The sequence below is a fragment of the Haliotis rufescens genome, unplaced genomic scaffold, assembly GCF_023055435.1.
Source record: "Haliotis rufescens isolate VD_foot unplaced genomic scaffold, xgHalRufe1.0.p SCAF_5, whole genome shotgun sequence".
Taxonomy (NCBI): Eukaryota; Metazoa; Mollusca; class Gastropoda; order Lepetellida; family Haliotidae; genus Haliotis; species Haliotis rufescens.
The window spans coordinates 28886989-29175346 of NW_025964223.1; the positions used below are offsets into that span (position 1 = coordinate 28886989).

At 41.9% G+C, this 288358-nt stretch overlaps 8 protein-coding genes across 20 annotated transcripts; 4 read left to right on the forward strand and 4 right to left on the reverse strand.

Moving 5' to 3' along the window:
• The first annotated feature begins 232 nt into the window (after window positions 1-232).
• On the forward strand, window positions 233-22151 carry LOC124126772 (toll-like receptor 4). Of its 2 annotated transcripts, none has more exons than XM_046490289.2 (2): window positions 233-329; window positions 19352-22151. In XM_046490289.2, exon 2 carries the CDS (start codon window positions 19440-19442, stop codon window positions 20658-20660), a length of 1221 nt encoding a protein of 406 aa, XP_046346245.2. In that variant the 5' UTR covers window positions 233-329; window positions 19352-19439; the 3' UTR covers window positions 20661-22151. Both variants share the same exon structure in this region, with proteins under 2 accessions (XP_046346245.2, XP_046346246.1).
• Window positions 22152-42183: 20032 nt separating this feature from the next.
• On the forward strand, window positions 42184-44461 carry LOC124126774. The gene is made up of 2 exons (XM_046490295.2): window positions 42184-42289; window positions 43601-44461. Exon 2 carries the CDS (start codon window positions 43622-43624, stop codon window positions 44138-44140), a length of 519 nt encoding a protein of 172 aa, XP_046346251.1. The 5' UTR covers window positions 42184-42289; window positions 43601-43621; the 3' UTR covers window positions 44141-44461.
• A 15980-nt stretch (window positions 44462-60441) lies between these two features.
• On the reverse strand, window positions 60442-61736 carry LOC124126769 (circumsporozoite protein-like). The gene is made up of 3 exons (XM_048384257.1): window positions 61260-61736; window positions 60839-61198; window positions 60442-60777 (listed from the first exon to the last, which is right to left on the reverse strand). The coding sequence occupies exons 1-3, from the start codon at window positions 61734-61736 to the stop codon at window positions 60442-60444; spliced, it is 1173 nt and encodes a 390-aa protein (XP_048240214.1).
• Window positions 61737-75107: 13371 nt separating this feature from the next.
• On the reverse strand, window positions 75108-165316 carry LOC124116892 (probable ATP-dependent RNA helicase DDX10). 2 transcript variants are annotated; one of them, XM_048383814.1, is made up of 19 exons: window positions 165043-165316; window positions 162502-162562; window positions 161143-161273; window positions 157812-157970; window positions 152827-152947; window positions 147687-147801; window positions 139652-139748; window positions 127796-127900; window positions 126261-126423; window positions 125524-125608; window positions 117197-117298; window positions 109002-109089; window positions 106209-106297; window positions 98265-98850; window positions 95189-95314; window positions 91210-91368; window positions 89238-89300; window positions 87074-87217; window positions 75108-75395 (listed from the first exon to the last, which is right to left on the reverse strand). In XM_048383814.1, exons 1-19 carry the CDS (start codon window positions 165202-165204, stop codon window positions 75213-75215), a joined length of 2739 nt encoding a protein of 912 aa, XP_048239771.1. In that variant the 5' UTR covers window positions 165205-165316; the 3' UTR covers window positions 75108-75212. The 2 variants fall into 2 exon arrangements, with proteins under 2 accessions (XP_048239771.1, XP_048239770.1); XM_048383813.1 differs by having other exon boundaries at window positions 75108-75393; window positions 87069-87217; window positions 165043-165315.
• Window positions 165317-182674: 17358 nt separating this feature from the next.
• Window positions 182675-218441, reverse strand: LOC124116891 (5-methylcytosine rRNA methyltransferase NSUN4-like). Of its 7 annotated transcripts, XM_048383988.1 has the most exons (7): window positions 213262-213321; window positions 207205-208357; window positions 204407-205076; window positions 201165-201296; window positions 191191-191330; window positions 184369-184493; window positions 182675-182986 (listed from the first exon to the last, which is right to left on the reverse strand). In XM_048383988.1, exons 2-7 carry the CDS (start codon window positions 207208-207210, stop codon window positions 182710-182712), a joined length of 1350 nt encoding a protein of 449 aa, XP_048239945.1. In that variant the 5' UTR covers window positions 207211-208357; window positions 213262-213321; the 3' UTR covers window positions 182675-182709. The 7 variants fall into 7 exon arrangements, with proteins under 7 accessions (XP_048239945.1, XP_046334444.1, XP_046334446.1 ...); XM_046478488.2 differs by lacking the exons at window positions 207205-208357; window positions 213262-213321 and adding an exon at window positions 218255-218441; XM_046478490.2 differs by lacking the exon at window positions 213262-213321 and having other exon boundaries at window positions 207205-208660.
• Window positions 218442-218522: 81 nt separating this feature from the next.
• Window positions 218523-237192, forward strand: LOC124116890 (ubiquitin-conjugating enzyme E2 J1-like). Its single transcript, XM_046478487.2, has 7 exons — window positions 218523-218686; window positions 221869-221942; window positions 222531-222662; window positions 225801-225885; window positions 228812-228917; window positions 229474-229594; window positions 233745-237192. Exons 1-7 carry the CDS (start codon window positions 218656-218658, stop codon window positions 234597-234599), a joined length of 1404 nt encoding a protein of 467 aa, XP_046334443.1. The 5' UTR covers window positions 218523-218655; the 3' UTR covers window positions 234600-237192.
• A 5565-nt stretch (window positions 237193-242757) lies between these two features.
• On the forward strand, window positions 242758-251939 carry LOC124116888 (beta-1,3-galactosyl-O-glycosyl-glycoprotein beta-1,6-N-acetylglucosaminyltransferase 3-like). 3 transcript variants are annotated; one of them, XM_046478485.2, is made up of 5 exons: window positions 242758-242971; window positions 244444-244620; window positions 247711-248427; window positions 248593-248825; window positions 251246-251939. In XM_046478485.2, the coding sequence occupies exons 3-5, from the start codon at window positions 247748-247750 to the stop codon at window positions 251548-251550; spliced, it is 1218 nt and encodes a 405-aa protein (XP_046334441.1). In that variant the 5' UTR covers window positions 242758-242971; window positions 244444-244620; window positions 247711-247747; the 3' UTR covers window positions 251551-251939. The 3 variants fall into 3 exon arrangements, with proteins under 3 accessions (XP_046334441.1, XP_046334440.1, XP_048240172.1); XM_046478484.2 differs by lacking the exon at window positions 244444-244620; XM_048384215.1 differs by lacking the exon at window positions 242758-242971 and having other exon boundaries at window positions 244605-244737.
• A 16609-nt stretch (window positions 251940-268548) lies between these two features.
• On the reverse strand, window positions 268549-277531 carry LOC124116887. 3 transcript variants are annotated; one of them, XM_048383768.1, is made up of 4 exons: window positions 277410-277519; window positions 272839-272977; window positions 270278-270564; window positions 268549-269436 (listed from the first exon to the last, which is right to left on the reverse strand). In XM_048383768.1, the coding sequence occupies exons 1-4, from the start codon at window positions 277497-277499 to the stop codon at window positions 269164-269166; spliced, it is 789 nt and encodes a 262-aa protein (XP_048239725.1). In that variant the 5' UTR covers window positions 277500-277519; the 3' UTR covers window positions 268549-269163. The 3 variants fall into 3 exon arrangements, with proteins under 3 accessions (XP_048239725.1, XP_046334436.2, XP_046334437.1); XM_046478480.2 differs by lacking the exon at window positions 277410-277519 and adding an exon at window positions 274911-275114; XM_046478481.2 differs by lacking the exon at window positions 272839-272977 and having other exon boundaries at window positions 277410-277531.
• Between the last annotated feature and the right edge of the window lie 10827 nt (window positions 277532-288358).

Below are 288358 nucleotides of genomic sequence, written 5' to 3' on the forward strand. Positions count from 1 at the left end.
TGTATCCCCGCTTTATCTAGAGCTGGCTTCGCCAGTGTGTCTGCTTTTTTCATTTCCATGAATATCTATGCGAGACGTGATCCAACAGAGCTCCACCTGTTGACCTTGGTCCGATAGTTTTGTATATTCGTATAGAATATCATTGACTGTGTTTGGCCTGGACTGTATGTAGCTTGAAGTGCACTTAGCGAGTCTGATAGGACGACTGTCTTTGCTTCCGGTAGTTCCGGTAGGAGTTTGAGTGCATGATGACCGAATGTGCATGGGGTTTGAAGCTATGGATACGGACCCCTTACCCAGCAGTGTATATATGGGCCCAGCTGTCCCAGGTAGTTTGAATCTTATTGATAGCTACTGACCCCACATGAGCCGGCAAACCGTCTGTAAAAAGTTGTTACTGACCTAATATGAGACCGTATACCGCCAGTAACAGCCATCTTGAATTTTCCAACACCCACTTCACATATTTCACATGAAAATTCAGGTACAGAAATTCGTTATTCTACACTGTTTTGTGTTTTTGGGTTTCATAACATAAATTGTGATGTGCAAGGACGTTAATCTTTTTTAAATCACGTTCGTGACTTTATTTATAAGATTATAATTAAAATTGTCAACAAGGTTTGGCCTCTAAGGTTTGAAGAGTTAGTTCCCTTTGACCCTTAACATCAGCGCACTAAGCTTAGCAGACTAATGCGATATGGCTAGCACATAGTGTAAATATTTCGGCATAATACATTCATTATTGTGTCTTTAGTGGTTGTAAACGGTGTCATACTAGGTTAGCAGAAACACATTGTACATATGTTCATGTACTTCGTCTAACGATAACGATAATAATGAACACAGGATGATAATGATAATCACATCTGTCATCACATTGGTGCCCTATCAATTCATCAATCTGGACTTGCAAATTTACTATTAGTGTAACTTGAGAAGATGGGAAGCAGCACTGGCATAGAGGATCACGTCCATCTCTCCTCTCTCCAGTTTCTTTCCCGGTACTTGTAGTTCTTGAAGGTGGGTGGTTCTCTGCTGTCCACTCTCCTTCACGGAGAGAGTTGACAATAATAATATAGTGAAACATACAATTTAAAGGTATTTATTTAATTACGAAATGCAGCTTCTTAAATAATATGTTATAATGTATTTATGTATTAAACATTTTTTTCCATTTCAAAACACTTTTTTATATATGAAAGATACTTTTATGTGAACTTGTCTCCGGTTCTTGACACAAGGTCGTTTACAGTTGTGGCCGTGGCTCTACAGTCTTTGTTGGTTATTTAGCCTATACGTACAAGACTAGATAATAAATAATAATGCTGTTACGAATGGATTCATTACACAGTCTCCATCTGTAACAAAAAGAGATCACACAATTTGAGAAAAGTTTCTGGCAGTGAATAAAATTAAATGTCTTACTTGTGACTAAAATATTGCCCCATATTCCAACAAGATCCAACGAATTTCATATCGCAAATAAATAAATCCATAAAAAACAGTTGCTACATTCACCAGTACAACCTGGGTTTACACTTTGACTATTTTCCTCTGATGTTAACTCGAATTACAGAACGTCTTTAATCCTTCTGAGTAAAATAATTAATCTGTTTCTTGCTTTTGGTAATCCTCGTGATCGGTATAATCAGTGGTCTTGTATTGCTAAACAACTATGGGAGTATACTCAGGAGATGAAGTATTTTCTTTTATAAATCTCTTACGACTATTTTTGTTTTAGATCAGTTACCTTCATAAATATGTGACTATGTAGGCGAACTGCACTGTAGGCGAAAGTAGACCTAACCATACAGAGCTGCGAAGACCTTCTGGAATAAATCGGAACATTACTTCCAAATACACTGCAGATATGATGGAAATTTAACATCGAAAATAAATTTACTTTTGACACAAGAACCATAAATGTTTGAATACAATAAAATTTGAGAAAATTAAGCTTAAATGCAATTTCAATTGATGTTAGCTTTTAAACTCTTATAATTAAAAGATAAGTATATTTATTTGTGTTAATGTTATCCAGTTAAGTTGATTAAAATATAACTGAATATGTTCTCTTGTACATTTTACATTACATCACTGCACATATTAACAGTTGCAGTAGCTTGTCTTGTCTGTCTGTTCAGGATTAACAATGATGATCACACAGCCCCGCGCTCAAATTCACTTGGCCATGACGAGGCCATTACCGCCATGTAATTACATTTAGTGCAGTCCATTCCGACACTGGGAAGCCAGCTTGGCGCGTCTACTTCCGCCTACAGTGTTACCAAAACCACTTTATGTACCATGTGTCCATGGATCAGCAGCCTCCACGTGCACACGGCGTCCCAGAAGTGCACTGCAGGTACATGCAATCCTTGCCGAAGTTCACATTGGAGTCATTGTTGTCCCCTGGTCACACACTGTGTGCAACCATGTTCGCATAATGCAGTGCCGCGGCAGATGTGGGTCACGTCGTGTCTGTTGACGAGAGTATGTCATGTGGCCCAGTAAATACACATGCAATATGTCACTGTTCCGCGCCCTGGGGAAGTGAACTGAGCAATACCCCCAGATTTACTGTGCGATATGACCACCTGTCCTGGTGTCTCCCAGCTCCCAGTGCAGTTTGCTATGTAATCGACATGTATAATAGAAGATGAGGATATTTTCAAGTGAAAATTATACTACGTATTTCGGGTGGATACATTCAGTGACCAACTAGACCTACGAAGAAGCATAAACATGTAATGATTAAAGGAAACACTTTAATAAAAAAACACAAAAACATCAATACAAGCACACCCACTCACACAACCCCGACTCCGCATGTCCTTGAATGTATCCGTACTCATAGGCATGCATACATACATACACAGCCCTCGCATCGTTCCCACCCATAACCCTACAACCACCTCACTATATCTACAACCACCTTACTATATATACAACCACCTCACTATATCTACAACCACCTTACTATATCTACAACCACCTCACTATATCTACAACCACCTCACTATAATTACAACCACCTCACTTATATCTACAACCACCTCACTTATATCTACAACCACCTCACTATATCTACAACCACCTTACTATATCTACAACCACCTCACTTATATCTACAACCACCTCTCTATATCTACAACCCCCTTACTATATCTACAACCACCTCACTTATATCTACAACCACCTCACTATATCTACAACCACCTCACTATAATTACAACCACCTCACTTATATCTACAACCACCTCACTTATATCTACAACCACCTCACTATATCTACAACCACCTTACTATATCTACAACCACCTCACTTATATCTACAACCACCTCTCTATATCTACAACCCCCTTACTATATCTACAACCACCTCACTTATATCTACAACCACCTCACTATATCTACAACCACCTTACTATATCTACAACCACCTCACTATATATACAACCACCTCACTATATCTACAACCACCTCACTATATCTACAACCACCTCACTATTATTACAACCACCTCACTTATATCTACAACCACCTCACTTATATCTACAACCACCTCACTATATCTACAACCACCTCACTATAATTACAACCACCTCACTTATACCTACAACCACCTCACTTATATCTACAACCACCTCACTTATACCTACAACCACCTCACTGATATCTACAACCACCTCACTTATATCTACAACCACCTCACTATATCTACAACCACCTCACTATAAATACAACCACCTCACTTATATCTACAACCACCTCACTATATCTACAACCACCTCACTATATCTACAACCACCTCACTTATATCTACAACCACCTCACTATATCTACAACCACCTCACTTATATCTACAACCACCTCACTATATCTACAACCACCTCACTATATCTACCACCACCTCACTATATCTACCACCACCTCACTATATCTAGTCAACCCTCGTGTATCCGAACTCATACTCCAAGTTTGTGTCCAAGGTCCAAGAGCGTAAGTTGTGCCCTCGGATGGTTCAGGGTGGACGCCGGAAGACAACACTCAGGTGTGAGGTTTAAGACGACAGCTGCCATGTGTATTGTTAATGGGCTGAAAGGCGGGGTTCGTAGCCTGGAGTCCACTCAATGACTAGGATTAGGGTTTTTTGGTGTGTTTTTTTATTTGGGCGCTGTGCAGGGCTGATACTATAACCTTTTGGAATTTGGTGTTGTGTTTAGTTTTAAATCATTAAGGTTGTGTGTGTTTACGTAGTTTAGTATGCGTTGGGAAATGAAGGTTTTTGCGAAGCAGCGTTTGCAGTGATGTGCGCGGTATGCCTTTTTGTGTGCATGTGATTATTATCTTTAGTGCTTGATATTAGATTGAGATTAGTTTATCGCTTAATGATGAGTTTAGGGTGTTGTATAATGATAGTAGGGTCTCCTTGGAGGCCCCCCAGTTGAAACCTTGTCAGGCAGCGTGGTTTGTTTAGGTCTTTACTGCATCTATTTTTTAGATATTTAATGTGAGCACCACAGGTTAGATTTTCATCAAAGATTAGTCCAGATATTTGGTCTGTTTGGGGAATTGTATGGGATTATTGTTAAGTTGTAGTTTGGGAGTGTTTGCACGCATATTTTTGTGTTTGAATACTGTCCCTGTAGTTTTTTCGGTATTCAGTGAGAAGCCCATTTATTTGCCCATATTTGAAGTTTGTTTAATTGTTTAATGCCTTCTGCAATAATTTTTAGCCATATTTATGCTTCTGGTGCGGATCCAGAGGGCTCCGTCATCCGCGTATTTAGAAGTTATTTGATATTCCCTCAAATAGGTCATTAATCATACGGGGGCACGGGTGGCCCAGTCGTCTAAGGCGCCGCGATTCGCTGTGCAGAGTTGCGTCCCTTGGGCACGCCAGAAACCTATGATTGTGGGTTCGAGTCCCGGTTCGCCCCGATTATGTTTCTAGGTTTGTCAGCACCACACCCGTGCCCGTGGGTTTCACCGAAGTGGTAAACGTCTGAGACCTGCATCACTTCGAGCTTTCCTCCCACATTAAGCTGACACGCCGCGATATAACTGGAATAATGTTAAACCAAACTCACTCACTCACTCATTAATCATACTGTTGAAAAGTGTTGGGCTTAGAATGCTGCCTTGGGGTGTGCCATTCTCTAGGGGACACTGAACCGATAACGTTTGCTCGATTCCCACGGTTATTTTACGATTTGTTAGGAAGTCTTGTATATAGTTTATTATGTGGCCTTGACTTTTTGAGTTTTTGTATTAGCCCGTTATGCCATACCATATCCAAAGCTTTAGAGAAATCTAGGAATATGCCTACTGTCGGTCCAACTGCCCTGTGTTAATGTCTGGCTCTAAGCTGGCGATGTTGTCTAAAGTTGAGCGGCCTGGGACGAATCAGCTATTGTCCTGTTTTATTATAATGTTTTGGTCTAGGTAGTGTTGGAGCCTATTTTTGACAACTTATCCATTATGTTACATAACTTTGAGATTAGGGAGATTGGTCTGTATGAATTTGCCTCGTCTGCCGGTTTGTTCGGCTTTGGTATTTGGATGACCAATGCCTCTTTCCTTGAAGTAGGAACCTGACTGTCTTGGTAGATGAGATTGTATAGTCTTAGAAGTGATTCCCGTAGAATTTTGGGTAGCTGTTTAACTATTCGGTATGAGGTTACGTCTAGTCTGGGGCTGTTCTTTTTTCCGATTGTTTAATACATGGAGTTGTTCCTCTATTGCATATGGCTGGTTTATTTCTAGGTTATCGTCTTTGGGTAATTTGGAGAATTTATTTTCATTTATTAATTGTTTTTGGAATTTCTCAGTGAAGTTACTATTGCTACTAATGGCTGAGAAATTGTTTGCTAGGTTAGTTGCTTTTTGTTTAGGGTTTGTTGAGTTATTTATTTTTGGTGTTTTTTTGGTTCTTTTAATGCCTCGTATTACGTGTATTTTGCGTCATTCTGTTCTTCCGTGTGTTTCATAGTTTATTTCTTCGCAGAATTTTTCCTCCAGTTTTTGGCTTTTGCTGTTTTCACGAGATTTTGTACTTGGTGATTTTGTTGATGTGCTATCTTTAGATATGCGTGGTCTCGTTTAGCTTTGTTAAATGCGCTTTTGCGTTTTTTCTAGTCTTTTTTATTTCCTCGGTCCACCAAGGTACCCGGATTTTGCCTATTTTTTTGTGTTCTGAAGGGGATAGTCTTTTTTCTATGCATTCTGTTTTGGCAGTATTTGTCGGGGTCTTTATTTTCGAGGTCCGTTTGGTAAACCTGTTTACATAATGCTTTCTATTTGTCCCAGTTTTCCTTGTTGTTAGGAAGTTTGGTTCTTGGTGTTCCTTTTAGATTTGGATATTTATGTTTCCTATCGTTATGTGTATTGGAAAGTGGTCGCTGTCAAGCGACTACTCACGCACTTCCCACAAAGTGCTTTTGGCGAGATCAGGGGTACAGATTGTCAGGTCTATAGCCAACATATTTTGATCATATCTAGTTGGTTGGTTGTTATTTAGTAGTATTAGTTTTTTTTTGTTCGATCCAGTTGGCCATGAGTTTCCCGATTTGGTCTGTTTTATCTTTAACACCCCGCGAGGGGTGGTGGGCGTTGAAGTCCCCAAATAAGATGGTGGATTTTTGGCCTATTTGATTCAGGACTTTTATGTCTTTGGGTTTAATTTGTTTCAATATCCAGTGGTATATGTTTACAACGTTTTTGTTTTTTATTGTGATTAGTTATTTGTATACCATTAGCTTCTAGATTTGGTGTTCTTATTAGTATTTCCTTATAGTTTATGTCCTCTCTGACATATATGACAGGCCACCGCCTGCTCTACCTGGGTGAGATTTGACTCTGTCGAGTCTTACCGAGTTATAATTAGGAAGGGTTCATTTGTATTTTAGGGGTCTCCTGAACGCATCTGACATGAGGACCTGGTTTTTTCCTAAATTTGGAGTTTAGTTCGTGGACGTGGGGGGCCAGTCCGTTGGCATTCCACTGTAATGTGTCTCGTCCTTCCAGTATTTAGAGGGCCCAATGGTTGGGGATTAGGCTTTATTTAGGTTTAGGTTGTTGTGGTTTTATTTTGAGATTTTCTTTAAGTTTCTATTGAACATTTCGAAAGAGAGTAGTGAGATTGAGTTTGGAAGCCACCGATTGAAAGGATGTAATGCTGGCGGTGGGAGTGTTTCGATAAAGCACGTATGCATTAACATTGTAAGATTATTTAAGGATTTGGATCGTGTCAGGTTTGGTGTTTTACTTTTATGAACTTTTTTGTTTTTTTAATGATACGCTCGATTTGTCTAAAATGTCATGTTCTTTTGTGTATGATTCCTCTCTGCTTATGTCTTGGGTTGAGGTGTCCATGATGATTGTTTGTGTGTTGTGGGCTGCTGTTGTGTTTGTTTGTTGGTGGTAGAGGTGGGCTTGGCGGCTGCGATTGTTGGTTGTTGTGTTTGTTTGTGTCTGGTAGTTGTTGCCCTAGGGACTGTGGTGCCCTACGGTTTGTTTTGCCTGCGGGTTTTGATGATGTTGTATTTTGTTGAGATCTCCTGGATGTTGGTGGGCTGGGTGCTGTGGGGACGGGTGCATTTTCGGTAGGTGGGTCCCAAACAGAGTTTGTGTTTTTCAGAAGTTGTTGGTGTTGTGGTGTAGGTTTTGGTATGGTGTTTGTCTGTGGTGTGGGGAGTAGTGGTTTGGCTACGGATGGTGCAGGTTTTCTTGTTTGTAGTTTTGCTGTGTCAATGTTTGTGTTTGTTGGCCTGCTGTGTGAGGGTGTGTCTGTGGGGGCAGTGATTTGATAGTGATTTGTTGGTTAAGGTTTTACAGTGTATGCACCACCGGGTGCATGGGCCTGAATAATTTGGTTGCGCCCATTTTGTTTCATTTAGTTATTTTAGGGTTGCATTGGAATGTTGTGTGGTGGTACTTAAAGGCATATAGTACATTGTTTAACTGGTTTGATATATGGTTTGACCTCTACTTTATTTTGGGCGCCGAGAGATGGTTTTGGAGGCGTTTGCGGCACCGAATTGTTGATTAATGTGCAGTCGGGATTCATGCCAGGTGACTCCACATCATATCAACTCACTTACCTGTATATTTTATTTTTATGGCATTAGACAACACTCAGTCGCAAAGTCGATTCTGGTATTAGACCAAAATTATACATGGAGGGTACTCTTATTAAGGAAGTACAAAGTCATAAACATTTAGAAATAACACTAATCTGATTGTTCAAGTAAAATACATATCAACGAAATCATTAGAAACGTTAGTCCAATGATCAACTGACTAACAAGAAATACGCTTGAAATTATGTACACATCTGTTATATATATCCTACCTCACTTCGACTACTGTTGTTATATTTGGGACAATTGTACAAACGAACAATCATTGTTACTCGAGAATTTAAATTTGGACGCATTGAGAACTATTTGTGGGGCGGTTCGTAGAACCAGTCATGTTAAAATTTATGACGAAACCAATTTTCAATCGTTTAAAGAACTAAGACATCGCTTAAAATTGATTACATTTTACAAAATGAAAAACGACCTGCATGTCTCGACGATCTCACTCCAAGTCAAGTCTCTGACAATAGCAATGTGCATTTCAATTTGCACGGAACTCACGTGCATCGGGTTACCATGGCCGTTGCCGTGATGCGTTTGGGCGATCGGTTTTGTTGTCACCTGCTTTGCTTCTTTATCACTAACTTTCATTTTTCCGGACAAGCTAATGTTAAATTTTCGAAACTTTGACAAAAATTACCTAGATATTTAAATGACAACTTTTCATGCAATGTTACTTGGGGTGACGTTTCTTTTGCGGTTCAGTATATTTCTGCACACATCGGTATGATTTGAAAACAATATTACATGGCAATAGTTCAGTCAGCAGTTCTACAAACAAGGCTATTCTTGGTTTCGTTGCACGGCAGTTATCAATGCACATGGCGGACACACGAGATGCTGATTTGTGATGCCATTTTCTCAGGGACTAGTGTTGTGTTTCACTTTGGGAACATTTGACACTTTATTTTTTAACCTTGATGATCAGTTTTGCCAAGTTTCATCTTTTCAATATGTCTCAAAGTATGTTTACAGTGTTTGAACAAAGAAGGTTTCTCATATATCTATCCATGGTGACGTTTCATTTGCGGTTCATTATATATATATGTCGTAATTCTTTTTAACTTGAAGTAAAGATTCTGTACATCTTAATGTGTCATCCAACAAATTCCAATCATGTACTGATGATGGCGAAAAAGATTTTCTGTTTGTGTCCGTGCGATTGGATGATCTTAAAACATTCGTGGAAGAGGCAGAAATGTTGAAAGGAATTAAACTTGATAAGTATTCGGGCGTTTTATTATCGAACATGTTGTTAAATACGCCCATTTTGTGGTTTTACCGGTGATCACTTAAAGAGTTATAACCCGTGTCATTATATATTTTACTATGACTCACTCCTCTAACAGATCCACATATGGTTCTTAGGGCATCTAATTGTAGTTTTTGTAAGAGCAGTTTTTGGCCCTTAGTACAATTGTTCCAGATGTAATCACAGTAATGGAATATTGGCAATGTAAAAGAGTTATACAAAGTCTGTAAGCTGTTTATATTCAAACGATATTTGAAGCTTCTTAAGCAATGAACCATTGGGCTTACTTCGATTATAATTTCATTAACATACAGTTGCCACTGACCATCACTTTGCAAAGTAAGTCCAAGGTGTTTATGAGAATCGACAGATTGAATCTTGTTCATAGTAAATAAGATGGATTCTGTTATGTTAGGATTAAACTTTACTTTCCAAACTTTAGCCCATTGTATTGTGATATCATTTCTATATCCCTATCTAAACATACACTTGATGACACTGGGTCATCAATAACAACGTATAAAGAAGTATCATCAGCAAAATAACAGTGTAGGTCTTCAACGGTATCATTAATAAAAATTAAGAACAAAAGTGGCCCCATCACTGAACCTTGAGGAACGCTTGCATCAAGATTTAGAATTGAATTTATATCCGTTAACTACAGTGTATGTTTCTGTTGATTGGATAACTTTCAAACCAATCTAAAAGTGGTCCTCGTATTCCATTTAAATATAACTAATGTAAGATACCTTTATGTCAGACTCTATCAAAGGCTTTGCTAATATCGCAAAATACTGCTCTAATCTCCTGACCATTATCCAATGTTTTTGCAATAAACTCATATAAGTGAGTTAACTGGTACACGGTAGAATCCCTTCCTTAAATCCTGATGGAAATGATGATATTAAGCCATTGTCAAGAAAGAAATTGGAAACATGTTTGTAAACACATTTTTCCTTATACCTTGGATAAACAACTCGTAAGAGCAACTGGTCTATAATCTGAGCAGTCATGAACCTCGCTTTTCTTATGTAATGGAACGATAGAAGATCATTTCCATATACCATGCAATTTCGAATGCAGAAGTGAAACGTTAAATGGTTTACATAATGGTTTGGATAATTGCGTAGCTAAGAACTTTGAAATCCGATTACTTATATCATCAGGTCCAGTTACTTTCGAAATTTCCAGGGAAAACAATATATCTCGTACTTCGGATTCTTCTGGTCGAATAGTTTGGAGACAATGGTCAACCTTAATTAAGTCGTCGTTAACCACTATTTCATCATCAGGATTATCATCAGTTGCCATGACAAAAAAATAGTTATTTATTATATTAGCTTCATCAACATCATCTTCCTACACACTATCATTCTGCTCTAGTTGTGGGAAGCATGACCCTGTCCTATTAATTTGTTTCATGTAAGTCATTACTAAGCGCCACCATGTTTTACTACCACATGATGTGTTATCCAGATGTTCTGTATGTGTCAATTTACACTTCCTTATTTCAGTTATAACGAGATTTCTGCATTTCTGTGAATCCTTTTACTTTTAAGTTTTCTAATGTGTCCGTTCATCCATGGAGCATCATTTGGTCGTATCAATACTGTCTTATTTGGAATGTTAACCTTACATAGCTTTGTTATGGTTTCTACTATATCTGTAGCAGATATATCTGTATCGACATTATCATTATTTAAAATACCATCCCAATTTAAATTACCGGCGTTGTATGGGAATAAATAAATATCTATTTTATCATAATTAAACACAGTCCGTGAGAAGGCCTTCTTAAATTGATTTGTAGATTTCAGAATAATATTACAGAGCAGTGGTCACTACAGAAAGGGGGAGATACGCCATACGAGCATACCAGGTCCTGACATGAAACAAATACAAGATCTATGAGTGTTGATGAAGTAGACGTAACACAGATTGTTCGTTACTTACCTGTTCTAGACAATAAACTGACTAATTGTTTAATATTAGGATCAACGTCTCTTGATAGATTCACATTAAAATCACCAAGCGCAATCATGTTGATATTAGTATCCGAAGCCAGTGCGAATGATTGGTCAATTAAATCCAATTAGTAGGCAGTGGTGTCTACTCTATAGAATGTGCCAACAAGATATGTCTTATTATGGGTGGATTTGTGCCCAAACTGCTTCTAGGCCCGGTAATTCTAAATCAGCCCTGTGTTTCTAACATAATGTGTCTTTAACATATAATATGACCCCGCTACCCTTAGTGTGTCTATCCTGGCGCAATGGTGGGTCACAGTCAGGCATAAGAATCACGTTGACAAAAATTCCATAATGTAGTCATGTTTCAGAAATACATATGATATCGTATTCGTAAAGTTCTGCATAAACTAAATCAATTTTCTCTCGAGGACAAGGATGCGGATATATATCAACACAGCAAAACAAGCATATTAGTGATATCTGTATACCTCTTACTCCAAACATGTAGAATAATATCGAGAGATAATAAACCTTGACATCAATTTTACTGCTTAGGTCATGACATAATTTACAATGAAATAACACAATTGTCCTACAAAATGGACTAATATCAATTCCCATCGAACACGCAATGTTTGACACAAGAGGTGCAGAATTGGGTATGCGTTGTTAAATATAACATCATGTACAAAGTAGTGAATGAAGTGTAAATAATATGGTTATTTGTTGTAGTAAGGTTTTGTCATACCACAGTGTGTTGAGATTTAACAAGAACAAACAAGAAGAATAAAAATAATGAGCTTATGAAGCATAAGAAGGACGAGAGTATGATGGGGACCAATGGTGTAGAATAGTGAAAAAGAAACTATGACACTGGATAGTATGCAGAAGTTGTCCAAATGTGTAAGCAATGTGTGCTGTGTGTCCTGTCAATAATAATACAATCTTCTCATCAATTACTTGTCATGACTGCACTCCATAACTGTCTGATCAAAGATAATTTCCCAAAGTAGAAAAAATAAAAATAAAATAAAAATGAATGAAACGAAAAATAACAACACCAAACACCTGGGATAAGCTCACACAAAAACAAACTCAAATTAAGTTAAGTTCACGGTATAAATTGTCACATTCAGCAACACTCAATCATATATAAATTGATCTATAAATGACGACGTGTTTGAAGGGATTTGGAAGAATGCACACAACAGTCGTGTTTATCACGTGATATACCACAATTTCATCAATGATACAATAAAAGACAATTTTATAAAAAGGTCAGTGGCAACAAATAGAAAAGAAAAAAGAAAACAAGTTCAAGCAAGTTGACAAAAATACACAGATTTCACTGTGTGTCTTTATTGAGCTGTGGAAAGTTTACCGGTGGTCGAATGTGCCTGCTGCACACGAACTGTCACCAGACATCGATCGAGTCAAGCTTCTCTGATCTCATTGGATAATGAGTATGCAAATAGAAAATGTCGGCCTATCAACATATGGTACCTGCTAGGTCAGTATTTGTAAACAGAGGCACATGGTAGTGATTGTAAAATACAGACGATATCGGTGAAACCAAACGCGTTCTCATAGCGCTTTATTAATCATCATCATTGATGAATTCAGCAGTTTGGCGCTGCTGCTGAGACAATCGGAACTTCATCTTCAGTTTTAGAGAGTTTATTATTCGATCAAACTGAGAGCCTTTGTGATGAGTGAAACGGTGTCATCCAGCTTCGTGACAAATATAACACAGTTTCTTACCCATGTTCCAGCAAGACTTGGAATGTACAAGATTCTGAACCTCAGCAGCGATTTTGGGTCGTTCTTTGGTAAGATCATCGTGAACGTAAATTCATTTTTGACACATTATTTCACGTTTCTGCCGGTAGGATAGGAACTTGATAAGAATAGGATGTAGTTTCTCCTTCGAGTACTCGGCCGGATCCCTGTTCTGTGACTTCGATCTATGTCACCATGCAAGCCAGTATCAACTCCGATATCAGTGGCTAATATCATGAAACATTCGTCGGTGTTCTCGCCTGTGGTTTCAGCGATTCCAAAGACCCGTACATTGTCCCCCCCCCACCGATTGGTAGATGTCATCGAGTTGAACATCTTGAGATCTTACTTTCTCATTGACTTTCTTCGACTATTTTTGCGGATGGGGAGATTAGGGTGTTGTTTGAAGTGTGGGTTTGGATGAGAAGGATGAAAGGTGAGCGTGGTCTTGACATTCCAGTAACAAGTGATTAATGGATTCAGGTTGATTGCATGATGGACAAATTTTGTCATAGTGCTTTTTGTGACCGAGTCTGAGGTGTGAGATGGCAATTTCACCTTTCCTTTCATTTGAGTATGAGTTTGGCTTTTGGAGGATCTTGGGTTGAATTTTGTATAGCCATCTGCTGATCTAACTTGCGTCCCACAGGGCTTTCCATCTTTGGGCTATGATTTTGCCTTTATCTCTAGTTTACTAAAGGGAACAGGCTGTATCTCCGCTTTGTCTAGAGCTAGCTTCATTTCCATGAATATCTATGCGAGAGGTGATCCAACACAGCTCCACCTGTTGCCCTTGCCCTTCTGTTGCTGCACCTGTGACCAGCATTAGGGTTTTGTATCGGATCCTGTCGAGGCGGCTCATGACAGTATTTGATGCTGAGTGAAAGGCCTCACAACCATAGTCTATTTTTGATCTGATAAGTGATTTGTAGAGGTCTAGCTGAGTGTCCCTCGAGGTTCCCCAAGATGTGCTTGGAATTGCCCGTAATACGCTCAGGGTTTTTTTTATATCTGTTTTCCACATATTCTACAGGTTTGCTCCAAGTGACGTGTTGTTCTCGGATCATAGCTAGAAATGTTGCGGATTTTTCGAATTTTGATTAGTTTGCCTTTTATGGAGAGATGTGGTATCATAGCATCTTTGCCCCTGCGTTTGAATAGAACTCCCACAGTTTTTTCACTTGAAAAGGTGGACCCCCATTTATTGCACCATTGATTTGCTCTATCCAGGGCTGATTGGAGGTATTTTCGGATTTGTGAAATAACTCTGTACTTTACCCATACTGCTCCGTCATCAGCGAATTTAGACGTTTGGGTAGGAGAGTTGGTATGATAAAATAGATCATCGATGATGATGTTAAACAGGGTTGGGCTTATAATGCTGCCTTGTGGCGCGCCGTTGTCCAGTGACATGGGATCAGATTGATTGTTCCCTATTTTAACTGATAGCGACCTGTCTTGCAGGAAGCTGTCTATGAAGTTTGCCCTGTTCCCTCCCCCGAGGAGTCCGTCATGCCATACCACGTCGAAGGCTTTGCTGTAGCCCAGAAATACTGTGGCTAGGTATTGTCTGTTTAACTAAGCTTTTTTCCCAGTCTTAGTATATGATCTAGACATGAGTGTCTCTTCCTGAAGCCACTTTGATCGGGTTTGATGTGGTTGTCAGTTTCAAGGTGATGCATGAGCCTTTTTGTAACCATGGCTTCCATAACTTTGCACATGTTTGATGTGAGTGAGATCGGTCGATAAGAGTTTGGTAAGGCTTCGCCTTTCCCTTGCTTTAGAAGCGGGATAACTGCGGCATGTTTTCATGTGTTTTTGAACTTCTCCTTAGCACCATATCGTGTTGTACAACTCAGTGCATAAGCTCTTTGCTTGATCAGGTAAGGTCTTTCGTAACTGGTTGTGTCAAGACCAGGTGCAGTGCATTTTCTATGTTGTATTGCATCATCATACTCAGTCACAGTAAATAGTATATTGTATACCAGATGCTTGCACACATAAGCATTTTTTCCTGTTTGAATTCTTTGCTGCAATTTTTGTCACGTACAGCAAGTCAGGAAGTCGGACGGCGAGGCGGTGGCGTTGGCCGTCGCCACGACTAGTCGTTTTTCGCGCACGGGCCCACCAGGCCATTTATTGATGTAGTCGGGAAGGGTATGTCCAAAAGGTAAGGCAACCTGGAGGGGCTTTGTGGTCGCTTAATTAATTTTGGCGGAACTTTTGAATTTTGATATATGCCAATAACGTGGGGGAACTAAAGGAGTTTGTGAGGTTGTGTGTTTTTATAGATTTATTATTCATGTTTTATTGGTAGCTTGTTTGTTGTGGTATTTTGGTCTCTAAGGCTATGAGTATCAGTTTAAATACTAATTCCTAGATTATAGAAATAATACGCAGACGTTGTCCCTGTAATAGTACCGGCGTACTGTCAGCTTATCTAGACTTGTCTGTTATAAGGATAAATTGAATATACATCCATGTATGTATCATTCAGTGCAGACTTCGAGCAAGGCTAATGAGCACCATGAAGTGTTCAGCTGTTTGTGTATGGTAAGACTTGAGTTGGGGAGTGGACATTGGCATGTCTGCTGACCATGGGATAGTGACTGCTGATGAGCTGTTCTCAGTTTTATTACTATAAACAAGGTTCTTTTTGATTGCAAGATTCCTTGCGAAATGCAAAGGAGAATGTTATAAGCATGTGTATATGAATCACTACCAAATGGGTTTCATCAGACCGAATTGAGATATTTCTAATGTAAAACTATTCGTTCTTTCGTAAGTTGCTAAAGAGTGTACACATACATTTGTACTGGTAATCAAGGATAAATTGGACTCACGAAACCTGTTTGTGATAGGTGGGCGATGCACAGAAGTTGGGCAAACATATTTGGTTTGTTACAGGTAGAGAGGGTGTACGCATGTAGTGCACGTGTAGGTCATGACGAGGCGACTGTGCTTGTCGTAAGAGGCGACTAACAGGATCGGGTGTTCAGGCTCGATGACTTGGTTGATGCATGTCATCGTATCCCAATTGTTCATGATGTCACTGGGTTGTCTTGTCCAGACTCGATTATTTATAGAACGCCATCATATAGCTGCAATATTGCTGAGTGCGGCGTTAAACAACAAACAAAACAAAACTTGTCGCGAACCACCCGCTACCCCTTTCTTCCCAAATATACGCACCGTGTCACTCGTCATGTTGAAATATTTTTTGTTTTTTTATATATATAAATGGTCAGCTTCCTAGTATGTTTTCACAATATGACTGAGAAACCGTAAATTGCATCAATGTGGAACCGGAATGGAAATGGAATATCCAACATTATAGTACACGATAAACATGTTACATTAATACACATCATTCAGTAAACTGTATCAGTATGTTTTATTGCATTGTATATTCATTATAACATAAATGTATGTTAAAAATAAAGTATCAGGGTCACCAAATCAGCAACTTCATCACCATACTGTTCAGGAGAATAAGTGTTAATGAGGAGGGTGGCTTTATACACAGCTAGGTGATTATCAAGGGCTCTGTACTCCCTCTTTCTGTGTCGCTTGACACAACCTGCCTGGAGTTGGAAAATGGTTATTTCTGTGGTTGATTGTTCTTTCTTCATAATGTCTATAAAGGTAAAAGTGTTCGCATGGCTTGCTCAATAAGTGGCTAACTTTGAGTGCAACCCTTCGAGTGGTTCTTGGACCCTCTGTAGTCATGCCAGTCATGTAGTCTGCTAGACGTTTAACACAGGGGATCTCTAGATCTACCTGCTCCAAGGAATACAACCATACGTTCCTGCAACCTTTCATCTGGCACTCGAAAACGGCACGGGCTGCATTCTGGGCTGCTGTCTCAAAATCTGTGAAGATGGTAGTTGGCTGTAGATTGATGTTGTTTGCAGCGACACTCTGCTGAACCGTATGTCAAACTTGGATGGATGATACTGTCATGCGAAATATTACATACCACATAAGGCATGCTGGGCCGAGACGCGTAGTGTCGAGCCATATAGGCTTGTGAGACAAAAACATTTTTCATTCATATCAAATATGATAAAAATAACTCAGAACATCCGTAACAATTATGGTTTGAAGCACTCATAAAATGCTCGGCCTTACAGTGAGCAATGTAAGGTTTAGGTGCAAAGAACACATAATAATTACAATGTGGGACAGAGCTTCAGAGGTAATACATAATCAAAGAAACTATAATTTACAGATTAAAATACAAAATGCAGCAAAGAGGGTTTGGGTGATCCTTGCACAGCCAGACTCATTATCAGCTCAGGGCCCTTGCCCCCTCTACACGCAGCCCAGACAGCGAATTGGACTCCCAGTGAAACTCATCGAGAACTTTTCGGAAAATGTGAAGACTCCCCAGCACTCCACCATTCTGCATTGTCAGAAGGGATGTATTCGTGGCAGCAAACCCGGGGACTCTCCCAGTGTCGCTCAACAGATTGGGAGGTACCAAACCTAAGGCACCGAGAACAATGTGGAGTCGGACAACTTGGTACTTGGGATGCAAGCGTGACATTTCGAAAGCGAGGTCCGCATGTTTGCCACATTTTCCCTGAATCTTGTCAATCACTTTAGTGTCGAAAGGGACAGAATATGGTATAAATGAATTCATTGGATTTATCAAAATGGAAAAGATCAGGTTTGTTGGGTTGGATAGGTCTGAGGCTGTATGAGGGCCTATTCCAAAGAATTTTGTATTTTTCATTTTCCATGACGCCCTTATTATTATTATTAAGTTAAGTCACATTATCAGCAAAGGCACTGATCTTTGGATTGTCTGTATTTCAAAAAGAATAAAACAATGTAAAAGTATTCTTTGAGTTCTGACTAAGCGCCATTGCAGTTTATTTGTTTTGGATACAATATGGCTAAGTTAAGATATTTTCAATTAAAAATCAAATACGTGATAAAATCAACTGAGAGATTTTGTTTCGTATGCTCCTCTTGTAGATGATTATTTCCAAACAATATGATCTTGATATTAAAACCCTTGACACTAATACGATTTGATCTAATATCACAAAAATTCAAACATTTGAATTTTAATATTGATTATCCAACCTATTCCAGTCCAAAGGCAAAAAATGATTATTTTTATAATCCAGTGCGGCAAAGAGGATCCTGGGATATGTTGGATGTGGAAGGGGCAGATATTCCCGCATTTCAGTTTCCACAACGGTCGTAAAACTTGACAAAACATTTCAAAACATACCACCTGCAGCATCAATAGAGAGGATGAATAGAAAACCCTACAGGCCACGTGTAATTATGTATTATCTGCCTCGAATGAATATACTTCTGTTACCTCACAAGGGACATATTCTTAGTCGTGTTGAATTGTGACTAGATTATTCTATATCTTACCATTAGATTCATTGAACCACAGACCGGATACCTGTCTTAACATCTTCTTACATACGATGCCTATAATTAAACCTATAAAAATATCGTGAATGTACACAATTGTTTTCACGTTGGTTCATTGTCAGCTTCCATTGTTTACACCATCCTTTTTAAACTATTAGATTTGATTTTAGCTGCCCTTCAGGTGCAATAATGCACTGTTGTCCACATACAGACGTCAGGTGATTTAACGTCACTTTCAAGATAATATTGCACTAATGCAAAAAGGTGGTCTGATCAGTCTCTCTGGAACGGAAAATATTTTGTTCATCAGTTGAAATGTTCTGTTGATAAGCAATTCTGGAAGGCACATATTGACATATATTTTACAGTGAACGGAAACAAGAATATAATACTAAAGTGAGGAATGAGGGCGAAACTCCCTTTAAACCATGTAGATGTAACGTTAGCATAACAAACGATATCTTATGACCCTAAACAGCAGATCCACACACGTTGCATTTCCCAGTACATCTGCTGGCATCTAGTCCGATCTTCTTGTGGTCGATGTATTAAGAATAGATGCATCAAATAAGAATAAAATAAGTGATGAGTTGTAGCATTATTAATTAATATATTATCACTTATGTTCGGCCACACAGTAAGAGAACAATTCGTGTTGTTTCATTATTGTGCGCGAATTTCTTTTTATAAGTGCTACTGTACAACTAGTGAATCGCTTTATATATATCAATCATCACTTTACTGCCACGGAAAAAAACATTCATGAAATACTGAGGCAAATGATGATGTTTCCTGTTTTGCAGATACAGATATTAACTTCTGCGGTCCAATGTGCCACCTACACTAATTGTAATAGTTCCACAACCACTTTGACCCAACTGGCTGACTGTAATGAAGACCTTTATTGGATTTCTCATCACACTGACTGTGGCCTACTCCACAAGCAGGAACACATGTGAAATATACCCTGACCCTGAATTAGGTGGTAGCCGTGTTGACTGCCGCAGTCTCAACTTGCCCAAGGTTCCTGGTGATCTGCCCTCCAACACCGTCAGCCTGGACCTCAGTGACAACCATATACCAGTTCTGAGGAGCCAGGCATTTATTCACATCCCACAGTTGTTGAATTTGAAAATTGTGGGTAGTCGAGTTTCACGGTTGGAACCACACGCATTTGAAACTTTGATAAACCTTCGTCGTTTAAACCTAAATTACAACCACCTCCAACTGGACAATGGGACCTATCCCCAAGACATATTCCGTCCTCTGGAACGTCTTACAGGTTTGAGTATCGGCTACAACAACTGTCAGTTGAAAGGTAATACACCTCATTGGATATTTAAGTGGCTGATAAATTTAGAAACACTAACAATTGACACATTTGAAGATGACATATTTGGAAGTGGATTTGGGTATTTAAAAATATTGACAACATTGAATATTGGCACTGGAGATAACGATGAATGTAGGTATTGTGCCATAGATGCTATACATAACCACACCTTTTCAGCTTTTGAAAATTCAACTCTCCAAGTCTTGATTGCATCAGATTGTCATATTCATCATGTGGAGGCGGGAGCTTTCATTCCTTTGAAATCTATTTCTAAGCTAGTTTTTGAAAGCGTGAAGTATCTACCATCTTGTAAAGCACTACGTGCATTCTATGGTCTTAATGGTAAACATGTATGTCACGTTTTACTGTCGTCATCATACAGCTCTGTAACATCACTATCAGACCTAAAAGGTCAACTTATCTCTAACGGAATTCTCAATAAACTAACGGATATTTGTATCGAGCATATCGATCTCAGCTCAAACACGATTATATACATAGATAATAGTTTCCTGAAAGTATTTTCAAAATGTTTGAAGTATCTAGACATTTCTAAATACAGTCTGCTTGGAAATCAATTGATATTCTTTGAAATGAAAATGTGTAAACAATTACAATACATCGATGTATCACAGCAGCAGAAATACAACAAACATGATACAGAGACATTGGAGAACTTATTGCTCATCGCAAACACCCATTCTGAAAAATACCATAGAAAAGATGTTTCGAACTTAAGTTGGAATCAAATGGTTCCTTCAAACGATTACACCTTTTAGAGATAGTAGGAAATCACATGCAGTGGATGGACATGCAATATCTACGGACATTGAAATTTCTGATTATCTCAAGAAACAGTCTGGTGTCTTTACCGTTTACGCATAATGACATGCCTGACCTTAGGGTTCTGGACCTATCTCTAAACGCTATAACCTATTTTGACGATGATACGATGGAGCTGTTGGAGACTCTAGGAGAGAGGAACAAGCTGATACTGAAGCTGGATGGTAACCCTATCTCCTGCTCCTGTCAGTCACTCATGTTTATTCAGTGGATCTTTACATCATCAGTTACTTTCGACAGGAACGGGAGCTACTCATGTGTGACTGAGTACGGTGTCCTTGCAACAACCGACACAGTTTACCAAAAGTTTAACTATCACTGGACGTCGTGTCAAGGTTGGTTCTGGCTGCCAGTGTCCATCATTCTGATGTGTTTTACAGCTCTTCTTCTTGTGTCTGCAATACTGGTTTCATGGAACGGGACAAAGATCGGAAATCGTATTCTGGTCCTCATGGGTAAAGGGGTCCAGAGAGTGTTGAGGCAGGACTTTAGCAAGGATGCTTATATAGCTCATTTAGAGCAGGACATTGAGTTTGTTATGCAAGAACTACGCACCGTACTGGAGGAGAGACATGAACTGAGACTAATCCTCCCAGACAGAGACTTCCTTCCAGGTTCCTTCGTGGCTGACAATGTTGTAGAAAGCATTAACAAAAGCTGGAAGACAGTATTGGTTGTGTCAGATGATTTTCTAGGTGATCCCTGGTCCTACTTTATCATGAAGTCAACAACGTACTACATCTCTAATATGAACCCTAACAGAGTGATCCTACTGCTGGTGGGTGACGTGAACCACGGCCGACTGCCAGAGCTGCTCCTGAACGTGACAGCGGAGGAGGACATCATTGAGATGGAAGAACTCCCTGACCCCAACAGTGCCGTGTGGCTACGTATCAGGGACAGGATCCTTGCGAAAGCATTCTGACATACAAGAGTATAACGCCTTGTGTGTGAATTTGGCTTCAATCTCAAGATACCTTTGAGTAAATGATGTTTCAACCGTGTCCAAACCCTTCTGCCTTCTGCGTTGAATGAAGGAAACAAATTCAGTGTCAATCCTGTCTTCATTGACATCATAGTTTCTAATAGACACTTAAAGGTAAATGTGAGATTTACCGGTTGTGAGAATGTTCGGTGTTTATGTTCCTAAAAGGAATGTAACTGCTCAAGTCAGTATTCATCTATACGTGTAGTAAAGTTCTTGATCGTATTAGAATATATGTCCATATCAGTATATATGTCCATATCAGTATGTATCTATACCTATAATATTCGCGTCACACAGATATAAAGAGGTTATACTTTTTCCTATATTATCAGATATTACTGTCAAAATTACACAATTTGAAATTCAAGAGCATTGTTAAACATTAAACTACCAAGTAAGAAAGCGTGCGTTGTCTTACAGTGTCTTAAGGGTGGGTTTTGCCAAGTGCTCTGAATGTCAAAGTGAAGGTCAAGCGTGGGAAAACGGCATAAGTAATTCTGGCCAGTTGGGGTGGGGAAGGTTACACTATGACTTGCTCGAGGCACGTTTGTACGCAGGATGAGCAGAGTCCCTGAGTATGTTTGTAAGGAAGCCCTTGGACCAAGCCATACTAACAGGGTTACTGTCACTGCTTCATTTTGGCGAAACCTGACCAGGATCATGCTGATCCTTCTAGGTAAAGGCCAATATCGCATACTAGTTGTGTTTGCAAGACCATTGAAAGAATGGACAATAATCATTTAATATGGTTACTTAGAACGAATAATAATGTTATCACAAAAACCCAATGTGGTTTCAGAAACAAATAGAAGTACTACTATTGTTCATTTCGGTAGATTGGATACGCTAGTTCCAAAATGCTATCATCAATAACAACACAGCGCATAAGTATATTTTTCGAACTAGAAAAAGCCATTGATGCGACCTGGAAACATGGAATTTTAAAAGCTCTTTATGAGATGGCATTGATAGAACGTTTGCCCGCTTGTATCTCATGTTTGGTACAGTGTCTGAAACACAGCAGAGTAGACTGAGTAAGGGCCAGCACATTTAATAAACTGTAGGCCCTGTGGAAAAACTGTAGGCGCAAACTTTTTACTTGAAGCAGGGAGACGTACTCTTGCAATATAAATTACAAAACACAACCAGTCAACCAGAAGCTTTACTGCTATCGCACCGAGATCCCAGTTCCCATCTATGGAGATAGATGAAGCCTACATTTATGAAGGAAATCATCAGCTTGTAATACATCTTTGCTACTACGTGTCATACACCATCTGAAAGGTCTAATGCTAATGTTTATAAATATGAAAGTTATGGTTGTACTAAAATAATGCTTAATGAATAATTACTTAAATAAACTGCAGGTCGTAATTTTTAAAAGTATGTTCCAATGAGTAAAATCCAGCATACAACGGCGTTTTTAAACCTCTTTATTGCGGACCTTCAGGTTAAAAAGTCATTTCTTCCAAATGTAAGAATAAGAATGAAACAATTCCTTTCTGCTGCCAATATTGAACTTGAACATATATCTCTTCCTCGTCTTATTTCTTCTCCTCCGTGGCAACTGATAAAGCCATATATGGATTTTACCTTATCGAACTGAAGACAAATGAAATAAATCAACTATAATATCAACAAGAATATAATCAGCTAAGAAACGGATATGTTGCATATAAATCTATATTTACAAATGGATACAAGGGTTGTGACACAGTTGCTAGTGCCACTGTTGTTCATCCCGTTTACCAGATAACAATTCCCTTCTCATAGCAGAATCAATTGCCATTTTTGGAGCTCTCAATGTATCACTAAACAGACTAATATAATCAGTTTGTAATATTTTCATATTCTCTCTCGTGTCTTATGGCTTTCAAAAATAATACGAGCAAACATCCAGTTTTACTTGGCATCATAGAATTATTGTGATACTTGGTACTGGCCAATGAGACACTTTCTTTTGATGGTTACCCAGGCATGTTGGAATCGTTGGTAACACCATGGCTGATGCTGCAGCAAAACAGCCCTTAAGAAATCTGTGACACCACTCTGATCTCATACAGCAATTACAAACCTGTAATTAGTACATCAGAGGTCTAATGTAAAAGAAGTATGACACTCAAGTAAAAAATGACTAGTAGTAGTACAAATAAACTTCATGACATTAAACTTTACTATGGGTTATTATGGGTCAGTCCCGATTTGAAGAGGTCATACGATGATGTCGGACTTACGATACTAGATATACACATGAATATTTATTGAAGGGTGAAGTTCCCCCGTTCTGTATCTTTTGTGATGAGAGGATCACAGTCAAGTATATTTGTTTGATTATTTGGAATTTTCCATCATAAAGCATAAATACTGTAAATGATCTTTAAGGGATCTTTTAAAATGTTAGCATTCATTTAATCATTTCTTTCGAGAGGAAATAAATGTGATTGATTTGCCTGATAAAATTGCCGTCAATATCCAGCAGCTGAAGGGATGGTGTAAATCCTGCTGGAAAACCGTGCAGGTAGCTGAGGTACCGTTAGTTCCGACGTCCCCAACTTTTGTTGCTGGTGATCCGTAGGTGATTTTGGTCGGATGCATTTTGATATTATTAGCTATCAACCATCCTATCAAATCTAGTGTTCAATATATATGTATGTATTATAGTATATTTCCCGGTGTATATATATGCTGCATGCATTGGCTATCAAACATCCTACAAAATCTGCTGTTCAATATGTATGTATTATAATACATGTTCCCGGTGTATATAAATGATGCATGCATTGGCTATCAAACATCATACAAAATCTGGTGTTCAGTATTTACACAACAATTATAGTACATGTTCCCGGTGTATATAAATGCTGCATGCATTGGCTATCAAACATCCTACAAAATCTGCTGTTCAATATGTATGTATAATAGTACATGTTCCCGGTGTATATAAATGATGCATGCATTGGCTATCAAACATCCTACAAAATCTGGTGTTCAATATGTATGTATAATAGTACATGTTCCCGGTGTATATAAATGATGCATGCATTGGCTATCAAACATCATACAAAATCTGGTGTTCAATATGTATGTATTATAATACATGTTTCCGGTGTATATAAATGCTGCATGCATTGGCTATCAAACATCATACAAAATCTGTTGTTCAATATTTATGTATTATAGTACATGTTCCCGGTGTATATAAATGCTGCATGCATTGGCTATCAAACATCCTACAAAATCTGGTGTTCACTATTTATGTATTATAATACATGTTCCCGGTGTATATAAATGCTGCATGCATTGGCTATCAAACATCCTACAAAATCTGCTGTTCAATATGTATGTATTATAATACATGTTCCCGGTGTATATAAATGCTGCATGCATTGGCTACCAAACATCCTACAAAATCTGCTGTTTAGTATTTACATAACATTTATAGTACATGTTCCTGGTATTTGTAAATGTTGCATGCATTGGACATCAACCATCCTATCAAATCTGACGTTCCATATGTATGTATACTCAACAACAAAAGTTCCTGTGACACCAATATTTTAGTGTATTTTTCAAAGAAGTAAAGTTTGGTTTTCTATATTGTAGTACATGTATGGAATCAAGTCACAAAAACGCGACTGCTTAAGAAAAGCATGCATTCCATGCAAAAGTTGACTTTTAAGCTCCATGCATTTCACTACCCAAGAATGGGTATAAAAACATGTGCGTTAACGGGATTCCATATGCATTGTTCAGCATCGTGCTGACATCAACCACTCAGAAAAACAACAAAATTACGCAATTATTCAACATTACGAAATGCCACGCCTGTCCGAAAATGAGCGTCTGCGAGCCATTGGTATGCTTGAAGCAGGATCGATTCAACGTGATGTTGCAGGACAATTTAACGTCCACAGAAACACCATTTGGTGTTTAATGCAACGTTGGCATCAGACGAATGCAGTCAGAGACCATCCTCGGAGTGGCAGGCCATGCGTAACCAATAATCGACAAGACAACTGGATTCGAACAACGAACCTACGAAATCGATTGCAGCCAACAACAGTCGCCAGAAGACCCGCCAGACGTCCCATTTTGACAGGGAACCACGGTCAAGCACGTCTACAGTGGTGCAGACAGCGTTGACGGCCATGCAGTTCTATTCACTGACGAGTCTCGTTTTCACCTCAGCCACAGCGATGGACGGATTCGTGTGTACCGACGTCGAGGTGAACGTTACGTCAATCTTTGTGTCTCATGGAAGAAGATCGGTTCGGGGGCGGCAGCGTTATGGTATGGGGTGGGATTACAGCAAGACAGAGGACCCGTTTGATAGTGGTAGAGGTAAAAAATCATTGGACAGCGCTACCGTGACGAGATCATCGGCCCTGTTGTTCTACCGTTTTTGCGTCGTCATGGCCCAGGTATTACCTTTCAACATGACAACGCCCGGCCTCATATTGCTCGATTTGTTCAGGATTCTCTTCAACAAAACAACGTGAATTTCATCCTCTGGCTGGCTCGCTCCCCTGATCTCTCACCAATCGAGTACATGTGGGATGAGATGGATCGGCGCCTTCGACGTCAACCATGATGAGTTTTTTCAAATGGATAGGCAACAGGTGCAGCTGAAATTGTGTTCAAACCAGACCTAAACAAGTATTTTTTCTTCGTGTTTCTATACCTGAGTTTTGTAGAAAAGAATGCTGTATTTCCATAACTCACACACCAATGAGATTAAGTTGAATGTAATGTGTAGAGTTGTCAAAGAAACAATAAATGTTCCAAACTGAAGATCGGTGGGAAACTTCCCCAGTGTGTATTTATCCATATTACATCTGTTAAATGTGTTATCTTGGACAGTATCTTTGTCTTTGTTCGTTACATTGCTCGAATCTGGTTTCATGTCTACATTGTTAATATATACGTATCCGTTAGACTGAAATCACCAACGGTCTTATTTTCTTCAAACTCATGTAGCGAAATCCCGAATGCGTGATTCATCGTTGAATAAATATCGAGTCATCGAGATAAACGACCATGAAAGGTTAACAATATGTTATGGCGTTTTTATTGAACCAATACCATCATAACCGGATGATTTCAGTTGGATATAGTTTTAAAAAGTTTCATACATAACTTTGTAAACTAATAACAGACGCTGGTATAAATCTGTAGGTATATACAAAAGGCACACGCCGGTTTGTTTTTAATAGCGACGTTTTAATTTATAAACTGTTTCTTTGTCTTCTTTATTTTAACTAGCAAACAGTGTTCCTTAACATGTTGATAAGGTCTTCAGTTGCGGCCACACTGAGGCACTGTTAAGGCATCGCCGCAAGGGAAACACGACTTAAATATCCATTCTTTGTTATATAAAGTCCCTCTACTTCCCCTGTATACAATGCAAGCCGTGGTGTTTTGAGAGGCTGGCTGTGACTTTCTCCGACTCTCGATGATTCTTCATATTTCATTTTTTTCACTGTCAACAATGCATTTCTGGTACAATTGTACTTTTGTAATATGACATGAGACTCCACCAAACTGCACACTTTGCTAAACAATCACGCCGGGGCCGATGGAGCCTGACTTGATGCCAGTTGTCAGCCAGTGGTATCATATTTAGTTCACCTGACCCATCTGGAAACAACGATATCTGGTTTTCCGTGGTGTGTATTTGCACACCAACCGCCACTGGGTCTCGGTATTTACTTAGCGACCGTTTCACGCCTCTCTAATGGCTGTTGTTGTGCTACTTGAAGAGCCTGTCAGAACACTGTCAAACTATTTACGCAACAAGCGTCTGCGCAAAATCTGAAATAATATTATCTTGATTGGGATTAAATTTTTTTTTAATAATATGCAATATAGTTGATTGTTTTGTTTTGTTCAACCATAAACATCTTCGTAAGAATCTCATGTGTCTTTAATTGTTAAAAAAATTGTCTATATCTGTGGGCTGACTTTTAGAAAGTTGTCGGGTGTTATGTAAGGAAGACATCTGATTGGAACAGCCACTGTATAAAAGGTTGACAAGCATATATACAGGTAGGAGGCAACGTTTATATAAAAGACTTCTCCAGTCCAGTATAACTACATCTGAAACATTTCAACCCTTTTGGAGGATCGGACTATGCAGTATTAGAAATCCATATACCAGTATCATTCTTGCTTTCACCACCACCTGATGGAGGACATCATTTTCAACACATTATATTCATCAAGTTAGAGTTGCTGGCTATATAGTATTACATACGTGTTCGGCATGCTTAGTTATTTAAACCACTGGGTGGCCGATTAAACAAACGGTTAAACATACCTCCGCCATTATTGCCACCACTGACACCCATGAATGTGTCGCCATGTTCTACACGTCAATGTAAGCTGGGTTTTGCTGTCTATTGATACATGTCTACGTCTGATTCATACTTCTTATTAAAAATATGTTTAAATGAACTGGAAAGGGGTTTCGTCGCTTTTCTTTATATGCGTGTTTATAAACTTCTTCCGCAAAAAATGTAATTCCTCACAAATATGACAGCACTATTCTAACGAAAGACGTGAAATAATGAGCCTTCAAAAACGAAATAAATCACATTTTGGTCGCTCTGAAGAGGATTTCTTCACCGTAGTCCTTTTCTCTGGCATTGTTCCAGAACCAGGGTGAACTTCATTGAGCAGAAAACATCACATTGGAGATTAAACACTTTCCTTGAGATCAAAAAGACATAGAAGACCAGTTGGATTTTGATACTTCCTTTATGTCACTTGAACCTGTTTTGTCACCACCCACAAGCTTAACCTTGCCTTGTACTTATAGATGCCGTACATAATCTGTAGCCGCTGCAGGTGCAATGATGTATTTAATGTTATAGGAATTAAATGCCCTGGTTTTATTTGTAATATGTATATCACATATGTATTTTTTAAATATAATATATATAGAGGTTATCACGCGAGTGTGTTTGGGGATGGTAAATATCCTGCATTAGGAATAAACATTGTATTTAGCGAGCCTTGGCGAGCTAAATACATAGTGCTTATTCCTAATGCAGGATATTTACCATCCCCAAACACACAAGCGTGATAACCCCTTTATCATATAATGTCATTCTTTAATTCTGTGCTTCAAAATCGCTTTCCCTCTCTCACAAACATTACCGAAACATTGCAAGTTTTCCAGGAATGCGCGCATTAATATTTATTACGTCACAGGGAAGTGATGTGTCGTCAGTAGGACAGTGACAGCCGTCAATATAGTTCCAACTGAAATCTGTTTCTTATACAGTGGTGAAGCAATATATACGCAAAACAACAATTGTTTTTAATTGCCTTTCGCGGCAATCCATCGGTCTGTCCGCTAGTGTAACTGCCCTTTATCAAAGGGAAGCTACTCTAACCCTAGTCTATGAGACGTCACGGACACGTTCAGACGTTGTTGACAGTCGGTCTGTCCTGTCATAACGTTAAGAAGTGTAGTCAGATGTACACACAGCGACAAAACGTAACAAGGTAACAATTCAAACATATTTCGGCCAAATCAAACTATTTTAATTTGTGGAGAAGGTTTCAAGCCGCAGAGGTCTACAAGCACAGATATCGCTACTGATCCCGCTTGGCAAGGCCTAGTGCCCTCGCTAAAAATTGTTTCGAAATTTATATCTCCAAAGTTGCCCAAACTTATAAAATGCCTTAGCTTAAAAATGAAATTATTTTGACTTTTTCATACTAAAGGACAATAGTAACTAAAAGTAACTGTGATCATTGGTTAATTATCTTTAATCTACATTGGACTGTTCTACCATAAGAAAAGGTAAATTCCCTTTGTTGTTTTAATAAAGTGTGGGAGTATATTTGGGTGTAAGGGATTGGGGAGTAAATGAATTTTGATGTTGATCCATGGCTCTGTACACAGCAGACCAGGGTAGCTTGGAGTCATTTAAATGCATATTATTGGTTTTAAAAAGAAACTCCAACGAAAATGGAAGGACCAAGACTTTACGCCAAAACCTGTGTGACGAACACAAATAGAAGCGTGTCCCCCGCCGTGATATTGCTGGAATATTGCTAAAAGCGGCGTAAAAACATACTCACTCACTCTGAAATGAACATATTTTACAGAAAAAAACATTTGTTAAAATATAATTATGAAATATAATAAACATGAACCCAGAGACTTTCTTCATTTTTAGAAACTTGCCAAACATTATAGACTTGCATGGGATGTATTGGATATATTTGTTTCAGGGTCTGTATGACAGACTACCCTGTACACACACCTCGGCCACTGACATTCCGGTTAACCCTAATGAGGTCCTTTCGGCATACAGTCTAAATGTGCATCCATCCAATACCGAATGTTGTTGCGTTTCAAAATGAATAAGACATTCAAAAAAGAACTAGAATGGATGTCTTACTCGACCCAAGAGAAACGTGAACTATGTGTTACATTGCCTTAACACTGTCTGGACTGTGGAGCTTGCCCCACGCACGAACCCATATTGTTAAACAATTACTGAAACAAATTCTTATTTCTACCAATAACCTAAAACGTTCAAATACTAAAGACTAAATAAATGAATGAACAACATAAAACACGAAACACATGAAGAAATTATTGTTGCATTACTGAGCCTCGCCGTTGACGGGGATCGCCATTGAGCTGGACTTTAACTCCATGACCGGCGATCCTTGACGAGTGTTGTTACAAGGATACAATAATTATTGTCGGTTCGTTTGAAAATATAATTGTATTTCGTCTTTTTTATCGGACATACTTTTAGCATAATTATGTGACACTTGGCTGAATGTTGACTAATGACCGTTGGAGCAACTCCGTGACAGTTGGCGGACTCTGCGTCCAGACAGGAGATTACACCAGTCGGCGGGTCTGTCATCTGGGCATAAATCGTCTGTCCACAACATAATGTATCGCTTCTTGTTTGCGAACTGTAATAGGGTTAGATTAATCTTATTAAGTTTTACTTAAACATTTTTAGGGATTTATGTGGGCGTTCACCTCAAACTGCGTCTTTCCTGCAAACCCATGCATGATAACTTGTATATTTTCAATTTCGAAATCTCGATTAGGTGAAATGTGCACATTGATCCACGAAATCCTTTCTGGGAGTGTTCGTATGTTATATTGTGAGGCGTCTCAGTCGCGTGGAATATTAATAAGGTATATTGTGAGGCGTCTCAGTCGCGTGGAATATTAATAAGGTATATTGTGAGGCTTCTCAGCATCATACCATAGTCCCTTGTTATATTGTGAGGCATCTCAGCATCATGCTATATTTACATGTTATATTGTGAGGCTTCTCAGCATCATGCTATATTTACATGTTATATTGTGAGGCATCTCAGCATCATGCTATATTTACATGTTATATTGTGAGGCATCTCAGCATCATGCTATATTCACATGTTATATTGTGAGGCATCTCAGCATCATGCTATATTTACATGTTATATTGTGAGGCTTATCAGCATCATGCTATATTCACATGTTATATTGTCAGGCTTATCAGCATCATGCTATATTTACATGTTATATTGTGAGGCTTCTCAGCATCATGCTATATTCATATGTTATATTGTGAGGCTTCTCAGCATCATGCTATATTTACATGTTATATTGTCAGGCTTATCAGCATTATGCTATATTCACATGTTATATTGTGAGGCTTATCAGCATCATGCTATATTCACATGTTATATTGTGAGGCTTATCAGCATCATGCTATATTCACATGTTATATTGTCAGGCTTATCAGCATTATGCTATATTCACATGTTATATTGTGAGGCTTCTCAGCATCATGCTATATTCATATGTTATATTGTGAGGCGTCTCAGTCGCGTGGTGTATTTATATGGTATATTGTGTGGCGTCTCAGTCTCGTGGTATATTAATATGGTATATTGTGAGGCGTCTCAGTCTCGTGGTATATTAATATGATATATTGTGAGGCGTCTCAGTCGCGTGGTATATTAATATGGAATATTGTGAGGCTTCTTAGTCTCGTGGTATATTAATATGGTATATTGTGAGGCTTCTCAGTCTCGTATATTAATATGGTATATTGTGAGGCTTCTCAGCATCATGCTATATTTACATGTTATATTGTGAGGCTTCTCAGCATCATGCTATATTTACATGTTATATTGTGAGGCTTATCAGCATCATGCTATATTTACATGTTATATTGTGAGGCTTCTCGGCATCATGCTATATTCACATGTTATATTGTGAGGCTTCTCAGCATCATGCTATATTCACATGTTATATTGTGAGGCTTCTCAGTATTATGCTATATTCACATGTTATATTGTGAGGCTTCTCAGCATCATGCTATATTCATATGTTATATTGTGAGGCGTCTCAGTCGCGTGGTATATTTATATGGTATATTGTGAGGCGTCTCAGTCGCGTGGTATATTAATATGGTATATTGTGAGGCGTCCTAGTCTCGTGGTATATTAATATGGTATATTGTGAGGCTTCTTAGTCTCGTGGTATATTAATATGGTATATTGTGAGGCTTCCCAGTCTCGTATATTAATATGGTATATTGTGAGGCTTCTCAGCATCATGGTATAGTCACATGTTATATTGTAAGGCTTCTTAGCATCATGCTATATTCACATGTTATATTGTGAGGCTTCTCAGCATTATGCTATATTCACATGTTATATTGTGAGGCTTCTCAGCATTATGCTATATTCACATGTTATATTGTGAGGCTTCTCAGTATTATGCTATATTCACATGTTATATTGTGAGGCTTCTCAGCATTGTGCTATATTCACATGTTATATTGTGAGGCTTCTCAGCATTATGCTATATTCACATGTTATATTGTGAGGCTTCTCAGCATTGTGCTATATTCACATGTTATATTGTGAGGCTTCTCAGCATTATGCTATATACACATGTTATATTGTGAGGCTTCTCAGCATCATGCTATATTCACATGTTATATTGTGAGGCTTCTCAGCATCATGCTATATTCACGTGTTATATTGTGAGGCTTCTCAGTATTATGCTATATTCACATGTTATATTGTGAGGCTTCTCAGCATTATGCTATATTCACATGTTATATTGTGAGGCTTCTCAGTATTATGCTATATTCACATGTTATATTGTGAGGCTTCTCAGTATTATGCTATATTCACATGTTATATTGTGAGGCTTCTCAGCATTGTGCTATATTCACATGTTATATTGTGAGGCTTCTCAGCATTATGCTATATTCACATGTTATATTGTGAGGCTTCTCAGCATTGTGCTATATTCACATGTTATATTGTGAGGCTTCTCAGCATTATGCTATATACACATGTTATATTGTGAGGCTTATCAGCATCATGCTATATTCACATGTTATATTGTGAGGCTTCTCAGCATCATGCTATATTCACATGTTATATTGTGAGGCTTCTCAGTATTATGCTATATTCACATGTTATATTGTGAGGCTTCTCAGCATTATGCTATATTCACATGTTATATTGTGAGGCTTCTCAGCATCATGCTATATTCACATGTTATATTGTGAGGCTTCTCAGTATCATGTTATATACACATGTTATATTGTGAGGCTTCTCAGCATCATGCTATATTCACATGTTATATTGTGAGGCTTCTCAGTATCATGCTATATACACATGTTATATTGTGATGCTTCTCAGTATCATGCTATATACACATGTTATATTGTAAGGCTTCTCAGTATCATGTTATAGTCATTTGTTATATTGTAAGGCTTCTCAGCATCATGCTATATACACATGTTATACTGTGAGGTTTTCAGCATCATGCTATATTCACATGTTATATTGTGAGGCTTCTCAGCATCATGCTATAGTCACTTGTTATATTGTAAGGCTTCTCAGCGTCATGCTATATTCACATGTTATATTGTGAGTCTTATCAGCATTATGCTATATTCACATGTTATATTGTGAGGCTTCTCGGCATCATGCTATATTCACATGTTATATTGTGAGGCTTCTCAGCATTATGCTATATTCACATGTTATATTGTGAGGCTTCTCAGCATCATGCTATATTCACATGTTATATTGTGAGGCTTATCAGCATCATGCTATATTCACATGTTATATTGTGAGGCTTCTCAGCATCATGCTATATTCACATGATATATTGTGAGGCGTCTCAGTCGCGTGGTATATTTATATGGTATTTTGTAAGGCTTCTCAGTATCATGCTATATTCACATGTTATATTGTAAGGCTTCTCAGTCTCGTATATTAATATGTTATATTGTGAGGCTTCTAAGTATCATGCTATATACACATGTTATATTGTGAATCTTCTCAGCATCATGCTATATTCACATGTTATATTGTGAGGCTTCTCCGTCTCGTATATTAACATGTTATATTGTGAGGCTTCTCAGCATCATGGCATAGTCACATGTTATATTGTAAGGCTTCTTAGCATCATGCTATATTCACATGATATATTGTGAGGCTTCTCCGTCTCGTATAGTAATATGTTACATTGTGAGGCTTCTCAGCATCATGGTATAGTCACATGTTATATTGTAAGGCTTCTCAGTATCATGCTATAGTCACTTGTTATATTGTGAGGCTTCTCAGTCTCGTTGTATATTAATATGTTGTACTGCGAGGTTTGTCATGTGCACTGTATATTGACACAAAAAGGCATTATTCAATAGAAAAATTATGCCTCTAAGCTCATGTTACATCACGTTCCCGTCATTTGTTTTTGAATTCCGCAATAAACATCGTCATTGACAAATGAATTATGTGTGTATGTTATTTATTATTGCTATGAGAATCGGAACTGAAATGGCATTTGTTAAACATACCAGGAAGTATAAAACGTGTATCTAGTCAGAGTACGTAAAAGTGACTATGGATACTTTTTATATTTTAATCCAGATATGGATAAGCCTGAAAAATACCAACATGTGTGTATGTACATATTTTTATAAACAAGTCCATAGCGAGGCTGAATCAGCTGTGTGTGACGTGGTTCGGCCGGAACACCTGAGACGGCTTTACACCTGTGCGAAAAGACTGACAGATAGGAGCATTGTGCACAGGCAGCCACTCCAAGATCACTTTCCCAAGGACATGCCGTCAACAATAGCGGAATGTCCCCACCAAGCAGTATGCCAGTAGAGCACGCTGAAATACAATCTCCCCCCTGCCTGTGATGAAACGCAACAGAAAGTCCCTCGCGCCTGGTCGCGTGGCGGACACGCCCCAGTGGGGGACAAGGCGGGTCGGTGAAGCCTCCGCCATGATGAAGGAGTGGGAGGCACGGACCACCGTCAGATAATACCCAACAGTCACCCAAAAAACTATAATCTAGAAATTGATATCACGTGAACGAATTTGATATTGGATGTCGATTAAGGGTATTTAGAGAACCAGTTGGTGATTTTAGTGAATACAGACTTGTCTGAACCATTTCATGCAGTTATCATGTTACTGCCGACATCACATGGTCAGCAATTACGAGTAAACTCAACAAGCTGGACAATGTATGATTTTGCCTTGTGTACATTTACTGTCTCTGTCGTTCTTGATTCGCAGTGCTGTGGAACTGTTTTTTATTGAATTGTGAGTACCACAGCCGTCATAATTTGGAAACGTCTCCCAGAGAGACACAGCTAATTTGTGTACGGCCTACCAGTACCTCATTTCCATACCTCTCCACCACTGTGCACCCACCTCTATACATATACACCACCACTGTACATATACACCACCTCTGTACACCCACCTCTGTACATATACACCACCACTGTACATATACACCACCACTGTACATATACACCACCACTGTACATATACACCACCACTGTACATATACACCACCGCTGTACACCCACCTCTATACATATACACCAAACTGTACATATACACCACCACTGTACATATACACCACCACTGTACATATACACCACCACTGTACATATACACCACCACTGTACATATACACCACCACTGTACATATACACCACCACTGTACATATACACCACCTCTGTACATATACACAACCGCTGTACACCCACCTCTATACATATACACCACCACTGTACACCCACCTCTATACATATACACCACCACTGTACATATACACCACCGCTGTACACCCACCTCTATACATATACACCACCACTGTACACCCACCTCTATACATATACACCACCACTGTACATATACACCACCGCTGTACACCCACCTCTATACATATACACCACCACTGTACACCCACCTCTATACATATACACCACCTCTGTACATCCACCTCTGTAGATATACACCACCACCGTACATCCACCTCTGTAGATATACCCCACCACTGTACATATACACCACCACTGTACATATACACCACCACTGTACATATACACCACCGCTGTACACCCACCTCTGTAGATATACCCCACCACCGTACATCCACCTCTGAACATATACACAACCTCTTTACTTATACACAACCACTGTACACCCACCTCTGTACATATACACCACCACCATACATCCACCTCTGTACATATACAAAACCTCTGTACATATACACAACCACTGTACACCAACCTCTGTACATATACACCACCACCGTACATCCACCTCTGTACATATACACCACCTCTGTACATATACACCACCTCTGTACATATACACCAACTCTGTACATATACACCACCTCTGTACACCTACCTCTGTACATATACACCACCTCTGTACATATACACCAACTCTGTACATATACACCACCTCAGTGCATATACACCACCTATGTACATATACACCACCTCAGTGCATATACACCACCTCCGTACACCCACCTCAGTACATATACACCATCACTGTACACCCACCCCTGTACATATACACCACCTCTGTACATATACACCACCTCTGTATATATACACCACCTCAGTACATATACACCACCTCTTTACATATACACCACCGCTGTACATATACACCACCTCTGTACATATACACCACCTCTTTACATATACACCATCTCTGTACATATACACCACCTCTGTACATATACACCACCTCTTCACATATACACCATCGCTGTACATATACACCACCTCTGTACAATTACACCACCTCTGTACACCCACCTCTGTACATATACACCACCTCTTTACATATACACCACCGCTGTTCATATACACCACCTCTGTACATATACACCACCTCTTTACATATACACCACCTCTTTACATATACACTACCGCTGTACATATACACCACCTCTGTACACCCACCTCTGTACATAGACACCAACTCTGTACATATACACCACATCTGTACATATACACCAACTCTGTACATATACACCACCTCTGTACACATACACTACCTCAGTGCATATACACCACCGCTGTACATATACACCACCTCTGTACACCCACCTTTGTACATATACACCACCTCTGTATGTATGTATGTATGTATGTATGTATGTATGTATGTATGTATGTATGTTTGTGTGTGTGTGTTTGTATGTATGTATGTATGTATGTATGTATGTATGTATGTATGTATGTATGTGTGTGTGTATGTATGTTTGTGTGTGTGTGTGTATGTATGTATGTATGTATGTATGTATGTATGTATGTATGTATGTATGTATGTTTGTATGTATGTATGTATGTATGTATGTATGTATGTGTGTATGTGTGTATGTATGTATGTGTGTGTTTGTATGTTTGTATGTGTGTGTGTGTATGTATGTATGTATGTATGTATGTATGTATGTATGTATGTATGTGTGTGTGTGTGTGTATGTCTGGATGTGTATGAGTGAGTGAGTGTGTGAGTGAGTATGGTTTTACGCCGCTTTTAGCGATATTCCAGCAATATCACGGCGGGGGACACCAGAAATGGGCTTCACACATTGTACCCATGTCGGGAATCTAACCCGGGTCTTCGGCGTGACGATCGAACGCTTTAACCACAAGGCTACCCGACCGCCCCGGATGTGTATGTGTGTACATGTATATGTGTATATCATATGTGTGTGTATGTGTGTACATGTATAGGTGAATATATTTGAGTATGTGTATGTCTGGATGTGTGTGTGTGTGTGTGTGTGTACATGTATAGGTGTATATATATGTGTGTGTGTATGTGTGTACATGTATAGGTGCATATATTTGAGTATGTGTATGTCTTGATGTGTGTGTGTGTACATGTATAGGTGTATATATATGTGTGTGTGTATGTGTGTACATGTATAGGTGCATATATTTGAGTATGTGTATGTCTCGATCTGGATATGTATGTGTGTACATGTAAAGGTGTATAGAACAAAAATCAATATATAGAGCAAAGGTCGGTTGGTTGGTTGGTTTGTTTGTTGTTTAACGCCGCACTTAGCAATATTCCAGCTATATGACGGCGGTCTGTAAATAATCGAGTCTGGACCAGACAATCCAGTGATTAATATCATGAGCATCGATCCACGCAATTGGGATCGATGACATGCATCAACCAAGTCAGCGAGCCTGACCACCCGATCCCGTTTGTCGCATTTCACGACAAGCATAGTCACCTTTTACGGCAAGCATGGGTTGCTGAAGACCTATTCTACCCCGGAATCTTCACGTGTCATATAGAGCAAAGGAGGCATCATTGAATGTCACATCAGTTTGACCAGACATAATAACATATGTGAATGCAGATGACAGGCTATTCTCTTTCAGTAACGTTTGCTGATTACCGATCCATACCTTACTCCCCACACTGGTCGGCTCAGAATGGACACACTGACGTCACAGGGGGAACAAACACTTCCTTGAATTACAAGAGTAAAGTAAGCAAAGCCTAATATATAAACAGGATCACAGACGTAACAGACAATCTTCTAAAAAGAAAATTATGCATACAAATAAAAACAAAATTGCAGAATAGGAATGTGTTGTGTGAGGATGAGTGGAGTTTACGTAGGGGAGCGTATAGTAGCGACAAGTTATGTGTTGTACGAGGATGAGTAGCACGTTATGTGTTATGTGAGGATGAGTGGCAAGTTATGTGTTATGTGAGGATGAGTGGCAATTTATGTGTTGTGTGAGAAGAGTGGCAACGTAAGTGTTATGTGAGGATGAGTGGCAAGTTATGTGTTATGTGAGGATGAATGGCAAGTTATGTGTTATGTGAGGATGAATGGCAAGTTATGTGTTATGTGAGGATGGGTGGCACGTTATGTGTTATGTGAGGATGAATGGCAACGTATGTGTTATGTGAGGATGAATGGCAAGTTATGTGTTACGTGAGGATGAATGGCAAGTTATGTGTTATGTGAGGATGGGTGGCACGTTATGTGTTATGTGAGGATGAATGGCAACGTATGTGTTATGTGAGCATGAATGGCAAGTTATGTGTTACGTGAGGATGAATGGCAAGTTATGTGTTATGTGAGGATGGGTGGCACGTTATGTGTTATGTGAGGATGAATGGCAACGTATGTGTTATGTGAGCATGAATGGCAAGTTATGTGTTACGTGAGGATGAGTGGCAAGTTATGTGTTATGTGAGGATGAGTGGCAATTTATGTGTTGTGTGAGAAGAGTGGCAACGTAAGTGTTATGTGAGCATGAATGGCAAGTTATGTGTTACGTGAGGATGAGTGGCAAGTTATGTGTTATGTGAGGATGGGTGGCACGTTATGTGTTATGTGAGGATGAATGGCAACGTATGTGTTATGTGAGGATGAATGGCAAGTTATGTGTTACGTGAGGATGAGTGGCAAGGTACATGTATGTGAGTATGAGTGGCACGTTATGTGTTATGTGAGGACGAGTGGCAAGTTATGTGTAATGTGAGTATGAGTTGCAAGTTATGTGTTATGTGAGCATGAATCGCAAGGTGTGTGTTATGTGAGGATGAGTGGCAAGGTAGATGTATGTGTTATGTGAGGATGAGTGTTACGATATATGTTATGTGAGGACGGGTGGCAACGTGTGTGTAATGTGAGGATGAGTTGCAAGTTATGTGTTATGTGAGCATGAATGGCAAGCTGTGTGTTATTTGAGGATGCGTGGCAATGTGTGTGTTATGTGAGGATGAGTGGCAACGTATGTATTATGTGAGGACGGGTGGCAACGTGTGTGCAATGCTAGGATGAGTTGCAAGTTATGTGTTATGTGAGCATGAATGGCAAGGTGTGTGTTATGTGAGGATGAGTGGCACGTTATGTGTTATGTGAGCATGAATGGCAAGGTGTGTGTTATGTGAGGATGAGTGGCACGTTATGTGTCATGTGAAATGGGGTTTAACGTCGCGTTCAGGATTGTTGCACTATGTAGCGACGTGCATGCACGTGTGTGTGTGGCTGCTTGTACTAGTCCGGACTGATGCCGATTTTATAGTGCTAACCCACTGAGATACCATGCCGCAGTTTTACATGAATACCCCACTCAGACACAGTATACTGACTCCGAGCCGACCAGTCCTTGTTTTAGCCCCTTAATGCCTAGCGGCTGGCAGGGGTGCGATAAGTACCATCTTTTAACTTGTTTTGGTATGACGCGGCCGGGGATCGAACCCCCGACCTTCCTCTATCCGAATGGACGCTCTACCATTCGACTACGGATGATGTCCAAAAAGAAGAGAGTTTCTTGATGTCGACTTCTTTATGAGAAACGTTATGTTCCTCATAATAAAGAAATTGACATCCATAAACTCTCTTCCTTACGACACTCGTGTAGCTAACCTAATTGTTTTTATATAAGGACATGAAAGAAACTGTCACCCAGCTAGAACTGGGTTTTTTATTCACTCATGTGTCACATTTCCAGAACAGTGCTCACAACCCACAATCAGGTGTGACGCAGTGCGAATCGTCCTCATTTAAATAATGAACGCGCGTCTCTGTCTATAAAAACACATCAGTGAAAGGCAACGATTTGTTTAACTGAAAAGATCAGACTTTTTCTATCGTGATCTATCGTCAGTCTCCTGTCCATTCTCTCTTGTGATATATGCTGTTGTAAATGAATGAATGTAAATATGTTTAGGCGCAGGCAATGACTTGTACACAATTCTTTTCACTTTATGTGAATAAAATACATTTACATTAAAATCAGAAATGGTCAGTATTTCTAAGAAATTTTCCAATTTAAATTGAACTAAATGGACACAGCCTTTGAAGAAAGTGACCGGCTTTAAATACTGGAATTAGGAGAGTGAAATCTTTCCCGCCACGGGTCGGTCTCCCCGTCTGCCACGGTGGAGCGTGTCGTCGGAATGAGCGCATATGCACGTGCCAGAGATGCAGACGACACGGGATTAACTGCTCGGCACAAGTAGAAAATGGATATTTCTACATCTGTTATTGTATTTTAACTGCCCTCAGAATCAATATATCAGTCTCACAAACTCGCTTTGAGTCTTGTATTGTTTCAGATGAGCATAAGCAGTGAGGCGTCCAGTTCCCTATGTAGGTTATAACTATGACTGCAGTGTTTCATTATAACAACCGCGGCATGGTTCATACCATTAATTGCATGTGATAGATTTGAACAAATATTCTTGCTAAATTTGTATAAAGATATCAACTGAATATCATGACTTGACACTTATAGCTATTGTGACTGTACGTATGTCTTTTAATATTTATCGGTGCTAACACGACGACGTTACATCTACAAATTATGAACGCACAATGCCATTTAGAAAGTGATCAAATGTAACATATGTTATATTTGGGATAACACAAATAAGTAGAATTTTGATACAACGAGAAATGTCAAATAATGTTATCATATGTGTATGTCCCTGTCTTAGACCGGGGATTCTATATATGAGACAAAAGAACAACCAAAATGATAGATATGGGGTGCACATGTATCTAATTTTAACGATCCAGTAATGTTCTCATGGAAATCTTAAGCTTGTGTACAGTGTTTCCGTGTGTGTCCGCGACGCGCTACACTGGTGTACAGTGCTAAACTAGATAGTACCATTAGGCTAGAGCTGTTTTTTTTTTTTATCTAAATGTACTGTATTTATTTAATTACTGATAATCGTTGAAAGCTTTTTAAATATTTTCTTTTAAATACAAACTGTGCCTGCCAGTACGAGCTAGAATATGCGAGCTGACACGGGGCTGTCGCACCTGACGATACAATGAACTATCTCCAATGGCAGTTAGAAACAAAAGCTTGATTGGTAAGTGTGCCATTTGCTTTCCGTTTTAAACATGGGTCTTAAAAATTAATCTTTAATCCCAGGCGTCTTTCATTTAACACTCATTGACACTAAAAGTACTAATCTCTCTAATAATCCCCTTTCCCGTAGGCGAGTGCCGAGGCTTACCGATCGCTGCTACGAAACCAGTAGATCGGAACAGTGGGCTGACCAATCAGAGGCCTCGAGCCCGGCGTATCAGGTACGACAATTAGGGAGGGCGGAGCTGTGGATTTCACGTCGGGGCATATAAATTGATGGTTAACCTTGAAAGAAATTAGCACCAACATAACAAATAATCGGGGAGCGGTTTGAGCGTGATACCTGGAAGGAACGTGTTAACACAATTAACAAAGGTAAGTCTACGTTTCATCGTTTTATATGTTTGTACTTCCTAACAGTCGAATTAAGCATTAGGCAAATTTATTAGAATCCAATTATGTAATTGTATTTTGTAGATAAGCACGGGCTGTTTCGTGTGTTTGTTCGATTTTTTCGTTTTCACGAACTAATTGTAGGCTCTAATTTTGTTCGGAAGGATTTATGAAGATTTGATTAATTCCAGCCAATAGAATAATGGAAAATATGGTTGTGTTAAATCAACTGTAATTATGTGTTTTACACGGAAGCAAACTGGGCAATACTATACAGTCATGAGAGAATTTATTGATCCTAAATATTCGGCTGTCAGGGCATACTATTCCATAAATACTAATTCTCTAAATAATGCAGTTATTAGCTTATACATTTGCCTAAAGATCTTGAATGCATTTACAGTCATTTGAAGAAAATTAGTTAAAACTTCGAGGCATGTCAACATGTACATGAAACAAACTGCAATATATATGTGTCCTTTAATACGCAGGAAAACATATTTTGTGGACCATAGCCGATCCTTTTGAAATATATAACAGTGATAAGAATATATGATGAGGTAGTCCTATGTATGTAGTGTAAGCGCGATGTCCGCACCGATATTCCTATTAGAATACACCCATAGCACCATATGTGTGGCACAGGGAAACCAAATATATACATAACTTCTTCAAGTGGCACCATTTTTTCAGTTCATTGATAACGTTGTTAGTATCTACACCGAAAGGTCGCATTCATTGTAATAAAGAAGTTGTGTATCCATAGAACAATCTCCCTTGTTCTATATATAAATATACATAAAGCAACAATTCATTTCATTATATCCCTGAGAGGGTACAGTCCCGTTTCATTCTCAGTCTTTTTTTATTTTCCTTGATTTTAATCGTAATATACTTGTTTGTTTTATATGTTTTTGCTTAAACTTAGTAAAAATCATCAGTAGCCAGAGGGATGGTGTAAATGCTGCTAGGGTACCATGCAGGGAGCAGATGTACTGCAAGCTCCCATGGTCCCTAGTATGGTGGCCTACCTTTGGTTGCTTATAGCCCATCTTTACGATGTATCGTTATGAATAGTCACATTTTTATGGTTACATGGTTTTAATCTATACCTGTGATAATTTTGTGCTTTTACTGTCCTTTGTCCATAGATTTTATAGTCTATATTTATGTATTATTACTGTACAACTTGATTTAGTCACGATATGGCTGAAATATTGCCCATGTAACTATTAATCTTAACTCACTCATTCACTCACTTCATTTTATAAAATGAAAATGTTTATATTTCAGACATTTCCCAGAAGAAAAATAATGCAGAGATACACGTTGAACAACTACATTGACCTGAACCCTATCAAGATGACCTCTCCGACCTGCGAGGACTTGGGCATACCTACAGAAGCTGAGGACATAGCCTACTCATTCTGTCGTCGTGGTCTGATACGCAACAGCGGACTTCATATCGATGGTATTAGATACGATGCCATTAAAAGCAACCCATTTTCCCCAGTGTGTATGATCCCAGTCCCGACACAGTTTACACTGGACTCCGGGCTCGAACCTTCATTTATCCGGAAACGGAACGAGCGGGAGAGGGAGAGAGTGCGGTGTGTGAACGACGGGTACGAGCGGCTGAAGGAGCACCTGCCTCTAGACAACAAGGAGCGGAGGATAAGCAAGGTGGAGACTCTGCGGGCCGCCATACAGTACATCAAACACCTACAGACGATGCTTGACGACCAAGGGGAAATGGGCACCAAGAGGAAAGCTCCAGAAGCTGACGACAAACCTATCTCGAAAAAACGGATGAAGAAGGAGAGACAAAATTGACTGGACTAATGTGATATTGAAGGTTGAAACAGGGTAACGCGTGTCCTTATATGGGCTGCATCCAGAAGTGCTAGTTGAGAAACGTTACACAGGTGTGGTGTAATGAACCATGTGATGAACGTGTAGGTGGCGGTGTCCACCATCAGTGGCAGGCAACCCGTGCAACTATGTGAGGCTGTCAACATGTACGCCATCAAAGTAAATCTGCATATCAACTCTTGTGTATAACAAGGTATGACTTTCTTTACTGTATTGTTGTGATTTGTTGTTTGTGCAATACATTGTTCTACAAAAATAAAACTGCTTTATTTGAAACACCAAGAAGGATTATGTTTTCCTTAAATCCAAATGAACTTTTCAATAGTATATTCTGACTTCGCAGTCCTGACAACTTACATTTGGCTTTAAATCCACCGGCTGTAGTTGGCGGGGTAACTAGTCCCGACTCTACGCCAGCTCACGAACACCATTCTACCAGTACAAGTTCACAAGACATGCGCCATGTCATTCAGAAGAAGTGTGTAAGCAAATTGTTTCAACGAACAGGGTAAATATGCAATCAGAAATTTGACAACGTTTACTAGTTGATTTAATAAGGCACTTTTGGGGTTGGAAATGCCAGGCAATTACATATAATAATTGGAGACCATCGCAGGTCTTCTCCGGGAGAAACCCAGAGGAACATCGTACCGTCTCCTGGATACAAAGGTGTATGGTACTTCTATTTCAAAACAACACACGGAAATATATGTTCGCTTGCCTTTCTTAAACATATTCGAATGATTTGAAATGTGAAACGGCGTGAGTAGTTCTGGCTTGTAATGTGCTACTAAGTCCAGATACGCATCCAGTGAGTCAGTGGTTTGGGTATGTGAGCGTTTCGTGAGCACATCGTTCTCTATCTCAATGCATTGGCTACACCTGTACGTTTTGTGCAGAGTTTTTTTGTAAAAGAAAACAGCAGGCTCTACCTGTGTAAGAAATCATTAATGTCTGGTGTGGACAATGCGACGCACCGTTGTGTGGGCACTGTGAAGTATTTCAAAGCATTCCGAAACATTTTAATGATTACTTGATTGGGTATAAATTTCGAAACAGTCGCGGCGAGTACTGTACTCCACAGATAAGTGTAACGCGTGTGACCCGGTGCACATCAACCATCTCAACACGCAGAAAAGGTTACCGGATCTGACCAGATCAACGCCAGGAATAATGCTGAAACAATCCTTCGTTTTTTCGATGTACTTACAGAGTAATATGCAAACATGACGCGTGACAGGAATTCAAACAAAATAAACCCCACAAGTCACGGCAGTTTAAGCGGGGACACTTCAACAAGAACGTGTTTAGAAAGTTAGAATTGATCACACAAGGGCAGATACGCTATGTGGGTAGGTCAGTGGTTCGTGTTATGCATGGTTTGACGTGTGATTTATGTTTACAGCAATAGATAGTATCAGTTATTACACGCTATCTTATATTACGGGACAACGCAAATACATAGGCTGATAGATGTACACTGATGTGTTTGGGATTAGGTTATGGTCTCTGGTCGACATGAGGTTAGACATTAAGTAGGATTTACATACTATTTTATATTTTACATAACTACTCGTCTTCCATGTGAACCAATATTACGGGTCTTACATAATCCTTGGCTTCTGATGTTGTAGGTCAGTATTTCTGGTTATGCGGCCCATAATACAATTACATTTCATCAATATATTTGTCACGTGATTTTGCCGTAAAGAACACTGACATTTGTAGAATTTAACAAGCGTACTAAAGTATACTTGTTGCAATGTACATTTGATAACAAGGGGATTTACGCCTAGCTTAAGTTAGCATATTTGTTGCATTTAAAGGATACATGATATCATCGCAAAAAGAACATACATACATTTATTTTTCTTGCGCACTATAGCTAGTGTTTTCGAGAAAGGTTAACCTTGAAATCTTGAAGTGATATTCCAAATTTACAACAACATCTTATTAAAAATTTGTCAAAGATATTTGTTATATAGAATTCTGGCTGCAGTGAAGACTTAATACCGAGTGATGCGTCACGTATTTTGAAGACGAAATAGATTCGTGCCGTTCATGATAAACAAAATGTCCTTCAAACGTTGATTTATTTTATTTACAAACATACGTTCATCTCCAATCTGTTGTTAACCATGCACAAGAATATCTAGAACTAAATAACAAATACCTTAACTTGGATACCCAATTGGCTTCACCATCTTCATCCATTGTTTTAGTAACATAAAACACTGGGGTGGATAGCAGTTACAATCCATCCTCAGTAAGGTTTTCAAGTAATTCAGAACTCTAATTTTACTATATACAAACTTATCGCAACGGCAACTTCTGAAAGTACTGCTTTGAAGCAAATTTTCCATCTGAAAAGAGTTTTTAAAATATGTAGTTTGTACTTTTTTTAAATAGATTAAAAATATCTGGTACCCAAATCTCTGCACCATATTATGGATTGGTGAAATTGTACAATCAATAACGGTGCACGCTGTAGATAATGTGATATTCATATGTCTTTGGAACAAATAATATATTGAATTAATAATATTTGGCTTCGCTTTATGTGGAGATGTCTTCCTGAGAGAAAGGAACAATAAATTGGACGAGAGTCACGCAGAATTTCGTAATTGCCAAACCACTAACATATTCTGGTTCATGGTTTAATACACAGAAAACTCTAACACTCCAGGTCAATAAAGTTTTGCAGTCACTAAAAACAAATATAAATGACTTTCACAAGTTACCTTTACATGTTTTGACTCATCTGTTTGATTCAAGCTTCTACCAATCTTGTTGTATGGCAGTAAAGTCTGGGGGTTTCATCCTTCACCAGATATTAATACATTCCATGATAATTTACATTTAAGACGGAGTACACCTGATATTGTTGCAAGGGGGGAGATAGGTCGTTATTCACTTAAAGTAAACCAATATATGAAAACTTTTAATTATTGGACTAGATTGATATTTCAAACTGATAATCAACATCATGAAACATGTCTATGATTATCAAGTGTCCTTGGTTGATAAAGGTATTGAATGTTGGGCTTTTCATGTAAAACAATTATTATCATCATATGGTTTTGGTTCTGTCTGGTGTAATCAAGATGTTCCAAATGTAAATAAGTTTATTGTTTGTTTTAAGCAAAGATGTATAGATATAGATCAGCAAACTTGGTTAAGTAGATTAAAAACATTTTCCAAACTTACAATGTATTCACAAATTAAACCATGCATTGTATTAGAAAGATATTTAACATCAATACCTGTTAGAGTATATCAATTTGCTCTTAGTTCTTTCCGTTGTTCTAGCCATAACCTAATGCTTGAAGAAGGTAGAAAAAATGGTCTTTCTAGAGATGAACGCTTATGTCCATTTTGTGTAGTCCGTGTAATTGAAACTGAGTATCATTTTTGCATTGAATGTCAATTTTACTCAGATCTAAGAAATAGTCTTATACCTAAGTATTACCATTCACAACCTTCATTTGATAGTTTTGCACTCTTATGTCTTGCCAAAATGAAGATGTTATTAATAAATTAGCTAAATATATTTTTCTTGCTTTTAAGAAACAACAGTTTTTCAAATGTATGCAATAACTCAATTGTTTCACTATGTATATCACTTATATTATCTGGCGCCTGCTATTGTTGTAAACCATATTGTATAATGGGCCGATGGCCTCTTTACTGAAATAAACTCACTCACTCACTGACATATTCCTCACTACCACAAGTGGACTTGAACATTGAATAAGAAGGTGTTTTTGTGCCATTTTAAGGTTGATATTGCCAAATCTGTTCATAAGAATATTTAAGACGTGTCACATTCTACTGAAGGTGCGTGTAGACTACCAGGATACTGTTCTTCCCATACGTAGCCATTGCCAACTCCAAATAACAACAACAAAATGTGATGTGACACCAGGCATGAGACAGACATGTGCTAGGTCTAAGGTTAGCAGCAACACACTCATACATTTAATTAATGTGTTTAAGGATTTCTTTTGCAAATTGTGCCACTTTTCTCTGTTGTAATAAGCTTTCAGTCATTAATAAAATATCGAGTATTATAAGACAAGGTCTTGTAAAATACTTCTTGTGAATGCATAAGTTCTGAACAAAGGACATGTTAATCGTGGTCTTCGCCAGCTAGGTTATGTTTATTACAGTGACAATTTCTGCCTTCCCCTGGTACATTGTCAACAAGAGTTTTACTTTAGACGTCCAACTTACCTTCCTATTATCTGCTGCCTGTAATAAGTGTTATGAATCGGGCATATATAACTTTATCCAAACCATTGTTTGCTTTTGTGGGCATATATGGGTAAAGGTTATCTACCCCATCACAGGGTAAATGTGATTTGGGATGGAGATCTTACCTTCCGTGTTATTACATCCGTGACCTTTCAATACCCGCCCCATCCAAACCCTTCCCCGGGATAGTACATTGTCGATCTCTTACAATTTCCAAAATGTTAATTCTGCTAGTATTTGGAAATTAAACCTTCTATCCACACTGTTTCACATTAAATCAATATTCTCCACACGATTTTAGGGGCTTTATGAAAATAAGTGGTAAGTAGATTACCTGTTCTTGTGTTTCTTAATTCACTTTGAAAATAGCATTACTTACAACGACAGACATTTGAATTTGAAGTTTGTACTAACGGAACATGTACATAGCAATAGTTAAAAAAACATCCAAAGAAGAGTAGAACTCTAATATTGAAATGTGTTTATCTATGAGATAGAAGATTGATAAATTCACCCGATGACACTTAAGATAAGGAGCCTGAACATATTATGAATTCTGAATCCGGCATTAGATTTCAGCTCTAGTGGACACTCAAATGCCGGAATTATTGAAAAACCTTTTCGAATCTTGTGTCCGAGATATCAACTTCTATCCTCAGCGCGTGAATAGGGATTACAAAAACAGAGGGAAATGACACAAATTAGCGTTCTAACGTCTTCTTTTCACCATCTTATTCTCAACGAGGTTAAACAGGGTCCACATTTTATCAGCGACCACTTAAGACGGACACAGCATATTGACCAATGAATTTCAGTCGGACAGCGCGCGTGTAATGCACGTGCGTGAATGGCGCAAGTGAACTCATGGGTCACGGTTCGATTCAAAATGGCGGACTTTGTGAAATTCAAACCACCTGCCTTCTTAGCGGCGAGTGTCGGTATCGCATTTCTACCTTAAATTGATTTTGAGAGCCTGTGTCAATACTATTAGTGATAAACAGGCCGATTGGCTCATCAGAGCATTGATCAAGGCCTGGTCGTGGTTAATGCTGTACAAACGACAATCTTCACTGTGTCATTTGAAGAGACAGGCGTGTTTGGAATGTACAGCCATTCAATGCATCCGCTTATAGTGAGATCCGACTTGGTAATGTAGGGCAATCTCACACATGACCTTTTATTTCTGGTTATAAGCTTAACTGGGCTTAAATTCACGTGACATGATTTCATCATGAAAGTTCCATTTTCTTAATACACCGATGATCGTATTTCTTCAGCTCCAAACCAATTCGAGGGTATTATCTGTAGACCATTTCAGCTTCAAGGAACTATTCACTTTGAAAGTTGAATTGTTCAAAACGAAATACTGGGTTGGGGTGGGTGGGGTGAGGAGAGTTGGGTAACACTTTGATAAATAGTTTATATGTTAGACCTGCCTATTTTTACATGGCATGAAGCGATTATTGTGTGTGTCGTCAGATGGTATGCCAGTACACGTCAGAGATGGTATGCCAGTACACGTCAGAGATGGTACGCCAGTACACGTCAGAGATGGTACGCCAGTACACCTCAGAGATGGTACGCCAGTACACGTCAGAGATGGTACGCCAGTACACGTCAGAGATGGTACGCCAGTACACCTCAGAGATGGTACGCCAGTACACGTCAGAGATGGTACGCCAGTACACGTCAGAGATGGTACGCCAGTACACCTCAGAGATGGTACGCCAGTACACGTCAGAGATGGTACGCCAGTACACGTCAGAGATGGTACGCCAGTACACGTCAGAGATGGTACGCCAGTACACCTCAGAGATGGTACGCCAGTACACGTCAGAGATGGTACGCCAGTACACGTCAGAGATGGTACGCCAGTACACCTCAGAGATGGTACGCCAGTAAACGTCAGAGATGGTACGCCAGTACACGTCAGAGATGGTATGGCAGTACACGTCAGAGATGGTATGCCAGTACACGTCAGAGATGGTACGCCAATACACGTCAGTGTTTATTCGTCTATGTATGTAATGCCTACACAGAAAACGACTACCACTACAATATCGTTACGTGAAATATAAGTTAAAGTTTGGGCATATTTCATATCCTTCGATAACAGGTATAGCTTTAAAAGTTTTTTTATATTTCTTTCTTAAACATATCAGTGCGTACAAATATATTCCCACCGACAGAGAAGCAAGGAACTAATTAAAAGCGAGTCATTAGACCACACACAATAATAATCGTTTGTACTTCGGAATCCCGTCCTGCTCGTTCTCATCCTTTATGATAGTAATTTTCGAAGTTTTAATGAATGGAAATGAAAAAAAAAGAATTTGACCTCCGGTCGTACAAATATACAAATGGTGGGTCCCCGAGACTATTAATCTCTTTATTCATGTACATTTGAATGAAAAGACGTGCCCGTGGCAATGGAAGAACAAAACAATGAAAGTGCTGGAAGAAATAATATCGTTGTTGAAGGAAAGACGTTTAAGAGTGGACGAAATACAAATAATAACGGCATAACACTAACAGAGCGTCAGTTGTAAGTCGTCGTACATATGACCAAACATTGGACTTGGAATTTATCGGACCACATGTCTCAATATTCGAAACCAAGGAGACCACATGTATACATTTTTATATAATCTCTCTGTTGTAGCATAGTCAATGTGGAGACTATGTGTTTACATGTGAAGGGTCCTTCCCTTTACTGGTTATTACAAGCTTTAACACCCATACATTCTTGGCGATGAGCAACAGTGAACTGCCGCCATGTTTGGTTAGTTGGAAATAATGCTTATTCCTAATACCTATGAGAATGTACAGGGCATGCTCCGCCTTGCTGGTGTGTAGCTTGTGGGCAGTCTTAGACACCAACATCCCAGTGAGTTAAGCATCAATTGTGTGAGAAGTATTGTAGTGTGATTATAGATTACCCAGACTATGTATTAGGCAATTCATTGACAGGCGTGTATGGTTAACCTGTCCAAATATTAACAAATAGGCACGCGTGTTTACAGTTCAGCATTTGCTACCATTATTCTGCTGTTATATTCAGACATATGACGCTTCTGCTCCTCACTCGCCGGACAAATAACACAAGGGCTGACGGATCTTGTAAACAAATATATTATTTTTGTAAAATGCGATGATGGTTATTATTAGGCAACCCATAACCAGCTATCCTTCTTTGAAATAGCCGCGATACGTCACAGAAAGATGATTAAACCCCGGACATGATGTGCAGAGTGGTGATGTAATGACCCACGCTGGACACTGATGTTGCACGACTGTCTCATTGCTATCATCAGCAGGCGCGCCTCAGCACAAGTATATTCAGAAATATTCACAGAGCAAAACGAAGCAAGGCAAAGAAGTTAAACCACGATAAACTGAAACCCTACCGTCCATTGTCAAATACCATGTTTAAACATTAGATAATGATTGGGACCAGTGCTGTGTTATAGCTCTATGCTAACAAGTGGGTCATCACTGCTGGCAGTGCAAAACAGGCCGCATCACAACCTTTCCCTGAAATAAACCTGACCCACATTGGTTTAATGTCCTGTACACACAGCCATCGTTGTGGATAAAATTCATACTGTAATATCCAGAACATTAACTTTCATCTGGGACCAAGCTGTTACTGAAAGCAGTTGTTCTAATTCCTGCTTTTATTCATATACACTGCAAAGAAAAAACTGATTTGCTTTTAACGAACGAATACCCCAAGTACTCCTTTAAGCGAATATGTTCTTTTGTCAGCTTACAATTCGTTCTTAATCTTATATTATATGATTTATTTATCAGGCAATGTATTGTATATACGTTTGGTCCTCATTAGATCGAGCCCTGTTGATCAGGACACATCACTTTCCTGGCGACTAATGTAAGACACATGTATAAGTACAAATGACGTCACTTAGTTCACATCGAATCGTTATCTCCGGACAGTTTGGGATCCGGGTGATTTCGTCTGAAAACAGTTCTGTCCGGACCAGCACGGTGAAAACGACATCCACCTTTGTGCATACACCGATAGCGTGTACTCTAGCTGTTGACATACGTTGGCGTTGCGCGACCGAAATAATGCACAAATACTTTTAATTGAATATTACTTTGTTTTGGCAACTTTTTTTCAGTGTCATCAGTGTGAGGTTGAGGCAGGTGTCCCCTACAGGGCCAGGCCAAAGGGGGTCTTCAAGTCAGCATAGGATGTTTAGTACACTGTTAGATTTTTGTAGAGAAAATGCGAAAATACAATGAATAAATACCGCTTATATTATATTGTCAATTAAAATTAAAATGTATTAATATAATAATTGTGTAAATAGACTAGTTCTAGGAAGATACTACTATATTGACATTGTAAAGCCAAGTTGTGTGAGCCGCCACTAAGGGAGTCGAAGACATCGTGTGTAGGGGAGGAGAACATGTGCTGTTCCAAAGCCTTATAAGAGCAGCCGCTGTATTGACTTTTGGAAAAACGGAGAAATGTTGAATTTTAACAGATGAATATTTAAAACATGGAGATATTGGCAACATATGTGTTTATATTTTGAATATAACTGCCGGTTGTGGCAGTTTGCACGAGTATATGGAAACATTTCCAGAATTGGCACAATTTGGTGCTCCGTCTGGTTGTGTAACACTCCCTGTTTGGCCCACGGGATATGTAGAATAAAAGAAATGAGGAAAAATTCAAAATTCGTAATGAAAGTTATCAGATGTGTCTATGAATATTATATTTCAACCTTTGCATGACTTATAACAAAGTGACCACGACATGAAGAAGAGAAGATGATACGTATTATAAACTCATTTTAGAGGATTTAAGTTCTAACATTTGAAAATTGATTTTCTAAGAAGTTTAGATAAAAACAGAACAAACATACATGCGCATAGTTAGATTTTCTGTTATTTTTTTTATTAAATCCGTCTTTTTCACTCATTTTAGCTACTTTGTATTTGATCATACCAGCAGTCCAAAACTTGCAATTGGCAGCATTCTTTTTTCTAAAAAGGCTACTTGTCAGCTGTATAAACACATGGTCATCTGATAACTTGCATGCCAGTATTTCATTTTCAAGTTTTCCACCAATTATTATTCTGACATTTCCAGTGGACTAAAAGGCCCTTACCATACCTCGTACACAAGGAGTGGCGAAATGTAATGCCGTTAGTTTGGGGCGTCAAGTGAATATTTTACAATTAAATTAAACCGTAGAACCTTTTCACATGCCTATCATATGCCATTAATAATTGACTTATGAAGTACAAAAGAGTCCTTTTCTTTTTTTTGTATAGCATTTCGTACATGGTAGTATTTATGTTGACGGTATTGTGTGGTGATGGTTTCTTAAGGATACCCCATATATAAACATAAAAGGGAATTTCACGTGGGTTAGTCGGCATTATAAATATGTTGATGACCTAGATTGGCTAGCTGGCTGGCCAGTGTGTCGAGCTATGTATGCTCGGAGTATTCTAGCGTTTTGATAGTTCGTTAACCTCAACCACTAGTCTTTGCTGACTAAGAAAATTCTTATGAAACTTAAATAGATTATTGTGTACACAAATGAAAGAAAATAGTTCTAATCATTGACAATACTGCATCAATAGGTTAAAGTTTCGGCCCCTTTTAATTTGGTTGTTAAAGTAAACTTATTAATAATGGTTTACATTTAATGTTTGTGATTTTTTGTGTAGGCTTTAGTGTGGAACCTCCCAACACCGCCCCCCTTTACACACACACCGTTCACACATTGACGTTACAAATGGCTGATGGAGTCTCCCACGCCCCCATCCCCGTCTATTTTATTTAAATCCTGGAACCGCCCCTGTATAAATGTTCCTTTTGCCAGAATTACGTTTCAAAGTGAGTTATTTTCACATCCATTGACATAATCGAATTCATAAAGTGAAGGTGTTGAAAATATTACATTTGGCTCTCAACGTGCAGTTACTGTCTCATAAGACTTAGCCATTGAGGTGGTAATCGGAATGATGATTGGTTAAGGGTTGTCTCATGTCTTGCTCTTGCGGTTCACCATGTGAACATTCTTTTCACTATTTCCTTGAAGGTAAGAATTATACTCTATTTAGACTACCATTGGTTATTATTAATATAGGGGCGGTCGGGTAGCCTAGTGGTTAAAGCGTTCGCTCGTCACGCCGAAGACCCGGGTTCGATTCCCGACATGGGTACAATGTGTGAAGCCCATTTCTGGTGTCCCCCGCCGTGATATTGCTGGAATATTGCTATTTTAAAAGCGGCGTAAAACCATACTCACTCTATCACTCACTATTTTTAATATAGGCTCAGCCCAGTTAGGCAACAATAAGCGGTGTCCAAAATCTGTCTAAAGAACAAAACCATTCAATATTTAAATCAGGTCATCATTTTGAAGCGAAAATATATAATAATAATAAGAAGAAGAAGAAGAAGAAGAAGAAGAATTTCTTATCACTACTTCTATATGTTATCTTGTCTTACCCATTTACCTATTGCTTGTAAACAACAGTAATACAAACAGTGCCAAAAGCCTTAGTTATATTTATTCTGTATTAATGTTGGGGTAAAACTGATTACGCAAATCAATAATATTTTACCGTTTATACCACAGTTTACTTATTCTCAAGCTCCTGCACATTACTGGAAATAAACAGGTCCATTATTTGTTATCACTGCATCAACTGTTGACATAACAACGCTTCATAAAATACTTCTATAAATGTCCTAGCTTCAATACATCATGTGTCTATAGTCTGCATATATATTATGTACCATAATGCAATGAAAAGTATACATCAGAAGGCCCCGAAAGTGTGACACCTGTGCCAAATCCATTTTATGCTTGTAATAACATGTTTAAAATCTACTGTGAGACTTGACAAACCCAAACAACCAACCATTGATTTTAAAATAAAATAACTCATACCGAAATTTGAAATGAGTAATCTATATTTGTTTTATGGATCAGAGCACATTGATATGCGCTAGCCAGTTGCATGCCGCATGTACACACTGGCCACAAAACGCTAGTCTCCATACAAAATTCTAGCATGGGACTGGTGTTATGTCAAGGTCATTCTGAAGAACCCAATCCCCGCCACCCGATAGAATTTCGTTTTGAATAAATAGACAATTAAAAAAGTCACCTTACTCCCGTGTTTCAGATCCATGTTTCATTCAGTTTAGTATCCACACAACACAACGAAATGCTAGTGTGTATTTATTTGGAATTTTACAACTTTATATACCAGCCCGAGTTCAGCTGTACACACAGATAGTAGTAAACATGAGTAATGTGGAAAGACAATATAGGTACAGGTGTTACTGTTGCCGGGGTGTCCAGCAGCGTTGTTAGAGAAGCGGTCAGCCATAGCCAGACGTGCTGCCCCACCACACAATGTACCACTTACCTAACGCATTACAGCCATAGCCAGACGTGCTGCCCCACCACACAATGTACCACTTACTTAACGCATTACAGCCATGGCCAGACGTGCTGCCCCACCACACAATGTACCACTTACCTAACGCATTACAGCCAAAGCCTGACGTGCTGCCCCACCACACAATGTACCACTTACTTAACGCATTACAGCCATAGCCAGACGTGCTGCATCACCACACAATGTACCACTTACTTAACGCATTACAGCCATAGCCAGACGTGCTGCCCCACCACACAATGTACCACTTACCTAACGCATTACAGCCAAAGCCTGACGTGCTGCCCCACCACACAATGTACCACTTACCTAACGCATTACAGCCATAGCCAGACATGCTGCATCACCACACAATGTACCACTTACCTAACGCATTACAGCCATAGCCAGACATGCTGCCCCACCACACAATGTACCACTTACCTAACGCATTACAGCCATAGCCAGACGTGCTGCCCCACCACACAATGTACCACTTACCTAACGCATTACAGCCATAGCCAGACGTGCTGCCCCACCACACAATGTACCACTTACCTAACGCATTACAGCCATAGCCAGACATGCTGCATCACCACACAATGTACCACTTACCTAACGCATTACAGCCATAGCCAGACATGCTGCCCCACCACACAATGTACCACTTACCTAACGCATTACAGCCATAGCCAGACGTGCTGCCCCACCACACAATGTACCACTTACCTAACGCATTACAGCCAAAGCCAGACGTGCTGCCCCACCACACAATGTACCACTTACCTAACGCATTACAGCCATAGCCAGACATGCTGCATCACCACACAATGTACCACTTACCTAACGCATTACAGCCATAGCCAGACATGCTGCCCCACCACACAATGTACCACTTACCTAACGCATTACAGCCATAGCCAGACGTGCTGCCCCACCACACAATGTACCACTTACCTAACGCATTACAGCCATAGCCAGACGTGCTGCCCCACCACACAATGTACCACTTACTTAACGCATTACAGCCATAGCCAGACGTGCTGCCCCACCACACAATGTACCACTTACCTAACGCATTACAGCCATAGCCAGACGTGCTGCCCCACCACACAATGTACCACTTACCTAACGCATTACAGCCAAAGCCTGACGTGCTGCCCCACCACACAATGTACCACTTACCTAACGCATTACAGCCATAGCCAGACGTGCTGCATCACCACACAATGTACCACTTACTTAACGCATTACAGCCATAGCCTGACGTGCTGCCCAAACCACACAATGTACCACTTACCTAACGCATTACAGCCATAGCCAGACGTGCTGCCCCACCACACAATGTACCACTTACCTAACGCATTACAGCCATAGCCAGACGTGCTGCCCCACCACACAATGTACCACTTACTTAACGCATTACAGCCATAGCCAGACGTGCTGCCCAAACCACACAATGTACCACTTACTTAACGCATTACAGCCAAAGCCTGACGTGCTGCCCCACCACACAATGTACCACTTACTTAACGCATTACAGCCATAGCCAGACGTGCTGCCCCACCACACAATGTACCACTTACTTAACGCATTACAGCCATAGCCAGACGTGCTGCTCAAACCACACAATGTACCACTTACCTAACGCATTACAGCCAAAGCCTGACGTGCTGCATCACCACACAATGTACCACTTACTTAACGCATTACAGCCATAGCCAGACATGCTGCCCCACCACACAATGTACCACTTACTTAACGCATTACAGCCATAGCCAGACGTGCTGCTCAAACCACACAATGTACCACTTACCTAACGCATTACAGCCAAAGCCTGACGTGCTGCATCACCACACAATGTACCACTTACTTAACGCATTACAGCCATAGCCAGACGTGCTGCCCCACCACACAATGTACCACTTACTTAACGCATTACAGCCATAGCCTGACGTGCTGCCCCACCACACAATGTACCACTTACCTAACGCATTACAGCCATAGCCAGACGTGCTGCATCACCACACAATGTACCACTTACCTAACGCATTACAGCCAAAGCCTGACGTGCTGCCCCACCACACAATGTACCACTTACATAACGCATTACAGCCAAAGCCTGACGTGCTGCCCCACCACACAATGTACCACTTACCTAACGCATTACAGCCATAGCCAGACGTGCTGCCCCACCACACAATGTACCACTTACTTAACGCATTACAGCCATAGCCAGACGTGCTGCCCCACCACACAATGTACCACTTACTTAACGCATTACAGCCATAGCCAGACGTGCTGCCCCACCACACAATGTACCACTTACCTAACGCATTACAGCCATAGCCAGACGTGCTGCATCACCACACAATGTACCACTTACTTAACGCATTACAGCCATAGCCAGACGTGCTGCCCCACCACACAATGTACCACTTACCTAACGCATTACAGCCATAGCCAGACGTGCTGCATCACCACACAATGTACCACTTACTTAACGCATTACAGCCATAGCCAGACGTGCTGCCCCACCACACAATGTACCACTTACTTAACGCATTACAGCCATAGCCAGACGTGCTGCCCCACCACACAATGTACCACTTACCTAACGCATTACAGCCATAGCCAGACGTGCTGCATCACCACACAATGTACCACTTACCTAACGCATTACAGCCATAGCCAGACGTGCTGCCCCACCACACAATGTACCACTTACCTAACGCATTACAGCCATAGCCAGACGTGCTGCCCCACCACACAATGTACCACTTACCTAACGCATTACAGCCATAGCCAGACGTGCTGCATCACCACACAATGTACCACTTACCTAACGCATTACAGCCATAGCCAGACGTGCTGCCCCACCACACAATGTACCACTTACCTAACGCTTTACAGCCATAGCCAGACGTGCTGCATCACCACACAATGTACCACTTACCTAACGCTTTACAGCCATAGCCAGACGTGCTGCCCCACCACACAATGTACCACTTACTTAACGCATTACAGCCATAGCCAGACGTGCTGCCCCACCACACAATGTACCACTTACCTAACGCATTACAGCCAAAGCCAGACGTGCTGCATCACCACACAATGTACCACTTACCTAACGCATTACAGCCATAGCCAGACGTGCTGCCCCACCACACACTGTACCACTTACTTAACGCATTACAGCCATAGCCAGACGTGCTGCCCCACCACACAATGTACCACTTACCTAACGCATTACAGCCATAGCCAGACGTGCTGCCCCACCACACAATGTACCACTTACTTAACGCATTACAGCCATATATGACATAAGTTTACAACAGAACAGTTTTCAAAGCATTGTAATTTCAGTTTTGGAAACATTTTCTTTACTTTCTTAATGAAAATCCCCATAGACCGGACTCAAACACATCTGATTTCCCCAGTTTGGCCATGTGGTGCGAGTTCTTGTGGGCATTAATGTAGATATGTCCAAACTACGGTAATTGAGAAGGATGCCGGATTACGAAAATGCGCCTACGTGAAAGGTAATGCTACCATTACACCAAAGTAGTTCTATCCCGTTCTACCCCGTTCTATACAAAATACTAGAACGGGCTGTGATCACGGTAGAACGCGTAGTTTGGCGTAAAATACGATGCTAGTTCGTTCATAAGCAGTCCTCAATACGTCTATCTCGTTCTTATCTCGTTCTTAGCCAGTCTGCAGTCCGTTTGTATCCAGTTCAGATCGTGTAAAAGTGCCCGTTCACCTCACCCCGACAACGTTTCGAAGCAGTTCGAGCATGTCCGCAGCCATTCTGAACCCGTTCTTAACCAGTTCAACCTCTTTCTACCTCGTTCACAATACGTCCAAGCCAGTTCTAACTGATTCTTTACCCGACCAACTCGATGGCAGTACGTCCTCATCTCTTCCCAAGTGCGAGTGTATTCGCGTCCTGGCCCGTTTTGGCCCGACTCCTATGGATACCGAGCGCGTTGTAGCCAGTCTTTTTTCAAGTTCAGGGCTCCGTACACATCATGCCTCCAAAAAAAGTCGACCCGGTCGGTGTGCGCACGTACTGCAATTTATGTCGGACTGCACCACGTCGTAACACGTCCCTAGTAGGTTCGAAGTACGGCAATTCCGTTCGTAATGCGTCTTTCTCCTGTTAAGTACGTTGTCAATCCGACCAATTGCAGAACGGGATGGACGTGAAAACAATTTGAGCAGACTCAAAGTTCTAGAGCACCCTCCCCGTCCGAGCCCGTCCATGAAGTTCGTAAAAAGACTGTCAATACGTCGACTTCGTTCATACATAGTTGGAGCCCGTTCGACAACATTTTCACGAACGTATTGAGAACTAGTTTGGTGTGATTGGGGTATGAGTGCGGAGTTAGTTCAGTAACTGAGCTTATCATCCACCTTCCTGCCCTTCAAATGCGTCCTCCGGTCTGTGCCTTGCCCCAAATGCGTCCTGCGGTATGTGCCTTGCCCCCAATGCGTCCTCCAGTCTGTGCTTCGCCCTCAGTGCGTCTTTCGGTCTGTGCCTTGCCCCCAATGCGTCCTCCAGTCTATGCCTTGCCCCCAGTGCGTCCTGCGGTCTGTCCCTTGCCCCCAATGCGTCCTCTTATCTGTCCCTTGCCCCCAGTTCGTCCTCCGGCCTGTGCCTTGCCCCAAGTGCGTGTTCCGGCCTGTGCCTTGCCCCAAGTGCGTGTTCCGGCCTGTGCCTTGCCCCCAATGCGTCCTCTTATCTGTGCCTTGCCCCCAGTTCGTCCTCCGGCCTGTGTCTTGCCCCCAATGCGTCCTCCGGTCTGTGCCTTGCCCCCAATGCGTCCTCCAGTCTGTGCCTTGCCCCCAGTTCGTCCTCCGGCCTGTGTCTTGCCCCCAATGCGTCCCCCGGTCTGTGCCTTGCCCAAAAGTGCGTCCTGCTGTCTGTGCCTTGCCCCCAGTGCGCCCTCCGGTCTGTACTTTGCCCCCAGTGCGTCCTGCTGTCTCTGCCTTGCCCCCAATGCGTCCTCTTATCTGTGCCTTGCCCCCAGTTCGTCCTCCGGCCTGTGCCTTGCCCCCAATGCGTCCTCCAGTCTGTGCCTTGCCCCCAATGCGTCCTCCGGTCTGTGCCTTGCCCCAAGTGCGTGTTCCGGCCTGTGCCTTGCCCCCAATGCGTCCTCTTATCTGTGCCTTGCCCCCAGTTCGTCCTCCGGCCTGTGTCTTGCCCCCAATGCGTCCTCCGGTCTGTGCCTTGCCCCCAATGCGTCCTCCAGTCTGTGCCTTGCCCCCAGTTCGTCCTCCGGCCTGTGTCTTGCCCCCAATGCGTCCCCCGGTCTGTGCCTTGCCCAAAAGTGCGTCCTGCTGTCTGTGCCTTGCCCCCAGTGCGCCCTCCGGTCTGTACTTTGCCCCCAGTGCGTCCTGCTGTCTCTGCCTTGCCCCCAATGCGTCCTCCGGCCTGTGCCTTGCCCCAAGTGTGTGTTCCGGCCTGTGCCTTGCCCCCAATGCGTCCTCTTATCTGTGCCTTGCCCCCAGTTCGTCCTCCGGCCTGTGCCTTGCCCCCAGTGCGTCCTCTTATCTGTGCCTTGCCCCCAGTGCGTGTTCCGGTCTGTGCCTTGCCCCCAGTGCGTCCTGCTGTCTGTGCCTTGCTCCCAATGCGTCCTCCAGTCTGTGGTCTAACCTCCAGTGCATCCTCTGATCTGTAGGGCGTCATCCGATCTGCGCCTTGCCCCAAGTGCGTCTTTCGGTCTGTGCCTTGCCCCAAGTGCTTCTTTCGGTCTGTGCCTTGCCCCCAGTGCGTCTTTCGGTCTGTGCCTTGCCCCCAGTGCGTCTTTCGGTCTGTGCGCCTAACCTCCAATGTTTCCTCCGATCTGTCCCACATGTAGGGCGTCCTACGGTCTGTCTCGCCTGTAAAGCGTCCTCTGGTCTGTGCCTAACCTCCACTGCGTCTTCCGGTCTGCGCCTAACCTCCAGTGCGTCTTCCGGTCTGTGCCTAACCACCAGTGCGTCCTCCTGTCTGTCTCACCTGTAGGGCGTCCTCCGGTCTGTGCCTCACTTCCAGTGCGTCCTCCGTTCTGTGTCTAACCGCCAGTGCGTCCTGCGGTCTGTGCCTATCCTCCAGTGCGTCTTCCGCTTCTAAACTCCTATGTGTCCTCCGATCTGTGTCTCGCCTGTAAGGCGTCCTCTGGTCTGTGCCTTAGCTCCACTGCGTCTTCCGGTCTGCGCCTAACCTCCAGTGCGTCTTCCGGTCTGCGCCTAACCTCCAATGTTTCCTCCGATCTGTCCCACATGTAGGGCGTCCTACGGTCTATCTCGCCTGTAAAGCGTCCTCTGGTCTATGCCTAACCTCCACTGCGTCTTCCGGTCTGCGCCTAACCTCCAGTGCGTCTTCCGGTCTGTGCCTAACCACCAGTGCGTCCTCCTGTCTGTCTCACCTGTAGGGCGTCCTCCGGTCTGTGCCTCACTTCCAGTGCGTCCTCCGTTCTGTGTCTAACCGCCAGTGCGTCCTGCGGTCTGTGCCTATCCTCCAGTGCGTCTTCCGCTTCTAAACTCCTATGTGTCCTCCGATCTGTGTCTCGCCTGTAAGGCGTCCTCTGGTCTGTGCCTTAGCTCCACTGCGTCTTCCGGTCTGCGCCTAACCTCCAGTGCGTCTTCCGGTCTGCGCCTAACCTCCAATGTGTCCTCCGGTCTGTACCACATTTAGGGCGTCCTCCGGTCTGTGCCAAACCTCCAGTGCGTCTTCCGGTCTGTGCCTAACCACCAGGGCGTCCTCAGTCTGTACCTGACCCTCAGTGTGTCCTCCGGTCTGTCTCACCTGTAGGGCGTCCTCCGATCTGTAACTCACCTCCAGTGCGTCCTCCGATCTGTGTCTCACCTGCAGGGCGTCCTTCGATCTGTGTCTCACCTGTAGGGCGTCCTTCGATCTGTGTCTCACCTCCAGTGCGTCCTCCGATCTGTGTCTAACCTCCAGTGCGTCTTCCGGTCTGCGCCTCAACTCCTATGTGTCCTCCGATCTGTGTCTCACATGTAGGGCGCCATGATGTACCGTGATGGGGGAAAGGGAGATGGGGTAACGTCTCCCCGACCACGTTACATCATCTCCCTGTCTCCGACCACGGTACATCATCTCCCTGTCCCCGACCACGGTACACCATCTCCCTGTCCCCGACCACGGTACATCATCTCCCTGTCTCCGACCACGGTACATCATCTCCCTGTCCCCGACACGGTACACCATCTCCCTGTGACCGACCACGGTACACCATCTCCCTGTGACCGACCACGTTGCATCATCTCCCTGTCCCCGACCACGGTACACCATCTCCCTGTCCCCGACCACGGTACACCATCTCCCTGTCCCCGACCACGGTACACCATCTCCCTGTGACCGACCACGTTGCATCATCTCCCTGTCCCCGACCACGGTACATCATCTCCCTGTCCCCGACTACGTTACATCCTCTCCCTGTCCCCGACCACGGTACACCATCTCCCTGTCCCCGACCACGTTACATCATCTCCCTGTCCCCGACCACGGTACACCATCTCCCTGTCCCCGACCACTGTACATCATCTCCCTGTCCCCGACCACTGTACATCATCTCCCTGTCCCCGACCACGGTACACCATCTCCCTGTCCCCGACCACTGTACATCATCTCCCTGTCCCCGACCACGTTACATCATCTCCCTGTCCCCGACCACGGTACACCATCTCCCTGTCCCCGACCACGGTACACCATCTCCCTGTCCCCGACCACTGTACATCATCTCCCTGTCCCCGACCACGTTACATCATCTCCCTGTCCCCGACCACGGTACATCATCTCCCTGTCCCCGACCACGTTACATCATCTCCCTGTCCCCGACCACGGTACACCATCTCCCTGTCCCCGACCACGGTACACCATCTCCCTGTGACCGACCACGTTGCATCATCTCCCTGTCCCCGACCACGGTAGACCATCTCCCTGTGACCGACTACGTTACATCATCTCCCTGTCCCCGACCACGGTACACCATCTCCCTGTGACCGACCACGTTGCATCATCTCCCTGTCCCCCACCACGGTACACCATCTCCCTGTCCCCGACCACGTTACATCATCTCCCTGTCCCCGACCAGGTTACATCATCTCCCTGTCCCCGACTACGTTACATCATCTCCCTGTCCCCGACCACGGTACACCATCTCCCTGTCCCCGACCACGGTACACCATCTCCCTGTCCCCGACCACGGTACATCATCTCCCTGTCCCCGACCACGGTACACCATCTCCCTGTCCCCGACCACGGTACACCATCTCCCTGTCCCCGACCACGGTACACCATCTCCCTGTCCCCGACCACGTTACATCATCTCCCTGTCCCCGACCACGGTACATCATCTCCCTGTCCCCGACCACGTTACACCATCTCCCTGTCCCCGACCACGTTACATCATCTCCCTGTCCCCGACCACGTTACGCCATCTCCCTGTCCCCGACCACGGTACACCATCTCCCTGTCCCCGACCACTGTACATCATCTCCCTGTCCCCGACCACGTTACATCATCTCCCTGTCCCCGACTACGTTACACCATCTCCCTGTCCCCGACCACGGTACACCATCTCCCTGTGACCGACCACGTTACATCATCTCCCTGTCCCCGACCACGGTACATCATCTCCCTGTGACCGACCACGTTGCATCATCTCCCTGTCCCCGACCACGGTACACCATCTCCCTGTCCCCGACCACGTTACATTATGTCCCTGTGACCGACCACGTTGCATCATCTCCCTGTCCCCGACCACGGTACACCATCTCCCTGTCCCCGACCACGTTACATCATCTCCCTGTCCCCGACCACGGTACACCATCTCCCTGTCCCCGACCACGTTACATTATGTCCCTGTGACCGACCACGTTACATTATGTCCCTGTGACCGACCACGGTACATCATCTCCCTGTCCCCGACCACGGTACACCATCTCCCTGTGACCGACCACGTTACATTATGTCCCTGTGACCGACCACGTTGCATCATCTCCCTGTCCCCGACCACGGTACACCATCTCCCTGTCCCCGACCACGTTACATCATCTCCCTGTCCCCGACCACGTTACATTATGTCCCTGTCCCCGACCACGTTACACCATCTCCCTGTCCCCGACCACGTTACACCATCTCCCTGTCCCCGACCACGGTACACCATCTCCCTGTCCCCGACCACGTTACACCATCTCCCTCTCCCCGACCACGTTACATCATCTCCCTCTCCCCGACCACGTTACATCATCTCCCTGTCCCCGACCACGGTACACCATCTCCCTATCCCCGACCACGTTACATCATCTCCCTGTCCCCGACCACGGTACACCATCTCCCTATCCCCGACCACGGTACACCATCTCCCTGTCCCCGACCACGTTACATCATCTCCCTGTCCCCGACCACGGTACACCATCTCCCTGTCCCCGACCACGGTACACCATCTCCCTGTCCCCGACCACGGTACACCATCTCCCTGTCCCCGACCACGGTACATCATCTCCCTGTCCCCGACCACGTTACACCATCTCCCTGTCCCCGACCACGTTACACCATCTCCCTGTGACCGACCACGTTACATTATGTCCCTGTGACCGACCACGTTGCATCATCTCCCTGTCCCCGACCACGGTACACCATCTCCCTGTCCCCAACCACGGTACACCATCTCCCTGTCCCCAACCACGGTACACCATCTCCCTGTCCCCGACCACGGTACATCATCTCCCTGTGACCGACCACGTTACATTATGTCCCTGTGACCGACCACGGTACATCATCTCCCTGTCCCCGACCACGTTACACCATCTCCCTGTCCCCGACCACGGTACACCATCTCCCTGTCCCCGACCACGTTACATTATGTCCCTGTGACCGACCACGTTGCATCATCTCCCTGTCCCCGACCACGGTACACCATCTCCCTGTCCCCAACCACGGTACACCATCTCCCTGTCCCCGACCACGGTACATCATCTCCCTGTCCCCGACCACGGTACACCATCTCCCTGTCCCCGACCACGGTACACCATCTCCCTGTCCCCGACCACGGTACACCATCTCCCTGTCCCCGACCACGGTACACCATCTCCCTGTCCCCAACCACGGTACACCATCTCCCTGTCCCCGACCACGTTACACCATCTCCCTGTCCCCGACCACGGTACACCATCTCCCTGTCCCCGACCACGGTACACCATCTCCCTGTCCCCGACCACGTTACATTATGTCCCTGTGACCGACCACGTTGCATCATCTCCCTGTCCCCGACCACGGTACACCATCTCCCTGTCCCCGACCACGGTACATCATCTCCCTGTCCCCGACCACGGTACACCATCTCCCTGTCCCCGACCACGTTACATTATGTCCCTGTGACCGACCACGTTGCATCATCTCCCTGTCCCCGACCACGGTACACCATCTCCCTGTCCCCGACCACGGTACACCATCTCCCTGTCCCCGACCACGTTACATCATCTCCCTGTCCCCGACCACGTTACATTATGTCCCTGTGACCGACCACGGTACACAATCTCCCTGTCCCCGACCACGGTACACCATCTCCCTGTCCCCGATCACTGTACATCATCTCCCTGTCCCCGACCACGGTACACCATCTCCCTGTCCCCGACACGTTACACCATCTCCCTGTCCCCGACCACGGTACACCATATCCCTGTCCCCGACCACGGTACACCATCTCCCTGTCCCCGACCACGGTACACCATCTCCCTGTCCCCCACCACGGTACACCATCTCCCTGTCCCCGACCACGGTACATCATCTCCCTGTCCCTGACACTTACTTATCTTCTTTGTTTGTTTTTATTAGTTAATCCTATTCACACTTTTACTCACATTGTTAACCTATTACTTTATTTCAAGGAGTGTTTTATTCTAAAAACCCTGAAATAGTATAAAAGGTGTGTGTAAAACTGTGGTGACAGTGTTATGATGGCTGCGTGACAGGAAGTTGAGTTCTTCACTTCTCATGCTGGAGGTCAGCAAGTCTTGTTAGGAGGCTTCAGGTATCGCGTGAACAACCGCCGACAGACTACAACTCACTGGAAGTGTGTCTTGGCTAACTGTCTAGGCAAAATTAGCACAGTTGGTGAATTTGTTCGAAATTCATCCCCTCACAACCACGAAGTTTATGAAGACGACACAGCCTTACGCCTCATGAGTTATCTACGGTGCCGAGTCAAAGAAGATATCAAGCCCATACAGCAGATTTACAATGAAGTGTTTGAAGTCGACACAGCCTTACGCCTCATGAGTTATCCACGGTGCCGAGTCAAAGAAGATATCAAGCCCATACAGCAGATTTACAATGAAGTGTTTGAAGTCGACACAGCCTTACGCCTCATGAGTTATCTACGGTGCCGAGTCAAAGAAGATATCAAGCCCATACAGCAGATTTACAATGAAGTGTTTGAAGTCGACACAGCCTTACGCCTCATGAGTAATCCACGGTGCCGAGTCAAAGAAGATATCAAGCCCATACAGCAGATTTACAATGAAGTGTTTGAAGTCGACACAGCCTTACGCCTCATGAGTTATCTACGGTGCCGAGTCAAAGAAGATATCAAGCCCATACAGCAGATTTACAATGAAGTGTTTGAAGTCGACACAGCCTTACGCCTCATGAGTTATCTACGGTGCCGAGTCAAAGAAGATATCAAGCCCATACAGCAGATTTACAATGAAGTGTTTGAAGTCGACACAGCCTTACGCCTCATGAGTAATCCACGGTGCCGAGTCAAAGAAGATATCAAGCCCATACAGCAGATTTACAGTGAAGTGTTTGAAGACGACACAGCCTTACGCCTCATGAGTTATCCACGGTGCCGAGTCAAAGAAGATATCAAGCCCATACAGCAGATTTACAATGAAGTGTTTGAAGTCGACACAGCCTTACGCCTCATGAGTAATCCACGGTCCCGAGTCAAAGAAGATATCAAGCCCATACAGCAGATTTACAATGAAGTGTTTGAAGTCGACACAGCCTTACGCCTCATGAGTAATCCACGGTGCCGAGTCAAAGAAGATATCAAGTCCATACAGCAGATTTACAATGAAGTCAGGGATCCTCTTAGCGTTGAAGAAGCTGCCTCAACACCAACCTTTGCCAGTATTGACGCAGGTAATTAGTTTGAAATATATTTGAAATATATATTTAAATGATATGACTTCCTTGAGTTTAATACTTATGAAGCTTGTGCAAGGACAGATGACCTCAATGAACTTCTTAGATGCTGCCAGCCACCTGTTGAAACTGAAGATGTGAACTGTGAACTAAGATGACGATGTGAACTATTGATAGATCTGGGCCCAATTTCTCAACACAAAGTTTTTGCTATTATATAACATATATTACACATTCTTTTTTGTTTGTCTAACAGTCTGGACACTGTTGTTATTGAAATAGGGGTGTTCTCCTTGTGCCTACACTTAAATTTAAAGTGTAGGTAGACTGAGATGTAGGCAGACTGAGAGTGAACCACTTTAATAACATACGCTCTCATTTATTCATGTTATAAAAAAAGAAATAGAATTGTATGCTAGTTTGTATGTACAAAGTAAGATATTGTATAAAATATTAGTCTAGGATTATGAACCGAGGGTAGGGGTCATGGCAGTGTAAAATCATTGTCCCCAGACAGGTTTTCTTAAAACCATGTCATTCAATAAAAGCGACAAAAGTCTTTCCATAGCCACAAGAAATATCTGCTGAATTAGCTATTTGGAGCTAACACTGAAACCGGAGATGAGAGATTGTCTTACAAACTACATGGCAATTCTATGTGTGGGATGTCGTGCCTACTTGGGTAACTAGGGTAAAGAATTTATGACCATTGTTAGCATTAATTTGATAAATGAAAATACATACGTAGAGCATATACGGTAAACTGCACCGATGACGAACATGACATTTACTTTGGTAAAGATAAACTTTCATATGTGTAGTTTTAGTAATAACTTTCATGACATCATAATTTCGGCAAATACGGTAAATGAAATTTTTGGGTGATTTTTTTAGTGAGCTCGCCTTTTACGACAAGCATAGTCACCTTTTACGGCAAGCATGGGTTGCAGAAGACCTATTCTACCCCGGAATCTTCACGTGTATGTGGTGGAAATACAGCCCATGTGAGTTTTTAACTCACTCACGCCTGTAAGTGTTTAGCCAACCTTCTTGAATCTGCCCTATCCCGAAACATCTTGAAAGAACAAGTCTGTCATGTTTGAAAACAAACAGCGCCGGTAACTCTAAATTCCACTCACTCCTTGTCGTCAACAGCATTCGATAATATTCTAGTGCTTCAGTCACCTAGTCTGACAAACCGATCCACTGAGTCGACTCTGACGACAATTCTAAGATCCTTCGATAAAAAGGTCAAAGGTGCCGACAGTATTTTATGCTGTCCTGAAACACTCTTTTTTTAGTTATGTCATAATGGTTTGAAGTCATGGCAGTGGTCATATTACCTACTACGAGATCTAGCATACTCTTGGTAACATTGGTTGTCCACTCTTCTTAATCAAGATGGGGCATCCAAACCAATTATTGAGCGGTGAAATAGTTTCTGTAAACTTTTCGAATACTGAATAGTATTCCCTGGAAACAAATATGACATGATGACGATGTCAATCTTCTCCCATAACGGTGTTGCAGCAGTCAAACAAATGTTAAAGGCTGGATTTGGTGCCCTATGAATTGAAACCTGTCTCTTAAAACAGGAATGAGCAATCATGGAACAGTTTTGTAACTTGCATGTACACCTGTCATTCAGCAAAAGACATTTAAAAACTAAGAGCAGTCAAACTCTTCCTCCGCCATGGTCGTTCCAGGCGATGCCATTTCAGGCCCCAACCCGTCGATTCGCGTCGTTTGCGGTATCATGTTGTACAACCAGCTCGGTACGCACCCCATTTCGTGATATCCAGTTGCGGCAGTCTTGTAATATTTGTCATTGATACATAAACTGCCATTTTTACGACAAAAAACACTTCAAGTGACAATGATCAGCAACAAAGAAGTTACAATTTCGTCTATGTTCACATGGTTTAAACATATTTTTATTCATTGAAATGAGTTGGGATTGGTGAACAAGCTTTACAGCTTATGTTAACACCGCTTCAATACAACATATATTACATATTGAAATGAAGGATGTGACGTCATCGATATAGACATTATTTAAATAATATGTTTGTACATATTACATCAAATACAAATACAAAGTGAACATAAATAGAAAGTTACAGCTTGTGTGTGTCCAACAAGTTGTTTGTAACAAAAGTAATAGTCAATCATGAGGTTATTGTCCGGTTAATTTAATTATTAATTTGTGAAGAGCTGAAACGTTTTGTCTTGATGATGAAATCGTGGACGGATTCAACTAATTTCTGGTTTTCAGAGTGAGCAAGTTCATTGTTTCCGTTCATAATAGTATCCAGGTTATAACGGGTAGTGTAAAAGTGCATATTAAGTCTTATCTGAGTAAAAGTTACAGCAAGTAAAAAAATAATGTAGGGCGTTTTCACTCTGATATCCACAGGAGCAACACGGACTGTCAATTAAATGTCTGTTATAATACTTATCGGCGTTTAGGTCGCTACAACCGAGTCTGAGGGGGCAGTGAACGATTTGACAGAATCGAGTGCCATAGCTAAGGTTAAAATAAGTCTTATTTTCGGTTTTCGTAATAAGGTTTTTAAATTCTGACAGACTACTTGACTCTTTGGAATTTGGTAGAACATTCCATAAATGTATTGGGTCTGGTAAAAAGGATTTGGCGTAAGAAGAGTGAGTGAGTAAATGCTACTTTAAGCCGCATCAGCAATATTCCAGCTATTCGCGGCTAGGGCGTAAGAAGAAGTACGGCTATAAATTCCTTGTATTTCAGAACTGTTTCTTAAATCATAGTTTGTAGTTTCGGAGACAAAGTTTGGGACCAAATCACAAAGATAGCTTGGGAACTGGTTATTATACATTTTAAAGAAAAAAAGTTAATTTTTGGCAGTATCTTCTATCTTGCAAGGATTGAGATTTAGTTTCATTATAAAGTTTCTTATGACTTGTGCCACGAACGGCACCACATATAGTTCCCAGGGCATCAAGATGTAAGCTTTCTAATATACGCGATTGCTCAGACGTACAGTTATCCCAAATATGCGAACAATAGTCAAATATTGGCAAGATATAGGACTTATACATAGTATCCAAGGTTTTACGTGATAATCGGTATTTAAAACTCCTCAGACAACTGATCATAAGGCGAACGTTTTGTACAATATCATTAATGTGATCAGTCCATGTACAGTCGCTTTGGAGTGTCACTCCTGAATGTTTATGACTTTTGACTTCTTTTATAATTGTTCCGTCCATAAGTAGGGTCGGCTTTAGCTTTACGTGAGAATTGGATGGTTTCGGTCTTATTTGGGTTAAATGTAACCTGCCACTTACGGGCCCATTGTGAAATTGTATCTAGATCATTGTTAAGACAGGTAGCAGCAACTGATGGATCTTCTATGATAACATATAATGAAGTGTCATCTGCAAAGAGACGAATGTTACTGTCAGTATCACATACAATATCGTTAATGTATATCAGAAAAAGAAGTGGTCCAAGGACTGAGTCCTGAGGTACTCCAGCTAGTACAGCTTTCTTGTCAGATTTGTACCCGTTAATTGCTACCCGTTGTACTCTATTTTCTAAATAACTTTCAAACCATTGTAATAGTTCGCCTTGGATACCATGAGTTTTCAGTTTATTAATAATTCCTCTATGCCATACCTTATCAAAGGCTTTACTTATATCGCAGAAGACTGCTCTAACTTCTTTTCCTTCGTCAAGAGCTTTAGCTATGAAATTATACAAATAGGTTAATTGATTTGATGTGGAATCTCCGGGGAAATCCTGATTGTCAGTTTGTTAGTAGGTCGTTATCTCTTAGGAAGTTGAATACATATTTAAATACACATTTCTCAAAGACTTTCGATAAACAAGATGTGAGTGCGACAGGACGGTAGTTTGAACATTCATGTACGCTGTCTTGTTTGTGGACACATGTGTTAGCTCAGTCCCACAAAGTAATGGTGGAATGTTTCAAATCCTCGGGTTAAACGGAACCAAATTAATATCAAGCAGTGGCAGACTAGTACAAACATTACTTTTTAAGCGTAAGTTTCCGGTGACCAATTTTTTAATACCAGCTGTCCCACCATCTTCCCGAGGCAAGGGCATCCACTAGCCTTCTTATTAAAGTCTTAAACTAAGCTTTGATATAGGCTAGTGGACACGCTTGTCTCGGGAAGAGGAGTCCCACAGGCTTGAAGTTGAGAGTACTGATTGCACTGAGGATTGCGACTACAGTTGATCATGTCTGCCTCTTCCGTCTACAATAAGGAACAGTTTTACGAATGGTGTATGAGGTCGACCATAACCTATACCATTACTTACTTACTTATATTGGAGATTTTACGTGCGCTTTCCGACTGCAGCGTATTTCGCACACGGGCCCGGCCAAGCCATTTAATGTGTTTCCGAAAAGGGGAAAAAGTTGTTTGGCAATCCAGTAGGGGTGTTTTAGTGGTTGCTTACATAGAATTTTGGAAATTTTGAAATTTTGAAAAAATGCCAAGAGGGTTTGGGGGACGAACTAAGGGACCTGAGTATGGAAGTTTGTTAGTTTGATTATGTGGTCTGGTTCTGGTAGTTTATTGGGGTTTTAAATGCGATTTATTAGTCCTGTTTTGATTAAGTATACGCCTAAGGCTTTGAATTTTTCTATTTTATTTTGTGGGTTTAGGATTGCTTCTAGAGTAAGAGCCTTATTTAGATTTAGGGTGGTTTGTAGTGTAGTTCGGTGTGTTACGTAGTGGGTGCAGTGTATGAGTGCGTGTTCTGGGGTTTCTTGTTGTTTGCAATGTGGGCAGGTTCCTGTTGCGTGTTTTCTTATTATTTTGAGGTGGTTATTTAGGTTGGTATGTCTTGTTTCGAGTTTAGTAATTACTCTGTCGATTTTTTTGGACGGATGTAGAATTTTTGGTTTGGTTAGGGTTTTTTTGAGAACCTTTTTGATTTGGCTATTTGAGTTTTGATATAGGTTATGCCATTTTTTGGTGATTTTTTGTTTGTTAACACTTTTAATTTCTGATTTGGAGATGGGTAGGTTTAAGCTTATTTCTGGGATTTTAAGGGATAGATTAGCTGCTTTATCGGCGTTTTCATTGCCGTATATTCCTACGTGGGCGGGGATCCAAATGAATACTATTTGTTTGCCTGCCTTAGTTAAATCGTTTGAGCTTTTTAGTATCTGATTTATTAGTTCAGGGCGGTTTTTTTGGTGTTTTTATTTTGGAGGGCTTGTAGTCCACTGAGCGAGTCGGTAAGTATTAGGATTTTTTGTTGTTTTTTAGATTGTTGATTATGAAGGGCTGAGGCCATGCCCATTAGTTCGGCCGTGAATATTGATTGATTGTGCGGGAGTCGGTAGGATTGTGTGGCTTTAGTTGGTTGTGTGATGTGGACTCCGAAACCTGTGTGTTTGGAGATCGGATCTGAGGATCCGTCTGTGTAAATGTGACACCAATTTGGCCAATTTTCATGTATGTATGCTAGTGTGGTGGTTTTGGCTATGTTTGGGTCGGTTTGTTTATTTATTGTGCTAGCTAGTGTTATGTCTATTTTGGGTGTTTTAAGTTTTGGGGTGAAGATATTTGATTTTTTACAGTTTTGTTTAAGATTGTTTATTTGGTGTTCATTAAAATAATTGGTTATTCTTTGGGATATTGGAGTAAATAGAGGGTGTTTTCGAGCTAGGGCTTGGTTTTTTGGGCTTATATTTTTGTTTATTAGGCTTTGAATTAGGGGGTTGGATTGAGACGCGCCCAGAAATTTATACCATGTATATTAAGCTATTTAATATCCCGTTTGCATATTGCTTATCAGAGGCTAGATTGTGTAGTGAGCTGACACAATCAGTGTACAAGTCATTGTTCTATAGTAGGTCTTCAGGAGTAGATTGTGTAGTGAGCTGACACAATCAGTGTACAAGTCATTGTTCTATAGTAGGTCTTCAGGAGTAGATTGTGTAGTGAGCAGACACTATCAGTGTACAAGTCATTGTTCTATAGTAGGTCTTCAGGAGTAGATTGTGTAGTGAGTAGACACTATCAGTGTACAAGTCATTGTTCTTGAGTTGGTCTTCAGGAGTAGATTGTGTAGTGAGCTGACACAATCAGTGTAAAAGTCATTGTTCTACAGTAGGTCTTCAGGAGTAGATTGTGTAGTGAACTGACACTATCAGTGTACAAGTCATTGTTCTTGAGTTGGTCTTCAGGAGTAGATTGTGTAGTGAGCTGACACAATCAGTGTACAAGTCATTGTTCTATAGTAGGTCTTCAGGAGTAGATTGTGTAGTGAACTGACACAATCAGTGTACAAGTCATTGTTCTATAGTAGGTCTTCAGGAGTAGATTGTGTAGTGAGTAGACACTATCAGTGTACAAGTCATTGTTCTTGAGTTGGTCTTCAGGAGTAGATTGTGTAGTGAGCTGACACAATCAGTGTAAAAGTCATTGTTCTACAGTAGGTCTTCAGGAGTAGATTGTGTAGTGAACTGACACTATCAGTGTACAAGTCATTGTTCTTGAGTTGGTCTTCAGGAGTAGATTGTGTAGTGAGCTGACACAATCAGTGTACAAGTCATTGTTCTATAGTAGGTCTTCAGGAGTAGATTGTGTAGTGAACTGACACAATCAGTGTACAAGTCATTGTTCTATAGTAGGTCTTCAGGAGTAGATTGTGTAGTGAGCTGACACAATCAGTGTATAAGTCATTGTTCTTGAGTTGGTCTTCAGGAGTAGATTGTGTAGTGAACTGACACTATCAGTGAACAAGTTATTGTTCTTGAGTCGGTCTTCAGGTGTAGATTGTGTAGTGAGCAGACACATACAATCAGTGTATAAGTCATTGTTCTATAGTAGGTCTTCAAGTGTAGATTGTGTAGTGAGCTGACACAATCAGTGTATAAGTCATCATTGTCCTAGAGGCTCACTGCATACAATGTTTATTCTTAACACAGGATATTTACTATCCCAAAGCACACTCACATAACCTCTATTTATTGAAAATCATATTGATCTTATTGACATATTTAGCAGTTCTAAAGATGTGTAATGGATCTCAAACAACAATTTCAAAAGACATTTTCTGATGATAATTTTATGTACACAATATTCACATCTGTACACTGTTGCCTGAATCACAAGCCTTCAAGTCTTGAGTCTCAAAGACGGATGACATTCAAGCCATTACACACAGCCACGCAACAAGCGAAGTGCCATTTCCTCCTCCACTTCAAGTCTCTCATCCACACCAAGTTTCCTGTCTCCTGGGTCATCATCTGATGAATGCACATCATCACTCTCATCTTCCTTGTCACTTTCCTCCACATCAGGTGATGATGGTCTCATTCTCTTTGCCTGGCTTGGTCTGCAACAATTATCATGGAACATCTCAAATACATAACCAGTGCCCGAGTCATGCCAGCAGGCCGTGTGTGTGATGCTCGAGTCATGCCAGCAGGCTGTGTGTGTGATGCTCGAGTCATGCCTGCAGGCCGTGAGTGTGATGCCAGCAGGCCGTGCGTGTGATGCTCGAGTCATGCCAGCAGGCTGTGTGTGTGATGCTCGAGTCATGCCTGCAGGCAGTGTGTGATGCTCGAGTCATGCCTGCAGGCTGTGTGTGTGATGCTCGAGTCATGCCAGCAGGCTGTGTGTGTGATGCTCGAGTCCTGCCTGCAGGCTGTGTGTGTGATGCTCGAGTCATGCCTGCAGGCAGTGTGTCTGATGCTCGAGTCATGCCTGCAGGCCGTGTGTGTGATGCTCGAGTCATGCCTGCAGGCCGTGTGTGTGATGTTCGAGTCATGCCTGCAGGCCGTGTGTGTGATGCCAGCAGGCCGTGTGTGTGATGTTCGAGTCATGCCTGCAGGCCGTGTGTGTGATGCCAGCAGGCCGTGTGTGATGCCAGCAGGCCGTGTGTGATGCTGAGGTCATGCCAGCAGGCCGTGTGTGTGATGCTCGAGTCATTCCTGCAGGCCGTGTGTGTGATGCTCGAGTCCTGCCTGCAGGCCGTGTGTGTGATGTTCGAGTCATGCCTGCAGGCCGTGTGTGTGATCCTCTAGTCATGCCAGCAGGCCATGTGTGTGATGCTCGAGTCATTCCTGCAGGCCATGTGTGTGATGCCAGCAGGCCCTGTGTGTGATGCTGGAGTCATGCCTGCAGGCAGTGTGTGTGATGCTCGAGTCATGCCTGCAGGCCGTGTGTGTGATGCCAGCAGGCCGTGTGTGTGATGCTCGAGTCATGCCTGCAGGCAGTGTGTGTGATGCTCGAGTCACGCCTGCAGGCCATGTGTGTGATGCTCGAGGCATGCCAGCAGGCTGTGTGTGCGATGCTCGAGCCATGCCTGCAGGCCGTGTGTGTGATGCTAGAGTCATGCCAGCAGGCCGTGTGTGTGATGCTGGAGTCATGCTTGCAGGCCTTGTGTGTGATGCTCGAGTCATGCCTGCAGGCCGTGTGTGTGATGCTCGAGTCATGCCAGCAGGCTGTGTGTGTGATGCTCGAGTCATGCCTGCAGGCCGTATGTGTGATGCTCGAGTCATTCCTGCAGGCCGTGTGTGTGATGCTCGAGTCATGCCTGCAGGCTGTGTGTGTGATGCTCGAGTCATGCCAGCAGGCCCTGTGTGTGATGCTCGAGTCATGCCTGCAGGCCGTGTGTGTGATGCTCGAGTCATTCCTGCAGGCCATGTGTGTGTGCGTGCGTGCGTCCGTGTGTGTGTGTGTGTCAGTGTCTCCAGTAAGGTTGGTTGGTTGGTTTGTTGGTAAATGCCACACTCAGCAATATTCCAGCTATATGATGACGGTCGGTAAATAATCAAGTCTGGTCCAGACAATCCAGTGTTTAATATCATGAGCAATGATCCACGCAATTGGGATCGATGACATGCATCAAACCAAGTCAGCGAGCCCGACCACCCGATCCTGTTAGTCGCCTCCTACCAAAGGTATTGTCTCAAGGGGTCTGTATACATGGTGTGTGTGTCTGCAGGAAACTGTCTGTATACATGGTGTGTGTGTGTGTGTGTGTGTGTGTGTGTGTGTGTGTCCAGTAAGGGGGCTGTTTATATGCTGTGTGTGTGTGTCTCCAGTAAGGGGGCTGTATACATGGTGTATGTGTGTCTCCAGGAAGGGGTCTGTATACATGGTGTGTGTGTCTCCAGAAAGGGGTCTGCATACATGGTGTGTGTGTGTGTGTCTCCAGGAAGGGGTCTGTATACATGGTGTGTGTATGTGTCTCCAGTAAGGGGTCTGTATACATGGTGTGTGTGTGTGTGTGTGTGTGTGTGTGTGTGTGTCTCCAGTAAGAGGGCTGTTTATATGCTGCGTGTGTGTCTCAAGTAAGGGGGCAGTTTATATGCTGTGTGTCTCCAGTAAGGGGTCTGTATACATGGTGTGTGTGTCTCCAGTAAGGGGGCAGTTTATTTTCTGTGTGTGTGTCTCCACTAAGGGGGCTGTGAGCGTCTTCAGTAAGACGTGTGCGTGTCTCCAGTAAGGGCACTGTATACGTGGTGTATATCTCCAGGAAGGGGTCTGTGTACATGGTGTGTGTGTGTCTCCAGGAAGGGGTCTGTATACATGGTGTATGTGTGTCTCCAGTAAGGGGGCTGTATACATGGTGTATGTGTGTCTCCAGGAAGGGGTCTGTATACATGGTGTGTGTGTCTCCAGAAAGGGGTCTGCATACATGGTGTGTGCGTGTCTCCAGGAAGGGGTCTGTATACATGGTGTGTGTATGTGTCTCCAGTAAGGGGTCTGTATACATGGTGTGTGTGTGTGTGTCTCCAGTAAGAGGGCTGTTTATATGTTGCGTGTGTGTCTTCAGTAAGGGGGCAGTTCATATTCTTTGTGTCTCCAGTAAGGGGTCTGTATACATGGTGTGTGTGTGTCTCCAGGAAGGAGTCTGTATACATGGTGTGTGTGTCTCCAGGAAGGGGTCTGTATACATGGTGTGTGTGTCTAAAGTAAGGGGGCAGTTCATATGCTGTGTGTCTCCGGTAAGGGGGCTGTATACATGGTGTGTGTGTCTCCAGGAAGGGGTCTGTATACATGGTGTGTGTGTGTGTCTCCAGGAATTGGTCCGTATACATGGTGTGTGTGTCTCCAGAAAGGGGTCTGTATACATGGTGTGCATATATGTGTGTGTCTCCAGGAAGGGGTCTGTATACATGGTGTGTGTGTGTCTCCAGGAAGGGGTCTGTATACATGGTGTGTGTGTCTCCAGTAAGGGGGCTGTATACATGGTGTGTGTGTCTCCAGTAAGGGGGCAGTTTATATGCTGTGTTTGTGTCTCCAGTAAGGGGGCTGTTTATATGCTGTGTGTGTGTCTCCAGTAAGGGGGCTGTATACGTGGTGTATGTGTGTCTCCAGGAAGGAGTCTGTATACATGGTGTATGTGTGTCTGCAGGAAGGGGGCTGTATACATGGTGTGTGTGTGTGTCTCCAGTAAGGGGGCTGTATACATGGTGTTGGGTGTGTCTCCAGGAAGGGGTCTGTATACATGGTGTATGTGTGTCTCGAGGAAGGGGTCTGTATACATGGTGTATGTGTGTCTGCAGGAAGGGGGCTGTATACATGGTTTGTGGGTGTGTCTCCAGGAAGGGGTCTGTATACATGGTGTGTGTCTCGAGGAAGGGGTCTGCATACATGGTGTGTGTCTCCAGGAAGGGGTCTGCATACATAATGTGTGTGTGTGTGTCTCCAGGAAGGGGTCTGTATACATGGTGTGTGTGTGTGTGTGTCTCCAGGAAGGGGTCTGTATACATGGTGTGTGTGTCTCCAGTAAGGGGGCTGTGTGTGTCTTTAGTAAGACGTGTGCGTGTCTCCAGGAAGGGGTCTGTATACTTGGTGTGTGTCTCCAGTAAGGGGTCTGTATACATGGTGTATGTGTCTCCAGGAAGGGGTCTGTATACATGGTGTGTGTGTGTCCAGTAAGGGGTCTGTATACATGGTGTGTGTGTGTCTCCAGGGAGGGGTCTGTATACATGGTGTATGTGTGTCTTCAGGAAGGGGTCTGTATACATGGTGTATGTGTCTCAAGGAAGGGGTCTGTATACATGGTGTATGTGTGTCTCGAGGACGGGGTCTGTATACATGGTGTGTGTGTCTCCAGGAGGGGGTCTGTATACATGGTGTGTGTGTCTCCAGGAAGGGGTCTGTATACATGGTGTATGTGTCTCCAGTAAGGGGGCTGTATACATGGTGTATGTGTGTCTCAAGGAAGGGGTCTCTATACATGGTGTGTGTGTCTCCAGGAGGGGGTCTGTATACATGGTGTGTGTGTCTCCAGTAAGGGGGCTGTATACATGGTGTGTGTGTGTGTGTCTCCATGAAGGGGTCTGTATACATGGTGTATGTGTCTCCAGTAAGGGTTCTGTATACATGGTGTGTGTGTCTCCAGGAAGGGGGCTGTATACATGGTGTGTGTGTGTGTGTGTGTGTGTGTGTGTGTGTGTGTGTGTGTGTGTGTGTGTGTGTGTGTGTGTGTGTGTGTGTGTGTGTGTGTGTGTGTGTGTCTCCAGTAAGAGGGCTGTTTATATGCTGCGTGTGTGTCTCCAGTAAGGGGTCTGTATACATGGTGTGTGTGTCTCCAGTAAGGGGGCAGTTTATTTTCTGTGTGTGTGTCTACAGTAAGGGGGCTGTGAGCGTCTTCAGTAAGACGTGTGCGTGTCTCCAGTAAGGGCGCTGTATACGTGGTGTATATCTCCAGGAAGGGGTCTGTATATATGGTGTGTGTGTGTCTCCAGGAAGGGGTCTGTATACATGGTGTATGTGTGTCTCCAGTAAGGGGGCTGTATACATGGTGTATGTGTGTCTCCAGGAAGGGGTCTGTATACATGGTGTGTGTGTCTCCAGAAAGGGGTCTGCATACATGGTGTGTGCGTGTCTCCAGGAAGGGGTCTGTATACATGGTGTGTGTATGTGTCTCCAGTAAGGGGTCTGTATACATGGTGTGTGTGTGTGTGTCTCCAGTAAGAGGGCTGTTTATATGTTGCGTGTGTGTCTCCAGTAAGGGGGCAGTTCATATGCTGTGTGTCTCCAGTAAGGGGTCTGTATACATGGTGTATGTGTCTCCAGGAAGGGGTCTGTATACATGGTGTGTGTGTGTCTCCAGGAAGGGGTCTGTATACATGGTGTGTGTGTGTGTCTCCAGTAAGGGGTCTGTATACATGGTGTGTGTGTGTCTTCAGGAAGGGGTCTGTATACATGGTGTGCATATGTGTGTGTGTTTCCAGTAAGGGGTCTGTATACATGGTGTGTGTGTGTGTCTCCATGAAGGGGTCTGTATACATGGTGTGTGTGTGTCTCCAGTAAGGGGGCTGTGTGTGTCTTTAGTAAGACGTGTGCGTGTCTCCAAGAAGGGGGATGTATACATGGTGTATGTGTCTCCAGGAAGGGGTCTGTATACATGGTGTGTGTGTGTCTTCAGGAAGGGGTCTGTATACATGGTGTGTGTGTGTCTCCAGGAGGGGTCTGTATACATGGTGTGTGTGTCTCCAGTAAGGGGGCTGTTTATATGCTGTGTGTGTGTGTCTCCAGGAAGGGGTCTGTATACATGGTGTGTGTGTCTCCAGGAAGGGGGCTGTATACATGGTGTGTGTGTGTCTCCAGGAAGGGGTCTGTATACATGGTGTGTGTGTGTGTCTCCTGTAAGGGGGCTGTATACATGGTGTGTGTGTGTCTTCAGGAAGGGGTCTGTATACATGGTGTGTGTGTGTCTTCAGGAAGGGGGCTGTATACATGGTGTGTGTGTGTCTTCAGGAAGGGGGCTTTATACATGGTGTGTGTGTGTCTTCAGGAAGGGGGCTGTATACATGGTGTGTGTATGTGTGTGTGTCTCCAGTAAGGGGGCTGTATCCATGGTGTGTGTGCGTCTTCAGGAAGGGGTCTGTATACATGGTGTGTGTGTGTCTCCAGGAAGGGGTCTGTATACATGGTGTGTGTGTGTCTTCAGGAAGGGGTCTGTATACATGGTGTGTGTGTGTCTCCAGGAAGGGGTCTGTATACATGGTGTGTGTGTCTCCAGTAAGGGGATGTTTATATGCTGTGTGTGTGTCTCCAGTAAGGGGGCTGTGTGCGTCTTTAGTAAGACATGTGCGTGTCTCCAGGAAGGGTTCTGTATACATGGTGTATGTGTCTCCAGTAAGGGGTCTGTATACATGGTGTATGTGTCTCCAGGAAGGGGTCTGTATGCATGGTGTGTGTGTGTCTCTCCAGGAAGGGGTCTGTATACATGGTGTATGTGTGTCTTCAGGAAGGGGTCTGTATACATGGTGTGTGTGTGTCTCCAGGAGAGGTCTGTATACATGGTGTGTGTGTTTCCAGTAAAGGGGCTGTTTATCTGCTGTGTGTGTGTGTCTCCAGGAAGGGGTCTGTTTACATGGTGTGTGTGTCTCCAGGAAGGGGGCTGTATATATGGTGTGTGTGTGTGTCTCCAGGAAGGGGTCTGTATACATGGTGTGTGTGTGTGTGTCTCCAGTAAGGGGGCTGTATACATGGTGTGTGTGTGTCTCCAGTAAGGGGTCTGTATACATGGTGTGTGTGTGTCTTCAGGAAGGGGGCTGTATACATGGTGTGTGTGTGTCTTCAGGAAGGGGGCTGTATACATGGTGTGTGTGTGTCTCCAGGAAGGGGTCTGTATACATGGTGTGTGTGTGTGTCTCCTGTAAGGGGGCTGTATACATGGTGTGTGTGTGTCTTCAGGAAGGGGTCTGTATACATGGTGTGTGTGTGTCTTCAGGAAGGGGGCTGTATACATGGTGTGTGTGTGTCTTCAGGAAGGGGGCTGTATACATGGTGTGTGTGTGTCTCCAGGAAGGAGTCTGTATACATGGTGTGTGTGTCTCCAGGAAGGGGTCTGTATACATGGTGTGTGTGTGTGTCTCCAGGAAGGGGGCTGTATACATGGTGTGTGTATCTCCAGGAAGGGGTCTGTATACATGGTGTGTGTGTGTCTTCAGGAAGGAGTCTGTATACATGGTGTGTGTGTGTCTCCAGGAAGGGGCCTGTATACATGGTGTGTGTGTGTCTCCAGTAAGGTTTCTGTATACATGGTGTGTGTGTGTCTCCAGGAAGGGGTCTGTATATATGGTGTGTGTGTGTCTCCAGGAAGGGGTCTGTATACATGGTGTGTGTGTGTCTTCAGGAAGGGGTATGTATACATGGTGTGTGTGTGTCTCCAGGAAGGGGTCTGTATACATGGTGTGTGTGTGTCTCCAGTAAGGGGATGTTTATATGCTGTGTGCGTGTCTCCAGTAAGGGGGCTGTGTGCGTCTTTAGTAAGACGTGTGCGTGTCTCCAGGAAGGGTTCTGTATACATGGTGTATGTGTCTCCAGTAAGGGGTCTGTATACATGGTGTATGTGTCTCCAGGAAGGGGTCTGTATACATGGTGTGTGTGTGTCTCCAGGAAGGGGTCTGTATACATGGTGTGTGTGTGTGTCTCCAGTAAGGGGTCTGTATACATGGTGTGTGTGTGTCTTCAGGAAGGGGTCTGTATACATGGTGTGCATATGTGTGTGTGTTTCCAGTAAGGGGTCTGTATACATGGTGTGTGTGTGTGTCTCCATGAAGGGGTCTGTATACATGGTGTGTGTGTGTCTCCAGTAAGGGGGCTGTGTGTGTCTTTAGTAAGACGTGTGCGTGTCTCCAAGAAGGGGGATGTATACATGGTGTATGTGTCTCCAGGAAGGGGTCTGTATACATGGTGTGTGTGTGTCTTCAGGAAGGGGTCTGTATACATGGTGTGTGTGTGTCTCCAGGAGGGGTCTGTATACATGGTGTGTGTGTCTCCAGTAAGGGGGCTGTTTATATGCTGTGTGTGTGTGTCTCCAGGAAGGGGTCTGTATACATGGTGTGTGTGTCTCCAGGAAGGGGGCTGTATACATGGTGTGTGTGTGTCTCCAGGAAGGGGTCTGTATACATGGTGTGTGTGTGTGTCTCCTGTAAGGGGGCTGTATACATGGTGTGTGTGTGTCTTCAGGAAGGGGTCTGTATACATGGTGTGTGTGTGTCTTCAGTAAGGGGGCTGTATACATGGTGTGTGTGTGTCTTCAGGAAGGGGGCTGTATACATGGTGTGTGTGTGTCTTCAGGAAGGGGGCTGTATACATGGTGTGTGTATGTGTGTGTGTCTCCAGTAAGGGGGCTGTATCCATGGTGTGTGTGCGTCTTCAGGAAGGGGTCTGTATACATGGTGTGTGTGTGTCTCCAGGAAGGGGTCTGTATACATGGTGTGTGTGTGTCTTCAGGAAGGGGTCTGTATACATGGTGTGTGTGTGTCTCCAGGAAGGGGTCTGTATACATGGTGTGTGTGTCTCCAGTAAGGGGATGTTTATATGCTGTGTGTGTGTCTCCAGTAAGGGGGCTGTGTGCGTCTTTAGTAAGACATGTGCGTGTCTCCAGGAAGGGTTCTGTATACATGGTGTATGTGTCTCCAGTAAGGGGTCTGTATACATGGTGTATGTGTCTCCAGGAAGGGGTCTGTATGCATGGTGTGTGTGTGTCTCTCCAGGAAGGGGTCTGTATACATGGTGTATGTGTGTCTTCAGGAAGGGGTCTGTATACATGGTGTGTGTGTGTCTCCAGGAGAGGTCTGTATACATGGTGTGTGTGTTTCCAGTAAAGGGGCTGTTTATCTGCTGTGTGTGTGTGTCTCCAGGAAGGGGTCTGTTTACATGGTGTGTGTGTCTCCAGGAAGGGGGCTGTATATATGGTGTGTGTGTGTGTCTCCAGGAAGGGGTCTGTATAGATGGTGTGTGTGTGTGTCTCCAGTAAGGGGGCTGTATACATGGTGTGTGTGTGTCTCCAGTAAGGGGTCTGTATACATGGTGTGTGTGTGTCTTCAGGAAGGGAGCTGTATACATGGTGTGTGTGTGTCTTCAGGAAGGGGGCTGTATACATGGTGTGTGTGTGTCTCCAGGAAGGGGTCTGTATACATGGTGTGTGTGTGTGTCTCCTGTAAGGGGGCTGTATACATGGTGTGTGTGTGTCTTCAGGAAGGGGTCTGTATACATGGTGTGTGTGTGTCTTCAGGAAGGGGGCTGTATACATGGTGTGTGTGTGTCTTCAGGAAGGGGGCTGTATACATGGTGTGTGTGTGTCTTCAGGAAGGGGGCTGTATACATGGTTTGTGTGTGTCTGCAGGAAGGGGTCTGTATACATGGTGTGTGTGTGTGTCACCTGTAAGGGGGCTGTATACATGGTTTGTGTGTCTCCAGGAAGGGGTCTGTATACATGGTGTGTGTGTGTCTTCAGGAAGGGGGCTGTATACATGGTGTGTGTGTGTCTTCAGGAAGGGGTCTGTATACATGGTGTGTGTGTGTCTCCAGGAAGGGGTCTGTATACATGGTTTGTGTGTCTCCAGGAAGGGGGCTGTATACATGGTGTGTGTGTGTCTTCAGGAAGGGGTCTGTATACATGGTGTGTGTGTGTCTCCAGGAAGGGGTCTGTATACATGGTGTGTGTGTGTGTCTCCTGTAAGGGGGCTGTATACATGGTGTGTGTGTGTCTTCAGGAAGGGGGCTGTATACATGGTGTGTGTGTGTCTTCAGGAAGGGGGCTGTATACATGGTGTGTGTGTGTCTTCAGGAAGGGGGCTGTATACATGGTGTGTGTGTGTCTCCAGGAAGGGGGCTGTATACATGGTGTGTGTATGTGTGTATGTCTCCAGTAAGGGAGCTGTATCCATGGTGTGTGTGTCTCCAGGAAGGTGGCTGTATACATGGTGTGTGTGTGTCTCCAGGAAGGGGGCTGTATACATGGTGTGTGTGTGTTTCCAGTAAGGGGTCTGTATACATGGTGTGTGTGTGTCTCCAGGAAGGGGTCTGTATACATGGTTTGTGTGTCTCCAGGAAGGGGTCTGTATACATGGTGTGTGTGTGTCTTCAGGAAGGGGGCTGTATACATGGTTTGTGTGTCTCCAGGAAGGGGTCTGTATACATGGTTTGTCTGTCTCCAGGAAGGGGGCTGTATACATGGTGTGTGTGTGTCTTCAGGAAGGGGACTGTATACATGGTGTGTGTGTGTCTCCAGGAAGGGGTCTGTATACATGGTGTGTGTGTGTGTTTCCTGTAAGGGGGCTGTATACATGGTGTGTGTGTGTCTTCAGGAAGGGGTCTGTATACATGGTGTGTGTGTGTCTTCAGGAAGGGGGCTGTATACATGGTGTGTGTGTGTCTTCAGGAAGGGGGCTGTATACATGGTGTGTGTGTGTTTTCAGGAAGGGGGCTCTATACATGGTGTGTGTGTGTCTTCAGGAAGGGGGCTCTATACATGGTGTGTGTATGTGTGTGTGTCTCCAGTAAGGGGTCTGTATACATGGTGTATGTGTCTCCAGGAAGGTGGCTGTATACATGGTGTGTGTGTGTCTCCAGGAAGGGGTCTGTATGCATGGTTTGTGTGTCTCTCCAGGAAGGGGTCTGTATACATGGTTTGTGTGTCTCCAGTAAGGGGTCTGTATACATGGTGTGTGTGTGTCTCCAGGAAGGGGGCTGTATACATGGTGTGTGTGTGTTTCCAGTAAGGGGTCTGTATACATGGTGTGTGTGTGTGTCTCCAGTAGGGGGGCTGTTTATTTGCTGTGTGTGTGTGTCTCCAGGAAGGGGTCTGTATGCATGGTTTGTGTGTCTCTCCAGGAAGGGGTCTGTATACATGGTTTGTGTGACTCCAGGAAGGGGTCTGTATGCATGGTGTGTGTGTGTCTCTCCAGGAAGGGGTCTGTATACATGGTGTATGTGTGTCTTCAGGAAGGGGTCTGTATACATGGTGTGTGTGTGTCTCCAGGAGGGGTCTGTATACATGGTGTGTGTGTTTCCAGTAAAGGGGCTGTTTATATGCTGTGTGTGTGTGTCTCCAGGAAGGGGTCTGTTTACATGGTGTGTGTGTCTCTAGGAAGGGGGCTGTATATATGGTGTGTGTGTGTGTCTCCAGGAAGGGGTCTGTATACATGGTGTGTGTGTGTGTCTCCAGTAAGGGGTCTGTATACATGGTGTGTGTGTGTCTCCAGTAAGGGGTCTGTATACATGGTGTGTGTGTGTCTTCAGGAAGGGGGCTGTATACATGGTGTGTGTGTGTCTTCAGGAAGGGGGCTGTATACATGGTGTGTGTGTGTCTCCAGGAAGGGGTCTGTATACATGGTGTGTGTGTGTGTCTCCTGTAAGGGGGCTGTATACATGGTGTGTGTGTGTCTTCAGGAAGGGGTCTGTATACATGGTGTGTGTGTGTCTTCAGGAAGGGGGCTGTATACATGATGTGTGTGTGTCTTCAGGAAGGGGGCTGTATACATGGTGTGTGTGTGTCTTCAGGAAGGGGGCTGTATACATGGTTTGTGTGTGTCTGCAGGAAGGGGTCTGTGTACATGGTGTGTGTGTGTGTCTCCTGTAAGGGGGCTGTATACATGGTTTGTGTGTCTCCAGGAAGGGGTCTGTATACATGGTGTATGTGTCTCCAGGAAGGGGTCTGTATACATGGTTTGTGTGTCTCCAGGAAGGGGTCTGTATACATGGTGTGTGTGTCTCCAGGAAGGGGTCTGTATACATGGTGTGTATGTCTCCAGGAAGGGGTCTGTATACATGGTGTGTGTGTCTCCAGGAAGGGGTCTGTATACATGGTGTGTGTGTGTCTCCGGGAGGGGGCTGTATACATGGTGTGTGTGTCTCCAGTAGGGGGGCTGTTTATATGCTGTGTGTGTGTGTCTCCAGGAAGGGGTCTGTATACATGGTGTGTGTGTGTCTCCAGGAAGAGGGCTGTATACATGGTGTGTGTGTGTCTCCAGGAAGGGGTCTGTATACATGGTGTGTGTGTCTCTCCAGGAAGGGGTCTGTATACATGGTGTGTGTGTCTCCAGGAAGGGGTCTGTATACATGGTGTGTGTATGTGTGTGTGTGTGTCTCCAGTAAGGGGGCAGTTTATATGCTCTGTGTGTGTCTCCAGTAAGGAGGCTGTATACATGGTGTGTGTGTGTGTCTCCAGTAAGTGTTGGGAAGCTGTATATATTGACAAATATTTATAACAATAAACATTGAATCAGGTTTCTCACAAAAGAAGTTACAGACCTATCATCATCATCATCATCATCATAAGAGTCTCTAGTATCATCATCATCATCATCAAAAGAGCCTCCAGTTCCATAAATCTTTTCTGGGTCAGGAATCAAGTCAATGGCAGATGCACCTGCTTCAGTGTTCAACATTGCATCATTATCCTGCAAACAAAGCAAGTGTCTCAAGAGTAGGGAAAGGAAAAGGGAGTGACAGTACCCCTATTCAAAAGCATGCATCATGACACACAAAGAGGACATACAGAGGACATACTTACACTGTGGGTATATGTAGCTGACCTACTTTCAATGTGAGTACAAGTAGCTGACCTACTTACACCATGGGTATATGTAGCTGACCTACTTACACTGTGGGTACATGCAGCTGACCTACTTACACCTTGGGTACAACTGGCTGACCTACTTACACCATAGGTATATGTAGCTGACCTACTTATAAAATGGGTACATCCAGCTGACCTACTTACACCTAAGATACATGTAGCTGACCTACTTACAAAATGGGTACATCCAGCTGACCTACTTACACCTTAGATACATGTAGCTGACCTACTTACAAAATGGGTACATCCAGCTGACCTACTTACACCTTAGATACATGTAGCTGACCTACCTATATAGTGGGCACATCCAGCTGACCTACTTACACTGGGTACATCCAGCTGACCTACTTACACCATGGGTATATGTAGCTGACCTACTTAAACAGTGGGTACATGTAGCTGACCTACTTACACAGTGGGTACATGTAGCTGACCTACTCACACAGTACGTACATCCAGCTGACCTACTTACACTATGGATATATGTAGCTGACCTACTTAAACATTGGGTACATGGAGCTGACCTACTTACACTATGGATATATGTAGCTGACCTACTTAAACATTGGGTACATGGAGCTGACCTACTTACACCATGGGTACATGGAGCTGACCTACTTACAAAGTGGGTACATCCAGCTGACCTACTTACACCATGGGTACATGTAGCTGACCTACTTACACAGTGGGTATATGGAGCTGACCAAGTTACACCGTGGGTACATGTAGCTGACCTACTTACACAGTGGGTACATGGAGCTGACCTACTTACACTATGGATATATGTAGCTGACCTACTTAAACATTGGGTACATGTAGCTGACCTACTTACACAGTGGGTACATCCAGCTGACCTACTTACACCATGGGTACATCCAGCTGACCTACTTACACCATGGGTACATCCAGCTGACCTACTTACACCATGGGTACATCCAGCTGACCTACTTACACCATGGGTACATCCAGCTGACCTACTTACACCATGGGTCTATGGAGCTGACCAACTTACAATGTGGGATACAAAGTGGGTACTTCCAGCTGAACTACTTACACCATCGGTTCATGTAGCTGACCTACTTACACAGTGGGTACATGTAGCTGACCTACTTTCACTGTGGGCACATGTAGCTGACCTACTTTTACTGTGGGTACATCCAGCTGACTTACTTTCACAGTGGGTACATCCAGCTGACCTACTTACAGTGGGTACATATAGTGACCTACTTTCACCGTGTGTACATGTAGGTGACCTACTTTCACTGTGGGTACATCTAGCTGACCTACTTACAAAGTGGGTACATGTAGCTGACCTATTACACCATGGGTATATGTAGCTGATCTACTTTCACTGTGGGTACATCCAGCTGACCTCCTTACACTGTGGGTACATGTTGCTGACCTACTTACACCGTGCGTACATCCAGCTGACCTACTTACAAAAATGGGTACAAGTAGCTGACCTACTTACACCATGGGTATATGTTGCCGACCTACTTACACTGTGGGTACATCCAGCTGACCTACTTACACTGTGGGTACATCCAGCTGACCTACTTACACCGTGCGTACATCCAGCTGACCTACTTACACTGAGGGTACATCCAGCTGACCTACTTACACTGTGGGTACATCCAGCTGACCTACTTACACTGTGGGTACATCCAGCTGACCTACTTACACTGTGCGTACATCCAGCTGACCTACTTACACTGAGGGTACATCCAGCTGACCTACTTACACTGAGGGTACATCCAGCTGACCTACTTACACTGAGGGTACATCCAGCTGACCTACTTACACTGTGGGTACATCCAGCTGGTCTACTCTGATCTACTCACACTGTGCTCCTCAGCAGCCTGCTGCTTCTTCCGTCTCTCATCTTTCTTCTTGAATCTTTCCTCCTGTCATTTGAGAGATTATCAATGAAACAGCATAGAAACAGTAGACAGAATTGGTGCTATACATTATGACAAAGAGAGACACTTGTTGGTGGATTTCAAATTTCAGAAAGGTAACGGGGAACAAGTCCCTCACCTTGTCCCACAGCTGCTTGGTCACTTTCTAGCCATTGTCAATTACCCACACTGTTTCACTTTGGTCTCTCCATGTTAATGTCCCAATCCCACGTTTCTGCTTGACCCTGTGTTTCAACTTCAATACCTCCCCACCTGGTTTCAACTGGGCCTCTCGAAAGTAAAGGTTAGGCTTAAAAAAAAATATATTCTTGGTTCTCAGGCACTGCCGCATCATCATAAAGTCTGCCTCACGTTTCGTTTTTATTTCCATTTTCAAAAAAAAAAAAATCCTTAAATGTTGGTTCAGCTGATCGCCATTGCTGGAAATGTTTTTGAATGGAAGAATTTGACCAACCACCGTCCATGCGCCTGCGATTGCAAAAACTTAATGTTGACATATATATAATAGTCAAACTACAACAAGTATGACTTTCAGCGATTCAATGTATGGCATTTATGATATACGAGATATACCCATTCTCTATCCACTAAAGTTCGTTTCAAGGCGTCAATAGCGGTAATATGACCGTGGTTGCTGTAAATAACGGTGAGTTGTGCGATCTTCCGATCACTTCACATTAGATTTTGCCGAAATGAATTGAAACAATATGGAATGAAATGTTGAATAAAATTATTAAATAGATTACCAACATAAGTCCAGATATATTATGAACTCTTACTACAACCAGACAGTGTAATTACATGATTAATTTGAGTATTTCAGTACGGATTTGTTGACATGGTATTTCTGGTGTTCCGTGCCCACAGTAATGTCTATGTGTTACACATACCTTGAAAGCCTCCTAATTCTAGTTAAGAAAAACTCGCCTTATACACAGCGATATACGGATTTGGATTCTTACTAGTGTGTACACAACAACAAAAAAGAAAAAAAGGGCCGTCCTCCCGCACGATATTTTCAAAAGCTATTGCCTGAGAACCAATTTTTTTATTTTTCAACCTTACCTGCCCATCCTGTGTTTCCACTTTTATCTCACTGTAACTATTGACCTCTCAGTGTAACTGATACCAACCCACCCTGTGTTTTTGTTTGACCTCTCAGTGTAACTGATACCAACCCACCCTGTTTCTGTTTGATCTCTCAGTGTAACTGATACCAACCCACCCTGTTTCTGTTTGACCTCTCAGTGTAACTGATACCAACCCACCCTGTTTCTGTTTGACCTCTCAGTGTAACTGAAACCAACCCACCCTGTGGTTTTGTTTGACCTCTCAGTGTAACTGTTACCAACCCACCCTGTGGTTTTGTTTTACCTCTCAGTGTAACTGTTACCAACCCATCCTGTGGTTTTGTTTGACCTCTCAGTGTAACTGTTACCAACCCACCCTGTGTTTTTGTTTGACCTCTCAGTGTAACTGATACCAACCCACCCTGTTTCTGTTTGACCTCTCAGTGTAACTGAAACCAACCCACCCTGTGGTTTTGTTTGACTTCTCAGTGTAACTGTTACCAACCCACCCTGTGGTTTTGTTTTACCTCTCAGTGTAACTGTTACCAACCCACCCTGTGGTTTTGTTTGACCTCTCAGTGTAACTGTTACCAACCCACCCTGTGGTTTTGTTTGACCTCTCAGTGTAACTGATACCAACACACCCTGTTTTTGTTTGACCTCTCAGTGTAACTGTTACCAACCGACCCTGTGGTTTTGTTTGACCTCTCAGTGTAACTGATACCAACCCACCCTGTGTTTTGCTTGACCTCTCAGTGTAACTGATACCAACCCATCCTGTTTCTGTTTGACTGTCTCTGTCTCTGTGTAACTGTTTGACCTACCCTGTGTTTCTGTTTGACTTTTTCTCGGTGTAACTGTTTATCAAACTTGTCTTCTTCCTGTAATCTCTGTCTAGCAGCAGCAATGTTGATTCCCCCCAAGTCATCATCATCTTCAAATATCTTTTTCACTTGTGGCTTCTTGTAGATGTCAGAAACTTCCTACAATGAAAAGTCCTTCAGCATTCAAAATACAATACCTCTGACCTGGAATAGGTCCAAATATCATGATGGCAGCCAAAATGGTCTCCCTGAACAATTCACTGTCCTGCCTATCAGTGACACTGGTATTTCAATAAAAAAGAACCACAGGGAATTGTAAAATTAATGGGAGTGTGTGATGCATTCTGAAAAATCTGATGAAATGAAGAACGAAGCTAAGAAATCTCATCATATTCACAGCACATGAAAATCTTTCATCATAAGTATAACCTTTTTCTCTAACATGGATTTGAAAAACATTACAATCAGCTTTGTGAAATGGATATCATGTTAATTAAATATATGTGGGTTTTATCGTGCATGGGGAGATTCAAGACCCAGCATAAAGGAGCATTTCTGATTAAATGCAATGTTTTTATACTTACCTGACACACAAAGAGATAGTTGAAACAGACTACAATCCGTGCCTCGGTATCCATGACTTATTCCCCTTGGCTATCCATGAGTTATTCCCCTTGGCCCTACTCCCTCATATTCTTCACTGTATGACAGCAGGCATAGACAGTGGCACCAAACGGTAAGGTGGAGGAGGTGGACGCAGTCAGGTGTAGCGTCAGGTAAGTATAAAAACATTGCATTTAATCAGAAATGCTCATGTTTTACCTTACCAGACGCTTTATTTGTGGGATTACCATGGAAGGTGGGCTTACCGTGAGGAGCGGCACACTGAAGTACACTGAAGAAGTACAACAAAACCATTCAACAAGGAACCCTTCAGGCGACTGCAAGATAGCGGTTCCCAGTAAGGCAGGTAAGGGAATAGGAAGCAGGTCAAGGCAATTCAGAACAGAATGGTGGTCTGGAGGCAGAGAGAATATTTGGGTAAATGCAAGGCATCCGCATCCGGCACGAAAGAGGGTGAAAAAACACACTAATCCGGACTTGTCGGCCAGTAAGGCACGTCCAACTCCAGAAGACAGGTCTCGGCCGCTTTGTGAAGGACCTGGCGGAGAAGAAGTGTATGCGCTAAGGCTGACCCACGACAGAGCAAGGCCATCAACCTCCAAAGCAGCTGGGCCCGGGACTGAAGACACGTACACTGGCAATTGGTGGTTGCTCATTGGCGCATCAATTCGATCTTGAAGGATGGGTCCCAGGAAGACTGTTTGATTAAGGCCGAGTGTTTAGCGATGGTGATGGATGCAAGGCAGTATTGGAGCATTAGACATGTGTAAAAGCTGTTGCTGTTGCTAGTCTAACGCCGAAAAGAGCTGATCCTTAGCCTCAGAGAGATGCTTGCCCAAACAGTCTTGTATGGCCGAGTTGGCAGAAGCCACCGCCGACAGTGGATAAAGGGAGTGATGAAGAGATGCATCCATCAGACCAAATTGCGAAACTGTCGTGGGAATCGATGTACTTGGTTTAGAAATGCCGACGAGCATCCAAACATCTTCATCAATGGGAGGCGAGATGTTGGCAAAGTCCGTAGAAAGGAGCGGTAATGCTGAGTAGGTGAAGGTTGGCGGATATCAGTATGAGGTGAAGGAGCAGCTGACGGTCTGATGCCATGCTGGCGACGGTCCAGCAAAACATAGCGACACTTGGTGACTTTTTCTCGCGACAGCTGGCAACGGAACTTGCCAAAAGCATCTGGGTTGTCATCAGGAGTAGGGGAACGCGACGGGAACCAGTAGACCAGCGGGATGAAGCATCCGAAGAGGCCTGGGAACGATGATCTGGGGACTGGCGAGCGTCTGGGTGGTAAGAGCAGGTCGTCTGGACGATGTTGAAGAAGTTGCTCCCCAAACACATGAATGGCAGTAGGATTAAAACACCAAGTGATGGGAGGTGGGAACGAGGCCCTGAACAACCGTCGTCGGCGTAGTCGGATCTGAAGGCGGAGGGGCTGGATCCTACGGAGGAGGAGAGGTCGGTAACGACGGAGAAGGACCAGCATCTTCTTCCTTTTAGCAAGCTGTTTCTAGGGCCGAAAAAGACTTGTGACGTTTACATAAAGTACTACGCATAGAATACATTCTGTGAATCCAGAGTAGAATAGGTCTTCAGGAACCCATGCTTGCCGTAAAAAGTGACTGTGCTTGTCATAAGAGGTGACTAACAGGATTGGTTGGTCAGGCTTGCTGACTTGGTTGATGCACGTCATCGTATCCCAATTGCGTGGATAGATGATCATGATGTCAACAACTGGATTGTCTGGTCCAGACTCGATTATTTACAGATCACCGTCATATAGAGGGATATTGCTGAGTGTGGCATTAAACAACAAATAAACAAAACAAACAAATATTCTGCATAGAAATGTAACAGCGCATAAGTGAAAGGACCAGAATTACATATGAAGTAAAACATGTCACAAGAAGAGGTGAGGTGAAATGGGGTTTAACGTCGCGTCCAAGATTATTGCACCTATATAGCGACGTGCATGTACGTGTGTGTGTTTGTGTGGCTGCTTATACTAGTCTGGACTGATGTCGATTTATAGTGCTAGCTCACTGAGATACCATGCCGCAGTTTAACATGAATACCCCACTCAGACACAGTATACGGACTCCGAGCCGACCAGTCCTTGTTTTACCCCTTAACACCGAAAGCCAGACAGGGTAACAACAAGTACCATCTTTTAACGTCTTTTGGTATGACGCGGTCGGGGATCGAACCCCGGACCTTCCTCTCTCCAGCGGACGCTCTACCACTAGACCACGGAGGCGGTCTGTTACAAGAAGAACAGGGGAACCAAACACTCAAACACAACCAGAGAGTGAAGAGCGACTGCTAGCAAACCAAAAGCATAATATCCCTAATTAATAGGAATTATACCAAGAGATGAGAGATTTACCAATAGCTTAAGAAAACTTTTGGAAAAACAACATTTACACGCAACTTCATCAACGTGAGAGTACTGATAAGTTAAAATGGTGACCAAGGTGTGAAATGTGCTAAGTTACGATGAACAATGAACAAAAACGAAATACCAACCTATAAACCACAAACAAGAGGATACATCAAGCAGGGAAAGGATACATGGAGGTAACACCACCTGAAGTCAAAGATTGATGACAATACAAGGTAAGTAGAACTCAGTTCCAATAATATGTCTGTCTGTAAGGCAGGCGGGTTATGCCTCCGGCTCGTGGTATAAAACCTAACACGCGACGCATAAAACCCCATGTACCCCTCGTGATCCTGCTACAACTTATAGTGTAGTGTCAGGTATGGTAAAACATGAGCATTTCTGATTAAATGCAATGTCTTTATACTGATGCTACACTTACTAGGCCCACCTGGACTGTGTCCGCCTCCCCCACCTTACCGTTTGGCGCCACTGTCCACGCCTGCTGTCATACAGTGAAGACTATGTGGGAGTAGTGGCCAAGGGGGATAACTTGTGGATGCCTAGGCACGGGCTGTAGAATGTTTCAACTGTCTCTTCGTTCCAGTACTGTCTGATTGCATAAGGTAGGGAAGCTAAAGCACTGTGTAGCATCAGGTAAGGTAAAACATAGCCTAATTTCAGCAATTCGCATCAGAACCTAAACACTCACACAATAGTTGAACTCTTTCTTCCATGAATAGAAAATACATATATGTTTAAGTAGAATGCACCTTTAAAGATTGCAAATATGTATTCACCGTTACAAATCGCAAGTGAATTCTGAGTGTCAAAGTCACATGATTTGTATACTCTGAAGTTATGCTCTCATGGTCAAGTCTTTGTGTCTCTAAATGCAACTAAATTAAACAGAAAGTTATAATATTCTGTAGCTGAAACAATGTCATTTAACAACAAAAGTTTGATTACCTCCCCTGCTTCATCAAACTTGACCTTGGTATTAAGTTGGATGTTTTTCTTAAGCAGTTTCTTTACAGCTTTTGCTTTCGTTGTGGGTTTCTTCTTGGCAAGGCTTTCTTTCTTCCTCGTCACCATCTGCCGAAAAAAATATCTGATCACTACTGGTGATACAGGATACCCAGTGACTCCACCCCAACAGTCTCCATCACTGCCTCTCCATCACTGCCTATCCATCACTGCCACTACATGCATCAACCCCTTGCAGTGACCATCACAGGTCTACAGTATATCTGACCACTACTGGCAACATAACTACAGTGACATCACTCCTCACATTCTCCCCCTGCAGTGACCATCACAGGTCTACAGTATATCTGACCACTACTGGCAACATAACTACAGTGACATCACTCCTCACAGTCTCCCCCTGCAGTGACCATCACAGGTCTACAGTATATCTGACCACTACTGGCGACATAACTACAGTGACATCACTCCTCACAGTCTCCCCCTGCAGTGACCATCACAGGTCTACAGTATATCTGACCACTACTGGCAACATAACTACAGTGACATCACTCCTCACAGTCTCCCCCTGCAGTGACCATCACAGGCCTACAGTATATCTGACCACTACTGGCAACATAACTACAGTGACATCACTCCTCACAGTCTCCCCCTGCAGTGACCATCACAGGTCTACAGTATATCTGACCACTACTGGCAACATAACTACAGTGACATCACTCCTCACAGTCTCCCCCTGCAGTGACCATCACAGGTCTACAGTATATCTGACCACTACTGGCAACATAACTACAGTGACATCACCCCTCACAGTCTCCCCCTGCAGTGACCATCACAGGTCTACAGTATATCTGACCACTACTGGCAACATAACTACAGTGACTTCACCCCTCACAGTCTCCCCCTGCAGTGACCGTCACAGGTCTACAGTATATCTGACCACTACTGGCAACATAACTACAGTGACATCACTCCTCACAGTCTCCCCCTGCAGTGACCATCACAGGTCTACAGTATATCTGACCACTACTGGCGACATAACTACAGTGACATCACTCCTCACAGTCTCCCCCTGCAGTGACCATCACAGGTCTACAGTATATCTGACCACTACTGGCAACATAACTACAGTGACATCACTCCTCACAGTCTCCCCCTGCAGTGACCATCACAGGCCTACAGTATATCTGACCACTACTGGCAACATAACTACAGTGACATCACTCCTCACAGTCTCCCCCTGCAGTGACCATCACAGGTCTACAGTATATCTGACCACTACTGGCAACATAACTACAGTGACATCACTCCTCACAGTCTCCCCCTGCAGTGACCATCACAGGTCTACAGTATATCTGACCACTACTGGCAACATAACTACAGTGACATCACCCCTCACAGTCTCCCTCTGCAGTGACCATCACAGGTCTACAGTATATCTGACCACTACTGGCAACATAACTACAGTGACATCACCCCTCACAGTCTCCCTCTGCAGTGACCATCACAGGCCTACAGTATATCTGACCACTACTGGCAACATAACTACAGTGACATCACTCCTCACAGTCTCCCCCTGCAGTGACCATCACAGGTCTACAGTATATCTGACCACTACTGGCAACATAACTACAGTGACATCACTCCTCACAGTCTCCCCCTGCAGTGACCATCACAGGTCTACAGTATATCTGACCACTACTGGCAACATAACTACAGTGACATCACCCCTCACAGTCTCCCCCTGCAGTGACCATCACAGGTCTACAGTATATCTGACCACTACTGGCAACATAACTACAGTGACTTCACCCCTCACAGTCTCCCCCTGCAGTGACCGTCACAGGTCTACAGTATATCTGACCACTACTGGCAACATAACTACAGTGACATCACTCCTCACAGTCTCCCCCTGCAGTGACCATCACAGGTCTACAGTATATCTGACCACTACTGGCGACATAACTACAGTGACATCACTCCTCACAGTCTCCCCCTGCAGTGACCATCACAGGTCTACAGTATATCTGACCACTACTGGCAACATAACTACAGTGACATCACTCCTCACAGTCTCCCCCTGCAGTGACCATCACAGGCCTACAGTATATCTGACCACTACTGGCAACATAACTACAGTGACATCACTCCTCACAGTCTCCCCCTGCAGTGACCATCACAGGTCTACAGTATATCTGACCACTACTGGCAACATAACTACAGTGACATCACTCCTCACAGTCTCCCCCTGCAGTGACCATCACAGGTCTACAGTATATCTGACCACTACTGGCAACATAACTACAGTGACATCACCCCTCACAGTCTCCCTCTGCAGTGACCATCACAGGTCTACAGTATATCTGACCACTACTGGCAACATAACTACAGTGACTTCACCCCTCACAGTCTCCCCCTGCAGTGACCATCACAGGTCTACAGTATATCTGACCACTAGTGGCAACATAACTACAGTGACATCACCCCTCACAGTCTCCCCCTGCAGTGACCATCACAGGTCTACAGTATATCTGACCACTACTGGCAACATAACTACAGTGACTTCACCCCTCACAGTCTCCCCCTGCAGTGACCGTCACAGGTCTACAGTATATCTGACCACTACTGGCAACATAACTACAGTGACATCACTCCTCACAGTCTCCCCCTGCAGTGACCATCACAGGTCTACAGTATATCTGACCACTACTGGCGACATAAGTACAGTGACATCACTCCTCAGTCTCCCCCTGCAGTGACCATCACAGGTCTACAGTATATCTGACGACTACTGGCAACATAACTACAGTGACTTCACCCCTCACAGCCTCCCCCCCTCACAGTCTCCCCCTGTCTGTGCCATCAAAGGTCTACAGTATATCTGACCACTACTGGCGACATAACTACAGTGACTTCACCCCTCACAGCCTCCCCGTGCAGTGACCATCACAGGTCTACAGTATATCTGACCACTACTGGCGAACAAAGAAATATAAGCAATGTTGATATTGTAAAGCATCCGAACCCACATAAAACCAAACTGCACTTTTTGCCGTACCTCATCCTCACTGTCTTCATCCTCCACATGTATTGTGCGTTTAACTCTAAACAGATCATCGTCGTCATCCACATCAAATCTAAAAGGTACACTACGATCAGTCTTCCGAGACTTGACTTTAGCATTCATGTTAGTCCTTTCTGCCTCTTTATCTGAATGAGACTCTACATCACTGTCTTCACTTTCTTCCTCTGAATCATCATCAGAATGAGACTCAACATCACTGTCTTCACTTTCATCTTTGTCTGTTTCACCATCCTCACTTTCTGATGTATCAGAAGTCCTATTACTTATCAAAGATTTCAAAACGTGTTGATTTCCCTGCATGCTAGTAGACGACTCATTAAACTTTCTTTGAATTATCTGCTGCAGATTGCCCTCATCCTCATCCCCCGATGAAGCGCTGGAGGAGCCCTCAGGACGACCCTCCCTCCCTGATGTCCCAGTGGCGGCATGTGTGGCCCTCATCAACACCTTGGTACTTGTCTTCTGCTTTTCCTGATGCTTGTCTTGAAGTCGTTCCTGGCGCCGCTTCTGATCTCGCTGCAAGAATCTCACTCGCGGCACAACAGCCAAGCCCAGCGATCTGAAGCAAAGGAATGTTTGCTGTAACTCCCACATATCACTTACTCACAAAAAGCCTTTAGAGAATACTCCATTGGGGTCTGTCAACCAGAGATACCATATCACACATCAGGTGTAAGTTATGTGTGTTCAATGTCACACCTGAAAAGGTGTGGAAAAGGGAATGTGTGCTTACTATGGTGAGATATGGTTCTGTATGAATACCAAACCATCTGTTCATTCAGAACACACGGTAAATAGTTCCAAACATCTGAATACCAAACCATCTGTTTATTCAGAAAACACAGTAAATAGTTCCAAACATCTGAATACCAAACCATCTGTTCATTCAGAACACATGGTAAATAGTTCCAAACATCTGAATACTAAATCATCTGTTCATTCAGAACATACAGTCAATAGTTCCAAACATCTGAATACTAAACCATCTGTTCATTTAGAACACATGGTAAATAGTTCCAAACATCTGAATACCAAACCATCTGTTCATTCACAACACATGGTAAATAGTTCCAAACATCTGAATACTAAACCATCTGTTCAATCAGAACTCATGATAAATAGTTCCAAACATCTGAATACCACACCATCTGTTCATTCAGAACACATGGTAAATAGTTCCAAACATCTGAATACCAAACCATCTGTTCATTCAGAACACATGGTAAATAGTTCCAAACATCAGAATACCAAACCATCTGTTCAATCAGAACTCACGATAAATAGTTCCAAACATCTGAATACCACACCATCTGTTCATTCAGAACACATGGTAAATAGTTCCAAACATCTGAATACCAAACCATCTGTTGATTCAGAACACATGGTAAATAGTCCCAAACATCTGAAAACCAAACCATCTGTTTATTCAGAACACATGGTAAATAGTCCCAAACATCTGAATACCAAACCATCTGTTCATTCCGAACACATGGTAAATAGTCGCAAACATCTGAATACCAAACCATCTGTTCATTCACAACACATGGTAAATAGTTCCAAACTTATGAATACAAAAACCATCTGTTGATTCAGGACACATGGTAAATAGTTCCAAACATCTGAATACCAAACCATCTGTTCATTTAGAACACATGGTAAATAGATCCAAACATCTGAATACTAAACCATCTGTTGATTCAGAAGATACAGTCAATAGTTCCAAACATCTGAATACCAAACCATCTGTTCATTTAGAACACATGATAAACAGTTCCAAACATCTGAATACCAAACCATCTGTTCATTTAGAACACATGGTAAATAGTTCCAAACATCTGAATACTAAACCATCTGTTCATTCAGAACATACAGTCAATAGTTCCAAACATCTGAATACCAAACCATCTGTTCATTCAGAACACATGGTAAATAGTTCCAAACATCTGAATAACAAACCATCTGTTCATTCACAACACATGGTAAATAGTTCCAAACATCAGAATACCAAACCATCTGTTCAATCAGAACTCACGATAAATAGTTCCAAACATCTGAATACCACACCATCTGTTCATTCAGAACACATGGTAAATAGTTCCAAACATCTGAATACCAAACCATCTGTTCATTCAGAACACATGGTAAATAGTTCCAAACATCTGAATACCAAACCATCTGTTCAATTAGAACACATGGTAAACAGTTCCAAACATCTGAATACTAAACCATCTGTTCATTCAGAACATACAGTCAATAGTTCCAAACATCTGAATACCAAACCATCTGTTGATTCAGGACACATGGTAAATAGTTCCAAACATCAGAATACCAAACCATCTGTTCATTCAGGACACATGGTAAATAGTTCCAAACATCTGAATACCAAACCATCTGTTCATTCAGAACACATGGTAAATAGTCCCAAACATCTGAATACCAAACCATCTGTTCATTAACAACACATGGTAAATAGTTCCAAACTTATGAATACCAAACCATCTGTTCATTCACAACACATGGTAAATAGTTCCAAACATCTGAATACCAAACCATCTGTTCATTCAGGAGACAAGGTAAATAGTTCCAAACATCTGAATACTAAACCATCTGTTCATTCAGAACACACGGTAAATAGTTCCAAACCTGTGAATACCAAACATCTGTTCATTCAGAACTCATGGTAAATAGTCCCAAACATCTGAATACCAAACCACCTGTTCATTCACAACACATGGTAAATAGTCCCAAGCATCTGAATACCAAACCATATGTTCATTTAGAACACAAGGTAAATAGTTCCAAACATCTGAATACTAAACCATCTGTTGATTCAGAACACATGGTAAATAGTCCCAAACATCTGAAAACCAAACCATCTGTTTATTCAGAACACATGGTAATTAGTCCCAAACATCTGAATACCAAACCATCTGTTCATTCCGAACACATGGTAAATAGTCGCAAACATCTGAATACCAAACCATCTGTTCATTCACAACACATGGTAAATAGTTCCAAACTTATGAATACAAAAACCATCTGTTGATTCAGGACACATGGTAAATAGTTCCAAACATCTGAATACCAAACCATCTGTTCATTTAGAACACATGGTAAATAGATCCAAACATCTGAATACTAAACCATCTGTTGATTCAGAAGATACAGTCAATAGTTCCAAACATCTGAATACCAAACCATCTGTTCATTTAGAACACATGATAAACAGTTCCAAACATCTGAATACCAAACCATCTGTTCATTTAGAACACATGGTAAATAGTTCCAAACATCTGAATACTAAACCATCTGTTCATTCAGAACATACAGTCAATAGTTCCAAACATCTGAATACCAAACCATCTGTTCATTTAGAACACATGGTAAACAGTTCCAAACATCTGAATACCAAATCATCTGTTGATTCAGAACATATGGTAAATAGTCCCAAACATCTGAATACCAAACCATCTGTTGATTCAGAAAACATGGTAAATAGTTCCAAACATCAGAATACCAAACCATCTGTTCATTCAGAACACATGGTAAATAGTTCCAAACATCTGAATACTAAACCATCTGTTCATTCAGAAGATACAGTCAATAGTTCCAAACATCTGAATACCAAACCATCTGTTCATTCAGAACACATGGTAAATAGTTCCAAACATCTGAATAACAAACCATCTGTTCATTCACAACACATGGTAAATAGTTCCAAACATCAGAATACCAAACCATCTGTTCAATCAGAACTCACGATAAATAGTTCCAAACATCTGAATACCACACCATCTGTTCATTCAGAACACATGGTAAATAGTTCCAAACATCTGAATACCAAACCATCTGTTCATTCAGAACACATGGTAAATAGTTCCAAACATCTGAATACCAAACCATCTGTTCAATTAGAACACATGGTAAACAGTTCCAAACATCTGAATACTAAACCATCTGTTCATTCAGAACATACAGTCAATAGTTCCAAACATCTGAATACTAAACCATCTGTTCATTTAGAACACATGATAAATAGTTCCAAACATCTGAATACCAAACCATCTGTTCATTTAGAACACATGGTAAATAGTTCCAAACATCTGAATACTAAACCATCTGTTCATTCAGAACATACAGTCAATAGTTCCAAACATCTGAATACCAAACCATCTGTTGATTCAGGACACATGGTAAATAGTTCCAAACATCAGAATACCAAACCATCTGTTCATTCAGGACACATGGTAAATAGTTCCAAACATCTGAATACCAAACCATCTGTTCATTCAGAACACATGGTAAATAGTCCCAAACATCTGAATACCAAACCATCTGTTCATTAACAACACATGGTAAATAGTTCCAAACTTATGAATACCAAACCATCTGTTCATTCACAACACATGGTAAATAGTTCCAAACATCTGAATACCAAACCATCTGTTCATTCAGGAGACAAGGTAAATAGTTCCAAACATCTGAATACTAAACCATCTGTTCATTCAGAACACACGGTAAATAGTTCCAAACCTGTGAATACCAAACATCTGTTCATTCAGAACTCATGGTAAATAGTCCCAAACATCTGAATACCAAACCATCTGTTCATTCACAACACATGGTAAATAGTCCCAAGCATCTGAATACCAAACCATATGTTCATTTAGAACACAAGGTAAATAGTTCCAAACATCTGAATACTAAACCATGTGTTCATTTAGAACACATGGTAAACAGTTCCAAACATCTGAATACCAAACCATCTGTTCATTTAGAACACATGGTAAATAGTTCCAAACATCTGAATACTAAACCATCTGTTCATTCAGAGCATACAGTCAATAGTTCCAAACATCTGAATACCAAACCATCTGTTCATTCAGAACACATGGTAAATAGTTCCAAACATCTGAATACCAAACCATCTGTTCATTCACAACACATGGTAAACAGTTCCAAACATCTGAATACCAAATCATCTGTTGATTCAGAACATATGGTAAATAGTCCCAAACATCTGAATACCAAACCATCTGTTGATTCACAACACATGGTAAATAGTTCAAAACATCAGAATACCAAACCATCTGTTCATTCAGAACTCTTGATAAATAGTTCCAAACATCTGAATACCACACCATCTGTTCATTCAGAACACATGGTAAATAGTTCCAAACATCTGAATACCAAACCATCTGTTCATTGAGAACACATGGTAAATAGTCCCAAACATCTGAAAACCAAACCATCTGTTTATTCAGAACACATGGTAAATAGTTCCAAACATCTGAATACTAAACCATCTGTTCATTCACAACACATGGTAAATAGTTCCAAACATCTGAATACCAAACCATCTGTTCATTCACAACACATGGTAAACAGTTCCAAACATCTGAATACCAAATCATCTGTTCATTCAGAACATATGGTAAATAGTCCCAAACATCTGAATACCAAACCATCTGTTCATTCAGAACACATGGTAAATAGTTCCAAACATCAGAATACCACACCATCTGTTCATTCAGAACACATGGTAAATAGTTCCAAACATCTGAATACCAAACCATCTGTTCATTGAGAACACATGGTAAATAGTCCCAAACATCTGAATACCAAACCATCTGTTTATTCAGAACACATGGTAAATAGTCCCAAACATCTGAATACCAAACCATCTGTTGATTTAGGACACATGGTAAATAGTTCCAAACATCTGAATACCAAACCATCTGTTCATTTAGAACACATGGTAAATAGATCCAAACATCTGAATACTAAACCATCTGTTCATTCAGAAGATACAGTCAATAGTTCCAAACATCTGAATACCAAACCATCTGTTCATTTAGAACACATGATAAAAAGTTCCAAACATCTGAATACCAAACCATCTGTTCATTTAGAACACATGGTAAATAGTTCCAAACATCTGAAAACTAAACCATCTGTTCATTCAGAACATACAGTCAATAGTTCCAAACATCTGAATACCAAACCATCTGTTCATTTAGAACACATGGTAAACAGTTCCAAACATCTGAATACCAAATCATCTGTTGATTCAGAACATATGGTAAATAGTCCCAAACATCTGAATACCAAACCATCTGTTGATTCAGAACACATGGTAAATAGTTCCAAACATCAGAATACCAAACCATCTGTTCATTCAGAACACATGGTAAATAGTTCCAAACATCTGAATACTAAACCATCTGTTCATTCAGAACATACAGTCAATAGTTCCAAACATCTGAATACTAAACCATCTGTTCATTCAGAACACATGGTAAATAGTTCCAAACATCTGAATACCAAACCATCTGTTCATTCACAACACATGGTAAATAGTTCCAAACATCTGAATACCAAACCATCTGTTCATTCACAACACATGGTAAACAGTTCCAAACATCTGAATACTAAACCATCTGTTCATTCAGAACATACAGTCAATAGTTCCAAACATCTGAATACTAAACCATCTGTTCATTCAGAACACATGGTAAATAGTTCCAAACATCTGAATACCAAACCATCTGTTCATTCACAACACATGGTAAATAGTTCCAAACATCAGAATACCAAACCATCTGTTCAATCAGAACTCATGATAAATAGTTCCAAACATCTGAATACCAAACCATCTGTTCATTCACAACACATGGTAAATAGTTCCAAACATCTGAATACCAAACCATCTGTTGATTCAGAACACATGGTAAATAGTTCCAAACATCTGAATACCAAACCATCTGTTCATTCAGGAGACAAGGTAAATAGTTCCAAACATCTGAATACTAAACCATCTGTTCATTCAGAACACACGGTAAATAGTTCCAAACCTGTGAATACCAAACATCTGTTCATTCAGAACTCATGGTAAATAGTCCCAAACATCTGAATACCAAACCACCTGTTCATTCACAACACATGGTAAATAGTCCCAAGCATCTGAATACCAAACCATATGTTCATTTAGAACACAAGGTAAATAGTTCCAAACATCTGAATACTAAACCATGTGTTCATTTAGAACACATGGTAAACAGTTCCAAACATCTGAATACCACACCATCTGTTCATTTAGAACACATGGTAAATAGTCCCAAACATCTGAATACTAAACCATCTGTTCATTCAGAACATACAGTCAATAGTTCCAAACATCTGAATACCAAACCATCTGTTCATTTAGAACACATGGTAAACAGTTCCAAACATCTGAATACCAAACCATCTGTTCAATCAGAACATATGGTAAATAGTCCCAAACATCTGAATACCAAACCATCTGTTTGTTCAGAACACACAGTAAATAGTTCCAAACATCTGAATACCTAACCATCTGTTCAATCAGAACTCATGGAAAATAGTTCCAAACATCTGAATACCAAACCATCTGTTTGTTCAGAACACACAGTAAATAGTTCCAAACATCTGAATACCAAACCATCTGTTCAATCAGAACTCACCATAAAAAGTTCCAAACATCTGAATACCAAACCATCTGTTCAATCAGAACTCACCATAAAAAGTTCCAAACATCTGAATACCAAACCATCTGTTCAATCAGAACTCACAAAAAAAAGTTCCAAACAAGCACAAAGTACACATGGCAGTCATGTGAGATATAGATTCAAAGAAATGACTGCCAGGTGAATGATTGTATCGGTTTACCTGCTACTAATGTTTTGATAATTGATAATTTAAATCATGTGAAACTACACATAGGAGAATGGGGATATATATCCCATCTTTGAATCAAGAAGTATGTTATTATGTTGAAACCTTTTAATTATTCTTATAAAATGTTAGGTTTCAGCTGTGTGTTCTAAAATAGAAATACCTTTACCATGCACAAACTGCATATTGAGAGTCTTTCCATAAATACTTGAAAACTCCTACCTGGCAAATTTGTCAATGTCCAACTTGCTGACATCAAACACAGCCTTGTTGCTCATAAGGAAGACCCCACGCAGGTAGGCAACGAACGCCTGCAACAAACGCCTGTTGTATTCACCTTGCAAGGATGCATAATCATCCCTAACAGATTGTTTCTCCTCCACAACTGACACACAAAGGATTCTGCATGATCACATTGATGAGTCAAGAGAAACTATGGGAAACTATGGGAAACCATATTATGGCTTCCTCAAGCAGGGCCTGCACTAAATGTACACAATGTTGTGAGCTGTGACATTACGTGTCATGTGACATACACCAGCAGAATCACAGTAATGTTGCATACATCTATCCCCCGGCCAGCAACAGCACTATCACAGACAGGTCTACAAGTATGCTAATACCATTGATAACCAAGTCACACACACCTTCCCTGTCAATATCACTGTATAGACTAAGGATAGTTCCATGTTAGGCTAAAAAAAAATATATATTTTTTTGGCTCTCAGGCACTGACGCATCATCACAAAGTCTGCTGCATGTTTCGTTTTTATTTCCATTTACCCAAAAAAATCAAATCCTTAAATATTCCACATCTCGACGAACGACCCCAAAAGTGAAATGCTACAATACTTAACAAGAGTCATCCGAAGATGACATATCCCCCCGACGTGGCATGTCGGGGCTACAAATTAAAAAGATTAAAACCTATAAATGACAAACTGCACTACTAGTGAACATGATTGATATGTGCATAAAGTTTGGTGAATCTCTGTCGCATTGTTTAGAAGATATGCTCCAGACGACGACATTACCCTTAGTTCATCAATCAAGTTAAATTGAAAAGAGAAAAAAAAAGAAAAAATCTGTTAATAGCAAAGGCACCACTACATAACCTGCTTGATAGGTGTAAAAACTTTTGAGAAGCTAAGTTGTATGGTTCGGGAGATTTGGTCCGGACAAGAGCACTACCCTAAAAGTTCATCATATTTCCATGGAAACGACAAAAATATAAAATTCTAAAAATCTCTAAATAGCCAAAGGCACTACTACTGAGCCTGATTGGTAAGTGTACCAAGTTTTGGGAAGCTAGGTTGTACAGTTTAGGAAATATGGTCCGGACAAACAATGATTACAGACGGACGGACTGACGGACATACTGATGGCTATATCCCCCCCCCCCCCTTATATGTCAGGGGGATAAAAACAATGTGATCTAATATAACGTGCAGTTACTTCCCTTTTCATGCGCACTGCTTTACTGCACATCTCGTGTGTTATCATGGTTACGGTCATGGCGGCAATAGGAGTTTGTGTGCTTGTTTTGATATTTTCAAATTTGGTCAATGAAAACATAAAATTTGCGATAAAACATCACCAGACATGATGATTTACAAATTCAATGGTATTTGTGTACTGTATGCGGGACAATGTTTCATATACAGAAATATTACATGTGTATTTGTCTCGTAAAAAAAGTGGAAAATATATACCCTGTCTATAAAGCAAAGTGGAATGAAGCACATCACAAGTGCATACAAAGTCCCTACATTTGCAATAAAAACGTGTTTGTCTTGCGCCAAAAAAAATTACATTGTATCCCTTCAGCAAATTCAGGAAAACGAACTGATTATAACAATTAAACTTGGCCAATACAAACTTGAAATTTGAGATAAAACATCAATAGACATGATGATTTACCGATTAAATTGTATTTCCTGTTCTGATTGGCATAGTTTTATATGCAGAGATTAAGATTACCGTTTGTCTTGTCTCGTAAACTAAGCAGCAATCAGCTGTACACACGTTTCTCAGAATCTACTGGTGATTCGGTCAAAAATTACCCAATAATATAACTTTAAAGAATTTTGATACAATGAGCAGAAGAATTGTATCGGAAACTATTATTTTATCAGGAATAATTTATTCCAATTTCATGTAAGTTGCAGCTTTACTATATATATGTGAAATAAATTAATAACCATAAGCGTAGCTCTTTGGTTCAGATGATCCCTATTTCCGGATATTTTTTCGTATTGAAGAATTTGACCGACTACTGTCGATGCTCCCATGGCCACGTTTGCGAAAACTTCATGTTGACATATAACAGTCAAACTACAACAAAAATGACTTTCAACGTATGGTTTTTATGATATATATATATCCATTCTCTATCCACTAAAGTTTGTTTCTAGGCGTCAATAGTGGTAATATGACCGTGGTTGCAGTAAATAACGGTGAATTGTGCGACCTTCTGATCACTTCACATACAATTTCGCCGAAATGAATTGAAATGTTGAATAAAATTAATAAAATAGATTACAAATATAAATCCAGAAATATTATGAACTCTTTTTACAACCAGACAGTGTAACTACATGATTAATTTTCGTACTTCAGCACAGATTTGCTGACATGGAATTTCCGGTGTTACATGCTCACAGTACTTAATGTGTTTGCGTTTGGGAAAAACCCCATTAAAACAAACTCTTCAACCCTGTGAGTAAGACGACCCCCATCCCCCTACACAACAATATATGGATTCGGATTCTTACTATATCGTACCCACCGAAAAAAAAAAAAGAAAAAAAAAGCCACCCGCCCGCAGGATATTTTCAAAAGCTATTGCCTGAGAACCAATTCTTTTTTTTTTCAGCCTTATATTTCTCATGTGAGTCGACAGCCCAAACAATGTCGTCAGAATATTCTCTTTAATATTGCAAGATGACCATGAAGCAAAGATGTTTTAGCAGGTCCATATTGTCTCCAGCAGTGCTGGCTGTGTGGCCTCCTCACCCTCTGAGCAATCTCCTTCAGTGCAGGTTCAGCGGCACACAGCGACTCCAGCTTGGGCTGCACACTGCTCAGCTTCTTGGTGTTCACCCTGCAACAAACACACTATCAGCATTGGCTCCACCCAAACACTCACCCTGCAACAAACACACTATCAGCACTGGCTCCACCCAAACACTCACCATGCAACAAACACACTATCAGCACTGGCTCCACCCAAACATTCACCCTGCAACACACACACTAACAGCATTGGCTCCACCCAAACACTCACCCTGCAACAAACACACTATCAGCACTGGCTCCACCCAAACATTCACGTTGCATAAAACACACTATCAGCACTGGCTCCACCCAAACACTCACCCTGCAACAAACAAACCATCAGCACTGGCTCCACCCAAACACTCACCCTGCAACAAACACACTATCAGCACTGGCTCCACCCAAACACTCACCCTGCAACAAACACACTATCAGCACTGGCTCCACCCAAACATTCACCCTGCAACAAACACACTATCAGCACTGGCTCCACCCAAACATTCACGTTGCATAAAACACACTATCAGCACTGGCTCCACCCAAACACTCACCCTGCAACAAACACACCATCAGCACTGGCTCCACCCAAACACTCACCATGCAACAAACACACTATCAGCACTGGCTCCACCCAAACATTCACCATGCAACAAACACACTATCAGCACTGGCTCCACCCAAACATTCACGCTGCATAAAACACACTATCAGCACTGGCTCCACCCAAACATTCACCATGCAACAAACACACTATCAGCACTGGCTCCACCCAAACATTCACGTTGCATTAAACACACTATCAGCACTGGCTCCACCCAAACATTCACCCTGCAACAAACACACTATCAGCACTGGCTCCACCCAAACATTCACCATGCAACAAACACACTATCAGCACTGGCTCCACCCAAACACTCACCCTGCAACAAACACACTATCAGCACTGGCTCCACCCAAACATTCACGCTGCATAAAACACACTATCAGCACTGGCTCCACCCAAACATTCACCCTGCAACAAACAAACTATCAGCACTGGCTCCACCCAAACATTCACCCTGCAACAAACACACTATCAGCATTGGCTCCACCCAAACACTCATCCTGCAACAAACACATTATCAGCACTGGCTCCACCCAAACACTCACCCTGCTACAAACACACTAACAGCATTGGCTCCACCCAAACATTCACCCTGCAACAAACACACTATCAGCACTGGCTCCACCCAAACATTCACGCTGCATAAAACACACTATCAGCACTGGCTCCACCCAAACATTCACCCTGCAACAAACACACTATCAGCACTGGCTCCACCCAAACATTCACCCTGCAACAAACACACTATCAGCATTGGCTCCACCCAAACACTCATCCTGCAACAAACACATTATCAGCACTGGCTCCACCCAAACACTCACCCTGCTACAAACACACTAACAGCATTGGCTCCACCCAAACATTCACCCTGCAACAAACACACTATCAGCACTGGCTCCACCCAAACACTCACCCTGCAACAAACACACTATCAGCACTGGCTCCACCCAAACATTCACGCTGCATAAAACACACTATCAGCACTGGCTCCACCCAAACATTCACCCTGCAACAAACACACTATCAGCACTGGCTCCACCCAAACATTCACCCTGCAACAAACACACTATCAGCACTGGCTCCACCCAAACACTCATCCTGCAACAAACACATTATCAGCATTGGCTCCACCCAAACACTCACCCTGCAACAAACACACTAACAGCATTGGCTCCACCCAAACATTCACCCTGCAACAAACACACTATCAGCACTGGCTCCACCCAAACACTCATCCTGCAACAAACACATTATCAGCATTGGCTCCACCCAAACACTCACCCTGCAACAAACACACCATCAGCACTGGCTCCACCCAAACACTCACCCTGCAACAAACACACTATCAGCACTGGCTCCACCCAAACATTCACGCTGCATAAAACACACTATCAGCACTGGCTCCACCCAAACACTCACCATGCAACAAACACACTATCAGCACTGGCTCCACCCAAACACTCACCCTGCAACAAACACACTATCAGCACTGGCTCCACCCAAACACTCACCCTGCAACAAACACACTATCAGCACTGGCTCCACCCAAACATTCACGCTGCATAAAACACACTATCAGCACTGGCTCCACCCAAACATTCACCCTGCAACAAACACACTATCAGCACTGGCTCCACCCAAACATTCACCCTGCAACAAACACACTATCAGCACTGGCTCCACCCAAACATTCACCCTGCAACAAACACACTATCAGCACTGGCTCCACCCAAACACTCATCCTGCAACAAACACATTATCAGCACTGGCTCCACCCAAACACTCACCCTGAAACAAACACACTATCAGCACTGGCTCCACCCAAACATTCACCCTGCAACAAACACACTATCAGCACTGGCTCCACCCAAACACTCACCCTGCAACAAACACACTATCAGCACTGGCTCCACCCAAACATTCACCCTGCAACAAACACACTATCAGCACTGGCTCCACCCAAACACTCACCCTGCAACAAACACACTAACAGCATTGGCTCCACCCAAACATTCACGCTGCAACAAACACACTATCAGCACTGGCTCAACCCAAACACTCATCCTGCAACAAACACATTATCAGCACTGGCTCCACCCAAACACTCACCCTGCACCAAACACACCATCAGCACTGGCTCCACCCAAACACTCACCCTGCAACAAACACACTATCAGCACTGGCTCCACCCAAACATTCACGCTGCATAAAACACACTATCAGCACTGGCTCCACCCAAACACTCACCATGCAACAAACACACTATCAGCACTGGCTCCACCCAAACACTCACCCTGAAACAAACACACTATCAGCACTGGCTCCACCCAAACATTCACCCTGCAACAAACACACTATCAGCACTGGCTCCACCCAAACATTCACCCTGCAACAAACACACTATCAGCACTGGCTCCACCCAAACATTCACCCTGCAACAAACACACTATCAGCACTGGCTCCACCCAAACACTCATCCTGCAACAAACACATTATCAGCACTGGCTCCACCCAAACACTCACCCTGAAACAAACACACTATCAGCACTGGCTCCACCCAAACATTCACCCTGCAACAAACACACTATCAGCACTGGCTCCACCCAAACACTCACCCTGCAACAAACACACTATCAGCACTGGCTCCACCCAAACATTCACCCTGCAACAAACACACTATCAGCACTGGCTCCACCCAAACACTCACCCTGCAACAAACACACTAACAGCATTGGCTCCACCCAAACATTCACGCTGCAACAAACACACTATCAGCACTGGCTCAACCCAAACACTCATCCTGCAACAAACACATTATCAGCACTGGCTCCACCCAAACACTCACCCTGCACCAAACACACCATCAGCACTGGCTCCACCCAAACACTCACCCTGCAACAAACACACTATCAGCACTGGCTCCACCCAAACATTCACGCTGCATAAAACACACTATCAGCACTGGCTCCACCCAAACACTCACCATGCAACAAACACACTATCAGCACTGGCTCCACCCAAACATTCACGTTGCATTAAACACACTATCAGCACTGGCTCCACCCAAACATTCACCCTGCAACAAACACACTATCAGCATTGGCTCCACCCAAACACTCATCCTGCAACAAACACATTATCAGCACTGGCTCCACCCAAACACTCACCCTGCTACAAACACACTAACAGCATTGGCTCCACCCAAACATTCACCCTGCAACAAACACACTATCAGCACTGGCTCCACCCAAACATTCACGCTGCATAAAACACACTATCAGCACTGGCTCCACCCAAACATTCACCCTGCAACAAACACACTATCAGCACTGGCTCCACCCAAACATTCACCCTGCAACAAACACACTATCAGCATTGGCTCCACCCAAACACTCATCCTGCAACAAACACATTATCAGCACTGGCTCCACCCAAACACTCACCCTGCTACAAACACACTAACAGCATTGGCTCCACCCAAACATTCACCCTGCAACAAACACACTATCAGCACTGGCTCCACCCAAACACTCACCCTGCAACAAACACACTATCAGCACTGGCTCCACCCAAACATTCACGCTGCATAAAACACACTATCAGCACTGGCTCCACCCAAACATTCACCCTGCAACAAACACACTATCAGCACTGGCTCCACCCAAACATTCACCCTGCAACAAACACACTATCAGCACTGGCTCCACCCAAACACTCATCCTGCAACAAACACATTATCAGCATTGGCTCCACCCAAACACTCACCCTGCAACAAACACACTAACAGCATTGGCTCCACCCAAACATTCACCCTGCAACAAACACACTATCAGCACTGGCTCCACCCAAACACTCATCCTGCAACAAACACATTATCAGCATTGGCTCCACCCAAACACTCACCCTGCAACAAACACACCATCAGCACTGGCTCCACCCAAACACTCACCCTGCAACAAACACACTATCAGCACTGGCTCCACCCAAACATTCACGCTGCATAAAACACACTATCAGCACTGGCTCCACCCAAACACTCACCATGCAACAAACACACTATCAGCACTGGCTCCACCCAAACACTCACCCTGCAACAAACACACTATCAGCACTGGCTCCACCCAAACACTCACCCTGCAACAAACACACTATCAGCACTGGCTCCACCCAAACATTCACGCTGCATAAAACACACTATCAGCACTGGCTCCACCCAAACATTCACCCTGCAACAAACACACTATCAGCACTGGCTCCACCCAAACATTCACCCTGCAACAAACACACTATCAGCACTGGCTCCACCCAAACATTCACCCTGCAACAAACACACTATCAGCACTGGCTCCACCCAAACACTCATCCTGCAACAAACACATTATCAGCACTGGCTCCACCCAAACACTCACCCTGAAACAAACACACTATCAGCACTGGCTCCACCCAAACATTCACCCTGCAACAAACACACTATCAGCACTGGCTCCACCCAAACACTCACCCTGCAACAAACACACTATCAGCACTGGCTCCACCCAAACATTCACCCTGCAACAAACACACTATCAGCACTGGCTCCACCCAAACACTCACCCTGCAACAAACACACTAACAGCATTGGCTCCACCCAAACATTCACGCTGCAACAAACACACTATCAGCACTGGCTCAACCCAAACACTCATCCTGCAACAAACACATTATCAGCACTGGCTCCACCCAAACACTCACCCTGCACCAAACACACCATCAGCACTGGCTCCACCCAAACACTCACCCTGCAACAAACACACTATCAGCACTGGCTCCACCCAAACATTCACGCTGCATAAAACACACTATCAGCACTGGCTCCACCCAAACACTCACCATGCAACAAACACACTATCAGCACTGGCTCCACCCAAACACTCACCCTGAAACAAACACACTATCAGCACTGGCTCCACCCAAACATTCACCCTGCAACAAACACACTATCAGCACTGGCTCCACCCAAACATTCACCCTGCAACAAACACACTATCAGCACTGGCTCCACCCAAACATTCACCCTGCAACAAACACACTATCAGCACTGGCTCCACCCAAACACTCATCCTGCAACAAACACATTATCAGCACTGGCTCCACCCAAACACTCACCCTGAAACAAACACACTATCAGCACTGGCTCCACCCAAACATTCACCCTGCAACAAACACACTATCAGCACTGGCTCCACCCAAACACTCACCCTGCAACAAACACACTATCAGCACTGGCTCCACCCAAACATTCACCCTGCAACAAACACACTATCAGCACTGGCTCCACCCAAACACTCACCCTGCAACAAACACACTAACAGCATTGGCTCCACCCAAACATTCACGCTGCAACAAACACACTATCAGCACTGGCTCAACCCAAACACTCATCCTGCAACAAACACATTATCAGCACTGGCTCCACCCAAACACTCACCCTGCACCAAACACACCATCAGCACTGGCTCCACCCAAACACTCACCCTGCAACAAACACACTATCAGCACTGGCTCCACCCAAACATTCACGCTGCATAAAACACACTATCAGCACTGGCTCCACCCAAACACTCACCATGCAACAAACACACTATCAGCACTGGCTCCACCCAAACATTCACGTTGCATTAAACACACTATCAGCACTGGCTCCACCCAAACACTCACCCTGCAACAAACACACTATCAGCACTGGCTCCACCCAAACACTCACCATGCAACAAACACACTATCAGCACTGGCTCCACCCAAACACTCACCCTGCAACAAACACACTATCAGCACTGGCTCCACCCAAACATTCACGCTGCATAAAACACACTATCAGCACTGGCTCCACCCAAACATTCACCCTGCAACAAACACACTATCAGCACTGGCTCCACCCAAACATTCACCCTGCAACAAACACACTATCAGCACTGGCTCCACCCAAACACTCACCCTGCAACAAACACACTATCAGCACTGGCTCCACCCAAACACTCACCCTGCAACAAACACACTAACAGCATTGGCTCCACCCAAACATTCACCCTGCAACAAACACACTATCAGCACTGGCTCCACCCAAACACTCATCCTGCAACAAACACATTATCAGCACTGGCTCCACCCAAACACTCACCCTGCAACAAACACACTATCAGCACTGGCTCCACCCAAACACTCACCCTGCAACAAACACACTATCAGCACTGGCTCCACCCAAACACTCACCCTGCAACAAACACACTATCAGCACTGGCTCCACCCAAACACTCACCCTGCAACAAACACACTATCAGCACTGGCTCCACCCAAACATTCACGCTCCATAAAACACACTATCAGCACTGGCTCCACCCAAACATTCACCCTGCAACAAACACACTATCAGCACTGGCTCCACCCAAACATTCACCCTGCAACAAACACACTATCAGCACTGGCTCCACCCAAACACTCATCCTGCAACAAACACATTATCAGCATTGGCTCCGCCCAAACACTCACTCTGCAACAAACACACTAACAGCATTGGCTCCACCCAAACATTCACCCTGCAACAAACACACTATCAGCATTGGCTCCACCCAAACACTCATCCTGCAACAAACACATTATCAGCATTGGCTCCACCCAAACACTCACCCTGCACCAAACACACTATCAGCACTGGCTCCACCCAAACACTCACCCTGCAACAAACACACTAACAGCATTGGCTCCACCCAAACATTCACCCTGCAACAAACACACTATCAGCACTGGCTCCACCCAAACACTCATCCTGCAACAAACACATTATCAGCACTGGCTCCACCCAAACACTCACCCTGCAACAAACACACTATCAGCACTGGCTCCACCCAAACATTCACCCTGCAACAAACACACTATCAGCACTGGCTCCACCCAAACATTCACCCTGCAACAAACACACTATCAGCACTGGCTCCACCCAAACACTCACCCTGCAACAAACACACTAACAGCATTGGCTCCACCCAAACATTCACCCTGCAACAAACACACTATCAGCACTGGCTCCACCCAAACACTCATCCTGCAACAAACACATTATCAGCACTGGCTCCACCCAAACACTCACCCTGCAACAAACACACTATCAGCACTGGCTCCACCCAAACATTCACCCTGCAACAAACACACTATCAGCACTGGCTCCACCCAGACATCTCTAATGGCAAGGCAGATGCACATTTACAAGAATGAAGCATGTAGTATTACTTTTCTTGCGAAGTCAAGAAACTTTTGAAAAAATTTCCGATAACAGCTTACTTCCTTTCCTCCATGTATCTGTATCACGACAACACCAACAGTTCCCTGTGCTGACAATAGACGACTGTTGTTCCCTCACCTGTAAACCTGGGAGTAGATGTGGGGATCTATCCATAGGTAATCCTCCTGGATGTAATAGTGCTTTAAGTAGCCCCCATAATAGCTTAAGATTTCTTGTACTTTCCTGTAATTGTGGAAGAGGTTAATCTTAATGCAACATGTAAGGTGAGCTCACTTGATTCTGTTGACAGGTATCTTCTTGTCCTGCAGCTGCTGCACCATAGCATCCTCCTCCGACGGCAGCAACACCAGCAATGCCTCGCCATCCTTCTCGTACCTACACCAAAATCAGGATCATCAGGACACACAAGATAACCTAGTTTTTCAAAACATACATTTTTTCAAAGATTGCCACACCTGGGCAAGTTTGCATGGCAAGTGGTCAGACCTATTCAGCTGATGGAATATATATGGAATAATATATAAGATGTCAATAACTGTATGATACCTGTTTCATGTGGACAGTTTATACTGCTTTAGCTTAACACAACTCATACATGTAATAGTCATCTTATCCTGATGCCCTGCTAGCATTCCTCGTCAGGATTGGTCCCTAGCAACCTATCCATGTTGTAAGAAGTCACTTTATGGACCACACCTGTACATTGTCCGCTACACAACGCCTGAACATTGTCCACCTACACCACACCTGAACATTGTCCACCTACACCACACCTGAACATTGTCCACCTACACCACACCTCAACATTGTCCACCTACACCACACCTGAACATTGTCCACCTACACAACACCTGAACATTGTCCACCTACACCACACCTGAACATTGTCCACCTACACCACACCTGAACATTGTCCACCTACACCACACCTGAACATTGTCCACCTACACCACACCTGAACATTGTCCACCTACACCACACCTGAACATTGTCCACCTACACCACACGTGAACATTGTCCACCTACACCACACCTGAACATTGTCCACCTACACCACACCTGTACATCAAACACCTACACCACACCTGTACATCATACACCTACACCACTCCTGTACATTGTCCACCTACAACACACCTGAACATTGTCCACCTACACCACACCTGTACATCATACACCTACACCACACCTGTACATCATACACCTACACCACACCTGCATTGTCCACCTACACCACACCTGTACATCAAACACCTACACCACACCTGTACATCATACACCTACACCACACCTGCATTGTCCACCTACACCACACCTGTATATCATACACCCACACCACACCTGTACATCATACACCTACACCACACCTGTACATTGTCCACCTACAACACACCTGAACATTGTCCACCTACACCACACATGTACATCATACACCTACACCACACCTGTACATTGTCCACCTACACCACACCTGTACATTGTCCACCTAGACCACACCTGTACATCATACACCTACACCACACCTGTACATCATACACCTACACCACACCTGCATTGTCCACCTACACCACACCTGTACATCAAACACCTACACCACACCTGTACATCATACACCCACACCACACCTGCATTGTCCACCTACACCACACCTGCATTGTCCACCTACACCACACCTGTACATCAAACACCTACACCACACCTGTACATCATACACCTACACCACACTTGTACATCATACACCCACACCACACCTGAACATTGTCCACCTACACCACACCTGCATTGTCCACCTACACCACACCTGTACATCATACACCTACACCACACCTGCAAATTGTCCACCCACACCACACCTGTACATCAAACACCTACACCACACCTGTACATTATACACCTACACCACACCTGCATTGTCCACCTACACCACACCTGTACATTATACACCTACACCACACCTGTACATCAAACACCTACACCACACCTGCATTGTCCACCTACACCACACCTGCATTGTCCACCTACACCACACCTGCACATTGTCCACCTACACCACACCTGTACATCAAACACCTACACCACACCTGTACATTATACACCTACACCACACCTGAACATTGTCCACCTACACCACACCTGTACATCATACACCTACACCACACCTGCATTGTCCACCTACACCACACCTGCATTGTCCACCTACACCACACCTGTACATCATACACCCACACCACACCTGCATATTGTCCACCTACACCACACCTGTACATTGTCCACCCACACCACACCTGTACATCCTACACCACACCTGCATTGTCCACCCAAACCACACCTGTACATTGTCCACCTACAACACACCTGTACATCATACACCTACACCACACCTGTACATTGTCCACCTACACCACACCTGTACATCCTACACCACACCTGTATGGTCCACCCACACCACACCTGTACATCATATACCTTCACCACACCTGTACATTGTCCACCTACACCACACCTGTACATTGTCCACCTACACCACACCTGAACATTGTCCACCTACACCACACCTGTACATCAAACACCTACACCACACCTGTACATCATACACCTACACCACACCTGCATTGTCCACCTACACCACACCTGTACATCAAACACCTACACCACACCTGTACATCATACACCTAAACCACACCTGCATTGTCCACCTACACCACACCTGTACATCAAACACCTACACCACACCTGTACATCATATACTCTCACCACACCTGTACATTGTCCACCTACAACACACCTGAACATTGTCCACCTACACCACACCTGTACATCATACACCTACACCACACCTGTACATCATACACCTACACCACACCTGCATTGTCCACCTACACCACACCTGTACATCAAACACCTACACCACACCTGTACATCATACACCTACACCACACCTGCATTGTCCACCTACACCACACCTGTATATCATACACCCACACCACACCTGTACATCATACACCTACACCACACCTGTACATTGTCCACCTACAACACACCTGAACATTGTCCACCTACACCACACATGTACATCATACACCTACACCACACCTGTACATTGTCCACCTACACCACACCTGTACATCATACACCTACACCACACCTGTACATCATACACCTACACCACACCTGTACATCATACACCTACACCACACCTGCATTGTCCACCTACACCACACCTGCACATTGTCCACCTACACCACACCTGTACATCAAACACCTACACCACACCTGTACATTATACACCTACACCACACCTGCATTGTCCACCTACACCACACCTGCACATTGTCCACCTACACCACACCTGTACATCATACACCCACACCACACCTGCATTGTCCACCTACACCACACCTGTATATCATACACCCACACCACACCTGCATATTGTCCACCTACACAACACCTGTACATTGTCCACCCACACCACACCTGTACATTCTACACCACACCTGCATTGTCCACCGAAACCACACCTGTACATTGTCCACCTACACCACACCTGTACATCATACACCTACACAACACCTGTACATTGTCCACCTACACCACACTTGTACATTGTCCACCTACACCACACCTGTACATCCTACACCACACCTGCATTGTCCACCCACACCACACCTGTACATCATATACCTTCACCACACCTGTACATTGTCCACCTACACCACACCTGTACATTGTCCACCTACACCACACCTGTACATCATACACCACACCTGTATTGTCCACCTACACCACACCTGTACATCATACACCACACCTGCATTGTCCACCCACACCACACCTGTACATTGTCCACCCACACCACACCTGTACATCATACACCTACACCACACCTGCATTGTCCACCTACACCACACCTGTACATCAAACACCTACACCACACCTGCATTGTCCACCTACACCACACCTGTACATCATACACCTACACCACACCTGTACATCATACACCTACACCACACCTGTACATCATACACCTACACCACAACTGTACATCATACACCTACACCACACCTGTACATCATACACCTACACCACACCTGTACATCATACACCTACACCACACCTGCATTGTCCACCTACACCACACCTGTACATCATACACCTACACCACACCTGTACATTGTCCACCTACACCACACCTGTACATTGTCCACCTACACCACACCTGTACATTGTCCACCTACACCACACCTGCATTGTCCACCTACACCACACCTGCATTGTCCACCTACACCACACCTGCATTGTCCACCTACACCACACCTGTACATCATACACCTACACCACACCTGTACATCATACACCCACACCACACCTGTACATTGTCCACCTACACCACACCTGCATTGTCCACCTACACCACACCTGCATTGTCCACCTACACCACACCTGTACATCATACACCTACACCACACCTGTACATCATACACCTACACCACACCTGTATTGTCCACCTACACCACACCTGTACATCATACACCCACACCACACCTGCATATTGTCCACCCACACCACACCTGTACATCATACACCTTCACCACACCTGTACATTGTCCACCTACACCACATCTGTACATCCACCTATAGACTGGAAGTTAATTTAAGGTACTGACGTTTACTACAAAATCTGAAAAACTATTGGACCTATTCAAGTCAAAGTTGGTATGAGATTATTAAACAGTCATACATAACTGGATATTACATTTAAAGACAATCGGTGGATGAATAAAAAATCTGTCTATTTAGCTATCACTATATTTCATCAACAACCAGACCTGTTCGTCATGGGTGGAACGAGCATTCATTGTATCTGCAAAATGCTACCCCTGCGTCACAGGGCCATATGACACAGTTGAACCAATCAACTCAACTCGATAGGTTGCACGGGAATCACGCACGCACGAATACTGTGTTAGCATTAGATTTCATGATGTCTCAGCGCAAGCATCTTTCCGCTGATGCGAAAGGTTTTGTTGTTAAAATATTTGAATACTTTAAGGCCGAAAGTGAAAGATGTTCGCCCTTCTTTGACATTTCAAAGAACATTTGACATTTCAAAGTACATGAAAAGAACAATTCATGCGTTACAGCTTCCCAAACAAACCGTAGTTAAGATTTGAACTCTGATAAAAATACATGCTCCCCTGCACATCCCTCAGGGGGCATCTCAAAACAGGATAGGAAATTAAAGTTATTCCCTTGATAAGAAAGTTGTCAGGGACGTGATTCGGTGGTTAACACGAGAAAATGAATTTATTTCAACACAAAAACTAAAACAAATTCTCCTTACAGAGCATGACTTAGATATTTCCAAATTGACCATTTGTAAACTCCTTTCCAGATTTGGATATCAGTACAAAAAGACAAAAGGGTCGAAACTAGCAATGTGTGAACGACCAGATATCATTGGTTTGCGTATCAATTATATGCGCACTATTAAAAAGAAACGAGAAGAAGGCTATGAGCCTTTCTATTTGGACGAAACCTGGTTAACACCTGCCACACAGCGGCTTACCAATGGTCTCACCCAGATACCAGAGACCCACAGCGCAAGATCCCCCTGGTAAAGGGGAGCGCCTGATTGTCCTCCATGCAGGCTCCCACAGAGGTTTCCTCCCTGGGTGTGATCTAGTGTTCAGATCCAGATCTACAGATGGCAGAGACTACCATACCGAGATGAATAGTCAGGTTTTCACTGCGTATGTTGAGGAGCAGCTCCTCTTAGCACTGCCTGATAAATCCTTGGTGGTTATGGACAATGCTCCCTATCACAGTTGTCGAGATCCTATTAACCGTTGTCCAACCTCAAATTCCACCAAAGGTGAGGTATATCAGTGGTTGGACAACAACCACATTGCTCGGCCCATGAAAGCCAAAAAAAGTGACAACTACCAACTGGTTCTTCAGAACAAACCCCTGCCCTCTTATTTGATTGACAACATGTTGAGAGAACATGGTCACGAAGTGCTTAGACTTCCTCCTTACCATTGTGACTTGAATCCCATCGAACTAATCTGGGGTGATATGAAAAATATGGTCGCACGGCAAAATAAGACCTTCAAGCTTGCTGACGTCAAGCAGATTGTCTTGAAGGGATGGGAGAAATTACAGATGTACGTTGGGCAAACTGTGTCCAACATGTTATCAAAGTTGAGGAAGAGTATTGGAAACAAGACTGTATCCCACCAGATACTGTCAAGCCCGTTGTTGTTCATTTAGGTGACAGCACAGACTCCGCATCTGACGACGAGGGCATTTCATGGGACCAAGAATAGTGCAATACATATACCCGTTTCACTACGACATGTAATAGCCCGAATTACCACGGATATGAATTCTTACATATTCGTACATATTCTTAGTCATTTCTAAAGAATCTTAAATATATCGTATTTGATTCTCAAACATTCTTGTAGTTCGGGGATTCGTGAGAAAACATTTGTTTATCAAAGAATTTCTAGGAATCGTCTACGAATTTCAGGTTCGTGCTTTGTAGTACATGTCGTAATCGGATCTTGTCCACTTTGTGCTCAGAATTTCTTGGCTCAGAATTTGATTCTCTTTCACCCTTGTCTCGAATCATCTACTAAAATATTTAAATATTTTCTTCGAAACCATAAAGCAATGATTTGTCTAAATGAATAATTATGTATGATATATTACACCTAATAACATGATGCATGAAATATAATAATGTGGCAAGGAATGATACAATCAAGTCAATAACACTGACCTGAAAAAGAATGCAAAAATAATTGGATAAATATTATTAAATAACTGCTTGAGACGCCCAACGCTAAGACCGTATTCATGCGTGTGTGATTCCCATGCAACCTTTTGAGTTGAGTTGATTGTTTCAACTGTGTCATATGGCCCTGTGACGCAGGGGTAGCATTATGCAGATGGCTGTTACAATGAATGCTTGTTCCACCCGTGACGAACAGGTCTGGTTGTTGATGAAATATAGTGATAGCTAAATAGACAGATTTTTTATTCATCCACCGATTGTCTTTAAATGTAATATCCAGTTATGTATAATTTCATACCAACTTTGACTTGAGTAGGTCCAATAGTTTTTCAGATATTGTAGTAAACGTCGGTACCTTAAATTAACTTCCAGACTATACACCACACCTGTACATCATACACCTACACCACACCTGCACATTGTCAACCTACACCACACCTGTACATTGCCCACCTACACCACACCTGCACATTGTCAACCTACACCACACCTGCACATTGTCCACCTACACCACACCTGCACATTGTCCACCTACACCACACTTGTACATTGTCCACCTACACCACACATGCATACTGTCCACCTACACCACACCTGAACATTGTCCACTACACCACACCTGCATATTGTCCACTACACCACACCTGCATATTGTCCACTACACCACACCTGTACATTGTCCACCTACACCACACCTGAAAATCGTCCACCTACACCACACCTGTACATTGTCAACCTACACCACACCTGCACATTGTCCACTACACCACACCTGCATATTGTCCACTACACCACACCTGCATATTGTCCACTACACCACACCTGTACATTGTCCACCTACACCACACCTGCACATTGTCCACTACACCACACCTGCATACTGTCCACCTACACCACACCTGTACATCATACACCCACACCACACCTGCATATTGTCCACCTACACCACACCTGTACATTGTCCACCTACACCACACCTGTACATTGCCCACCTACACCACACCTGCATATTGTCCACTACACCACACCTGTACATTGTCCACCTACACCACACATGCATACTGTCCACCTACACCACACCTGTACATCATACACCCACACCACACCTGCATATTGTCCACCTACACCACACCTGTACATTGTCCACCTACACCACACCTGTACATTGCCCACCTACACCACACCTGCATATTGTCCACCTACACCACACCTGCACATTGTCCATCTACACCACACCTGTACATTGCCCACCTACACCACACCTGCATATTGTCCACCTACACCACACCTGCACATTGTCCACCTACACCACACCTGCATACTGTCCACCTACACCACACCTGTACATCATACACCCACACCACACCTGCATATTGTCCACCTACACCACACCTGTACATTGTCCACCTACACCACACCTGCATACTGTCCACCGACACCACACCTGTACATCATACACCTTCACCACACCTGCACATTGTCCATCTACACCACACCTGCATACTGTCCACCTACACCACACCTGTACATCATACACCTTCACCACACCTGCACATTGTCCACCTTCACCACACCTGCACATTGTCCACCTACACCACACCTGTACATTGTCCACCTACACCACACATGCATACTGTCCACCTACACCACACCTGCACATTTTCCACTACATCACGCCTGCACATTGTCCACTACACCACACCTGCACATTGTCCACTACACCACACCTCCACATTGTCCACCTACACCACACCTGAACATTGTCAACCCACACCACAGCTGCACATTGTCCACCTACCTGGCTGTGCGTCCGGCTCGGTGGATGTAGGTGTTTGCATCCTCAGGGCAGTCCAGCTGCACAACCCAGTTCACAGCGGGGAAATCTGGAGCACATAGCAGTCCAACTACAACAACTGTTTCATTTAGATTTTTTTTGGTCAAAATATATATGCTATAACTTATTACAGAAGTGTTGATGAATCACATCTCAGTAATAATCAATCATTATCCTCCTAACAATCAATATGAGCCAAGAGGCAATCTCATTAAAATCAGATCTTCCCATTACAGGTCATTTCAGAATGACCTTTTAATCAACAATCGGAATGTGTTTTCAAATCATGCAAACTCAAATTGGTTAACACGAGATCGACAGGTACGGACTGTACAATCTGGAATGGAAGTCGCCGGTTTGAAACTATTGCCGTGTAACTTGAGAAAGCTGCTTTCTGATTGGTTATGTTAACTTCTTGTCAAAGTTCACGAAAGATCGATCTGAAGTAATCTTTGTTTAGCGGTACTGAGAACTTAGATCTGATTTTATTGAGAGTGGTCAACAGGAAAATAGACACTAAATTTGAAGATATTATGGTTCTTTAGTACTGCAATGATTCAAGAGTTCTCTTCCTTCTTTGAATACAAATTCTACAGACTAAAGTTGACCACATTATAATGGAGGTGACGTAATCGTTCTACAAAGAAACCTTGCCAAATATTGTCAGTGTGGTTTGAGACAACAATTGCAATCCCACATACCCAGTCCCCTGGCAGCAACATCGGTAGCCAGCAGCAGAGCATTGTGTTTCCGGCAGAAGGAGTTATACACCTCCACCCTCCTCAGCTGGTTCATGGCCCCATGGAGACACAACACAGTCACGCCTGGCCGCATACGCTTGAACGCCTCATAAATATATTTCACCTGAAGAGACAACATATTATTGACAGAAATTCCAGTCTCCCCTATTCAGCATGATTAGATCTTCTCATCCACAGGGCCCCCTTCCACAGAGCAATCGTAGTTCTGTGATTGTAACTCCCATACTTTAATATAGACTTACAACCGTTGTAGTGTAAAACAAGAACAGGTAGAGTTTATATGGCCTTCAAAGTACAGGAAGTTTCAGCTCACAAGTCTGATCTCCAGCACAATTGCCTTTGGCATATTCGTATTAATGAAAGTGTGAATAAAGCAATCCAAATGGTCGACTGTTTGCGATACTCATAATACTGTCTTTCCATGAAAAGTTGAATATAAATTTTATTCCACCCTGTTTGATTAACATGCACACCTATAATGGGCCGATTGTACACAGGAACACAGTGAGGTCCTAGAGGACTAAGCATTACTGCTGTGTGACCCATCTGTGGAAATGTGTGAAATGGTGCCAGCCACACAAATGTTATACCTTGGACACTCAACAACAGTGCAGTTTCAGACCAACAGGACCTCATACATCAAGCTGTTTCAAACAACATTGACTACTCCTTCAGACCAACAGGACCTCATACATCAAGCTGTTTCAAACAACATTGACTACTCCTTCAGACAAACAGGACCTCATACATCAAGCTGTTTCAAACAACATTGACTACTCCTTCAGACCAACAGGACCTCATACATCAAGCTGTTTCAAACAACATTGACTACTCCTTCAGACAAACAGGACCTCATACATCAAGCTGTTTCAAACAACATTGACTACTCCCTCAGACCAACAGGACCTCATACATCAAGCTGTTTCAAACAACCGTTACTTCTGTTGGGTGATCAGGTTTGTGAACTCAAAGTCTTGCTGTACACAAACAATGGAAACACCATGGACATATAACAACAAACAGGATGTTTTGAAACATTGTATCATGACAAATACTGATGTTTATATTGTGCTGTTATATATACAACAGTATTTTGCACATTTTATCTATCAAATAAGTTATTTTGTTTATTTGTTTCTAGTTTAACACCACACCCAGCAATATTCCAGCTACATGACGGCAGTCTGTAAGTAATTGTATCTGGGCCAGACAATCCAGTGGTTGACATCATGAGCATTGATCTACGCAATTGGAATATGATGACAAGCATCAACCAAGTCAGCAAACCTGACCACCCGATCCCGATAGTTGCCTCTTTTGACAAGTTCGGGTTGCTGAAGACGATTCTTACCTGAATCTTCACGGAGGCTATCAAATCAGTAACTTTGTTATAAAATAAAAACTTCCTCCTACACAATGAGCTGCCCCAGGTTGAGACTGGACTGGCCCCAGTGGAATGATGGTGGTAATCCTACCTCCTTGCAGCAGGACAGGAAGACCAGAACCTTGGACTTGAGGTGATTCTTGACAAATGACCACAGCATACCAAGTTTCTCATGCAGCTCACAGACAATGTAGCTCTGAAAGAACATGTACATTCAGCTCAGATGATCCATACCTTGATAATATGCTATGAAAATGTTCAGTTAGACACTGAGGGAACCACCAAATAAGAGCTAGTGGGCCACTTGAAGTAAGAGATATAGCTATTGGGCTGCTTCAAGTAGGAAAAGGGCTGCTTCAGGTAAGATATTGAGGGCTGCCAAAGGACACAACTCTACACAGCAAATTGCAGTGCCTTAGACAACTGGGCCACTCTTTCCCCTTCATGAGCATGACAATGAGTGTCAAATACATGACACACACAGCAATGTATTCCATCTCATGTTGGTATCCTGCAATCATGCTAGGCACATCACACAAGAGAGAATTTTATCTTGCACACACATAACCCCCCAGAGTAGACAAGTTGTCACAATGGGTCTACTGGTGTGCACTGATAAACGATAATATAAAATCTTCAATATATCCCACATCATTAGGAATACATTAATAAAATAGCAAAACTAAGTATATCTATGTATATGTCATACATCTCATTGCATCAATTAAAACTCTGGTTAGTCCTAAAGCTTGTGAGTGGGGGTGTGAGTTTGTTCTGCTGCTTTGACCAGTATTTCAGTTACATAAATATCATGGTGTGTCAGCTTGTTGTGAGAGGAAAGCCCTAAGTGATGCATGTCCTAGACATTTACCGCATTGATGAAATCTATGTAGGGTGCTGACAAACCTAGAAACAAAATCAGGGCAAACCTGGGATATGAACCACTGATCATCAGTTTCTTGCACACCTTTATAAACCTCCAGTGATGTCATCCCATTGTCCTGTCAACATCTTTATATCTCATAAAATCCCCAACTTGTGCAATACCCGGGATTTTATATATAAAATCCTGGAAGTTTTATATATAGATATGACACAGTATATATATAAACTCCCCCAGTTTTAAACATCAGATATCATTGATTTTATATTTTCATTGATCATACTTGCAACCTTCATATCTGCAGACTAGTGAGTGAACTCCTTCAAATAAGAGATAGAGAGCTGCTTCAGATAAGAAATAGAGCTGTGGGTTACTTTATGTAACAGATTTGGGGCTGATTCAAGTAAGATCAGAAGGGCTCCATCAAGTAAAAGCTAGAGGGCTTCTTCAAGTAAGAGATAGATGACTGCTTCAAGTAAGGGCTAGTGGTTGCTTCAAGTAAAGGCTGGAAGGCTGCTTCAAGTAAAGGCTAGTGGATGCTTCAAGTAAGCGATAGATGGCTGCTTCAAGTAAGAGCTTGTGGCAGCTTCAAGTAAAGGCAAGTGAGCCGCTTCAAGTAAAGGCAAGTGAGTTGCTTCAAGTTAAGGCTAGTGGCTTCTTCAAGTAATAGCTAGAGGGCTGTTTCAAGTAAAGGCAAGTGAGCCGCTTCAAGTAAAGGCAAGAGAGCTGCTTCAAGTAAAGGCTTGTGGCTTCTTCAAATAATAGCTAGAGGGCTGCTTCAAGTAAGAGCTAGTGGCTGCTTCAAGTAAAGGCAAGTGAGCTGCTTCAAGTAAAGGCAAGTGAGCTGCTTCAAGTAAAGGCTTGTGGCTTCTTCAAATAATAGCTAGAGGGCTGCTTCAAGTAAGAGCTAGTGGCTGCTTCAAGTAAAGGCAAGTGAGCTGCTTCAAGTAAAGGCAAGTGAGCTGCTTCAAGTAAAGGCTTGTGGCTTCTTCAAATAATAGCTAGAGGGCTGCTTCAAGTAAGAGCTAGTGGCTGCTTCAAGTAAAGGCAAGTGAGCTGCTTCAAGTAAAGGCAAGTGAGCTGCTTCAAGTAAAGGTGAGTGGGCTTCTTCAAGTAAGGGCTACTTGCTGCTTCAGGTAAGAAATAGAGCTGTGCATTACTTTATGTAACAGATTTGGGGATGATTCAAGTAAGATCAGAAGGGCTCCATAAAGTAAGAGCTGGTGGGCTTCTTCAAGTAAGAGATAGATGGCTGCTTCAAGTAAGGGCTAGTGATTGCTTCAAGTAAAGGCTGTAAGGCTGCTTCAAGTAAAGGCTAGTGGATGCTTCAAGTAAGCGATAGATGGCTGCTTCAAGTAAGAGCTTGTGGCAGCTTCAAGTAAAGGCAAGTGAGCTGTTTCAAGTAAAGGCAAGTGAGCCGCTTCAAGTAAAGGCAAGAGAGCTGCTTCAAGTAAAGGCTTGTGGCTTCTTCAAATAATAGCTAGAGGGCTGCTTCAAGTAAGAGCTAGTGGCTGCTTCAAGTAAAGGCAAGTGAGCTGCTTCAAGTAAAGGCAAGTGAGCTGCTTCAAGTAAAGGCTTGTGGCTTCTTCAAATAATAGCTAGAGGGCTGCTTCAAGTAAGAGCTAGTGGCTGCTTCAAGTAAAGGCAAGTGAGCTGCTTCAAGTAAAGGCAAGTGAGCTGCTTCAAGTAAAGGTGAGTGGGCTTCTTCAAGTAAGGGCTACTTGCTGCTTCAGGTAAGAAATAGAGCTGTGCATTACTTTATGTAACAGATTTGGGGCTGATTCAAGTAAGATCAGAAGGGCTCCATCAAGTAAGAGCTGGTGGGCTTCTTCAAGTAAGAGATAGATGGCTGCTTCAAGTAAGGGCTAGTGATTGCTTCAAGTAAAGGCTGTAAGGCTGCTTCAAGTAAAGGCTAGTGGATGCTTCAAGTAAGAGCTAGAAGGCTGCTTCAAGTGAGGGCTAGTGGTTGCTTCAAGTGAGGGCTGGTGGGCTTCTACAAGTAAGAGATAGATGGCTGCTTCAAGTAAGGGCTAGTGATTGCTTCAAGTAAAGGCTGTAAGGCTGCTTCAAGTAAAGGCTAGTGGATGCTTCAAGTAAGAGCTAGAAGGCTGCTTCAAGTGAGGGCTAGTGGTTGCTTCAAGTAAAGGCTAGTGGCTGCTTCAAGTAAGGGCAGGAGGGCTGCTTCAAGTAAGAGCAGGAGGGCTGCTTCAAGTAGGGGCTAGTGGATGCTTCAAGTAAAGACTATAGGGCTGCTTCAAGTAAAGGCGAGTGGGCTACTTTAAGTAAAGGCGAGTGGGCTGCTTCAAGTGAGGGCTAGTGGTTGCTTCCAGTGAGGGCTAGAAGGCTGCTTCCAGTGAGGGTCAGAGGGCTGCTTCAAGTGAGGGCTAGTGGCTGCTTCAAGTAAGGGCTAGTGGCTGCTTCAAGTAGGGGCTAGAGGGCTGCTCTGGGAGCTGCTTCAAGTAAGGGCTTGTTTCGGGAGGGAGGAAAGCACAGGTATGGTGCTGACAAACCTAGAAACATAGTTGAGGCATACCAGGATTCAAACCCATGATCATAGCTTACTGGCACTGCCAAGGGATACAACTCTGCAGGGCAAATTGCAGTGCCTTAGACAACTGGGCCACTCTTTACCCTTCATGAGCATGACAATGAGTGTCAAATACATGACACACACAGCAATGTATTCCATCTCATGTTGGTATCCTGCAATCATGCTAGGCACATCACACAAGAGAGAATTTTATCTTGCACACACATAACCCCCCAGAGTAGACAAGTTGTCACAATGGGTCTACTGGTGTGCACTGATAAACGATAATATAAAATCTTCAATATATCCCACATCATTAGGAATACATTAATAAAATAGCAAAACTAAGTATATCTATGTATATGTCATACATCTCATTGTATCAATTAAAACTCTGGTTAGTCCTAAAGCTTGTGAGTGGGGGTGTGAGTTTGTTCTGCTGCTTTGACCAGTATTTCAGTTACATAAATATCATGGTGTGTCAGCTTGTTGTGAGAGGAAAGCCCTAAGTGATGCATGTCCTAGACATTTACCGCATTGATGAAATCTATGTAGGGTGCTGACAAACCTAGAAACAAAATCAGGGCAAACCTGGGATATGAACCACTGATCATCAGTTTCTTGCACACCTTTATAAACCTCCAGTGATGTCATCCCATTGTCCTGTCAACATCTTTATATCTCATAAAATCCCCAACTTGTGCAATACCCGGGATTTTATATATAAAATCCTGGAAGTTTTATATATAGATATGACACAGTATATATATAAACTCCTCCAGTTTTAAACATCAGATATCATTGATTTTATATTTTCATTGATCATACTTGCAACCTTCATATCTGCAGACTAGTGAGTGAACTCCTTCAAATAAGAGATAGAGAGCTGCTTCAGATAAGAAATAGAGCTGTGGGTTACTTTATGTAACAGATTTGGGGCTGATTCAAGTAAGATCAGAAGGGCTCCATCAAGTAAGAGCTAGAGGGCTTCTTCAAGTAAGAGATAGATGACTGCTTCAAGTAAGGGCTAGTGGTTGCTTCAAGTAAAGGCTGGAAGGCTGCTTCAAGTAAAGGCTAGTGGATGCTTCAAATAAAGACTAGAGGGATGCTTCAAGTAAAGGCGAGTTGGCTGCTTCAAGTAAAGGCAAGTGGGCTTCTTCAAGTAAGGGCTAGTGGCTGCTTCAAGTAAAGGCGAGTGGTTGCTTCAAGTAAAGGCTAGGGGGCCACTTCAAGTAAGGGCTTATGGATGCTTCAAGTAAAGACTAGAGGGATGCTTCAAATAAAGGTGAGTAGGCTTAAGTTTTATATATAGATATGACACAGTATGAATTTAAACTCCCCCAGTTTTAAACACCAAATATCATTAATTTTATATTTTCATTGATCAAACTTGCAACCTTCATATCTGCAGACTAGTGAGTGAACTCCTTCAAATAAGAGATAGAGAGCTGCTTCAGATAAGAAATAAAGCTGTGGGTTACTTTATGTAACAGATTTGGGGCTGATTCATGTAAGATCAGAAGGGCTCCATCAAGTAATAGCTAGAGGGCTTCTTCAAGTAAGAGATAGATGGCTGCTTCAAGTAAGGGCTAGTGGTTGCTTCAAGTAAAGGCTGGAAGGCTGCTTCAAGTAAAGGCTAGTGGCTGCTTCAGGTAAAGGCTGGAAGGCTGCTTCAAGTAAAGGCTAGTGGATGCTTTAAGTAAGGGCTAGAGGTTTCTTCAAGTAATAGCTAGAGGGCTGCTTCAAGTAAGAGCTAGTGGCTGCTTCAAGTAAGAGCTAGTGGCTGCTTTAAGTAAAGGCAAGTGAGCTGCTTCAAGTAAAGGCAAGTGGGCTGCTTCAAGTAAAGGCTAGTGGCTTCTTCAAGTAATAGCTAGAGGGCTGCTTCAAGTAAGAGCTAGTGGCTGCTTCAAATAAAGGTGAGTAGGCTTCTTCAAGTAAGGGCAAGTGGGCTGCTTCAAGTAAGGGCTAGAGGGCTGCTTCAAGTAAAGACTAGAGGGCTGCTTCAAGTAAAGGTGAGTAGGCTGCTTCAAGTAAAGGCAAGTGGGCTGCTACAAGTAAGGGCTAGTGGATGCTTCAAGTAAGAGCTAGACAGCGGCTTCAGGTAAGGGATAGTGGCTGCTTCAAGTAAGGGCTAAGGGCTGCTTCAAGTAAAGGCTAGTTGTTGCTTCAAGTAAAGGCTAGGGGGCCACTTCAAGTAAGGGCTTATGGATGCTTCAAGTAAAGGTGAGTAGGCTTAAGTTTTATATATAGATATGACACAGTATAAATTTAAACTCCCCCAGTTTTAAACACCAAATATCATTAATTTTATATTTTCATTGATCAAACTTGCAACCTTCATATCTGCAGACTAGTGAGTGAACACCTTCAAATAAGAGATAGAGAGCTGCTTCAGATAAGAAATAGAGCTGTGGGTTACTTTATGTAACAGATTTGGGGCTGATTCATGTAAGATCAGAAGGGCTCCATCAAGTAATAGCTAGAGGGCTTCTTCAAGTAAGAGATAGATGGCTGCTTCAAGTAAGGGCTAGTGGTTGCTTCAAGTAAAGGCTGGAAGGCTGCTTCAAGTAAAGGCTAGTGGCTTCTTCAGGTAAAGGCTGGAAGGCTGCTTCAAGTAAAGGCTAGTGGATGCTTTAAGTAAGGGCTAGTGGTTTCTTCAAGTAATAGCTAGAGGGCTGCTTCAAGTAAGAGCTAGTGGCTGCTTCAAGTAAGAGCTAGTGGCTGCTTTAAGTAAAGGCAAGTGAGCTGCTTCAAGTAAAGGCAAGTGGGCTGCTTCAAGTAAAGGCAAGTGAGCTGCTTCAAGTAAAGGCTAGTGGCTTCTTCAAGTAATAGCTAGAGGGCTGCTTCAAGTAAGAGCTAGTGGCTGCTTCAAGTAAAGGCGAGTGGGCTTCTTCAAGTAAGGGCTACTTGCTGCTTCAGGTAAGAAATAGAGCTGTGCATTACTTTATGTAACAGATTTGGGGCTGATTCAAGTTAGATCAGAAGGGTTCCATCAAGTAAGAGCTGGTGGGCTTCTACAAGTAAGAGATAGATGGCTGCTTCAAGTAAGGGCTAGTGATTGCTTCAAGTAAAGGCTGTAAGGCTGCTTCAAGTAAAGGCTAGTGGATGCTTCAAGTAAGAGCTAGAAGGCTGCTTCAAGTGAGGGCTAGTGGTTGCTTCAAGTAAAGGCTAGTGGCTGCTTCAAGTAAGGGCAGGAGGGCTGCTTCAAGTAAGAGCAGGAGGACTGCTTCAAGTAGGGGCTAGTGGATGCTTCAAGTAAAGACTATAGGGCTGCTTCAAGTAAAGGCGAGTGGGCTACTTTAAGTAAAGGCGGGTGGGCTGCTTCAAGTGAGGGCTAGTGGTTGCTTCCAGTGAGGGCTAGAAGGCTGCTTCCAGTGAGGGTCAGAGGGCTGCTTCAAGTGAGGGCTAGTGGCTGCTTCAAGTAAGGGCTAGTGGCTGCTTCAAGTAGGGGCTAGAGGGCTGCTCTGGGAGCTGCTTCAAGTAAGGGCTTGTTTCGGGAGGGAGGAAAGCACAGGTATGGTGCTGACAAACCTAGAAACATAGTTGAGGCATACCAGGATTCAAACCCATGATCATAGCTTACTGGCACTGCCAAGGGATACAACTCTGCAGGGCAAATTGCAGTGCCTTAGACAACTGGGCCACTCTTTCCCCTTCATGAGCATGACAATGAGTGTCAAATACATGACACACACAGCAATGTATTCCATCTCATGTTGGTATCCTGCAATCATGCTAGGCACATCACACAAGAGAGAATTTTATCTTGCACACACATAACCCCCCAGAGTAGACAAGTTGTCACAATGGGTCTACTGGTGTGCACTGATAAACGATAATATAAAATCTTCAATATATCCCACATCATTAGGAATACATTAATAAAATAGCAAAACTAAGTATATCTATGTATATGTCATACATCTCATTGCATCAATTAAAACTCTGGTTAGTCCTAAAGCTTGTGAGTGGGGGTGTGAGTTTGTTCTGCTGCTTTGACCAGTATTTCAGTTACATAAATATCATGGTGTGTCAGCTTGTTGTGAGAGGAAAGCCCTAAGTGATGCATGTCCTAGACATTTACCGCATTGATGAAATCTATGTAGGGTGCTGACAAACCTAGAAACAAAATCAGGGCAAACCTGGGATATGAACCACTGATCATCAGTTTCTTGCACACCTTTATAAACCTCCAGTGATGTCATCCCATTGTCCTGTCAACATCTTTATATCTCATAAAATCCCCAACTTGTGCAATACCCGGGATTTTATATATAAAATCCTGGAAGTTTTATATATAGATATGACACAGTATATATATAAACTCCCCCAGTTTTAAACACCAAATATTATTGATTTTATATTTTCATTGATCAAACTTGCAACCTTCATATCTGCAGACTATTGAGAGAACTCCTTCAAATAAGAGATAGAGAGCTGCTTCAGGTAAGAAATAGAGCTGTGGGTTACTTTATGTAACAGATTTGGGGCTGATTCAAGTAAGATCAGAAGGGCTCCATCAAGTAAAAGCTAGAGGGCTTCTTCAAGTAAGAGATAGATGACTGCTTCAAGTAAGGGCTAGTGGTTGCTTCAAGTAAAGGCTGGAAGGCTGCTTCAAGTAAAGGCTAGTGGATGCTTCAAGTAAAGACTAGAGGGATGCTTCAAGTAAAGGCGAGTTGGCTGCTTCAAGTAAAGGCAAGTGGGCTTCTTCAAGTAAGGGCTAGTGGCTGCTTCAAGTAAAGGCTAGTGGTTGCTTCAAGTAAAGGCTAGGGGGCCACTTCAAGTAAGGGCTTATGGATGCTTCAAGTAAAGACTAGAGGGATGCTTCAAATAAAGGTGAGTAGGCTTAAGTTTTATATATAGATATGACACAGTATAAATTTAAACTCCCCCAGTTTTAAACACCAAATATCATTAATTTTATATTTTCATTGATCAAACTTGCAACCTTCATATCTGCAGACTAGTGAGTGAACACCTTCAAATAAGAGATAGAGAGCTGCTTCAGATAAGAAATAGAGCTGTGGATTACTTTATGTAACAGATTTGGGGCTGATTCATGTAAGATCAGAAGGGCTCCATCAAGTAAGAGCTAGAGGGCTTCTTCAAGTAAGAGATAGATGGCTGCTTCAAGTAAGGGCTAGTGGTTGCTTCAAGTAAAGGCTGGAAGGCTGCTTCAAGTAAAGGCTAGTGGCTGCTTCAGGTAAAGGCTGGAAGGCTGCTTCAAGTAAAGGCTAGTGGATGCTTTAAGTAAGGGCTAGAGGTTTCTTCAAGTAATAGCTAGAGGGCTGCTTCAAGTAAGAGCTAGTGGCTGCTTCAAGTAAGAGCTAGTGGCTGCTTTAAGTAAAGGCAAGTGAGCTGCTTCAAGTAAAGGCAAGTGGGCTGCTTCAAGTAAAGGCTAGTGGCTTCTTCAAGTAATAGCTAGAGGGCTGCTTCAAGTAAGAGCTAGTGGCTGCTTCAAATAAAGGTGAGTAGGCTTCTTCAAGTAAGGGCAAGTGGGCTGCTTCAAGTAAGGGCTAGAGGGCTGCTTCAAGTAAAGACTAGAGGGCTGCTTCAAGTAAAGGTGAGTAGGCTGCTTCAAGTAAAGGCAAGTGGGCTGCTTCAAGTAAGGGCTAGTGGATGCTTCAAGTAAGAGCTAGACAGCGGCTTCAGGTAAGGGATAGTGGCTGCTTCAAGTAAGGGCTAAGGGCTGCTTCAAGTAAAGGCTAGTTGTTGCTTCAAGTAAAGGCTAGGGGGCCACTTCAAGTAAGGGCTTATGGATGCTTCAAGTAAAGACTAGAGGGATGCTTCAAATAAAGGTGAGTAGGCTTAAGTTTTATATATAGATATGACACATTATAAATTTAAACTCCCCCAGTTTTAAACACCAAATATCATTAATTTTATATTTTCATTGATCAAACTTGCAACCTTCATATCTGCAGACTAGTGAGTGAACACCTTCAAATAAGAGATAGAGAGCTGCTTCAGATAAGAAATAGAGCTGTGGGTTACTTTATGTAACAGATTTGGGGCTGATTCATGTAAGATCAGAAGGGCTCCATCAAGTAAAAGCTAGAGGGCTTCTTCAAGTAAGAGATAGATGGCTGCTTCAAGTAAGGGCTAGTGGTTGCTTCAAGTAAAGGCTGGAAGGCTGCTTCAAGTAAAGGCTAGTGGCTGCTTCAGGTAAAGGCTGGAAGGCTGCTTCAAGTAAAGGCTAGTGGATGCTTTAAGTAAGGGCTAGTGGTTTCTTCAAGTAATAGCTAGAGGGCTGCTTCAAGTAAGAGCTAGTGGCTGCTTCAAGTAAGAGCTAGTGGCTGCTTTAAGTAAAGGCAAGTGAGCTGCTTCAAGTAAAGGCAAGTGGGCTGCTTCAAGTAAAGGCTTGTGGCTTCTTCAAGTAATAGCTAGAGGGCTGCTTCAAGTAAGAGCTAGTGGCTGCTTCAAATAAAGGTGAGTAGGCTTCTTCAAGTAAGGGCAAGTGGGCTGCTTCAAGTAAAGACTAGAGGGCTGCTTCAAGTAAGAGCTAGTGGCTGCTTCAAATAAAGGTGAGTAGGCTGCTTCAAGTAAGGGCTAGAGGGCTGCTTCAAGTAAAGACTAGAGGGCTGCTTCAAGTAAAGGTGAGTAGGCTGCTTCAAGTAAAGGCAAGTGGGCTGCTTCAAGTAAGGGCTAGTGGATGCTTCAAGTAAGAGCTAGACAGCGGCTTCAGGTAAGGGATAGTGGCTGCTTCAAGTAAGGGCTAAGGGCTGCTTCAAGTTGGGGCTAGTGGCTGCTTCAAGTAGGGCTAGAGGGCTGCTTCAAGTAAGGGCTAGTTTCGGGTGGGAGGAAAGCACAGGTATGGTGCTGACAAATCTAGAAACATAATCGAGGCAAACCAGGATTCAAACCAATGATCATCGCTTACTGGCACTTGTAAGAAATACAATCAAACGTTCTGGATGTCAGTGGATGACTTTCTTCAGAGTAATATGAGAATCCCCCATTATCTTGGAAATCTTGCCAGGGACTCTAAAAGAGATATAACCAGGTTGATCCCTGTTACACCAAACAAACTCTGGTATGTCCTGAAGCTTGTTAGTACAGCTGACATTATGATTGGCCCTGGCAGAAGCAACTGTCCATGACTACACCACACTGTATGATTCCTTCAGTTTGTAAACCTTCCAACCAAGTCACTTAGTAAATGTGTCCTTCAACCCGTGAAGATTCCGGGGTAGAATAGGTCTTCAGCAACCCATGCTTGCCGTAAAGGTGACTATGCTTGTCATAAAAGGTGACTAACGGGATCGGGTGGTCAGGCTCGTTGACATCGATCCAAATTGCGTGGATCGATGCTCATGATATCAATCAATGGATTGTCTGGTCCAGACTCGATTATTTACATTACATTTATTATTATTGACCGCCGTCATATAGCTGGAATATTGCTGAGTGCGGCGTTAAACAACAAACAACCAACCAACCAACCAAATGTGTCCTTCAATTGACAGAATTGTCATTCAGAAGTTGCTGACAGTATTGTCACGTATGTTCAGAACTCTGAACTACAATAAAGCACAACAATTATAATTCCTGAATGGGTGTATCCCATAATGATGTGCATACAAAGTTTCATGAAGAAATATCCAATGGTGTATGTGCTACTATCTGGACACCAAGTCTCCCCTAAATGGAACCAGGTATGTCGTCAACAGTTTCAAATTTTAACAAGAGTCATCCGAAGATGACATATTCCCCCGACGTGGCATGCCTGAGTAAGATCCAGAGATAACTGGCGACCTTTCCCAGCTATAGCTGATGATGGCGCTTGACAAAGGTAGCAGTAGAGTTGTCAGGAGTATCCAGAAGATCGACGGGACGAAATATCTCACAAGGCGCGGGCGAATAAAAATCTAATTGCAAGCTATAAACCACAAACAAGCGGATGTATCAAGCATGGAAAGGATATATGGAAGTAATGCCACCTAAAAACGAAATTTGAAGATAATTAACAAGGTAAGTTGAACTCTGTTCCTGTACACGTCTGTCCGTAGGGCCAACAGAGAAGGATATGAGGGGTAGGGGCCAAGGGGGATAACTCGTGGATGCCTAGGCACGGACTGTAGTCTGTTTAAACTGTCTCTTCGTTCCAGTACTGTCTGTTTGTATGAGGTAGGGAAACTAAAGCACTGTGTAGCATCAGGTAAGGTAAAACATATAATTTCCCCTATGCTGATTTCCTAGCTAGAGCTGTCTAGACTTGCTTTTGTATACGTTTCTAGATTGGTGTTGTTTTCATAAAATATGGTGCAGGACTAATGTTTTACAAGCAGATATTTTCCTTGATAAATGTTGGCTTCATCTATCACATAAGAGTTCAGAATGCCGTAAAGGCATGCCCCCAAATCCCCCCTAGATAGCTTCACGCCTACTGTGTTCCAGGGGACCCCATTATTTGCGAGAACAACGCAAACACTGACATAAATACTTAGAACTAAATACTAACACAAAAAAAGATTCATGTTGAAAATTGGGATTGAACCTCTTGAACTAGTCTAGTTGTGTGTCGAGAGTGCTACCTGTGTCAGTTTGGCTGGAGTGCTGTGTTGGGAGTGTTCATGGACAGACACGTACATGGGGTTGGCCAGACTCAGGCGTGCAAGGTCTTTCACCGACCTGAAAGACAAAAGTTGCTTGAGAATGCAAATAGATTGTAATAAATAAAATAAACCTAGAAACCATTAGGCAATATTTAAACATACATGGTTCATACGTGGTTCATACAAAACATGAACTACCAAACTTGGGGCCTTTTTACGGCATTTATTAACCCCTTCAAGGCAAAATTATGACAAAGTATTTATAAGGACATCCATTTTCAATACACTTTGAATGTATAAATGGTAAAGTACTGACAATGAAAGAAAGTGTTACTTCATTGTCAGAATTTTTACTTCCAAATATGACATTAACATTATCAAGTCCACACACCATGCAATTTAAGGATTACAGTTTACATGTAGCCGTGACATTTTGAGGGTATTTTAATGTCATAATTCGGTTCCTTTGTATATCTATTTTACAATGATTGGATGTAACATGTTGTTTTATATTTTAAGGTTTAAAGGTAAAATAAGAATGAAAATAATGTATAAGTCATAAAAAGGTTGTTAAAAATATTGATGGTTGGTGGCAGTATTCTAATGTTTGTGGTTTTAAGCGAATGTCAATTAGATTGACATTTGGTTTTGTTTATCTCTTAGTTCCTATGAATTTCATTTATCTGAATGGTTATGACGTCAGAGTTATGTAAAGGATAATGCTGGATCAAGAGTATTGCCTCATTCTTGATCCAGGATGAAAGTTGTTTATCACCTGACCCTAATTCTTAACTTCTCATTGGCTAATTTAAAAAACTAAGATAGTCTTCTTTGCACCAATCTAACCAACTCACAATCACAGCACCGCACAGGCAACAACAAGGTGGCAGTAGGATTCAACAGGTCAGTTAAATACTTAAACACTAAATTATGTTTAGATTTATTATGTCTTTTACATGTTCATTAAGTATGTTGTTTCTTAGAAATTAATGTCATTTTGTATCTTGTTAAAAATGATAAGGTTAAAGAATGTATTTAAGTATCTAAAGTATCTGATGTTTTGTCAACTAAGTCAAACCTAAAGTCCAAGTGGTTGTGTAGAAAGTTGCAACAAATGTTCTGATTAGAGTTTAAAATAGTTATTAAATGTCAGCTTTTGTCAGTTGGCTGTGTGTGTATATATATATGGAGTGGTTTTGTTTGAATGGTGTGGGCGGAGACCCTGAGTGATGGTGGGTGCATTGTCACAATGTTGTATGATTGTGTTTGTGAATTACAGGCAATCTATGGTCATCGAACGTGAGTCACCACGTTCAATTACATGGCTCATTCCACAAATAGGTAAGGCTCATTAGCATGTTTAAATATATTTTATCTTCATGTACACTTTGTATGTAGCCTTTGAGGGTTACTACGTGCCTATTTAAATGTACGTCAGCTTACTTGTGGAATTATGTGTATGTTAGATATATGTGTAAATATTGTTTTAATTTTGAGTATGTGGGCAAAATGTTGTATTTGGCGGGAAATTGTCTCCCTTGGCATGACAACATGTGTCATCACTTATAGATAAATTTGTAACAATTTACAATGTATTATGAGATACCATAGTATTAATATATTCTTTATATAAGCTACTTTTGATATGAATGTATAACTGATATAATGTATGGCCGTTTCTATTCTGTTGTAATTGTTTCAGGGCCATTTTCTCCCTTTCTCCATTCCGTCATTTCTACGTTTATTCATCTGAATAAAAAAAACGATCACAACCCCACAGCGAGTCATATCTTGGCGTCAAACCAGCTGTAACATACACATTACATGAATAATATATGCTGATTCAACATATTGCAAATTGCCACTCTCTTCAATCCCATAACACAGAACCCACATGGCACTTGAACTCTCATCTAGAAGCTGCTCAAAACCTACAGAAGGAGGAGGGTAAGATGGACCTAAGACAATCTTAGGGCTGTTGTATCAGGATATGAATATTAAAATATTGGACATTTTATAATAAATTTTATATTTACATACTTATCCTATCTCACACTATACATATCTTCTTTCTTCTCCGATATGTGGAACTTGCTTGAACCCTGTTTCCAACTTCTAAAACAAAAACATTTGCCCGAACACACACCAGCATCTCTATGGTTATGACCAACAACTGGGTCAGTTATGTGCTCCTGTGCACGGTCACCTTCCACGCCTTGACCACATACATCTCTCTACCAACTCATTCTCTTCCTTAGAGCTATAATGCTAGAGGAATTGAGATGCGGGGATGGTCGGATGGGCATAACCCATGTGAGATAGGATAAGTATCAATTTATCAATTTATACTTAAAATGTCATGAAAGTGGGGCAATTGTAAATAACAGATCAGGCTGGCCAGGAAGTTGATTCTTTGCTAGAAAATCCCAACAAAGACCTAGGAATGCCCTTCCGCTTCTGGAGCATTTGAACTGGATAGATAGAGCATTGCAAGGGCCGGATGGAGCCACTGACAAATGGCCTCAAGGAGACATTCTGCAAACATTTGATTCGACTAACCACAATTGTAGATGTGGGTGGAGATGGATCGGTAGACATATCTACATTAAACAATCGTTGATCGTGATGAATGGCCCGAGAAAGTGTTGAAGTGTTCGTAGATACAGTTTGGCTCGGACGGTGAGCCGATGAGGGCTTGCTCTGACGTCAGGAGTCCCATGAGCTGTTGCCATTGTCGAGCTGGAGTGTTTGTTTGAGTGCCAATGGAACATATCGTTGAATCTTCATCCAACGGTCGTGAGAGACAAACATCTTGGCTCGTCGAGTGTCGAAGAGAGCCATGATGAATTTGAGTCGCAGAGTGGGAATGAACTCGGACTTGTCGATGTTGATCAACCAGCAAAGCTTTTGTAGAAGACGACATGTGAAATCAAGTTCTTGACAAAGGATATCAGCATCTGCGTGCGCTTGAATGCAATCGGCGAGATAAGAATGGGACACGACCCCACGGAGATGTAGGAATTTTAAGATGGGCTGAGTAAGGGGGGTAAATAGGCACATTGCCGAAGAAATTCCACACGGGAGCACCTTCCATTGGTAATGGCGGCACTGAAAATAAATCGAAGGAAATGGCAGTGCTCCCAGTGGATGGGGACGTGCAGATAAGCATCTTGTAGATTGAGACTGACCATGAAATTGCTGGGATGAATGAGCATTCAAAGGAGCGTGCTTGATGTCATGCAGTAGTGAGGTGGAATTTTCAAATTCTTCAAGTTGAAAATCTTAATGTTGAAGATAAGCCATAGTTATAGACTGCTTTCTGAAAGGAAGATTGGTGTATAAAACACAGGGTCGCAGGAAATGGCCCCAAGGTATGCTGTGGCAAAATTTTAATATCAACGTACGTATAGTGTGGATCATAGTTGGTAGTTGTCTGGCTGGTTAGTCTCTCTGCAGAGCTTAGCACATAATGGTAGGAGTGACCATCACTGGTAGTCGATATCCTTCCTGGAGTAGTGTCACAAGGGGATCTGTGAGGATACTCAAGTTGTCTACTAACAGTCCCAGTCTGTCCCCGACAGGAGACACTGTAACAGAACGACTGGAGGTGGAAAGTGCCTTATTTGTCATTTATCTGTAAAGTTTCCCCTCGGGAAGCCTCTCCGGGGTTCCGTAGATACCCGCCCGCAAAAAGGAGTAGAACGGGAGGAGGTAAGGACTCGAAGATCAGGCTGAACCGACACAGACTGTGGATGCCTATGCTCCTTCTTCTCTTGATCTTCCAGTTTCTGGAGTGGAAGCAGTTTCTGTTGTCCTCCCGTACTTCTTGTGCGATCTGTTGGATCACTTTGGCAAAGAGAGTATGTGAAGCTCATGGTCGTTGAGTTAAACTGATCGTCCCAAGACCAATGATGGAGAATACCACGGTGGCAATACGCTGTCATGGAACCAGTGTGGAGAAGTGGCGGAAGGAAGAGAAGGCCATGTCCAAGTTAGAGGAGATAACCAACAAAACGGGTCTAGGAGGGAGTGTAAGGTTGGAGGAGGTGGCTGATGGTACTGCCAATCCTGTTAGTTGATCTGCAGCCGAGGCTGTACACAGTAGCTGTAATTTGTCCCCAATCCAATGAAGGACTGACACAGGATCAATTTTGAAACTGCCTGCAGAGGTGGATGGAGACAGGTGCGGAGCTAAACCTCTAGGTAAGCATGAGACTTCTGCTGATGTATCTGGTGGAGTAGGGTTGACTGCTGCTGAGACTGAAGCCACAGTTCTGGGAGGGGCTGAGTGGGAGGTGACTGAAGCTTGCTCTGAACCTGAAATTGATTGGTGAGAGGAGGATCGCCGTGGAGACCACCTGAACAAAGGAATGGAAGGAAGGTTCCCCCCCATCACTGCTGATCGCGGTGGTCCAAACTTGTGGGCAAGATCGGAGCCCAAGACTGTTGAGGGATCGAACCAGGGTCCACTTGCACAAAGCGATCATAGCGCTACAATTATTGTAAATCCTTAAGATCGCGATCATTGAATGAATCTACAAATAAATACAAGCTAAAGCAAATCATACATGTTTAAATCTAAAATCAAATGGGACGGGGACGAGCGGTTAAATATCAGAATTTAAAAGAAAAAAATACAAGTATTCATCAAACAAGCAAATATATATGATGAAACATTTGCATTTTTGGCAAAATATCCCATAAATAGCAAAAATAAAATTCACACTTTTAAAAAAAACAACAAGCATACAGTCGACGAAGTCATCTATATCCCACGCCATTTTAACACGTTATGGTCCCAAACCAGGTAACTGACCCAACATTTCTCTTAGGCCCTGTCAAAATAGCTGCAATGGAAATTCTAAGATAAACATTTATAAAACTCCTTAATATCAAATGGCACCAGTTTAATATGTGTCTGGTAAACATGCAAAGTTTTGTAAGAAATTATTTAACGTTTTTTTAGTTACGCTCCGGAAACGAACAGCACCCTTATAGAACCTAAGTCCAACTTGTTGCCATGGAAACGTAAAAAATGAAAAGTTATAAAATTCTTAAATAGCAAAAGGCACCAGTTCAGCATGAGTCTGATAGACATGCAAGAAATAGAAATATTTAACGGTTTCTGAGTTATGCTCCGGAAACGATTTCGGGACGCACGCATGAACACACGCACGCACACATGCACACACGGACGGAACCCATTTCTATATCCCCTGCCAACTTCGTTGGGGCGGGGGATAAAAATTAATACTCAGTGAATATATAATTATAAACAATTGCTTTCTCGAAACATTATTCATTATTCTTATTTCCCGTCTATGCGTTTTTGAAAGTTCCCGTCTTTCTGTGTTATGAAATGGTAGTCATAACAAAACGAAAACATGAAGGATATATTTAGGATTTTACGAAAAGCTCCCCCAAACAGATGACGATCATGCATTTACACGTTATGGTTTTAGGAAATATTATTATTATTTATTTTAATTTTCATAATAATTGTGTTACTAAATAATGTATTTATTTGTATTTCAATACTTTGAATAAAAACATAAGTAGGTATTTCTCTTGTTGAAATAGAAAACAATTCCTAAATCACGACAGTATTAATGCCGACAAAAATATATGCCTTCATTCTAGTAATTGTTTCCTTCAAATAATTGGGACCTTTCTTGAAACTGCAAAGTGCGATGGAGGGAGGTACGTGTTGCTGTTACCAGTTCCACTTATTGTATGAGCAGCAAACTATGCGTGTTGGCAGACAACTGTAGAAAGGAGTCGAGTTAAAAATATTCGTACCTCCACCGTTGAAGATTTCAATCTTAGCTAAGACCGCGATCTTAACTCCAAGCCGTCTTACAATCGCGCTAAGATCAGTTTGTGCAAGTGGAATAGGACAATTGTATGGTGATTGTAAAGTTGATTGTAGCTGCCTAAGATCAATTGTAACTAAGATTGTTCTGTGCAAGTGGGCCCAGGAATCCGGTGATTTATGTGCTGAACGAGTACCAATTCGGGAGTGGTGACGTGCCTGATCTGAATCTGGTGGTGAACATCGAACCCTAGGTGGAGGATTACCACCGTAAGGTCGAGCAAGGGGTGGATGACGAAGCTGGGAACGATCATGGTCTGTAGAGGATCGGTAATCTGCAAATCCTGGAGGGCACGGGTATTGGTATCTCAGGTAGTACGCTGCATGGGTGTCATATTGTGAACACTCCTACTTGCCGGCTGGTGATGGTAATGCCGATCCTTAGAGCGGGAGCGCATATCCTGATCCTTAGCCCCCTATCTTCGATCCTGTGTAGCTTCTTTCTGACAATCCCGAGATAGACGATCAGGAGTATCCTGATGAGTAGCCTTGGAAAGAGCAGTCAGAATATTGTTCCTCCTATGATCGTGTAAGTGTGACAATTCTGAGAATGGGATCTTGAACGGAGGAGAGTAAAGTGCATTCACCGAACTTAAAGATGGGGTTGACTCAAGAACAGTGAGTAGCACAGACCAAACGAGACCGATGAGCAGTGAGATCGGGACGGTCACATCGTAATCTGTAATGGAGTGTATGGGCCTTTCAGAATGAACGGGCAAAGCAAATTTTGTTTTCTTAGATGATGATTTCCTGGACTCTTTAGACTTTGATCTGCGGTCTAGCATTCATCTGTGGTATCTCTGGATGTAGATACGGAAAGCAGAATCTTCTAAGGAATGACACTCTGTGCATCTAGATTCCAAATTACACTGGCCACAATAATGGCAGCACAACTTGTGCAGGTCTGATGTAAAATTAGTATGTCTGCATTTAGCACAGGTGTGAAGTGTGTCCTTCTTTCCCATGTTGTAGACTGTCTCAAACCGCAAATGTCTCTGAAAAAACAAAAATGTATTCTCTAGGTCCAAGCAATACATCAAAACACATGGTGGCAATTAGAAAGGTAATGAGTTGGTAGAGAGATGAATGTGGTCAAAGCGTGGAAGGTGACCGTGCACAAGAGCACATAATTGACCCAGTTGTTGGTCATAACCATAGAGATGCTGGTGTGTGTTCGGGCAAATGTTTTTGATTTAGAAGCTCGAAACAGGGTTCAAGCAAGTTTCCACAGAGGATCGAAGAAGAAAGAAGATTTGTATAAAGTGAGATAGGATAAGTTTAAAAATTATGGAATACTAAACTCACTCCCATGTAATACCAATTTTTATGGAACGAGTGAACAGTTCTGATATCTAGTATACTAGAACTATTCACGAGGCAGTGAGTTTAGTATTTAATTCATTATTTGCCGTTATAATTTCTATTTAAATATTTCACTGTCGTGTGTGAAAAGGCAGACACAGATTACTCCAATTGTGTTTAACAGAATAATACTTCAAACAAGTCAAAAGTTGATACTTATTAAATTAAAAAACAAACAAAGGCCCAGCCTCAGAATTCAGTGGTCCGTACCACAAAGCTATCGTAGCGTTAAAGTTATCGTAACTCCTATACTTTAACATAGACTTACGACTGTTGTTGTGCTACAATTGCGCTGCGTGAGTTGTGTTTAACACTGATTCTAACAGAAGAAGAACATAGTGCTTAATCCACACCGTGTATTGATGTATTGTAAATTGCAACCAGATGATACACTATGCCTAACCAGATATCAATTCATGGCTTAATCAGGTGTATTTTGTAATAACCTGTCCTGACACCTACTCAGGCTAGTGTTACCTTACTATCTCCTACTTGGGAGGACAACCCAAAGTGATGAAAGTGTTGGACATTTACACACAAGCATGGTTATGGTGCTGAAAAACATAGAAACATAATCAGGGCAAATCTGGGATAAGACCCCATGATCAGAGTGTCCTGGCATGTCCATTGGACAAAACTGTGCATAACTAGTGGCAGCACCTTAGATGACTGGGCCATGGTTGTCCCTGAGCCACCAGCAATATGTTTCGATACACGGGACAGACATATCATGACACCTCCACTCTTGGGTCCAAACCATGCAACTGTTTCTTAACCTACTTGGTCTGTGTGGCAGAGAAGAGAAGGGTTTGTCTTTCTGCAGGCAGATTCTCTATGATGGCATTCATGGTCTGAGCAAAACCCATGTCCAGAATTCGATCGGCTTCATCCAACACTGAAACATGAATGGTCAATGTCATTTCACAATGTACAAATGAAAAAACAAAGATCAGGACCACATTCACCAGAGTTAGTACAAGTCTGTCCCTAGTAGTACTGTGCCATGCTTCTCAGTTCTCAGCCCTTAAACACTCAACAGGACCACATTCACCAGAGTTAGTACAAGTCTGTCCCTAGTAGAACTGTGACCTGCTTCTCAGTTCTCAGCCCAACAACACTCAACAGGACCACATTCACCAGAGTTAGTACAAGTCTGTCCCTAGGAGTACTGTGCCATGCTTCTCAGTTCTCAGTCCCTAAACACTCAACAGGACCACATTCACCAGAGTTAGTACAAGTCTGTCCCTAGTAGTACTGTGCCATGCTTCTCAGTTCTCAGTCCCTAAACACTCAACAGGACCACATTCACCAGAGTTAGTACAAGTCTGTCCCTAGTAGTACTGTGCCCTGCTTCTCAGTTCTCAGCCCCTAAACACTCAACAGGACCACATTCACCAGAGTAAGTACAAGTCTGTCCCTAGTAGTACTGTGCCCTGCTTCTCAGTTCTCAGCCCCTAAACAATCAACAGGACCACATTCACCAGAGTTAGTACAAGTCTGTCCCTAGTAGTACTGTGCCATGCTTCTCAGTTCTCAGCCCAACAACACTCAACAGGACCATATTCACCAGAGTTAGTACAAGTCTGTCCCTAGGAGTACTGTGCCATGCTTCTCAGTTCTCAGCCCCTAAATACTCAACAGGACCACATTCACCAGAGTTAGTACAAGTCTGTCCCTAGTAGTACTGTGCCATGCTTCTCAGTTCTCAGTCCCTTAACACTCAACAGGACCACATTCACCAGAGTTAGTACAAGTCTGTCCCTAGTAGTACTGTGCCATGCTTCTCAGTTCTCAGCCCCTAAACACTCAACAGGACCACATTCACCAGAGTTAGTACAAGTCTGTCCCTAGTAGTACTGTGCCATGCTTCTCAGTTCTCAGCCCCTAAACACTCAACAGGACCACATTCACCAGAGTTAGTACAAGTCTGTCCCTAGTAGTACTGTGCCATGCTTCTCAGTTCTCAGCCCCTAAACACTCAACAGGACCACATTCACCAGAGTTAGTACAAGTCTGTCCCTAGTAGTACTGTGCCATGCTTCTCAGTTCTCAGCCCCTAAACACTCAACAGGACCACATTCACCAGAGTTAGTACAAGTCTGTCCCTAGTAGTACTGTGCCATGCTTCTCAGTTCTCAGCCCCTAAACACTCAACAGGACCACATTCACCAGAGTTAGTACAAGTCTGTCCCTAGTAGTACTGTGCCATGCTTCTCAGTTCTCAGCCCCTAAACACTCAACAGGACCACATTCACCAGAGTTAGTACAAGTCTGTCCCTAGTAGTACTGTGCCATGCTTCTCAGTTCTCAGCCCCTAAACACTCAACAGGACCACATTCACCAGAGTTAGTACAAGTCTGTCCCTAGTAGTACTGTGCCATGCTTCTCAGTTCTCAGCCCCTAAACACTCAACAGGACCACATTCACCAGAGTTAGTACAAGTCTGTCCCTAGTAGTACTGTGCCATGCTTCTCAGTTCTCAGCCCTAAACACTCAACAGGACCACATTCACCAGAGTAAGTACAAGTCTGTCCCTAGTAGTACTGTGCCCTGCTTCTCAGTTCTCAGCCCCTAAACACTCAACAGGACCACATTCACCAGAGTTAGTACAAGTCTGTCCCTAGTAGTACTGTGCCATGCTTCTCAGTTCTCAGCCCCTAAACACTCAACAGGACCATATTCACCAGAGTTAGTACAAGTCTGTCCCTAGGAGTACTGTGCCATGCTTCTCAGTTCTCAGCCCCTAAACACTCAACAGGACCACATTCACCAGAGTTAGTACAAGTCTGTCCCTAGTAGTACTGTGCCATGCTTCTCAGTTCTCAGCCCCTAAACACTCAACAGGACCACATTCACCAGAGTTAGTACAAGTCTGTCCCTAGTAGTACTGTGCCATGCTTCTCAGTTCTCAGTCCCTAAACACTCAACAGGACCACATTCACCAGAGTTAGTACAAGTCTGTCCCTAGTAGTAATGTGCCATGCTTCTCAGTTCTCAGCCCCTAAACACTCAACAGGACCACATTCACCAGAGTTAGTATAAGTCTGTCCCTAGGAGTACTGTGCCATGCTTCTCAGTTCTCAGCCCCTAAACACTCAACAGGACCACATTCACCAGAGTTAGTACAAGTCTGTCCCTAGTAGTACTGTGCCATGCTTCTCAGTTCTCAGCCCCTAAACACTCAACAGGACCACATTCACTAGAGTTAGTACAAGTCTGTCGTCCCTAGTAGTACTGTGCCATGCTTCTCAGTTGTCAGCCCTAAACACTCAACAGGACCACATTCACCAGAGTTAGTACAAGTCTGTCCCTAGTAGTACTGTGCCATGCTTCTCAGTTCTCAGCCCCTAAACACTCAACAGGACCACATTCACTAGAGTTAGTACAAGTCTGTCGTCCCTAGTAGTACTGTGCCATGCTTCTCAGTTGTCAGCCCCTAAACACTCAACAGGACCACATTCACCAGAGTTAGTACAAGTCTGTCCCTAGTAGTACTGTGCCATGCTTCTCAGTTCTCAGCCCCTAAACACTCAACAGGACCACATTCACCAGAGTTAGTACAAGTCTGTCCCTAGTAGTACTGTGCCATGCTTCTCAGTTCTCAGTCCCTAAACACTCAACAGGACCACATTCACCAGAGTTAGTACAAGTCTGTCCCTAGTAGTACTGTGCCCTGCTTCTCAGTTCTCAGTCCCTAAACACTCAACAGGACCACATTCACCAGAGTTAGTACAAGTCTGTCCCTAGTAGTACTGTGCCATGCTTCTCAGTTCTCAGCCCTAAACACTCAACAGGACCACATTCACCAGAGTTAGTACAAGTCTGTCCCTAGTAGTACTGTGCCATGCTTCTCAGTTCTCAGTCCCTAAACACTCAACAGGACCACATTCACCAGAGTTAGTACAAGTCTGTCCCTAGTAGTACTGTGCCATGCTTCTCAGTTCTCAGCCCCTAAACACTCAACAGGACCACATTCACCAGAGTTAGTACAAGTCTGTCCCTAGTAGTACTGTGCCATGCTTCTCAGTTCTCAGCCCTAAACACTCAACAGGACCACATTCACCAGAGTTAGTACAAGTATGTCCCTAGTAGTACTGTGCCATGCTTCTCAGTTCTCAGCCCCTAAACACTCAACAGGACCACATTCACCAGAGTTAGTACAAGTCTGTCCCTAGTAGTACTGTGCCCTGCTTCTCAGTTCTCAGCCCTAAACACTCAACAGGACCACATTCACCAGAGTTAGTACAAGTCTGTCCCTAGTAGTACTGTGCCATGCTTCTCAGTTCTCAGCCCCTAAACACTCAACAGGACCACATTCACCAGAGTTAGTACAAGTCTGTCCCTAGTAGTACTGTGCCATGCTTCTCAGTTCTCAGTCCCTAAACAATCAACAGGACCACATTCACCAGAGTTAGTACAAGTCTGTCCCTAGTAGTACTGTGCCATGCTTCTCAGTTCTCAGCCCCTAAACACTCAACAGGACCACATTCACCAGAGTTAGTACAAGTCTGTCCCTAGTAGTACTGTGCCATGCTTCTCAGTTCTCAGTCCCTTAACACTCAACAGGACCACATTCACCAGAGTTAGTACAAGTCTGTCCCTAGTAGTACTGTGCCATGCTTCTCAGTTCTCAGCCCCTAAACACTCAACAGGACCACATTCACCAGAGTTAGTACAAGTCTGTCCCTAGTAGTACTGTGCCATGCTTCTCAGTTCTCAGCCCTAAACACTCAACAGGACCACATTCACCAGAGTTAGTACAAGTCTGTCCCTAGTAGTACTGTGCCATGCTTCTCAGTTGTCAGCCCCTAAACACTCAACAGGACCACATTCACCAGAGTTAGTACAAGTCTGTCCCTAGTAGTACTGTGCCATGCTTCTCAGTTCTCAGCCCCTAAACACTCAACAGGACCACATTCACCAGAGTTAGTACAAGTCTGTCCCTAGTAGTACTGTGCCATGCTTCTCAGTTCCTAAACACTCAACAGGACCACATTCACCAGAGTTAGTACAAGTCTGTCCCTAGTAGTACTGTGCCATGCTTCTCAGTTCTCAGCCCCTAAACACTCAACAGGACCACATTCACCAGAGTTAGTACAAGTCTGTCCCTAGTAGTACTGTGCCATGCTTCTCAGTTCTCAATCCCTAAACACTCAACAGGACCACATTCACCAGAGTTAGTACAAGTCTGTCCCTAGGAGTACTGTGCCCTGCTTCTCAGTTCTCAGCCCCTAAACACTCAACAGGACCACATTCACCAGAGTTAGTACAAGTCTGTCCCTAGGAGTACTGTGCCCTGCTTCTCAGTTGTCAGTCCCAAGACACTCATCAGTAGCATGTTCAACCTACTCCTTCACTTGATCCTCCCAAAGCATGGACATCATGCTACACTGTGCCTTCATCCAGTCTACATGGTCTACGTCTAGTCATTCCTACCATGTGTAAAATTAGGGCATTTTCCCAGTGAAACAAAGGGATTAACTGTCATATTGACAAACATCACAAGAATCACAAACTAAGTGATATTTTAATGAAAAAATCAAACTTGCTAGGACAGCCAACTTTCCCAAGCCTAGCCCCCAATAGATACACCCAGTGAAGATCAGTGTAAAAATTGGTCTACAGCAACTCATGTTTGCCATAACAGGTGACTAACGGGATCAGGCGGTCAGGCTCGCTGACTTGGTCGATGCATGTCATCGTATCCAAACTGCACAGAGTGATGCTCATGATGTCAATCACTGGATTGTCTGATCCAGACTCGATCATGTACAGACCGCCATCATGAAGCTGGAATATTGCTGAATACAGCGTTAAACAACAAACATCAATATACATCTTACTTGCTGAACATAGAGAGAAACAGAACAAAACCCTCAACATAGAACATTCTTTAGGGTTGTGAAGGTATTGAACTTACCTAGTATCTGCAGAGCATCTGCTGTAAAGTTGACAGTCTCATCCATGTGCTGCAGTAGTCGCCCTGGCGTACAGATCACGATATTCGTCTGGTTGATACGCTCAGACTCCTCCTTCAGATGCTGAAAGTAACAAACTTACACACTGTACTCATGGCAACTGTTACACTGTACTCATGGCAACTGTTACACTGTAATCATGACAACTGTTACACTGTACTCATTCCAACTGTTACACACTGTACTCATGGCAACTGTTACACACTGTACTCAAGGCAACTGTTACACACTGTACTCATGGCAACTGTTACACACTGTACTCATGGCAACTGTTACACACTGTACCCATGGCAACTGTTACACACTGTACTCACGGCAACTGTTACACTGTACTCATGGCAACTGTTACACTGTATTCATGGCAACTGTTAAACACTGTACTCATGGCAACTGTTACACACTGTACTCAAGGCAACTGTTACACACTGTACTCATGGCAACTGTTACACACTGTACTCATGGCAACTGTTACACACTGTACTCATGGCAACTGTTACACACTGTACTCATGGCAACTGTTACACACTGTACTCATGGCAACTGTTACACACTACTCATGGCAACTATTACACACTGTACTCATGGCAACTGTTACACACTGTACTCATTGCAACTGTTACACACTACTCATGGCAACTGTTACACACTGTACTCATGGCAACTATTACACACTACTCATGGCGTACTAGTGGCAACTCAGATCCAGACTACCCGTGGCAATTCGCACGCTGCAAACTAGTGGCAACTAACATCCAAACTACTCGTGGCAACTCACACGCTGCATACTAGTGGCAACTCACATCCAGACTACTCGTTGCATCTCACACGCTGTGTACTAGTGGCAACTCAAATCCAGACTACTCATGGCAAATCGCACGCTGTGTACTAGTGGCTACTCACATCCAGACTACTCGTGGCTACTCACATCCAGACTACTCGTTGCATCTCACACGCTGTGTACTAGTGGCAACTCAAATCCAGACTACTCTTGGCAACTCACACGCTGTGTACTAGTGGCTACTCACATCCAGACTACTTGTGGCTACTCACATCCAGACTACTCATGGCAACTCACACGCTGTGTACTAGCGGCAACTAACATCCAGACTACTCATGGCAACTCACATCCAGACTACTCGTGGCAACTCACATCCAGACTACTCATGGCTACTCACATCCAGACTACTCGTGGCAACTCACATCCAGACTACTCATGGCTACTCACATCCAGACTACTCATGGCAACTCACATCCAGACTACTCGTGGCAACTCACATCCAGACTACTCATGGCTACTCACATCCAGACTACTCATGGCAACTCACACGCTGTGTACTAGTGGCTACTCACATCCAGACTACTCGTGGCTACTCACATCCAGACTACTCGTGGCTACTCACATCCAGACTACTCATGGCAACTCACACGCTGTGTACTAGTGGCAACTAACATCCAGACTACTCGTGGCAACTCACACGCTGTGTACAAGTGGCAACTAACATCCAGACTACTCCTGGCTACTCACATCCAGACTACTCTTGGCAACTCACACGCTGTGTACTAGTGCTAACTAACATCCAGACTACTTGTGGCAACTAACATCCAGACTACTCGTGGCAACTCGCACGCTGTGTACTAGTGGCAACTCACATCCAGACTACTCATGGCAACTCACACGCTGTGTACTTGCGGCAACTAACATTCAGACTACTCATGGCAACTCACACGCTGTAAACTAGTGGTAACTCACATCCAGACTACTTGTGGCTACTCACACGCTGTGTACTAGTGGCAACTCACATCCAGACTACTTGTGGCATCTCACATGCTGTGTACTAGTGGCAACTCACATCCAGACTTCTCGTGGCATCTCACACGCTGTGTACTAGTGGCAACTCACATCCAGACTACTCGTGGCAACTCACATCCAGACTACTCATGGCAACGCACACGCTGTGTACTAGTGGCTATTTACATCCAGACTACTCGTGGCAACTCACACGCTGTGTACTAGTGGCAACTCACACGCTGTGTACTAGTGGCAACTCACATCCAGACTACTCGTGGCAACTCACATCCGGACTACTCTTGGCAACGCACACGCTGTGTACTAGTGGCTATTTACATCCAGACTACTCGTGGCAACTCACACGCTGTGTACTAGTGGCAACTCACATCCAGACTACTCGTGGCAACTCACATCCAGACTACTCGTGGCAACTCACACGCTGTGTACTAGTGGCAACTCACATCCAGACTACTCGTGGCAACTCACACACTGTGTACTAGTGGCTACTCACATCCAGACTACTCGTGGCTACTCACATCCAGACTACTCATGGCAACTCACGCGCTGTGTACTAGCGGCAACTAACATCCAGACTACTCTTGGCAACTCACACGCTGTGTACTAGTGGCTACTCACATCCAGAATAATCTTGGCAACTCACATCCAGATTACTCATGGCAACTCACACGCTGTGTACTAGTGGCTATTTACATCCAGACTACTCGTGGCAACTCACACGCTGTGTACTAGTGGCTATTTACATCCAGACTACTCGTGGCAACTCACACGCTGTGTACTAGTGGCAACTCACATCCAGACTACTCGTGGCAACTCACATCCAGACTACTCGTGGCAACTCACACGCTGTGTACTAGTGGCAACTCAAATCCAGACTACTCGTGGCAACTCACACACTGTGTACTAGTGGCTACTCACATCCAGACTACTCGTGGCTACTCACATCCAGACTACTCATGGCAACTTACGCGCTGTGTACTAGCGGCAACTAACATCCAGACTACTCATGGCAACTCACACGCTGTGTACTAGTGGCTACTCACATCCAGACTACTCGTGGCTACTCACATCCAGACTACTCGTGGCTACTCACATCCAGACTACTCATGGCAACTCACACGCTGTGTACTAGTGGCAACTAACATCCAGACTACTCATGGCTACTCACATCCAGACTACTCTTGGCAACTCACATCCAGACTACTCATGGCAACTCACATCCAGACTACTCTTGGCAACTCACATCCAGACTACTCTTGGCAACTCACATGCTGTGTACTAGTGCTAACTAACATCCAGACTACTTGTGGCAACTATCATCCAGACTACTCGTGGCAACGCGCACGCTGTGTACTAGTGGCAACTCACATCCAGACTACTCGTGCCACTCACACGCTGTGTACTTGCGGCAACTAACATTCAGACTACTCGTGGCAACTCACACGCTGTGTACTAGCGGCAACTAACATCCAGACTACTCGTGGCAACTCACACGCTGTGGACTAGCGGCAACTCACATCCAGACTACTTGTGGCTACTCACACGCTGTGTACTAGTGGCAACTCACATCCAGACTACTCGTGGCATCTCACACGCTGTGTACTAGCGGCAACTAACATCCAGACTACTTGTGGCAACTCGCACGCTGCATACTAGTGGCAACTCACATCCAGACTACTTGTGTTGCATCTCGCTCGCTGTGTACTAGTGGCAACTCACATCCAGACTACTCGTGGCAACTCACACGCTGTGTACTAGTGGCTATTTACATCCAGACTACTCGTGGCAACTCACACGCTGTGTACTAGTGGCAACTCACATCCAGACTACTCGTGGCAACTCACATCCAGACTACTCGTGGCAACTCACACGCTGTGTACTAGTGGCAACTCAAATCCAGACTACTCGTGGCAACTCACACACTGTGTACTAGTGGCTACTCACATCCAGACTACTCGTGGCTACTCACATCCAGACTACTCATGGCAACTTACGCGCTGTGTACTAGCGGCAACTAACATCCAGACTACTCATGGCAACTCACACGCTGTGTACTAGTGGCTACTCACATCCAGACTACTCGTGGCTACTCACATCCAGACTACTCGTGGCTACTCACATCCAGACTACTCATGGCAACTCACACGCTGTGTACTAGTGGCAACTAACATCCAGACTACTCATGGCTACTCACATCCAGACTACTCTTGGCAACTCACATCCAGACTACTCATGGCAACTCACATCCAGACTACTCTTGGCAACTCACATCCAGACTACTCTTGGCAACTCACATGCTGTGTACTAGTGCTAACTAACATCCAGACTACTTGTGGCAACTATCATCCAGACTACTCGTGGCAACGCGCACGCTGTGTACTAGTGGCAACTCACATCCAGACTACTCGTGCCACTCACACGCTGTGTACTTGCGGCAACTAACATTCAGACTACTCGTGGCAACTCACACGCTGTGTACTAGCGGCAACTAACATCCAGACTACTCGTGGCAACTCACACGCTGTGGACTAGCGGCAACTCACATCCAGACTTCTTGTGGCTACTCACACGCTGTGTACTAGTGGCAACTCACATCCAGACTACTCGTGGCAACTCACACGCTGTGTACTAGCGGCAACTAACATCCAGACTACTTGTGGCAACTCGCACGCTGCATACTAGTGGCAACTCACATCCAGACTACTTGTGTTGCATCTCGCTCGCTGTGTACTAGTGGCAACTCACATCCAGACTACTCGTGGCAACTCACATCCGGACTACTCGTGGCACCTTCAATGACTGGGACACAAGAGTGCCCCACATGCATGACAATCAAAGGACACACCTCTCCAACACAATCATCGACTTGATTGTTTCATTGCTGCATGCAAACATATTCTCTCAATCATGCACACTCTATCATGTCCATGTATAATATTGAAATGTAAAATATGATGGGAAATATGTGTGAAACTCATGATACTGCAAGTTTCAATTTGAGATGAGTTTTAAAACCTGAATAAACTTTACAATTTCTCTGACACTAAAAAGATTCACAGTTGATTAAGCAAAACATAGCTTCAATATCTGGAACATATGTGAACAAACTATCTCCCTTACCTTGCCACCAATAACAAGACCAGCTGAGAAGTCATGTAACTTGCCAATCTTCCGGAGCACCTCGAAAGTCTGGTATGCCAGCTCCCGTGTAGGGGAGATAATCAAGGCTCCCATCCCATCCATGGAACTCCATTTCTGTCTGTACAGGCACTCCAACACCTACAAACAGAACATCCCTCCATCAGAGTCACCTCTGTCTATACAGACACTCCAACACCTACAAACAGAACATCCCTCCATCAGAGTCACCTCTGTCTATACAGACACTCCAACACCTACAAACAGAACATCCCTCCATCAGAGTCACCTCTGTCTATACAGACACTCCAACACCTACAAACAGAACATCCCTCCATCAGAGTCACCTCTGTCTATACAGACACTCCAACACCTACAAACAGAACATCCCTCCATCAGAGTCATCTCTGTCTATACAGGCACTCCAACACCTACAAACAGAACATCCCTCCATCAGAGTCACCTCTGTCTATACAGGCACTCCAACACCTACAAACAGAACATCCCTCCATCAGAGTCACCTCTGTCTATACAGACACTCCAACACCTACAAACAGAACATCCCTCCATCAGAGTCATCTCTGTCTATACAGGCACTCCAACACCTACAAACAGAACATCCCTCCATCAGAGTCATCTCTGTCTATACAGGCACTCCAACACCTACAAACAGAACATACCTCCATCAGAGTCACCTCTGTCTATACAGACACTCCAACACCTACAAACAGAACATCCCTCCATCAGAGTCACCTCTGTCTATACAGGCACTCCAACACCTACAAACAGAACATCCCTCCATCAGAGTCACCTCTGTCTATACAGACACTCCAACACCTACAAACAGAACATCCCTCCATCAGAGTCATCTCTGTCTATACAGGCACTCCAACACCTACAAACAGAACATCCCTCCATCAGAGTCACTTCTGTCTATACGGACACTCCAACACCTACAAACAGAACATCCCTCCATCAGAGTCACCTCTGTCTATACAGACACTCCAACACCTACAAACAGAACATCCCTCCATCAGAGTCATCTCTGTCTATACAGACACTCCAACACCTACAAACAGAACATCCCTCCATCAGAGTCACCTCTGTCTATACAGACACTCCAACACCTACAAACAGAACATCCCTCCATCAGAGTCATCTCTGTCTATACAGGCACTCCAACACCTACAAACAGAACATCCCTCCATCAGAGTCACCTCTGTCTATACAGACACTCCAACACCTACAAACAGAACATCCCTCCATCAGAGTCATCTCTGTCTATACAGACACTCCAACACTTTCAAACAGAACATCCCTCCATCAGAGTCACCTCTGTCTATACAGACACTCCAACACCTACAAACAGAACATCCCTCCATCAGAGTCACCTCTGTCTATACAGACACTCCAACACCTACAAACAGAACATCCCTCCATCAGAGTCATCTCTGTCTATACAGGCACTCCAACACTTTCAAACAGAACATCCCTCCATCAGAGTCACCTCTGTCTATACAGGCACTCCAACACTTTCAAACAGAACATCCCTTCAGCAAAGTCATTTATGCAAAATGCACAAGAGGTCGGCTGTTCACAGTAGTTTGATGTCAACACTGTCATGCATATTACATGTATAATGAAAATAAATGTGGGGCACAGAAACCTCTAGTATGAGGGTCTTGTAAGGGGTTGTTACAAAACAGCAGTCGTTAAATTTGGGGCCTTTTGTCACTTGTCAGTATATTTTTGGCTCAGTCAGTACAAATACCATTTAAACAGAAGACCAGCTGTCAAGTTGACTCTAAAAGTCTGTCTGTCGGGACACATGGGGCCAGCTGGTTCTGCTTTCATTTCATTACTGTAGTTCATGTTTTGCAAACACCAAATTTTGTTGTGTCGTTGGATCCAGTTACATAGTACTTTCATGAGACCTTGATGAGCGTCAAAAATGCACAGAAAGTACTGTTGTCCAGATATACAAGTACTACAGATGTGAAGAGCATGCAACTTACAGGTGGGAGATATTCTGCTGGACTACAAGTACTACAGATGTGAAGAGCATGCAACTTACAGGTGGGAGATATTCTGCTGGACTACAAGTACTACAGATGTAAAGAGCATGCAACTTACAGGTGAGAGATATTCTGCTGGACTACAAGTACTACAGATGTAAAGAGCATGCAACTTACAGGTGGGAGATATTCTGCTGGACTACAAGTACTACAGATGTAAAGAGCATGCAACTTACAGGTGGGAGATATTCTGCTGGACTACAAGTACTACAGATGTAAAGAGCATGCAACTTACAGGTGGGAGATATTCTGCTGGACTACAAGTACTACAGATGTAAAGAGCATGCAACTTACAGGTAGGAGATATTCTGCTGGACTACAAGTACTACAGATGTGAAGAGCATGCAACTTACAGGTAGGAGATATTCTGCTGGACTACTAGTACTACAGATGTGAAAAGCATGCAACTTACAGGTAGGAGATATTCTGCTGGACTACTAGTACTACAGATGTGAAGAGCATGCAACTTACAGGTAGGAGATATTCTGCTGGACTACTAGTACTACAGATGTGAAGAGCATGCAACTTACAGGTGGGAGATATTCTGCTGGACTACAAGTACTACAGATGTAAAGAGCATGCAACTTACAGGTGGGAGATATTCTGCTGGACTACAAGTACTACAGATGTAAAGAGCATGCAACTTACAGGTAGGAGATATTCTGCTGGACTACAAGTACTACAGATGTAAAGAGCATGCAACTTACAGGTGGGAGATATTCTGCTGGACTACAAGTACTACAGATGTAAAGAGCATGCAACTTACAGGTAGGAGATATTCTGCTGGACTACAAGTACTACAGATGTAAAGAGCATGCAACTTACAGGTGGGAGATATTCTGCTGGACTACAAGTACTACAGATGTAAAGAGCATGCAACTTACAGGTGGGAGATATTCTGCTGGACTACAAGTACTACAGATGTAAAGAGCATGCAACTTACAGGTAGGAGATATTCTGCTGGACTACAAGTACTACAGATGTAAAGAGCATGCAACTTACAGGTGGGATATATTCTGCTGGACTACAAGTACTACAGATGTGAAGAGCATGCAACTCACAGGTGGGAGATATTCTGCTGGACTACTAGTACTACAGATGTAAAGAGCATGCAACTTACAGGTAGGAGATATTCTGCTGGACTACTAGTACTACAGATGTGAAGAGCATGCAACTTACAGGTGGGAGATATTCTGCTGGACTACTAGTACTACAGATGTAAAGAGCATGCAACTTACAGGTAGGAGAAATGCCAAGGTTTTCCCTGATCCTGTCTGGGCTGCCCCTAAGATGTCCAGTCCTTGGAGGGCGAGGCCGATGGATTCCCGCTGGATTTCTGTGGGGGATGTATACTTGGCGTGATCCAAACCTAAAGCAGGGATGTACATTGGGTGAACATCACTCAAATACTGTCATCATCATACATTACAAGGTATCACAAGTGCAAAATAGATTTCCAATTTGGTTTTGGACTTGATCCAGGCTCTATTTGACAGGAAAGAAAATCAGAAGATGATGTAACTTATGTTTCAACAATAAACATATTTCAACATTATGAACAAATCCAAACTATTCTCTTGTAGTCGATGCTTTGAATGTGCTAAATAACACAGAGTGCAAGGACATGATATTCCTGTTGAAATCTAATTATGATTGTTGTGACAATGTACATGTACCTAACGTAGATTGTTGTTTAATGCCTACACGAAGCATGGTAATCAGAGAACATGTTGCACTTGCAGTGAAAAAAATGAAAAATTTAAAAATCAAAATACATCATAAACAGTACAGTAAACTATGTTTATAACAAACATGCTTACAATGAACTGACAGATATACAACAAACTTTTCTTTTGTTCCCGGCCATTTGCTGTATATTTTATCATATAACATTGATGATATAACACACACACTCATAACGAAATAATGGACATAGCGAACTCACTTTGTGGTCATGTATGTACTCTATCAACAACAATGATTACCGGTATTTTAATAACAAACTGTTACGAGTCACCAATCAGCCTATGAAAATATCCATGGCCAAGCGCTGCTGTTCAAAGCGGCAATAAACAATTGAAGGCAAGTTATTAACTGGCTTACAAACTGACACTCCTCGAATGACACCCTCAATTAATAACAGTAAAACAGTGATTAGGCTACAGCCTTTGAAATCGGTATATTATGTCTATAAAATGCGACGACCAGAGTGAGGAAACGTGACTTGAACCAAGAACTCTGACAGTCGAAATGCTTTTAACAAACTATGGTTATAACAAACAATATTAGTAGTCCATTGAGTTGTTTATAACTATACCTAACTGTATTTATGTTAAATTGGTTTGGCACAGTATTTGTTATTGGAATTATGTAGTACTTTCAACTCAATGCTTTTGCATATTGGAAAAAACATGTTGTCCTTAGTTCAGGGGCATTTAAAAGTAATAACAAACCTCAACTGGGAAGCTAAGCCAACTTTTACTGTAGACTTGGGATCAATTTTCCACCTTTGAGAAATCCTATATAGACCCTGTCAGGTGTGACTGACAGTCCAACAAACTGGATCCATTGTTACTTACACCTCTAGTTGGGCTTACCTTTCAGTGTCCTTTCACACAATGGCAGATCAGCAAAGGTCTCAATATTTCCAGGAACAATCTTAAATCAAAAACAATCAAACGTGTGACTGTTAAATACAACAAAACTGACAACAGCATCCATCTTATGAAAGCTTACACCATCATAGCAATACCAACAAGATGAGTGAATCACACAATCTGCTTTCTGTATATTGCTGTGTTGTATGTTTCTGCAAACACAAACTCTTCAACACCACAAGAATCTGAAGCAAGACATTTAGGATACAGACTAAACATGAGACCAATTCAACATGTTCAAAGTCAGTGTAGAATGAATGTACCATGTATAAAGCCAGTCCTAATATCTAGCTTTTGTACTGTACAGTTAAATTGTGACCTGACAATTAACCTTGTATGACTACGCATGAGTTCCGCCCATTGGTGTGTACCATTGTGAAGAAAGGGGTAGTGGGTGGTCCGCAACAAGTAGAATGATGGATATGTGCATGTCTCAGCTAACAATTCTGGAATTGACTTGTCACACCAACCTCTTAATAGTCTTATTAGCGACACGTGTGTGCACGTGAGAGTAGTCAATTTCATTGTCATGACCTGCACGTGCACAACATGCTTACACCCTCTCTACCTGTTAGAAACCAAATATGTTTGCCCAACTTCTGTGCACTGCCTATTTATCTCAAGCGTGTTTGGTGAGTTGGTTCAACTTACCCTGGATTACAAGTAGTTGTTTTACCACAAGGATACATGTTTCTGTCCTAACCTAATATCACTGATCAGCAGTCTGTGCCGACCTCATTAGTATTTAAATCTATCTGTAGCTGCTGTGGTATTACTGGCATGATAAACTAAACTAAACTAGACTTTGGGACTTTCATTTTGGTGGAAACCTTGGTGGCTGAGTGTGGCTAGAATTTCTACTTTACTCAGAAAGTGTTATCCTAAATATAACATTTGTTACATTTGACAACTTACTAAATGGCATTTCAGCCATGGGAGCCGTGTCAATTTACACTTGTCAGAGGGGTACACAAAGTATGTGATCTAGACTACCAGTTGTTTGACTTTCATGTTTGTGGAAGCCTCAGTGGCTGAGTGGGTAAGATCGCTGACTTTGTGTGCTGGCGACTAGGTGCCTCACTCGGGCAGTGTTGGTTCGAATCCCGGACGGGACTCAACCCCACAAAACGTACTAGAATCTGTACTTTACTAAGAAAGCGTTATCCCAAATGAAACATTTGTTACATGATAAACTAGTTGACAAAAGCAGCACAACTAGTAAATAGTGTTATGGATAAGCAAGTGGGGATGTATATTTTTCGAAATTGGTTGCATCCATTGACTGATGAGATAATGATGGAAAACATTTCTTATTCCTAACAGTGATTAACATATATGTGAATATGATACCAGAGATTGTACAATACCTTATTTGAATAATTAAAAGATGTGCATTTGCTTAAATCAAAGTTAGTAAAACTTTAAATTCTGAATACTTCAGAAATAATACGAAAAAAGTCTGTGCACTGTTCTGACTCGGGTTCTGATTAAAGATGTATGATCTCATATTGCAGGTCTCTAGTTAAGCGTCTGGATGCCTTGGAGAGGTTAGCGACAGTTTTGTCTCTATTGTGGCAGATGTCAGCACAAGTGGTCCTGAATTGTAGGTAGAATGAATGTTTGTTTCTCCTACCGGTACATATTGTTTACCACATTTTGAACAGTTGAGTAGGTAGACTCTTACAGCTGAGGTGTGTATAGCACTTGTATTTCTTACCAGTAATATGGCTGCTGAACATGTTTCTAGACTTAACATTCATAAAAACTTTCCAAGCTTGTTTTTGACAACTGTCATCAATATTTTTAGCTGATTTTGGCACTTATTTGTGGTTTTCGGTAGTGGGGATGTTATGGCAGCATTCATGAGGATATCTCCTCTCGTGCAATTCTGATGGTATGCTGTAATGTGTAGGACCAGGCAGGTTTTGCTGCAGGCATCCGACCCAGTGAGGTGCCAAGAGTTTTTCATCATGAAGCTGACCAGAAGTGCAGTGGGATTGTAAATTATGTATGACACAAAAAAGTCATTAGGCCTATTGATAATAATGTTTCGGTTTCTTTATTACAATATTGAGAAATGCAGAAATTGTCTAAAATGTAATTATTCATAGATGTTTTTCGGGTTTTTTTTATGAGGAATAAGTGTTTTTCTGTAGAAAACACTAGTTCGTTCGCCAAAGTCAATATTTTATCCATGAATGACATGGTTAACAACCTCAAATAGGACCACAAAAGGAAATAAAACAGCTGCATTCTGCAAAAGAAACGCGCATGCCTTGCAAAATGAAACAACGCTGTACACCGACTGAAGTTTTCCCCGACCTAAAAGTCACACTAGCGACCACTAGATGTCTGATAGTAAACAAGCAGCAGTACATAAATAATATAACTGTTCTAAAGCCATTTGTTTCTAACAAAACCACTAATTGCTACTCTCAAGCACCCCAGTGCGGCCTGACCACGTGTTGCAGCTCGACTTACAAACTTATACCGAGATTTCAACTCGGCGATCTCACTGTCGGTAACATCCGCTAGTCTTGGCTTTCGTGTGTAATGCTGCTTCTTGAATTTCCCCTTGTGACCTTTCGATATATTGCCCTTGGGGCGATTTTGTTTATATTCTGTCTGAAATTTAGGATTCATTTTTCAAGTCCACAGAAAAAAACAATTTGGAGTGACCTCCCCTCACGCTCCTCACAGCGATACGCTCTACGTCATGATATCGAGAGGCGAAGGTGTAACGCGCTGGGAAGGAGCTTTGTCGCCCCATAACTGTGAACCGGAAGGAACCATATATAATACTGAGCCAAGTCAAAATAGCCTCATGTCAAAATTGCCTCAAAACATCAAGTCAAAACGGCCAGAGACAAAAAGTCAAACCGTCCACAACCCATCGTGAAACGGTCACACAAGATAATCACAAGGGACTCAACAAGAAAAGCCAACACACAAAAACAAAGACAACAAACTCAACTATTATATATATAGCACATAGCCTAGCTTTCACTTGCACGGAGTTCAGCTTCCCACGAACATAGCAATGTGGAGCTGATCCATGACTTAGAGGTGACAGTGGTGTTGAGAGTATGGGCTACAGTGGCTGTACCCTTACATAATATATAACACTACAGGAAAAAGTCATTGATCCATTGATTAGGGCGCTAATATCCTTGGTTTTTCTCGGCCGTCTGACACCACTGGCTCGCTAACGCGCCTGAGCGTGATAACAGAATGGGCTACCATCTGCAAGGACAGCTAAATAAACTTGGAGGCGATATTTGTTTTACGCATTTTTGAACACGTATGTTAACCGTGATCTATGAATATTACTATGGGCGGCCATTCGGTTAAAAAATACAAAGTTAAAAAAAAGGACAAAAGTACACAATAAAGGTCAAATATTACGAATAAAGAACTAAATGTTACTAATAAAGGTCAAAATACAAAACAATGAGACGCCGGTTAAAAAATAAAAAGTTGAAATGAAGGTCAAAAGTACACAATATTAATAGTCAAATGTTATGAAAAAACGGCATAAGAAAAGAAAGAACAATGTGTACGAAAGAACGTCAGTGAGCACGAAAGGACGTTAACAATAAAGAAAATCGATTTTCCTCTATGACACCACGGACCCATACAAGTCCGTGATGACACCAGCGTTCGTTTTCAAACTAGATTTATTTCGCTTGTTTATATTTGTGACCAAAACAAGTTGTCAGTTGATGCCGAAATGTACGCGTAATTCAGGGATGTATGTATCGCAGCTGTGTGTGAAACATATGTGATGTTATAGGCGTCTCATAACCGGCATACGTGAAACGTGACTTTGTAAACACTATCCAATATGGCGGAAAGTTCGCTTCGGCGTTCGTGATTGCTTATTTTCTAGAACATTTTAAACGATTCTAGGGTTAATAAAAATTAGACGTTTCTTAAAAAAATGGAGCCCATTTCTCTTTTAAATGCTTTATATAAGATTATTAGCACTTGTATAACAAATAGGATAAAAAAGACACTGGATCTCCTTATCAACGATAAACAGACAGGATTTATACCAGGTAGGTGTATAAGCGAAAACATTAGACTCCTATATGACATCATCTTCGAAACAAAAAGATTAAAGAAGAAAGGCCTATTAATATTAATTGATTTCGAAAAAGCCTTTGACAGAGTTTCTAAGCGATTCATAGTGAAGGTTTTAGATAAATTTGGTTTTGGAACTTATATGCAAACATGGGTAAATATCCTGATCTCAAACTCTACTTCTTGTGTCATACAAAACGGTCACTTGTCTTTCTTTTTTTTCAGCAACGAGAGAGGATGTAGACATGGAGATCCGATTTCCCCATACTTGTTTCTTTTCGTCGCAGAAATACTAGGCATAATGATAAGAAAAAATACAAATATAAAAGGTATAGTCCTTGGAGAAAGTGAGCACGTAATATGTCAATATGCCGATGACACCGAACTATTTTTAGATGGCCCAGCAACGTCTCTAAATGAAGCAGTAAATACACTGAGTAAGTTCTATAGAATGTCTGGCTAAAAAATAAACACAGACAAAACTAAAGCTGTATGGATAGGCTCAATGGCAGGGAGTTCACTCACATTATGTCCCGATTTGACATTGGACTGGCACAACGCAGATTTCGATGTACTTGGAATTAAACTAAACGCTGATTTGATAAACCTTTGGGTTATCAACACTAGAAGAAGACTAGAAACAATTAGAAGAATTATTTCAAACTGGCGGAAACGCAACTTGACATTAATAGGGAAAATAACCGTAATAAAAACCTTGGCTTAGTCAAGTATAGTTCATATATTAACTGCTTTACCAAATCCCTCCAAAAGAATTTATAAAAGAATTAAACAGCATTTTTTTCAATTTCATATGGAATGGAAAGAAAGACAAAATAAAAAGAGTAAACCTAGTTCGAAAAGATGGTGGCCTTAGAATGGTTGATTTACCAATGTTTATTTACTCACTTAAGGTATCGTGTATCAAACGATATATTTCCAAACCAAACAGCTACCCTCTTTCAGGCTTTCCCTTACAAGATATCTTCCGTTTGGGTGCTAATATTAAAAAAACACTTCAATATCACAAACCCATTTTGGAAAGACACATTAGACGCTTGGAACAAATACATAAAAACGCACTGAATAAACGAAAACGATGTTAATGAAATTTTAATGCAACCATTGTGGTACAATCATAAATGTAATTTCCGGATTTCATTATTAGAAATTGGTATACAAGGGGTATTTGCCATATAAAGGATTTATGTGACTCGAACGGCTTTATTCCATTCCCTGAGCTGAAAATAATGTATGGTATAAAAGGTACTTTATTGGACTATAACCGTTTGCTTTTAAACATCCCGAAGCCATGGAAAGATCTTGTGCATGATTCAAATAATCTAAACACAATGCAACTAAACATTTCTTCTCCATGGCTTGATTTACTTAAGACAAGCAAAGGTTCTAGGATATTTTATGACGACTTCATTTCATCATCTAACTTTCCAGAAATTTGTAAGAAGTGAGAACAAGAATTGAACAATGAAATTAATTGGAAATATGTATTTTTACAATATAGAAAATCTACAATTGATACAAAATTATTAGAATTCAAATTCAAATTTCTACACAAAATTATATACACCAAAAAGGAATTGTTAATGATGAACTTGGTTGACAACAACCTTTGTTCATTTTGCAATTCAGACAGTGAAAACATCGCTCATGTATATTTAGAATGTTCTTGTGTTTAAGAATTCTGGGACGAATTTAATTCTTTCATAAACGTTATTTTCGGTCATGTTTTCATTACAAAACAAGATATCTATTTTGGAGATATAAACAACATCTTATTAAATCACTTATTGATATTGGCAAAACGACACATTTACGTTACACATATTAAAGGAGTAAAACCATATTTTAAGTCATACAGAAATATACTGAAAGATATTTACCATGTCGAATTGTTCCTTGCAAAAAGAAACGGAACAATTATTTCTTTCACTAAAAAATGGAGTTTAATGGAGAAAACCATAACGCAGACGAATTAGCTTCCTTGATCTATATCTCTTACAATTTTACAAAGTATGAAAGGTGAACCTACTGTCATATCACTTCCTGTACATTTTTCTCATTATAATTAACATGTAATTGATGCCTCTTATGATACGATGACTATGTACCCTCTGGAATGAATAAAAACAATTTTAAAAAAATAATTGGTGTATATTATATATATAATATATTATATTAGCAAGAACTAAGATCTGATTTTAATGAGATTGTGTGACCATACGTACTGTCAATCAAAGTGACAAATGCGCTTACGAATGGCGCAGCACAGGTCGCAAACTGGTCCAGATTTCTGCTGCAACACCCGGGTACCCACGAGGGAAAAAACAACCAGTCCCGGGGAATTGCTTTAGATCAGTGCCCTTTAAATATATGAAACTTGTTGCCATGAAAACACGAAAAACGTGTTGTTTTCTTCAAAATCCCAATTATCTAAATGCAACAGTTCAACACTAGACCTATCTAATATCTATGTTCCAGGTTTGGTGAAGATACAATGAATGGGTTTCAATATCTGCCCCGGAACCGACCTCTTGCCCCCGCTACCGATTGGTTCTTGTCCTGTCGTATGCGTCTATTCATGTCATCCCTGACATGTTCTATGGAAATGTCTGGAGAAACAACGACCATAGCTGTACAGCAATGTATAAGCTGCCTCAAAATGTTTGTTACAACACGTGCAATATGTGGACGGTCATTATCCTGCTGCAACGTGACGTTACGTCCCTGCATTTGAACAAAGAGTGTAACATGATCTCGAACGATGTCGCCCCGGTTGCCTACGTCATTGAAATTGCCATTAACAGTGATGAGTTGTGTTCTTCCATGAGTTGTGATGCTACCACATACCATTTCACTTCCATTCCCAAACTAAAACGTTCTCCTGGACGCTTGTAGAACCCTGCACGACCATCAGAACTGTCCAGATGAAACCGGACTCATCTGTGAACAGTATACTGTCCCAGTCTTGTCTTCTGAACCTCAGATGCTGTCTACACCGAGATAGACGTGCCTGGCGGTGACGTGGAAGCAACATTGGGCGTATCGCTGGACCCCGGGGCCTGATGTTGTGATCCCTCAACCCAATGAGTCTTAACCCAGAAATTGTCCGACCTTTTAAATGTGACAGATTGGTATCGTTTCCGTAGATGCAATAATTGAAAATGGTTGTCTTGCTGACGTGGCGTTACATGTGGATGACACGCCCGTGGCAATTCATCAATGTTGCCCTGCTGTAGATAACGTAGATGTGTTGAGATCAACTCGTGAAGGTGATGTGTGGAGATCATCTCATGTAGGTGATTTGTTGAGATCATCTCGTGTAGGTGATGTGTTGAGATCATCTTGTGAAGGTGATGTGTTGAGATCATCTCATGTAGGTGATGTAATGAGATCAACTCGTGAAGGTAATGTGTGATCATCTCATGTAGGTGATATGTTGAGATCATCTCATGTAGGTGATGTGTTGAGATCATCTTATGTAGGTGATGTGTTGAGATCAACTCGTGAAGGTGATGTGTTGAGATCATCTCTTGTAGGTGATGTGTTGAGATCATCTCGTGAAGGTGATGTGTTGAGATCATCTCATGTAGGTGATGTGTTGAGATCATCTCGTGTAGGTGATGTGTTGAGATCATCTTATGTAGGTGATGTGTTGAGATCATCTCATGAAATGATTAGTTGAGATCATCTCCTGTAGGTGATGTGTTGAGATCATCTCGTGTAAGGTGATGTGTTGAGATCAACTCGTGAAGGTGATGTGTTGAGATCATCTCATGTTGGTGATGTGTTGAGATCAACTCGTGAAGGTGATGTGTTGAGATCATCTCGTGTAGGTGATGTGTTGAGATCATCTTATGTAGGTGATGTGTTGAGATCATCTCATGAAATGATGTGTTGAGATCATCTCATGTAGGTGATGTGTTGAGATCATCTCGTGTAGGTGATGTGTTGAGATCAACTCGTGAAGGTGATGTGTTGAGATCATCTCATGTTGGTGATGTGTTGAGATCAACTCGTGAAGGTGATGTGTTGAGATCATCTCATGTAGGTGATGTGTTGAGATCATCTCGTGTAGGGGATGTGTTGAGATCATCTCATGTAGGTGATGTGTTAAGATCAACTCGTGTATGTGATGTGTTGAGATCATCTCATGTAGGTGATGTGTTGAGATCATCACATGAAGGTGATGTGTTGAGATCATCTCATGAAATGATGTCTTGAGATCATCTCATGTAGGTGATGTGTTGAGATCATCTCTTGTAGGTGATGCGTTGAGATCATCTCTTGTAGGTGATGTGTTGAGATCATCTCATGTAGGTGATGTGTTGAGATCATCTCTTGTAGGTGATGTGTTGAGATCATCTCTTGTAGGTGATGTGTTGAGATCATCTCATGTAGGTGATGTGTTGAGATCATCTCATGAAATGATGTGTTGAGATCATCTCTTGAAGATGATGTGTTGAGATCATCTCATGAAATGATGTGTTCAGATCATCTCATGAAATGATGTGTTGAGATCATCTTTTGTAGGTGATGTGTTGAGATCATCACATGAAGGTGATGTGTTGAGATCATCTCATGTAGGTGATGTGTTGAGATCATCTCATGTAGGTGATGTGTTGAGATCAACTCATGTAGGTGATGTGTTGAGATCATCTCGTGTAGGTGATGTGACAACTGACAAGATCATCTCAGGTGATGTGTTGAGATCATCTCATGTAGGTGATGTGTTGAGATCATCTCGTGTAGGTGATGTGTTGAGATCATCTTGTGTAGGTGATGTGTTGAGATCATCTCAGGCGATGTGTAGAGATCAACTCATGAAGATGCTGTGTTGAGATCAACTCAGTAAGGTGATGTGTTGAGATCATCTCGTGTAGGTGATGTGTTGAGATCATCTCAGGTGATGTGTTGAGATCATCTCATGAAGGTGATGTGTTGAGATCATCTCGTGTAGGTGATGTGACAACTGACAAGATCATCTCAGGTGATGTGTTGAGATCATCTCATGGAGGTGATGTGTTGAGATCAACTCGTGAAGGTGATGTGTTGAGATCAACTCGTGAAGGTGATGTGTTGAGATCATCTCATGTAGGTGATGTGTTGAGATCAACTCGTGAAGGTGATGTGTTGAGATCATCTCATGTAGGTTATGTGTTGACATCATCTCATGTAGGTTATGTGTTGAGATCATCTCTTGAAGATGATGTGTTGAGATCATCTCATGAAATGATGTGTTGAGATCATCTTTTGTAGGTGATGTGTTGAGATCATCACATGTAGGTGATGTGTTGAGATCATCTCTTGTAGGTGATGTGTTGAGATCAACTCGTGTAGGTGATGTGTTGAGATCATCTCATGAAGGTGATGTGTTGAGATCATCTCTTGTAGGTGATGTGTTGAGATCATCTCTTGTAGGTGATGTGTTGAGATCATCTCATGTAGGTGATGTGTTGAGATCATCTCATGAAATGATGTGTTGAGATCATCTCTTGTAGGTGATGTGTTGAGATCATCACATGAAGGTGATGTGTTGAGATCATCTCATGTAGGTGATGTGTTGAGATCAACTCGTGTAGGTCATGTGTTGAGATCATCTCATGTAGGTGATGTGTTGAGATCATCACATGAAGGTGATGTGTGGAGATCATCTCATGAAATGATGTGTTGAGATCATCTCATGTAGGTGATGTGTTGAGATCATCTCGTGTAGGTGATGTGTTGAGATCATCTCGTGTAGGTGATATGACAAGATCATCTCAGGCGATGTGTTGAGATCATCTCATGTAGGTGATGTGTTGAGTTCATCTCGTGAAGGTGATGTGTTGAGATTAACTCGTGTAGGTGATGTGACAAGATCATCTCAGGCGATGTGTTGAGATCAACTCATGAAGGTGATGTGTTGAGATCCACTCATGTAGGTGATGTGTTGAGATCAACTCGTGAAGGTGATGTGTTGAGATCAACTCGTGAAGGTGATGTGTTGAGATCATCTCTTGTAGGTGATGTGTTGAGATCATCTTATGTAGGTGATGTGTTGAGATCATCTCATGAAATGATGTGTTGAGATCATCTCTTGTAGGTGATGTGTTGAGATCATCACGTGAAGGTGATGTGTTGAGATCATCACATGAAGGTGATGTGTTGAGATCATCTCATGTAGGTGATGTGTTGAGATCATCTCGTGTAGGTGATGTGTTGAGATCATCTCGTGTAGGTCATATGACAAGATCTTCTCAGGCGATGTGTTGAGATCATCTCATGTAGGTGATGTGTTGAGATCATCTCGTGAAGGTGATGTGTTGAGATTAACTCGTGTAGGTGATGTGACAAGATCATCTCAGGCGATGTGTTGAGATCAACTCATGAAGGTGATGTGTTGAGATCAACTCGTGAAGGTGATGTGTTGAGATCATCTCATGTAGGTGATGTGTTGAGATCAACTCGTGAAGGTGATGTGTTGAGATCATCTCTTGTAGGTGATGTGTTGAGATCATCTCATGTAGGTGATGTGTTGAGATCATCTCTTCTAGATGATGTGTTGAGATCATCCCTTGTAGGTGTTGTGTTGAGATCATCTCTTGTAGGTGATGTGTTGAGATCATCACGTGAAGGTGATGTGTTGAGATCATCACATGAAGGTGATGTGTTGAGATCATCTCATGTAGGTGATGTGTTGAGATCATCTCGTGTAGGTGATGTGTTGAGATCATCTCGTGTAGGTCATATGACAAGATCTTCTCAGGCGATGTGTTGAGATCATCTCATGTAGGTGATGTGTTGAGATCATCTCGTGAAGGTGATGTGTTGAGATTAACTCGTGTAGGTGATGTGACAAGATCATCTCAGGCGATGTGTTGAGATCAACTCATGAAGGTGATGTGTTGAGATCAACTCGTGAAGGTGATGTGTTGAGATCATCTCATGTAGGTGATGTGTTGAGATCAACTCGTGAAGGTGATGTGTTGAGATCATCTCTTGTAGGTGATGTGTTGAGATCATCTCATGTAGGTGATGTGTTGAGATCATCTCTTCTAGATGATGTGTTGAGATCATCCCTTGTAGGTGTTGTGTTGAGATCATCTCTTGTTGGTGATGTGTTGAGATCATCTCATGTAGGTGATGTGTTGAGATCATCTGATGAAATGATGTGTTGAGATCATCTCGTGAAGGTGATGTGTTGAGATTAACTCGTGTAGGTGATGTGACAAGATCATCTCAGGCGATGTGTTGAGATCAACTCATGAAGGTGATGTGTTGAGATCCACTCATGTAGGTGATGTGTTGAGATCAACTCGTGAAGGTGATGTGTTGAGATCAACTCGTGAAGGTGATGTGTTGAGATCATCTCATGTAGGTGATGTGTTGAGATCAACTCGTGAAGGTGATGTGTTGAGATCATCTCTTGTAGGTGATGTGTTGAGATCATCTCATGTAGGTGATGTGTTGAGATCATCTCTTCTAGATGATGTGTTGAGATCATCACATGAAGGTGATGTGTTGAGATCATCTCTTGTAGGTGATGTGTTGAGATCATCTCTTGTTGGTGATGTGTTGAGATCATCTCATGTAGGTGATGTGTTGAGATCATCTGATGAAATGATGTGTTGAGATCATCTCTTGAAGATGATGTGTTGAGATCATCTCTTGAAATGATGTGTTGAGATCATCTCATGTAGGTGATGTGTTGAGATCATCACATGAAGGTGATGTGTTGAGATCATCTCATGTAGGTGATGTGTTGAGATCATCTCATGTAGGTGATGTTTTGAGATCAACTCGTGTAGGTCATGTGTTGAGATCATCTCATGAAGGTGATGTGTTGAGATCATCTCATGTAGGTGATGTGTTGAGATCATCTCGTGTAGGTGATGTGACAAGATCATCTCAAGCGATGTGTTGAGATCATCTCATGTAGGTGATGTGTTGAGATCAACTCGTGAAGGTGATGTGTTGAGATCAACTCGTGGAGGTGATGTGTTGAGATCATCTCATGTTGGTGATGTGTTTAGATCAACTCGTGAAGGTGATGTGTTGAGATCATCTCGTGTAGGTGATGTGACAAGATCATCTCAGGCGATGTGTTGAGATCATCTCATGTAGGTGATGTGTTGAGATCATCTCATGTAGGTGATGTGACAACTGACAAGATCATCTCAGGTGATGTGTTTAGATCATCTCATGTAGGTGATGTGTTGAGATCATCTCGTGTAGGTGATGTGACAACTGACAAGATCATCTCAGGCGATGTGTTTAGATCATCTCATGTAGGTTATGTGTTGACATCATCTCATGTAGGTGATGTGTTGAGATCATCTTGTGTAGGTGATGTGTTGAGATCATCTCAGGCGATGTGTTGAGATCAACTCATGAAGATGCTGTGTTGAGATCAACTCAGTAAGGTGATGTGTTGAGATCATCTCATGTAGGTGATGTGTTGAGATCATCTCGTGTAGGTGATGTGTTGAGATCATCTCGTGTAGGTGATGTGTTGAGATCATCTCAGGCGATGTGTTGAGATCATCTCATGAAGGTGATGTGTTGAGATCATCTCGTGTAGGTGATGTGACAACTGACAAGATCATCTCAGGTGATGTGTTGAGATCATCTCATGTAGGTGATGTGTTGAGATCAACTCGTGAAGGTGATGTGTTGAGATCAACTCGTGAAGGTGATGTGTTGAGATCATCTCATGTAGGTGATGTGTTGAGATCAACTCGTGAAGGTGATGTGTTGAGATCATCTCTTGAAGATGATGTGTTGAGATCATCTCATGAAATGATGTGTTGAGATCATCTTTTGTAGGTGATGTGTTGAGATCATCACATGAAGGTGATGTGTTGAGATCATCTCATGTAGGTGATGTGTTGAGATCATCTCTTGTAGGTAATGTGTTGAGATCAACTCGTGTAGGTCATGTGTTGAGATCATCTTATGAAGGTGATGTGTTGAGATCATCTCTTGTAGGTGATGTGTTGAGATCATCTCTTGTAGGTGATGTGTTGAGATCATCTCATGTAGGTGATGTGTTGAGATCATCTCATGAAATGATGTGTTGAGATCATCTTTTGTAGGTGATGTGTTGAGATCATCACATGAAGGTGATGTGTTGAGATCATCTCATGTAGGTGATGTGTTGAGATCATCTCATGTAGGTGATGTGTTGAGATCAACTCGTGTAGGTCATGTGTTGAGATCATCTCATGAAGGTGATGTGCTGAGATCATCTCTTTTAGGTGATGTGTTGAGATCATCTCTTGTAGGTGATGTGTTGAGATCATCTCATGTAGGTGATGTGTTGAGATCATCTCGTGTAGGTGATGTGTTGAGATCATCTCGTGTAGGTGATGTGACAAGATCATCTCAGGCGATGTGTTGAGATCATCTCATGTAGGTGATGTGTTGAGATCATCTCGTGAAGGTGATGTGTTGAGATTAACTCGTGTAGGTGATGTGACAAGATCATCTCAGGCGATGTGTTGAGATCAACTCATGAAGGTGATGTGTTGAGATCAACTCATGAAGGTGATGTGTTGAGATCCACTCATGTAGGTGATGTGTTGAGATCAACTCGTGAAGGTGATGTGTTGAGATCAACTCGTTAAGGTGATGTGTTGAGATCATCTCTTGTAGGTGATGTGTTGAGATCATCACATGAAGGTGATGTGTTGAGATCATCTCTTGTAGGTGATGTGTTGAGATCATCTCTTGTAGGTGATGTGTTGAGATCATCTCTTGTAGGTGATGTGTCGAGATCATCTCTTGTAGGTGATGTGTTGAGATCATCTCGTGTAGGTGATGTGACAACTGACAAGATCATCTCAGGTGATGTGTTGAGATCATCTCATGTAGGTGATGTGTTGAGATCAACTCGTGAAGGTGATGTGTTGAGATCAACTCGTGAAGGTGATGTGTTGAGATCATCTCATGTAGGTGATGTGTTGAGATCAACTCTTGAAGGTGATGTGTTGAGATCATCTCATGTAGGTTATGTGTTGACATCATCTCATGTAGGTGATGTGTTGAGATCATCTCTTGAAGATGATGTGTTGAGATCATCTCATGAAATGATGTGTTGAGATCATCTTTTGTAGGTGATGTGTTGAGATCATCACATGAAGGTGATGTGTTGAGATCATCTCATGTAGGTGATGTGTTGAGATCATCTCATGTAGGTGATGTGTTGAGATCAACTCGTGTAGGTCATGTGTTGAGATCATCTCATGAAGGTGATGTGTTGAGATCATCTCTTGAAGATGATGTGTTGAGATCATCTCATGAAATGATGTGTTGAGATCATCTTTTGTAGGTGATGTGTTGAGATCATCACATGAAGGTGATGTGTTGAGATCATCTCATGTAGGTGATGTGTTGAGATCATCTCATGTAGGTGATGTGTTGAGATCAACTCGTGTAGGTCATGTGTTGAGATCATCTCATGAAGGTGATGTGTTGAGATCATCTCTTGTAGGTTATGTGTTGACATCATCTCATGTAGGTGATGTGTTGAGATCATCTTGTGTAGGTGATGTGTTGAGATCATCTCAGGCGATGTGTTGAGATCAACTCATGAAGATGCTGTGTTGAGATCAACTCAGTAAGGTGATGTGTTGAGATCATCTCATGTAGGTGATGTGTTGAGATCATCTCGTGTAGGTGATGTGTTGAGATCATCTCGTGTAGGTGATGTGTTGAGATCATCTCAGGCGATGTGTTGAGATCATCTCATGAAGGTGATGTGTTGAGATCATCTCGTGTAGGTGATGTGACAACTGACAAGATCATCTCAGGTGATGTGTTGAGATCATCTCATGTAGGTGATGTGTTGAGATCAACTCGTGAAGGTGATGTGTTGAGATCAACTCGTGAAGGTGATGTGTTGAGATCATCTCATGTAGGTGATGTGTTGAGATCAACTCGTGAAGGTGATGTGTTGAGATCATCTCTTGAAGATGATGTGTTGAGATCATCTCATGAAATGATGTGTTGAGATCATCTTTTGTAGGTGATGTGTTGAGATCATCACATGAAGGTGATGTGTTGAGATCATCTCATGTAGGTGATGTGTTGAGATCATCTCTTGTAGGTAATGTGTTGAGATCAACTCGTGTAGGTCATGTGTTGAGATCATCTTATGAAGGTGATGTGTTGAGATCATCTCTTGTAGGTGATGTGTTGAGATCATCTCTTGTAGGTGATGTGTTGAGATCATCTCATGTAGGTGATGTGTTGAGATCATCTCATGAAATGATGTGTTGAGATCATCTTTTGTAGGTGATGTGTTGAGATCATCACATGAAGGTGATGTGTTGAGATCATCTCATGTAGGTGATGTGTTGAGATCATCTCATGTAGGTGATGTGTTGAGATCAACTCGTGTAGGTCATGTGTTGAGATCATCTCATGAAGGTGATGTGCTGAGATCATCTCTTTTAGGTGATGTGTTGAGATCATCTCTTGTAGGTGATGTGTTGAGATCATCTCATGTAGGTGATGTGTTGAGATCATCTCGTGTAGGTGATGTGTTGAGATCATCTCGTGTAGGTGATGTGACAAGATCATCTCAGGCGATGTGTTGAGATCATCTCATGTAGGTGATGTGTTGAGATCATCTCGTGAAGGTGATGTGTTGAGATTAACTCGTGTAGGTGATGTGACAAGATCATCTCAGGCGATGTGTTGAGATCAACTCATGAAGGTGATGTGTTGAGATCAACTCATGAAGGTGATGTGTTGAGATCCACTCATGTAGGTGATGTGTTGAGATCAACTCGTGAAGGTGATGTGTTGAGATCAACTCGTTAAGGTGATGTGTTGAGATCATCTCTTGTAGGTGATGTGTTGAGATCATCACATGAAGGTGATGTGTTGAGATCATCTCTTGTAGGTGATGTGTTGAGATCATCTCTTGTAGGTGATGTGTTGAGATCATCTCTTGTAGGTGATGTGTCGAGATCATCTCTTGTAGGTGATGTGTTGAGATCATCTCGTGTAGGTGATGTGACAACTGACAAGATCATCTCAGGTGATGTGTTGAGATCATCTCATGTAGGTGATGTGTTGAGATCAACTCGTGAAGGTGATGTGTTGAGATCAACTCGTGAAGGTGATGTGTTGAGATCATCTCATGTAGGTGATGTGTTGAGATCAACTCTTGAAGGTGATGTGTTGAGATCATCTCATGTAGGTTATGTGTTGACATCATCTCATGTAGGTGATGTGTTGAGATCATCTCTTGAAGATGATGTGTTGAGATCATCTCATGAAATGATGTGTTGAGATCATCTTTTGTAGGTGATGTGTTGAGATCATCACATGAAGGTGATGTGTTGAGATCATCTCATGTAGGTGATGTGTTGAGATCATCTCATGTAGGTGATGTGTTGAGATCAACTCGTGTAGGTCATGTGTTGAGATCATCTCATGAAGGTGATGTGTTGAGATCATCTCTTGTAGGTGATGTGTTGAGATCATCTCTTGTAGGTGATGTGTTGAGATCATCTTATGTAGGTGATGTGTTGAGATCATCTCTTGTAGGTGATGTGTTGAGATCATCACATGAAGGTGATGTGTTGAGATCATCTCATGTAGGTGATGTGTTGAGATCAACTCGTGTAGGTCATGTGTTGAGATCATCTCGTGTAGGTCATGTGTTGAGATCATCACATGAAGGTGATGTGTGGAGATCATCTCATGAAATGATGTGTTGAGATCATCTCATGTAGGTGATGTGTTGAGATCATCTCGTGTAGGTGATGTGTTGAGATCATCTCGTGTAGGTGATGTGACAAGATCATCTCAGGCGATGTGTTGAGATCATCTCATGTAGGTGATGTGTTGAGATCATCTCGTGAAGGTGATGTGTTGAGATTAACTCGTGTAAGTGATGTGACAAGATCATCTCAGGCGATGTGTTGAGATCAACTCATGAAGGTGATGTGGTGAGATCCACTCATGTAGGTGATGTGTTGAGATCAACTCGTGAAGGTGATGTGTTGAGATCAACTCGTGAAGGTGATGTGTTGAGATCATCTCATGTAGGTGATGTGTTGAGATCAACTCGTGAAGGTGATGTGTTGAGATCATCTCTTGTAGGTGATGTGTTGAGATCATCTCATGTAGGTGATGTGTTGAGATCATCTCTTCTAGATGATGTGTTGAGATCATCACATGAAGGTGATGTGTTGAGATCATCTCTTGTAGGTGATGTGTTGAGATCATCTCTTGTAGGTGATGTGTTGAGATCATCTCTTGTTGGTGATGTGTTGAGATCATCTCATGTAGGTGATGTGTTGAGATCATCTGATGAAATGATGTGTTGAGATCATCTCTTGAAGATGATGTGTTGAGATCATCTCATGAAATGATGTGTTGAGATCATCTTTTGTAGGTGATGTGTTGAGATCATCACATGAAGGTGATGTGTTGAGATCATCTCATGTAGGTGATGTGTTGAGATCAACTCGTGTAGGTCATGTGTTGAGATCATCTCATGAAGGTGATGTGTTGAGATCATCTCATGTAGGTGATGTGTTGAGATCATCTCATGTAGGTGATGTGACAAGATCATCTCAAGCGATGTGTTGAGATCATCTCATGTAGGTGATGTGTTGAGATCAACTCGTGAAGGTGATGTGTTGAGATCAACTCGTGGAGGTGATGTGTTGAGATCATCTCATGTTGGTGATGTGTTTAGATCAACTCGTGAAGGTGATGTGTTGAGATCATCTCGTGTAGGTGATGTGACAAGATCATCTCAGGCGATGTGTTGAGATCATCTCATGTAGGTGATGTGTTGAGATCATCTCATGTAGGTGATGTGACAACTGACAAGATCATCTCAGGTGATGTGTTTAGATCATCTCATGTAGGTGATGTGTTGAGATCATCTCGTGTAGGTGATGTGACAACTGACAAGATCATCTCAGGTGATGTGTTTAGATCATCTCATGTAGGTTATGTGTTGACATCATCTCATGTAGGTGATGTGTTGAGATCATCTTGTGTAGGTGATGTGTTGAGATCATCTCAGGCGATGTGTTGAGATCAACTCATGAAGATGCTGTGTTGAGATCAACTCAGTAAGGTGATGTGTTGAGATCATCTCGTGTAGGTGATCTGTTGAGATCATCTCGTGTAGGTGATGTGTTGAGATCATCTCAGGTGATGTGTTGAGATCATCTCATGTAGGTGATGTGACAACTGACAAGATCATCTCAGGTGATGTGTTGAGATCATCTCATGTAGGTGATGTGTTGAGATCAACTCGTGAAGGTGATGTGTTGAGATCAACTCATGAAGGTGATGTGTTGAGATCATCTCATGTAGGTGATGTGTTGAGATCAACTCGTGAAGGTGATGTGTTGAGATCATCTCTTGAAGATGATGTGTTGAGATCATCTCATGAAATGATGTGTTGAGATCATCTTTTGTAGGTGATGTGTTGAGATCAACTCATGAAGGTGATGTGTTGAGATCATCTCATGTAGGTGATGTGTTGAGATCAACTCGTGAAGGTGATGTGTTGAGATCATCTCTTGAAGATGATGTGTTGAGATCATCTCATGAAATGATGTGTTGAGATCATCTTTTGTAGGTGATGTGTTGAGATCATCACATGAAGGTGATGTGTTGAGATCATCTCATGTAGGTGATGTGTTGAGATCATCTCATGTAGGTGATGTGTTGAGATCAACTCGTGTAGGTCATGTGTTGAGATCATCTCCTGTAGGTGATGTGTTGAGATCATCTCTTGTAGGTGATGTGTTGAGATCATCCCTTGTAGGTGATGTGTTGAGATCATCTTATGTAGGTGATGTGTTGAGATCATCTCATGAAATGATGTGTTGAGATCATCTCTTGTAGGTGATGTGTTGAGATCATCACATGAAGGTGATGTGTGGAGATCATCTCATGAAATGATGTGTTGAGATCATCTCATGTAGGTGATGTGTTGAGATCATCTCGTGTAGGTGATGTGTTGAGATCATCTCGTGTAGGTGATGTGACAAGATCATCTCAGGCGATGTGTTGAGATCATCTCATGTAGGTGATGTGTTGAGATCCTCTCGTGAAGGTGATGTGTTGAGATTAACTCGTGTAGGTGATGTGACAAGATCATCTCAGGCGATGTGTTGAGATCAACTCATGAAGGTGATGTGTTGAGATCAACTCATGAAGGTGATGTGTTGAGATCCACTCATGTAGGTGATGTGTTGAGATCAACTCGTGAAGGTGATGTGTTGAGATCAACTCGTTAAGGTGATGTGTTGAGATCATCTCTTGTAGGTGATGTGTTGAGATCATCTCATGTAGGTGATGTGTTGAGATCATCTCTTGTAGATGATGTGTTGAGATCATCACATGAAGGTGATGTGTTGAGATCATCTCTTGTAGGTGATGTGTTGAGATCATCTCTTGTAGGTGATGTGTTGAGATCATCTCTTGTAGGTGATGTGTCGAGATCATCTCTTGTAGGTGATGTGTTGAGATCATCTCTTGTAGGTGATGTGTTGAGATCATCTCTTGTAGGTGATGTGTTGAGATCATCTCTTGTAGGTGATGTGTTGAGATCATCACATGTAGGTGATGTGTTTGAGATCATCACATGTAGGTGAAATGGGGTTTAAGGCCCCATCCAAGATTATGTACTTATATAGCGATGTTCATGCACGTGTGTGTGTGTGTGGCAGCTTGTACTAGTCCTGACTAATGTTGTTGTTATAGTGCTAACCCACTGAGATACCATGCCACAGTTTAACATGAATACCCCACTCAGACACAGTATACTGACTCAAAGCTGACCAGTCCTTGTTTTATCCCCTTAACACTGAGTGCCAGGCAGGGTAACAACAAGTACCATCTTTTAACATCCTTTGGTATGATGAGGCCGGGGATTGAACCCCAGACTTTCCGCTCTCTGGGCAGACGCTCTTCCACTTTTTAGCTTCATGTAATGTGAATAAAATTAGTACATTATAGCTTTGCAAATGTTGTGGAACAAAGAGAAATAGTACTTCAACACACTGTTTATTTGTGAGACTCAAGTTACTTGATTCGTATTATCTTGCTGAAGTACATAGGTCCAAAGTTGGCTGTTAAGCAAGGCAGCACCAACTGTCCATGCCGACAGTTACTGTAGAATCTGAATGTATTGCGAAACTTGGAGGCTATCCAACTGAGATCCTGAATAACAATGTCTATGTCTGTTTGTTGCCATATTTCCTCCACGACTGACTGTATGACTCCATCGTTCTGTGCCGGGGACAGTGTGCAGGTGGAGTACACCACTGAACCGCCAGGTTTACAACACTTGATGCCAGCTCTGAAACACAACACGAACAGTTGGTGATTTCAACTACCTGCCCAAGTTTAGTCAACTTATTGCTAAATATATCTGACAATTACTCTTTTAAATTGGGAAAATACTTGACTTGAATACAACATGGCTCTCACTAAAACCGAGTGGTGTAAGGCACCATAGCTACTGGCAGAGTGTGTTGCTTGTAGGCTGGAAGGCCAGGAACCCAGTATCATCCAGGAACCTACAGAAAGTCACGCACGACGACGACGGTAGTTATCTGCATTTCTGACTAATACTCTTGGCTACACTGGAAAACATAAAACAAATAACAGTACGCAGATTGTCAGAATGTTTCTGATTACTTAAATGACACATTTATGTACATACGATCCCTCAATCAACGAAAATCCTCCTCTGGAAATCCTGCGTACTGTTGTCAGTGAAAACGCCATTTTGTAAAAGTCTGTCACCGGCAGTGATGTCATACAGAAGTAAACATTGTTGTACATATTTGGTCATTTCTTTGAGGTGAAAACTTTTAACTTGGCATCAAGCATGTTCTTTGATTTTATCGTTTGCATTATCATCATCGCCTTGATAATCTACAGATTTGGTGGAAACCTTTTTGTGTAGGGTCACAATATTTATGCGTAGTATGCAGTACATAGGATGACGTCACTCATGACCATGGTGTTATGTATCAATGCGCCACTGCGATCATGAGAATGGACAAAATGCATCAATTCGATGCTAAAGGTGGGATTTTAGGGTGTGTAAGAAACAGATTACTACACTCGTACCTGTCAGATACCATTCATCTTACGAAGAGTTGTAAGATAAATGGTATCTGACAGGCACGAGTGTAGTTATCTCTATGTCAGCGAGTCTGACCACCTGATACCGTTAGTCGCCTCTTACGACAAGCCTAGTCCCTTTTCAGCAAGCATTGGTTGCTAAAGAACTATTCTACCCCGGATCTTCACGATTCACACTGTAAACATGATCTCCTAAGAACACTAGGCCAGTGAAGCTGAAACTGCTTGATCTTACAACTGGTGCCAGCCTATTTGTTCAAGAGGTTCAAATCCAAATTTCAATATGGTCACCACTGAAGCCTAATGAATAATCTATTTCTGGCCATTACTCAGTTATTTTGTTTTCAAAAAGTAATGAAACTTGGTACATGCCACAGCAGCCAATATGAAAAATATTATTAATATCCAGACAAGGTGATCGACAGTACCATGGCACTATTTGCTGGGTTTGGCAGAATCTATTAAACAATTGAACTAATCATCAATGCCCAAAATGTCTTGTGGGTCATTATTCAACACTACTTGACGATCTTAGAGTTTACTAATGATGTCCCTCTCCTAACAAGTAGTGAAGATAGAAATTCTCACATGAGCAAGTCTTTCTGTCTGCGTGGTAGCTCAAGTCTCTCACTGACTCTGGTGTGCTTGAACAGGTTATTCTTATCTTCCAACACAACATGGCGGTCAGTGTTACATGGAGCATCAACAAGCACCTGCAACACAACATGGAGGTCAGTGTTACATGGAGCATCAACAATCACCTGCAACACAACATGGCGGTCAGTGTTACATGGAGCATCAACAAGCACCTGCAACACAACATGGCGGTCAGTGTTACATGGAGCATCAACAAGCACCTGCAACACAACATGGAGGTCAGTGTTACATGGAGCATCAACAAGCACCTGCAACACAACATGGCGGTCAGTGTTACATGGAGCATCAACAAGCACCTGCAACACAACATGGCGGTCAGTGTTACATGGAGCATCAACAAGCACCTGCAACACAACATGACGGTCAGTGTTACATGGAGCATCAACAAGCACCTGCAACACAACATGGCGGGCAGTGTTACATGGAGCATCAACAACCACCTGCAACACAACATGGAGCATCAACAAGCACCTGCAACACAACATGGTGGTCAGTGTTACATTGAGCATCAACAAGCACCTGCAACACAACATGACGGTCAGTGTTACATGGAGCATCAACAATCACCTGCAACACAAAATGGAGCATCAACAAGCACCTGCAACACAACATAGTGGTCAGTGTTACATGGAGCATCAACAAGCACCTGCAACACAACATGGCGGTCAGTGTTACATAGAGCATCAACAAGCACCTGCAACACAACATGGAGGTTCAGTGTTACATTGATGATCAACAAGCACCTGCAACACAACATGGAGGTCAGTGTTACATGGAGCATCAACAAGTACCTTCAACACAACGTGGAGGTTCAGTGTTACATGGAGCATCAACAATCACCTGCAACACAACTTGGAGGTCAGTGTTACATGGAGCATCAACAAGAACCTGCAACACAACATGGAGGTTCAGTGTTACATTGAGCATCAACAAGTACCTGCAACACAACATGGAGGTCAGTATTACATTGAGCATCAACAATCACATGCAACACAACATGGAGGTCAGTGTTACATGCAGCATCAACAAGCACCTGCAACACAACATGGAGGTCAGTGTTACATGGAGCATCAACAAGCACCTGCAACACAACATGGAGGTTCAGTGTTACATTGAGCATCAACAAGCACCTGCAACAAAACATGGAGGTCAGTGTTACATGGAGCATCAACAATCACCTGCAACACAACATGGAGGTCAGTGTTACATGGAGCATCAACAAGCAACTGCAACACAACATAGAGGTTCAGTGTTACATTGAGCATCAACAATCACCTGCAACACAACATGGAGGTCAGTGTTACATGCAGCATCAACAAGCACCTGCAACACAACATGGAGGTCAGTGTTGCATGGAGCATCAACAAGCACCTGCAACACAACATGACGGTCAGTGTTACATGGAGCATCAACAAGCACCTGCAACACAACATGGCGGGCAGTGTTACATGGAGCATCAACAACCACCTGCAACACAACATGGAGCATCAACAAGCACCTGCAACACAACATGGTGGTCAGTGTTACATTGAGCATCAACAAGCACCTGCAACACAACATGACGGTCAGTGTTACATGGAGCATCAACAATCACCTGCAACACAAAATGGAGCATCAACAAGCACCTGCAACACAACATAGTGGTCAGTGTTACATGGAGCATCAACAAGCACCTGCAACACAACATGGCAGTCAGTGTTACATAGAGCATCAACAAGTACCTTCAACACAACGTGGAGGTTCAGTGTTACATGGAGCATCAACAATCACCTGCAACACAACTTGGAGGTCAGTGTTACATGGAGCATCAACAAGAACCTGCAACACAACATGGAGGTTCAGTGTTACATGGAGCATCAACAAGTACCTGCAACACAACATGGAGGTCAGTATTACATTGAGCATCAACAATCACATGCAACACAACATGGAGGTCAGTGTTACATGCAGCATCAACAAGCACCTGCAACACAAGATGGAGGTCAGTGTTACATGGAGCATCAACAAGCACCTGCAACACAACATGGAGGTTCAGTGTTACATTGAGCATCAACAAGCACCTGCAACAAAACATGGAGGTCAGTGTTACATGGAGCATCAACAATCACCTGCAACACAACATGGAGGTCAGTGTTACATGGAGCATCAACAAGCAACTGCAACACAACATAGAGGTTCAGTGTTACATTGAGCATCAACAATCACCTGCAACACAACATGGAGGTCAGTGTTACATGCAGCATCAACAAGCACCTGCAACACAACATGGAGGTCAGTGTTGCATGGAGCATCAACAAGCACCTGCAACACAACATGGAGGTTCAGTGTTACATTGAGCATCAACAAGCACCTGCAACACAACATGGAGGTCAGTGTTACATGGAGCATCAACAATCACCTGCAACACAACATGGTGGTCAGTGTTACATGGAGCATCAACAATCACCTGCAACACAACATGGAGGTTCAGTGTTACATGGAGCATCAACAATCATCTGCAACACAACATGATGGTGACTGTTACATGGAGCATCAACAAGCACCTGCAACACAACATGGAGGTTCAGTGTTACATGGAGCATCAACAATCACCTGCAACACAACATGGAGGTCAGTGTTACATGGAGCATCAACAATCACCTGCAACACAACATGGTGCTAAGTATATCATGGAGCATCAACAATCACCTGCAACACAACATGGCAGTCAGTGTTACATGGAGCATCAACAATCACCTGCAACACAACATGGAGATTCAGTGTTACATGGAGCATCAACAAGTACCTGCAACACAAAATGGAGGTCAGTGTTACATGCAGCATCAACAAGAACCTGCAACACAACATGGAGGTCAGTGTTACATGGAGCATCAACAAGCACTTGCAGCACAACATGGAGGTCAGTGTTACATGGAGCATCAACAATCACCGGCAACACAACATGGTGGTCAGTGTTACATGGAGCATCAACAAGCACCTGCAACACAACATGGTGGTAAGTATATCATGGAGCATCAACAATCACCTGCAACACAACATGGCAGTCAGTGTTACATGGAGCATCAACAATCACCTGCAACACAACATGGAGATTCAGTGTTACATGGAGCATCAACAAGTACCTGTAACACAAAATGGAGGTCAGTGTTACATGCAGCATCAACAAGCACCTGCAACACAACATGGAGGTCAGTGTTACATGGAGCATCAACAAGCACTTGCAACACAACATGGAGGTCAGTGTTACATGGAGCATCAACAATCATCTGCAAAACAACATGGAGATTCAGTGTTGCATGGAGCATCAACAGGCATCTGCAACACAACATGGAGGTCAGTGTTACATGCAACATCAACAATCACCTGCAACACAAGATGGAGGTCAGTATTACATGGAGCATCAACAAGCATCTGCAACACAACATGGCGGTCAGTGTTACATGGAGCATCAACAATCACCTGCAACACAACATGATGGTCAGTGTTACATGGAGCATCAACAAGCACCTGCAACACAACATGGCGGTCAGTGTTACATGGAGCATCAACAAGCATCTGCAACACAACATGGCGGTCAGTGTAACATGGAGCATCAACTAGTTCCTGCAACACAACATGGCGGTCAGTGTTACATGGAGCATCAACAAGCACCTGCAACACAACATGGAGGTCAGTGTTACATGGAGCATCAACAATCACCTGCAACACAACATGGAGGTCAGTGTTACATGGAGCATCAACAAGCATCTGCAACACAACATGGAGGTCAGTGTTACATGGAGCATCAACAATCACCTGCAAAACAACATGGAGATTCAGTGTTGCATGGAGCATCAACAAGCATCTGCAACACAACATGGAGGTCAGTGTTACATGCAGCATCAACAATCACCTGCAACACAAGATGGAGGTCAGTGTTACATGGAGCATCAACAAGCATCTGCAACACAACATGGAGGTCAGTGTTACATGCAGCATCAACAATCACCTGCAACACAAGATGGAGGTCAGTATTACATGGAGCATCAACAAGCATCTGCAACACAACATGGCGGTCAGTGTTACATGGAGCATCAACAATCACCTGCAACACAACATGATGGTCAGTGTTACATGGAGCATCAACAAGCACCTGCAACACAACATGGCGGTCAGTGTTACATGGAGCATCAACAATCACCTGCAACACAACATGGAGGTCAGTGTAACATGGAGCATCAACAATCACCTGCAACACAACATGGCGGTCAGTGTTACATGGAGCATCAACAAGCACCTGCAACACAACATGGAGGTCAGTGTAACATGGAGCATCAACAATCACCTGCAACACAACATGATGGTCAGTGTTACATGGAGCATCAACAATCACCTGCAACACAACATGGAGGTTCAGTGTTACATGGAGCATCAACAAGCACCTGCAACACAACATGGCGGTCAGTGTTACATGCAGCATCAACAATCACCTGCAACACAACATGGAGGTCAGTGTCACATGGAGCATCAACAATCATCTGCAACACAACATGATGGTCAGTGTTACATGGAGCATCAACAATCACCGGCAACACAACATGGAGGTCAGTGTTACATGGAGCATCAACAATCACCGGCAACACAACATGGAGGTCAGTATTACATGGAGCATCAACAATCACCGGCAACACAACATGGAGGTTCAGTGTTACATGGAGCATCAAAAGTCACCGGCAACACAACATGGAGGTCAGTATTACATGGAGCATCAACAATCACCTGCAACACAACATGGAGGTCAGTGTTACATGGAGCATCAACAATGACCTGCAACACAACATGGAGGTTCAGTGTTACATGGAGCATCAACAATCACCGGCAACACAACATGGAGGTCAGTATTACATGGAGCATCAACAAGCACCTGCAACACAACATGGAGGTTCAGTGTTACATGGAGCATCAACAATCACCGGCAACACAACATGGAGGTCAGTATTACATGGAGCATCAACAAGCACCTGCAACACAACATGGAGGTCAGTGTTACATGGAGCATCAACAATCACCTGCAACACACATGGAGGTCAGTATTACATGGAGCATCAACAATCACCTGCAACACAACATGGAGGTCAGTGTTACATGGAGCATCAACAATCACCTGCAACACAACATGGAGGTTCAGTGTTACATGGAGCATCAACAATCACCGGCAACACAACATGGAGGTCAGTATTACATGGAGCATCAACAAGCACCTGCAACACAACATGGAGGTCAGTGTTACATGGAGCATCAACAATCATCTGCAACACAACATGGAGGTTCAGTGTTACATGGAGCATCAACAATCACCTGCAACACAACATGGAGGTTCAGTGTTACATGGAGCATCAACAATCACCTGCAACACAACATGGCGGTCAGTGTTACATGGAGCATCAACAATCACCTGCAACACAACATGGCGGTCAGCGTAACATGGAGCATCAACAATCACCTGCAACACAACATTGCAGTCAGTGTTACATGCAGCATCAACAATCACCTGCAACACAACATGGAGGTCAGTGTTACATGGAGCATCAACAAGTACCTGCAACACAACATGGCGGTCAGTGTTACAGACTGATCATCAGTGTAGCCCATGCGGCATGTGTAGTATTCTGTGTGGGGACTGTACAGTGGCCGAGCTGTATCGGCTACTGCAGACTGATGATCAGTGTAGCCCGAGGGGCATGTGTACTATTCTGTGTGGGGACTGTACAGTGGCCGAGCTGTATCGGCTACTGCAGACTGATGATCAGTGTAGCCCATGCGGCATGTGTAGTATTCTGTGTGGGGACTGTACGGTGGCCGACCTGTATCGGCTACTGCAGACTGATGATCAGTGTAGCCCGAGGGGCATGTGTACTATTCTGTGTGGGGACTGTACAGTGGCGGAGCTGTATCGGCTACTGCAAACTGTCGATCAGTGTTGCCTGTGCGGTTCGTATGTGGTGGCTTATCTGCTGGTTTAACCAGACGTTTGGAAGGACTGTGCGGTAACATTGATGGACAAGTGAGTATCCCGTATGTAGCGCTGGCAGATGAAGATGGACATGGCTCTGATAGGAACATTCCTCCATGCAGCCCATTGGCTGGAGGATTCTTCTGAGCCTAGTTAGAATCAAGTCTTTTCAGCAATAGAGCCAAAAAACAAGAATTAATAATGAGGCCATCTCGGCCTTTTGTTGAACAAACAACAGCTCCAGCAAACTGATAGGAATTCAGTTGATTAGGCGGTGGTGTAGATGACATGTCAGATTGAGACATTATATCGTCAACTTTTTCTTGTCTGTGTCCTACCTCCTGGCCTTCGTGAGAGACACCGGTGAGTTTCATAAAAGGCTTTCTGTACAGGTAACTCCTGCACTTTCAACAGGCTGTATGAGGGTCGCTTGTAAAGGTAAGGAAGCCCTCTTATGACATGCTAAAGGAGAAGATGATGCCATCTTTGAAGAGTTACAGGATCAAAAAGTATTGTTCAAATTTATATGGCACCAAACATATTTGTTTGACATTAAATCTGGCAAGTTCTTTTACTCATATGTTGTTTTTACTTAGCCAGCCTTGACAAACAAGATAGACTGAATAGTCCCCCCAAAATCCCTAAATAATGATACTTAATCCCATATAATAAGTGTTCCTCTGACACACGGTACCATTCATCAATATTGTTACAATTGGCAAAGAAGGGAAGCAAAAACAAAATAACATGTTTCATTTCACCTTGGAATAAAGACTGTCCTGCATCTGTCTGCCATCCCTTTGTAGCATGTCGATGTTGGCATGGTGGGGGTAGTACCACCGCAACATGTCCTTCAGTCTTCTCAGACGTGCAGCTGATGCATCATTACATGTCATATAGTCTGAAACAAAGGACAAGCAGCTCATACATCATTACATGTCATATAGTCTGTAACAAAGGGTAAGCAGCTGATACATCATTACATGTCATATAGTCTGTAACAAAGGGTAAGCAGTTGATACATCATTACATGTCATATAGTCTGTAACAAAGGGTAAGCAGCTGATACATCATTACATGTCATATAGTCAGTAACAAAGGGTAAGCAGCTGATGCATCATTACATGTCATATAGTCTGTAACAAAGGGTAAGCAGCTGATACATCATAACATGTCATATAGTCTGTAACAAAGGGTAAGCAGCTGATACATCATTACATGTCATATATTCTGTAACAAAGGGTAAGCAGCTGATACATCATTACATGTCATATAGTCTGTAACAAAGGGTAAGCAGCTGATACATCATTACATGTCATATAGTCTGAAACAAAGGGTAAGCAGCTGATACATCATAACATGTCATATAGTCTGTAACAAAGGGTAAGCAGCTGATACATCATTACATGTCATATAGTCTGTAACAAAGGGTAAGCAGCTGATACATCATTACATGTCATATATTCTGTAACAAAGGGTAAGCAGCTGATACATCATTACATGTCATATATTCTGTAACAAAGGGTAAGCAGTTGATACATCATTACATGTCATATAGTCAGTAACAAAGGGTAAGCAGTTGATACATCATATACTGATATAGTCTGTAACAAAGGGTAAGCAGCTGATGCATCATTACATGTCATATAGTCTGTAACAAAGGGTAAGCAGCTGATGCATCATTACATGTCATATAGTCTGTAACAAAGGGTAAGCACCTGATACATCATTACATGTCATATATTCTGTAACAAAGGGTAAGCAGTTGATACATCATTACATGTCATATAGTCTGTAACAAAGGGTAAGCAGCTGATACATCATTACATCTCATATAGTCTGTAGGAGGGTAAGCAGCTGATACATCATTACATGTCATATAGTCTGTAACAAAGGGTAAGCAGCTGATGCATCATTACATGTCATATAGTCTGTAACAAAGGGTAAGCACCTGATACATCATTACATGTCATATATTCTGTAACAAAGGGTAAGCAGTTGATACATCATTACATGTCATATAGTCTGTAACAGGGTAGGCAGCTGATACATCATTACATGTCATATAGTCTGTAACAAAGGGTAAGCAGCTGATACATCATTACATGTCATATAGTCTGTAACAAAGGGTAAGCAGCTGATACATCATTACATGTCATATATTCTGTAACAAAGGGTAAGCACCTGATACATCATTACATGTCATATAGTCAGTAACAAAGGGTAAGCAGCTGATACATCATTACATGTCATATAGTCTGTAACAAAGGGTAAGCAGCTGATACATCATTACATGTCATATAGTCTGTAACAAAGGGTAAGCAGCTGATACATCATTACATGTCATATAGTCTGTAACAAAGGGTAAGCAGCTGATACATCATTACATGTCATATAGTCTGTAAGAAAGGGTAAGCAGCTGATACATCATTACATGTCATACAGTCTGTAACAAAGGGTAAGCAGCTGATACATCATTACATGTCATATAGTCTGTAACAAAGGGTAAGCAGTTGATGCATCATTACATGTCATATAGTCTGTAACAAAGGGTAGGCAGTTGATACATCATTACATGTCATATAGTCTGTAACAAAGGTTAAGCAGCTGATGCATCATTACATGTCATATAGTCTGTAACAGGGTAGGCAGTTGATATATTATTACATGTCATATAATCTGTAACAAAGGGTAAGCAGCTGATGCATCATTTCATGTCATATAGTCTGTAACAAAGGGTAGGCAGTTGATATATCATTACATGTCATATAGTCTGTAACAAAGGGTAGGCAGTCAGTTTGTAAATGCATCATACTTAATCACTTGTAAAATGCATCATATTTGAATGAAGGTGAGTGAATATTGATGTATACTGTAATCAGCAATAATATAGTGTATGGCCATGATCATCTGTACATAATTGAGCCCAGGTAAGAAAAAAGTGTTGTTATATAAACCTATCACCTTGCTCTGGTATCAGGTCACATGTGGCCCTGTTGTATTACTGGTATATCAACCTATCACCTTGCTCTGGCATCAGGTTACATGTCGCCCTGTTGTATTACTGGTATATCAACCTATCACCTTGCTCTGGCATCAGGTTACATGTCGCCCTGTTGTATTACTGGTATATCTACCTATCACCTTGCTCTGGCATCAGGTTACATGTCGCCCTGTTGTATTACTGGTATATCAACCTATCACCTTGCTCTGGCATCAGGTTACATGTCGCCCTGTTGTATTACTGGTATATCAACCTATCACCTTGCTCTGGCATCAGGTTACATGTCGCCCTGTTGTATTACTGGTATATCAACCTATCACCTTGCTCTGGCATTAGGTCACATGTGGCTTTGAGAATATTCTGATGGAACAAATTAAAGAAATCAAAATTCACAAAAAGTACCGTATTTTCTTGAGTATAGTGCGCACCCCCCTCTAGCGGGTTCAATATTTTGAAAAAAAATAAATTTCAATATTATGCGCAGAAAATTTTTACACCGTACCCTTTCAGCGAAGTCCAGCAAACAAACGGGTGCTGAGAAACTTCGTCAGTACAAATTCGAAATTTGAGATAAAAAATCACCAGACATCTTTATTTACCGTTTAAATAGTATTTATTGTTCTGCTAGGCATTGTTTTATATCTAGGGATTAAGATTACCTTGTGTATTTTCTCGTAAACTAAGCCGGAAAAAGCAATCAGCTGTACACACTTTTTCTTGGAATCGACCGGTGATTCGGTCAAGACACACCCAATGATATAACTTTATAGGATTTTTAATGCAAGGATCGGCAACAATTGTATCTGAAACTTCTTTTTTTTATCAGGAATAATATATTCCATTATTTTCTTAATTATATGCAGCCTTTACTAAACATATTTAAAATAATAATAACCCTAAGCGAAGCAGCTGATTGCTATTCCCGGGTATTATTTTTTACATGTAACCAGTCTGACCAGTCACTGTCAAGGCTCACGCGCACGTGATCGCGTGAATTTCATGTTGACATAGAATTGTCAAACAAAAACAAATATGACTTTTAATGAGTCAAAGTATGTCATTTATGATATATGTATCCATTCTCTGTCAACTAACATCTGTTCAAGGTGTTTCGTGCTCACGGTAATGTCTTTCCATTGGGGAAAAAAACATCCAAACTCATAATTCGTGTATAATGCGCACCCCCTTCTACACAGCTGTGTTTTTTTCGAAAAAAAGTGCGCACTATACTCAAGAAAATACGGTATACAAGACGCATAGGACCCCTAACATAGGTGACATTCTTGAAACTAAGTGTGACAGTTTGAACGCATATGACAGACACGCCGTGTCGGTACTGGATAATAACGTCATTGTGGGTCACGTTCCCGTTCAACAGAGTAAATTGTGCAACTACTTTCTTCTTCATGGAGGTGTCATTCAAGTAGAAATTCTGTCACATAAACCAACACGTTCTAATCTACTGCAAGGTGGACTTGAAATTCCTGCATTGTTTATATTCATTGGCAGAGAAAAGGACATTAACAAATTGCCTAACATTTTACAGGAAATAACAGTTCAAGTTTAAAGTCATGGCGTCCAGAAAATCATTTACGTTAGGTCAAAAATTAGAAGCTGTACAGAGAGTTTAAAATGAGTTTGAAGGTAATTTAAGCAGGGCTGCCAGAGAATTAAATATTGATCGAAAAAATCTCAGAAGATGGATGTCGGAGGAACAGGTCATGTCAAATAACAAACGTCGCATGGGCAATCCTGGGCGTAAACCGCAAGAACCAGACCTCGAAGAAGCATTCTTGGTGTGGTTTAAAGAACAAAGAGCTGAAAAGCACGTTGTGAATTACATCAATATGAGGGACCAGGCATTAACGCTGATGAAGGAAATGGGAATTAGCGAATTGCTAAAAATTAGTGATTCTTGGCTCCGTAAATTTTGCATACGCCATAACATTTCATCCAGGAAGATCACCCATCACAGACAGCAGGACAAACAGAACTTAATGATTCAGCGAATGGTCAGCTAAGATCATCTCCGTGGTGTGCAACAGTTGGCAGCAGAACTCGACAAGACCAGATATTTAACATGGATGAAACTCCATGTTACATCGACATAGCAGGGCAGACAACACTCGACTTTGTTGGATCGAAGAACGTTAATGGCCTGACAACTGCACACGACAAAAACAGATTCACCGTTGTTCTGTGTACATGCTTGGATGGGCGTATCCTCAAGGTCATGGTCATTCTCAAGAATCTGGTCCACCTCCCAAAATGCAAAGTTCCAAAGAACATTGAGTTGTTTGCGTCCAAAGGAGGTTCAATGAATGAAACGCTGATGCTTTCTTGGATAGAACGCGTGTTCAAATCCCGTGGATCGTATTTTGCGAATCAACCATCTCTACTCTTGATAGACAGTCACAGAAGTCATTACACTGATCCTGTGGTAAAGTCACTGAAGTCCCTGAATATCGCCACTAAACTTATTCCTCCAGCCTCTTGATGTGTCAGGTGGGGTCAACGCTCCATTCAAGACTGCAATGAGAAAAGCTTGGCAGGATTGGTTGATCAACGGGGACAAAGAATTCACCCCAACCGGGAACAGAAAGAAGCCATCTTATGATGTTCTTCTCCAGATGGTTTCGGAATCGGTGGAATCGATCCCATCTTCTGTCGTCATCAATTCCTTTCAGCTGTGTGGTGTTGCTCAGTTCGGCAATGACGTACCAAAGGAAAATCTGAACTCCCGACTACGAGACATCCTCCAATCCTCTGAAGGCTTTGTTCACTCGGATGAGAACAAAGACGACGATCCCTTTGAATCTTCCACCTCAGAAGATGAAGTAGAAGACTGATTTACAGTCATTAAAGAACTCACATCGAGTGTCTAAGCTGTCTTTACAATTTTGAACTTTTCAAATTTGAAAAAGAAAATCATTTTTTTTATGTTAAAGTGTTTTGTTTCATTCCAGTTGTGAGTATTGTTTCATTAAACTTGAGATATTCATTTTTCGTAGCATGTTTTTGTCCTTTTTTCGAATTTAAGCCCTGGGCTTAAATTTGGATAAAATGTTACCTTATTAAAATAGGCAAAATCTGTAATTAAGCCCAGGGCTTAAATACGTGCAGTCACGGTAAGTGATGTGTCAGTCGGACAGTGACAGTAGCCAATATAGCTCCAACTAAAATCTGTTTCTTATACAGTGGTGAAGCAACATATACGCAAAACAACAATTGTTTTTACTTGCCTTTCGCAGCAATCTATCTGTATGTCCTCTAGAGTAACTGCCCTTTGTCAAAGGGAAGCTACTCTAACCCTAGTCTATGAGACGTCACAGCCACGTTCAGACGTTGTTGACAGTCGGTCTGTCCGGCCATAACGTTAAGTACAGTCAGATGTACACACAGCGACAAAACAAAATAAGGTAACAATTCAAACATATTTTGGCCAAATCCAACTATTTTAATTTGTGGAAAAGGTTTCAAGCTGCAGAGGTCGACAAGCACAGATATGGCTACTGATCACGCTTGGCTAGGCCTAGTGCCCTCGCATAATTGTTTCGAAATTTATATCTCCAAAGTTGCCAAAAGTTATAAAATGCCTTAGCTACGTACATCACAGTTAGACACTGATTTTCAGTATATTCCAGATTCCCGATGGTTAATTCTGACTCAATCGCCAAATGACAAGGGCGACGCCATGTTTGTTTGTAAACACTGAAAGTAGTCCCTACTTGACCTTTGATATTTGCATCTCTATCCATATATGACCCTAACAGATTTATTTTTTCATGACGACAAGTTGGACTAAAACTGAAAATGAGGGTGGTACTTGTTTCCTGAGCAGCTCTTCAAAACCTAGATATTTCCAGATGAAACTTGCTATACAGATCAGTCTAGTGGTGAACTGGTGCCTTTTGATGATTTGGGATTTTGAAAAATATTGAACCGCATTATTTTTTTCTTCACTCAGCTGAAGGTATCCAATGGCAATGAACCAAAAGTGTGGTATAAGTAGCCAAACTCCATTTCCGAATTGCACCAGACCAGGAGGATATGTCATGTCTTTATGACTCTTGTTTTTTATCAAACTGTAACTATCAGAGGTATTTTCAACTAATGACATCCGATGAGCCTCAAGCGTTTCTTTTGTCTGCTTATGTTGAAGAAATGAATCAACATTAGCTCTTCGTAATATCAACATCTCCATAGATCATGCACTAACTAATCAGTGTTGAGGAATGCGTGTAGACATTGCCTTAATCTATGGCCGCTGTCTTTACAGACGGTATGTCACCCAGTCTCTTGTCATGCAGTTGACTCCGCTGTTGACTCCAGGCACTGTGTGCCAGCTGGGCAGAAGCCAGATCCAAGTGCTCCTTTGAACATGCCAGCTGTCAGTGTTGTTACCTGTTTCCAAGAACCAAGATGAAGTGGAACATTAAAAACATTGACTTTTGATGCTAATCTCCATATGAGTCTATGCTTTGTTCAAGCTGTCTTCATGTGCCATTTAGATTTATGTTTTGCTGCACAGTATCATGGGAAGGTGCTCTACTGGATAGCCTTGGTCTAATGAAAACATTCTTTTATGTCTTACAATGTTTACAGTTGTAAAATCTCGTAATACCAATTTAGTAGTAAAATCTAAATGATATCTCCATAGCTGTTTGAAGTTCTATTTGATGTCAATTTTTTTATTGTTTCATTAATCATGTTTCTAAAGTATTCACTGACATCAACCTTGGCCTGTTATGCCATAGGGACATGTGTACTGGTTATGGAGAATTATTCCTTAACAGGTTTAGAACCAATCAAAGCCTGCGTGTGTACAGAAATGGAATGATGTGCTCTCTACACACATGCTGGAGACATGTCTGGTGATGTAGCGGGTGTGCATTGTATACACAGTATTAAATTTATTAAATTGTGAATGTCTTTATTTTTCTGAAGTCCATTTATTGAACAGTTCTTCATATCTGGTAAACAGTGCGTAACTGATTTGATTTAGGATGAGGTCATTGCAGTCCTGTATGTACCGGTAATAATTAAAAGCAAGATGAATTGTGCACAAACAATGTTTCCGTTAGCTTTTTTGACCGGCTGACTAAAAATATACTGGTCCTTATCATTTTCGGACGGTCCCCCATGTTACTGTGTAAAAACATACCTTTCGATCAGAGTTTTCTCTTTTTATTTCTGTTGAAGTGTGTGTGTACCAAGTCCCACAACTGTAGTTTTGTAGCTGGCAAATCACGGTTGGCCCGGTTGCCATCTATGATATATGTGACGTCGTTATTTATTGGACCAATCACAGGACTGAAATGGGTAATCAGCTGATTTAAGGAATTCCTTCCACAGTTATTCAATTCTTCGCGTGAATCTGGGAAGTGAGATGGGTTCAGGACTTTGTCAAGACAAGTAAGGGTAGACAGACTGTCTTCAGGAAATCTGGCATGTAATGTACTGCACAATTCATCGATGAAGCCTGCACATGAATTTTGAAAAGCGTGCACCGAACGTGCATCTGCATATGTAACTTTCACACCACGAAACACGCCATTTGTGATGCTGTCAATAAACGATTGCTCATTTTCTCCTGGTGTTTTTAGCAATCTTTGCAATGAGTCACAGGTTGAGTTCAAAATTGGCATTATCATGCAGAGATTCAGATTGCCTTTCTGAAATATTGTGTATTTCATCTGTTTCATTTTTGACGAGCCTATCTATTTAGATAAACATGTGTCTTAGATTGTGTAAGTAAGTTTCATTGAGAAAATATCATGAAACATGAAAAACTATCACTATTTGCATATTTATTCTTTGTTTGCATTGGATCACACTCCGGGGCAGTGGTGACTTAGCATAGATCCACTGCCACAGGCTAATTTACATATCACGTCACTGGACTTTTCTCTTGTTTGTAAACCAACGCGCTTTTTCAGAAATCAGAAAAGAACATACTAATCCAAGTATTTGGGGGTGCTTTACATATTGTTTTGCATAATTTTATACATACTACAACTGTGACAGTGAGTTGCATGAAAATACATATGATATTTACACATTAATGTGACCGCATCGCAATAGCTCTCCGTAGGTTTCGATGACAGCACATGGAGCCCAAAAATATATTGTCATGCACCTTTCGCATTTGTGGTAGCATATCTAGATCTATATTATTTGGAAAAACAATATCTAAAGCTCGCCAAATGCTTGCATTAGGCCAGTCTGTTCTGTTTTCAGAATAAGCGCGTTTGTTAACAAACACTAAGGGTGAAACGATACACCGATATTCCGATGCATCGCCATAATTGACCCACGATATGATATACGATAAACGTAGGCCCATTTATCGATACGCCACGATACGGAACGCAAATCTCAAGTATTTGTGCCTTTCAATAAACCGCTAACTTGGTTATAGCGCGCGGTAACGCATGGCTCCCAAAAACGTACTTACATTTTTAATAAGCTCAGGTTTTACACCGACAGATGTTTTTCCCCATCTCAAAAAACATTATCAGCTGATCCCCGCAAGCACATAACAATGGAAATACCTGTCAGCAAATCCGAACTGAAGAACGCAATTCAATACCATTATCATACTATCTTGTTATTTAAAACATTTTCATTGTATATCTGGACTTGTGTTTGTAATATATTTTAATAGTTTTTTTCAAAATTTCATTTAATCGAGTCCAGTTTATTTTTAGAAAACTGGGATTTCCTTTCTGTGTGGAAGAGAAACACAGACTGATTTTAGAGTTGAGTGAACAAAGTTTTAACACCTTGTTGCAGATAGAGACTCAGTTGAAGTTATTTTTTTCTAACATTCTTTCTACCGGACACTGGGACCCTCACACTAAACATTTACCGGTCTTTGCCATTTTTTACTGACCAAAAGCCAGCATATACCGGAGAACGGAAACACTGACAAGAACTCTAATTTGTATGTGAGAGTGTGGCTGAATTAGAGGGAATGCCATGGTAAGGAACATGTAGAACTGACATCACCATCTGTACATGAGTGAGGCATCAAATTCAATGTCTTGAACACTTCAATCACTCAGATACCCTACTGACATTTTATCAGTTTATCATGTTTAACGTAAACAAAAATCATATTCTCCCCACATACATATCAAATATACAGTGAGAAAAAATATTATTTTAAACCAGACAGCAATACTCCAGCCATATGATGGTACCCTATATAGCGTCAAGGACGGAACAGATGCAGCTGTTTGACTTGCATTCTAGTTGGTGAGTTGGTGAGTTGGTGAGTAACTATGAAAATGTAAAAACTTTAAGGATAACAACCAGAAGTTGTTATCCATTAAGTGGTACGTTTTCTTAGGGAAAAGATATATCCATCATGGTTGGAAATTAGGGATGAAAGTCAACATGGTAAAGAGGTCAATTCATAACCAAGGGTTTTTTTTCTGTGGATATTAAACAAACTGTATGTGGTACTACCACCTGACCACCTGTAATTTTTACTTGTGTGGGTCAATTGGAAAAAAGTGTTATTTTGACCTTATTTTATATTAGCTTTACATCTGATGCACTGACGACCAAGTATTCCGGGTTTTGAAGCCCTCTGTTGTCGGTGAAATTCAAGTCATGTTTACTGGCTCTATCATGCCTATTCACATTCATTCAAAAGGCAACATAGAGCACTCACACTAACTTTCTGAACTTCTTTTTATTATTAACAAAAATTATGTTACTGACCTGCAGACACCAACTGAAGCATTGCAAGAGTCTTTCCCCCGGGTGCTGCACAAAGGTCGAGGACAGAGTCGTGTGATTGGAGGTCAAGGGCAATCACAGGTAAAATTGATGATGCATCAAGTAGATAGTAACCTGAAGAAAACACAAACACTTATTCCTTATTCATGGAAACGTAAATTGTTCTTTTCATAAGATACCAAACATATCACGTGACATTGACCTTGGCTTGATCAACTATCGTTGACACACTACACATGCACTGGGGTTCATGTTTGTCAAAACCCCAGGGTAGGTCTGTATAGGAGGTATGTCAGGTATATTCAGGTGAACAACCGAGGGGTGACTGGGAAGTTCTGAGCCTTACAGGGAAAGAATTGACTTGCTGACAAAGATGATTTTATTTTTCAACATAGACCTCTTTCACAAAAATCTACTTTTGCTGACAATGTTGCAGGATTTTATCCCAGTTTCGAAGAAGTCCTTAATTGTCCTGACTCTGCAAAAAGTTTTCCAAAGTTGCTATGACGTCATTGTTCGAGCAGAAATTGGTTGCAGCAAGAGCTTTCTTCATGTTTGGGATCAAATGGAAGTCTGATCAGTTATTCGCCGGTTGGTTATCACCATATTGTGTATTCTCTGGATAATTTCTGGTGTTGCTGACATGATGGGCCTTCCAGGAAGGGGAATCGTCTTCATGGCTCTGTGTGTCACTCTTAATCTCTGCTGCTCACCTCCTTATGGTAGTATAGGCAGGGGCATCCTTCCATAGTGTTGTACTCATATCTTCATGGATGGCTTTTGGTGCTGCACCATTTTGTTGCAAGTACTTGATCACTTTTTCTTAAGGTTGTTGATTTTCCAAAGGTCATGGATCCCTGCTTATTGTGCTGACTTGTCACAGCAAAACAATTTCCTCAATTTCCTCACGTCATTTGTGGATATACCTCTATGACATCATGTTATGTCCACAACCAAAGATTTACCTTTTGTGGATATACCTCTATGACATCATGTTATGTCCACAACCAAAGATTTACCTTTTGTGGATATACCTCTATGACATCATGTTATGTCCACAACCAAAGATTTACCATTTGTGGATATACCTCTAGGACATCATGTTATGTCCACAACCAAAGATTTACCTTTTGTGGATATACCTCTATGACATCATGTTATGTCGACAACCAAAGATTTACCATTTGTGGATATGCCTCTAGGACATCATGTTATGTCCACAACCAAAGATTTACCTTTTGTGGATATACCTCTATGACATCATGTTATGTCCACAACCAAAGATTTACCATTTGTGGATATGCCTCTAGGACATCATGTTATGTCCACAACCAAAGATTTACCTTTTGTGGATATACCTCTAGGACATCATGTTATGTCCATAACCAAAGATTTACCATTTGTGGATATGCCTCTAGGACATCATGTTACGTCCACAACCAAAGATTTACCTTTTGTGGATATGCCTCTAGGACATCATGTTATGTCCACAACCAAAGATTTACCTTTTGTGGATATACCTCTAGGACATCATGTTATGTCCACAACTAAAGATTTACCATTTGTGGATATGCCTCTAGGACATCATGTTATGTCCACAACCAAAGATTTACCATTTGTGGATATGCCTCTAGGACATCATGTTATGTCCACAACCAAAGATTTACCATTTGTGGATATGCCTCTAGGACATCATGTTATGTCCACAACCAAAGATTTACCATTTGTGGATATGCCTCTAGGACATCATGTTATGTCCACAACCAAAGATGTACCATATGTGGGTGAACTAGGAGCAGCTCACATCAAGGATTCATCAAAAAAAGGGCTTCATCATGTCCAGTGAAACAGTCCTTACACACCATAGTGTAAAACATGATGTTGGGGAGACTGATGACATAATGATGACATCACTAATAAAGATCAGTTTGCTTTGTGATCAATTAAACATAAATGTCGTTTGATTTTTTAAAATCATTTTAAAAGTGTATAAACAAACTATCTCCATCTTCCATAGCATGAATTAAATAAGCCAAGTTCCGTCATCGTAGTTAGTTTGCCTGAAGTGATGCCTTGTTTGAAAGAGCAACTCATTTGGTTTAGTAGGTCTACGCTAGCATGTGAAACTAAGTTCTAACTAGTGATACACAACTTCCAGGTACTACTGGACCTACTTCTGTGATGATCATGATGATAGATTTACACTGAACATGTTCAATGTCTTCAAGCTGTCACCTGTGAAATTCTATACATATATCTATACATTTATTGTTTCCATGATATCAGCTTTCATTGCCCTAATCATGTTATATGCTGTATTGGTGGAGCAGGTTGCAGTTCTAGATGTTGTAATGTCAACATGCATGGTGTGGTGTGACACAGACATTTAAAACATTAACTTTATCGGTACTTAAAACGTGGTAAATTACCACTGGACAACATTCCCCAATGGGGCCAATTGTTGGCACATCGGAGGACTGTTTCACTAGTAGGGGTATAAATGTATGTGTCTCGTTTGTATTAACCAATAGTTTGAACAGTTTCAAGTGTAGCTTCAGTTGGATATTGTAGTCATTTATATTAGAATGTTTAGCCCGATGGATGCTTCAACCAAACTATAGTTCTGTTGCAACTTTAGTACAAGTGCGGGTGTTAAGGCTGAGTTTCATGCCAAACTGTCACCAGTCCCATATCATGCATGTTGACCCATACTAGGATTGCAGGCCTGTGAAGACGCCGGGGTAGAATAGGTCTTCAACAACCCATACTTGCCGTAAAAGGTGACTATGCTTGTCGTTAAAGGCGACTAACGGGATCGGGTGGTCAGGCTCGCTGACTTGGTTGATACATGTCATCAATCCCAATTGCGTGGATCGATGCTCATGATATTAATCACTGGATTGTCTGGTCCAGACTCGATTATTTACAGACCGCCGTCATATAGCTGGAATATTGCTGAGTGCGGCGTTATACAACAAACCAACCAACCAACTACTAGGATTGCAATGAATATCAAAAGTAAGGCCAAATTTAACAAAAACACCAAACACATCTCCTGTTACACCCAAATGATAACGATTGTACATGGTTCACTTTGCGGAACAATCAGGGCAACTACCAGTCCTGTGACTTGCAAAGTACCTGTTCTGGGAATCATGTTGGGGCAAGTTACAAAAAAGAGGAAAGCCAAAAGCTATAGACAAACAAACAGTATGCACACTCACCCATCACGTTTGTAGAATCGAGCTTGGGTGCTGGGAACGCTGACACATCACCTTTGTTGAAGGCATAAACTCTTAACTCTTGAGGTAAAACAGTTGGTGTTGGAGTGACCGTGCTCACTTGGATGTCTCTTGGCTCAAACATGCTCTGCTGCACCTCGGCCATCTTCAGGACTTCTTTCTCTGAATACACTTTATCCACAGGCATAAACTCACTTAAATTTGTGTCAGGATTCAGTGACAAAGGGTCAATGAGGTCATCTTCTGTATGTTTCAACTCCCTGCTAGATATATCGCATTCTGATGTTTGAAAAGACACATTTTCAAAAATAGCTTTTGTTGCATCACGATCTTGGAGATTCCAGTGTTCATCTTCAAGAACTGGTTCCCTCCAAGAACCCTGAAATTCATCAGTTTCTGGCTTGTTTGTCTGGCTCAGTTTGTTCACTCCTGTATGGTGGGCAGTGTTTATGATGTTTCTTGCCCCCAGGCCTGCCAGTCTGCTGCACGACTTCTCATGGTCAGAATAGTTGTTGACAAGGGCACAGTACTTCTGCTGAGACAACAGTGCCACCCTAATAGAGGGCCACATCTCTCCATACATTGGCTTGTAAAAGGTGTCAAAGTGTTCCAAAGCCAAAGAAGTGTGTGCTTTTTCTTTCAGCTTTGTTGCCTGTGGAAAACATGGTAAGCAATAATTTGTGCATCTAATTTCTATTATTATCTCAAACAATCTGTGGCATAAAGAGATTGTCGTAATCCACATGATGAGTGTCAACAATGCACAGAAAGTACTGTTGTCTAATATTCTCATTCATCAAGGATCATTAATCGACCATCAATTTCTTTTCCAGTTCAATAATCAATCTTGAAATGTTAACAAATACCATGGTTGGTTGTAAAGGTCAAACTGTTACTGGGAAGTAATTAACTAAAAAACATTGGGATCACAAGAATTATTTACAGACTTGCATATCACTTACATCTTGACGATTCTATGTCAACATGAAATTCACGCGATCACGTGCGCGTGAGCCTTGACGGTGACTGGTCACATGTAAAAAATAATACCCGGGAATAGCGATCAGCTGCTTCGCTTAGGGTTATTATTATTTTAAATATGTTTAGTAAAGGCTGCATATAATTAAGAAAATAATGGAATATATTATTCCTGATAAAAAAGAAGAAGTTTCAGATACAATATATTGTTGCCGATCCTTGCATTAAAAATCCTATAAAGTTATATCATTGGGTGTGTCTTGACCGAATCACCGGTCGATTCCAAGAAAAAGTGTGTACAGCTGATTGCTTTTTCCGGTTTAGTTTACGAGAAAATACACAAGGTAATCTTAATCCCTAGATATAAAACAATGCCTAGCAGAACAATAAATACTATTTAAACGGTAAATAAAGATGTCTGGTGATTTTTTTATCTCAAATTTCGAATTTGTACTGACAAAGTTTCTCAGCACCCGTTTGTTTGCCGGACTTCGCTGAAAGGGTACGGTGTAAAAATTTTCTGCGCATAATATTGAAATTTCTTTTTTTTCAAAATATAGAACCCGCTAGAGGGGGGTGTGCATTATACATGGGTGCACACTATACTCAAGAAAATACGGTACTTTTTGTGAATTTTGATTTCTTTAATTTGTTCCATCAGAATATTCTCAAAGCCACATGTGTCCTAATGCCAGAGCAAGGTGATAGGTTGATATACCAGTAATACAACAGGGCGACATGTAACCTGATGCCAGAGCAAGGTGATAGGTTGATATACCAGTAATACAACAGGGCCACATGTGACCTGATACCAGAGCAAGGTGATAGGTTGATATAATCAGGGATGTGAGCAGATTTTCACGAAAAAAGAGGAAAAGTCAAGGGGGGTCTGGGGGCATGCCCACCCAGAAACTTTTAAAACATTTGATTGCATTTTAAGCAATTTCGTGCAGTTTGAACAACATTCACACCAAGAAATGTAATAAGTCAATGGCAAAATTCAATAAGTCAAATGAACAAGATGACAGATGCAGTAAAATTTCGAAGTTATTTACTTTTTTAGTACTTTTAAAAAATCGGGCATAGCTTTCGCGCACCTGGCTACCCGCCAGGTCTGGGAGCAATACTGCCATAAACTTCAACCCCCATCCCCCAGACACAAGGACAACTGTCACAAGCGTGCAATGTCTGACCCCTTCCCCATGTTGAAGCATATTGAAAAAAACTTACCTTGTACTTACCTTTTGATGAAAAAACAAAACTCCATTGCAAACATAAGACATTAATACAACATATATCCCAATGTTATGGGGTTTTGGACGCTGAAGAAATATTCATAGTTTTCTCGCTAATCACATGAACTGTAAAACATCTCATTCACTTACAGGCTAAAAGACAACTTTATCTTAAAAACAAGCCATCAGATGACTCTGAGTATTTACAATTTCTGTGTGACGCCACACCCCACGTTAGAGTGCAAGTATTCGTGACAGAAAACGTATGATGTCCGAAAACCTATGCTGGTGAAAGCTCTGATCGAAAACAGGACAATCCACGACGGTTGTCCGGTTTTCGATCATATTTTTCGGAGTGTTTTTTTTAAAAAAAAAAATTAAATTTTTACGCGGATGATGATTTTTTCCGAGGACTACTGTTTTAAAAAACGCGATTTTCCGCGTTTCCGCGGAGATTTCACATCCCTGTATAATAACACTTTTTTCTTACCTGGGCTCAATTATGTACAGATGATCATGGCCACACTATATTATTGCTGATTACAGTATACATCAATATTCACTCACCTTCATTCAAATATGATGCATTTTACAAGTGATTAAGTATGATGCATTTACAAACTGACTGCAAAGCAGTCCATGACGATACCTGTCAGCAGCATAACAGCCTAACACGGCTTCAGTCTACAAAACCGCATACATACGGCAAGTCGTAACCGACTTTGCCAGCGAAGATTAAACAATCTTATGATCTTGAACATGCATTCTGGTGAAAAACACCTTCCTGCAGCAAAGCTACAGTTCAGAAATAAAAAGAGAAAACTCTGATCGAAAGGTATGTTTTTACACAGTAACATGGGGGACCGTCCGAAAATGATAAGGACCAGTATATTTTTAGTCAGCCGGTCAAAAAAGCTAACGGAAACATTGTTTGTACACAATTCATCTTGCTTTTAATTATTACCGGTACATACAGGACTGCAATGACCTCATCCTAAATCAAATCAGTTACGCACTGTTTACCAGATATGAAGAACTGTTCAATAAATGGACTTCAGAAAAATAAAGACATTCACAATTTAATAAATTTAATACTGTGTATACAATGCACACCCGCTACATCACCAGACATGTCTCCAGCATGTGTGTAGAGAGCACATCATTCCATTTCTGTACACACGCAGGCTTTGATTGGTTCTAAACCTGTTAAGGAATAATTCTCCATAACCAGTACACATGTCCCTATGGCATAACAGGCCAAGGTTGATGTCAGTGAATACTTTAGAAACATGATTAATGAAACAATAAAAAAATTGACATCAAATAGAACTTCAAACAGCTATGGAGATATCATTTAGATTTTACTACTAAATTGGTATTACGAGATTTTACAACTGTAAACATTGTAAGACATAAAAGAATGTTTTCATTAGACCAAGGCTATCCAGTAGAGCACCTTCCCATGATACTGTGCAGCAAAACATAAATCTAAATGGCACATGAAGACAGCTTGAACAAAGCATAGACTCATATGGAGATTAGCATCAAAAGTCAATGTTTTTAATGTTCCACTTCATCTTGGTTCTTGGAAACAGGTAACAACACTGACAGCTGGCATGTTCAAAGGAGCACTTGGATCTGGCTTCTGCCCAGCTGGCACACAGTGCCTGGAGTCAACAGCGGAGTCAACTGCATGACAAGAGACTGGGTGACATACCGTCTGTAAAGACAGCGGCCATAGATTAAGGCAATGTCTACACGCATTCCTCAACACTGATTAGTTAGTGCATGATCTATGGAGATGTTGATATTACGAAGAGCTAATGTTGATTCATTTCTTCAACATAAGCAGACAAAAGAAACGCTTGAGGCTCATCGGATGTCATTAGTTGAAAATACCTCTGATAGTTACAGTTTGATAAAAAACAAGAGTCATAAAGACATGACATATCCTCCTGGTCTGGTGCAATTCGGAAATGGAGTTTGGCTACTTATACCACACTTTTGGTTCATTGCCATTGGAGTGAGTGAGTATGGTTTTACGCCGCTTTTAGCAATATTCCAGCAATATCACGGCGGGGGACACCAGAAATGGGCTTCACACATTGTACCCATGCATTGCCATTGGATACCTTCAGTTGAGTGAAGAAAAAAATAATGCGGTTCAATATTTTTCAAAATCCCAAATCATCAAAAGGCACCAGTTCACCACTAGACTGATCTGTATAGCAAGTTTCATCTGGAAATATCTAGGTTTTGAAGAGCTGCTCAGGAAACAAGTACCACCCTCATTTTCAGTTTTAGTGCAACTTGTCATGAAAAAATAAATCTGTTAGGGTCATATATGGATAGAGATGCAAATATCAAAGGTCAAGTAGGGACTACTTTCAGTGTTTACAAACAAACATGGCGTCGCCCTTGTCATTCGGCGATTGAGTCAGAATTAACCATCGGGAATCTGGAATATACTGAAAATCAGTGTCTAACTGTGATGTACGTAGCTAAGGCATTTTATAACTTTTGGCAACTTTGGAGATATAAATTTCGAAACAATTTTGCGAGGGCACTAGGCCTAGCCAAGCGGGATCAGTAGCCATATCTGTGCTTGTCGAACTCTGCAGCTTGAAACCTTTTCCACAAATTAAAATAGTTGGATTTGGCCAAAATATGTTTGAATTGTTACCTTATTTTGTTTTGTCGCTGTGTGTACATCTGACTGTACTTAACGTTATGACCGGACAGACCGACTGTCAACAACGTCTGAACGTGGCTGTGACGTCTCATAGACTAGGGTTAGAGTAGCTTCCCTTTGACAAAGGGCAGTTACTCTAGAGGACATACAGATAGATTGCTGCGAAAGGCAAGTAAAAACAATTGTTGTTTTGCGTATATGTTGCTTCACCACTGTATAAGAATTTTAGTTGGAGCTATATTGGCTACTGTCACTGTCCGACTGACACATCACTTACCGTGACTGCACGTATTTAAGCCCTGGGCTTAATTACGGATTTTGCCTATTTTAATAAGGTAACATTTTATCCAAATTTTAGCCCAGGGCTTAAATTCGAAAAAAGGACAAAAACATGCTTCGAAAAATGAATATCTCAAGTTTAATGAAACAATACTCACAACTGGAATGAAACAAAACACTTTAACATAAAAAAAATGATTTTCTTTTTCAAATTTGAAGAAAAGTTCAAAATTGTAAAGACAGCTTAGACACTCGATGTGAGTTCTTTAATGACTGTAAATCAGTCTTCTACTTCATCTTCTGAGGTGGAAGATTCAAAGGGATCGTCGTCTTTGTTCTCATCCGAGTGAACAAAGCCTTCAGAGGATTGGAGGATGTCTCGTAGTCGGGAGATCAGATTTTCCATTGTTACATCATTGCCGAACTCAGCAACACCACACAGCTGAAAGGAATTGATGACGACAGAAGATGGGATCGATTCCACCGATTCCGAAACCATCTGGAGAAGAACATCATAAGATGGCTTCTTTCTGTTCCCGGTTGGGGTGAATTCTTTGTCCCCGTTGATCAACCAATCCTGCCAAGCTTTTCTCATTGCAGTCTTGAATGGAGCGTTGACCCCACCTGACACATCAAGAGGCTGGAGATAGGATGTTGTCTTTGGAGGAATAAGTTTAGTGGCGACATTCAGGGACTTCAGTGACTTTACCACAGGATCAGTGTAATGACTTCTGTGACTGTCTATCAAGAGTAGAGATGGTTGATTCGCAAAATACGATCCACGGGATTTGAACACGCGTTCTATCCAAGAAAGCATCAGCGTTTCATTCATTGAACCTCCTTTGGACGCAAACAACTCAATGTTCTTTGGAACTTTGCATTTTGGGAGGTGGACCAGATTCTTGAGAATGACCATGACCTTGAGGATACGCCCATCCAAGCATGTACACAGAACAACGGTGAATCTGTTTTTGTCATGTGCAGTTGTCAGGCCATCAACGTTCTTCGATCCAACAAAGTCGAGCGTTGTCTGCCCTGCCATGTCGATGTAACATGGAGTTTCATCCATGTTAAATATCTGGTCTTGTCGAGTTCTGCTGCCAACTGTTGCACACCACGGAGATGATCATAGCTGACCATTCGCTGAATCATTAAGTTCCGTTTGTCCTGCTGTCCGTGATGGGTGATCTTCCTGGATGAAATGTTATGGCGTTTCGATCAATATTTAATTCTCTGGCAGCCCTGCTTAAATTACCTTCAAACTCATTTTAAACTCTCTGTACAGCTTCTAATTTTTGACCTAACGTAAATGATTTTCTGGACGCCATGACTTTAAACTTGAACTGTTATTTCCTGTAAAATGTTAGGCAATTTGTTAATGTCCTTTTCTCTGCCAATGAATATAAACAATGCAGGAATTTCAAGTCCACCTTGCGGTAGATTAGAACGTGTTGGTTTATGTGACAGAATTTCTACTTGAATGACACCTCCATGAAGAAGAAAGTAGTTGCACAATTTACTCTGTTGAACGGGAACGTGACCCACAATGACGTTATTATCCAGTACCGACACGGCATGTCTGTCATATGCGTTTAAACTGTCACACTTAGTTTCAAGAATGTCACCTACGTTAGGGGTCCAATGCGTCTTGTATATGTGGAAACCTCTAACAGCTCGTAAGGTGCAAAATTGGTGCAAATTAGCCATATATAGGCCTGCCACAACACGTGTTGAGAAATATCACTCAAGTTAAAAATTTAATTTTAGCCCATGGGCTTAAAAACTTTTTATTTTTCCGTTTTTCGGGGGAGGGGGGCTGGCTTAAATATGTGCAGTCCCGGTAACCTGTTACGTAATAAATATTAATGCGCGCGTTCGGTAATGTTTGTGAGAGAGGGAAAGCGATTTTCAAGCACAGTATTGAAGAATGACATTATATGATAAAGAGGTTATCACGCATGTGTGTTTGGGGATGGTAAATATCCTGTATTAGGAATAAACACTATGTATTTAGCTCGCTCTATGTACTCTTCAGTATACAGCAAAAACATATTATTTTCTGCAAGAATGAAGTTCACTTAGTATATGCTTAAGAGAAACAAACCTTACTTTTTAAGCAACTATACTGAATAGGCCACAACAATACATCTGCCCTTGTTGTCATCTTTGCTTCATGGTCAATATAATACTCCATATTTGTCATCATTAACCTGATGCTCAGTTAATGACTTTATTGCAGGCATAACTGATGGTAGCACCACTCAGTCCCTCAAATTTTCCCGACAAAGATGATCCATAATAAGCACAGTGTATGTTTGTTTGGATAAGTGGTTCCCATTTAGCATTTCTCTTGTCTGGGGTACTTATTTATTTGAGTTAGGGCTGTAAGTCCAGGTTTCATATGTTGAATGTATTACATATTATACAAATAATTACTCCTGACGAGGTCAATATGCAAAAACAAGGACCCAAGAACCCGACCTGAGGTCGCAAGCCGAGGTCAGGTCAGACTGCTGAAGGGGTCGGGTTCGAGGGCCTTTTTTTTTATTTACCGACAAGAGAAATCATTTGTTTTGTTATACTGAAGATCACTTTAAAATATTGTTGACAACCCAGATTTGTTGTATCTCCACCTGGCATTATACTCACTTGTTGACAACCCAGATTTGTTGTATCTCCACCTAGCATTATGCTCACTTGTTGACAACCCAGATTTGTTGTATCTCCACCTGGCATTATACTCACTTGTTGACAACCCAGATTTGTTGTATCTCCACCTAGCATTATACTCACTTGTTGACAACCCAGATTTGTTGTATCTCCACCTGGCATTATACTCACTTGTTGACAACCCAGATTTGTTGTATCTCCACCTGGCATTATACTCACTTGTTGACAACCCAGATTTGTTGTATCTCCACCTGGCATTATACTCACTTGTTGACAACCCAGATTTGTTGTATCTCCACCTGGCATTATACTCACTTGTTGACAACCCAGATTTGTTGTATCTCCACCTGGCATTATACTCACTTGTTGACAACCCAGATTTGTTGTATCTCCACCTGGCATTATACTCACTTGTTGACAACCCAGATTTGTTGTATCTCCACATGGCATTATGCTCACTTGTTGACAACCCAGATTTGTTGTATCTCCACCTGGCATTATACTCACTTGTTGACAACCCAGATTTGACTCAAACTCAACAAATACTTTGTATCAATCAAAACACTACACTATCTTTACTACATCATTGCCATCGTACAACCGTCGCCTCAACCACTACCACACTCTTACGTCATCAACTTACCAAGTTTCAAATACTATACATCATCAACTTACCAAGTTTCGAATAGTTACGCTAGAATGGGTGAGTGAGTTGGGTTTAACGCCGCTTTTAACAGTATTCCAGTCATATCACGGCACTACTATGAATGATAGCTTGTGACGAATCCATGGACGTCGCCATGTTAGGTCATGTGACATGTCCTCATGTTAACAAAACTAGAAGCCAAAAGTAACGATAATAACATCATGGTCAATACTGGCACATCAATGAATTATATATGTACTGATTTCATTTTATAATAATTACACTTAAACAATAGTAATCATGCAGATACATCTCACTCGAAGGTTACTCAACTTACTGTGTTCAAGATAAAGTCCTTGAATCTGACAGGTTTTGATGAACACCGCACAGGTCTTCTATGAAGTCCTGAAGGCATAGACTGACCTCGAGGGCCAGACATATTCACATTATCACTATACTCAACGTCCTCATAATGGTACACCTGATATCGGAGGGTGTTTGAACCCCTCTCGGTGGCACCGTCCCTGAGTCCTGCACTTTTGTCACATTCTTCTTGAGGCGATTACGGTAACCACCATCTCTCTCCCATCTCTGATGATTCTGTAGTCAACCTCCCCTAGTCTCCTAAGCACCTGATAAGGGCCTCTCCAGAAATGTTTGAACTTGCGGCACTGATTGACGCCAAGGACTGGCTTATGCAGCCACACAAACTCCCCCACCTGTAGTGTCTTACATTCATCACTTTTTACCATACGATCATACTGCTGCTTCTGTTTCTCTTTTGACTGAACTGGGTGAGCATCCATAAACTCCCACACCTTATGAATGTTAAACTGCAACTTGGAGAAATAGTCAGACAAAAGGTGAGGTGATAACTTGCATGGTTCCCTACTCGGACTGCTTGTCAGGTCCAGTGGCAACGTTGCATCTCTTCCATGCACTGCAAGGAACGGAGTCACCCATGTAGATGAGGGCTGACTTGTTCGGTATGCCAACACTGCCAAGGGGAGATAATCCTCCCAATCCGTATGATGCTCATTCACATATGCTGCCAGAATACCGCACACGGTTCTGTTCCACTGTTCAACTTGACCATCACATTGGGGATGATATACTGATGTATGCATTTTCTTTGACCCCATAATGTCAAGTAATTTTCTCATCACCTCTGACTTGAAATTTCTTCCCTAATCTGACAAAATATATTCAGGTACTCCATGGTTTGAGATAACTTCTTCTAGAAAAGCTCTAGCTACTGTCCCTGCACGCTGGTCTGGTATGGAAACAGCTTCCACCCATTTGGTAAAAATTATCAGTCATGACCAGAATGTATTGATTGGCATTTCTTATCACAGGCAAGGGACAAAAAATATCAATTTCCCGAACTGCATGGGTCTACTAACTGCTATACTTTGCAATGGTGCCTTTGTCTCTGCGACAGGCATTTTCCTCTGTGAACACTTCTCACAAGCCTGCACCCAACTTTCCACATCCTGACTTCATCCAGGCCAATCGTATTTTCCCTTGATGTGTTGCAGTGTCCGCGATATCCCCATATGGCCTGAGTAAGATAATCCTCAAGATATCGTCCCTGCAGCTAGCTTGAACTACCAAAACTCTTTCTTCTGTCTGACCGCCTCCGTGGTCTAGTGGTAGAGCTTCCGCCCGGAGAGCGGAAGGTCCGGGGTTCGATCCCCGGCCGCGTCATACCAAAAGACGTTAAAAGATGGTACTTGTTACCCTGTCTGGCGCTCGGCATTAAGGGTTAAATGCAAGGACTGGTCGGCCCGGAGTCAGTATACTGTGTCTGAGTGGGGTATTCATGTTAAACTGCGGCATGGTATCTCAGTGGGCTAGCACTATAAATCGGCATCAGTCCGGTCTAGTACAAGCAGCCACGCACACACACACACACGTGCATGCATGTCGCTATATAAGTGCAATAATCTTGGACGCGACGTTAAACCCAATTTCACCTTCACCTTCTCCCCTACATCTTTGCTCACTCTGTACAGTACACCTTCTACAGCTAAGCTGTGACCATAACTGTCTATAGCGCTTTGAAACACCATCAGATTTCCATTCCCATTCTGACCTTTGTTGATCTGATCCAAGACTTCTTTCAAAGCTAGATCTCTCTGCTGTCTCTCTATCAACTCTTCTTTTGACCATAGTGGCACAATGTCGGCCATCTGCTCCTTCAACTCTAACATTCAATGCAAAATGAGATGGCATCTCCCAGGCATCCGATTTAAGTTCTGGGTCTTCTTAAACACACCGGCTCAATGCATCTGCATTTCCATTCTTCTTACCAGCTCTGTGGGTAACCTCAAAGTCAAACTCCTCTAGAGCCACTATCCACCTATTCTTCCCTTTGGTTCCTACATAGTCTTCAGCCAAGACAGTGACTGATTATCCGTGACCATGTGAAATTTCTTGCCCAAATGATACACTCTCCATTTGTAGACTGCCTACACAACTGCCAAACATTCTCTTTCCATAGCTGTATAATTTCTCTCTGCAGAGATCATCACTCAACTGGCATATGCCAAAACATTTTCTGTGCCAACAATATGCGGAGACAACACTGCCCCAAGTCCTCTATCACTCGCATCTGTATACACAACAAATGGCAACTCCAATGTAGGTGACTTCAAGACAACTAAGGATGACATCAGATTGTCTTTCAGTTTCTTGAATGCTGTATTACAGTCTTCTGTCCACTTGAAAGATTTCCCTTGGTCAACTCATGCAAGGGAGCAGCAATATCTGCAAAGTTTCTGATAAACTTTCTGCAGTAAGAGGCGAGTCCTACAAAACTCCTCACTACAGCAACATTACTAGGCTTGGGATAGTTGACCAGAGCTTCCACCTTATCCCCATCAGGTTGTATTCCCTTCTCTGACAATCTATGCCCTAAGAACTTAACCTCTTTCTGCATGAAAATACATTTCTTGTGTGACAGTCTTAACCCAGCTTCTCTCATCTTTCCTAAGACTGCTCTTAACCTCTGAACATGCTCCTCCTCTGAGTTAGAATAGATAAGAATGTCATCCATGTACGCAGAAACCCCTTGTAGACCCTGCACTAATGAACTCATCAATCTCTAACAGGTTGCTGGACCATTAGAAATTCCAAAAGGTACTACAGTAAATTCATAGTGAGAATCTCTTACTGAAAATGCAGTTTCCTCACAGTCCTTAGGATCTAACAGCAACTGCCAATACCCAGCGCATAAATCCAGTGGAGTATAGAACCTACTTCCCCCAACTCTGTGCAACATATCTTCCATATTTGGCTGACAAAGGGAATCTTTTTTGCTTACTGATTGACACGACGAAAATCTATACAAAATCTGTACTTCCCCTGTAGGGCTGGGTTAGGTAACTCGGGTCGGGTGGTTCTTAACATAAGCTCAATTTGACGAAGTTCTACCTTATTCCAAATTGTCATCAGCAAACAAGTCAAAATTATTCTTCAAAACTTCATCTTAAGTGACAAAATTCACCTTCATGCCCTTCTCCTCTAAAGACGACACTATCACAGGTAGCTCAATAGATAATTCTGCATGAAATCTATCATTTCTTCCCCATACAATCTTCGGCTTCGCCAGTCTGACATCAATGTCATGAGTAAAGAGGAAATCTGCTCCTAAAATACACTCAGGTTCCATGTCTGCCACCACAAGAGAATGACCAACACCCAATCCTGACTGATAAATCCATTAATCCTGAAGCTTCTACTGCATTTCGCCCTAATCATCTAGCACTAATTGTGTGCTTCTGTAATTTGTAATTTCCATCCAAAAATGACTGGTTTAGTAAAGACACTGCAGTGCCTGTATCTCCAAGACATTTTGATAACTTTCCCCCAAACTCTGCCTCAACATAAACTGCAGTAGGTTGTAAACTATTAATATTCAGGGCCTTTGAATTGTTTGCTGAAATTTGCCCCCAAATTCCAGCTGCTAACAGTTTCCCTGATTCCTTCTGCCAAAACCCGAAGGAGCCCGACACTGTGTGGAAATGTGACCTGTAACCCACACCTGTAACAATATGACTGTGACTCACAATTTCTAGAAAAATGTCATTACTGATCACAATTATAACAATTCCTAAACTCCCAACGACCTCTTCCTTCCCCTTCCCACACTGCCCCTTGGTTCAGTCTCTACTTTCAACTTTGCAATCTCCACTGTCATCTCATTCATTTTGCCAACTAGCTCTTCTAACTTCTTCTCAATATTTGATGACGTCTGACTGACAATGTTCACATCAACACATGATTGTCCATTCAGAATAAACTGCTTGGCCATTTGTGTAATGTCATTGAACTTGGTACTTTGCATTATAACACTGGAAGACAGCAATTTCTCCTTTAATCCTGATGGCATACCCTGAATAAACTGATGTCGCAGCATTGCATCTTTACTTTCTTCTGATTTTGAACATGCTGAAATAGCATGCATCAATAACTGCTCTAGTTCATATGCGTAAACTTCTACATCTTCGCCTGGTTTTAGTTTTTGTGCATGAAATTCTGACAACCATATATGTCTAGATTCCTCGGGCATAAAACTATCCAACATTTTTTTCTTCAACAATTCCCAAGACTCTCCTCCTGAATTTCATTCAAACAGGATGAATGCCTTACTGGACAATAGTGTGGGCAATTTCTTGGCTCATGTCTGTTCATCCCAGCACAACTTGTAACAAGGTCTGGAAATCGTCATCTGAGTCACATTTTTGGCAAGGGGTCAGCAGTCATATTAATTTGGAGATGCATTAATTTCAAGATTTACAGTATATATATATAAAATATCAACTCTGATGATTGTCCAATATGGATTTTAAATTGATATCTAAATTACGACTAAGCTCTCAGCAGCTTATCTCCTACAGTCCAGCCTAATTAGAAGGAATTTTGTCTATTCCATTACTAATAGCATATATAGCCTTTTTTTTATCACCACATCCTCTGTACTGCTGTGTGACAACTGGAGAAATCGGAGTTTGTGACAAATGAAACCATTCCAAACAAACAAACAAACGACAAAGCAAGTCCACCCTGAACGATTGTGCCAAGTGATCTTTTAATCTCATAATCATAATGAATTTGCAATTTTTGTCTCAAACCTAAACTTGTGAAAAGGAATCAGAAGCGTCAACAAAGGTTCGATTAAAATAACCTATACAATATCTCAAAATATAAAAAATATCTACATGGATCAACATGAAAGTATTTTTAGGAAAATGACATATAAACTATGACTTAAAAAAACATTAAGCCGGACACGTTAAAGAGTTGAATTAAGAATTTCCTTTTCATACCCATTTCTTCTTGTAGCGGAATCTCTTGAGTTCAAGTAGTGTCGATGCTCTCAAATGGAACCTACCACAGGGGAGTACAGACTGAAACATCATTACAAAATGTCCTGTCCGACCAATGTTACCGAAGTCATAAATATTATGGCTATTCAAAACAAACGCACGTGTGGCGGAAGCGGAAAAGAGTGACGGAAAACGATGGCGCATGACAACTAGTGAAATATAACACAACATATGATTGGCTAAACTTCATAGACAGCCAATCATTTCGCACCTTACTATTTCATTAATCGAAAGAGAAAGAGACACGTTTGTCAACAACATCACCTTCGTAATTTGATTAAATAGAACCTTTTCCGAGTGCCACAGTATCTTAGACGAAGATATCCAGTCTACCATAAGACATGGAGGGAAGATATAACATGCGCAGTCCAGGTTTGTTGATTGACGATCGCAGCTACCACCCTCCTCCCCCACCCCGCGACTTTTTACGTTTGGTGTCTGTCTGCAGCGGGTCTTAAATTGTTTTCGATATTAAATAAGACGGGACACCTGCGGCGTTAGAACTAAATTAGATCGGACCCAGTTTTGTTGTTGGTTGTTTCGGCGACTCACCGTCAAAAAGATTCCGAAGTGTGTTTTCAATTTGTTTTGTCTGAATAGGACTATTGCAGCAAGTTGTAGAAAATGACAACAAATTCATGAACAAAAACAAACTCAACTAGGCATAAAGTCGTAACGGTCATAAGGTGTGTGTGTGTCTGTGGGTGTGTGGGTGTGTCTGTGGGTGTCTGTGTGGGTGTGTGTGTGTGTCTCGGTGTGGTGTGTGTCGTGTGTGTGTGTGTGCTGACAGACATGAACACACCACCTACATGTTGATGTTTGAGCTTTTTGAGTCAATCTCGCGATGTCTGTCGTTGCTGTTTTAAGGAGGTAATTCATTTGAAAGTCTTTATTGATTATCAGTTACAACTTATGGTAGTGAGGAGGATCAGGCTGTGCCCTGGCCAAAACAGACTAATGTACGCTGCGCATCAGGTTGAAGTCACACCCATAGTTTTAGTAGGAGACAACAGTTACCAGCTAGCAGGACATCTCCGAATCAGCACCTGTGATTGAGCATGAACAGGGCAATTATTCCATGCAAGATTCTGTCTAATGCGGACTATTTTAGTATTAGTGAAAAGGTGTCCCTGCAAGTCAAATGTGGGGATCTCTTTCACTTAAGTGGTAACAATGTAGTTTACCAGGCGCAGCTTACTACACCACTCATTAGCTGAGGCTGCCAACTGTGGCTCTTGCTTTATAGACCCCCAACTCTATCCTTAGCCCTTGGATCCCCTTTCCGATCAAGCACCTGATTATGATCATTAGGATTAGGTACCCCTTTCCAATCCTCAGGGTTTAGCACCACTTGCTGATCAAAATCCCTTTACAATCCTTAGGGTTAGTTTTGAGGTAGGGTATGGGTTAGCTACATCTTTTAACAAAAAAATCCAATGTAATTTGAAGAAACTCTGTAAAACCCACTTAAGTTTGCAATTTAACGCTGGTAAGGGACCAATTCAAATGTTTGATGTCAGATAAAAAAATGTTCATTCCTTAAGTTTTTAGGCATACACCAAGTCCTTAAGTTTTTAGACATACCTTCAAAAAGACTTCATTCCGAAAATTTGAAGTTTTTTTTAACTCTTTTGTCACGCAATCTTGTGTTTTCCTCTGAAGTTCATTTACTAGGTGTTGAAACTGATTTGTAGGGTTTTTATAGATCAGATCTGCCATTCTATATTACGCCCTGCACTAGATGGATTTGCCACAATTGCTGGCAACGATAAGACCCTACATTGTGGAAGACTGGATGTATTTATGACAACTCCTAACAGCATGTGAATGCAAATAGGATTGGTTTAGTTTGATTGCTGTATATAAAACATTGAAAAATCAGGTAAGTTGATTTTGTCGGATGGAAAACTTGCAGGTCCATTAACCTCCCAACTCCTAATCTTAAGGAATTAAGGTTTTTATTCAACATCAAACCTTTGAACTGGTCCCTAATACCGGTATACACTTGTATACCACTACCCACTTAGGGCAATATGCAACCTGCCAATGGGAATTAGTTCACTTTTTGCTTGATATATAATGCTATATGTTGTGATGATGTGACATTTAGTGTATGATACTCAACTGTACTGCTTCATACTTTACTTACTTAAATTGGGAATTTAACATGCGCTTTCTGACATACCGTATTCGACGTAATAAGAGCCCAGGGCGCTCTCAAAATTAGAAAGAGGGGGCTCTTATTAGAATATAAATTTTGGTGAAAGAGTTGAAAGATCGTAAATTTGTGGTTTAGGCTGACAGCCTGAAATGATACAAAAGAAAAGTCTGTGCGTATTAGACACGCCAGATATATTTTTCCAGAATTTAATTTCCCATAATTAAGGGTGCATATAACACGCGAAGGGTGCTAATTGGGATTGTTCACTAGCCAATATATTAGCAAATATCGCCGTGGGCGCTTATTAGAGCGGGGTGCTTATTACGTCGAATACAGTATGTGTATTTCGCGCACGGCTTCATCTTATCTATAGATAGACTTATTGTTCTCCCAACTCACGACAGTTAGCTTTGTGCAGTTAACAAAAACCACACTAGCAGACACACTTAATTACATAAATTTAATTATCTACCATATCTACCAGCCAAAATAAAAATTCCATGTGGACTACATTCAACATACATGTTGTGTTGCAAATAACAATTGGAGTAACATGGAAATATTGTTATATATTATATATACATAATATTACACACTGGAGCATTCAAAGAAAATATGTTTGGTCCTTAAACATGTTACAGTTATATAATAAAACCAAAGCTATATTTTATCAGTTTTACTGATTTTTCAAAACATTTCTTCAGCAATCCATTCTTGCTGTAAAAACAACTATTGTTGTTGTAAGAGGCGACTAACGGGATCGGGTGGTCAAGCTCACTGACATGGTTGATGCATGTCATCGTATCCCAGTTGCATGGATTGATACTTATGATGTCAATCACTGGATTGTATGGTACAGAATCGATTATTTACAGACCGCCATCATTTAGTTGGAATATTGCCGAGTGCGGCGTTAACCAACAAACAAACAAACCAGCACTCAGCCATTCTTCCTTTATGTGCTGACATGCTCCTCATTTCTCCACTCCACTACATGGCTGATTGTGTGAGTGCATATTTCAGTCACTGAGAAGCAGTCATAGTAACAGCCCCACACAAGTAATAGCTCTCATCTGTTTTCAATTGTATGGTAGTCATGGTAATTTGCAAGTAATTTCTGCCATGAATTATTTTTGAATATCACCTGCATTTAAACATAACACATAAGTGAGCCTGGTTTGGACAGGTCCCATCCACTTATCCTTTTACAATGATTTCACTGTTCATGTGTAAACCAAGCTCCCCCAGCTCCCCAAGCTCCCCAGTCTCTTACAGAAGATGCTGTAAAATCTGACTTTGTTAAAGATATGTTATAGACGAAAAGACAAGGTGATATATAAAAGAGATTATTGCATAGGGTGATATATATTACTAATCTGGATGCTTGTTTCAGCTGTGAAGCGGCTGATGAAGGAGGCGCAGGAACTGAGGGAACCGACAGAGCAGTACTTTGCCCAGCCTCTTGATGTAAGCAGACTCACTCACACTTGATGTCACCATGGTGACAGTGTAGATGTGCACATGTCGTATGAATTGTATGACAGGTGTTTGCATGGCAGTTTAAGAAAGTCTCCAGCATCTTCAGTAGGAATATTTTGTATGTTAATTCGACACATGCTGAAAAAAATGTAAACCTTGTTGGAGAAGAGGTGTGACCTACCCTGATTCTCTGTTAAGATGCCCCATTTTACAAATATTCTTTCTAACACACTTTTTCTCATATCATCATCATAATAATGACAATCCACAATTTAGTCCAGAAATTGACAGTTGATATAGAATATTTATACGTCATGTTCAGATCTTGTAGATATGTTGATCTTCAATATGTATGGTAAGAAGTGTATTATGTCACAATGTATGTTCTTTCAACAAGTTCTTCATGTTCTAAGAGTAACATTTGTTTGTTTTTGGTTTGTGAATATTTCATTTCTTTGTCAGTGTTGTTGAATGAAAATCTCAATCACAATAACAGTAATACTCCAGCAAAACACTTGCACTGGAGGGTAACTGTCTGTGTTATTAATTTGATATGATGCATATATTATCTTTTAGGACAATCTGTTTGAGTGGCATTTTACAATTCGTGGACCCTCCGACTCGGAATTTGAAGGTGGCATCTTCCATGGGCGGATCATCCTGCCCCCAGAGTACCCCATGAAGCCGCCCAGCATCATGATGCTCACAGTCAGTTCTCTTGCCTTGCTTCTGTGTTACAGACTAGAATGTACTTTGCTCATGTATCTTCAGCTGAAAGTCAAGTGAGCTTATGTCATGGTGTGTTGTCCGTCTGTCATTAACATTTACATTTTTTACATCTCTGATACTACAAGGCCTATGGAGCTGAAACTTTGTGTGAATGATCACAGTTATTGTGTCTCTAAAATGTGTTCACAGAATTCTCATCTGATTTATAACATGGCTTAAAGCATATACAAATTTATTCAATTTTCTTTTCTTTTAAAAAGTGTAATCTTTCAAGTCTTTCTGAGACCAAGAGAGCTGAAACTTAATGTGACTTGGATTTTGCCTTGGCATGTGAAATAAATACAGATTGGCGTTTTTTATTAAAATATTTACAAAGAAGTAAGAAAGTGGTTATGAATATCCCAGTGATCAAGTTCCAAATCCAACTGATGTTCCCAAAATATAAAGTCTTGCATCTTAGAAACTGCTGTACCAAGTGTGGTGATCCATGAATGTTTGTAGCCCTGACATTTTCCTTAAGAGCCACATCACACATAACACTGCCAATTGAAAAACTGTTGAATCTCTAAATGATGATGACTTTTATCCCACTGGCCATGTGAGGAGTACCTGGTGAGCTACAGTGCCTTGCCTCTATGTTTACTGACAACATGCTGCTGTATTGATAAGCGGTTGACTCCCTGTTCATTGCTTTTTCTTTGTAGTATGCATTTGAGAGTAAGAAATATCATTTCTGTTTGAGAGAGCCACATAGCAATACCACATCAATTTACGGTCACCATAGCCAGTAGAGTTACTGCCCTTGAAACAGGTGGTGTCTGTTTGATAGGGTGGGCAGTAGAGTTACTGCCCTTGAAAAAGGTGATGTCTGTTTGATAGGGTAGCCAGTGGAGTTACTGCCCTTGAAACAAGTGATGTCTGTTTGATAGGGTGGGCAGTAGAGTTACTGCCCTGGAAACAAGTGATGTATGTTTGATAGGGTGGGCACTAGAGTTACTGCCCTGGAAACAGGTGATGTATGTTTGACAGGGTATCCAGTACAGTTTCTGCCCTTAAAGGTGATGTCTGTTTGATAGGGTGAACAGTAGAGTTACTGCCCTTCAAACAGGTGATGTCAAGCTCCTTCCCAGTGAGGGACACTTTCGTTCACTCTCGGTAACATTGCTGCTAGGGTAGGCACAGCCATTACAAGAATTTTAAAATTTGCCCTCTTACCCCAAATGTAGTAACGTTTATACTTTATGTCTTTGGGAATGCCATCATAGTTCATTTTGAAAAGCTTTATAACTGACCATATTTCCCAGATGAATTCAACTTTCATTTGTTAGATCATATTGGTTCGTGACTGCTGAAAATCACCCAACTTCCCCCTTCCATTCTTACTATACCAATGACATCATGGTTGAAATGAAATAGAAATTAAAATTGACGAACAAAGAAAATAATTAATCTAGAGTAAGAGTATTCGGCTTCACAGCAGTCATCACTTGTTTGTAAACACAACGGTCAGTCAGTTGCAAGTTGAACTCCAAGCATGGTTGTGGCCACTAATCACAGTGGGGAGTTTTGACCACAGGAACTCGATGATAGCGTGTATAACATAATATATTAGTATAGAAAAATATCCCACCCCTCTATATCATATAGACAAGGAGTGACACCCGCCATCCTGGTTCTTAATCAAGATTTTGCACTCGAATCACAGCTCGGCATCACATGAAATATGAATGTCACTTATTTCAATCTATTGGAACTTGTTAAGCAAACCATAGGCTACACAATTGTGTTCATCTGTGGTCACCTTACTCATATTTATTTAAAACAACCATCAAATCTCAACTCTAAGCTTCGCCGTTGAGGCAAACACGAAAAAGGTGGCCGGATTTACGGTGCTACACTGGCTTGAAAAAAACATTTCTGATTGGCTAAAATAAAAAAATAGTGGATCTAAATATTAGCATACAGTGAAGTGAGGGAATTTCAAAACCATCAATGGTAAGCCTGCTTGCAAAATGTTGGGGAAATCTACAGCACAATTAAACATTTAGAACAGATTATCATTAATGGTCTTGAATTTCCCTCCCCTTACCATGTGCTGATATCACAATACCCATTTTAAGCAATCACAAACTTTTGCTGAGTTCAAGCCCGTGTAGCACCGTAATTTCCGGCCGCCTTTTTATCCCCTGCCACAAAGTGGAAGGGGGATGTAGGAATGGGTGCTGTCCGTCCGTCCGTCCGTCCGTCCGTCCATCACATTTTGTTTCTGGAGCAGAACACAAAAACCATGAGAGATATCTTAACCAAACTTTGCACATAGATAGGTGTAGTGGTGAACTGGTGCCTTTTGATAGTGTGGGATTTAAAAAAAATAATTTTTTTCGAGTTTCCATGCCAATGACTTTGACTTAGACTGAAAATGGAGGTAGTCCTCGTTTCAGGAGCAGATCTTGAAAAACATACAATATTTCTTACCAAACTTGGCACATAATGTCATCTCACATACATTTCCTTTCTTGTTGGCAAATTCTGTATTGCTTGTGTGTATGTTCCTCCAAAAGTTGTCGGATTCACTTACTAACTTCATGCAGAAACTTCGGGATCTCTCCAAGCAGCATGAATGTGAACATGTCCTAGTTACTGGGGATTTCAACTGTGATCTGCGTGAAAAACTGAAACTTTAAGATTACTTTAATGTGCGGAAAATGACTCGACTCATTCGCTCTCCAACTCACTGTCTTGGAGCTACACTGGCCTTGTTGTTTACTGATCATGCCAGTTTTGTAGCATCCCAGACTCCAGTCTACTACTCAGATCATCAGATGATTGGTGCTGTACTTCTCAGCACACCTCATGGTGGGTATCACTCCTTGTCTATATGTATATAGAGGGGTGTGATTTTTTTTTCTATACAGATATATTATGCTATATACGCTATCATCGAGTTCCTGTGGTTTTAACTGGTGGCAGAGATAGTATAGAGAGCTATCGCTGTTAGGAGCTTGAAGTGATGTCTGTTTGATAGGGTGGGCAGTAGAGTTACTGCCCTTGAAACAAGTTATGTCTCTGTTTTATAGTGTAACCAGTTCTTGACATCAGTTGTTTCTTGTTTTGTAGCCTAATGGCAGATTTGAAATCTTCAAGAAGATCTGTCTAAGTATATCCGGCCATCACCCGGAGTCCTGGCAGCCATCCTGGTCCAGTAAGTAGGCTGGAGGAATGAAAGATCACTCTCTTCTTCAGGGAATTCAATGCAAATGTTTGCATTGGACGTGTTCACTATAGAACACTGAGTGGGTGGGCTCCAGTCAAGAAGATTTTGACATTTTAAACACTTTTGTTCTCCTTTAGACATCTTCATGAAAATAATCACTACACATGCCACATTTCATTTAAACCTCATGTTCTGCTTTCAAGCCCAGATCATATTTAGTGTTGTCAAATATTCAGTTGATGGAGGTTTACCTTCAAAGTATGCAGCATGTGTACCTCCTAATTTAACATGTTCAACATAGCTGGAGAATTCCTATCACCTGTTGTGCATATTTCTGTGTGAACATTTGTGATGAACCCTCCTGTGTCTATCCCCCCTGGTCATACTGATGACTACATTCTTATTACAATTTGGAAAGGTTTGCTACACATTGTGCAAACTGATACACGCTTTTTTAACTGTGTTGATTCTAAGCTGCAGCCCGTTTTAGTTGGACCATGTTACTGTAAGCTTATTTGAGAGGGAAATCATTTCAGTATTTTGTTGCAAGGTTTGTTGCAGCAGTACTATGTAAAGTAAACAACGTTTATGACAAACAGGCTTATAACAAACAGACGGACTGTATTTTTCGGTGCTGGCCATTGGCTGTATATTTTATCATATAAAATTAGTGGATATGACGAACACAGTTCACGGATAACGAAATAACGGATATAGTGAACTCACTTTGCGGTCCTGTATGTACTCTGTCAATGACAATGCTTTTGTTTATAATGAACTGTTACTCTCTGAGTTGCTGATGTGTCACAATCAGCCTATCAAAACATGCACGACCACCCGCAGCCCTTCAAAACGTCAATAAACAATTGAAGGCAAGTGATTAACTGGATTAAGTTCTTACACCTTGACCCCTATTAACACCCTCAATTAAGAATAGTAAACCTGTGATTAGGCTAAAGCCTTTGAAGTGGATAGATTCTGTCTTTAAATGTGATGACTACAGAGGAAAGTCAGTCGAAATGCTTATAAGGAACTACGGTCATCACAAACTAAAATTAGTGGTCCCTTTGAGTTTGTTGTAACCATAGTTCACTGTATGTATAAATGTGCTAGTTGGGCCAGAGTAGACTGATCTAACCCACATTTTTGTGTAAAAACAACGAAAAGGTTACATCCCTTTGCCTATAACTACATGTAATTTAAATCACGTGTGTAAGTCAGCTGTTGAAAGGTCATGAGCAAGTGGTTATACTATATAGTCATGAAATTGATAATGAAAATATAAAGTATATGATTGTTGAATTTGTATGTGCCATTTGTGTGTGTATAATCTTTTGGTATGACATGGCCAGGGATCAATCTCATTAAAATCAGACCTTAGTTCTCGCTACCACTAAACAAAGATCTGAAGACATCCCATTAGGGGTCACGTCAGAACGACCTTTCATCCGACCAATCAGTGGGTCGCTTACCAGATTATGAAAGTGACAGTCGGAATGTGATTTCTAGTCATGCAATCTCGAAAACTTTAACATGGTGTATTCCGAACGATAGTTACGGGTTTAACGACTGAATCCTTACAATCTAGACCATCTATTAGCCATTCCAGAATGTTTTTTTTGTTCAGGTTTCAAATTTGTAATCGAGTATTTGTCAAAATATGTTTGAAAGCCTAGTCGCCAATTTGAAATTTGTGCCGTAACGCACGAGAAAGCTGCCTTCTGATTGGTCATTCCATTGGTTGGTCAAAGTTCACACAAGGTCGGCCTGACGTGACCCAGAATGGGATGTCCTCAGATCTGATTTTAATGAGATTGGGCCAGGGATTAAACACCAGACAAATACACGCTGTTAAGTAACAAAAATGGCGTTTTGCGAAACAAAAGTCTTGATTTACGAAATTACAGTTAATGACGAAACATTTTGAAGAGAATAAACGTCAAGAAGCGACTTCAACTCCATGAATGACCATCTGTCATTATTTTGCTTTGTCATTGTGGAAGTCAACAGTTTGGGTATGGGCTAGACATTTACGATAAAGGGAGACAATTTGCGAGGAGGTAACTCTTGTGTGGCAATAGTTCCATCCAAGTGTTATGTTCACTCCAGCGAAATATCAAGTGTTACTGGAATGAAAATATCACTTTTCTCAACTTCTGAAATTTCTGTCTTTCATGTATGTAATATATGGCCACTTTCTCCATCAGGTGAATATATAGCTATTTTGTACCTCATCACCAGGTGAATATACAGCTATTTTGTACCTCATCACCAGGTGAATATTTACCTACTTTGTACCTCATCACTAGTTGAATATATAGCTACTTTGTACCTCATCACCAGGTGAATATATAGCTGTTTTGTACCTCATCACCAGGTGAATATATAGCTACTTTGTACCTCATCACCAGGTGAATATATAGCTATATTGTACCTCATCACCAGGTGAATATATAGCTACTTTGTACCTCATCACCAGGTGAATATATAGCTATATTGTACCTCATCACCAGGTGAATATATAGCTATTTTGTACCTCATCACCAGGTGAATATATAGCTATATTGTACCTCATCACCAGGTGAATATATAGCTATATTGTACCTCATCACCAGGTGAATATATAGCTACTTTGTACCTCATCTTGATTATCGATCAGATCGTCTTGACTGTGTGACCCCATTTTGTTTGAATCAAATGCAAGTGATAAGAAAGGTGACATCTGATTGGTCCATAGGAGAGGTTTAGAAGGGTCATAACTTGCAATAACCACTGGTGGTGCTTCGATCGAGCCTGGGAATTCCAGCCTTGTTCGGCAAGGGTGGAAACTGGACTTCTAAAGTCAGTTAACTCTCTTGCCTCGGGAAGATGTTGTACTGCTGTAGAATTTGATTATTTTATTTGTTTTCCACAGTTCGGACAGCATTGTTGGCTATCATTGGGTTTATGCCCACCCATGGTGGAGGCGCTATTGGGTCTCTGGACTATAGTGCTGAAGAAAGAAAGACTTTATCAAAGAAGTAAGTATATCTGTAGTTCAGTGCAGTAGCCAGGTGGTCACACATTTGCTTGTCACATGAATGACTGGGTTATATTCTCAATATGGTCTCAGCCAGTTCTCTATCCTCCAGCATCAACAGGCTTATACTCAGTGCTGCCAACGTGTCCAAACATATAGCCAGAACAGTTTTTGTAATATCATGTGAATATTGATAGAAAGTAAAGAGGTAATTTTTCAGAAAAAGGTTATGTTTCTTAGATTGGTGTGAACCCAGCTTCTGTCTTTTCTTACAGGTTTCCAGCTTTGTGAAACAACTGTCTTGATTGATGAGTTAAATAAGAAATTTACAGTTTATGATGAAGAGAATAACAAACTCCACAAATGACCATCTGTCATTATTTTGCCTTGTCAATGTGGGAGTCAGCACTCCCTTTCACACTGATGCATATAATAAATGTCTTCTCTCACAAGTTTCCAGTGTGATCATCAAACAGTATGTTGTCATGCAGTACGCAATTTATCAGTTGCTATCTTATCAGGATTTGTAGTTTTATTGTGACTGATATGATGACCAGGTCGCAGGACTTCAGGTGTGCATCATGTGGCAGTGTGAACAACACGCTGAAGCCCGTCACAGAGGCATCAGAGAAAACAAAACAGGAGGCAAAGGAACTGGCATCCCAAATTAACTTCCAGGTAGTCACAGCTAACTGATAGTGGTGTTCAATGGGGATCTCTACTTACTCCACTGTATTGAATAGTTTGAAGGGACAGTGCTTCAGCAGCTAGCCTTGACTGATTCTTAGGTTTGAGATTCCTTTTTGAATATAAATATATGCTAACTTAGTTCGTGTATTGAATTACTGTTAATACATTGTAGTATCAAACACACACTTGTTTTCAAAAGAACACACCTTTCTCCAGAATGACATATTGTTCTAGCACAGGCATCAGTTAAAGATTCCTGGATAAATCACTGTGTTCTCAACATGGGTTTCCCGTGATCCTTGTCAAGTGCTCCGATGAATAGATCTCTGAGGATTTTTGTTTGATTTAATAAGGCATTAAAATATGGTCACTGTGATTTATTTAAAACTGAATTAGGATAGTATCTTTATCAAATATTGATTAAGCACATTTACATTTTTAAAATATTTTTCAACTTATCCTTCATTACTACTTAATGCACTTACTGCTTGTTCTTGACAGAGAAAAGAGCTTGTGAGAGGTCTTGCTGAAGAAGAAGTTGCTCCAAGTGGTTGTGCAGCTAACACTATCACACAGCTCCCATGTGACCCCGGAAGTGGTGACATCACTGAACAGCACATTACTGCTGTCACAAGCCCAGAGACAAGACCTGTTTTTTGTGTCTCAGCATTAACAGTTTGAATCATTTGAGTATTAGCTACTCTATTGTTATTCTTGTGATTTATTATTTTGCCTACAGTGTGTGACTTTCTATATTTCAAATGTTTCATGCCATCTCATTATTATTTATCATCTGGTATGGGATTTACCACAGTAATTATCAGACGTATTGTTCTTCCAATCGGCCATCTTGACATTCTTCAAGATCTAACCGACTTGACCACTTAACCACAGCCATGGAGTACCATCAACGCCAGATTGACCACATGTGTGCTCATGTACACACGGCGTTGGCTGAACTAACAACCATTCACCATCTTGGCTACTTAGCTCTGGCTAAATGGGATTCAGAGTTCAATAGGGACTTGTTCCGCCAACCTTGGTCCTCCACTTTCCTCTCTAACGTCCAGTTCTCTCCCACACATGCTCTTGTTTCTGCCTGAGATGAAACTACCTTAAATGCCCTGGCTCAGGTATCGCATGTCAATGCTCCCAGACCCTCTAGATGAGGCACATATCAGCCCAAGAGAAACTCCCTCCACCTGAAACGAGACGTGACTCTATGGCCTTTCGGGGCAGAGGATAGGGCAAAGGCAAGGTCTCCGGCAAGTACCAACCACGGCATGACCGCCCCCGTGCCGGATGTGGCAACCGCTAGCCCAAGTATTGATTTGTCGAGCGCTTACCACTGGCAACTCCCACCAACAAACGTTCAAGTCACCGAAACTCCTGTAGGTGGGAGATAAGGGCACTACTGGCAGAACTGGGACACGCTGGGGACCCACACATTATGAAAATACTGCGAGGGTACCAACTCACTCTCAAAGATGACCCGCTCTTGACAGCATCACCAATAGCAGACACTCACCTCCCTACACTACAGCGGCTGCTGTGCTCAAACATCCAGATGCTGTTAGCCCCAAAAGCCATAGATTTTGTACACACGCCGACAATAATGCCAGGCTTCTACTCACCAATATACCTGGTCCACAAGAAGGACCAATATCGAATGATTCACAACTTGGCAGCTTTCAACAAGCGCTATCTGGAGTGTCCACCTTACTTACAGATGTCTATTCTCAGGCTCCTCAGATCAAAGATCCAGGGCAACGCGCCCTGATCAGCATAGTCATCCAGGACGCTTACCTGCATGTACCAATCCGTGCCATCGACATGAAATTCCTCCACCTTTTCTTCGAGGGAGTCCACTACCAATGGTCCTCCCATTTGGTAATTTCTTCAGCCCCATGGCTATTCACATGCATTATGTAGCAGATAGCCACCTACCTCCACCTGTGGGGTGTCCAGTTCAAGGTGTACATCGACGATTGCCTCCTAAACACCCAGGACACGGCCACGCTAATCCGCCACAGAGATTAAACTATGCGCCTCCTTCGTCAGTTTGGCTGGACTATCAATGTCTGGAAATCGGAGCTCACACCTGCGTATGATCTCCAATTTATCAGAGGCCACTTTCTCTGTACCCAGTGACAGGTGGTGCCGAATCCAACGCTATCTTCTCCCTGTGCTACAACAACCCTGTAGCAGGCATTCTTGGTTCTCCTTACATCAGGGCTTCAGCTCCACCCTGCGGAAGTGTTCCTCGCTGCCTTCATCAGAACCAGTCAGTCTCCATTGTCCCCCTGGACGACCTAAAGCAACATCTCCATTGGTGGACGGTGGAGTCAAATGTCTTAGACGGCATCTCCTTGACAGAGCTCACGCCCTTTTTGACCTCATTCGTAGACGCCTCACTCTGGGCAGCACATCTGGAGGATCAAGTCGCTCAACAACAGTGGAAAAAAACAACCTGGATTTTGAAGCGCTCATCCTGGCTCTCTCACTGGAAGCAGATGCTTCAACACGCTTGGATCACAGCCAATATCACCATGGTATGGTGTCTCCGCAACCAGGGAACAACTCATTCCTCCTCCCTGTTACGGCAGACATTCCGGTTATTCCATCTGATTGATCAAATGGACCTCCAGTTTCAGATCCAACACATTCCAGGTTGTCGCCACATTCTGGCGGATGCTCTCTCCAGGAACGGACAGGGTAGTCTCCACAGAATGGAAACTCCATCCAGACGTTCTTGTTTGTCAACACCTCGGCGATCCCAACACAGACCTATAACTGCCAGGTTTGGACCTTCTTCTCATGAGTGCTGGATCCACAAGCCTGGGCAGTTGATGCCTTCATCGTACCTTGGGAAGGACTAAAAGCAAACGCTTTTCCATCGCCAGTGCTCCTTCCCAGGGTCCGACTCAGAACATCGATCTGACATTGATAGCGCCTTGGTAGCCTGGGATCTGAATGTGGTTATGTCTTGGCTTAGGGGTGCTCAGTCTGAACGGCTTCGCTCAGCGTCATACCACAACCTCATCAAAGAAACCATCCTCCTTTTGGCTCTAGCAACAGCAGCACCAACGAGTGAGCTTACTGCAATAGACATCACTTGGGTCAGATTTGAGTGCAGTGCACAGTTGGCCGTAATATGATCGACATGTGGCTCTGTGCATTCATCCTCCAGGCCTATGATGCCGCGGGATTGGATCTTCCAAGGGCCAGCAACCCTCATGATATTCGGGGTGTCATATCCACCATGGCATTACATAGCAACTGCTCCATGCATGATATTATGGAAGGCTGCTTCTGGCACTCGGGCACCATCTTCGCCACCCACTATCTGCGCAATGTCATCCTTGAAGACGTGAAAGGCGTTCATAGTTTTGGCCCTTTGGTGGTTGTCCAGTAGGTCGCCACCACAAGACACCATTGACACTTCCAGAAGTCCAGAGCCAGCCTTTCGACCTCTCCGGTGTATGCATCTTAGAGTAAAAGGTTACATGATGCACGCATTGGCTCAGTACGTCATTATTATATTTTAACTCTTTCACTTCTTTTACTGTAATGATACATGGACACCACACATACCTGACTCTCTCCCTCCCTGCAGACCGGAATGGTCACTCAATGCCGGACATCGCTGTTGCTGATTGATGCAGTCTATAGAGAGTCAGAAGATCTCATCTGATGGTATGCCGTCCACCGTACTGTCTGATGCAATTGCACGAAGGAGTAATGCAGGATAAGTAAAAAAATCTAGTACAATATTAGATATTTTTTATATTTGTATACTTGTCCTGCATTACTTCGTCTGAATTGGCCCACCCATCCCTGAAAGCAAGCTCCCCTTGATGCCTTCAGATGCGCTGTTTGAACAGTAGTGTGCTGTTCAGTGATGTCACTACTTCCCGGGTCACATGGGAGCTGTGTGATAGGGTTAGGCACACAACCAGTTGGAGCAACTTCTCCTTCAGCAAGACCTCTCACAAGCTCTTTCTCTCTGTCAAGAACAAGCAATAAATGCATTAAGGATTAATGCAGGATAATTATACAAAAATAAGAAATCTAGGATTTTACTAGGATTCCATTAGATGGATGATATTGTTACATGTACATATAATTTGTGTTATAGGGTGAGAAAGAAAAGAAAGAACCAAGCTCTGCACTGACCAATGAGAGTGGAGCTTCATCTGGACCCACCAATGAAAGCACAGCTTCCCCTGATGGTGCCTCTGCTACCTCACCTTCACCCCCTTCCCATCCCAACTTTCCCTGGCCAATGCCTCCTAGTATGGCTCCCTTTCATGGTGGTCCTGGTAACCAGCCTCTCCAGCAGTTCCCCTTCCCACCACCCCCCTTCATGGTTCCACCAGCATGGCAGAACCACACTGGCAATGCTGCCAATCAAATGCCTAGATTCCCACCTTATTTCATGCACCCATCGTTCTTTCAACCCCCTTCAGCAATGAGCAGTAATTCTCAGATGCCCCACATGGCCCACATGCCTTCATGGTTCCCTCGGGCACCCATGGGCCAGACCAGCACTACAGCATCAAGCAGCAGACCGGTAATGTCAGAAAAACAACGTCCTTCAGAATCCACACCTAGCTCCACGAAAACAACCTCTGTGCAGTCTCCAGCACCCGGCACCTCCCAGCCAGCTCCAACCCAGTCCGCTCCGCCTACTGTGACCTCTAGCCAGTCAAGTCCCAGCTCTGCGTCATCTCAGTCAACAGGAGCGGTGCACCAATCTATACAATCAGGGCCCACTGTAGGCTCAACAGAGGGTGTGCGACAGAGGCAGATGACAAGACCACAGACTAGTGTCCAGCAGACAACAGTCCCTCGTCCTGCCCCAGTCTTTAATGAAGGTCAAGGTCAGCCTAATGCAGGAGGAATCATGTCTGCAGCACTGATACTGGTTGTAGGCCTCGCAATACTTCTTCTTCTAATCCGGCGTCTCTATGTCATGAATGTTTTAATGTGATGTGACTGCTAATGTGACTTGAAACAGTGTTGGAAATTAACACAGCAGCTTGACTAGCCATCGTGTTGCATGGTCAGTATTTCCTGAAAACTATTGTCGGGATGAAGCTAAAAGAGGGATTGTCTGTCTGACTTTGCCTTGGTTTTGACAAAAGTTGATCAGTCTTAGTACTAAGAACTGTGTGAAATGGTTGACATTCTTCACACAGATTAAATATAAATGCAGGGCAAGGTGCGATCTCCGTCTTTTTAGACCAGTCCAACATTTCGAAGCCACAAGCCAACAGTCTAGCTTTAATTTCCAATGCTGTAAGCTGTAAGTTATTTCTATGGGACATATGTAAGTGGTGATTTGACAGTGCTGGAGGATGTGTGTCTTGATGTACCGATACTCATGATCCACCTGGGGGAATGCAAATGTGATGGCAACTCACCAATAATATGGAGAGACTGTTTTCTGTGTAAACAGACAGCACTCTATTATTGATTGTAGTGTTTCCTATGTTTGTTGGTTGGTTTACATTATTTTGTTATTTATTCAAAGGTTATTGTTTACTCAACAGTATACAACTTCCCAAACTCATTGTATCAGGGAGGGAAAGGTTCATGGCTTCCTAACTTTTGCAAATAAAGCGCAGACAAGCAATCTATATTCAGAGACCATATATCCACCCTCGGATATGGTCTCTGCTATATTTTTGTATGGGGAAAAATGCTACCCAGGTCTTTTTACACAAAGTGTAAATAACAAGCTTTCATGTGGGTATTTGATTGCTGTACATGTACATAGAAGCAAGCATGTTTTGTTTGTTTCTTTGATTAGGCTAAGAAATGTGTCTTAGTCCTTGTATGGAAGCAGATACTCTAGGCTCATACTGCAAGAATATAATACCACAGGTAGTATCAAGTGTTAAGTGTACCAGTTCAAAATACGGAAATACATGCTTGATGTTTCAGTGTTTATCATGTATGAAATAAAATGACTTAATTTGCATGACAGAAACGTATAATTGTGTCCAATCCTTGAGGCATTCACTGCCCAAGCTGGGTAGAACATTTTTCTTGTCATGATAGGTCATGACAGGTGACCATTCCCATGTTGAGAGATGGGTTAACAAGATCCAGAAGAAGTGCAATGTCAAGTGGTGCCGGTGCCGATGCCCGTGGACTACAGCAATAGTTTGTGTGAAGATGTTTGTATGAAGATTCTTGAACAAGTGTTGTCCGAGTGCCAGCATCTTTATCATAACACACTCTAGAAGGGAACGTGTTCACCTGTTGGGAGTGCTTCCAGAACTTTATACATGGATATGTGCAGGCTAAACACAAGAGTGGGAGCACATTGTACATTGATTCATTATGGCATCTCAGAAGATATCATCATATCCAGAAAAGATCATAAATGAGACATGGGAGGCAGTCAGTGTTAACTGGTGGTTGATTAGTAAGGAATACAAGATGTGATAGTTACAAACTTTTCAAGATCTATGTCATTAAAGAAATGAGCCTTTCAGACACTGTCATGTCTTAGATGTGTTCATGCGAATAGACTTTGTTCAACACTTGCACGTTTTGTACTTATAACAACACAAATGTATTGGAAACACAAGCAAGTATTTGACATTGATGTAGATAAGAACAGTTAAACTATTAAAAAGACCCATAGGGTGGCGTTGTTACTCAAATGTACATGTACCGGTATATTTTATTTTGAGTGGGATGGGGATTACAGAAAAATGTAACTCAAAAAGGAGGGTTGGGGTTGGGAAGCAAAATATGACGGTCCAAAGACCAACCTTACCACCTGGACCCACCCCTACCCTTATAAAAAAATTACCTGCCCTCAACCTGGCAACACGATCATGGCAGAATAAGAAAATCACAAATATCTATATTTATTTTCCCCCACCTTTCAACCAGGAACAATGTGTGAACATGGCCATACTAACTGGTATATTCAGGATGTCAAGTCCTAAACCTGCAAGTGCCAGGAAGAAAAACATCTAGGTTCCCATGATCTGACTTGCAAGTGAATTGAACTTACTGATGAGCACAGTTTGGAAATCTCCGCAAACCTTTAACCTTGAACTACAATTTTCAATAGTTTGGTTTTTTTTATAGTTCAGTTTCCGTCAAACCAAAAACAATTGTGTGATCCATGTTTACACACTTCAGAAATCAACTTATCTCAATTATATTTTCTTGTCGGCAATTATCTACCCAAGGCAAGTGTGCCCACTAGCCTGTATCAAAGGGAAAACTAGACTTTGATATAGGCTAGAGGACTCTCTTGGTAAAGGAAGATTATCAGAAATGTGATGGAACATTTTGAAGATATTACGGTATGATACGGGATTAATGATTTGCTGTCTCCATGGTCATTGTCCATTGATAAATACCCACTTCCTGGCTGACTTATATGACTTTTCTGTGATACAGTCAGTAGGGTTAATTTTGTGTTTATGTTGTACATAGAATTGTATATGAAATCATGCTTCTATGCCTCGCCATAAAGATATTTAATATGAATCTTCATGATATTGTAACATGTTTCAAGAGGTGTACAAAAATGGAATAAATAAATATGGATGGCACTTTGATGTTCTGGTATTACTATCTCTCCATGTCACAATTCTGGGGCCCATGAAGATCCGGGGTAGAATAGGTCTTCAGCAACCCATGCTTGCCGTATAAGGCGACTAACGGGATCGGGTGGTCAGGCTTGCTGACTTGGTTGATGCATGTCATCGATCCCTATTGCGTGGATCGGTGCCCATGTTGTCTGTTACTGGATTGTCTGGTCCAGACTTGATTACTTACAGATTGCCGTCATATGGCTGGAACATTGCTGAATGTGGCTTTAAAAAACAAACCATTAGGAGGATAGCAGGAACACTAAGGGAGATATTGTATTTAAACGTGCCAGGAAATTGTTTTTGTAATGCAATAAAGACCAATTGAGATCTGACATCACTGGAAGATCAAGACTCCAGTAGGTCACAGTTACTACAGCTGTGACAAGGCTGGCATCACCAGTAGATCACATTTACTGCAGCTGTGACATGGCAGGCATCACCAGTAGATCACAGTTACTGCAGCTGTGACAAGGCTGGCATCACCAGTAGATCACAGTTACTGCAGCTGTGACAAGGCTGGCATCACCAGTAGATCACAGTTACTGCAGCTGTGACATGGCAGGCATCACCAGTAGATCACCACTACTGCTGTGACAAGGCTGGCATCACCAGTAGATCACCACTACTGCTGTGACAAGGCTGGCATCACCAGTAGGTCACAGTTACTACAGCTGTGACATGGCAGGCATCACCAGTAGCCACAGTTACTACTGCTGTGACAAGGCTGGCATCACCAGTAAGCCACAGTTACTACAGCTGTCACAAGGCTGGTATCTCCAGTAGTCACAGTTTCTACTGCTGTGACAAGGCTGGCATCACCAGTAGGTCACAGTTTCTACAGCTGTGACAAGGCTGGCATCACCAGTAAGCCACAGTTACTACAGCTGTGACAAGGCTGACATCACAAGTAGGTCACAGTTACTACTGCTGTGACAAGGCTGGCATCATCAGTAGGTCACAGTTACTGCAGCTGTGACATGGCAGGCATCACCAGTAGCTCACCACTACTGCTGTGACAATGCTGGCATCACTAGTAGGTCACGGTTACTACTGCTGTGACAAGGCTGGCATCACCAGTAGATCACAGTTACTGCAGCTGTGACATGGCAGGCATCACCAGTAGCTCACCACTACTGCTGTGACAATGCTGGCATCCCTAGTAGGTCACAGTTACTACTGCTGTGACAAGGCTGGCATCACCAGTAGATCACAGTTACTGCAGCTGTGACAAGGCTGGCATCACCAGTAGGTCACAGTTACTACAGCTGTGACAAGGCTGGCATCATCAGTAGGTCACAGTTACTGCAGCTGTGACATGGCAGGCATCACCAGTAGCTCACAACTACTGCTGTGACAATGCTGGCATCACTAGTAGGTCACAGTTACTACTGCTGTGACAAGGCTGGCATCACCAGTAGATCACAGTTACTGCAGCTGTGACAAGGCTGGCATCACCAGTAGATCACAGCTACTGCTGTGACAAGGCTGGCATCACAAGTAGGTTACAGTTACTACTGCTGTGACAAGGCTGGCATCACCAGTAGGTCACAGTTACTACAGCTGTCACAAGGCTGGCATCACCAGTAGGTTACAGTTACTACTGCTGTGACAAGGCTGGCATCACCAGTAGGTCACAGTTACTACTGCTGTGACAAGGCTGGCATCACCAGTAGGTCACAGTTACTACAGCTGTCACAAGGCTGGCATCACCAGTAGGTCACAGTTACTACAGCTGTGACAAGGCTGGCATCACCAGTAGGTCACAGTTACTACAGCTGTGACAAGGCTGGCATCACCAGTAGGTCACAGTTTCTACAGATGTGACAAGGCTGGCATCACCAGTAGGTCACAGTTTCTACAGCTGTGACAAGGCTGGCATCACCAGTAGGTCACAGTTTCTACAGCTGTGACAAGGCTGGCATCACCAGTAGGTCACAGTTTCGAAAGGTGTGACAAGGCTGGCATCACCAGTAGGTCACAGTTTCTACAGCTGTGACAAGGCTGGCATCACCAGTAGGTCACAGTTTCTACAGCTGTGACAAGGCTGGCATCACCAGTAGGTCACAGTTACTACAGCTGTGACAAGGCTGGCATCACCAGTAGGTCACAGTTACTGCTGTGGTTACAAGGTTGTTCACCAGGTGATAAAACATTCCTAATCCGACACTAATTCGTCCACGATATGCCACTTTTAATTAATGAAGAAGATTGATAATGCAGTCGGCACTCCGGCACTTGCCATTAGCTCGAAGCAGGGATTTGATCGAACATACGGCTCTCAATAACTATCGCTCCCCAGACATGCATCAAGGTGGCTGGCGATCATACGGGTTCACTATGCCCTGAAGGTAGGTACGTCTGTGTGAACATATTTTTGCCATAGTGACCCCACACTGAAAAGGTAGGCACGTCTGTGTGAACACATTGTCACCATAGTGACCCCACACTGAAAAGGTAGGCAAGTCTGTGTTAACACATTGTCGCCATAGTGACTCCACACTTAAAAGGTAGGCACGTCTGTGTGAACACATTGTGGCCATAGTGACCCCACACTGAAAAGGTAGGCACGTTTGTGTGAACACATTGTCACCATAGTGACCCCACACTGAAAAGGTAGGCACGTCTGTGTGAACACATTGTCGCCATAGTGACCCCACACTGAAAAGGTAGGCACGTCTGTGTGAACACATTGTGGCCATAGTGACCCAACACTTAAAAGGTAGGCACGTCTGTGTGAACACATTGTCGCCATAGTGACCCCACACTGAAAAGGTAGGCACGTCTGTGTGAACACATTGTCGCCATAGTGACCCCACACTGAAAAGGTAGGCACGTTTGTGTGAACACATTGTCACCATAGTGACCCCACACTGAAAAGGTAGGCACGTCTGTGTGAACACATTGTCGCCATAGTGACCCCACACTGAAAAGGTAGGCACGTCTGTGTGAACACATTGTGGCCATAGTGACCCAACACTTAAAAGGTAGGCACGTCTGTGTGAACACATTGTCGCCATAGTGACTCCACACTGAAAAGGTAGGCACGTCTGTGTGAACACATTGTGGCCATAGTGACCCCACACTGAAAAGGTAGGCACGTTTGTGTGAACACATTGTCACCATAGTGACCCCACACTGAAAAGGTAGGCACGTCGATGTGAACACATTGTCGCCATAGTGACCCCACACTGAAAAGGTAGGCACGTCTGTGTGAACACACTGTCACCATAGTGACCCCACAGTTCATCAAAACAATTTTGAACGACCTTGATAAACATTAGCAAAAAAGAAGTAAAATAAAAGTAACATAGAAATTCATGAGTGGTTTTAATATATTTAGAATCTTTTTAGCGGTGATGTATTCACATACAACTTGCAATTGAACTCTTTTGATAATGATGAAACCAATTTTGCAACGGAAATATTAGATTCCCCAATCTCAAAAGAAGAAATTAAATCTGCTATTCAAAATCTGAAAAACTTGAAAAGCCCTGGAATTGGTGGACTTATAACATAAATCTTCAACTATACTCTTGACTTATGGTCCTGTCTTATTTGGAAATAGTATTTAATACAATAATTGATACTTGTTACTTTCCAAAAGATTGGACACTTGATACTATCGTTCCAATTCACAAGAAAGGCTCAGTGACAGATGTTGAAAATTATAGGGGGATTACACTTACAAGTATATTCAGTAAGATATTTATTAGCATTATTGATTAACGCTTGGTATTGTGGTCTGATACACTTGATCGAGATCGAGGAAGAGCAAGCAGATTTTCGACAATGTAACTCTACCACTGATAATATGTTTATCCTCCAGGCTCTTATAGATAGGTATATTCAACGTAAAGGTGGAAAAGTGTACGCTATATTTGTAGACTTTTCTAAAGCATTCGATTCAGTATGTAGAGGCAAGTTTTAGTATCTGTTTCATTTTCATGGTGTCAGTAACAAAATGGGCAAATTGTTATGTACTATTTATAAGGTTAAATCATGTGTTTAACAAAACCGCATGTATTCAGATTCTTTTATGTGCCATACTGGTGTCCGCCAAGGATGTGTATTAAGCTTTTTTTCTTCTGTTGTATTTTATTTTGCAGCCCAAATCAAAATAAATTAGGATGATGGTATACTGTTACATCCCGAACTTATAAAATATATATGTTACAATTTGCAGATGGTATAATCATGTTTTCAAGTACTGTGAAAGAACTTGGATAAATCCGCTAGAAGTTAACAGTGACGCGTGGAAACGTAAGTTAATTTGGATAAAACAAAAAATGTTGTATTTAGCAAAGGAAATACGCTGTCAAAGAATGAAAAGTAGTACTTTTGGGGACATTTACGTTAGACGGAAACCTCTTATAAATATTTTGGTGTAATATTAATGTAATGTAAAGTATCATGGAACCGGCATATGCGTAATGCAGCAATCCAAGCTGAAAAGATGTTATTAGGAATTTTACAAACGTTTGACCATTTTAGCGATTGTGCTTATAAATCTTTCTTCAAAATCTTTGACACAAACATAGCTCCTGTTCTCTCTTATGGTTCGGAAATATGGAGTTTTGCAGAGGCTAAAGAAATTGAATCCTTACATTTATACGTGTGTATAAATTATTACATGGTGTTAAACATAGTACTTCAAATGTAATGGTATATAGTGAATGTGGTCGCATACCCTTGTATATGTATCTCTGTATAAAAATCATAAGATATTGGTTAAAATGATTGAAAATGTCAGAGAGTAGATTACCAAAAAAATGTTATAATATGGTGTTATTGTATGAAAGAAATGGAGTTCAAAATACAATGTTAAGTGTCCACTACACTACACTACACTACACTTACACTACACTTACACGACACCACCACTACAGTATATTAACACTACACTAAAGGCATATTATGAATTTGTTATACACTATCCACAACACACGTGAGCCTGCCAAACCCCGTTTTGTACGCGGGATTCGGGGTTCTAATCAGAGGGTATTCGGAACCCGGAGGAATGGTACACGCGGCACGCAAACAATGTCGTATTTGGTACACAGATTCAACATTGGAAACACACTATCGGTGTACTTAAAAGATTCCATTATAATATTTTATTTTTTCGATATGCTTTCTGTTTGAATTTCCAATTTCACCATTTTGTCATTGATTTTGACATTTGTGGCATTCAGGGGTGAGCAATGAGACTAAGAGTGAAATATTAGATTGTATTCTGGATTCAGGGGAGCACTGGGTTGGTGCCCTCACTCATGCTAGAGGGGCTGACACGAGCTTACACGTGTGGTGTCTAAATGAGGAGGAGGAAGGAAGACCCCTTCACCACACCCCAATCCTTCCCGGGGCACGCCGATGTTGTCACAGTTGTCACATTTAAACATACACAAAGCATCGATAGTCGGAGGCAAATGTTACTGAATGTATTGATGTTAACTTCGCGGTGGAAGCATCATCACGTGACGGGTACACAAAAGTCCCACGTTGCAAGCAAGGTCGATACGTGCGAGTACCAGTATGCTGCTGTGGCTGTTACATCCAGCCCTCACAAGCCGAGGGCACATTCATATTGGAGTTAGTCTCCTCACCATTTATGTTGACTATTTCGACACGATTGGTTATTTATAAACTTGTTTCTAGGCATTGTCTTCTGCCAGGTGACGTCTAAACGGATAAGTGTTAGATCTGCAGAGATGTCTTGGAAACGCGTCGTGTTGTACAGGTGAGATACAATCGGTGTTTTGGTGTTGTCCTCCACATGTGCGGCTGTAGCTTTCGTTTAAACCTACGTGTATATGAATGCAGCGATAAGATAAAGAAAACAAGAATGTCTCCCCACATAGTTTGCCAACAACATCCAATCTACAATTATGAACCGACTTTCTTATAATGATAGCATAAACTACGTTTTTGATCACGCTGATGCATATTCAAGCGTTCGACTTAAGTGAGGTGAGGTGAGGTGAAATGGGGTTTAACGTCGCGTCCAAGATTACTGCACTTATATAGCGACGTGCATGTACGTGTGTGTGTTTGTGTGGCTACTTGTACTAGTCCGGACTGATGCCGATTTATAGTTCTAGCTCACTGAGATACCATGCCGCAGTTTAACATGAATACCCCACTCAGACACAGAATACTGACTCCGAGCCGACCAGTCCTTGTTTTAGCCCCTTAATGCCGAGCGCCAGACAGGGTAACAGCAAGTACCATCTTTTAACGTCATTTGGCTCTCCCCGACTTAGGTGAAGCAGAAAGGAGTACGGTATAACAATATAATATCAGTCTCTCGTATTCTGCGAGCAATAAGAGATTTGACTCAGCTATTACAGTTGCAGGAGGGTCGACATCTAAGCTTGCATCGAACCTTCTCCCATCTGTTGCCGCCAATCTATGTGTCACAATAGAAGGCGGTTATTGAACGCTCATGTATCGGCACAGTACTCTACAAAATGAAATGGCTTATTCGATAAATAGGTTCTCAAACAATAAACAGTTACCCCGTGACGCTCACTTAGTTACAACACGAAACAAAAGGAACGTTCACTCTGACAGTGGTGCTTACAACTAAAAAAGGTTGGGGGTATATCGTCGTAGTAATCAGAGCTACATCCATTGCCAGCTTCCGTTTCCTGTATGAGAGACATACTATTAGTCACACAGACACAACACATTTATAAATTCCGCGGGATACGAACCTGCAACCTCTTAATGTATAGACCTTCACGCTACGACCTGTGCTACGGAGACAGTTGTCTTGACAAATGTCAATGTCCTTGGTCACCATTAACATGGCTTGATTTACTTGTACAGTGTTACGTTAATATTGGTCCACATGTGTTGCCTGTGAATGTGATTTGCACATCTAAATTTAACACATTTTGTACATGTTAGCCATATTTGACTTACTGTCCAATGAAATGGACTTTATTTAAATATGTTTAAATTATTAGGATAATACATAATTATCTGCATTTTTTCCTAAACATGTGTAAACGTGTTTTAATTCTCAACATGTTTAAACACTAAATATGTTTAAATTCCCACCAACATGTTTAGAATATAGGGATGATGTGTTTAGGTGGTGTTCAGACGATAGCTGAATTTGTGTGTTTAGACTATAAACATGGTTAGAGAGAACACACCAAGTATGTATTCCTTTTAGGATTTAAACACATTCCTAAACATGTTTAGATCCAAGAGGGGTGCAATATAACAGGACTAGCAGAGGTAGCAACAGCAACAACAACACTAGCAAACACTAGCAGGAGGAGCAACAGCAACATTAGCTGAGGTAGGAACAACACTTGCAAACACTAGCAGGCGAGCAGAAGCAACAACACTAGCAGAGGGAGCAACAACACTAGCAAGGTGAGCAGCATCAACAACACTGGTTTAGGTAGCAACAGCAACAACGCTAGCAGAGGCTGCAACCGTAAAAGCAGCATCACAATCAACTAACAGAGGTAGCAACAACACACTAGCAAGGTGAGCAACAACACTAGCAAGGTGAGCAACATCACTAGCAGATTTAGCAACAGCAACAACAGTAGAAAAGGTAGCAACAAAAGCAGAGGTAAAAACAGCATTGCCATTAACAGAGGTAGCAACAACACCAGCAAACACTAGCAGGGAAGCAACATCAACAACACTAGCTGAGCAACCATCTGCAACAGCAGTAGCAAAGGTAGCAACAACAACACAATAATTGCAGCGGTGCAACGTCAACAACACTAACAGAGCTAGCAACAGCAACAACACTAGCGAACACTAACAGGAACGCAACGGCAATTAGCACCATTAGCAGAGGCAGCAGCAGCACCAAGTTTCAAAAAAAACATTCCCCGAGGAAGCAGGGGAGCAACAACAACAACACTAAACACTAGGCTGAGGTAGCAATAATGCTAGCTGAGGTATAAAAAAACCACCAATAGTTGTAGATGCAGCAACAACATCACTAGCTGAGGTAGCAACAATAACACTTGCTGGTCCAGCAACAACACTAGGTGATGTAGAAACAACAACATTAGTAGATAGAGTAACAATACCAACCGAGGTAGCAACAACAGTTGTAGATGTAGCAACACCACTAGCCGAGATAGCAACAACATTAGCAGATGTAGTACCAACACTATCCGAGATCGCAACAACAACATTAGCAGATGTAGCAACACCACTAGCCGGGATAACAACAACGACATTAGTAGATGTAGTACGAACACTAGCCGAGGTAGCAAAAACCAAAAGTAGATGTAGCAACAGAGATAGCCGAGTTAGCAACAACAACATTAGTAGATGTAGCAACAACACTAGCCGGGATCGCAACAACAACATAAGTAAATGTAGCAACACCACTAGCCGAGGTGCCAACAACATTAGTAGATGTAGCAACACCACTAGCCGAGATCGCAACAACAACATAAGTAGATGTAGCAACACCACTAGCCGAGTTAGCAACAGCAACATTAGTAGATGTAGCAACAACACTAGCCAAGATCGCAACAACAACGTAAGTAGATGTAGCAACAACATTAGCCGAGGTGGCAACAACGACATTAGTAGATGTAGCAACACCACTAGCCGAGGTGGCAACAACGACATTAGTAGATGTAGCAACACCACTAGCCGAGGTGCCAACAACATAAGTAGATGTAGCAACAACATTAGCCGAGGTGGCAACAACGACATTAGTAGATGTAGCACCAAAACTAGCCGAGATGCCAACAACATTAGTAGATGTAGCAACACCACTAGCCAAGCTGTAGCAACAACATTTGTAGATGTAGCAACAACACTAGCCGAGGTAGCAACAACACTGGCCGAGGTAACAACAATACTAGCCGAGGTAACAACAATACTAGCCGAGGAAGCCACAACACTAGCCGAGGTAACAACAATACTAGCCGAGGTAGCAACAAAAACACTAGCCGAGGTAGAAACAACACTAGTAGAGATAGCAACAACATTAACCGAGGTAGCAACAACGCTAACCGAGGTAGAAAAACAACACTAGTCGAGGTAGCAACAATAACACTAGTCGAGGTAGAAACAACAACACTAGCCGAGGTAGCAACAACACTAGTAGAGATAGCAACAACATTAACCGAGGTAGCAAAAAAACTAGCCGAGGTAGTAACAACAACACTAGTCGAGTTAGCAACAATAACACTAGTCGAGGTAGAAACAACAACACTAGCCGAGGTAGAAACAACAACACTAGTCGAGGTAGAAACAACAACACTAGCCGAGGTAGCAACAATAACACTAGTCGAGGTAGAAACAACAACACTAGTCGAGGTAGAAACAACAACACTAGCCGAGGTAGCAACAATAACACTAGTCGAGGTAGAAACAACAACACTAGCCGAGGTAGAAACAACAACACTAGTCGAGGTAGAAACAACAACACTAGCCGAGGTAGAAACAACAACACTAGTCGAGGTAGAAACAACAACACTAGCCGAGGTAGAAACAACAACACTAGTCGAGGTAGAAACAACAACACTAGTCGAGTTAGCAACAATAACACTAGTCGAGGTAGAAACAACAACACTAGCCGAGGTAGAAACAACAACACTAGTCGAGGTAGAAACAACAACACTAGCCGAGGTAGCAACAACACTAGTAGAGATAGCAACAACATTAGCGAAGGTAGCAACAACACTAGCTGAGGTAGCAGCAACAACATAAGCAGAGGTAGCAACAACACTTGCCGAGGTAGAAACAACAACACTAGCCGAGGTAGCAACAACACTTGCCGAGGTAGCAACAACACTAGTAGAGATAGCAACAACATTAGCAGAGGTAGCAACAATACATGCCGAGGTAGCAACAACACATGCCTAGGTAGCAACAACACTTTCCAAGGTAGAAACAACAACATTAGCCGAGGTAGCAACAACACTTGCCGAGGTAGCAACAACACTAGTAAAGATAGCAACAACATTAGCAGAGGTAGCAACAAAACTAGCCGAGGTAGCAACAACACTTGCCGAGGTAGCAACAACACTTGCCAAGGTAGAAACAACAACACTAGCCGAGGTAGCAACAACACTTGCCGAGGTAGCAACAACACTAGTAGAGATAGGAACAACATTAGCCGAGGTAGCAACAACATTAGCCGAGATAGCAACAACACTTGCCGAGGTAGCAACAACACTTGCCAAGGTAGAAACAACAACACTAGCCGAGGTAGCAACAACAACACTAGCCGAGGTAGCAACAACATTAACACCAGGTGTGGTAGGAACAACAACAACACTAGGAAACACTAGCACAGGGTAGAGACATCAACAACACTTGCTCAGGTAGCAATTATTAACAACAACAGATGTATCAAGATGGGTCAAGTCGAGTTTCTCCATGACATTGGTAGTGTTCTGGATGTTGTATGAATGTCTACATATCAGTATCACCTGTCACAGTATCAGTGTCAGTATCACATACCAATCTCTATTGCAGACGTGTGTCCTTCCGAAAGTTGGTCCAGATCTTTGTAATGAGTTCCATGTTAATTCTGCTCACTAACTGCATCTACTGGAATGAAGATTTTGTGCGGAATGTCCTCATCAGTCTACGGACCAAACGCCAAAACCTCTTTCTGTCTGTATCCCCAAGTCGTTCAGAAGCCAACTGCTCTGCCATCTTTAGGGGTGACAGGTCTGAGACACTCCGAGCCAAATCTCTACCTCCAAGACACTCCATACCCCCCTTCTCTCAAAGTGTACTCGCTGCACGCATGCAATGTGAGGAGTTCAAACGTTCACGAGGATATATTCTCAATGCTACGCCTGAGGAACTGGAGTTTCCACTAGCGTTTAGTATACTTATGTACAAAGATATGGACCAGATGGAACGACTGCTCCGAGCGATCTACCGACCACACAATGTGTACTGTGTCCACGTGGATCTGAAGTCCCCAATTTCACGGGAGGTTGCAACTTTACTGCAGTGTTTTGATAACGTGCATCCTGCCTCCCGACGAGTGAATGTGGTGTGGGGGGAATATTCTGTTCTGGAGGCGGACCTTATCTGTATGGAAGACCTCCTAGCACACGCAAACTGGAAGTATTTCATCAACCTCACTGGACAGGAGTATCCCTTGAAGACGAATTACCAGATTGTTCAAGTACTCAAATCTTTCAAGGGGGCAAACAATGTCGCAGGTACACTCACGAGGTAATTCTATGTCATACATATTTAGACTTACACAGTTGTGTAGATATAAAATACATTTGTAAGTTATCTTTTGAATATTGTCTTAGGCATTCTGTGAAATTTGCCTCAACATCAATTCATTATATATAAATGTCTTCTACTGAGAATAACTTTGATTTGTGTCAGGTACAATGAGAACTACCGACGATGGAGCGCAGCCGGGCCCCCGCCTCGACATATACGCCCTGTGATGGGGTCTGTCCACGTTCTCGTCAACAGAGTCTTCGTCCAGTATGCCATCACTAACCCAACGGCGAAGGATCTGCTGGACTGGGTGAAACAGACCCTGATCCCTGATGAAACATTCTTCCCTACCCTAAACTACAACGCACAGCTCGGTATACCAGGGACGCACACAGGTAAACATTTGTCCGTACTGTAGCATACATAGGTCAGCATCACCACCAGTCATCACTGGGGCCAAAACAAGCTGTCATCAGTTTCTCAACAGCGTCGTGGCGAGGTCAGTATCTTACAGAAATGAAACCCAGATAGATATCAGTCATTGCATGGGCGGTAAATATTATTCAGCACTCGGGTAAACGTCGGAGTGCAGTCTGTCCCACACTGGTAAACGTCAGTGTGCACTATGACCCACACAGGTAAACCTCAGTGTGCACTATGACTCACATAGGTAAACGTCAGTGTGCACTATGCCCCACACAGGTAAACGTCAGTGTTGAGTTTGCCCAATACAGGTAAACGTCAGTGTGCACTGTGACCCACACAGGTAAACGTCAGTGTGCACTATGACTCACATAGGTAAACGTCAGTGTGCACTATGACTCACATAGGTAAACGTCAGTGTGACTTGCCCAAATTGAGTTTGCCCAATACAGGTAAACGTTAGTGTTGAGTTTGTCCTACACAGGTAAACGTCAGTGTTGAGTTTGCCCAATACAGGTAAACGTCAGTGTTGAGTTTGCCCAATACAGGTAAACGTCAGTGTTGAGTTTGCCCAATACAGGTAAACGTCAGTGTTGAGTTTGCCCAATACAGGTAAACGTCGGTGTTGAGTTAGCCCCATACAGGTAAACGTCAGTGTTGAGTTTGCCCAATACAGGTAAACGTCAGTGTTGAGTTTGCCCAATACAGGTAAACGTCAGTGTTGAGTTTGCCCAATACAGGTAAACGTCGGTGTTGAGTTAGCCCCATACCGGTAAACGTCAGTGTTGAGTTTGCCCCACACAGGTAAACGTCAGTGTTGAGTTTGCCCAATACAGGTAAACGTCAGTGTTGAGTTTGCCCAATACAGATAAACGTCAGTGTTGAGTTTGTCCTACACAGGTAAACGTCAGTGTTGAGTTTGCCCAATACAGATAAACGTCAGTGTTGAGTTTCTCCTACACAGGTAAACGTCAATGTTGAGTTTGCCCCACACAGGTAAACGTCAGTGTTGAGTTTGACTAATACAGGTAAACGTCAGTGTTGAGTTTGCCCCACACAGGTAAACGTCAGTGTTGAGTTTGCCCCACACAGGTAAACGTCAGTGTTGAGTTTGACCAATACAGGTAAACGTCAGTGTTGAGTTTGACCAATACAGGTAAACGTCAGTGTTGAGTTTGCCCCACACAGGTAAACGTCAGTGTTGAGTTTGACCAATACAGGTAAACGTCAGTGTTGAGTTTGACCAATACAGGTAAACGTCAGTGTTGAGTTTGTCCTACACAGGTAAACGTCAGTGTTGAGTTTGCCCAATACAGGTAAACGTCAGTGTTGAGTTTGTCCTACACAGGTAAACGTCAGTGTTGAGTTTGCCCCACACAGGTAAACGTCAGTGTTGAGTTTGCCCAATACAGGTAAACGTCAGTGTTGAGTTTGTCCTACACAGGTAAACGTCAGTGTTGAGTTTGCCCCACACAGGTAAACGTCAGTGTTGAGTTAGCCCCACACAGGTAAACGTCAGTGTTGAGTTTGACCAATACAGGTAAACGTCAGTGTTGAGTTTGACCAATACAGGTAAACGTCAGTGTTGAGTCTGTCCTACACAGGTAAACGTCAGTGTTGAGTTTGCCCAATACAGGTAAACGTCAGTGTTGAGTTTGTCCTACACAGGTAAACGTCAGTGTTGAGTTTGCCCAATACAGGTAAACGTCAGTGTTGAGTTTGCCCAATACAGGTAAACGTCAGTGTTGAGTTTGCCCAATACAGGTAAACGTCAGTGTTGAGTTTGTCCTACACAGGTAAACGTCAGTGTTGAGTTTGCCCAATACAGATAAACGTCAGTGTTGAGTTTGTCCCACACAGGTAAACGTCAGTGTTGAGTTTGCCCAATACAGGTAAACGTCGGTGTTGAGTTAGCCCCATACAGGTAAACGTCAGTGTTGAGTTTGCCCAATACAGGTAAACGCCAGTGTTGAGTTTGTCTCACACAGGTAAACGTCAGTGTTGAGTTTGACCCACACTGGTAAAAGTCGGCGTTGAATCTGTCCCACAGAGGTAAACATCCCGATTTCGACTCGACTGATGACGTCATAGCAGCAGTGGATAGCTTGTGAATAGCAAATGGAAGGACTTCTACGTAATTAGGATAACATCTCCCAAAAATCGTTGAAAATAGTGTATCAATGTTTAATGGGATTATGTTGTTCCCATGTTAGGCACAGGACGAATCAGTCAATAAGCACGTGGGCCCGCGTACACACATGTATGTATACACATCAAAAAGTACTGGAATGTACACAGGTGAACAACAGACTAAGCTAGTAAAGGTATACATGGGGATAACCGATATCGCCACTTTGACTTGGAATACTGAGCGTCACGTTTGCTATTGCAGGAGAACCTCACGAAGAGCCCTTCCCCGCCCGTTACAAGAACTGGGACCATGGACTATGGTTCTACCTGGATGACTGTCAAGGAAAGTACCTACGGGAGATTTGTATCGTTGGCGTGGGGGACCTCCCGTCTCTCACCAGACAGAAACATCTCTTTGTTAACAAGTTCCTGGGAGACTTTGAGCCTGCTGCTTTGGACTGTATAGAAGAGTGGTACTTTGACACAATCAAGAAAGAAAACAATGGACCTCGACACTTTGATACCTCCTTTTACGAGGCTATGGACTTTGTACGCAATAAAGTATGATCTGCCTCAGTTATAACTTCATTGTCATTTCTGTATTATTTTATATTCCAAATGTATGTGACTTTGTGTGGAACGGATTCTTATTAATCCTTATGATGGCTTCAGGTAGAATATCAATTTCTTTATTAAAGTAAGGACACCGAGAGTGAGCGCCTTCGCCCTGGATATTGTTATGTAATATACTTCGGTTGCATTATGAAATCAATATTCATACCTATTTCTGAAAAAAGGTTTAAAATCTCCTATGATTACACGCAATTGTAAATACATACCACCATAACATTTTCCCTTGAAAGACATATCCACATATCCATCATGGCGTAACCTCCAATTAACAACAAAGAATGTTCTTCTCCAAACATCTTGTAACGTGTGGTGCTATTTGTCTATGTAGCAGAACATTCAGAGATGAGAAAGTAACTTGAATCTTCTTAAGAATGAGTGTCTTCGGTTTGGTTGGCACACTTTGCTTCACTATGGTGACCACATATCCCTCTTCAGAACTGTTATGTAAAAAGATCTTATTCCGGATCTTATTGTTCAATGGCTATTTTTCAGGTACAAAATAATAATCATATAAAAGAACTATGATAAATAATAATTATATGGGTGCTGCAGAAGGTGTTAAATTCGTGTCATGTCTGTTTTTGTCATTCTTATAATTTTCACTTCCCTGTTTTCATTTCCCTCTTGTATGTTCTTTGGTGTCACTTCCCTGTTGTATGTTCCCTGATGTCAGTTCCCTGTTTTCATTTCCCTGTTGTATGTTCTTTGGTGTCACTTCCCTGTTGTATGTTCCCTGTTGTATGTTCCCTGATGTCAGTTCCCTGTTGTATGTTCCCTGTTGTATGTTCCTTGGTGTCACTTCCCTGTTGTATGTTCCCTGTTGTATGTTCCTTGGTGTCACTTCCCTGTTGTATGTTCCTTGTTGTATGTTCCCTGTTGTATATTCCTTGTTGTATGTTCCCTGTTGTATGTTCCTTGTTGTATGTTCCCTGTTGTATGTTCCTTGGTGTCACTTCCCTGTTGAATGTTCATTGGTGTCACTTCCCTGTTGTATGTTCCTTGTTGTATGTTCCTTGTTGTATGTTCCCTGTTGTATGTTCCCTGTTGTATGTTCCCTGTTGTATGTTCCCTGTTGTATGTTCCTTGTTGTATATTCCCTGTTGTATGTTCCTTTCTGTATGTTCCCTGTTGTATGTTCCTTATTGTATGTTCCCTGTTGTATGTTCCCAGTTGTATGTTCCCTGTTGTATGTTCCTTGTTGTATGTTCCTTGTTGTATGTTCCTTGTTGTATGTTCCCTGTTGTATGTTCCTTGGTGTCACTTCCCTGTTGTATGTTCCTTGGTGTCACTTCCCTGGTGTATGTTCCCTGTTGTATGTTCCTTGTTGTATGTTCCTTGTTGTATGTTCCCTGTTGTATGTTCCCTGTTGTATGTTCCTTGGTGTCACTTCCCTGTTGTATGTTCCCTGTTGTATGTTCCTTGGTGTCACTTCCCTGGTGTATGTTCACTGTTGTATGTTCCTTGTTGTATGTTCCTTGTTGTATGTTCCCTGTTGTATGTTCCTTGGTGTCACTTCCCTGTTGTATGTTCCTTGTTGTATGTTCCTTGTTGTATATTCCCTGTTGTATCTTCCTTGTTGTATATTCCCTGTTGTATGTTCCTTGTTGTATATTCCCTGTTGTATGTTCCCTGTTGTATGTTCCTTTGTGTCACTTCCCTGTTGTATGTTCCCTGTTGTATGTTCCTTGGTGTCACTTCCCTGTTGTATGTTCCTTTTTGTATGTTCCCTGTTGTATGTTCCCTGATGTCAGTTCCCTGTTGTATGTTCCCTGTTGTATGTTCCTTGGTGTCACTTCCCTGTTGTATGTTCCCTGTTGTATGTTCCTTGGTGTCACTTCCCTGTTGTATGTTCCTTGTTGTATGTTCCCTGTTGTATGTTACTTGTTGTATGTTCCCTGTTGTATGTTCCCTGTTGTATGTTCCTTGTTGTATGTTCCCTGTTGTATGTTCCTTGGTGTCACTTCCCTGTTGTATGTTCCCTGTTGTATGTTCCTTGGTGTCACTTCCCTGTTGTATGTTCCCTGTTGTATGTTCCCTGTTGTATGTTCCTTGTTGTATGTTCCCTGTTGTATGTTCCTTGTTGTATGTTCCCTGTTGTACGTTCCTTGGTGTCACTTCCCTGTTGTATGTTCATTGGTGTCACTTCCCTGTTGTATGTTCCTTCTTGTATGTTCCTTGTTGTATGTTCCCTGTTGTATGTTCCCTGTTGTATGTTCCTTGTTGTATGTTCCTTGTTGTATATTCCCTGTTGTATGTTCCTTGTTTTATGTTCCTTGTTGTATGTTCCTTGTTGTATATTCCCTGTTGTATGTTCCTTGTTTTATGTTCCCTGTTGTATGTTCCTTGTTCTATGTTCCCTGTTGTATGTTCCCTGTTGTATGTTCCTTGGTGTCACTTCCCTGGTGTATGTTCCTTGTTGTATGTTCCCTGTTGTATGCTCCTTGTTGTATGTTCCCTGTTGTATGTTCCTTGTTGTATGTTCCTTGGTGTCACTTCCCTGTTGTATGTTCCCTGTTGTATGTTCCCTGATGTCAGTTCCCTGTTGTATGTTCCCTGATGTCAGTTCCCTGTTGTATGTTCCCTGATGTCAGTTCCCTGTTGTATGTTCCCTGATGTCAGTTCCATGTTTAATGTTACTGATGTCAGTTCTCTGTTGTATGTTCCCTGATGTCAGTTCTCTGTTGTATGTTCCTTGGTGTCACTTCCCTGTTGTATGTTCCCTGATGTCAGTTCCCTGTTGTATATTCCCTGATGTCAGTTCCCTGTTGTATGTTCCCTTATGTCAGTTCCCTGTTGTATGGTCCCTGTTGTATGTTCCCTGATGTCAGTTCTCTGTTGTATGTTCCCTGATGTCAGTTCCATGTTGTATGTTCCCTGATGTCAGTTCCTTATTGTATGTTCCCTGATGTCAGTTCCCTGTTGTATGTTCCCTGATGTCAGTTCTCTTTTGTATTTTCCTTGGTGTCAGTTCCCTGTTGTATGTTCCCTGATGTCAGTTCCCTGTTGTATGTTCCCTGATGTCAGTTCCCTGTTGTATGTTGCCTGATGTCAGTCCCATGTTGTATGTTCCCTTATGTCAATTCCTTGTTGTATGTTCCCTGATGTCAGTTCCCTGTTGTATGTTCCCTGATGTCAGTTCCATGTCGTATGTTCCCTGATGTCAGTTTCCTGTTGTATGTTCCCTGACATACAGGTTCATGTTGTATGTTCCCTGATGTCAGTTCCATGTTGTATGTTCCCTGATGTCAGTTCCATGTTGTATGTTCCCTGATGTCAGTTCCCTGTTGTATGTTCCCTGATGTCAGTTCCCTGTTGTCATTTCCATGTGGTCTAAAAGGCACGTAATGTTGCTGTTGATAAAAGACAAGTTTGCACCTTCTTGCGATCTCCATACAAACTGCAGCACAGATAATATTACGAGGGTGAAGGATACAACAACCTGCAGCACAGATAATATCATGGGGTGAAGGATACAACAAAATGCAGCACAACAGATAATATCATGGGGTGAAGGATACACAAACTGCAGCACAGATAATAAATATCACGAGGGTGATGGATACAACAAACTGCAGCACAGATAATATCATGATGGTGAAGGATACAACAAACTGCAGCACAGATAATATCATGGGGTGAAGGATACAACAAACTGCAGCACAGATAATATCATGGGGAGAAGGATACAACAACCTGCAGCACAGATAATATCATGGGGTGAAGGATACAACAAACTGCAGCACAGATAATATCATGGGGTGAAGGATACAACAAACTGCAGCACAGATAATATCATGGGGTGAAGGATACACAAACTGCAGCACAGATAATATCATGGGGTGAAGGATACAACAAACTGCAGCACAGATAATATCATGAGGGTGAAGGATACAACAAACCGCAGCACAGATAATATCATGGGGGGAAGGATACACAAACTGCAGCACAGATAATATCATGGGGTGAAGGATACACAAACTGCAGCACAGATAATATCATGGGGTGAAGGATACAACAAACTGCAGCACAGATAATATCATGGGGAGAAGGATACAACAACCTGCAGCACAGATAATATCATGGGGAGAAGGATACAACAACCTGCAGCACAGATAATATCATGGGGTGAAGGATACAACAAACTGCAGCACAACAGATAATATCATGGGGTGAAGGATACAACGAACTGCAGCACAACAGATAATATCATGGGGTGAAGGATACAACAACCTGCAGGACAGATAATATCATGGGGTGAAGGATACAACAACCTGCAGCACAGATAATATCATGGGGGGAAGGATACAACAAACTGCAGCACAGATAATATCATGGGGTGAAGGATACAACAACCTGCAGCACAGATAATATCATGGGTTGAAGGATACAACAACCTGCAGCACAGATAATATCATGGGGAGAAGGATACAACAACCTGCAGCACAGATAATATCATGGGGTGAAGGATACAACAAACTGCAGCACAACAGATAATATCATGGGGTGAAGGATACAACAAACTGCAGCACAACAGATAATATCATGGGGTGAAGGATACAACAACCTGCAGCACAGATAATATCATGGGGTGAAGGATACAACAACCTGCAGCACAGATAATATCATGGGGGGAAGGATACAACAACCTGCAGCACAGATAATATCATGGGGTGAAGGATACAACAACCTGCAGCACAGATAATATCATGGGGTGAAGGATATAACAAACTGCAGCACAGATAATATCATGGGGAGAAGGATACAACAAACTGCAGCACAGATAATATCATGGGGTGAAGGATACAACAACCTGCAGCAGAGATAATATCATGGGGTGAAGGATACAACAACCTGCAGCACAGATAATATCATGGGGTGAAGGATACAACAAACTGCAGCACAGATAATATCATGGGGAGAAGGATACAACAAACTGCAGCACAGATAATATCATGAGGGTGAAGGATACAACACACTACAGCACAGATAATATCATGGGGGGAAGGATACAACAACCTGCAGCACAGATAATATCATGAGGGTGAAGGATACACAAACTGCAGCACAGATAATATCATGAGGGTGAAGGATACAACACACTACAGCACAGATAATATCATGAGGGTGAAGGATACAACACACTACAGCACAGATAATATCATGAGGGTGAAGGATACAACACACTACAGCACAGATAATATCATGAGGGTGAAGGATACAACAACCTGCAGCACAGATAATATCATGAGGGTGAAGGATACAACAACCTGCAGCACAGATAATATCATGGGGAGAAGGATACAACAACCTGCAGCACAGATAATATCATGGGGTGAAGGATACAACACACTACAGCACAGATAATATCATGGGGGGAAGGATACAACAACCTGCAGCACAGATAATATCATGAGGGTGAAGGATACACAAACTGCAGCACAGATAATATCATGAGGGTGAAGGATACAACACACTACAGCACAGATAATATCATGAGGGTGAAGGATACAACACACTACAGCACGGATAATATCATGAGGGTGAAGGATACAACACACTACAGCACAGATAATATCATGAGGGTGAAGGATACAACAACCTGCAGCACAGATAATATCATGAGGGTGAAGGATACAACAACCTGCAGCACAAATAATATCATGAGGTGAAGGATACAACACACTGCAGCACAGATAATATCATGGGGTGAAGGATACAACACACTACAGCACAGATAATATCATGAGGGTGAAGGATATAACACACTACAGCACAGATAATATCATGAGGGTGAAGGATACAACAAACTGCAGCACAAATAATATCATGAGGTGAAGGATACAACACACTGCAGCACAGATAATATCATGGGGTGAAGGATACAACACACTACAGCACAGATAATATCATGGGGTGAAGGATACAACACACTGCAGCACAGATAATATCATGGGGGGAAGGATATAACAAACTGCAGCACAGATAATATCATGGGGGGAAGGATATAACAAACTGCAGCACAGATAATATCATGGGGTGAAGGATACAACAACCTGCAGCACAGATAATATCATGGGGTGAAGGATACAACACACTACAGCACAGATAATATCATGGGGTGAAGGATACAACACACTGCAGCACAGATAATATCATGAGGTGAAGGATATAACACACTACAGCACAGATAATATCATGAGGGTGAAGGATATTACAAACTGCAGCACAGATAATATCATGGGGAGAAGGATACAACACACTACAGCACAGATAATATCATGGGGTGAAGGATACAACACACTGCAGCACAGATAATATCATGGGGGGAAGGATATAACACACTGCAGCACAGATAATATCATGAGGGTGAAGGATACAACAACCTGCAGCACAGATAATATCATGAGGTGAAGGATATAACACACTACAGCACAGATAATATCATGAGGGGGAAGGATATAACACACTACAGCACAGATAATATCATGGGGTGAAGGATACAACACACTGCAGCACAGATAATATCATGAGGTGAAGGATATAACACACTACAGCACAGATAATATCATGAGGGTGAAGGATATTACAAACTGCAGCACAGATAATATCATGGGGAGAAGGATACAACACACTACAGCACAGATAATATCATGGGGTGAAGGATATAACACACTACAGCACAGATAATATCATGGGGGGAAGGATACAACACACTGCAGCACAGATAATATCATGAGGTGAAGGATATAACACACTACAGCACAGATAATATCATGAGGGGGAAGGATATAACAAACTGCAGCACATATAATATCATGGGGAGAAGGATACAACACACTACAGCACAGATAATATCATGGGGTGAAGGATACAACACACTGCAGCACAGATAATATCATGAGGGTGAAGGATACAACACACTGCAGCACAGATAATATCATGAGGGAGAAGGATACAACACACTACAGCACAGATAATATCATGAGGGTGAAGGATACAACACACTACAGCACAGATAATATCATGGGGTGAAGGATACAACACACTGCAGCACAGATAATATCATGGGGTGAAGGATACAACACACTACAGCACAGATAATATCATGGGGTGAAGGATACAACACACTGCAGCACAGATAATATCATGGGGTGAAGGATATAACAAACTGCAGCACAGATAATATCATGGGGGGAAGGATATAACAAACTGCAGCACAGATAATATCATGGGGTGAAGGATATAACAAACTACACCACAGATAATATCATGGGGGGAAGGATATAACACACTACAGCACAGATAATATCACGGGGTGAAGGATATAACAAACTACAGCACAGATAATATCATGGGGGGAAGGATATAACACACTACAGCACAGATAATATCATGGGGTGAAGGATATAACAAACTACAGCAGAGATAATATCATGGGGGGAAGGATATAACACACTGCAGCACAGATAATATCATGGGGTGAAGGATATAACAAACTACAGCACAGATAATATCATGGGGGGAAGGATATAACACACTGCAGCACAGATAATATCATGGGGTGAAGGATATAACAAACTGCAGCACAGATAATATCATGGGGTGAAGGATACAACAACCTGCAGCACAGATAATATCATGGGGTGAAGGATACAACAAACTGCAGCACAGATAATATCATGGGGTGAAGGATACAACAACCTGCAGCACAGATAATATCATGGGGTGAAGGATACAACAAACTGCAGCACAGATAATATCATGGGGTGAAGGATATTACAAACTGCAGCACAGATAATATCATGAGGGGGAAGGATACAACAACCTGCAGCACAGATAATATCATGGGGTGAAGGATACAACAAACTGCAGCACAGATAATATCATGGGGTGAAGGATACAACACACTACAGCACAGATAATATCATGCGGGTGAAGGATACAACAACCTGCAGCACAGATAATATCATGAGGGGGAAGGATACAACAACCTGCAGCACAGATAATATCATGGGGTGAAGGATACAACACACTACAGCACAGATAATATCATGGGGTGAAGGATATAACACACTGCAGCACAGATAATATCATGAGGGTGAAGGATACAACACACTACAGCACAGATAATATCATGGGGTGAAGGATATAACACACTGCAGCACAGATAATATCATGGGGGTGAAGGATATAACACACTACAGCACAGATAATATCATGGGGGGAAGGATATAACACACTGCAGCACAGATAATATCATGGGGGGAAGGATATAACACACTACAGCACAGATAATATCATGGGGGTGAAGGATATAACACACTACAGCACAGATAATATCATGAGGGTGAAGGATACAACAACCTGCAGCACAGATAATATCATGGGGGGAAGGATACAACACACTACAGCACAGATAATATCATGGGGGGAAGGATATAACACACTGCAGCACAGATAATATCATGGGGGGAAGGATATAACACACTACAGCACAGATAATATCATGGGGGTGAAGGATATAACACACTACAGCACAGATAATATCATGAGGGAGAAGGATATAACACACTACAGCACAGATAATATCATGAGGGAGAAGGATACAACACACTACAGCACAGATAATATCATGGGGGGAAGGATACAACAACCTGCAGCACAGATAATATCATGGGGTGAAGGATACAACACACTACAGCACAGATAATATCATGGGGGGAAGGATACAACACACTGCAGCACAGATAATATCATGGGGTGAAGGATACAACACACTACAGAACAGATAATATCATGGGGTGAAGGATACAACACACTACAGCACAGATAATATCATGGGGGGAAGGATACAACACACTGCAGCACAGATAATATCATGGGGTGAAGGATACAACACACTACAGCACAGATAATATCATGGGGTGAAGGATACAACACACTACAGCACAGATAATATCATGGGGGGAAGGATACAACACACTACAGCACAGATAATATCATGGGGGGAAGGATACAACACACTACAGCACAGATAATATCATGGGGGGAAGGATACAACAAATACATTATTTTGTGTTTGACATGACACATATCATCCTGGTTGTTATAGCATTGTAAGAGGAGATGTAAGAGGAGATGTAAACGCCGGGACAGGGATAGTGGTTGCCATGATGTTCTCGATAATGACATTTCATATATACCAATAGATGATGACCTTCACTATATCGAAGAGTGTGTGTGTTCCTTCCACGAGTCTCACGAGATTGCGTTCTCAATAAGCAAGGCTGTAAATTACTTTATTTGTATAAAACAACTGGTTTGAGGATCTGGGATGGTAGTAGACTTGATGACGACGCAGGGGGATAACATGTACAGCTAACGACGGGAAGAGGGTAGTTGACTATGTTATGATTGCATAACTTATGTTTGACATAATTTACAGTCTGTGATCAAGTAGAGTCTTTACTTTTAACAGTTGCTTCTCTCTCCAAAGAAATGGTACGTATACTAATACATATGAACATTTGTCACCAAAACAACGTTTCATGTGGGAAGATGACTTCAAAGATGAATATGCTACTAAATGGACTAGTCTACCTACTTAATTTACTTCAATTCTACAGGATTTCTATTTCCAGCTGACCCAGCAAAACATCGAGTACGCGGTTTCATTGTTTATAAACATGATGACAACTTGTGCAAATACCTGCGGCAAAATTCACACAACTCGTGCGAACAATAGTAGACCGAAGGGAGGCAACTGGTATGATGAGGAATGCCGGGAAGCACGTGAACCATTCGTAGATGGCTTCGTGCATTTCATTCCAGTAACAGTAAATTTGTCAGCCAGCGATTTACATAACCTCCAAAAAATGATAGAGCCTTGTGTGTGGAGACAATGGATGTTTCATTTAATGTGTTTGTTGATACATTCCAAGTAGCCTTCTATCTGTGACTACGACAGTAAATATTACTGGTCCCGACATATGTGTACACGTAACCATAAAAACCACTCAGTCACAAATAAAGACTTGACATGCCACTTTGAGACTATATTTGGAGGCATGGGTGATACTGACGAGTATACTGATTTCTATACAACTATCAACGAATTTGTAAATTCATTATCTGATGAAATCATTTATAATAATATTGATGAACATTCATTTGTGTATTCTCATAAAGCTGAATCGGAACTTTTAGAAGCCATCCATGATATGGTATCTGGAAAGTCACCTGGGCATTGTGGTTTGCTAATTGTATTTTAGAAAATAAATATGCCCATACTTTGTATTGAAATGTTATTAAAATTATATACTATAGACATAGTTGGTTGCATATGATGATGTCGGATTAACGAGTATGTCGGATAAACGAAATTAAGTAGTATCAACGTTTGTGATCGAAAATCGATCAACTACGCTATAGATAACAATACAAACACTTTGAAATAAAAAAAAATAAAAAATAAAATATTTATATTATTATTATGTTAAATTGTTAACGGAATATGTTTTCTAATCATGCAACCTCTAAAGTTTAACACAAAACAACTGTTAAGGACTATATGACTGATTCCAAATACTTTAAAAAGCATTGTCTGGAATGGAAATCGCCAGTTACTTCCTGTTAGTCATTTCATGGTCGATCACAGTTCGTGAAAGGTCGTTCTGACGGGATCTGTAATGTTGTCCTACGGACTGGAATTGATCCCGACCAGTGTACATATGGTGTTATCTGTGCCTATTTATGAAAAAAGAAGCTCCACTGAACCAGGAAACTAAACCTATTACATTATTGGAAGCTGCGGGGAAAATATTTGCTAAAATTATCTGCTTTAGGTTAACATTAAGGCTGATATAGAGGATAAAATCATAAAGGAACAGGCGGGGTTTCGGGTCTGACTACTATTATCCAAAAGTACTTATCTCAGAATCGTGGTCCTTTCTAATTTTAAGGCTGCACTCGACTCAGTTTACAGACATGGTTTATTTATAAACGGCATGGTGGGATTAAAGGTAGCTGTATAAATTAACAAAAGGTATGCACGAACAAGCTAAAGCTTCCATTTCACTAGATGCTGGCTATACAGACTTTTTTAATATGCAAATTAAATTGAAGCAGGGCAGTCACTGTCACCTTTTTTATTTCTTTTTATCATAAATGATGTTGACACTTTTTACAGTCTAATGGACAAAGAGGAAATTCCATTGGTCTATTTAGAATTGTTTATATTGCCCTTTTCTGGTAACATGGTCATGTTGGAGTTTTTTCACCCGATAGCCCACGAAAGTGTTTAGATGCATTAGATATTTATTGTTATAAATGACAATCGAAGGTTAATATCGATAAAAGGAAGATCATTGTCTTTAGAAATGGTGAACCATTATAGTGTTGTGAACATTTTTGCTTTTAACACTAATTAACACTCTTGAAATAGTATCTAGCAATAAATATATCTGGGTGTTTATTGTTCTTCAACTGGTTCATGGTTCTTTGCCCAAACAAAATTGGCGCAACAAGCTTGGACAGTTATCCATGTATTACATAAAGTCCTTTGTTTCACATACTTCCCATAAGTATACAGCTTCATATTTTGCATATTAAAATCATTCCATGTCATTATATGGATCTGACGTATTTTTTTGTAACCCATCCGCAGATATTGATACAATTCATAACATAAATTAGTATTTGGGTCTTATACAATCTGACTAAAATCAGACCTTAGTTCTCGCTACCACTAAACAAAGATCTGAAGACATCCAGATCATGAAAGTGACCGTCGGAATGTGATTTCTAATCATACAACCTCGAAAACTTTAACACGGGGTATTCCGAACGATAGTTACGGGTTTAACGACTGAATCCATACAATCTAGACAATCTATTAGCCATTCCAGAATGTTCCTTGTTCGGGTTTCAAATTTGTAATCGAGAATTTGTCAAAATATGTTTCGAAGCGTAGTCGCCAATTTGAAATTAGTGCCGTAAAGCACGAGAAAGCTGCCTTCTGATTGGTCATTCCATTGGTCGGTCAAAGTTCGCGCAAGGTCGGTCTGACGTGACCCGTAATGGAATGTCCTCAGATCTTTGTTCAGCGGTAGCGAGAACTAAGATCTGATTTTAATGAGATTGGGTCTTATATGCCTTACTCCGAATTAACCCCGAGGTTGGGAGATTTTCTGTGAAGGGTTTTTCAATACAGGTATGGAACGAAAACATCACTGTGACAGCTTCTCCAAAGTGCTATACACATGTTAATACTGAATTTAGTTTCAAAGAGTATTTTTATGTATTCACAATATGATTTATCTCAAGACTTTAGCTAAATTTAGATGCTCTAGTCACACTTCATGATACAAATAGGTCGACAGATTAATATTAACAGAAATCTAAGATTTTGTCCATTTTGTAAAGTACAAATAGTAAAATCAGAATACAATTTTGCCCCAAATATTCATTCTATGCAGATTTAAGATAGTAATTTACCAAAGTATTACTGTGTCCATCCAAACCATCAAGGACTAAAAATGTTATTCTCCAGCTCAAATCCGCCCCTACTTAACAGTCGAGATAAATGTATATATTTAGCACTGAAGAAACGCAATCGATATTTCAAAGATGTCATTGTATATCCTAAGTAGTACTACGGTCTACTACTGTACATTAGAAGGCAAACATTAGGACACAGCCGTTTTCCGTCCGCTCATCCGTCCGTGTGTCGACATCCCACTGGAAGCACAAAGTCCGTGAGACTGAACCGTGCATTGATAACCCCGGTACTCATCTCACACAACACGTGTTTACTGCACGTGTTACGGTCATGCAGTGACGAGTCCTTGCGACATCTCTGTTCAGGTTCAAACTTTCCGTCATTTCTTCCACGCTTGTTCGATGTATTATGATGAAATATTCAAATATTCATGCGGAAAGGGTCATTTGCATATATAAGATAGCTACGCAATGAATCACAAAGAACAATTTCACGACAACATGCGCTCGCAACTTGATGACGTCGTAAATTGGAAGATATGACAATCGGTATTGGGAGAAAAGGTACAGATAATCGACGTGAAAATTGTGAGAATACCAAACTTATTGCGCCCCTCATGGTATATTCTCCCTGCAGTGTTGTGTTTTACGATAAACAACTTCCACTCGTCGTTTATTTCTGAAATAAAGGGTGTATAAATAAAAGTCCATTTTGACCAAGTTTATGATAGTGTAACCAGCCGCCAAAAACTTTGTCCTGACCGCCCCCTGGGTCTAGTGGTAGAGCGTCCGCCCGGAGAGCGGTAGGTCCGGGGTTTGATCCACGGCCGCGTCATTCCAAAACGATGGTACTTGTTGTTACCCTGTCTGGCGCTCGATAATAAAGGGGTTAAAATGACTGGTCGGCTCGGAGTCAGTATACTATGTCTGAGTGGGGTATTCATGTTAAACTGCGGCATGGTATCACAGTGAGCTAGCACTATAAATCGACATCAGTCCGAACTAGTACAAGGAGCCACACACACACCCACGCACACACACACACACACACACACACACACACACACACGTACGTACATGCACGTCGCTATATAAGTGCAATAATCGTGGACGCGACGTTAAAAAAATTTCACCTCACCTCTTTTTGTCCTATTTCTTTAGTGGACACTAAAATATGTAGTTGCTGCCAACCCACTTCCGGGTTGGTATTGCCAGCGCTTACCCCCTGTGGATACTACGGTTCTGGAATGAAACAGTGCATGTTTAATGCCGAAATCAACAGTATCTTTTCCCGGCGTGAAAGCTACACTTCATGCGACGATCAAGTCGATCACGAAGTGTATGTATTTTGGAAAAAATAATTTGTTCCACAACACACCGAAACAAATTGATTTGGCTTTATAAACAAACAAAACTGCTGGGTGTCCTGAAACATTAGCTATTAGAATATAGAACATATAATATAACGATAAAGGTTTGGCCCCTCGGTAGAAAATTTGATAAATAGAGAACAATTGGGTTTCTTGTCAAATAGCATCTTCATGTCATCGTGTGACCTGACAAAGTTCATATTTTCTGTTCACGAGTGAAAACTTTCGTCAGGTCACGAGCTAAACATTTTATAGGACAAAACAGGACGCATGTTAAATTTTTGGGTGTAGGTGAGGTGAGGTGAAATGGGGTTCAACGTCACGTCCAAGATTATTGCACTTTTAGCGACGTGCATGTACGTACGTGTGTGTGTGTGTGTGTGTGTGTGTGTGTGTGGCTGCTTGTACTAGTCCGGACTGATGCCGATTTATAGTGCTAGCTCACTGAGATACCATGCCGCAGGTTAACATGAATACCCCACTCAGACACAGTATACTGACTCCGAGCCGACCAGTCCTTGTTTTAGCCCCAGACAGGGTAACAACAAGTACCATCTTTTAACGTCTTTTGGTAAGACGCGGCCGGGGATCGAACCCCGGACCTTCCGCTCTCCGGGCGGACGCTCTACCACTCGACCAGGGGAGGCGGTCTTTTTGGGTGTATATTTACTGACCACATTCTAGCTGCGGTAACGGTATCTCAGTGCTGCTCCCTTTTCGTGATGTGGATGTTGACTTGTGGCTACATAGAACTACGAACTGTCCCACTGAGTTGTCCTAACAGATCCCCGATTCTGAACATACTGCACTCACAACCCTGCTATAATGTACATGAATCGTAATGCCACGAAAACTGCAACATGATCGATCCACTTCCTGAAACACCTGCTGTCAAACATGTGTCCATATAGTTCCGAACATGCAACGTTCTATGTACTTATCGGGTTGGAATCATCGAGAGAGTACGCAATTGTTTGAAAAGAGCCTTTACCGGGCCAGTTTCCAACTCGATAAGTAAACAGACAAGTGAGCGAGTGAGTGAATTGGGTTGTAACGCCGATATTTACAGTATTCCAGTTATATCAAGGCGTGTCAGCTTAATGTGGAGGAAAGCCGAAAGTGATGCAGGTCTCAGACGTTTGCCACTTTGGTGAAACCCATGAACACGGGTATTGCGCTAAAATATAAGTACTCGTATTTCAAGGCAAGTGTCTAAGGGTGTGAATCATGTTGCATTTGTCGTTGGATCACGATGCATGCACTTTGCTGAAGCATATAAAGTGCGACGCCTATTTGGGTCGGGGGTCTCTTAGGAAAATACTGTGGAACAGCCCATAGCTCTGTGTAGAGACAAGACAATGGCAACATCATGTTTGGCAGCAGCACGGAGATACGGATACCGCAGCTTATCGCTATCTTACACTGCCCAGTGCCCATGGAGCAGGCTGAAATAGTCATTGTCTTTTAATTTGTACATGAAAAATGTGAAAAGAAAAGAAGAGACCGTGCACTGACGCCTTAAGATAATTGTTTATACATCAAATTAACTTTTCATGGAAAAAGATTTGTCAAATTTTATTAAATTTTGAATAATATTCAATACATTACTCACTTTTTGCATATCAGAATATCGGTGTTTAGAGAGGGAAAAAAACACACGTAGTGATTTCCTGGCTTTGAATTTCCCCATTTTAGATGGGTTTTTTTTACAATATATGTCATGCCCCGCTGGTAGCACGTATCGAATTTTATAGGACAAAACAGGACACATGTTAAATTTTTGGGTGTAGGTGAGGTGAGGTGAAATGGGGTTCAACGTCACGTCCAAGATTATTGCACTTTTAGCGACGTGCATGTACGTACGTGTGTGTGTGTGTGTGTGTGTGTGTGGCTGTTTGTACTAGTCCGGACTGATGCCGATTTATAGTGCTAGCTCACTGAGATACCATGCCGCAGGTTAACATGAATACCCCACTCAGACACAGTATACTGACTCCGAGCCGACCAGTCCTTGTTTTAGCCCCTTATTTCCGAGCGTCAGACAGGGTAACAACAAGTACCATCTTTTAACGTCTTTTGGTAAGACGCGGCCGGGGATCGAACCCCGGACCTTCCGCTCTCCGGGCGGACGCACTACCACTAGACCAGGGGAGGCGGTCTTTTTGGGTGTATATTTACTGACCACATTCTAGCTGCGGTAACGGTACCTCGGTGCTGCTCCCTTTTCGTGATGTGGATGTTGACTTGTGGCTACATAGAACTACGAACTGTCCCACTGTGTTGTCCTAACAGATCCCCGATTCTGAACATACTGCACTCACAACCCTGCTATAATGTACATGAATCGTAATGCCACGAAAACTGCAACATGATCGATCCACTTCCTGAAACACCTGCTGTCAAACATGTGTCCTTATAGTTCCGAACATGCAATGTTCTATGTACTTATCGGGTTGGAATCATCGAGAGAGTACGCAATTGTTTGAAAAGAGCCTTTACCGGGCCAGTTTCCAACTCGATAAGTAAACAGACAAGTGAGTGAGTGAATTGGGTTGTAACGCCGATATTTACAGTATTCCAGTTATATCAAGGCGTGTCAGCTTAATGTGGAGGAAAGCCGAAAGTGATGCAGGTCTCAGACGTTTGCCACTTTGGTGAAACCCATGAACACGGGTATTGCGCTAAAATATAAGTACTCGTATTTCAAGGCAAGTGTCTAAGGGTGTGAATCATGTTGCATTTGTCGTTGGATCACGACGCATGCACTTTGCCGAAGCATATAAAGTGCGATGCATATTTGGGTCGGGGATCTCTTAGGAAAATACTGTGGAACAGCCCATAGCTCTGTGTAGAGACAAGACAATGGCAACATCATGTTTGGCAGCAGCACGGAGATACGGATACCGCAGCTTATCGCTATCTTACACTGCCCAGTGCCCATGGAGCAGGCTGAAATAGTCATTGTCTTTTAATTTGTACATGAAAAATGTGAAAAGAAAAGAAGAGACCGTGCACGTTGACGCCTTAAGATAATTGTTTACATCAAATTAACTTTTCATGGAAAAAGATTTGTCAAATTTTATTAAATTTTGAATAATATTCAATACATTACTCACTTTTTGCATATCAGAATATCGGTGTTTAGAGAGGGAAAAAAACACACGTAGTGATTTCCTGGCTTTGAATTTCCCCATTTTAGATGGGTTTTTTTTACAATATATGTCATGCCCCGCTGGTAGCACGTATCGAATGTGACAAACACTAAAAAAAAGTGTTAAAACTACTCTTCTATTTTCGCGGGCAATCATTAGAATTTTAACGTTAAAATATGTAAAAACATATGAACAGTTAAAATGTGGTGAATACAAGCACACCTTAAATATCAGAAAAACACTAAATAATTCAAGCAACTATTCTTTTAAAGAACGTGCCCATATCAAGGACTACTTCAAAAGACAACTTGACCCACCATTTTGATTTCCAAGGCTTCTCTAATGCACCTAGAACATATTAAGTTCACCGGAACCAAGGCAAGCGTTGTTACTATCACGAATAGCTACGTTGAAAACATGACCTGCATAATAATGAAGCGAGATCGAGGTCACTGTGTCAACTGGAGTTCAATAAAATCGTGTGACCTCATGTGAACAAATCATGCACGACACGCTCGCAGGGTCCATCAAGGTTTAAGTGGCCTGATGCGCCTCTCTATCCAGGCAGGCATCTTGTAGGGGCTGCTCCAGGCGAGGCGGGGGTTGTAGAGGATGAAGTAGGCACTGCCGTGTGCTACCGCCAGACCCAGCAGGATGCCGACAGTTGTGAGATAGCTCATCAGCATGTACACATTGAGGACATGAACACTGATGTCAAACGCTGTTCCAAGGATTGAATCGAGCTCCAAGCGATCTTTCTTGTGACTTTTGAAATAATCCAGAGAACTCCAGTCCATTATCTGTAAAAGAAAAGAAGATAAATCTAATATTCTGAAGAAAATATATTAAATATATTATGTACGATTTATTCTTACGGTCACTGTCACTAATCCTAGTTCCTGAAACTCAAATGGCTGAGTCTTTTCATAAGGTCGCCCGGACAACGAATGTAGATGTGATACTTTAATGATGCCAACTTGTGAGTTGATATTTTGCATGCAATAAAGCCTATCCCAATTACCATACCCACTGGGGATTTGAGTCATTGTTTCCTGGTAACATATTATTGCAAAACTCTATTACTAAAATAGATTGGGTGGCCCAGGCTCTATGTTTGGCTGGTTGGTGATGAAGCATTGCGGATCGTCAATTTACAGGGAGACGTGATAAAGCTGGCATATTGCTGACTCTGGAGTTTGACAGCATTCACACATCCATCTCCGAGACTGTGTTTAAAAAACAACATTTTTCAATGGTTCATATTTACTGGCATGAACAAATTTGCGTCCCAATGCGTTTGCATGTTTCATACCAAATTTTCAGCTTCCTTAATTCTTCTAAATTTGAATTAACTTTCAAATTGTATCCCTCACCCTGAAAGCCCACACGACGGCACTAAATGAAGCAACGGGGATCTGCATAGCCCTGCATTGAATAAAGCATTATTTAACCTCCCTTGAAATCTTAAGACGCAAAATGACGCGACTATCTGAAAACGGCTACTGCCTTGTTACCATATTAGTCCTATGTTGCTGTGTTACCATATTACTCCTATATTGTTTTGTTAACTCAGTCAACGGTCATATTGCTGGAATGTTGCTGAGTGTGGTGTTAAACAGCAAATAAATAAACAAAACAAACCTTATTAGCAAGTGCTGATTTGTTCCAGGTGACGAAGTAGTAGAGGTGTTGTAGAATCTGCAGACTTGCCAACCATTTGAGTCTGCCCGTATACAGGAAGCAGGTGATGAAGACTGAGGCAGCGTCAAACAGGAAGTAGTAGCGTATGCGGACAAGATCTTTCCGAGGCAGTAACCTAACTCGGAACAAGATGGCCGCGTGTCCCAGAATGTGATACAGCTCAACCACAAACAGCACAAAGGCAACTGGGTTGAAGGACCACATTTTATTGACGTCTATTGAAATACCTGTAGAACAAGAATTGCGGCACAATATTAACATTTCTCTGCAGCATAATAAACTGCATTAAACCATATGAAATTATATTTCCGCTTTCTTTAGAAGTTAACGTATTTTAGGCTGGGTGGATAGAAGACTATACCACGGCACTTCCAGCAGCTTTCAATGAAACAAATGCTGCCACCAAACATACGTTGGTGTCACCGATATTCAAATATTTTATGCATACTTATTGATACCTTGCTCACATAAATATATTAAACTTGTCACTCTGTTCAACATGTTTAAAGTGTAAGGTTGTACAACATTGTTTCATTACACAACAGTTATCTTTCTTTCAAAAAAAATATTCAACGCGGATTTTTGTTTACAAATTGACACAGTCGTTTCACACAATTGATAAACTTAACCCAATAATGGGGATTCACATCATTAACTATCAGATCATATGTGGTAAACAGTTCAGATGCTATTGACTGAGTGTATGAGTTTGGTTTAAGGCCGCTTTGAGCAGTATCTCAGTCACATCAGGGCTTTTCAAGCTTGATGTGGGGGAACCTCCAAATGAAGATCTCCCATCTACCCTTTGGTGAAACCTACGAGCACAGGTATGGTGATATCAAATAAAGAATGATCGAATCTATAGATCATCGGATACGTGCAAGACTAAGAGACACAACTCTGCATTGCAACTATGACACTTTAGGTGACTCGGCCACCCGTATCCCCTCCAGAAACTAACAATTTGTTTACATTAGCAGGGATTTACCTGAGTTTATCTATTTTCCTGTGCAGTTAATTGACACTCCGTAATAGAGCTTGGCGGTCCAAGTATGAAACATGGGGGTCCCAGTCATGCGACACATGGGACGCTTCATGGCTTATGGCTTGCCAACAAGTTTATCCATGGAATGTCACTGCACTTTTTCACGTTGCGTATATGATCAACTAGTGGTTGTAGGGGATAGACGGAAATATATTACCATTTTCAAAATTGTAAAGAGTTTTTAGTAATAGTTGTATGATAATAATGAACGAATTGGGTACATATAACAACCGGTAGTGAAGTGTGACAGTAGATCGCCTACGATCCTAAAGGACGATCGGCGTAAAATGGGAAATTTCAAACTTGACGCGTTTTTTTATCAGAAGTGCGTAATACCGCCATGATTCCTCAAACATTCATTCACAAGAAGAGGCATACTGTGTATGAGTTGCCCAATGGCGATTTGAGGGAATATATCCCACTCCTCTTGCAGCGCCTTGCCAAGTTCTGCCAATGCGGTCAGCGGCTCAATGACATTGACGCACACGTCTCCGTCATGTCCCAGACGTGTTCAGAAGGGGAAATGTCTGGGCTCATTGCTAGCCATGGCATTCCATGCATGGCGATTCGTGCAAGGTGAGCACAGGCGTTGTCACCCTGAAAGACAACGTCGACCCACACGCCTTGCAAATGGGAGAACAAAGGGTGTCGTAATAGTGTCCTGATAGTACTGTCCAGTGACCCTTCCTTGCAACATATGGAGTGGTATGGCAGTCATAATGATCCCACCCCACACCATAACCAATCCAGCGCAAAATCTGACATTGGGTCTCAGGTTGACACTGGCTTGACGTTCATTTCGATGTCGACAGACATCACTACCATCAAGGACGTGCAAAGTGAATCGTGACTTATCGGAAAACAAGACACGTGATCAGCGACGATTACCACGGTTTCCACGGTTTCCACGGTGTGTACTCCATTTAGGTCTGTTGGCGATATGACGATTTGTCAGAGACGGCACAACACATGGCCGTCGAGTATGGGGACGAGTTGCAGTTAGACGATTTCTAAACTTTCATAGAGCCTGTGTTCGATCCTGTACTCTTGCTTGTCGTTGACCTGGGACGCCCTGAAGGAAGTCGATCGACAACATTTTGGGTATGTTGGTACTTGTTCCATCCATCTGCTAATCACAGACTGTGAAACTATGAACGTATTGGCCCCTGCACCCAGTGCAGATTCCAGCATGCCAATAGCCCGTTGACGCGTTGCACTAGTTCATACAGAAACAATGAATGAAATCAAGTATATCAAATTTGTATGATAAACAGAATCAGAATCATAAGATTGACAGAAATAATGGCTACTGCATGTGTCACGTGCAAACTATAGGATGTATTTTAGTGTTATGTTCTATAGACATAGACGTTCTTACATATATTGTTTATCCTCAACATTTACCTTTGCTCTAATACTTGGTATTAACATTCATTTATACTTTATGATCCCCTACCTTTTAAAGTATACTGACTGCGGAAGTAAATAACATCCACTTGACTTTCAGCTCTTAGTGACCCGATGGCGTGTGCCCAAAACACCTTTCCATGGTCGTGAGTAAGACGTCCAGGATAGAAGACCTCTAGTGTCAAAACCTTCCTTGAGAAAAGTCAGGAAAGGGTGTTGGAGCTGTATTGTGAAGTATTTTACACACTTGTTAAACTTGAATGCTGTTCGTGATGCCTAAAGCAGACGTGACATTACATTATTGTCACAGGAAAAAACGTGCAAAGTTTTACGTTGCCGCTTCATAAGTTAGGATTTCCAAAACGCATCAAATTAAAAACGCAGTCAAATTAAAAACTTCACATTTTTAAAAGTAATCCCATATATGATATACAACGGACAAATGTATCAGAGAAGGTAATTTTTAGTCATTAATGTCCAAAAAAGGATTTTAATTAACGGTGGTAACTATAATTTGTTCCAAGCACCTACGGTATTCGGTAATAACATCAGTTTAAATCATAAGTCCCAAGCACAAGAATCTGATGGCACATATGTTCAGTAGCGTGTATGGCCACCATGTGCGTTGACAACTGCCACACAACGCCTCCGCATGGACCTGGTGATGCTTGTGAACACGTGATTGGGAAGAAGACGCCATTGTTGCTGCAAAATGGTGCCAAGAACTTGCAAATTCTGTGGTTGGTTCTGGAGAGTGCGCAGGCTTCTGCCAAGAGCATCCCTGACGTGTTCGATGGGATCGAGGTCGGGAGACCTTGACGGCCAATCCATGGCGTTGACTCCCGCATTCTGAAGGAAATTCCTTGTCAAAATTGCTGTGTGGGGTCTGGCATTGTCGTGTTGGAAGATCAAACAGGGTCCATGTGCTGCCATAAAAGACAGAAGTTCTGGTGCCAGTACCTGGTCGCGGTAAGCAGCAGCGTTGAGGTTGCCACGGATGACAAGTAGCCTGGAACGTGCATTGCCACAGAAAGCAATTGAGTCAGAATCGGCCCGCAGTATGGCCTCCGTGCATGAAGGTGAGCAGTTCTCAGACGGTTTCGAACAGTTTGCGCACTCAGTCTACCCCTAAACAGTTCATTTCTGGTTGAAGTAGCCGTCAAAAATCGGTTACGGAGGTGACGTAAGACAATCTGACGATCCTCTGGATGTGACGTCACACGTGGTCGACCTGGCCGAGGGCGATCAGCGGTGGTACCCGTTTGCTGTAGACGCGTCTGTAAATCATAAACAGTCCGTCGACTACAACCCATCGACCTTGCGACTTCAGCTACGGACGTTCCCGTCTGCAACATGCCGATGGCACGTTCACGTTGCACATTTGAAAGGCGTGGCATGACAAATGGCCGTAAAGACTTTTGTTTTCTTGTGTTTTCCTTTTTTTGTAAATGACTGCTAACAAGTATGGCTGAAAACACGTGCGGTATTATGGCCACGTGACCAGTTGCACGTGAAAAACCACTTTTGACTCTATAGTGCTGTGCACATGATTTTGATCGATTCACCTGCACAAAAACGGGTGTTATCTGAAGACAATACGTGGCCATTACTGTTTAAATACACAATAAGGGCCCACAATGATAACTGGTCAAAATGTTAAAATTTTAGGATTGTGAAGTTTTTAATTTGGTTCAGTATAAATGTAAAGTCATAACCAACTGCTTGATATTCCAAGGGCTCCCAGACCATTAATCTATAAATACACGGAATATCCGCATGTTGTCACCTTAGCAATACGCTTTGTTATCCTGAAAAGGTGAAAATGCCCATTTGATAGAACTAAGTGCCTAAACTACATCAGGTCAAACAGTACACATCTATATGATACTATATCCCATCATGATGTTCACATAATTTGAGTCCTAAAACATTGTTTACGAGTAGACGTTAAACTGGGTCAAACGTCATACAAATGTCGACATTGTGGTTTCTGTAAACATATCGACATTTAACGTGGAGTATATACATAAAACAAAGAACCGATTATCCTAACATATACTACTCTGTAGATATAACTATCACATATTCGTACAGAATATATTAAACATGAAGACTATTTACCGTGCGAGGTAAAGAACACTCTGATTGCTGCCCTACAGTCAACGTGCAACACACCTCGCTCACATGCCCGTCAAGGCAACACAACGTGGACTTTGACCATACGTGAATAGAAATAGCTGTTTTGTCGAGGTGAGAGAAGGTCAAAGTAACACACAGATTAGCATTGATGTCTGAAATTGATGTCTGCATTGTATGCCAATATTACCCAAAAACAACAACTAAACTTTCAGAAATGGAATTAATTTTGAAAAAAGGCCATTCCGGATACATATCATAGCTTCGTTAAGCCGTCACCATCAATCACAGCAGTCAGGTTTGTTGATGTTCATTTCTTGACGGTACTGTATTAACATGCATGACCTCTTTGAATTTTTCTTCTCTGAAACGGCTAGGACAGGAAGTAAAGTCAACTGCTATATCCAAGAAACCGAACGATGCTGGGAAAACCGGCGGTGTGGGTGACCGACTGTAGGTCCCAGATTCAAAGAGCGGCACTCGTTTCGAAAGATACCCCTTTCCGAAACTCGTGCCTTTCGCTCGGTCAGATACCAAAGACATTGCTTGGATTAACTTTTAACATTATTTCATTGTCATGTCATACAAACACTCATTGTCATGTCAGTCAAACACTCATTGTCATGTCATACAAACAGTCATTGTTATGTCAGTCAAACAGCCATTGTCATGTCAGTCAAACACTCATTGTCATGTCATACAAACACTCATTGTCATTTCAGTCAAACACTCATTGTCATGCTAGTCAAACACTCATTGTCATGTTAGTCAAACACTCATTGTCATGTCATACAAACAGTCATTGTTATGTCAAACACTCATTGTCATGTCAGTCAAACACTCATTGGCATGTCAGTCAAACAGTCATTGTCATGCCATACAGTCAGTCATTGGCATGTCATACACACACTCATTGTCATGCCAGTCAAACACTCAGTGGCATGTCAGTCAAACACTCATTGTCATTTCAGTCAAACACTCATTGTCATGTCATACAAACGGTCATTGTCATGTGATACAAACACTCATTGTCATTTCAGTCAAACACTCATTGTCATGCCAGTCAAACACTCATTGTCATGTCATACAAACACTCATTGTCATGTCACTCATTGTCATGTCAGTCAAACACTCATTGTCATGTCAAACAAACACTCATTGTCATGTCATACACACACTCATTGTCATTTCAGTCAAACACTCACTGTCATGTCATACAAACGGTCATTGTTATGTCACAAAGTCAATCAGTCAAGATCATGCTTGTGGGAAGAGGCCACTAAGGAGGTCCGTACCCCAATTGTGTGGATTGATGTTCAAGATGTCAATCACTGGATTGTCAGGTGAATCACTGGATTGTCAGGTGCAGACTGGATTATTATTACAGACCGCTGTCATCTGGCAGGAATATTGCTGAGTATGATTTAAACAAACAAACAAAGAAACAACCATTTTCATTACATACAATGAATGAGTGAGTGAGTGAGTATTGTTTTACAAGGCTTTTAGCAATATTCAAGCAATGTCACGACAGGGGACACCAGGAATGGGCTTCACACATTGTACCCATGTCAGGAATTGAACCCGGGTCTTCGGCGTGACATGTTAACGCTTTAAACCACTAGGCTACCCCCACTGCCTCTCATGTCATACAAACACTCTTTGTCATGTCAAAGAAATAGTTATTGTCATGTCATACAAATACTCATTGTCATGTCATAGTGACAGCCATTGTAATTTTTATGTTATACCAACAGTCAGTGTCATGTTATACTGTCATTGTCATGTCATACACTCATTGTCATTTCACACACTAATTGTGATGTCATACAGACACTTTGTCATGTTCTAAACTCACCATCATGTCATGCATAGTTACATACACTCATTGTGTTGTCATGACATCCAAACAAGTATTGGCATGTCGTTCAAACAGTCAATACAATGTCATACAAACACTCACTCTCTTGAACCTACCAAATATCTATCGCATATTCTAATTGAGTGTTCATTTAGTGTCATATGGTTTCTGGTTATATACACACATATTTTGCCATTTTGCTCACCTACTGCATATCCCCTGTCCAGTTATTTACTCGTCGATCACGTTAATGGTAGATCTATAGCTTCGGGTCTATCAGTGACGTCACGCATCGAACGGAGTTATCCCCTCTTTAAATAGGGAGCAAAGTTACTCAAATTTCTTTCAAACACTGTTTGAGTTATGAATGTCAGTCATCGAGATGCATTGTCTGTAGTCCATAGCTCTCGAACCACGCCAGTCAATACACAACTATCCTCATTTGTGTCCGCCCGTCTTGTCAACAGAGCAATGTCGGTCAGTGGTAATAAGAAATCAAGTAACGGATGTCTCACTTGATAGCTTCGAGTGTTGTTAGTATATTTATCGTGTACGTTTCAATCAAAATGACACTGTTGCGAACACATGTTATATGTGTAGCTGATGACATTCTAACTCCTCACCCTCATATTCTGCTGGAATGGCTGCCACAACAGTGCGAGCTTCGGCTCCGCGATCATCCGTAGCATTCCCTTCCTGACGTGTGACGTCATAGCCTACCGTATTTCCTCGAATACGGGCGGAGTTTGCCTAAAAGTCGGGCCGGGCCGGGCCAACGGGTAATACTAAAAATGGATTGCAGAATAATAAAACGAAACGCGCATATCTAGGCAGATCTCAAATGTCCAGAAACGTATAGTTTTGCTCATTTAATTGAGTTTGTATAAAAATGCACCTTCAAAAATGTAATAAACTGATGATTATGACTACATTCCGTGAGATTCGTAGAAAAGTCAGTGTCTTGACTGTGTGTATTCTTTGATTAGAATGCTTCTCACCGACCTTAGCGTGTAGGGGTGTGATGTCCTGGGCAGGAAACGACAGTGTTATGACTACTCTTCTTTCATTAATTAACGTGTTGGGCTTGTGTTGGGGCCAACTTGGCCCCGGCGGTCAAAATCTACTTTAAACGCACAGATGTATCTTCAAATGTGTTTACATACAAGATTAGTACTACATCTACCTATATACCACTTTATAATGTCACGGTACATCGTATTTAAAGAAAACAAGGGGCTCAAAGTGAAGCATTTTTACTGTATTTTCTTAAGAAAATCTATGTCAGAAGTGTTCGGTCCGACTTGGCCCGGGCTGTCAAGATCAACTTAAACCGCACAGATGTATCATCAAATGGATTCACATCTATAGATTACTATTATATCTACCTAAATACCACTTTATAGTGTCTCAGATGGCTGTACTTAAAGAAAACAAGGGGTTCAAAGTGAAGCCCTTTTCCCTCTACATTCTCACTATAGCCTCTATCAGAAGTGTTTGGCTTGTGTTGGGTCCGACTTGGCCCGGACGGTCAAAATCTACTTTAAACACACATATGTATCTTCAAATGTGTTTACATCTATAGATTAGTATTAAATCTACCTATATACCACTTTATAATGTCACGGTACATAGTATTTAAAGAAAACAAGGGGCTCAAAGTGAAGCATTTTTACTGTATTTTCTTAAGAAAATCTATGTCAGAAGTGTTCGGTCCGACTTGGCCCGGGCTGTCAAAATCAACTTAAACCTCACAGATGTATCATCAAATCGATTCACATCTATAGACAAGTATTATATCTACCTATATACAACTTTATAGTGTCTCAGTTCGCGGTATTTAAAGAAAATTAGGTGCTCAAAGTGAAGCCCTTTTCCCTCTACATTCTCAACATAGTCTCTATCAGAAGTGTTTGGCTTGTGTTGGGTCCGACTTGGCCCGGGCGGTCAAAATCTACTTTAAACGCATAGAAGTATCTTCAAATGTGTTTACTTCTATAGATTAGTATTAAATCTACCTATATACCACTTTATAATGTCACGGTACATCGTATTTAAAGAAAACAAGGGGCTCAAAGTGAAGCATTTTTACTGTATTTTCTTAAGAAAATCTATGTCAGAAGTGTTCGGTCCGACTTGGCCCGGGCTGTCAAAATCAACTTAAACCGCACAGATGTATCATCAAATAGATTCACATCTATAGAGAAGTATTATATCTACCTAAATACCACTTTATAGTGTCTCAGATCGCAGTATTTAAAGAAAACAAAGGGCTCCCTCTTCATTCTCAACATAGTCTCTATCAGAAGTGTTTGGCATGTGTTGGGTCCGACTTGTCCGGGCGGTCAAAATCTACCTTAAAAAGGGGCACGGGTCGCCCAGTCGTCTAAGGCGCCGCGACTCGCTGTGCGGAGTTGCGTCCCTTGGGCACGCCAGAAACCTATGATTGTGGGTTCGAATCCCGGTTCGCCCCAATTATGTTTCTAGGTTTGTCAGCACCATACCCGTGATCGTGGGTTTCACCGAAGTGGTAAACGTCTGAGACCTGCATCACTTCGGGCTTTCCTCCCACATTAAGCTGACAGGCCGTGATATAACTGGAATACTGTTAAAAGCGGCGTTAAACCTAACTCACTCACTCACTACTTTAAACACACAGATCTATCTTCAAATGTGTTTACATCTATAGACTAGTGTTATATCTACCTATATAACCACCCGGGTCAAGTCGATCCGACAGGTAGAATGATACGCAGGATGCAAAAGGAGGTAAGCCCAAGTCTAGTACAGAAACTGAAGTAAGTTGGGCTCTCTTAGTTTTCTGTATGCTTACACATCATCACGTCATACTGTGTTTTTTTTTTTTTTTCTTATTCTAATACTGCTAATGATTGTCAGTGGCCAGTGATAGTATGTTTTATGGAATAGTATTTTTCATACCAATATGGCGATATGTTGTAACTTTTTTTCGTATTTGTGAGGGACACGACACTATCATAGCTTACAAAAGTATTCTGGAAGCATTTTAGGACAAACATGTTAACGGAAGTTCAAAAGAAAATAAATGGGTTCTGTTAATTAGCCTCACCAAATGCATAAGTTATCAATGAAACGGTATGCTATTAACTACCACTAAAAGCTCAGGACAGCTAATTAAGGGCAAAGGGTTGATTGATTACGCAACACCTACTTGATCGCAATTACACAGGGGGCAATTAAGCGAGCTGAGTACAGGTGTAATTTGGATTAATTCCACACTTAACGTGCATATACGGACGCTAGGAGAAGGATCGATGAGACACAAGACACAAGTTAAGCAAAAACGTTTCTCCAGTATAATTCAGTGTAATCGAATAATCAAATTATCGTATTGTAAGACGATGCTTGAACTGTGAAACCAAACATTAATGTTATCAACTCAAGTTTTGGGATATAACTTCCGGTGGCGCTGCGCTCATGAGAGGTCGGTAAAAAATAGCTCTCCCGTAATCCAGTGAAATCCTAAGAAAATGTCCGGTAATAAGAAAGGAAATAAAACTAAACAGGATACAGGAGCTCAATCGAAAGGTTTAGATGACTTTATCGTGACCAGAGCAAGAGCCAGTGCGGAAAATACGGAGAAAACATCGACCCCAGCAAGCCCGACCACCATGACACACGACGTGACTGTGAGTAGTGTTGACATGAAGAATTTCAAAAAAGATGCACTTAAAGCTCAAACAGAAGAAATAATGGGTGAAATGAACATTATTAAACATGACATTAAGGAGCTTGACAACAAAACCGGTGAAATTCTAGAGGCGGTTGACTTTAACGCCGAACAAATTAAAGAAAATAAAACTGAAATTGAAAAGTTGAAAAGCGAACTCTCACAAATGAAGAAGGAATTTGAACACAAACTACTGGTACAAGAGATGTATTCGCGAAAAAACAACTTGCTTCTTTACGGTATAGCAGACGAAAAAGATGCGGAGGAGGCAACTAAAGAGCTCTTCACACGTATTGGGGTCAGCGAGGCCGACAAAATCCTGTTCGCTAACGTGCATCGGTTACCTCGAACAAGTACCGATCCGAATAAGTTTAGACCCGATATGCCGAAGCCTATCGTCGTCAAATTAGTTGTTGCATCTGATAGGCAAAGGGTATACACAGCAGCGTTGAAAAGTGGTCAAGTGTTGAGGTCAATAAAGGCCAGTATCCGCACAGACCTGCCAGTCATCATTAAAAAGCTAAGGGGAAAGATGGCAAACCGAGCATTCGAACTCAGGAAATCTAACAAAGTGCAGACACGAATCTTAGATAGGGGAATGGATTTGACTCTGCAGTACCGACGTTCTTCCGCAGGTGCCTGGACAACTATCGGATTAGAGGACAACATCAGCTGAAGCGATTATTCAGTACCGAGACAAAGACAAACCGGACGATTAGTTTGTGCCCAAATAGTGCAGAAGACACGCTGATCTGTCATATGTTAAAACTTACATGATATGGGTAATATGTTTATTATGAAACAAAAGTACTGTTAGTACGCTTTGAAATCATCGTCAATATTCGATGTACATCTGACTGTCAATATCTTCAGGGCGAGCCTCGATGCAACAACATGAACTGAGTATGTTGATAAACAATAACACGTGCGATACTATTTATAGACTGACTGAGCACGGAGCTCATATACCGGATGTTATTATCCGAAACTGCACAGCCGTAAGTGTTATCCTTTCTGTGTGTTGACTTACCTACGTGTATGGTTATTAACTAAACAATAATGTGAACTTTACATGCTATAGTCGAGTTAATGATACATTACTCAATATAGAAATACTAGAAAATATCAATACAAACTCATAGCACGTTGAAGTCGTGACATGTGCAATGTCGGTATATTGATCTGCGTCACACATGCACGTGGGTAAGCTCGACCAGTTGGAAGTAGATCTTATTTGAATTTAGTTGGCTTTGTAAGGAAATCCTTTAACCACAAAATATTTAATTTTAGTTTCATATTATTTGGCTTAACCCTATATTCAGCATTGTTCTGATGATAAGTTAATAATATTAGACCAGAGAGGAATTTGTGTATCTCTTTGTTCTTGTATTGAATTCATGTCCTCTATGCTAATATAGAGCCTGATAATTTGTAAAACATAATTTATCTTGTAGATCGACAACACAGATATAATGAAATGTTACATAACATTTAAATATATGATATGGGTCTGTTTCAGATCACTCTAAATGCTACCAGTATTGGTTATACTTTAGATTTGCACTTTTGGGCAATAATTTGAATTGTCACTGAGAACGGGAGGGGACCTCTTGGTCCACTATGGAACACCAGTATTTATGCTTTTATATTTCTTTGTTCATCTCTCTCTTTTTTTATTCTGCAAAAAAAGAAATGTTCCCTGTAGTTTATGGAAATCAAGTACCCGTTGTAGTTCATTATATTACTGTACAAATTGTAAAAGTAGATTATGGCTAATATTAAAAAAATAAAAGTGATTTCGGCTAATTGCAGAGGTTTAGCAGATAAAAATAAGAGAAAGGAAGCACTGAATATTTGGAGAAAAAGAAAGGTATCTCTTGTTTGCCTAGGCCTTCAAGACATTCACATTTCAAAAAGTGAGGTTACTCTTATGAGGAATGAATGGGGTCAACAAAGCATAATTGCACCATATAAATCCAATGCTAGAGGAGTTGCGATAATGTTTAATAATAATGTAGACATAACAATTCATAGCACTAAAATAGATGAAAATGGCAATTATATAATAGCTGATATAACTCTAGAAGGTACAAGACTAACATTAACTAATCTCTATGGACCTAATAGTGATGATCCTGATTTCTATAAAAATCTATTTGATAATATTGATAACTTCGAAAATGATTCATTAGTTATTGTTGGTGATTGGAACCTTATTCTTAATCCTGCAGTTGATTTAGAAAATTATAAAAATATAAATAACCCTAAAGCAAGACGGATAGTATTGGAAAAAATAGAATCGTTAAATATGATAGATATATGGCGAGAACTAAATAAAGACTTAAAGAAGTTTACATGGTGGAAGAAAAACCCAAGACAACAAGCTAGGCTGGACTTCTTTTTGGTGTCTGAAGATATAAGAAATATGACATTGGAAACAAATATTTTACCCGGTTATAAAAGCCACTACTCAGTCATAACGTTATCTTTCTCCAATACAATTAATCAAGAAAGAGGACGCGGATATTGGAAATTAAATACTTCACTTCTATTAAATAAAGATTATACAGATTTAGTTAAAACAATTATAGAAGAAACTAAAAAAGAATATTCTGAGAATAGTGATAGTGAACAAAGTGAACAAAGTGAGTTAGACATCAAACTTAAAATAGATGATAGTTTATTTCTTGAAACCCTCCTAATGAAGGTTAGAGGGAAAACAATTTCATTTTCTTCATTCATTAAAAGAACCAAAATCAATCAAATAAAAGAATTAGAAAGTAAGATAAGCGATTTAGAAGATGACATAAGGCGAAATTTTCAACAAATAGACGAAAGACACCTATCCGAATTATCAAAATGCAAATTAGAAATGGAACACATAAAAGAAGAGGAAATAAGAGGAATACAAATTAGAAATAGAATTCAATGGTATGAGGAAGGAGAAAAACCAACAAGTTATTTCTGCCACTTAGAAAATAGAAATTATGTCAGTAAATTAATTAATAAAGGTATGACTGAAGATGATACGGTAATAACAGACGGCAATTGTATATTGGATGAATTAAGAAACTTTTATAAAAAATTATATACTTCTGATAGCAAGGACAGAAGCTACGAAAATTTAACAAATTTAGAGACTCCAACATTAGACAACCTAATGAAAAACTTATTGGAAAGAGAAATTGAGCTTAAAGAAATTTCATTGGCAGTTAAAAACATGAAAAACAATAAAAGTCCCGGTATTGATGGCTTTCCTATTGAATTTTTTAAGTTTTTCTGGAAAGAACTTAAATTCTGGATATACAGATTTGTAAAAAGTACTTCTGCTAATAACAAAATGAGTATGACAATGAAAAGAGGAGTTATAACTTGTATACCAAAATCAAACAAAGACAGAACATTGATAAAAAACTGGAGACCAATAACTTTATTGAATGTACTCTATAAAATAATAAGTACTTGTATTGCAAACCGTATAAAATCAACATTGGAATTGCTCATTCATAATAATCAAACAGGATTTATTCCAGGAAGATCTATTTCAGAAAACACAAGGTTGTTATATGATATTATCTTTGAATCAAAAAGACAAAATAAACCAGGATTACTTCTGCTGATCGATTTTGAAAAGGCATTTGATACAGTATCAAAACAATTTATAAACAAAGTTTTACAAAAATATGGATTTGGACCAGAAATGATAAGGTGGATAAATATACTAACTTACGATACCACATCAAGTATAATACAAAATGGGCATATTTCAGAATTTTTTACAAATGAAAGAGGCTGTCGACAAGGAGACCCTTTGTCGCCATATAGTTTTCTCCTAGTAGCTGAAATCCTAGGATGTATGATTACAAATAATAATAAAATTGAAGGGATTACAGTCAATGACAAAGAATACAAACTTGGGCAATATGCTGATGATACTGAATTATTTCTAAATGGCAAAGATGAAAGCTTATATGCAGCTATAGAAACACTAAATAAATTCTACAAAATGTCAGGCTTAAAAATTAATGTAGACAAGACAAAAGCAATATGGATAGGCTCAAAAGCGGGTAGCAATGATCGTTTATGTCAAGACTCACAAATAGAATGGCACAATAAGGAATTTGAAGTATTAGGAATTACGTTTAATCCAAACTTAAGTGAACTCTGGGTAATCAATACAAAAAGAAAGCTAGAAGAAATAAATAGATTGCTTGCAAATTGGAGAAAAAGAAATCTGACGAAAATAGGAAAAATTACAGTCATAAAAACTTTAGCATTGTCAAAATTAGTTCATATATTTTCGACACTACCTAACCCTCCTGAGGACTTTGTCTTGTCACTCGACAAAATATTTTACAATTTTATCTGGAATAATAAAAAAGACAAAATCAAAAGGAGCACTTTGAAAAGAAAATATGAGGAAGGTGGATTACGCATGATTAACATTAGAGCCTTTATTGACGCACTAAAACTCTCTTCACTCAGATTATATTGTAAAAAAACAACATATAGTAACCCTTGCAATATCCCAATTAAAGATATACTATCTTTGGGTGCTAATGTTGACAAGCAATCTTTTGTTAAAAACCCATACTGGAAAGATGTATTGAAAGCTTGGAACAACTTTTGTAAAAAGAATATTATTAACGTTGATAATATAGAAGATATTTTGTCCCAACCATTATGGCTTAACCACAACTTCAAACAAGCAACATACTACATAAAGCAATGGGCTAATAGTGGAATTTACTCAATTAAAGATATATGCAATGATGTCATTTGAAGAACTGAAACTAAAATATCCGATAAAAGGTACAATATTAGACTATAGATATGTAATCTTCAATATACCAGAATCATGGAAAATAACAATCAAGAAAACTAGAAAAATTATTTTACAGAATTTGTATATAAACAGTTGCTTAAGTGATCTGACGAAGCCTGTAAAAGGCGCTAGAATCTTTTATGATAAATTAATATCAAATGAAAATAATCTTAAAGTTTGTAATAAATGGCAATCAATTTTTCACTGTGACTTTGATTGGAAAATGATATTTACTGTTTATAGATATAAACTGAAGGATGTAAAACTTTTAGATTTTCAATACAGATTTCTACATGGAATTATCTACACAAAGAAGGAACTATTAACAATGAATCTTGTAGACAACAGTGTGTGTAGCTTTTGTAATGCTGTCAATGAGGACGTCAGCCATGTCTTTTGGGAATGTAATGAAACTAAACAATTTTGGAATGATCTCGAACTTTGGCTTAACAATTACCTTCCACAAAAAATTAAATTGACAAAATATCTTATTTGGTTTGGTTCTAACTACTCTAATACTTTAATCAATCATATAGTTTTATTGGGAAAAAGGCATATTCATGTAAGTGGAATTAAAGGAACCAAACCGAAATTAGATATACTTTTAAAATTGTTTAAAAACATATATTCAATCGAGAAATTTATTGCTATAAAAAAGGATGACAAAAGTAACTTTAATAGAAAATGGTTACCTTTATTCTCAGCATTTGATTCATAGCTCTCTGTTGATACATGATATGTTTGAGTCTGACTGTGTGTTGCAACCGTGTTGGTTTGAAATAGGACAATGTTTGTTTCCAACCCTTTAATTTTCTAAGGAGTGTATTGTGCCATTCTATGCAATCCCAAATATGTCTTTGACGGAATTCTGTATTAATCTACAACTCTGGGAACAATAAAAACGTTTATATAAAAAAAAAGAAAAAGAAAAAAGTTTTGGTGCAGGAAGGTGTTTTTCTTGCAAAAAAAGATGTACATGTGCATATGTTAAGGTACGAAAACCTGGTACCTAAGTGGTACCTCCGATGTAAGTACATATACTATTTGAGTAACAGTTCACGATTGATCTAATGTTCAACATTGAGATGTGTTCACACGTGTTAACCAGTAGTACGTTATGAATAATTCTCAATTGGAAATATTATGCGTTTGTTCTATGAGTACATGTGAATCAGTTTTGTAAATGCATTCTCAACCCGCATCGGTATATTCATAATTACAGTTTAGTTATCTTCTGAGATTATAATTTGCGTTCGGCAAAGAAACCGCAAGGTTGTGTTTCCGACACACAAGTGTCTACACCTGATGTTTGAACAAATATTGCGTAAAATGGCAAAACATAATTGAGAAAGTTAAAAACACATTTACAATAAATATGAATATGAATGCTGCGTTTTCTGAATCAACATAAAAAAGGAACATATATGTGAGTCTTGAAATAGTGTTTTTTTACATTTCTTACAAATAACCTATATCTAAACTCAAATAGCCAAATCAAAAAAGTACTCAGCAAACCACTAACCAAACCAAAAATTCTCCATCCATAAAAAAATAATCGACAGAGTAATCACTAAACTCCAAACAGGACACACCAACCTAAATAACCACCTAAATTTTTTTTAAAAAAACACACTACAGGTAACTGCCCACACTGCAAACAACTAGAAACCCCAGAACACGCACTCATCCACTGCACACACTATACCTAACACATCGAACCGCATTACAAACCACCCTCAATCTAAACAAGGCTTTCACTCTAGAAGCAATACTAAACCCACAAAATAAACTAGAAAACTTCAAGGCCCTAGGCGTATTCTTAATAAAAACCGAACTAATAAAACGCATCTAAAAACACAATAATCTACCTAATCTAAGTAAGTAAGTAAGTAAGTAAGTAAACATTTGTACATCAACGCATTCGTTTTCTCTTTGTTTGAGAGGCATTACTTAGAAGTTGACGGATAAAGTTATCCATACAATAGTGTCTACCTTGTCATTCGTTTTCTACCAAGGATTTAAGATTGGGAGGCCTCTAAACGTGTAAGTTATTTTCTTTTACAAAAAAAAAGGATTTCGATCAAAAGGTTACAGTTAAAATGACAAATACAACGTTTATATCTATAAGGTTATGGTGAATTTTGGCTAAGGCGAAACAACCACTACTTTGAGAGTGGATGTTCAGAGTATGCGAAAAAGTGCTTCACTTTGTATACATGTAAATACGTTTGTTGATACATCTGTTGATTTTGACAGCCCAGGCCAAGTCGGACCCAACACAAGCCAAACATTTCTGATAGAGACTATGTTGAGAATGTAGAGGGAAAAGGGCTTCACTTTGAGCACCTTGTTTTCTTTATATACCGCCATCTGAGACACTATAAAGTGGTATTTAGGTAGATATAACAATAGTCTATAGATGTAAACACATTTGGAGATACATCTGTGAGGTTTAAGTTGATTTTGACAGCCCGGGCCAAGTCGGACCGAACACTTCAGACAGAGATTTTCTTAAGAAAATACAATAAAAATGCTTCACTTTGAGCCCCTTGTTTTCTTTAAATACTATGTACCGTGACATTATAAAGTGGTATATAGGTAGATTTAATACTAATCTATAGATGTAAACACATTTGAAGATACATCTGTGCGTTTAAAGTAGATTTTGACCGCCCGGGCCAAGTCGGACCCAACACATGCCAAACACTTCTGATAGAGACTATGTTGAGAGTGTAGAGGGAAAAGGGCTTCACTTTGAGCCCCTTGTTTTCTTTAAATACCGCGATCTTAGACACTATAAAGTGGTATTTTGGCAGATATTATACTAGTTTATAGATGTGAATCCATTTGAAGATACATATGTGAGTTTAAAGTTGATTTTGACAGCCCGGGCCAAGTCGGACCGAACACTTGTGTGACTGTTGAGAGTATAGGGAGAAGAGGTCTGCTTTAACCAACGTGTCTGCTTTAAATACGATGAACAGTGACATTATAAAGTGGTATTTACTTAGATATAGTACGTTCCTATAAATAGAAACGCT

Bases quoted from the DNA above. Each gene is read 5' to 3' on its own strand.
- LOC124126772 (XM_046490289.2), top strand. From the start codon at position 19,440: ATGAAGACCTTTATTGGATTTCTCATCACACTGACTGTGGCCTACTCC.
- LOC124126774 (XM_046490295.2), top strand. From the start codon at position 43,622: ATGCAGAGATACACGTTGAACAACTACATTGACCTGAACCCTATCAAG.
- LOC124126769 (XM_048384257.1), bottom strand. From the start codon at position 61,736: ATGTGGGACAGATCGGAGGAAACATTGGAGGTTAGGCGCACAGACCGA. The intron at 61,199-61,259 runs GTACAGACCGGA...CTTTTGGGCAAG, and splicing joins CAGGACGCACTGGGGGCAAA to GCACAGACCGGGGGACGCAT. The intron at 60,778-60,838 runs GTACAGACCGGA...CTTTTGGGCAAG, and splicing joins CAGGACGCACTGGGGGCAAA to GCACAGACCGGGGGACGCAT.
- LOC124116892 (XM_048383813.1), bottom strand. From the start codon at position 165,204: ATGAATCCTAAATTTCAGACAGAATATAAACAAAATCGCCCCAAGGGC. The intron at 139,749-147,686 runs GTAGGTTAAGAA...TTTGTCTTTCAG, and splicing joins TTCTCTGCCACACAGACCAA to GTCGGTGAAAGACCTTGCAC. The intron at 91,369-95,188 runs GTAATCAAACTT...TTTTCATTGTAG, and splicing joins AGTTTGATGAAGCAGGGGAG to GAAGTTTCTGACATCTACAA.
- LOC124116891 (XM_046478488.2), bottom strand. From the start codon at position 218,347: ATGATGTTTCAGTCTGTACTCCCCTGTGGTAGGTTCCATTTGAGAGCA. The intron at 191,331-201,164 runs GTCAGTAACATA...CCTTTGTTTCAG, and splicing joins GCTTCAGTTGGTGTCTGCAG to ACTATATGACATGTAATGAT. The intron at 182,987-184,368 runs GTGAGAATTTCT...GTTGTGTTTCAG, and splicing joins AGACAGAAAGACTTGCTCAT to AGCTGGCATCAAGTGTTGTA.
- LOC124116890 (XM_046478487.2), top strand. From the start codon at position 218,656: ATGGAGGGAAGATATAACATGCGCAGTCCAG. The intron at 221,943-222,530 runs GTAAGCAGACTC...ATTATCTTTTAG, and splicing joins ACTTTGCCCAGCCTCTTGAT to GACAATCTGTTTGAGTGGCA. The intron at 228,918-229,473 runs GTAAGTATATCT...TATGATGACCAG, and splicing joins AGAAAGACTTTATCAAAGAA to GTCGCAGGACTTCAGGTGTG.
- LOC124116888 (XM_046478484.2), top strand. From the start codon at position 242,943: ATGTCTTGGAAACGCGTCGTGTTGTACAG. The intron at 248,428-248,592 runs GTAATTCTATGT...GATTTGTGTCAG, and splicing joins GTCGCAGGTACACTCACGAG to GTACAATGAGAACTACCGAC. The intron at 248,826-251,245 runs GTAAACATTTGT...TTGCTATTGCAG, and splicing joins TATACCAGGGACGCACACAG to GAGAACCTCACGAAGAGCCC.
- LOC124116887 (XM_046478480.2), bottom strand. From the start codon at position 275,099: ATGCAGACATCAATTTCAGACATCAATGCTAATCTGTGTGTTACTTTG. The intron at 272,978-274,910 runs GTAAATAGTCTT...TTCTCAAGGAAG, and splicing joins AGTGTTCTTTACCTCGCACG to GTTTTGACACTAGAGGTCTT. The intron at 269,437-270,277 runs GTTTGTTTTGTT...TTTCTTTTACAG, and splicing joins AATCAGCACTTGCTAATAAG to ATAATGGACTGGAGTTCTCT.